General features: G+C 37.9%; 3 long non-coding RNA genes across 4 annotated transcripts; 1 reads left to right on the forward strand and 2 right to left on the reverse strand.

Annotated features, from left to right (window-relative positions):
• Positions 1 to 2,102: 2,102 nt before the first annotated feature.
• Positions 2,103 to 2,922, reverse strand: LOC140697117 (uncharacterized). Its single transcript, XR_012073939.1, has 2 exons — positions 2,838 to 2,922; positions 2,103 to 2,458 (listed from the first exon to the last, which is right to left on the reverse strand). It is a non-coding gene; the product is annotated as an uncharacterized lncRNA (long non-coding RNA).
• Positions 2,923 to 3,001: 79 nt separating this feature from the next.
• On the forward strand, positions 3,002 to 210,932 carry LOC140696893 (uncharacterized). 2 transcript variants are annotated; one of them, XR_012073528.1, is made up of 6 exons: positions 3,002 to 3,167; positions 7,532 to 7,717; positions 31,041 to 31,149; positions 45,626 to 45,873; positions 46,062 to 46,243; positions 210,843 to 210,932. It is a non-coding gene; the product is annotated as an uncharacterized lncRNA (long non-coding RNA). The 2 variants fall into 2 exon arrangements; XR_012073527.1 differs by lacking the exon at positions 210,843 to 210,932 and adding an exon at positions 87,246 to 87,343.
• LOC140696894 (uncharacterized) lies at positions 31,377 to 41,419 on the reverse strand. The gene is made up of 4 exons (XR_012073529.1): positions 41,366 to 41,419; positions 38,722 to 38,887; positions 33,785 to 34,022; positions 31,377 to 31,600 (listed from the first exon to the last, which is right to left on the reverse strand). It is a non-coding gene; the product is annotated as an uncharacterized lncRNA (long non-coding RNA).
• Positions 210,933 to 245,400: the final 34,468 nt, after the last annotated feature.

The raw sequence follows: 245,400 nt of genomic DNA on the forward strand, positions 1-245,400 counted from the left end.
TGACCACGGAAAACTGTAAAGTTAGAAGCATAGACATCTGACATATTTATTCCTGAAATATTGATAACTGTTCATAATACAAAATTTCCAAAATAGTCATTTTTAACATAACAGTTATTCTCAGTAATTACAAACAAATAGTCCATGTCATTTTCAAATAGTGTTTAGATTTGTTTTTAATACTTGAAAACTCATAATAAAAAAGTCTTAGCTGTAGGTTCCATATGAATTAGAGCTACTTTAGCTTATGTGCTTGAATTCCATCTTGTCAGTTGGAGAACATAATAGTAAATATAACTATAACTCCTTATATGTGATCACCAGCTTAAAATGTGGTTGTGTACTAATGAAGCCTACATTACTAATTATTTGTAATTATTGACTGTAGTGGTGGTTAATAACGGTTGCCAGCAGAGGGCGCTTTGAGGTTTCTCTGTTAGAATTCCAAGACTTTGGCAGCCCAGGAGTCTAGACTATTTGTCTTCAAACTGTTTTCCTAAAAGTAAAGACATTTCTAACACCTCTTTATTCCCCATGATTCCCTGTCTCAATTTACAGACTCCAAGACTGTCTGGCAAGGGATAAGAAGGCCATCTGAAAAACCAGCTGCAGTTCCCAGCTGAAAGCACAAACAGGTGTGTAAGTGATGGTCCTGTGTGCTGAGATCTGAGGGAAGAGGGAAACTGCCTGGATTTTTTCGCCCAGCCCCTTTCAAACTTCATGAACGCTGTCAGCAGTTCTCCCTCAGAGAGCTGTATGGAGCCCAGAGATTATAGCATGTGGTTTACAAATATTGTAATAGTGAGACATACGAATGTTTTGTTTTCCCAGTGCATATGAAAGTTATGTTTATACATACTATAGTCTATTAAGTGTGCAGTAGCACTACGTCTAAAAGAACAATGTACCTACATTAATTAAAAAGTAATGCTGTTGGAAAAATGGTGTCAATAGACTTTCTTGAGGGAGGGTTGCCACAAACCATTAATTTTTAAAAAGCCCAGTATCTGCCAAGTGCAATAAAATGAACCTGTATACCACTGAACCCTGCCTGAGGAATCTACAAGAGAATGCGCTTCAGACAACCAGAATGACAGGAGAGACATCAAAATAAAGGACTTAAATATATGGTTGTCTGTATAAGTAAGACTGAAGGATATGAGTTGTGGTGTGTTATTTTAGAAATAATATACACTTCAACATGAATGTTGGTTGATATTTTTGTTTACATTAAAGAGTAAGACAAACATGAAACAATTAAGATGTGTATCAGAAGTTCACTTATATGTGAATGATGCAAGTGACCTGTTTGATGAATTGGTAATTGTTTTCAAATATTTCCTCATTTTGGGGATGCTATTCAAAATGTAATGGCTATAAAGACAATAAACTTAAATTTAATCTGCATTATTAACTTTTCTTCTTTCATGTTCTTAAGTCTAGACAATCATACAAACCAATGAATCAAGCCCTAATTTGGAGCATTTCCCAATTTCAGTGATGTGAGTACTCCCACCATGGCAGATTTCAGGCTACCAAGGTGATGTCACTGAAGGAGGGGTTGAGACATGTTGAGCAGCCGGTCACCATGATATAGTAATACAGTATTTCCACCATGCAGGTATAATTGATGTAAATAACCTTAAAAGCAGAGCTAGTAGTCACATGTAGTAAAATAATTAATAAACAATGAGTTTTTAGTATTTCCTACCTTTGCTTTCAATATGAGTTAATTGTAAGTTAATTTAATTTTACTAGTGAATGTGTTCAACAACCAGCTTGCAGAGTTCCTGAAAGTTTAGCAGCTAGCTCTCCTGAGCTGATTAGAGTTGGCTCCAGTCTATCACTGGACAAGAGGGAGAGAGTATAGGTAGTATGTAACGGTCTGACAAAGTAATGAGCCACTATTTAAGAATAGGAAGAGAAGGAGGTGCCAAGATGGTGGAGTAGAGACTCACAGCTTGCCCTCTCCCACAAATACACCAAGAATTACATCCATAAACCCACTGAATCGCACAGAATGTTACTGGGAAAAGGGAAATAAAATTTACCTTCGTTCTTAGTCACCCCCCAAAAAAGAATTTTTGATGGGAGACAAAAAGTGTGATATAAGCAAGATTTTTATTAGTGAAGTAAAAAAACATATGTGAAAGATAGTACACTCCAGAGAATTGGGAGTGGGCCAATCCAAGAGAGGAAAAATGGCGCTGTTCCCTTGTTTTTCCTGTTTTTATATCCTGGTTTTGTGATTGGTTGGTTGGTTGATTGATTGATTGACAACTCAGGTTCCCTGCGCTCTGGCTGATTGATAGCTCAGGTTCCTTGTGTTCTGAGTTGTTCCTTTCCCCTCCCTCTCCCTGCCCAGTGCTCATTTCTCTTTAAACTGCCTAACAAGAACACCTACTGACCTCTGGCAGAGTGTCTCTTGCTTCGCAATACAGAAGGATTCTCACAAAATCTGGTAAGAGGGAAAAAACAAAGAAAAAAGAAAAACTTGGTGAGGACCCGTCCTGCAGAGAGGGAGCGGCATAGGAAGAAAGGCACCCTCAGGCTGGGACGCCCCCTCTCCAGCCGGGAGGTCAGTGGGGACAGAAGTGGCGCTTCCAAGGCTCAGAGGAGAAAGTGGCAGCACTTGGCAGATGGAACTAAGATAAACTGACACAGAGGGTCCCTACGTTCCCCAGTCCTAGAGCGAGCCGGCAAGGCCGAGCTGGGACTGGCTCCTGGAGGTCCGTGAGGAGCCCAGGCAGAGGTCTGGGGCCCTCTGCATAAAGGCAGCCTCAGGGGACTGGAGGGCGGTGTGAGCTCTGGCTGGGGGTGTGTGCAGAACAGAATACCTGGGACCCCCATAGAAAAGCACCATGGCTGGTGGGCGTTGGGAGGAGGGGTGCAACGCAGCTGCGCCACAGCCTTTTTCCCCGCTCGGCTCCATTGTTGGTGTGTCCTCGCGAGAAGAGAGGTGGGGCTCTTCATAGCCATTGCGGCTGCGCAGAGGTGGGGCTGAAGGCTGAATCCATACCCTGCGGCCCTGCAGCTTCACGGCACTGAGATTTGTTTATAGGTCCAGGTGGAGAGGGCAGATTTGCTCTCTCTGGACCCTTTGTGGACCCGTTCCTCTGGGACAAACTGTCAGTGAGTGAGTGAGCGGAGTTCCGGCGCACAGTGAGGTGAGTACAGGTTTTTACTACAGGTCGGCAAACGGTTTGCAGGGGCAGGGCTGGGGTCTGACCCTCTGGTGCACCACAGATTCAGGTGTGTGACTGCCTGCTTGCTTCGGCAGTCCCTAGCACCTGACATTGGTGGATCTTTGCTGGTGGTTCCTGGGCCCAGAACCTGGAGGACACCAGAGTGTATGGCTGACATTCCTGCAGCTAATACGGGGGCAAAGGCAGCGTCAACAATGAGTACTTTGTAAGCCCGCATAGCAAGTGACAGACAACACCACAGAGAGTACTTCCCAGTGGACATCTCCTGTGGAGGTACACACAGTGACAATTCTTCCCAGCTGAAGCACTCCAACCCTGCCTACCACACACCATGGCTCAGAAACAGGCCTATTTTTTTTTAATTGAAGTATAGTCAATTTACAATGTGTCAAATTCTGGTGTACAACACAATGCTTCAGTCATACAGGAACATACATATATTCATTTTCATATTCTTTTTCACCATAAGTTACTACAAGATACTGAATATAGTTCCCTGTACTATAAAGTATAAATTTGTTATTTATCTGTTTTATATATATTAGTTAGTATCTGCAAATCTCAAACTCCCAATATATCCCTTCCTGCTCACTTCCCACCCTCCCCATAACCATAAGTTTGTTTTCTATGTCTGTGACTCTGTTTCTGTTTTGTAAATAAGTCTGTCTTTTTTTTTAAATCCTGCATATAAGTGATATTATATGGTATTTTTCTATCTCTTTCTAGCTTACTTAGAGTGACATTCTCTAGGTCCATCTATGTTGCTGCAAATGGCATTATTTTATTACTTTTTTATGGCTGAGTAGTATTCTGTCGTATAAATATACAACAACTTCTTTATTAACAGTCATTTGTTGATGGACATTTAAGTTGTTTCTACGTCTTGGCTTTTATAAATAATGCTGCTATGAACATTGGGGTGCATGTATCTTTTTGAATTAAGGTTCCCTCTGGATATATGCCCAGGAGTGGGTTTGCTGGGCCATATGGTAAGTCTGTTTTTAGTCTCCATACTGTTTTCCCAGAAACAGGTCTAGAAGCCTCTATTCTAGCAACAAGGGAGCAGACCCAGCCCCTGTCAAGGCTGCAACAATCACAGAACAAAAAAAGAGGCCCCACTCAATAACAGCAATCAGGGCAGACTCTGATCATGACAGCACCGACTACACTCCCAATCAAAGGGATAAAAGCCGACACATGTAAGGAAGACATGGCAATGACCCATAGTAAGAACAGCTTTTGCAGCAAAACTATTAGACACACCCAGTCAACACAGGAATGTAGATTTTATATAAAAACAAACAAACAAAAACAGCTCTTCAGGACCACAGTAAATAACTGATACTCCTAAACCCACAGAGCCAGAGAAATATAAGTAAAATGAAGAAGCAGAGGAACCACTCTCAATTAAAAAAACAAGAGAAGTCCCCTGAAAGAAAGAACAATGAGATAGACGTCAACAGTCTACTACATCATGACTTCAAAAAGGGGATGATAAAAGCACTGAAGGAAATAAGAGAGACTATGAGTAGAGATAGGGAACACTATAAAAAGGAAATAGAAACTATAAAGAGGAGCCAATTAAAAATAAAAAACTTAATGGCTGAGATATGAGCTGAGCCAAAAGCAGTCAAAGCAGACCAGATAATGCAGAGGAACTAATAAGTGCCTTAGAAGACAGGATAACAGAAGTCATCCAATCGAAACAACAGACAGAAAAGCAAGTAAAAACCAATGAAAGCAACATAAGGGACCTATGGGATAATATAAAGCATGCTAACCTATGCGTAATAGGGGACCCAGAAGGAGAAGAAAGGGAAAAGGGGATCAAAAAGTATTTGAAGAAATCGGGACTGAAAACTTTCCAAAACTAAAGAAGGAGTCAGATATCCAAGTACAGGAAGCACAGATGGTCCCAAACAGACCTACACCAAGACAAATTATAATATGTCCAAAGTTAAAGAAGTAAAGGCAGCAAGAGTAAAATGAAGAGTTCATTACAAGGGAACCCCCATAAGGCTTTCAGCTGATTTCTCTACAGAAACATGGCTGGCCAAAAGGGAGTGGCAAGATACATTCAGAGTCCTGAATGAGAAAAGGCTGCAACCTAGGATACTCTATCTGGCAAGACTATCTTTTAGAGTAGGAGAGAGAGTTTCACAGACAAGCAAAAACTAAATAATTCAGCAACACTAAACCTATCCTAAAAGAAATATTGAAAAGTCTACTCTAAATAGGAAAGAAGCAGGGAGTTATAGAAACAAGAAAACCATAATTGGAAATGCGATAACTACAATGAGTTGTAAGAGAATAAACATGAGATGGAAAAAAAAAAGAAAAAATGTAAAAAGAAAAAGACCATCAAAATCATAAAAGATGGGAGATGGGAGCAAGAAAATACAAAATTTTTTGTATCTTCCCTTTTTTTTTCCCTCATTTTTCTTTTTTTTTCCTTTTTTCTTTCTTTTTCTTCTTTTTTCTTTTTTTTTTCTTCATTCTTTTTAGGAAGTGTTTGAGCCTACATGACTACCAGTCTAAAGCAAACAGATATAGTGAGGAGTTTAAATACTTGGTAAACAGGGTAACCACAAATCAAAAGCTTACAATAGAGTCTCAAAAACCAAAAAGAAGCCAAGCTAATACAAAAGAAAGTTGTCAGACCAGAAAATATGGTATCACTTATTTGTGGAATCTAAAAACAAAAAACAAAAAACAAATGAACTTATTTACAAAACAGAAAGAGTCACAGACATAGGAAACAAACTTACAGTTACCAAGGGGGAAGGGGTGCAAAAGGATACATTGGGAGTTCGAGATTTGCAGATACTAACTAATATATATATAATAGATAAATAACAAGTTCATACTGTATAGGACAGGGAACTGTATTCAATATCTTGTAGTAACTTATGGTGAAAAAGAATATGAAAACAAATATATGTATGTTTCTGTAAGACTGAAGCATTATGCTGTGCATCAGAAATTGACACAACATTGTAAACTGACTATACTTGAATAAAAATATGTATTAAGAAAAAAAAGAATAGGAAGAGTATATGAATTTTTAAAATGTTTTCTGTTGTTATATTTGTGGTGATATTAATATTATTCTGAGACTGTTGTGTACGTAGTATGAGATAAACTAAGTGAGTAATTGTGGGATATATTCTCTGCATTCTTGAGTACTAGAATTCTCATATGGAAGGAAGGAGATATAATAGAAAACAGGTCACATAAAAGCTGGAGTTGAGATTGGAATTATCACTATGGATGCAACAAATATTTCATATATATTTCCTAGTTCTGTCCACTGAACAGGTCTAAAAACAATGATCAACCCCGAAACAGGGTGTATCCTTGGTGCCTAGATGGTGATACAGTGTACAATTGTCATTACAATTTCTCATTAAAAGTTACCAGGGCATTTGAGAGAATTGGGCAAATCTAGGACTTGGGCAGGAAATGAACAAAACAAGCCTAGAACACCTTATATTACCAGAGAGAAAGAAAACTATCAAATATTGCTAGAGATATATCAAAAGGATTTAGGAGCCAACTTTCAAGGGCTCCTAATGGTCCTAATAAGATGCTTTGAGCTCAATAATGATAATAATTACAATGGATTGAAGCCCGTGAACATGTTTACTATGAAGAGCTCATAATGATTGTGTGTGCGTGTAATCTTTGGAGAATGATAAGGAAACAGTTCATTATTTTTAATAAATTTTATTTATTTTTAATTTTTTAAAATGGAGATGCTGGGGATTGAACCCAGGGCCTTGTGCGTACTAAGTGTGCACTCTACCACTGAAATATACCGTTGCCACCAATTCATTATTTTGAAACCTGGTGAATAAAGGGAAAGAACCCAACATTCATCCTGTCTTTCCTATATGAACTGCACCACTTGGTAACAAAAGAGTAGATTATTATAAAGGTAATCCAACAAATACATGAAAATAAAATGATAGAATTTGAATATCACCCTTTGGCAATTTCTAATGAACAGCTATAAGCATTAAACATCATTGGCTGCTAAGATTGCAAAATAAAGAGATAATCAGAAATTATATGTCTCTTATAGTCTTGAGCCTGGGTTTGATCTTGTTTTTGGATCCAAATGACAATTTGCAGAAATTCAGAGGACAGAAGAAAATTTTGGATTGTACCAATACTATGCAATCAGCAAAATCCAGTCTGTGGGAAACTCTCCAGGTCAAATGGTCCAGGTTCTTCAACTGAAAAAGTGTAGGGAAATGAAAAGAATAGAGGGAGAGCTTAGAATAAGACATACTTAAAAGACATTTAATTTGTTTTCAAACCAGGCAAGAATAACCAATATTGCTTAGGGATGCGCATTTGATTGGTGAAACTATTTTTGAAAAGCAAGGAAGTGATTATTATAGAAGCAGAAAGTCATTATTACGTGGGAAGAGGATGGGCAGTGACTGGAATGGGACACATGGAAGCAGCTTCTGGAACTGCTGGCAAGATTCTACCTCTTGACTAAGGTATGTTTGCTTTATAATAATTTCTTGAGTTATGTATTTGTTTTGTATGATTTTTCTGTCTTCGCATTTTATTTCACAATAAGAAGATTCTAAATGATTAATTCCAGGTGGATTTTTGGCTTGCACCCATGTCCTTATGCATCTCACTTGGGAACCAGGCCTTGATTTTTGCCTCCTGCCAGCTAAGCGTAGGGAACATCTCCTGGGCCCCAAGCGGGAGCTGAAGGAGAGGTGTTGGGACGACAGAGGCAGGGGAATGGAGGACCCGGCAACATGTTTGTGCTACTTACCTGTGCCCTCTGGATCTGCTCAGTCCTCCCTTACCTGCAGCTTATGTTCTCCTGTATGCAACTCCTGATGAACAGGTCTGGTCACATAGTCACTTACTGTCCCATGGTCAGGTCCTCAGTCTCTACTTAGGGCCAATAGCAAATCAGAAGCAGCTTTACAAATGATGTACAATTCTCTGCTGTCATCCAGGACACTGGAGGTCTGCAGTCCAGCTCTTTGTGGGACTTGTCAGAGACTGCAGAGCATCCTTATCTACCAGCGACACCTCTAGCCCACAGGATTTGTTGGACTGTAACCTATGTGGCAGAGCCGCTCTGAGCACAGCCTAGGTCTCCTGCGGACCCCTCTCTTCCTCTTGATGTTATTTAACACTGGCAGTGTTTGTGGGGGAGGGTATAGCTCAGTGGTAGAGTGTGTGCTCAGCATGCAGCAGGGCCTGGGTTCAATCCCCAGTACCTCCATTAAACACATAAATAAACCGAATTACCTCTCCTCCTCAAAACAAACAGAAAACACTGGCAGTGTTTGGAATCATCTAATCAATGGATACCCAAATACGTACACTCTCTCCAAGATCTGTAGAGATTGCTATTCATTTTGCCTTTTTCTCAGTAGTAGGTGGTGCAAGGTGCAGCAAATTGTTCTTTACCTTGGATAGTACGCTTTAGCGTGACCTAGGCCACCCAGTCCCACTCAGTATAACTTCATTAATGGGGTAGGTCCTTGAATCATTGCATGGTCTTCTTCCATGTTCTGATACGTATGTTTCTTATCAGAGCATTTAGAGTACTTGTCCCCCATTCCCCTCACCCCATCCTCCCAGTTCTCTGGGTAGTTTAACAATAAGTCATTAATATAACCGATCAGTATAATACTCTGTGGAGTGTCCAGACAAAGTTCCTCTGGACTCTGTTGTAACAGAGAGCAGAAGAATTAATCTAACGCTGGGACAAGACCATGAATGTGTATTGATGTCTGTTACAAGTGAATGTGACTTGCTGCTGATCTTTTTTCCTGGTAATGATTTAAAAGACTGTGTTTGCCAGATTAATAGCTGGGTACCATACGCTGATGTTTGTCAGTCTGTTCCATTAAACATAGCCCATCAAAATCGTAGCACAGCAGCTGTGACTGAGGCTATCACCTGGTTAAGTTTATAGCAGTTTACTGTTCTGCCAGCATCTGTATGGTTTTTGCTGGGACTGGATCTGTACATTAAAAAAGAGACATGGTGAGGACCACCATCCTGGCTCCTTTGCATTTTTAAGAATGTCACTACTCTGGCATTTCTCCAGGATACAATATAACTTCTAATTTACTAATAATGTACTGATAAATTATTCTGAAGCTTAATTTTTAAGTGATATGTATGCTTTATTGGTGTTACTATGAACAAAATCTATACCAGACTTGAACCACTAATAAGCTTCTGAATTTTCTGCCATGATGCGATATTTAATGAGATTTTGTAAACCTAAACCTATAGTTTAAATTTATTGGTTAATTTACTATAAATAATTGAACATACCATATGCCACAATTCTAGAAAAAAATGTTTTTTTGGCACTGGGAACAGGTTTCTCTTTTGCCACATATTTTGACGTAACTGTGTATTAGTCAGGGTTCCCCAGAGAAACAGAATCAATAGAATTTATCGAGGAAGAGATTTATTATGAGGATGGGGCTCATGCAATTATGGAAGCTGAAAAGTCCCATGATCTGTTGTCTTCAAACTGAGGGCACAGGAAAGCTGGTGGTGTAATTCCAGTCTAATCTGGAGTCCTGAGAACCAGGGAAACGGATGGTGTAAATCCCAGTCCAAGGACAGGAGAAGACTGATGTCCCAGCTCAACAGGCAGGCAGGCAGGAGGGAAAAAAGAGCAAATTCCTCGTTCCTCCGCTTTTTTGTTCTATTCAGGCCCTGAAGGGATTGGCTGATGCTCACCCACACTGGGGAGGGCAGTCAGTCTACTTTTCTGAGTCTATGGATTCAAATGCCAGTCTCCCCGGGACGCAGCCTCACAGCCATGTCTGGAAATTATGTGTAATCTGGGTACCCCTTGGTCCAGTCAAGTTGGCACATAAAATTAATGGTCACAGGCAGATAACTGTGTCTCTTTTTTTCCTTTTTCTTTTTCTTTCCTTTCTTTGACAATGTTTGAATTGTTTCCAAGTGGCTTTTTAAGTTTGGAAGTTTTTAAGCTTTCATTTGTAAGTCTGTTATTAGAAATTGAGATCTGTTAGTTTATTTGGGTTTTGCACATTTGCTAAAATCATATTTTAAAAAACACATTTATAGGACTTGCACATAACTTTTTCTTTTTAAAAATAGTTTAAATAAAGTCTAAGGTTACTATGAGTGTTATTCTTAATATTATTACTAGTTATATCCCCAGATTGAGCACTCGGACTTGAATACACCTTTAAAATTTTTTTACTTTATCATTTATTTCTTTTAATAATAAAACCATTAATTTAAGGAACAATTTGTACCAATTGATATCACAGATTCCCTTAACTAGACTTATTTGTTTCCCAACCTGAGGCTTACTCAAGACCACAAGTCCATGGACTCCCTACTGTCTAATTCTTAGACTCTGGTTTTTAATTTTATTTTATTTATTACTAGTTTTTTTAACATTTTTTATTGATTTATAATCATTTTACAATGTTGTGTCAAATTCCAGTGTTAAGCACAATTTTTCAATCATTCACGGACATATATACACTCATTGTCACATTTTTTTCTCTGTGATTTATCATAACATTTTGTGTATATTTCCCTGTGCTATACAGTGTAATCTTGTTTATCTATTCTACAATTTTGAAATCCCAGTCTATCCCTTCCCACCCTCTACCCCCCGGTAACCACAAGTCTGTATTCTCTGTCCATGAGTCTATTTCTGTCCTGTATTTATGCTTTGTTTTTGTTTGTTTGTTTGTTTTTGTTTTTTAGATTCCACATATGAGCGATCTCATATGGTATTTTTCTTTCTCTTTCTGGCTTACTTCACTTAGAATGACATTCTCCAGGAGCATCCATGTTGCTGCAAATGGCATTATGTTGTCGGTTTTTATGGCTGAATAGTATTCCATTGTATAAATATACCACATCTTCTTTATGCAGTCACCTGTTGATGGACATTTAGGTTGTTTCCATGTCCTGGCTACTGTAAACAGTGCTGCCATGAACATTGGAGTGCAGGTGTCATCCTGAAGTAGATTTCCTTCTGGGTACAAGCCCAGGAGTGGGATTCCTGGATCATATGGTAAGTCTATTCCTACTCTTTTGAGGAATCTCCACACTGTTTTCCATAGTGGCTGCACCAAACTGCATTTATTTGTTACTATTTTTAATTGAAGTATAGTTACAATGTTGTGTTAGTTTCTGATGTACAGCATAGTGATTTAGTCATACATATATATATTTTTTTCTTTTACACTATAGGCTATTACAAGGCATTGAATATAGTTCCTTGTGCTATACTGTAGGACCTTGTTGTTTATCTATTACATATGGTAGTTTATATCCATAAATTCCAAACTCCTAATTTATCCGTCCTCTCCTTTCCCCTTTGGTAACCATAAGTTTGTTTTCTATGTTTGTGAGTCTGTTTCTGTTTTGTAAATGAGTTCATTTGTCTCTTTTGTTTGATTCCACATATAAGTGATATCATGTGGTATTTTTCTCTGTCTGACTTACTTTACTTAATCCGATAATTTTCAGGTCCATTCATGTTGCTGAAAATGGCATTATTTCATTCTTTTTAATGGCTGGGTAATATTCCATTGTGTATATATACCACAAGTTCTTTATCCAGTCATCTGTTGATGAACATTTAGGTTGCTTTTATTATGTCTTGGTAATTGTAATTGGTGCTGCTGTGAACACTAGGGTGCATGTATCTTTTTGAATTGGAATTTTCTCCAGATATAAACCAAGGAGTGGATTGCTGGATCATATGGTAACTCTAATTTTAGTTTTTAAAAAAATTTCCACAAATGATAAATTCTAAAGAGGGTGTGGAGAAAAGGGAACCCTCTTACACTGCTGGTGGGAATGTAATTTGGTACAGCCACTGTGGAAAATAATATGGAGATTCCTTAAAAAGACTCCGGTTTATTTTTTGATCATCCACCCAAATTAACAGCTTTTGATTAATTTGTTTCTAATCTTCCTCACACAGTCATGCATGGCAACTTTGTGAAATGTCAATTCCTTTTTGCCAGACTTGGACCTAGGACCCTACTCAGCTCTCTCAAGGCCTATATCTGCACTTGGAAACTGACTTTTCATCCAATTGACCATGAAACTCTGCTAATTTTGTGTCCTAGAAATTTCTACAACCTCTTCCCTCAGTATTAGACAAGGCTGTTTCAGTTGCAAATTACAGAAAAACAGTTCAAGCAAGCTTTGCAAAAAGGAATTTATTCTTCTTTGTTATTAGAAAAGTCCAGCGACTGAGTCAATTAGACCATGTATTCAAACAATGTCCTCAGGACCCTGCCTGTCCCCCTCCCTCAGCTCTGTTCCCCTGTGCAGCCTTCACTCAGTTTTTTATGAGGCAAGGACAGCCCTCGGTGGCTTCAGGCCCACACAGGGCTACAGACCTGACCACTGGGTAAGGACACTGGGGGACAGGAGAGCAGCAAGGAGGAGACTTACTTTACCAGGATTTGAACTTTTTACCTTGTGCTACTGATTAAATACGTGCACCAAGACACCATTACAAATTGTACAAAGTGGAAATTCAATCCAGAGATCTGAACCAGGTAGAAAAGAAAAACCGGGTTAACGAGGCAGTGGGTGACAAGAGCACGGTCAACAGTATCAGCTACCATCCAGAGGACCAGCGCACAAAGAACTGAAGAGTTACTGAGCAACGTGGAGGGCAGTGATGAATCTGACAAGGGAAAAAAGGTGTTGGGCCTAAGAGCCCCAATGTGGTGGGTTGTGAAATGAAAGGAAGATGAGGAAAGGAAGCGGGGCAGAAAGGAGGAGCTCATGGGAGGGAAGCTGTTGCCAGGAGAGAGAGGCAGTTAGAAGATACAGGCAGAGGAAGGCACCTGAAAAGTTGTAAGAGGTAGGCCATTCTTCCTCTGGAGCAGGAGGGAAGGTAAGAGGGTTCATACACAGGTAGCTGTGTATTACTCTTCTGGGGGCAGGAATTTGAGGGGATCCTTCTGATGACTTTTGTTTCTCCGTGAAAACAGCAGTCTGATTGTCTCAGATTGCCTGCTGAGGGATTCTGCTGGACTGCGGGGAGAGGGGTGTGTGTGGCCGAATTCAGAGGTTTGAGAAGAATGGAGATTTTATCTATCTATGTTACAAAGATGTGAAGAAAAGAAAAATAAGGACCAGAAAAACAGAATTCCACAGTTTCTTTTCAGTTCTGAGAGCCCATGTGAGGATGTTGACCATAAAACCAGAGTAGATTCCATCTGCTTGACTGTGGTTTTTCTCCAGCAAAGCCCAGAGGCCAGTTGGAGGACGTAGAGGGTTGGTGTCAGCCAGGGTTAGAAGGACAATGGGACAAAGGGACTTAAAGCAGTGTCCTTAACATATAGTCTATTCTGCCTTCTTTGATGACATTTTCCATTTCTTCCGTGGCTGCTGATCTGATGAATTAATGCTTGTCATTTTTATTTCCTTAGAAAAATTCTGTCTTTCATACATATTTTTAAAGTTTTAGCATAGGGTAGTCAGTAGTATTTTGTAAAGAAATAACCTCCCATATCTATAATTATAGCTCCCGTTTCATTCCTTACTTTCTGTATATAGTTGTTCCTTTTTCCTGGCTAGTAGAGGTTTGTTTGCTTTCATTTTTCCTCCTCAGGGAAGTTGTTCTTAGATTTATTTTTCAATCGCACTGTTTTTAAGCCACTTTAGGGTTGCTCCCATCCGGTTCTGGTTCCTGCGTTAGACAGTAAGCTGTGAGTGGAGAGGGACACGCCTTCCTATTCCCACTGGCTCTTGACTTTGATGTCTTCCACAACCACGGGATTCACTTCATTTTGATAAGATTGACTTCAATCTTCATGTGTGATAATTTTCTTTAGACTTTAAAAGAAGCTAAGAATTTTTATTAAACCTGCTTTAGTTTTTTTAGTTTAGAACTTACAAGTGTGGGTTCCTCCACTCTCAACAATCAATGGAAAATTTTTGCACGTGACATTTTGCAGGTTAAAAGGCTCTACTTACTGGGGGGCATGCGAGGAAGGGAGGAGATGTCAGAAAACTCTATTTTATGGTTTTTGAAATGGGAATTAAGAGCCTATGTTTGAATTGTTATCCGGCTAGCAACTTGGTGGCTTTGGGCATAGCGTCATCGCACAGTACTAAGTGGTATAAATACAACAGAATTGAAGAGGTTAATTTTCTTTAAGAATGTTTTGGTAGCGTGTTAGTGAGTGGGTGAGATAATGGGCATTTGGGCCTCTTGTACACTGCATGGGGAGGTGACGATCATTACAGCCTGTATGAAAGGCTATTTGGTGATATCAAAAGCCTTAATTATGCACACACTCTTTGTCCCAGAAGTACCACTGCTAATGATGTATCCTATGACAATAATATAGACAAGAGGGCAAAGATATACATATGGACGTAGATATTTATTGAATCATTGTTTAGAATAGAAAAAATGGAAACTGTAAATTTGGAAAAATTGTAATTTGTATAGATTTTGATATAGCTATACAATAGCTGGCAAATTATGTAAATATTTTGTAATAGCATGAATGTGTATCTGTGTGTGTAGTAGTTTATACTTAAAAATCTGAACGGGGTTTTAGTTAAGGCTATCAGCAAGACACAGATGGCGCATTCAATGTGAGTAATTTGAGCAGAGTTCAAAACAGGGATTATTTACAAGGTGTGGGCAGAACAGAGACAGACAACAAGGAATCATACAGAACCTGAAACAGGTAAGGGTGTGGATGGTAGGATGTTCTTACCACCTGTAGACCTGCCTGAAAGAGCCAGAGGAAGGGGCTCAGGCAGGGAGAGTGATGAGGAGACGGCCTTTGGGCAGGTTTTGGGACTTCTCCTAAAGGGATGTAGGCGTCCCACAGCAATTCAACAGTGTGGCTGCTGGAAAATGAATTATCTTGGCCTCTATTTCCTTCCTCCCCCTACTCTCTTAGTGGTGTTCCTCATTGACCGAGCTCAGCCAAAAGTCAGACTGTGAAGTGTTCTTCGATGGAGTCAGGTTAGATCAGTCTGTACGGCACCAGGGTGAGGGGTGGGTTGGACTGAGAGTGGATCTAGAAAGGCCATCAGGAAATACCCAGGTCAACAGAAGCAACACGTTAACAGAAGTTATCCTGGACAGTGGGATTTTTGGGTTCATATTCTTGTCTTCTAATTTTTTGAAAATGAACACATATGACATGAGTTTTTAAAAGTTTAAAAAGTTGTGTTTTTGTTTGTGTGTGGAAATAGTTTACCTTAAATTATCTGAAAAGTATGAACTTGTTTTGCCAAAATTCAGTTGTTTTGTACCTATGCAGCTGAATGCCTTCTCTTAACCCTGAAACTTTATTTACTTAAAAAATATCCCCAGGGTTTCTTTAACTACAGAATCAGGAGTTTGCCTAATTCCAGCCAATGTTAACATTCGGGGGGGTGGGGTGGGGAATTGGCTTTATTTGGGAACACTTATTGCTTCTGGATGAAATTCTTGGGACCATTGTGACTTTTGAAGCTATTATATGTAAAAGCAGTCTGAGTTTCTCAGAAGAGAGGAGCTTTAAAAACCTAGTGCAATTCTTTCATCCTGACAGAATGTAGAATTTAGTTGGAGTAATAGCATTATTAAAGGATTGTTCTTGAAATGAATTTATTAAACCAGATTAAGATAAAATAGCCTGCTTTATGTCCTTCAGTGGTACATATAACATTTACATTATTGATTTGTGAGCATTGCTCTTCCATGAAGCATCATTAATGTATAATTCTTTTTATTCCTTTATTTTGAGGTCTTAGGACTTTAATAATAATATGTAATCATTATAAAAATGTTGTTGCTATGCCTACAGTTAATGAAGAAAGGAACAATTTTTTTTAAGGTCAACTTTCAACAGAAAGTTTTGTATAAGTAACCCAACTACACATTGTTAAATTTTCTCTTCCTCTTTTTCTTAGCTACTGCTTTTCTCTGGACAGCACACAAGATTTTTAAAAATTACATTTTCTATTAATGTCTTTTCTGGGGGAAAAGATGGGGCTATGTGTATGGCAGATAAATTTTCTATCAAAACCAGTAATAAAAGGAAATCTTAAAGGCAGTCAGAGAAGAAAGAAGATATTATATTGGTTTCCTATAGCTTCTGTAACAAATGATCTCAAACGTAGAGGCTTAGCACAACCCAAATTTATTATCTTACAGTACTGGAGGTCAGAAGTCTAACATGGGTCTCACTGGGCTAAAATCAAGGTATCAACAGGGCTGCATCCCTTTCTGGAAGTTCTAGGAAAGACGACTTCCTTATCTCTTCCAGTTCCTAGAGGTCACCCATATTCCTTGGCTCATGGCCCCTTCCACCATCTTCGAAACCAGCACATAGCACCTCTTTGATCCTGCATCCACAGTTACATTTCTTTTTCTGACTCTCTTCTATTTCCCTCTTCTACGTTTAAAGACCCCTGTGATTATACTGGACCCACCCAGATAATCCTGGGTAATTTCCCTAAAATTTTATCTGCAACCTTAATTACCCTTTGATATAACATAACATATTCATAGGTTCCAGGAATTAGAGCATGAACATCTTTGGGAGCATTATTCTGCCTAGTATAGTTCATCTTCTAGCCCATAAGTATACCTATTCCTGTCCCACATGTAAAATGTGTTCACCGTATCCCAAGATCTCCCATTATAGCATCAACAGAGTAGATTAAGACAAGTAAATGAGAGTAGATTTCTCATCTGAAATAATACAAGAGAGAAAATAGTGGAGCAGTCTCTTTCAAGTACTGAGGAAAAAACTGCTAATCTAGAATTCTATAGCCAGCAAAATATATTTATTTTATTCAATCTAAAAGAAGGCAGAAAAGAAGAAAAGGAAAAAGAACAGATGGGACATACAAAAAACACAGTAATATGATAGACTTTAACCTAACCATACCAATGATGGCATTAAATATATATGTTTTGAACATCTTAATTACAAGGCAGAGATGACCAGATTGGATTAAAAAAGCAAAACTCAATTATATACTGCTTACAAGAAACACACTTTAAACATAAAGACACAAATAGGTAAAAAACTAACAGATGGGAAAATGTATTCCATGCTAATACTAATCATGTAAAAGCCAGAGTGATTATTAATAGCAAACAAAGATTTCAGAATAATGGCTATTAGCAGGGATATGATTTCATAAAGATGTCAGTTCAGCAAGAGGACATAACAATCCGTAACATTTATGTACTTAACAAAAACTCAACATACAAGAAACACGAACTAATAGAACATTAGGGAGTACACAAATCCACAATTATAATCAGGAATTTAAAAATCTTAATGATTAGTGGACTATGAGACAGGAAGTAAGCAAGGTTATAAAAGACTGGAAAAATGCTATTAACAAACTTGAACTAATTGACATTCTAAGAAAACTCTATCCAATAACAACAGAATTCACATTCTTTTCACATGTACATAGAACATTTTACAAGATTGTATCTTGGGGCATAGAACATGACTTAGTGAGTTTAAAGATATTCATGTCATAAAAACATTTTCTCTGGTCACAATGGAATTAAATTAGAAATCAACCAAAAAATCTCTGGAAAATTCCCAAATATTTGGAAACTAAAGCATACACTTCCAAATTCTAAATAACTCATGGGACAAAGAAGAAATCAAAAGAAAAATTACAGAGTATTTTGAACTGAATTAAACTGAAAACACGACATATCAAAACTTGTTGGCAACTGCTGCAAAAGCAGTATTTAGTGGGACATTTATAGCACTATGTCCCTATATTAGAAAATAAGAAAAGTCTCAAATAAATTATTTCAATTTCCACCTTAAGATACTAGAAAAAGAGCAGATGATATTTAATGGAGACAGAAGAAAAGAAATAATAAAGACAAGTGTAGAAATCAATACAATAGAAAACAAAAAACAGTAAAGAAAAGTCAATAAAACCAAAATAATGGTTCTTTGAATAAATCAATTGAAGTGATAAACCTCTAGCCAGAGTGATCAAGAAAAAAAGAGATCCAAATTACCAATATCAGGAATGAGAGAAGAAATCACAATGTCTTAAAGCTATTGAAAGGATAATTACAACTTTATGTCAATACATTTCACAGCCTAGATGAGATGGAAGAATTCCTTGAAAGATGCAAACTGCTAAAGCTCACTCAAGAGAAATAGATTACCTGAATAGTCCTATATGTGTTAAAGAAATTAAATGTGTATTCAATGCAGTTAAAAATCTTTCCACAAAGAAAATTCCAGGCCCAGGCAGCTTCATGGTTGGATTCTACCAAACATTTAAAGAAGAAATAATTCTAACACTACATGAACACTTCCAGAAAATTCAAGAAGGAATACTTCTCAATTCATACTATGAGAACAAAATTACTCTGATACTAATAAGGGAAGAAAACTACAGACTCATGTGTCTTATGAACATATTTGCAAAAGTTCTAAACAAAATTTTAGCAAATCAAGTTCAACAATATATAAAAAGCATACATTGTGGCCAATGTAGTTTATCTCAGGGGTAGAAGATTGGTTTAATATTTGAAAACCAGTCAGTAAAAAGGAGCATATTAACAGATTCAAAAAGAAGAATCATATGTGCATCTCATTAGATACATAAGTAGCAGTGGGCAAAATCCAAAATCCATTCCTGATAAAAACTCTTAGCAAACTATAAACAGAAAGGAACTCCCTTAACCTGTTAAAGAGCATCTTACAAATTGACAGCTAATATCGTACTTAATGGGCAAAGACTCAATTCACTCCCTCTAAGATCAGGAAAAAGGCAACGATGTCTGTTCTCACCATTTCTATTCAACATTGAATTGAAGGTACTATCTAGTGCAATCAGGCAAGAGAAAGAAGAAAAGGCATCCAAATTAGAAAGGGAGAATTAAAAAATCTGATGAATTCTACAAAAAAAGTCACTAAATGTGATTTTACCAAGGCTGTAGAATATGAGATATTTAATTGTATTATATTCAAATGTATTATATAACATGTTATGCACTATATATTATGATCAATTGTGTTTCTATATGCTTGTGATGAACAATTAGAAATTGAAATAAATATCATATAATATCAAAAATATCTAATACTTAGATAAATCTGACAAAAGATGTGCAATACCTATATACTGGAAACTGCAAAATATTATTAAGGGAAATTAAAGAGCTAAATAAATGGACTCAATATTGTTAAGATGTCAGTGTTCCCAAACTGATCTATAGAGTCAATGGAGTCTCAACAAAAATCTTAGCACATCTCTTTTTTTTAGATATTAACAAGTTGATCTTAAAATTCAAATGGAAATTGCAAAGAATATAAAATAGCCAAAACAATTTTGAAAAAAAGAAAAACAAAGTTCATGGGCTAAAATGACCTTTGTTTAAGGCTTATGAAGCTGTAGTAATCAAGACAGTGTGGCCTTGGGGTAGAGAGAGAGATGGATCAAAGTCAGAGCAGAGAATTTAGAAACATACTACACTTTTAAGACATGATTGTTGACAAAGGTACAAGGCAATTCAGTGGAGAAAAAAAATACTTTTAAACAAATGGTTATGGAATAATTGGATATCATATGCAAGAAAATGAACTTTAATACTTTGTGCAATATATAAAAATTAACTAAAGATGGATTCTAGATCTAATATAATACCTAAAATTATAAAATTGCTAGAAGAAAAAATATACAAGAAAATCTCTGTGACTGTGGGGCAAGCAAAGATTTCATATATGTGACAAAAAGCACAACCTACAAAAGAAAAACTTGATAAACTGAACTTTATTAAAATTAAAATTCTGCTCTTCAAAGACACTGTACGAGAATGAAACCACACCCTGGGAGGAAATATCTGCAAAGCATACATCTGATAAAGGACACAGGGTTCGATCTAAAAACAGGCATAGGGTTTGAAAAGAAATATTGCCAGGAATATACACAGATAGCAAATAAACACATTAAAAGATGCCCAACATCATTATTCATTAAGAAAAAGAAAATTAAAACCATAATGAATACCACCACACACTGTTTAGAATGGTTAGAACAGAAAAGACAAACATATCAAGAGTTGATGCAGATGTGGAGGATCCAGAACTCTTCTATATAAAATGGGGATGTAACTCAGTACAACTACTTTGAAAACTGGTTTGGCAGTTTCTGAAAATGTTAAACATACTCTTACCATATGACCTGGTCATTGCGCTCCTAGAGAAAGGAAAGCCTATGTCTGTATGTAAACTTGTGCATCACATGGATGTTCTTAGCAGCTTTATTTACAACAGCCAAAACCTAGAAATAGCCCAGCTATTCCTCAAGAGGTGAATAAAGAAATTGTGTTATAGCTATGCAGTGGAATACTACTCAGAAATAAAAAGGAGTGTGCATACAACAACACAGATGAATCTCAAAATAATTATGCTGATTGAAAGAAGCAAGACACAAATAACATAAAATTCTAGGAAATGTAAACTAATCTAAATTGATACAATGCAAATCCATGGTTGCCTAGAGAAGGGGGAGGGAGGGCAGGAGAGGGGCAGGAGGAGGGACTACAAACAGGAATAAGGAAAGAATGTGGTGGTGATGCCCAGCTGTAGACATAGGTTAAATGCCAAGGTACGCTTGCATATAACCGGTTTATTGCGTGTTTGTTCTACTCCAATTTTTTTTAAAAGATGCTATATTCATTCTTCATTGTTCAACTAGTAATAAGTTGTGATTGCAATGAAAAATTCCTTGAATATATGTAAAATGTTAGTTTGGGAGGCCCAAAGTTTCATGAAGCCATTTTTCTCAGTGATTCCCTTTGAGAACCAGTGTACTGCATCCAGACCTCAGGGTCACTACGCAGTTACCTTCTGGTTATTATCCATGGAGTGTTAGCCAAGCATTCTAGACCAACAACAAATTTCAAAATCTTTTTTATTTCAATGTTATACAATAGTGATAAACACTTTCCAGTGCTCACTTTGATAGACTGTGAAGACGCCTGAAATTGGCTCGAAATCTTCTGAACTGTCTCCTTTCACATCCTCAGCAGTTAGTGCACATGTCCCAGAATTCTAAAAAGGAAGCACATTGAGGTGGTGTGTTGGCTGGTTGGGTTCCTGGCAATCCCATGAACTTTTCATTCATACACAAAGGGGGCTTTTAGAGAGAAACTGCATATTTTTTTTCTGTGAAATAATTTGTTTTCTTTGATGCCAATGACATTTTTCGAAATTTAGGATGCAAAACATACTTCTGAACAGTAAGTGTTTGGGATCCCTGGAAATTCTGGATAGCAGAGATTCTTCATGAAATTTCTCTTTGAAGAATATTAAAAATTTGGGAGTTCCCCTGGTTTCTACTCTTGGGTTAAAGATTAGGCCAGAGATTGGGTCTCTACTTAAAGATTATTCCACAACTTTCTTAACTAGTGCATTTCAGTCCTAAAGGAGTGGAATCAACCTCTTTACAATGTGTTTTATGTCCATCCTCATCTGGTCTTCCTCAGTTGCTGGTTGTCCTAATTTCAGCTAAACCATATGGTAACTGACGCAGAATCTAAAATAATCTTATTGGTCTTTATTGTTGCATTTGAAAAATGCCAGCATTAAGGAGATCTCCAAAGGTGAAACAAGGTGGTGGATACTTAGACATCAGTGGACATCACCTTTCTTTTTTCTCCCCCTTTACAGTTATGTACATTTATGGCTTATAAGGAGCACATAGGGCTGATATTTCTATTTAGAGTCAATTGAGGTAGGTGGTTTCTCACTTTCTAAGGTAGCTATTAAACAGCTCTGTTTTTCAGCCCTGACTGCAATGCCCTTGGTTCGACTGGCATTTTTACATTTGTTTAGTTTTCATTTTTTCCAAAGTCAGAGTTCAGATTATATAATCTAAGATCTTGCATAATACTCATTGAATTATTTTACTCTTTAAAAACAATACAAATATGTGCAACAAGCTAGCATATATAATATATATTATTTATATATGTTTTTAAATAATTGTTTTATAGGAAGCTATAAAAATTCAACATAAATTTTATCAATTATATTCTGTACCATATTTTTAAGTCATAAAATGCTGTATATATATACACACACACACACACACACAACATATATATATACACATATACATACACATATATGCCCTACTGGTGTTACTGTAAAGTAATAGTTTTTATGTGTGAGTTGTGGTATAAAACTCAATGCTTGATAATCAGATTTCATATATTTTCTTTTTGCTCTTGGCTAGAATGATCCAGGTACTTGAAATATTTGTGACTTTTTTTCTTTTAAAGGTCAAAGTATTTAAACAATTTTACTTTAATAATGATCAGAGTCCAGTTCTACAGATAAGACAAAAAGGACAAAACTAAAGTTACTAGTTATAAGACTATTAACTAAAGTTGAATAAAATGTTAAATTATATTTAAGGTACATGTGTATCTCTTAAACATTTTTGAATCTACCTTAGTCTGGGATCTTATACTTTTCACCTAGAGTCTTAAAATATCCTTGCATTTGGTCCTTTCAAGGTTCCAAATCTAATGATTTCAAAATCAAGTGATCATCAAGATTACCCTCGGTGGGCCTGGCTTAATCAGGTGAAAGCCCTTAAAAGAGGGTCTGGGTCTGCCCTGAGGTGAGAAACTGTCTTGTTGGCTTTGAATAAATAAGCCGTCACAAAATAAGTGGCCATGTGGAGAAGCCCATGTGGCAAAGAACTGTGAGAGGTATTGTAGGAGCTGAAGATGACTGTGACAAAGAAATTAAAACTCTGAGTTCTTTCTATATGGCAAGGAAGTGAATTCAGCCGACAATATGAGGGAGCTTGGAAATGGATCTTTCCCTTGTTAAACCTCTGATGACCCTCCTGACACTCAGATTGCAACTTGGTGAGGCCTGAAAGCCAAGCTTAGGTCAGTTTAGTTTCCAACCTACAGAAACTGTGAGGTAATACATGTGTGTTGTTTTAAGTTGCTAAGTCTGTAGTAACTTGTTACACAGCAGTAGGAAACCTATACAGTCCCCTTAAGTTGCTAAGTCTGTAGTAACTTGTTACACAGCAGTAGGAAACCTATACAGTCCCCTTACTTCTAATCTCTTTCTTGTAATTTTTCTTTCCTGCTTCAGCTAACATGGGTTTTGTGAATGAAAATTTTGGTAGTATTTCTCCTCTGCTTAAAAGCCTGTAATGACTTTCTGTGGTCTAGAAGATGAAGTCTATACTTCCCAAGTGTGTTCAGAGTCTTCATGGTTTGGCACTCACCTACATTTTTCTCTCCTTCTCTCACTTTTCTAGAGCATCCTGTGCTTTCATAGTTGAAACTACTACGTACCAAACACTTTTTCACTTTCATGCCTTCATGTCTGTCCTTTTCCTTGGCTTACTTACCCTCGCCACCCTTGGGTAGGCAGTAGGATTATTCCCCAGTGTTCCTGTTCTCTTACTTCTGGGGATATTGTGGGATGGAACTTCTCTTCCCCATTAAAGCTAGGTGTGGCCATGTGACTCATTTTGGCAAATGAAAGCAAAGCAGAAGTGACAAATGTCTTACAGGTCAAGACTTGAGGAGCCGGTGTGTGATTTACGAAATTCCCTTTTCTTGCTGTAGGAATTGGTGAGGCTTGAGGCAGTGGAGGCTCTGTCCGCCTGGGTCCCAGGGTAAGGAGACATGAACGTCTCCAAGCTAGCCTGACATGACAGGGTTTGTGAGCAACTATGAATCTTTGCTGATATAAACCACTAAGATGGGGATTTGGGGTTCCTGCAGCATCCCTGATGTTATACTGATCGATAGATCACTCCCTCTTGTCGAGATGTATGTCCTATAGACTCAGCTCAAATGTCTGACCTCTAGGCAGCGAAGGGTTTTCTTCTCTGTGTTCTGACAGATCTTAAATGTACCCCTTTATCTCTGTCGTATGTATCTCTTAGATTGCTGTGAGGGTTACTTGAGTAAATATAGAAGGTGCTTATTAACAGTGGTTGGCACATTATAAGTCCTCAAAAAGGATTAGCTCTTATCATCATTACTGTTTTATAGCACTTCTTTTATTGCAGTTACTTTTAAAATACTTGTCTCCTTTTAGACAATGCTCATTTGGAGGGCAAGGGCTATGTTCTTGTTGTACCATGGACACCTAGCCTAGTGCCTAGAACAGAGAAGGCACTTCCTAAATATTTGCTAATAAATGTATACTTTCACCATTTATTATAACTTTGTTTAAGTTACAGTAGAAATCCCTATTTCTTTGTTTAGAACCATACTCCCAATGTGTATTTTGTTACTACAAATTATAGTGTGTATAAGAAGGTTATACTTTTCATTATTTTCATAGCTGTTGGAGAATAAAGGACAGATACTAGATTACATCTGAGATTTTAGTAGATTTGAATTCAATTTATGACCTTCGACATGTTTTTTAACCCTTATAAGCTTTTTTTCCCTCATCTGTAAAATGGATACCTACCTGCTTCATGTGGTTGTCATAAAGAATTAAATTATTTTTGTAAAATAGCACAATACTTGGCACATAGGAAAATAGTTAATAAATTATTATTTTTTATGGTTTAACTTCCATATTTTGAAATAATAAGTTTAGTTAGTATCCATCATCTCATATAGATACAATGAAAAGAAAGAACAAAAAAGAAAAAAATTTTTTCTTAATTATTTGTTATTTGCCTTTTTAAACTTTTTACTTTGGGTAGAGGGAGTAGTTAGGTTTATTTATTTATTTTTAGAGGAGGTGCTGGGGATTGAACCCAGGACCTCATGCATGCTAAGCATGTACTCAACCACTTGAGCTATACCTTCCTACTTATTTGCTATCATTAGTTCTTCTTTTTACCTTTGGCTTTTCTTGGCTAGTTTGAACCACATGTTTAGATGTCTGACAAACTAGAAGTCTAATACTTCCCCCTTTATTTTTCATAGAAATGACCTGATAATTAATAATTTTTACCACATGTATTGACTTTCATACTCTAATTGTAATATGAAATGATATTGTGTATATTTAACTATTTGAATTAGAAACAATACCGGATGGGCTCACATGTTACCTCTCATCTGTGTGGCCCACTGTTGTTTGTGGCAGTGTAACCTAATAAAATCCTTTCTATTAAAAAACAAAAAACAAGAAACAATGCCAGATGTTTTTGTTATCATTGTATGAGAAATTCACTAATGTATTTAGCATTCTCAATATAATAAAATTCTACAAAGAACACTGTGCTTGTCCAAAGAGATGTTTGAAGTGAAAAGCATATCTTACATATCTTTCCTGCCAATATCACAGTTACCTTGTTTCTATCTCAAAGAAGCAAATATTATCTGTATTAAATCTGGATGCACCATTTTCTTACAGATCCTTGCATCTTTGAAGGTAGCTGCCAAAAATACTCTCAATGAGTAATCTTTAACTCATTCTAGAAAACCCGTTCAATTCTTTTCAAATGAAATTGCAATCTAGTTAAAACTAAGTATCCGTTTAAAAGCAGAATAGAAGAGTGAAGAAGATTAAAAAAGAAATCGGTCTAAAATGTGACTCATTCCTCTGGTTTGAGGTTTTAAAGAGACACACAGGGAAGAGCAGAATATAGATTTTCATTTCATGGTGAGTAAAAAATTACTTTAGTGGTAAAGTGGATACCATTTTGCATGAAATGTTCCAATTTCTTGAAAGAGTAATCTAAAAACTTATTTGGATCATTGTCAGCAAAGTTCAAACAAAGTTTCTTTAAAACATAGCTCCTAGTCTTTCCCCAAACTTTTCGTAGACCTACAGTGGTAGGATAAGGAAAGTATTTTGATACTAGAAGATATTTCCTCTGCATTGTAATGAAACTCCCAATTATGACAGTTCATTATTTCTAGCAAGATTTATATTCTTGTAGATGAATTTTAGTCCTTTTTTCTTATATCATGTTCCAAAATCAATTATAGTACTCTGAAATAGAAATTGTGGTGATAAATATTTGGAATTGATTTTCTTGTAAAATTTTTTAAAAGTTAGAAGTAGCCTTAAATGGTTGGGCCAATTTTAGATCTATTTGACTTTTAGAAGAAACTAAAATACTATGTTTCATCATTTATTATAACTTTGCTCTGTCACAGTTTTTCCTAGTACAAAGGGGCAATAGAGTATACTGCTAACATAATTAAAAGTGATAGAATGGATGTTTGAAAAATATGATTCTTACAAATTCTCAACTAAAATTACTTTGTGAAATACTGCTGGATCTGTTATTTTCATACCATGAAACTTCCAGATTAGAAAAGTAATATATAGAATTGGCAATTATATATTTATTTGAGTACATACATAATGATATTTGATTATAGTGCCACTGTCAGTAATATTTTCTGGTGCCAGAAAGGTTAACACCAAATATTTAAAAACCTGTTAATAAGTAACAATGTAATTGGCTTGTGTTCTTAGCACTTATTGGGCTCATGTGAACAACAAAATAAGAACAAAAGCAATTTCTTTGGGGGCACATTATTTACCTTCTTTTCGTTAAAAGTAAATACTGCACAAGAAGAATAATTTAGAAAAAAGTCTTTTATGAACAAAACATGTCATGTTTCAACTTTTAAACTCATAACAGCACCTGCATTTTCAGAGGTGTAAACTGTCAATCATGACAAAAGCACCGTATTCTACTGTAGGGACAAGGTAGACATCACTGCCATGACAATCCCTTACATGGCGTGGGGTGTGCGATGTGCTGCGGTTTGGAAATCAGACAGACCTTGGCTTCATCCCTGGTTTCTCATTCTTGCTGTGTGGAACCAGCAAGTGACGCTGTGTCTCTCAGTCTCAGGTGTATCATTTTTAAAATGGTGATAAAAGCATTTATTTCCCAAGGCTGCTGTGAGGGTTAAATGAACCCTTGTAGAACATACTGCCTGCGACAGGATAAGCAATTAATACCTATCACTATTATTAGCACAAGTGTATTACTTTATACTTTTTACACTTTATACACTTTATGCTTTCTGCACTTTACAAAGTACTTTCACAGTCTCCCATTTGAGATAATTAGCTCCTGGATGAGGGCACAACTTTTATCACAGAACTACATGCAAGTATTTAATAAGCATGATTGCTACTGGGTTTGTTCAGATGAAAAAGCAACAAGATTACATTCCCCTCGCTTTGATATAAGATCACAATGTGTTAAAGGTACTTTTTTTTTTTAACTTAAATTGTTCCTGAATTCAAACCCTTTAAAGGCGTTTCATTCACCCTTGCCAGGCTTTATCCCACAAAGCTATCTTTTATCCTCTCTTTAGAAATAGGGAAGAGAAATGTGAAATAACTTCCCTAAGGCCAGAGGACAGCCAACCCTCACTTGATGACGAAATGCTTGGAAGATGCTCTCTTGTCTAGCTCTTGATAAATCCTGAAATTTGCAAATCTAGTGGGTCAGCGTTTGAATGCACAGAAATGCAAAGCAGGTTAAGAGAGGGGTGCTGTGAAGCCTTTGGTGGGGGCTGTGGCATCCAGTCTTGGCCGTTTCTGCCTTTAATCTTCTCAGTGATCAGCAGGTATTAAGTCCATTTTAAAAAGTACCGTGTAACCGCCAACCATAAGAAGATGTATAATGGTTTGGGGAACAGTTAAAAGCCCCATTACATGTGGAGCTTTTTTTTTTTTTTTTTACGAAATTTCCTGAAAACACATTTCACCCAAAGGTTGAGAGGTTTTTTTCTCTTGGTCTAGATGGAGTTAGGTTTTTGCCAGAAAGAAGCAGGGTAGTATTGGTAATAGTCTCGGAATGACCTAGGAGGACACTGTGATGTAGGGAGTGTTTCCAGAGGCAGGAGACAGCTACTGCCAATCTTTTACACTAAACACGCTAGTGATGATGGTGGCCAGTTTGCATACTTAGCAAAGATGTCTGGGTTGCAACCGACCTCACTGTTAAATTTCAATTTTTTCCTGGGGACAAAAAATGTTCTAAGAGACTTCTGGGAAAGGGGGACATATGTGGAGCCACTGTTACTTCATTTGGCCTTATGCACGTTGCTATTTATGAATGACTTCCTTTTCATTAGGTATTTAATTTAGAACAGAACTTGTGACTATAATAACCCCCTAACCACAAACTTGGAACATTAACCATTGGGAGGGGGATTCAAAAAGTCTTTCAATCACAAGGCTGTATAATTGATTGTATGGCACATGAAAGAATTCTTTATTATTTTACAGGATAATTATGAAAACATTATGAAAAACAGCTTCTACTGCTAAGTAAAACCTGCCATTTTTCAGAATTGCAATTTTTGTTGTAAAATTTTTTATCTCAATGAACATATTTCTTTTAATTTTTTGAGTAAGTTAGAAAGGGTCTTTAATTTGGGTGTTTAACCGGAAAACTTATTTGGAAAAGGAAAAGATAAAAGTATTAAAAAATTTCTTGTTCCTTTACAGATGGTTTCCAAATCTGAAGGCCTGACTTAACGACAACAGTAAATGGAAAAGGGACATTAAATAATTAATGGTCATAGGAAAGGAAGCACACTAAACCGAGTCATCAGTAAATTTGTATAACCCCCAAACTCTAACACTGTTGAAGAAAAAAAAAGTCATGGCAAATAACTGTTAATGGATTTACTAAACAATTTTATCCCCAGATAAAAATTAAAAGTGTTTCATGGAACCATTCTGAGAGAATGTTTGAAGTGTTAGCAAAAAAGGAACTGGTCTGTTTTATACTTTGTGGGGAACATGTTCCTATTTTAGAATAGCATTCTGTGATTATTTTTAATAGGAAAATAAAAGATGGGTGACTTCTCCAGAAATCAATCTCCTCTTTTCTCCATTCTTGGTGTTTTGCAGGCTGATTAATTTGCAGAGGTTGAGTTTGATTGCTGCTGAAGTAGAAAGCATTATAGATTCTCTGTTATTCTTTAAGCCACTTGGCTGAGGTCTATGGCTCTATCTCTATGTATTTATCTACCTTTCCAAATGGTGCTCAGCACCGGAGCTCCAGGCCTCTCCTGAACATATTGTGAAAATCTATTGTGCTGAACTCTCAAGTCTGTTGCTTGAATAGGTAACTACTCCCCTATTCCCCAACCCCCAGGAGAGCTGTTCTGTGAGGTAAAGGTAAATGAGCCAGACAGAAACAGGCATTTAGAAAACAGTTTTGTGTGTATATGAAGGATGTATCCTGCTACATTTTGAAAGCAAAAGGCGGGGGCAATGAAGGTCATAAAATTTATATAAATCATACAGCAACTGAAGGAATTATGACTGAAAGAATACTTGCTCAACATCTCAGGTGCGATATTCTTAAATGGTTGAATGGAAGAATTCAGTATTTCTCACCTTTAACCTCCCTGTATCCTGTCTTGGTTATGGTTGTTGGCTACTGATCAATCTGGGATAAATCTTTTTTTTTCAGTTTCTAATAAGCAGTTTATTCAGTGAACATCAATATTCTCTAAGTTGCCTCTTTTCAAACATGTGAGAGAGAAATAAAGCCTAAAGGGTTGGTGTTTTTGGTCCAGTCTAGCTAGAAATGTTTTTGACAGATCAATTCTTTAATCAAGTTTTCTCTATTTTTGGAAATATTTCATCATCTAATAGTGGAATTATGATAAATCCTCTGACTTTTAGGTGTAGGTATACTCAAAGTTGCATAAATGTACGTGTTGGAAAAAGCTCGGTAACATCTGTGTAGCTCCAAAGGTTAAGTTGGTTTAAATACAAACTCAGTCAAGTACTATAATATAAAAGCCTTTCAATATTCTTCATCCATTTTTTAGTCATTTGTTGATAACTCTTTGTACAGCTTGTTAGAGTGACTGTCAAAACCACTTTTAAAAAAATACAAACTATGTAAAGTCATGCCATTTAGAAGGATAATTCAGTTATAAAGTAAATATATTTCTTATGCAGAAAGAGATTGAAGCTTTAATAATTATAGTGATTTATGAATAATGAAATATTGGAAAATTCTTCAATTGGTAGTTGTTTAAAATGTTATTTAATTCATCATATTTTCTGAAATATAAGTATCGTAGTAAATACTTTAATATAGAGTCTGTGCATGAAATAATTTGAATTCTTTTCCAAAGCAAATCCAGAATCATATTGGTGAATCAACTCCATTATTGCTACTGCAAACAGCTACTTAAAAAATCTGCTCCCAATTAACCTTATAGACAAATGAAAAACGGTTTTCTAAAAACGGACACATTTATTTCTGTAAATATGTAAATTCCTCAGCATTTCTACAATGTTGAAATAAACTGTTTTCCATCTATATTTATAGATTAGAGTTGGGAGCAATTTCTCTGTCCTTTCCAAACAGCCTTGACTGCCTACTCTGAGTTCAAAACTGCCTTAAAATGTGTTATTTTTTGGTATACAAAAGGCATTCTAAAATTGTATTACGCAGTTATTGTGCTAAAAGAATGACCCTTGCCATGCTTTGTTTACTGAATGTCAAATTTTCATTTGTATTACAGCTGTGTACCACAGCAGTTTCGGTTTTGTATGAAGGGCAACTAATGCACAAAACAGTCAAACCACAGAACAGTAATTAGTCTGGAAAAGATCAAAGTGTGCTCTTCTAAATCCAGCCAATTTGCTCTGGGTGTGCAAAACCAATAGTCTTTCTTTTGCTAAGGTCTCTTATTAATTTTTGCTTTCGTTTGCTGTAGAGCAGCTGCTGTACTGTCAATCCAACATCCTGCTTAAAAAAAAATCCATTTTGATGCCACAAATGCAATTTCAATGGGTTTAGGAATAATAACCAGCTTTTTTTTTTCCACCCCACTTCTAGGAGATAGAAACTTGAAAGTTTGCAGCATCTGTAAAGTGAAAGAAAGCGACAGAAGGCACAGCACTGTTTGGATTTGCTGCTCTAGAAGAAAGCTGAAGAAGAGTGATCTGTAAATATTTCTGCTTTTAGTGCTTTTAACCAGCTTGATTCTTACCACTATATGTCTGCTTCTCTCCTCTCCTCTTAATATGAGTTCTTTTTATCCTTATGGTCTTTCATAGAAACAGTGAGTGATCTAAAATAAATTATTAACTAAATTTAATCTGGCAGAAAACAACCAAATGAATCGTTCACATATTTCAGGCTGAAAACAGTAAAATCAGTAGTACCACTTGCTACTTTCTGGATGTCGTTTTTATTATTTTTGACTGAGGATGGAAGTAGCAGCTGAGGATGATGAATAGACTTTAGCACAGGAGGTAAGTGAATAAAACTTGTGAAGGAGAGGAGTACAGCGTCATCACCTAGCACACGAAACATGAACTCGGAAAATGCACTAAGTGTGGAGTATGCGTTTCTCCCCTTTTCCACTTCTGTCATTTTTCTTATCAATGCTGTCTCTGGCAGAAAGTAGAGAGAGAAAAAAGCTGGTTAGTTTATTGATTCTTATTAATATGACAGCTTTTCTGTGCTTGTTACCTTGAACTCTGCTCAAATATTTTGTCTATATAATACATATTTATTTGTTTTTCGTAGTAAATTTCCTTACTCAAGCAATGGGTATTAATATATATTAGCTGAGTAAATATATTTTTATGTAACTAGTGTTGCAGCAATTTTCCTGGCTTTACAACAAACCATTTAAATTTGATTCCAAGTTATAGACCACTCCAAACACGTGCCAAATATTTGTTTTAGTGTCAATATCACTTGCTCACTAGACACTAAAATACAGCCAAGCAAAACAAAAAGTGTAATGACACACAGAATGTGCATAATGAAAAGAAGCACATATAGTAATTTACAGTAACTGATTCATGAACAAATGTGTAATGTCCATGGAACTACCAAATAGGTTTATTCTGGAAAGGTTTTCAATGGAACAGGAATTTAGTGCTATTGAAAAGTAACAAAATGATCATACAAAGAAGTTACAGTATCTCTTTTTTCATAGGACAGGTACAATCAGGCACAAACTCCTGATTTTACTCTGAACTAACCGTGATGTACTAAGTTGACCTGAGCTTCAGAGCACTTCATCTTTTCATAGTATTATTTGGTGTCTTATTAAAATTTGTTGTTACTTCTCTAGCCCTATAATGCATTCCATTGTTTTCCACTCATCTTTTTTGAGGGGCCAACTCTGAAGATGATAGTGTGATAGGAATACATCTGTACTAGAAATGAAATAAGTATATTTAACCTATATTTACAGCTGCTATTAGATAGTCTTGAGGTTCAAATAATACCTCATTGATTACCTTTCTCCAGCATCATGTAGGGCTTTACCTAAATCTCTCTTATGAGACAACTTGAAATATGGCACTTAGCAGATAAAATGGCCTCAGGGAAATGTGCATCCAATTTCATGTAGAAAATTATGAAAATCTTTGGACTGAGTCTTTTTTTAAATTGAGGTACAGTTGGTACACAACATTGGGTTAATTTTAGGTGTACAAGATAATGATTTGATATTTGTGTATATTGTGGAATGATCACAATAATCTACTTAACATCCATTATCATACATGATTACAGATTTTTTTTTCTTGTACTGAGAACTTTTAAGATCTACTCTTTCAGCAACTTTTGCATATGCAATATATAATGGACGGAGGTTTTTAAAGAAGATATTGGGGAGAAAGAGAGATTCTAGAAAATTCAATAGATTTTATTCCAAGAAGAGAAGCTAACTTGTGAACTATTAATTGGTACTCATTATCAGTTTATGTTAAATTATTGAGAGAATGGTTTATGAACTCTTGCAAAGGTAATTGCCTCTGGACAATGAAATAAAGCAAGAAAAGGATGTAAGAAATTCAAGGACTAGAAGGGAAGAGACAGAACACTTAAAGAGAACTAACAGACTTAAAAGTAATGAAAGAATTCAGTGAGGTTGCTAGGTAGAAGACTAACAATAACAACAAAAATATCAACAGAGTTTTCCTATACTTGCACTAACCAATTAAATAATGGAAAATATTCCTTTCATTATAGCAATAAAACTTGAAGTACCTAGTAAGTGGCCTAACAAAATGCAGAAAATACTTATAGAACAATATTAAAATTATGTTAAAAGACCCAAAGAAACTTTTATTTAATATGATCACAGCTTCTAGAAAAGAGTTAGAAATGTGGTAGGCACTGAAGAAATATTTATTATTAAATATTAATTATAAATTAATGAGTGAATCTGAATAAATGGAGAGATATACCATTGTCATCAAAGGGAAAGTTAAGATTGTAGAGCCCTCAATTCTTTCTTTTTTAATTCTTAATTTTTAAATGAATTTTTCTTTTAAATCATGTAGGAAATACAAAGTAGAATTACAAACCAAAAATGCAATAATATTTGGTTTTATTGTTGCCTCTGTATTTACCTTTACTAGCACGTTTAATTCTTTATGCAGCTTTGAGTTTCTAGATAATGTCTTTTCATTTTTAATCCAAAAAACTCCATTTAATATTTATTGTAGCCAAAGTCTAATGTTAACAAACAAAAGTAGAGAGAGTTTTTCTGGTGTAGAATTTATGGGCACTCTAAAGCTGTGTACAGCAAGGTCAACACATAGTTCCTTGATTACCTGTTGATTCTTAATCTTGATTGGCTATTTTTTTCATTCTTCCTGTTTTCAAGATTTTCTTTGTCTTTGAATTCAGCAGTTTGATTATACTGTGCCTTGGTGTGGATTGAGTTTTTATCCTACCTACATGGAGTTCTTGAGGTGCTTGGTTGTGTAGATCCATGTTGGTTATCAAATTTTGGATGTTGGATCAATTCTTTCTTTTTTCTCCAGTGCAGTTCCAATATGGTAGGGGAAGCTGTAAGGAGAATAAATGGGATTGGAAAGGTGGTATAAGGAAAAGCAACAGCAACAACTACAACAAAAATAAAATGGCAGCTGTGCAGATACTGATGATGACAGGGTACTATGAACCAACTGACTCACAAACAAGTGCCTGAGAGCCAAGAGGGGCAAAAAGAAATGATTTTCAATGAACAGAAGCTAGCGAGGGAAGAAATAAAGCCAGAAGCTATGGCTCATGGGCTTGATACTGATCACCATCCAAGGAGAGCTTTCTGAACAAGATGAGATGGGATAAGCACAAGGGGAAAGTCTTGTTCTTAGGTCTAAAGACTCCATGACAAAAATTCAGTATAAAGAGAAACGCCTTTACAATAACACATGTGCAAGATTTAAGAGTTTAGTTAACTTGAACTCAGTATGAATTAACAGGATGATATTAACTGACCCTCCTCCTTCCCCAAATAAATAAAAACAATCATTTTTAGGCTGCATTAATCAAGTAATAAAGTATTATCCTAGAAGCTGACAATTCTTAACTCTGTAAGCCCAGCCTTCTGACATTGATACTTCACTCTCACAGCATTTCAGATTCAGTAGGTATAGTAGCTTTCTCTCCTAAAGTCTGCTGTTCTCATATTTCCTGTCTGAGAAGTCCTGTCTTGGCAAGTACTCCACTACCAATGAAGTTACTTATGCTACAAACCAGGGAGTCAAGTCATCCTATTTCAGGTCTTTCCCTGACCCTCATATGTATCTGGTTTTCTGTGTTTTTTCACCTTAGCCACTGTTCATCTCTCTCTCCCCATTACTATTGTGTTGTTATAAGCCTAATTACTCTACTCGACTGTCAAATAGTTTCCGTGCTTATCTGCCTTCAAACTTACATAGTTATCTGCACTATTTCTAGAGTATGCATTCTAGAATACAAATCTGATCATACTTCCCAGCTCTAAACCCTTCAATAGGTTTTCATTCAGTCTTCCCATTGCCCATGTGCCCTACCCATAGGAATATTTGGAGCATGCATATCCAACGTAAATAAATATAAATAAATACATATGTATTTATAACTAAATATTTATAAATGTATACATAAATATTTATTTATTTTGTACATGAAAAAACATATTCAACAAAAATTTAAAAAGAATGAGATACAGTAAGAATTTAACTCATTCAAAATATCATTTATCAATAGAACAAATAAAAATAGCTAACCTATTTTTGCAATGTGTTTAAATAGGCTTTATTTTTAAAAAAACTTGACTTAACATTTTTTTGATACAGTGCTTCATAGTTCAGTTTATTTTGATACTTGCTTTTGATTGCTTCAGTGGCTAAACATAGGATACTTCAAAAACAAATAGAAAAAGTAGATCATTGGCTATCATTCAAACATAGTTTTTATCTTTCATTCTCATCCATCAATTATTAAATCTTTTTTTGTGAAATTCAGGTAATAGATTTCCATCTTTCATAATTTCAATCAATTGTTTTTGTGAACTAACTAAAAAAGTATTGCATTTTAGTATTTTTAAAAACAAAAAGCCCCACTGAAACCCTTTATTTACAAAGTTTTAAAACATTAGAAAATTTCATTTTTGTGCTTCCAAGTGTGCAGATGTGAGAACGATGCTTTCACATTGTTTTGGGTAATGAAATTGTGCAATAATGGAAATACTTGCCATTTCAAATATGCTCTGTCTACATGTTTCTTTCAAAAAACAGTTATTTTCTCACTCATTGTTAAACTCTCATCTTTCTTCTGAAAAGACAGATTGTCTGCTTATTTATCAAAGACATTTTTTTCCAGAGCAGTTTTAAGTTTATAATAGAATTGGGAGGAAGGTACAGAGGTTCCTGTATAACCCCACCTCCACATGTGCCTCCTCCACTGTCATCATTTACCAGGATGGTACCCTTTTACAGATGTGTTTTTTTGGGGGGGTAGGGGAGAGGTAACTAGGCTTTTATTTATTTACTTATTTTAATGGAGGTACTGGGAATTAATTGAACCTAGGACCTCATGTTTAGCACACATTCTACCACTGAGCTATACCCTTCTCCCTCTGAATGGTACACTTTTTACCAAAGATGAATCTACGTTGACACATCATAACCACCCAAAGTCCATAGTTTACCTTTGGGTTCACTCCTAATGCTGTACATTCTATGAGTTTGGACAAATGTTTAATAATATATATCATTATAATATCATACAGAGTATTTTAAGTGCCCCCCAAACCCTCATTGTTCTGCTTATTAATCTCTCCTTCGTCCCTCACCCCTGGCCACCACTGATCTTTTAATTGTCTCCATAGTTTTCCCTTTTCCAGAATGTCATATAGTATGTAGTATTTTCAGTTTGGCCTCTTTCACTTATTAATATGCGTTTAAGTTTCCTCCATGTCTTTTCATGGTTTGTTAGCTCATTTCTTTTTAGTGCTGAATAATATTCTATTGTCTAGATGTTCCACTGCCTATCTGTGAATGGATATTTGCCTGCTAAACAACATCTTGGTTTCTTCCAAGTTTTACCAAGTTTTGGTAATTATGAATAAAGCTGATGTAAATATCTCTCTGCAGTTTGCATGGACATGTTTTGCACTCCTTTGGGTAAATACCAAGGAACGTGATTTCTGGGTTGTACGGTTAAGAGTATGTTTAATTTTGTAAGAAACCACCAAACTGTCTTCCAAAGTGGCTGTGCCATTTTGCATTCCCACCAGCATTGAATGAGAGTTCCTGTAGCCCCACATTCTTGTCAGCACTTGGTGTTGTCAGTGTTTCGAATTTTGGCTATTCTAGTAGGTGTGTAGTTTATATTTCATTGCTGTTTTAATGTGCATTTTTGTGACATGATGGGGAGTATCTTTTCATATGCTCTTTTCCATCTATATACCTTCTTTGGTGAGGTGTATGTTCAGATCTTTTGTCCATTTTTCAGTCAAGTTGTTTGTTTTCTTCTTGTTGAGTTTTAAGTGTTCTTTGTATATTTTAGATAATGGTCCTTTATCAGATGGTGTCTTTTGCAAATATTTTCTCCCAGTCTGTGACTTTTCTTCTTCTCTTGATATTGTCTTTTTCAGAGCAGAAGTTTTAAATTTTAATGAAGTCCAGCTTATCAATTATTTCTTACATGGATTGTGTCTCTGGTGTTGTGTCTGAAAAGTCATCACTATACCCAAAGTCATCTAGATCTTCTCCTTCGTTATGTATTAGGAGTTTTATAGTTTTGCATTTTACCTTTAGGTCTATGATGTATTTTGAGTTAATTTGTGTGAGAGGTGTAGGTATGTATCTAGATTATTATTATTATTATTTTTTGTCTGTAGATGTCCAATTGTTCCAGCACAATTTGTTGAAAAGACTGTCTTTATTCCATTGTGTTGCCTTTGTTCCTTTGTCAAAGATGAGTTGACTATATATGGATCTATTTCTGGGTTCTCTGTTCTGTCCACTGACCTGTTTGTTTATTCTTTTGCCAGTACAATGCTGTCTTTATTACTGTAGTTTTATAGTAAGTCTTGAAGTCGAGTATCATCATTCCTCCAACTTTATTCTTCTCTTTCAATATTATGTTGGCTATTCTGGGTCTTTTGCCTTTCCATTCAAATTTTAGAATTAGTTTGTACCAACAAACTATCCATGAAATAACTTTCCAGAATTTTGACTGGTGTTTATTTATTTAAAAAAATCTGCTAGATAGTATGCTAATGACAATCTATTCTCATCATAAAAAAGGTAAGCGAATTTTGGACATTTGTCTATTTGTAAAAGAAAACTATGCAGCTCATCTTTATATGTAAAAATTCTCTGTAAGTTCTTTGCTGTGAGATAATCACAAATCTCTTTAACGCCTCAGATGTGCAGGAAAACTTCACCTCAATAAAAGATGATTTAAAAATATTATATAGATTACATTTTAAAGGCTTTGTTTTTATAAAATTAATGCCATCAATGAAATGTTCATCTGGCTTCACCATTTTTGCACACAAGCTTGCCTATAATGATGTAGGTAATGAATTTTACCATGGTGCTTTTTCCCTCTACCCTAAGATCTCTTCTTTCCCCTCTTTTTTTAGTGAAGCTTGTATTTATACTCAGTATTTCCTTAACATGGTATTTTTAAAAGATACCAATACTAATGAGAACATATACTCTGTATTACATTTCACTTTATTGGCTTGCAAAAAATTTTGTTCTTCATGTATTTTATTATTGACACAGAGTCTAACAAATATCAAGAATAGAAACATGTTGGAAACATGTATTGTTTTATCCAACTGTTTTGCAAATTTTCTAACCTTTGTCTCTTCAAATATTTAGTTCTGTTTTCAATCTCTCTATCTAATGTATTTTAATTAGTCATTGTCTTCGGTTGGATTCCCAAAGAAGTAGATCTTGGGCCAAGGATTTGAGTGTAAGTAGTTTATTTGGGAGGAGGAGATCCCAGGAAGTGTGTATAAGGGAGGGCAGAAGTGAGAATAAGAAGGAGGAAAAAAAAAATAAAAAAAGGAAGGAGGGAACGATCCAATAAAGGGGATGTTACCAAGCAAGTTGTTGCTGTGGGCAACTGAGGTTCCCTCCCGTGGAGACCTCGGGAGCCAATACAGAATTTTTCTGAGTTGTTCCACTTGAAGCACAGTAAATATTCTCTGACTCTCATTTGTCATTGGCTAGACATTAATCACCCAGTACATCTGGCTGACCTATTTGCAGATCTAGAGAGAGCCCTCAGGTGCAGAGATATGGGTGTTGCAGTAAAATGCAGTCCGCGGGAGCCGGGACAACATGGGCCAAAGGTATGTGGGTGGGGTCACCGCATCATCTGCTGCTCCCTCCGTATTGCCTTCAGAATGCTTTTGACCACGTTTCCTAGGGCAGAAAGAACAGATATTTTTAACCAAAGTTATTACTATTCAGTAAGAACTGCCAAAGAGGCTGATACACCATCAAGTTCAGTAAAATTTTGTAAGGTCTTCATATGCTAGATGGAAACCCATATCTTAAATAGTTTTCTTCGTATGTACAGATCAGTGGTTTAACAGATCTGAATGTATTGTTAGTATTTTTACCTGACAAAGAGATTATTCAAGGAGTGGAAGGATCAGCTCTGCCTTTTGCTTAGCTCTCATTTTTCTTACCCTATCAGTGTTTTCAGTGTGGGGTTTCTTTGAGGAGAACTTTTTAAAGTCACTTGTCTACTTTATAAGGGTTATTTACTTATGCTAATATCTGCAGCATTTTTAATAAAAACAAAACAAGCGACAGGGTGATGGCCAACTGTCCAGACCTCCACATTGTGGAATTCTCATCTTTCCTTCAAGATGCTTTGCTTACACTAAAGGACATGACGGTTTGACATGTAAACCCATTGAGGGTGCCAGCATCATTTCAAATGAAATATTCATAAAGCTTAATATTTGGCTAATTCTTGGGGTAAAACTAAATAAAATAGAAGTTCTCATATTCTACCCCAGTGGATTACCTGGTGCATCCTTTGTGGTGTATGCGCCCCAGTTTGAAGATCAAAAGACCACAGGACAATGTTCAGATGCCTTAGCCCAGCATCCACAGTCCTCTGCCATTTGGCCTTTCTACTACTCTCACCTAAACCCTTGCCTCATCATGTTTCATCCCAGCATTTCAGTTATAATGAACTTCCTGGAGTTCCCTGAATTTATCATGCTGAGTTGAATGTCAGAGTATTTGCTTATACTGGTGCTTCTTCCCAGAATGCTCTTCTCTTTGGATTCCCTGGTAACCCTCTACTAGGAAACTTTTCCGGGCTTTTCCCCACTCCCCAGGAAGCAATGAAAACATACTCTTTTGGAACTACTGTATTCTCAGCCTCGGCCCTCACTCCTTCTGTGAAACATATTTGCTAACATTCTCCTATATACCATTGTGTCCCTGAAATCAGAGATGTTGTCTAATTTATCTTTGTATCTCCAGCACATAGCCCCAAATAGGCACATAATCATGCTTGTTAAATTAACCTCTGGAAACGGTAGGCCTATTACACTGTATCAGTTAGTCAGCAGAGAGGATTGTGTGTAGTTCTGGGTGCCTCTTGAAGAAGGCCTTGGAAAACTGATGTGTACTGAGAGGAAAAGAATTCCAAACAATGTCATGAGACCAATTCTAACTTGGGACCAATGTATAGAATAACAAGGAAGGGGGATTTGGTTTTAATATAAGGAAGAATTATCTAACAATTAGAGCTGCTTGAACATGAGATGAATGGCTTTGGGACATGGTGAATCTCTTGCCACTGGAGGTGTTGAAATAAAGGCTGAATGGATAACCTCCTTGAGCAGGCTGAACAAGGGCTTAAAGCATCTGGAGTGATCATAGTGAGTGGAGAGGAATTTAGATAATCTCTGGATTGTAAACAATCAAGCTGAGATTTGAAATCATTTGGTATGTCTAGTGATAGGTCTAAACTTTGATAGACACTGTTTCAAAAAAACAGAAAAACCCCACAGTGAGGCTATTCTTAGTAAACAGTTTCTCTGTCATTCAGAATCTCTGCATCTAGATGAGACACAAGAGTAACGTGATTTTGCCACTCATGAGTCAGGCTAAAGAAGTTTGTGAGCAGGTCCTGATGCTGTTCTTCTTGGTGAATACAACTACAGCCATCTAACTTGCTTCCCCTTTTCATCTTAGAAGTAGGGCACCTTCATCCAGCTGACTATGGATTTTAACATTTATAATCTGAGAATCTGTAACAAAGTGATAGTGTCTTGAATATTGGAGAAGAGGCAGTTATCTTAATCTTCTGTATATTTAGGGCTGGCTGAGACAGAATTTAAAATAAAATATTGTATTGATTAAACTTAATTCAGAAAATAGTATATAACTATATATAAATATACTTTATATATAATTTTTATATATACAGACATGTCTATATAAACAGACATAACACTGTAGATGATAGAAAAGAATCTAATTATAAGACCTTTAAAGGGCATGAATCTTATAATATGGAAACAGATTCAGTGAGGTTAAAGGGATGTGACTAAATGCTGTACAATGAATTGGTTTTAGAATCTAGACCACAACCCATTAAATCTAATTCCACTTCCATGAGTTTCTCCATTTTACCACACCTACTCAAAAGTCTAAGATGTGGTCCCTACCATGAAGAACTTTTGCAATCTCGTAAAGGCAAAAGACATTCATAAAACAATTAGAGAGTAACAAAGTAAAATCAAGTGCAATATGTGTGTTACAGCTAAAGACTAGCTTGGAAGGTCAACAAGGTGAGGAATCACAGGCTAGAGGAGATGGAAGTTTTTATTAAGAGCAATTTTTAAAATAGCTCTGAAAGATAATTAGGCTTACAAAATAACCAAAGTGCATGTTGGCTTTGTCCACATTCATCAGTGCCTTTCCTTCTCTTTGATTTCTTTTTAGTTTTACTACTACTCATACTGGCCAATAGGATGCAGGCATCTAATTGCAGCAAATTCTTATACATTCCAAGTGACTCCCACAAAACGGGTTGCTGTGGTAACCAAACAAAAAGGGACTAGGACACAGAAGCAAAGTATTTACTTAATGTCTGATGGTCTCTGCACGATTTTCATGAGACCTGTTGCTGGTTTTCTTTTAGGTCTGGGTGCCAGTCACTGCTTTTTTTTTTTTCTTAAGCTATTAACAGATGAAAAACTTTATTTGGCCTTTGTATACAGAAAATTGTACTGAGCAGTGAGGTCACAGATATTAATTTTATAAACATAACAATCTTATTTAGAAATGGTGACTTATCATGTAGAATTAACATGGGAGCCTGCAACTCTTGCCAACTGAATTCAAGAGAACAGAAGGGTCATTTGAGGATGTTGAAGAGAGAATGGTACAAGGAAGGGAGGGGGCGGTAAATGTGAAATAATTTTGTTTAAGGCTATTTATTTTGCCACATCAATAATAAAAGTGTTCACTAACCAGTTGGTACAGAGACTTTATTGCTAATTATTTTATGTATGAAGTCTTTAATTAATAGACTATATAATTAATACAGTCTACTGTGTTCTAGCTAGTTTTAATCCTTTGGTGAAGGAAGATTTTGACGATGAAACAGAAAGTCATTTAGGCTCAAAAATATGTGTCTAACATTTTCTGAATTGGGGAACAGGACCCACTCTCTTCATCCCTACTATTGTCTTGGTACCTCTTTGAAGTGTAAAAACATTAGAACTTCAAAGGCAGTCTAGAAAGATGGCATCTGCAGCTAAGGGCAAGCTCTGGAAGTGTAGACAAATACACAGCATATCACTAGGTGGTAGGTTTGCTAGGGATCTTGGCATAATTGACTCTTTTTTTTCATAAAGAGACGATTAGAATCTGCATACAATGATTGCTTCATCTGACACTTGTTTTTTTTTGGGAGGGGGTGGGGGAGGAGGTAATTAGGTTTATTTATTTTTAATGGAGGTACTGGGGATTGAACCCAGGACCTTATGCATGCTAAGCACACACTCTACCACTGAGCTATACCCTCCCCTCTGACAGTTGTTTTTAAAAATCACACTCTGTATCTTGCAAAAAAGTGATTTTACAGCATAAATGGCATTAGAGGTAGAAAACAAAGCTGCATGCTTGTTTGGAAGCTTGGTAGGAAGAAAGGAAAAAATTTATTTTATAAAGTAATAGATCTTCTATGGAATGTTGCTGTTCTGTGATATAGACCCACCCACAGTTAGCAGTATTGAGCTCAAATACCTTCTTTGCATCTGCCTAGGCTAGTTCTCCTAATCCAGTGGCTGAGTGTGGGATTCTTGGAGTAGGATTTTCCTTCAGTGAGGACATTTACCTCTTAGGAGTAGAATCAACACAATGTCAAGCTAATTCTGCTCTAGGGTCACAAGGGAAAAAAGGTAAAAAAAAAATATATATATAGTACATTTTTTTTCCCATTTAAAGAACACTTTTTTGTAACAACAACAATAACAATAACCAAATGCACACATTATGAATGCCTGTATTAATGCCTCAAATGTGACCTATGCTATTTTTGTGCTTTGGGATGAAGGTCTAATCCCTCTGCCTTCTGAATTGGGCTGTTTATGTGAAGGATGGTGATGCAGTATCAGCAACACCTGGCTTCCATGTAGCCATAGAGGACCAATTAGAGCCTATGTGAAGTCTAATTCCTATTTAAAGGTTCTGTGTTGCAACCTCTAAATTAGTCACTCTGTGGAAAGGAGGTGGTAGGTTTGAGTGAAATTTTGGAGTTAGGATCCAATACAAACGAATGTTGTTGAGTTCCAGCCTAAAGGTTAATAGAGGCAGACCTCGCTCTGAGGAGAAGGGTTGGTAGATATATTTCTATGCTGAAGTCTTTGCATGTAATCTCTAGCACATGCAGGAAATGGCCAGGCTGTAACATCAGAAGAATGTTGTAAAGAGTCCTTTCCTGAAGTTCGGGAGATTGAGAGAGTAACTTTGTCCTTTGTCTATCTCCAAAATAGACAAATAAAAAATGTAGGCTGGTGGAAGAAAAGAATTTCTGCTAAACTCTTTCTGATTTGTCCCACTGCAGCATTTAAATACTTGGATTTCTAACTTATGAAATGATTGATAATGACTTTTCCTCACTTAACCAGAATTCATTCATTGTTCCATTTCTGTCCAGTGAGCAAAATGTTCATGGCTTTTCCTGGGTGTAGTCTTAATTAATCATCGCAATTATCTGAAACATTTATTTAGAGCCTTCAATAAGTGGCCTAGGGATAATTTAAAAAATTGCTCCCCTTAAAAGCAACAATACCCTTCCTTCCCCCCCCCCCAGCAGCCTTTCCTTGTTTGCATAAAGGGCCTAGTGGGCTGACCTCAGCTGCTTTCCATTTTTGCACTTGTTAGCCTGAGTCTGGTGAGCCCTGACAATAGTTCCCTTAAGTGTCTAAAGGAATCCCTCTCTTTCTGTGGCTTCCTCCCCTCCACAGGGCCGATTATCTCTATTAGCCTGCCTTAAAGAAAGAGAAGACATCCGTGACATGGTCTAACTTTTCTGAAGTCAAGGATGCCTTTAAAAGCAAAGTTGGGGCAGCTGGGGGAGGGGGAGCTGTGGAGGAGACGGTGGGGAGGAGGGAAGGAATTGTAAGCAAAGGGACAGCTGGGGATTAGCCCGTTCTTTCTGGGCATTCTGTGGAGCCTCCTTAGAGGTGGAGAAGAAAGTAAAACCCAGAGGCATCTTTTAAAAGATGCTGTAAACGTTCTGACTTCTTAAGCTGATCTACATAAGGAATAAAGATGAGAGAAAATAATGCCAATCAGGTGGCCAGGAATGAACCCAACCCAATTTTCACTTACATTTGTTATTTTTTCTTTTAAAGGACCGTTACAGTCTCTATTTGGCAATATACTAGAGGAACCAAAAGGGATAAGCTAGGGCATCACATAGTTGTAGCTCTGGACCAGGTTCTGAAAAGCTACCCTCAGATGTTACCCCCGTTGGAGGAGTGTGGTCTCTACAGAAATCCATTCCCATAGGAAGCCATAGATTTTTAAAAAATATTTATGTTTACAACTTAAATAGTTTTGGGTTAAGTGTGGTTAAGGAGGAGGGAAATTATAGAGAAGGCGGACACTTTTTCCTTAGTGAACTCATTTGTGTTTCATTTTTAAAACAGCCAATTTCTTCTCTCTTTCTCTTTTTTTAGCCAGTTGCTTCTCTTACTAACATGTCATATAAATATTTTGTTTTCTTAGGGAATTGAGGACAAAATTCCACTTCTGAGGAATAGAAGATTGAGGATTAATTAACTTTACTATTTTAAAAAATAACTCTTCTGCGTATAAAAATAATCCATGTCCATTATCAAATATTTAGGGAAAAGAATTCCACATTATGTAAAAAAAAACACAAATAATTTGCAGAATTTCCTTTATTTGCTTTGTAATTAATCTGACCTGAGAAGAAAGTAGGACAAAATGACTAGAGTCAGAAGATGTGGCAGAGTGAGGGAGAACCCTTCTTTTATGTGGCTGCAAAGGAAAAAGAAAAGATTTTTAGGGCTAATTAGAGGCTGTTGGAGACCTGTCATCTTCACTCTTGGGCCTGAGAACTGATGACCTTGAACCTTATTCATATAAGCCTTAATATATGTGAGCAACAGGACTGTGTTGGAGTCATCTTGGGACTCAAGTCCTAAAAGAAGTCTCCTCTAGGACAGCTGTCCAGCAGCAGCTGCTGCTTAGTGACCAGATATAAAACCCCAGGAAGGCTTCTGTACAGGGACCAGAGAGCCAGTGTGTGCCCCAGAGAGTTCCCACCACAAAATCATCCCTCTTTAAACTAAATCAGAACAAGTTCTTGGGGCCTACTCTGTAGTTGGGAGTGTCCCAAGTTGAACATTGGAATATTTAAAAATCGTTTCCATGTGGGTTGAGTTCCACTGTGTGTGTGTGTGTGTGCGCGTGCACTGTGTGCTTTGGACTCTATCCCTCAACAAAATTACAGTCTTCAAAAATTGGTGGTGAGATATTCTGTTGATTGGGAGTGGAAAAATGATGGTGAGATACCTGATTGATTGGAAGTGGAAAAATGGTTTTGAGGGAGCAGAAGAACTAAAATAGTTTTCATGTATGTTTGACTTACAGTGAGAGGTCAAGCAGGATGTTGGGGCTTCCTGGAAGGCTGAGGTTACCCTGAATAGGACCTGGCTCTGCAGACCATCGCAAGGATTTAAGGACTGGGAATCTGGGAGAAAGCGGTGTTACCAGACCAGATCCCTTTGCCCAGCACGCAGCAAGCCAAATCCTGAGATGCCGAGATTTACAGCCAAGAAAGAGTTTAATCACAGGGCCGCCAAGACTGGAAAACAAGCCTCGGATCCCTGTCCTTGAAGGTGAGGGGGGCTGGGATATTCACGGGATAAGCAGGCTGGTTTTAGGCGTGGGGAAAGGTGATTGAGGATGATGGGGAAAGGTGATAGGGGATGACGGAGAAAGGTGATTGAGGATGATGGGGAAAACGTGAGGTAACCCGTGTTCTGCCCAGCTGCATCTGGGTTACGTGCTTCTGCGTATTCAACAGGGAGGCGCTTGGTGTGATTGCACCGTGGAGTTCTCCCGCCCTCTGACGCCACCAGGCCCGTCATCCCGCGCCTGCGAGCCCAGTTTTAGGGTTGGTAGTCCCAACCAGTGCCCCGCCAGCCTGCACTGGATGAGCGCTGATCCCAAGTTCCTGTAAACAACTGGCTGCTTGAAGCTGGGAAGGTATGTAAATAAAGAGAAAAAGAAAGAGAGAAAAATAACAAAGTGAGCTTAATCCCTGAAGGCAGTTTGCAAGCAAAGGGGTTTTAACAAGCTGTTGCTTATCTGTTATTCTGTAAGAGGAGCTCAAGAATTTATTAGTTATCAGCTTCTGTTAACTCTCTGGGGCACGGTTTCAGTGGTCCTGGTTCATCTTGGTGTCAAGTTTGAGTGACGGTGGGGCTATAATTTTGGACTATCCTTCTGGTTAGTGTGTGGAAATGCTGCAAATTTGTGAATAATTCAGAAACCAGGGGTCTTTAGGTGAATTTCTAAAAATTTATGAAAATCCTGACCTGTTGGTTCCTTTTGTTTCTTCTCGGATGTATCTATTTAGAAGGAAAAATTGGGAGCTGCTCCAACTTTTTTTTTTTTCTCTATTGTTTGCCCTGATTAGGGGAGGAGGGGCTGCAAAGTTGGTTTGGTCATCATACCTTCAAAATTTAGTTGCAATTCAGGATGTTCTCTTATGAGAATTAGCAACATGGGGCCATAATGTACCATCTGTTTTGCATAATCAAAGTATTCCCTGGCTGAGCAAAAATGCCCTTTTAGAGGTTTGGGGGTGATCCCTGAGACGATGCTTTATTTGCTTCTGTACCTCTGTGAGAAAATAAAAGGGACTTTAAGAGAGCTTCTTACGTGGAAGTGTAAACCTCAGAACAGGTGAAACAAATTCCGCATTTCCTCTCCCACCCAAAATGTCTTCTGTGAGCTTACCCAGAACCAGAACAGGAGGGAGGGCCACCTGCGCATTTATCTGGAGTTTGGAAGCTGGAGAGAGAATTGAATTGCCAGTGAACTTTGCACTGTGATTTCGTATTGAAGTGGCTGCATCTGTGCACCTGTTGATGGCATGCTAGGAGCATTACTCCCGGCTCAGCCTCGGCACCATTGAGAACACTGCTTAACATCACGCCGGAGGAGGCTTTATTGGAAGCCCAGTCACTTTGCCTCGGCAATGGTATACATTGGTGTCCCATTCAACCCTTTTTTCTGACATTAGCACATTTGAATGGGCCACCAGTGAAGCCATTCAGTGAGAACATGCAACCAGGGTTTCTGGGTGGCCCAGGGCTGAGCTGAGAAGTCTCGTTAATGGACTGCAGACTTAGCCTATTGAGGTACATGAACTCAGTGACCAAAGAAAAATGAGACAAAGATGTCCCTCACTGGAACATGTAGGTCAGAAGTGGACAAAAGCAGACATGGACCAGTCAAAGCTATTTGATTACTGAGCTGAAAAGGGAACACGGATCCCTGTGGTGGGGGGGCACGCACGACTGATTTGACAGAAATCTCAAAAATGCCTGCACACCCTGAGAGGAAGGCATTTACCAGAATTGCAGGCCTTGTGTGAAGTTGTTTTAGAAATGTTTTTTCCTTCCATTTGTCTTTGTGGTAATTTTCTATTTGGCTGTGCTTAGAAAAGGCCCCCAATAACTAGAATGAAAAGAAAGGGACTCAAAATTGAACTGAAAAAAGTATGCTTAAAAGTGAAAGGTGATCGTGGGCTGCGCTCTCCGTATCACTGGGGCTCCGAGTTATTTTTAGGCTCTAAGAGACCAGAAAATGTGCCTGGGGGGCCAGAACTCGTGCATGTTCTGGATTATAACTTTACGTGTTATAATATAATTTCAAAACCTTTCATTTGCCCTGGGAGGGGAGGAGGGGCTGCAGAACTGGTTTGGTTGTCATACCCTTCTAAGAGATAGGATGAAAAATAGAGTTTTTTGAAATTTTGTGATGAGATAAAGGGAAAGCACAACTGAAAAAGGTTAATGAATCATTTTGGATCCATCAACATGGTCAGTAATAGCATGCTTAATTCTGATGAACCTCATGCTGTTGCTTCTTGCTGTAATAAGTTTCTGTAGGAGAGACATTGGTCCCTTATACTTAGATATGTGATCTGTGCAAATGTCTAGAGAGCTAATAATACTCAGATGCACATGAAATTTGAGACGTGTTCTGTCATTTTTCAAAATGGCATTTTAATAACTATCTGAACAATTCACTCCAAACCAACTTTATTTATTAAAACTTGGTTAAAATTTTTGCAACTTCTTGAGATAGCAATATGTTTTTAAATATTCTGAATTTTGGTTTTATGAGATTTTGGGAACCTCAAAATACCTGTAATCTTATTCCATCAAAGGAGTCACATCTTGACTAGAGTCATATCCATTTATACTGAAACAGAATTTTATGGAGGGGGAACTTCAGAGTTCCTTCAGTCTGTTATATCCATAGCAAAATTGGGCCTACAGAGGTTTAGTAGATGGCCACAGACCCACCTGGCACCCGTGCTTAGGAGTAACACTTCATCCATTGTAATTGAAACTATATTTCAATTAAAAAAAGAAAACAAGATAAAGTAATTTTTATGTGAGTTGTTTCATTAGAGCAGTAATAAATCTTTGTTAAGGACTAGAATTCTTAAACTTAGGAGATGTTTTACCTCATATTGAGTTTACTAAATGTAAAATTGATTGCATATATATATACACACACACACACACACACACACACATATATATATACATCTTGATTATGATACTTCCATTACATGTTTCCCCAAATTTTAAACTAGTAAAAAATAACAAGAACAATATCAAAACTTGACTTCCGCCAAAAAAACGCCTGTCATAGTGCTTTTTCTTCTCCAGTTTCCAAGTCTTTAGTGTGCTGTTCTTCCATTGTCTTACTGATCAACGTGTTTTTTCTCTCATTTGCATCATTCTTTTCAGTTAAAAATTTAAAGTCTCAATTGCCTTAGAAATGTCTTGCAATGAATGGAAATGGCCCCACCATAACATTACCTTTGTGATTATTTTTGGAGGCCATGTCTTAGGGTTAAAAGAAATGGGAATTTGTAAAATTTGAAGGTGTCTCTTCTACAAGTAATGAAGTCTTTGGTTCTGTTTTAAAGGAGAATGGCTTTAAATACCTAAATTTTGTTTGAAGATACTTCCAAAGCACAGTTGAAGTAATTCAATTGATTGCTATCTGTGGTAATTTCAAAGCTTTCTCGTATGCCAATTAATGGAAATAAGGGTTAATTTGGGTTTCCGTATCTTTATTTTTATCCAAGAAACTGGTGGGCTTGGATTTATTACTATATTAATAATATAATAATAGTTTCCATTTAGCCAGTGATACTGTGTATGAAGAACTGTGTTAAGCATTTGACATGCATTCTCTTACTGAATCCTCATAACAACCCTCTGAAGTAAGCACTTTATTATTCCTGTTTGACAGACAAGGAAACTTGAACTTTGAGAGGTTAGATTCCTTATCCATGGTTACCTGGCTATTAAATGGGGAATTGGGTAGTTTTTGGAAGTGGCCTAGGCCTGGTTCCTTTGAAGAAACAAGAGCATCATTAGTAGTGCCCGTTCCCTTTACACTTTGCAATGACACATGGTGTTCTCCCAGCAGTTCAAGGTCTGTGAGGGCACAGCCAAGGGAAGGGAAATGGTGCTTGGAGAGGGCAGTTTACGAGGGTTGCAGCTAAGACCCAGGGACACAGGGGCCGTTGTGGCTGCAGGATTGCGAAAAGGTGCATACTCTGCATTCCAACCAATGTCTAGGTACATTTTTATCCAGAATTTGTTCTTCAGTGTTGGCAGCTGGCTAGATGGATGTGCTAAAATGCTCTTATTCTCATATTCCGAGGCTCGCTAATTCTGATTTCTGGTCCCTTATCTCTCCATTTCTTTTATCATTCAAGTGGTCTGTTTTCTGATTCAGTTTCTCTAGAAAACAAATGAAAATATTTTCTGAAGTGTGACAGTCCAAAGCATCAAATAATGCAGTGTCACAGTTGCATTTCTGTTGTTTGGATGGTTGTCCTGCGCTGAAACCTCACCTGAACTTCTGGTTTAGGAAGGTCACCTTTTACAGTTTTCATCAACTGAAGAAAGAGCAGCATTAGGTGTAATTATAAAATTTGATACTATATATAAAATAGATAAACAGCAAGGTCCTACTGTATAGCACAGGGAACTACATACAATGCCTTGTAATAACCTATAATGAGAAGGAATATTTACATATATATATATCACTGAATCACTATGCTGTACATCAGAAAGTAACACAACATTGTAAATCAACTATACTTCAATTAAAAAAAGAAGAAAAAATTTTTGGTAAAGTAAAGCTCAAATATGTCACATTTTATGTTAAGGACAGATGGGGTTCAGGACACACTACCCCCATATATGGTGCTTTGACATACTGATTATTTTAAGCTGAAGAAATGTGAGAAACAGCATGTGCAGGAAGGACTTCCTGACCTTTGCCTGAGGCAGGTATAAAACCTTCATTGGAGCATTGCCCTTGCTGTACCTGAAGGAAAGGAGCATCCTTCTCTCTGCAGACACAGGGACGGAGAGGCTGCTGAATGAGCAGGCCTTGCTCAGTTTCCCCACTTACTACACCTACCTCATCCCCTTTGTCCTATCATATTTTCCCACAGCTTTCTACTCTTCGTCAAACCTAATAGAAAAACACTCAGGTTTCACCATTTCTTTGGGTCTTCCTTAGGAAGGTTTCCATGCCACGTGAAATATATAATAAATAGATTGGTATGCTTTTCTCTTGTTAATCTGCCTTTTATTCCAAAGGTCCCAGTCAAGAACTTAGAAGGGCAGAGGAACAAGATGTTTTCCTCCTCCAGGAAAGTCTTATGAATTGTCTGAAATTTGCCTCCATCCTCCTCTCTCAAGAGACCGGAGGACAAACACTAGTCCTAGGAGGAGGCTGACGTGTCAAAATACAAACCCACCCACCCCCTCTCCTCCAGCTTACTCCAAAGGGGGTTGAAAGTCTGCAGCAATGGCTGGGGTCATTTCACCGAGGAAAAACAAAAAACAGAAAACTTTTACCCTCACCTTGGGAATTTTAAAAAATCTTGCGGCCCAAGTTCTAACCCAGACCAACGAAATAAGAGTAGGGTCCAGGCATCAGATTTTTAAAAATCTCCCTGGGTGATTCCAGTGTGCAGCCAGGGTCGAGAGGCACTGATCGAGCACAGCCTGTAGATGAAATGTCACCATGTGTGTATAATGTCGCAGATGGTTCTTTGGGAGATGCAGAAATTAGAGTTAAGACGTGGTCCTTGCCTTTGAGGAACTTTTAATTTGCTTCAGAACACTCTTGCCACAGAAAGTGGTTACTAATAATGTAATGCAGTTGTTAGTAGGTGATGTCATGGTTTAGTGGAGCGTGCTTACCAGAGAGTGTGGGGCATGTCATGGTGACTAAATAGCCCCCAATCCCCCTTTATATTGCCAAGTAATAATAATAGCTGGCTCCTGTGTGCAAGACAGTTTATGTACCTTAATTCATCTTCTCAACTGCTTATCAGATAGTATTCTCACTTTACTGCAGAAAACTAAACTAAAGCTTGGAGATACTGTTATTCATTAAGGTCTGAGGCTTTGAACTCCCTGTTTCTCAGACCTTAACCTCTGTTGGGAACCAGTGTCCATGCTCTCTAACCATTAGATGAGGCTGTTTGGTCTTGATAGGTGCATGGTCAGTAGCAGGGTGAGCTGTGTGTCATAAAATGTTCAACATTTTATACATTTATGTTTCTTTTTCTTTCTTTTAGTGGAGGTACTGGGAATTGAACCCAGGACCTCGAGCGTGCTAAGCATACGCTGTACCACTGAGCTATACCCCAACTCCACCAACATTTCTTTTTTTTTTTCTTCTTGCTTTTCTTTTCTTTTTTTTTTTTAACATTTTTTAATTGATTTATAATCGTTTTACAATGTTGTGTCAAATTCCAGTGTTCAGCACAATTTTTCAGTCATTCATGGACATATACACACTCATTGTCACATTTTTTTCTCTGTGATTTATCATAACATTTTGTGTATATTTCCCTGTGCTATACAGTGTAATCTTGTTTATCTATTCTACAATTTTGAAATCCCAGTCTATCCCTTCCCACCCTCTACCCCCCTGGTAACCACAAGTCTGTATTCTCTGTCCATGAGTCTATTTCTGTCCTGTATTTATGCTTTGTTTTTGTTTGTTTTTGTTTTTGTTTTTTAGATTCCACATATGAGCAATCTCATATGGTATTTTTCTTTCTCTTTCTGGCTTACTTCACTTAGAATGACATTCTCTAGGAGCATCCATGTTGCTGCAAATGGCATTATGTTGTCGGTTTTTATGGCTGAATAGTATTCCATTGTATAAATACACCACATCTTCTTTATCCAGTCACCTATTGATGGACATTTAGGCTGTTTCCATGTTTTGGCTATTGTAAATAGTGCTGCTATGAACATTGGAGTGCAGGTGTCATCCTGAAGTAGATTTCCTTCTGGGTACAAGCCCAGGAGTGGGATTCCTGGGTCATATGGTAAGTCTATTCCTACTCTTTTGAGGAATCTCCACACTGTTTTCCATAGTGGCTGCACCAAACTCCACCAACATTTCTTATTTTTTGAAAAGTACATTTTGAAAAATTCCAAACCACAGAACAGCTGAACAAATAATATGTTGAATGCCGTAGACCCTTTATCGTTACCAATTAATTGTTAATATTTTAGTAATGTATCTGCTTTATTTTGCTGTTTATTTACATATATATAGATGTATCTTTTGTTCTTGTTGAACCACTTGAAAGGAAGTTGCAGACGTTATGATCATTTGCCCATGAATACCTCAGTAAGCACTGCCTGAGAATGAGGACAATCTCCTTCATAACCTACTAGTCAGACCTAAGACAATCAATAGTAATTAAATTTTGTCATCTAATACTCAGTCCTATTTTAAAATTTCCTCGATTATACCCAGTAGGTCTATTTAGTTGCTTTTGTTGATCCAGGATCCAATCAAGGCTTGTTAACTTTATTTGGTTGTAATGTTTAGAGACTTTCAGTCTAGACGTGGTCTCTTAGTTCTTTTCATGACATTTACTCTATTTTGAAGAGCTAGGTCAATTGCCTTGCAAATGCTTCTCTTTCTTAGATTTGCCTGATTATTTTCTTATGATTGGATTCAGGTTTAATATTCTTGGCAAGAATACTGGATAGGTGATGTATATTTCCTACCAGGTCCATCAAGATGCACATATCGTGTTGTCCTACTATTGGTGATGCTAAGTTTGATCACTTGGTTAAGGTGGTGATGTCATGTCTAAATTCCCTAAAGTTAACCTGTGTGGTGATATTTTAAAACCAATAGTATTTTGCCCAGTGGTTTTAGCATCCCTTGACGATTTTTGACATTGTGGGTTTAAAACAGTGATTTTCTAATTCTGTCATTTCCTTGACATTCATTAGTTGTGTATCAGTTTGCTAGGGCTGCCGGGACAAAATGCCACAGACTGGGTGGCTTAAACAACAGTAATGTGTTTTCGCACGGTTCTGGGGGCCAGAAGCCCAAGACCAAAGTGTCATCAGGGTTGTTTTGGGGGAATCCTCTCTTCCCAGCTTGTGGACAGCTGCCTTCTCACTTCCTCACATGGCCTCTTCTCTGTGGCACGTGGAGGGAGAGAACCTTTGGGTGTCCCTTCCTTTTCTTTTGAGGACACTAATGCTGTAGGATTAAAGCTCTACCCTTAGGAGGTCATTTACCTTTAACTACCTCCCTACAAGTCCCATCTCCAGATACAGTCACATTGTGGGGTAGGGCTTCAACATACGAATTTTAGGTGGGACACAATTCAATTCGTAACAGTTTGTGTTCTGTAAAGTAGAGCTTTCCTTTTTTCTCCCTTTCTTTCCTCTTCTTTCTCCCCCCACTCCCCCCACCTTCTGAGTTTCCCTGTGGACTCATGGATTTGTGTTTCATTTAATGTATTATAACCTGTTTTTGTCATTATTCATGTTGGTACTCAAATTGTCCAAGACGTGGCCAGTGGGAGCGCCTTCCAACCAGCTCCAGTATTCTTTTGATATAACTCTGTTGGTTTTTAAGCACTTTCCTGCTTTCTTGAACAAGGTGTTCCAGTCTACCTTGTGTTTTCCCTATCCCAACCATTTCTAGAATGAGTAATTTCTCCAAGAAGGACTGGTTCCTTTTAGTAGGCGATGGTATTTAGAAACACTATCCATGCGCTTGTTACTGCTAGCTGTGATTACCTTGTGAATCTGTTATTTTTAATAGAGTTCTTCATATGATAGCTATAAAAGCTGTACCAATAAAGACTTTATTGAATCAGAGATGAACTCTTCAAGAGTACAATCAGGCATTTAGTAAGCATTTGAAAAGCTTTTGAATGGCTTGGACTGTAACATGTACATAGTAAATATTGATAAATGAACAAATAAATGGCCTCGAATTATGGGGTTTGCTTGGTCTGCTGGGAGGAGAATTTGCCCAGGCTGTAGTGAGTAGAATAGATTGAGATATAGTTTATCTGCATTTTCAGTCCATAGCTCTCTCTCCTAATACTGAGAAAAATCCAGATTCTCATCTCCAGACCCTCCTTAAGCTCTAATGGCTGTTTTTCCCAGGAAGGGATTCCACGGAGCCTCTAACTTCTCACCTGTGGTTCTCAGTGCCTCCCTTCAGATTCCTAGGGAAATGAGATAATTTATCCTGAAAAGAATACTTGAAAAGAAATATGCTTCCTGGTTTTACAAAACAGCAAGCTAAGGAATATTATTTTCTCACAGATGATGAGAATCCAGTTAAAACGAAGCTAGGAATACAGATTTCAGAGCTCTTGAGACGCTCATGTATTTAATATCCATTCTGATGAACAGGGATTGAGTCACTACCGCTCTTTGTGGATCTATTTACTGTCAAAGTGTAATTGGATTTTGATACATCCGTTCATTTTGGTGGGAGGGGTGGGGAGGGGAGGAAAGGTGATGACAAAGTAACAAACAAAATGTAAGTGATGGTACCTTTGGTTTTCTTTTCTTTTCCTGCTCCTGGGTCTTTACAGATACTGGGAATAAACCCCTTATCCCCCACAGTGGTCTTAGAAAACAAGGCATACACTTCAACTACTTCTGCTGTGAATAATCCGTTGAAGCCAAACAGCATTATACTAGATTCATCAACGTTCACACAAAGGTCATATCCTTACATAGCTCTTTGAATTTGTGGGACGCATATGGTGTACCACTTCTATAGAAGAAATATTTTCATTTTAGAATTCAACTTTTGTAACCTTTGGCAACATGTAAGTATCAATGGCTCTTTGTTGTTCAAAAAAAAAGTAAAACTGTAAGCTATCCCCAAGGATATGCAGGGCGTTGCTATAGCAACAGAATCTGCCTCCCAGCATCACAAGAGAAGCTATGAATAAAAGATGGTGTTCTAAGGACAACAGAATAGAAGAGGTTGTTTCGATCCTTCTAATACCTGAAATTTGCTGTTATTTTGTTAAATGCAAAATAAAAATCTTGGGAAAAGGCCGAGTTCACTGAAAGGATGAATTTCTATATTGTACTTCAGATGTCATGGGGGGAAAAATACATGCTTTCTGAATAGAGTAAACCCGTGGTAGGAAGACCAGGGAAGGGCCAAACTATTTGATGTATGTATTTTTTGTTTAGTTTTTTACTTTGGGTGAAAGAATTCAAAGACAAATATGTTACTCAGACGTATAGAAACTAGGACTATTTTAAATTTGACCCAACATAGTCTTCTGGTTCCATATTTACATATAAGCACACTTCACATAAAATTCAGAGCAAAACAAAGTGCTGCAATTTCAGCCTGCATTGTCTGTTCTGAATCCAGTTATTTTCATGTATACCCGCTTTGGTTGTTGAGTTATAGTTCCTCGTGGCATCACCATAGCTGCCTATCTACCTAGCAACCTAGCTATGTTTTATGATACTGTGTATTTTAGGACCCAAATCTTAGGGTAATGGCTAAAGGTTTCAGATAACAAAGAAATATATGAACTTTGAGTCTCTCTTTACACACACACACACGCACAACATATACACACACATATGTATATATGTATATCTTTCCACATCTGTTTTTTTTTAAATCACATTTAGCTTTTAAGAAACGGATTTTTTGTTGTGTGAAGTTATTGGTGGGTGAACTTTTGTTCAGAAAAGAGGTGAAGTGCTTGTTTTCAATATATTAAGAGCTAAATTAAACTATTGCCAGAGATATGACTACCAGAGCAAAGGGATTGCTGTGGACTCAATTGTGCTCCCCCAGATTCATATATTGAAGTTCTAACCCTGAATGTGACTCTGTTTGGAGACAGGGCCTTTATGGAAGTGATTAAAGTTAAATGAAGTCATAATGGTAGGACCTTGATCCAGTAGGATTAGTGTCCTTGTAAGAAGTAAGAAGAGGAGAGACCAGAGTGCTCTCTTTCTCTTTCCCTGTCTCCCTCCCTCTCTCTCCCTCTGTGCGCACACACTGAGGAAAGGCCCTGTGATGGCAGTGAGAAGGCGGCCACCCATTAGCCAGGAAGAGAGGCCTCACCAGGAACTAACCAGGCTGGCACCCCGACCTCAGACTTGCCATCTCTAGAACTGTGGAAAAATAAGTGTAAGCCACCTAGTCTATAGCACTTTGTTACAGCAGCCCAACCTGACTAATACAGGTTTTAAAACACTTGGTATGGTTCCTTTCTTAATTTTCTTTCAGAGTTGATGTTGAAGGGGGAACAGGTATGCATATAATTCTCAAAATTTTTCTAGGACTTGTCTGTTGTTACTGTCACCTGGGCAACATTACACAAATGGGGATCTAAAGGTTTCTAATACAGTTATTAAATGTGTGTTTAAAAAAGACATTTTGGCTATGAAACCCAGAAAATAAAACTTTTGGTATCAGTTGAAATAATTTTCCCACTGACTTTATGGCTAGATACAACTGTAGAAGCTTAACAAAAAGATATCACTTTGTTTTTTGACTCTATCTTAATTTGAGTGTGGATAGCCCTTGGGGAGGATGGACTAACAGACTATGTATTAGTGCTGGTCTTACATGAGTAAATCCTGGATAGCCACTGTCAAAATCTCAGAGGCCTTTGATCTTGTTCGGTGTTTTCTTCTCCTTGGATTTCCCTGTAATTTAAAGGCTCCAGGGATTTTTTGATTAGCAAGGAATCTACTTCATGGAGCTGCTTCTAGGACTTGGCTGTTTCTCCCAGTCTTAACACTAAGCAGTACACTAAAATGTTAATAATGGGGAGTGAGAATATGAGTGGGATATGGATGATTCTTTTTTCTCCTTACATTTTCACTTATTTTCTAAATTTTGTACAATAGGCAGTCATTACTTTCATCATGGGAAATAAAGTGCAAAAACCCTAGGTATTAGAAGAACTTGTAAAAACTCTGTCTTCTTTCAAGAAGACATTTAGGTGGTTGACAGTAAAAGACATTTGTACAGTAAAGCTAGACAAACTAGGAATTAGAAATCCAAAAGCACGAAAAGAAGAAGGAAGCAAACACTCTAACCATGAGATTTAGCATAGTTACGGTAACTGAACATTAAATTTAGCTCAGTTCCTTATAGTCAAGAAAAAAAAATGAATTAGAAAATTCTCATTATCTGATCAAAAGGAAGTATACCAGCACTTAGTGAAAAAACATTTTTTTCCTTGCTAAACTTCCAAAGGAACTTGTCACAGTATGTTCTATTTGTGTAAAACAAAAAAAATTTGTATGTGCTTGTAAATACAGAGAAGATATCTGGAAGATACCCAGGAAACAACTGATGGTAATAAAAAGTAATCAGACACTCTTACTACTCAGCATACTTTCCCTTCTTTTATTTATTTTTTTAAATTGAAGTACAGTCAGTTATAATGAGTCAATTTCTGTGTAGCACAATGTCCCAGTCATGCATATACATACATATATTCATTTTCATATTCTTTTTCATTAAAGGTTATTAGAAGATATTGAATATAGTTCCCTGTGCTGTACAGAAGAAACTTTAAAAAAATCCATTTTTATATATAGTGGCTAACAGTTGCAAATCTTAAACTCCAATTTTATCCCTTTCCACCCCTTCTCCCTCAGTCACCATTAGATTGTTTACTATGTCTGCAAGTCTGTTTATGTTTTATAGAGTTCATTAGTGTCCTCTATTTTTCTTCTTTTAGATTCCACATATAAGTGATATCATATCGTATTTTTCTTTCTCTTTCTGGCTTGCTTCACTTAGAATGACAATCTCTAGGTCCATCCATGTTGCTGCAAATGGCATTATTTTTATTCTTTTTTATGGCTGAGTAGTATTCCATTGTATAAATATACCACAGCTTCTTTACCCACTCCTCTTTTTATGGACATTTAGGTTGCTTCCATGTCTTGACTATTGTATATAGTGCTGCTATGAACATTGGGGTGCATGTATCTTTTCGAATTAGAGTTCCTTCCAGATACATGCCCAGGGGTGGGATTGCTGGATCATATGGTAAGTCTATTTTTAGTTTTTTGAGGAATCTCCGTACTGTTTTCCATTATGGCTGCACCAAACTATATTCCCACCAGTAGTATAGGAGGGTTCTCTTTTCTCCACACCCTCTCCAGCATTTATCATTTGTGGAATTTTTAATGATGGCTCTTCTGACTGGTGTGAGGTGACACCTCATTGTAGTTTTGATTTGCATTTCTCTGATAATTAGCAATACTGAGCATTTTTTCATGTGCCTATTGGCCATTTGTATGTCTTCATTGGAGAATTGCTTGTTTAGGTTTTCTGCCCATTTTTAGATTTTTTTTTTATTAAGTTGTATGAGTTGTTTATTCCAGAAATTAAGCCCTTGGCAGTCTCATCTTTTGCAAATATTTTCTCCCATTCTGTAGATTGTCTTTTTGTTTTGCTTATGGTTTCATTTGCTGTGCAAATGCTTATAAGTTTAATTAGTTCCCATTTGTTTAGTTTTGCTTTTATTTCTATTGCCTGGATAGACTGCCCTAGGAGAACATTGCTAAGATTTATATCAGATGATGTTTTGCCCATGTTTTCTTCTAAGAGGTTTATAGTGTCTTGTCTTATGTTTAAGTCTTTAAGCCATTTTGAGTTTATTTTTGTGTATGGTATAAGGGAGTATTCTAACTTCAGTGATTTACATGCAGCTGTCCAGTTATTCCAACACCATTTGCTGAAGAGACTGTCTTTACTCCATTGTATGTTCTTGCCTCCTTTGTCAAAAATTAATTGACCAAAATCTGTGGGTTTATTTCTGAGCTCTCTATTCTGTTCCATTGATCCATATGACTGGTTTTGTACCAATACCATGCTATTTTGATTACTGTAGCTCTGTAGTATTGTCTGAAGTCTGGGAGGTTATTCCTCCAGCTTTACTCTTTTTCTTCAGTAATGCTTTGGCAATTCTGGGTCTTTTGTGATTCCATATAAATTTTAGGATTATTTGTTCTAATTCTATGAAAAATACCCTGGTAATTTGATAGGGATCTCATTAAGTCTGTAGATTACTTTAGGCAGTATGACCACTTTAACAGTATTAATTCTTCCAATCCAAGAACATGGGATATATTTCCATTTCTTTAAGTTGTCTTTAATTTCCTTTGTCAGTGTTTTGTAGTTCTCTGCATATGTCTTTCCTTCCTTGGCCAGATTAATTTATAAGTATTTTATTTTTTTGGATGCAATTTTAAAAGGGACTATTGATGAACCACCCCAAGAAAAGAGAACAAACACAAATACACAAAATAAGAAAGGAAAATGGAGAAATTACAACCAATACCACAGAAATACAAAAAAAATAAAAGAATACTATGAACAAATATATGGAAACAAATTTGACAACCTAGAAGAAATGGACAAGTTTTTGGAACCATAGAGTCCACCAAGACTGAATCAAAAAGAATTAGACCTCTTGAACAAAACGATTACTAGAAATGAAATAGAATCAGCAGTAAAAACCTCCCTACAAACAAAAGTCTAGGACCAGATGGCTTCACTGGGGAATTCTACAAAACATACAAAGAACTCACAATGATGCCTCTCAAACTCTTCTAAAAGATTAAGATTGAAAAGAAGGGAGTACGCTCAAACTCATTCTATGAAGCCACCATCACTGTGATAACAAAACCAGACAAAGACACTACCAAAAAGAAAACTATAGGCCAATATTGTTGAAGAACATAGGTGCAAAAATCCTCAACAGAATATTAGCAAACAGAATCCAACAGCACATATACCATGATCATACACTATGATCATACACTATGATCAAGATGGATTCTTCCCAGGGATACTTTCCCTTCTTTTGATGACAGCGTCCCTCTTCCTTCAGGGAACTATTCTTCTGCACGAATTTCTGGGTGGAGCCAACCACAGAACTCCTTTAACCCAAACCGAGCCAATCAGAGCATGTCCCTGGCATTTTTCTAAGGGAGAAAAAAAAATCCCTTTTCCTGTTGGACAACAGTGTTGTAAGACTATGACCCCTCGATTGCCTGCAGTCCTCTTCTCCATCATCTGAGTAAACTAGGAGAATAACTCTTACATGCATGCAGAAGTTCACACCCTCAGTCTAGTCCCTGCGGCCCTTGGTACCACCCTGGTTTCAGGAGTAGTTGCTTCTGATTCCTTGCCCTACTTCAGTAGTCTTCAGATTCCTTCCCTGCATTTAACTTCCTTCAAATTACAGATCTTTCACTTGTGGTGGAAAGAAACTTGACTACTTTAATACCTCTGGGAGTTGGAATTGAGTGGGCAGGAAAAGAAGAATATGGGAGTTTTCATATTGACAATGAAAAAAATTGACAATAAGCATATATTATGTTTATAATGAAAGTACTAATAGAAGTAAAAACAGGAAAAATTTATCATGAAAAAATTTGCATAAGGGACACTGAACAATACAGAGGATGGTATCTCCAGGAAAGCAAATGCACCGGACATTTACTCATGTGTCTGTTTCTTACGGTGAGCTTTGCTGAAGTCTGAGAATAACACTGAAGTGGTACTCAGTGAAGGAATTAAGCTAATGTGCTCTCCATTAATACTAGAATAGCCTGTAGAACGCTTAGAGGAGTGGACAGAGAACACATCTCAGGCTGTCAGCCTATCGACCTAAGGGCTTTTGACTATTCCAGGTGAACTTTTATGATGAGAAGTTAAGTGCATGTGCTGTTGAAGGCACAGGGATATGCTTTGGATTGTAGATGAACAAATGGCAGGGGTGACTTTATTTTATGAGAGAAGAAGATAATGCTCTGTTGTGCTTTTACCTGAATGAAAGGTCACCTCACTTGCAAATGGAGGTGAGTTATGGAGGTCCCTGCAGGTGGGGCCAGATTTTTTTCAAGAGGCAATTTCAGATCTGCTCAAGTCTCTGTAAGTACTTTACTGAGAACTTAGGTAGCTTAAGATGGATGCAGCATGTCACAGGGGAACGAGACTTGAACTAGTCTACACTTCTCCAGTGTGACTCAGTGACACCTATAACCTTAGCAGCCTCTCAATGCTGGTTTCCCCTTGAGCAGCTGCAGACCCTGACAGTCAACTGCTTTTTGAACTAATCTGTTTGGAAGTACTTCAAAGCCAATACATCTGAAATTGAGCTTGGTATGTATTCCTGAAAACATGTCTGTATTTTTTTATTCCCTCTCTAGTTTTAGGACACCTCTTTCTATCTAGTCACCCAAGTCAGTAACCTGGGAGTCACTCTAGATTTTTTCCTTTCCCTCACTACCAACATTTTCCCATTCTTAGGTATTTATAGATTTTGTCTTTTTCTCACCATCTCCACAACCGCTATTCTGCCCTAATTATACTATTTCTCATAGGGTTAATTAATTAATTAAACAAGTAGTTATCAAGCATCTATTATATATCAAGCAGTGTGCTATGCTCTGAGGAGTCAGTGGTGAGCAAAGCCAACATTTCCTGTTCTCGTGAGGCTTATAGTCTGGGGAGTTATTGCAACACATCTCAACTGGCATCCCTGTCTTTAGAACACATGCTCAGTTCATGAGCTTTAGCTCTTTTCTAAAATTGAAATCCAAAATGCAAATCTGACTTAACTTAATTGCTTTCAGGATAAAATGCAAACTCCTGAGCTGGGCATACAAGTCGTTCATGGCCTGGCTCCTGCCTCTGTCTTTAGGCTCCTTTTTTTCACTATAGAAGCACAAAGAATGACTAAAGAGTGACCCATCTTCTGAAGCCACTGATGAAAATTAGTCTCATTATTTGTACCAGACCTTATAGAAGGGTAAAATCATGAGGTAGTCTGTATTTATTCAAATAATATGGAAAGAAAATATATTTCTTTCCTTCTCCATTTAAAACCCTTGTATTCATTTCCTTGGCTTGGAAAATAATGGATTCAGATCCTGGATTTGGAAGTTCTTTGCCCTTTATTAAGAACTCTCTTAACAATGAAAGAAGGTTTGCAGATAAACTGTTGGAACTCACAAGAGATTTCATCAATGTTATTGGATACAAGTTCAACATACAAAAAAGTAGAAAATATAAGAAGCAATGTTTTTTGCAATAGCAACAAAAACTTCAGGGTACTGGGAATATATTTGACAAAAGATGTGTAAGGCCTTAAAAGAGCTAATTATAAAATTTTACCAAAGGATATAAAATAGAATTAAATAAATGAAGATATGAACAAGATTATGGATGAGAAGACGTAAATATTGATGTCATTTCTCTCCAAATTAATCCATAAGGTCAATTTATTCTAATAAAAATTCCATGTTTTTTCAATCTTAAAATTTGACGAATTGAAACCAAAGTTTGTATGGAATAGCAAGGTGCCAAGAAGAGCCAAAATAATTCAAAGAATAAATTTGGGGAGATATACCCTATTGGATAATAAGAAGAATGTGAAGTGATAGCAGTTAAAACAGTGTGATATTGACACATGGATGGGCATTTAGACCACATACACATGTGGGATATTGTATATGATGGAGGTAACACCATAAATTGACAAGGAAAGTATAGCTCATTTTATAAATTGGCTATCTGAATGGGGAAAGAACTGGGTTTTTATTTCATGTCATACTCCAAAGTAAATTCCTAGAGAATTAAAGATCTAGAGAGAACAAAAACTTTCAAACTTGGGGATATCTTTATAGGTTAAGAAAGAATTTCTTAGATTAAAAGCACAAGTTAAGTAAGAAAATGAATATATTAACTGTATTAAAATTTGTGTGCAAAAGGCATTATAAAGTTAAAAATTAGCCACTTTGAGTAAATATTTGCCATATATTATCTGATACTGAACTCATTGTTACCGAAAAATGTGTCTAAATTTATTTCCTGTCTGGATGAAGAGTATCATTATGTATCCAGTAACTAATATATGGAATAAATTAAGAGACAAGTCAATAAGAAAAATAAAAACAACTCCACAAAAAGGGCAAATGATACCAAAAGCCAAATCATAGAAGAATAAGAAGCCCTAATAGGTAATATACAAAAGACATGCAACTTCACCAGTGATCAGGTAAATGCAATTGAAATGGTAAGGCACTGCTTCATGCCCATGAGACTGGCAAATTTTTACAAGTCTGGTAGTACCGAGCATTGGTAGGAGTGTGGTCAGAGAGGAGCTGTCATATGATGGAAGCATTCTGGTAGGACCTGATAAAGTGGAAGATGTACAGTCTTCATTGATTTCAGTTTTATGTAATGCTCTGGAGAGAAACTCAGACACTTATAAGAATTTTATTGTTGCATTGTTGTAATGGCAAAAATTTGTAACATCTGAAACTTCCCTGACATTCCTTTCTCAAGGAAGTTTGGATTGGCTAAATGCATGTCTTAGTTCTGTTTGGTTGCTCTAACAAAATACCACAGACTGGGTAGGTCACAAAGAACAGAAATGTATTTCTCACTGCTCTGGAGGCTGGAAGTCCAAGATCAAGCCATCAGATGGTCACCTTTTGGTGAAGGCCCTCTTCCTGGTTCGCAGTTGGCACCTTCTCCACATGACCTCACATGGTGACCTCATGTCGTGTCCTCACGTGGTGACCTCACGTGTGAAAGGGCTAGGGATCTCTCTGAGGTCTCTTTTATAAGAGCACTCATTCCATTCATGAGAGCTCCACCCTCATGATCTAAGCCCCTTCCAAAGGCCCATCTTCTAATGCCATCACCTTGGACCTTAGGATTTCAAAATACAAGTTTTGAAGGGACACAAACATTCAGACCATCACAAGGCATTATTGTGTATTCACATATTTATAGTTACCGACATATTTGGGTTATATATACACTTTTTTTCCTTTATTTTGTATTTGTCTCATGCTCTTTCTTCCTTTTTTACTTCTCTTTTTGACTTTTATGAATAAAGTATTTCAAGTTATTTTACTTCCCCCTTAGTATCATTAGTTCCCCCCTCTTATGCTATTCTAAGGGTTATTCTTGATATTACAACAGGTTTCCTTGACTAAATAGATATAAAAATTAGTGCTTTTACTTCTTCCCAATCAATACATGGTCTGTAGAATACTTTATCCTCCTTAACCCCTTTGCCTTTTGTGCTGCTGTTATCATTTTATTGCTACATATATTTTAAACCTACATTATTATTGTTTGATAAAGTCAACCATTTGAATTTAACCACATATTTAACTTCTTCTTACTCTTCATTCTGTCCTGCATTTCCCTGCTTTATATCTGGAATCTTTGTCCTTTTGCCTGAAGAACTCACTTGGAATATTCATTTTAGTGTGAGTCTTTTGGCAATAAGTTTTCAGAGTTTTTATTTGCCTGAAAACATCTGCTTTAATTTCATATTTGAAAGATATTTTTGCTAGGTGTATAATGTCAACTTAGAAGTTATTTTTTTTCCTTCACTTTAATGATATCATTCCATCTTCTTTGGTTTCCTTTTTTTTTTTCTGTTGGCAAGTCAACTGTCTTACTGTTTCTTCTTTAAAGGAAATGTGTCTGTCTTCTCTGGCTGCTTTCAAGATGTTCTCTTTGACTTTGGCTTTAAACAGTTTTGCATGATGAACTTAAGGGTGGTTTTCTTGACCTGCTTGTGTTTAGAGAGTTTCTTTGTGGCTTGAGATCTTTTGTCAGCTTTTGAAAATTCTCATTCAACTTCTGAATCATTCTGTCTTACCTCTTCTCTGAAACCTCAGTTGTAGGGATATTAGCCATTTTACCATGTTCTACCTTTCTCTTGTGCTGTTCTTGTGTTTTTCTTTTTTTCTCCATGTTCTAGTCTTGATATTTTCTATTGACCTGTCTTTCAGTTTTTTTCTCTTATTTTCAGCTTTTGTGTTTTACAGATTCCATTTGCCTGATGAAAATCTCTGTCTTATTATGTATCTTACTGAAATTTTTGATCAAAATTATTTTAAAGTTTGATAGCTCCTATATCTGGATCACCTTTTGTTTATTTTCTACCCTACTCCTCACTTTTGTTCTTGTCATTTGTTTCTGTATCCTGGCATGCTAAGTAGTTTAAAAAAATGTAGACATCGTTTAAGAAAAATTGTAAAGGCTCTGGGTAATGTTATCTTATTCCACATAGGAATTAGTAATGGTAGGCAGAGTAGAGGAAAGTCATCTTGATTTAATCAGAGGAAGATGATTCAGGGCTGAATTTAAGTCTCTGTGATGGCTAGTTTATTTCTGTTTTGTTCTACTGCAAAGCATAGCCTTTGGGGAGTTCAGACTGAAAGCCTGAGGTATTTGTCAGATCATCTCTTCCTTAGTGGGCCTCAAACTTCAGTTTTTATGTCTCCGGCACCAAAAGACAGCCAGCAGCTTAGTTTATTTGTGGATTAGGAATTAACAAATTACTCAAGGAGAAAAATGGCTGAGAATTTTCAGTTCACTTCTCTGTGATTCCCTTTTCATCTGGATCCTGCTCCTTCTAATTCCTGGCTGTCCTAAATTTCAATTTTTACCTTTCTATCCTTTTAAGACTGACAAAAATCTCTGAGACACTGTATTCTACTTGACCTCTTAACCCTGAGTGTTTTAGGAACTGGTCAAATGCCTGGAAAGAAAAGGTGATAGGCGGTGTCATTGTCACTCTAGTGCATTTCCCTTCTCTCAAGGATTAGCCCTCAAGTTCAGGAAGTCTTGATTGCTGTCCAACCTTAGAAAATGACTTTTTTTGTAGCTTACTGAGATTTTCTAGTTATTCCTAGCAGAGAATTGGTCTTATATAAGCTACTCTAGCAGAAATTCCGGACCTCCTCTTTCAATTGTTCTTTTCTGTTGCTGATGACTTATATCTGTTTTAAAATGAGACTTTAATTCATTACAATAGCTGAATTCTAATTGATTTATTACTATTAATGTATACATTAGCAGAGTAAAACATGTCAAAATGAGTAATACTGTTAGAATTTAGGATGACCAGAGAATTAAGCCTGATTCCTGTGGTTAGAGATTTAAATCACACTGGAATTATTTCTGTTACTCCTTTTCTGTGAAAAAAAAAAAAGGATGAAACTATCTATGGAAAACATATTTATAGATTTTATAATGTCATTAAAACTCGGCAGTGAGGAAGACTAACTTGTAAACCTTTTCTCCATTGACTTCATTAACTTTTTTTCAGTCTGGGAATTATTAAAAATTCCCTAACTTTTATTGCTCTTCTGGGTAATAGTAGTTTCTTTATGGCCTGAATTTACTGGATTAAGACAACCTTCCCTAGGAGTTAGGTCAGACTTTACCTATACTGTATACTCTCTACCCAGTAACTCTATAATATTATCAGTGTGAATTTTATACAAATTAAGAGGCAATGTGAGTTAGTGGAAAAGAACATAGACTAGGAGTTCAGATACCCAGCATCTAGTCTTGCTCTGCCATTGACTGTGATTTGGATCATACAGACTTCTCTGGGCCTTCTGTTTCCTTAGCTGTAAAATAAAGCAGTCAAAGTAGTCAGTGGCTGTGGCAGATTTTATTTTCCAAAGATGGCTGCACAAGTCAGTATATCCCATCTCACATGCTTTTACAATATAACTAACATTCTGCTTGCCGAGAGGAGGGGTCTGTGGTGTCCTTCCCCTACTTTAATCTGGGCAGGAACTTGTAACTGCTCCAACCAATAGGATGTAGTAGAAGTATTGTTCTGTTGCTTCTGAGGCTAGATCATAAAAAAGATGTAGCTTCCACTTGGCTCTTTCTCTCTTGGGACACTTGCTCTCGGAACTCAACAACCCTATGAGAGGAAGCCCAAATCAGCCCTTTCATAGAGGCGAGGTGAAGAGAGACCCACATGCAGAGAAACTATTTTTCCTGTTTCAGCTTCACTCTGTAGCAGACTCTGTAGCCTGCCTTCAAAGGTAACTGGTATTTCCAATTCTGGGTCTTCTGTAGAACTGGTTTACTTCCTGTTGGCTTTCCTTACTGTAGGTACTTAGTTTCTCATTTTCTCTGGTCCTCTAGGTTAATGGTCATCCATCCTTCTGCTTTCCAGATTCCAAAATTTTGTTTCTATCTCTCATTTGCTGTAGTCTACTCTTGTATATATTATCCTTGGGGCTTCATGGCTTTTTATTCCTCTTATTTTGTTTAATACGGTTGAGAGTAAAGCAGAGATAAATGCTTGTATTCCACCTTCCGTGTTTAATTGGAAGCGATCCCTTTTCCTTTCTAAATTTTATGTTATAACTCCATTTTCTTTGTTGACTTTTTGCAGTCTTTGAGAGTTTGGACTACAGCAGCTGCTAAAACTCCTTAGAGGGTCAGGTATTTGCTATGATATTTCTAGTGAAGTACGCTGTTGGGTGCTTTGTTTGCGTAGGCCCTGGAGAGAAGAGTGGGAATTAAGATAATCTCCCTCACATATATTATCAGTTCCATTTTTATTTTAAAAATAATAGACTTTTTTTTAGTAGTTTTAGGTTTACAGGAAAATTGAATGGAGAGCTCAGTCGATTTTTTGCAAAGGTACAAAGAATCCAGTGGAGAAATGATATCCTTTTCAACAAATGGCAGTGGCACAACTGGATACATCTATTAATACAATCTTCCCCCAAAAGAAAGAAAACAAAAAACCTTCCATCCATACAATGTACCATAAACAAATATGAATTAAAAATGAACTATAGACCTAAATATAAAACCTAACCTATAAAATGCAGAAGAGGAAACAGGGGAAAGCCTTTGTGACTCTGTGTTAAACAAAAGTTTCTTAGCTCTACCACCAGAGATGGAAATCGACAAGCTGATTCTTATCGAATTTCAGAACTTCTGCTCCTCAAGAGACACTGTGAAGAGAATGAAAAGCCACAAACTGGGAGAAAATATTTGGAAACCACAAAGCTGATAAAGGACTTGAGTTCAAAATATACTTAGAGCTCTCAAAATGCAATAAAGAAAAAGCAACTCAGTTTAAAAAGTGGATAAAATATTTGAACAGACACTTCATCAAAGAAGATATGTGATAACAAAGAAGCATCTGAAAAAATCCTCATTGTTTGGGAAATGCAAATAAAAACTATAATGGAATATTCCTGTATGTTTACTAGGGTGTAAAACATTAAAAGGATTGACCATACCAGATATTGGTGAGGATATGAGAGCAACTGGAATTCTCATACATTGCTGATGGGAATGTAAAATGATACAAACATTTTAGAAAACAGTTTAGCATATACCTACCCTGTGACAGTCATTCTGCTCCTAGGTATTTACTTAAGGAAAAAATGAAAGCATATGTTCATATAAAGACTTAGACACAAATTTTACAGCAGCTTTATCTTTAATAACCATAAGCATCGGCAAACAATCCAAATGTCTGTCAACAGGTGAATGGATGAACTGTTGGACTTCCAAACGAATACTACTTGGCAGTAAACCAGAATTAACTATTGTTACATGAACAACATGGATAAACCTGAAAATAACTATGCTGAGTTAAGCCAGACTAAAAAAAGTACATCCTGTATGATTCCATTCATGGAAAATTCTGAAATACTGAAGCTAATTTGTAATGAGAAAGATTAGCGGTTGCCTGGGATGGGGGGTGGCAGGACTAGGAAGGAGGGATTACAGTGGACAGGAGAGAACAAGGGGGTTCCCCCAAAGTGATGATGGCTGCGTTGATTACCTTGATGATGGGCGGTGGTTTCACTTGTCAATCAGTGTGTTAGAACTTACCAAATTGTACATTTTAAGTCTGTGTGGTTCTTTTAATGTCAGTGATGCCTCAATAAAGCTGCCAAAAAAAGGACAACCTAGACATTTATGTCTTGACTGTCTTTTAGTGGTTTTAAGGGGGAAAAAACCCTCTAAGTTACATTCTGTCTCTGAAGAGTTAAAACTTGTCATTAGAAAGTGCTCCGCTAACCTGAAGTGTTTCTTGTCTCTTCTGATTGGGAAATAAAAAATGATGACTAAAGACTACTCAGTATGCATCCCAAATGGAAGTTGATTAACCTCTGACCTTTACACATCATTTAATGAGGCAGCATGCACGCGGGCACGAAGGCGGCTCCGTCAAAATGCTGAGTTGAGATTATTCCCTTTCTGGAGTGCTTTGTGTTGCTCCAAGCCCCCCTAATTTGACTCTGGTTATGTTCCAGACTAGGCTGGAGGCTTTATGTGAATCCCAGTCAGTCACAGTTGTTGGCAGAAGCAGCCTGGTGGAGAATGATGTGTCGTGTTTTCTCATGCATAAAAAGAAGTATGTGATCAACAGAAAATAAAATTTCCTTTGTCTCTGGTGAGTCCAGTTTAGCAATTATTATGGTATTTGGAGAAAACGTTAGTGTAGTCATTTTGTTTAGATTATTTTGTGTCCTGATGAGCTAAGAGAAGAGAGTGAGTGCTGAGAGGGGCCATGTGTGACAGCCAACTGAATTTTCTGTGCTGTACACAAAGACTGAAAACAAATTGCCCACAGATTGAAATAATTTCCAGGAGGCCACCAGTGTCAACAACATCTTTCAGAATTGGTTTTCTTTTTAAAACTGGGAATTTCTTTCACGATGTTGTCCAGCTATGAAAATGAGCCTGCGTAAAACCTGTTTGAGGCTTTGGAGGACAACTTGAAGCTCTTGGTGGTGCGTCATCCTTTTATGTGGTTTATTTATCCCTGTTATCATCACGGCCATCACTCTCATCATTAAACATTCATTGATTGTCGTGAGCAGGAATTTTTAAAAAACCCCACAGAAACTATACATTTAAAACAATGTGAAAATTAAAGACTATATATAGTTTCATTTAGGCATGTGGCAGGTCTGTATATGAGGAAATATCTGTAATTCTCACATAAGCAATGGAAACTTTTAAAAAACTAGCTTCTAAAAGCAACTTAGTACCACAGGTAGTGGCTCATGACTATCAGTGTGAGGTTAAATTAAATCCTTCTGGAAGCTTCCTAGCTTTATCATATAAAGTTGTCTAAGAGACTAGAAAGGCTCAGATGGAAGCAAGAATTTCAGTCTTAGTTTCATAGAAACTACTTGCTATCTGGGAGAGGCCGTGATGTAAGATAATTTTCTTATTCATTCACGTGATCGAGATAAAAAAATAAACTCTAGAGGGAAAGGATCACTCTGTCATCTGTCTCACACATTGTAGCACGAATGCGTTCATTTTGGGGCATGCATTCATTCAATAATAGTTGTTGAGCCATTACTGTCTAGGAATACATATAGATAATAAGCAGTTACTTTGATGAGAACATGACAGCATAGGGATGTGACCTAGGTATTGTAAGAGGCATAGAGGAGACTTCCAGCTTCTTGTTGACGGTGGTGGTGCTGCTCAGAAAAGGCTTTCTGGAGGAAGTGATACCTCAGCTAAGATCTGAGAGATGAATAGGAGTGAACAGAGCAGAGGGAGTAAGGAGGCAGAGAAAGGTCGGGGCAGAGGCCAGCACACATGAACACCCAGAGGAGAGAGGAGGTGGGCTTGGAGCTGTTCTAGATCTGAATGTAGTTCAGCCTGGCTAGGGTACAGAAGGAATGAAGGCATGGTGATCATGTGGTTGGGGAGGTGAGCAAGGGCCAGAGTGAGGCCTAGTATACAGGTCAAGGGCCTGGCATACAAAGTAGTTTTAGCAGGGAACTCACTTGTTTAGAATATTGTTTGATGAGGGGAATAATAATTAGATTTGAAAGCAGATTACAAGATACTGTAGTAAAAATTCGTTAAATAGATGAATGTTAGTAAAGACACTGTTACTTAGCCCTTTCTGGATATGTTTTCGGTCATTTTTATTCTGTTTCATCATATTACGCCTTTTGAAATAAACTCATAGTCATGTATGAATATACTATTGAAAATTTAAAACCACAGGGTAGGCTACTTCCTCTGGAGGAGAGGAGACAGAATCCTCTCCCATTTCACTAAACTAGGGGGAAAAAATCTCCACGTACCATACACATTCATAGTGCTCTTGCAAACACAGATTCCATGAAAACCAAGTAAAATGGAAATAGAAATAAAAACGAGGGCGGAATCCTGTAATATTTTCTCATCATGTGAGTTGGATTTGTATTAACTCGGAAATGAATTAGGAAAACTCAGTGCATTTGGAAAATAACATGAGAGCTAGAAGTATCTGCATTTTGAGGTCAAGTTTTCCACATAACCGTGGAAACCATAGCTGTAACCTATGCATGAAGCAGTCATTTCATGGATTCAGCAAACATTTATGAGTACAAACCATGTGCCAGGGAATGTGCCAGAAGGTCAAGTGAACCAGGCAGATGTAGCCCCTGCCCGCATGGAGCAAATGGTCAGTCAGTCTGTGAGGAAGAGACCCACCGACAACTAGTGAGTGGGAGGCAGGGATGGTGGAACATTCTCACAGTCAGTGCAAGACCCCCCACTGCTGGGGGCCGGAGGGCGCTCCAGCACAGGAGGGTGGTTTGAATACCTCTTTCTAGTTTCTGAATAATCCCTGAAAATTCTCAGGTCTATTTTTATGATCCATGAGCTTCTAGCTCATATTCGATCATCAGCGCTTTATCCTTTTCTGATCGCCAGAAATCTTGTATCGATTCCAGTTATTTTTAAAAAATATTTTATTTATTTATTATTGTATTATTTAATTACTTTATTTTGGTGTGGGGGGAGGTAATTAGGTTTGTTTATTTTTGGAGGAGGTACTGGGGATTGAACCCAGGACCTTGTACATGCTAAGTGTGTGCTCTACCACTTGAGCTATACACTCCCTCTTGGTGCCAGTTATTGAATACATATATATATATATATATATATATATATATATATATATATATAAATAAATTTTTTTTCCCTCTGAATTTTGCTGCAGAACCTCTCCACTCAGGTGGTGGGAGGGCTGATTCAAAAGCATTAGGCCACGGTAAGATCAAGGGAGGGTCTGGAGGGGTAAGTTGAAATGGATTCAGACTGGAAACCAGAGTCTGCATTTTTAACAAGAGCCCCATCAGATTCCCATACACACTGAAATCTGGTAAACCAACAACGTAGAAAAAATCCTAGTTCTCTGGGTGACCCCTTGGAGCGTGGGTGCCCTGATAACGGGTCCACTTGGGGACTGTTCCGTGAGAGAGAATAAGCATCTGCGGTAACCCAGCATAATTCAAGATCTCTTTGTTGCAGTGGTTTAGCCTTCATTCTGAGCCATGCAGTGTTCTTATCCTGATTTCAAGGCTGAGGAAACTGAGATTTAGAAAGTATCTCATCAGGGCTCTTGCAGGAAATAGGATTCATCTTGGGCCATCGGAATAAAGAGATTTTAACAATGGGAGGTGTGGGCAGGGTTAAGGATGACTGTGGGGTCCTCTTTCAGGAAGCGTGGCTTACCAAGGAAACCAGCTGGGAGCTAGGTGTTACAGTCTGGGAGCCAAGCCCTGAATGTATCTGTGGGCTGTGGGGAGGGGGAGAGTGAAAGGGAAGAGACTGAGATTAAAGCATACGATTGATGGGATCCCCAAGGAGGCAGGGGGCAGAATAAAAGCAGGGCTCAAGGGAAGAGGGATTTTACTTCTCCAAGGTAGGAGCGGAGGAGGGGCAGACATATGTGTGTAGATGTGTCTGTCTGTGATGTGTCTGTGGGTGACTAGGTTTGAGGGAGGTCTTGTGCTTAGGGAGAAGGGGCCATATCCTGCACGAGTTGAGATCTTGTATGAATCAGGTGCGGGGAAGTGGTGAGTAGATGTTGGAGAGGGCTGTGTCTAGTTTGAAAATCTCTCCTGCTCTAAGTCTTCTACTTTGTTCTTGGGCACATAGTGGTCCAATTTGAGAACCACTCTGGTCTGGTAGAAAGTCACGCTTCTGATGAAGTGTGTCCTTGGTAGATACAGTCTGGTAGAGAATTGCCTCAGAGTATAACCTGGACAACGGCATCCAATCTCAAACTACCAGGTAACATTTGAGGCATAAAATCCACTGTTGTTTCTTTGTCCTTCGGCAGAAGCTGCGTCCTGGCCCCGGGGCTTGAGCCCAGGTGCTCACCTGGTTACTTCCAGGCAATGAGCCAATATGTATAATAGGGCAGCTGCTTCAGCCCCCCTTACTTGAGCCCCTGTTCAGAATTCATATGTGGAACAATTGTTTGGAAGGTGCTGTCACCAGAGTGGGCTGCCAGCAGTTCTGTGTATTATGTGCCAGACGGTCTGGAAAGATGGAGGCTTGCCCTGGGGGACTCAGGTTGCTTGCCACCTACTCTGCAGACTGGTCGGGGATGCTTGGGCCCGTGGGATGTTGTCATTTTATAATCATCTCCATGTTAGCTGGCTTTGCTGGCCAAACCATCAGGCCAGCTGGTGGCTTCTCTTTGGCAGCTATTTTAAGAAAAGGATTTCTTTTGTAGAGACATTGGATTTTTTCATCCATGTTTGAATGGATTTGGACTCTCTTTTCCACTGCTGAATTATTTGTCCAGTTTTTTAAAAAAATGAACAGGGACACATAATTCTCAATGTCTCTGTAACTTCTGCCTCTAAGTGTATAGGGTAACAGGGCTCCACTTTGCACTTGCTGGATATACCCAGGGAAGAACAATCACACAACAAGTATTGTCACCGTGTATCTTCAGTTCTTACACCCGTCAAGGACTAACATGCATGTGTGTTACATTATTACAGAAGAGATGCCAAGTTCTGAACAGATTCATAAATATAATAACAGATTATTACAGCAAAGACATATTATTGCAGCTGAGGAGCCAATGTTGTCTGATTTCTGAAGACTTAAAGTACACCAACAGTTTAAAGTAGGCCCCAGGGCAGCTCGTGGTGAGCCATCCAGCCCAAGGCAATTTATTGGCAGAATTAAATTCTGGTTAATTTCCTTAGTGCCGTGTGTCCAGCGCTCTCATTAACTGCACTAGTTACCAATGAAAAATTACGTCTGTCAGTGCAGGGCACTTTGCTGAAGTGGAGCCAGCCTCCTGCAAAGTGCCTGGAAGATTGGTTTGGAGTGTCCTGAAGTGGTTTGGGGGTCCCTAGGGACTCACAGGCATGGTCTAGTGACTCCTGTCAGGGGCTCCTTTGGCCTCAGTGGAAGGTTCTGAAGTGAGACTGTGTAACGCCAGGCCCCGTTGCTAAGACAGCTTCTTGTGTTATTGTGTGGGAAGGAGAGGTTCAGCTCCGCAGCTCACCTCCCACCGCGGGGAGGGGTATGTGAAGGGAAGAGCAGAGGACCTGGACGAGCATATGAAGTAAAGGAAGTGCAAAGGCTGGAGATGAATCTGGAAAAGACTCCCGGGCAGAGGCGCTTACAGGGCAGAAGAGGCCGTAGTCAGGGGTAATTGCAAGCTGGAGAGCATGCAACTAATGGAGTTCCGGCATCTTAGAAGACTGTAAGGGGGTGAGAGGAACAGTAGATGAAGATGACGTAGAGATGTGAGGTCTGCTCAGCAAGCTGGTGGAAGGGTAAACGGGGGGTGGAATGGGCTGTGGTGATATCAAAATGCCTGCAGATTCACAGGGTGAGTGGTTACCCTCACACGCAGGATACTGGAGCTTCCTCTGTGATGATGTCTGCAGTTTTACTTGACAAAGCCCCATTATGCTCTCATGTTTTCTTTTTGCCAATGTAATGGACAAAGAGGGATGCTTTTCCTAATGGCCCTTAAGTAAAGGAATGACTACGTTTATCTGCAGTCTCTAAATTGGCTAAGAACTTAATGCAGTGGGACGGGGCTGAGTGTAGGGGCGCAGGAAGAGGGCTTTGATCAGACTGGAGAACATGGCTGTCGCAGATGTGGGGAGAGGTGGTAAAGAACACGGCAGGAATACTTTGGGTCTATTCTGGAGCAGTTCGCCTTTTCCTTTCAAGGAAAGGGAGACTAGTTTGTGTATCAAATAAAGCGTTGAGGTGGTGTCTTCCTGGAATGTGGGGAACCTTGAGATTAATATACAGGGTGGATTGAGACCAGGGGTGTCTTGGGATTCAACAAAAGAGTGTGATTAGAATTCTCAGAGCACAACTGACAGTTCTAAGGATGAAAGGAAGACAGAAGGAAAAGTCAGATTCTCCTAAGGATTGTAGTGCAGCTCTACGAAACTGAACGAGCTGGAGTAGAGCAGCCTTATCAGCAGGTGTCTAGAGGAACCAACTAGAATAATTTACTTCATAAGCCTAAGAAAAACAGCTGCAGAAAATCAATAAAGGGGCCAGAGAGGAATCATGGTAGCATAGGGAGGCATTTTCAGAGGATCTTCCAAGCCCAGGAGGCATCGGAGGAAGCTATTCCATCTATTATGACGGACCTTGTGTTTTAGGGTGAGAAATCCCACTCTTAGTGAACATAGCATATGGCGAACCACGAGCAGCAGGTCTGTGTGATTTCAGGGACCGTGCACTGTTTACTTACCTGCATGTGCTCTGAGGTTAAAGAGAAGGAGCTCGTATTTTCACTCTCCTTCTGCTTTATGATGTTTTCATCTCTGTAATTCTTTGTGTGTTAAAATGAAAAAAAATTTTTTTTAAGATACCAGCATCCTTGCTCTCCTAATAAGCCTCCCTACCACGTAGGGAAGAAAAGGCAAACTTATGACTTATGACTGTGGTTTAGCTAAAGCCTTTGGAGAGCATAAACAGCAGTTCGGGCGAAGCACTCTAAGAATTCTTTCAGTAGTGTCTAATTCAGAGACTTAGAAATGATAGGTGATTTTCTAAGAGGAGTCCTGTTATTTCCTTCTACATACAATTGATCATTTTCCTCTATGCGTATTTCTTTATTTACATGACTACTAAGTGATTTTACTGTACCATTAGGTTAAAGTTATTAATATCTCACTTTCTAGTTTCTATAGCTATAGGGCAATACCAACGACTTATTTTTTAGGATATACTGTTAAAGGTAAAATTTGAAAATTGTGGATACTGGAACATCTGGGATGTTTTGGCTTCCAGTATCTGAATCCCTTCCCTATGTTAGGGGAGGTATCTAAAAGTTGAAGATGATTGTTACTTAATTTCCCAGCTTTCCACGACCAGTCAGATGCATCTACCCTGGACTTCAAGTCGGTAGGGGATGACAGAGAAGCAGGCAAAGTGGGAATCTTTTTTGGCAGCAGAAATAGTGACAGCACCAGCCATTTCAGCAGTACTGAAGGTGGTGTAGGCTGGGCACCGACTGCAGGGTGGTGTGTCACTGGTGAGTTCTTTGGAACCGGTTTATTTAGCAGTGGTTCTGGCCGTCTGGTCTTCCTTGTTCATGCTCGTTTTCTGATCTTGGTCTTCTAGTCTTTGCTGTGACTTTGTGAGCTTCCCAAAGTCCTTCCAGTTAATCTCACTTTTGCCTAGATCAGCCAGTCATTGCCTGTTACTTATTGCATTTTACATTTGTAGGTTTACCACACTGAAATGAGAGGAGCTCAGGTTTTTCCTTTAGATCTGTGACTAGATAACACGGCGGCCAACAGTCTCGGTTTGCCTAGGACCGAGGGGGTTCCTGGGACACACAACCTGTGGGCAGGTCCCTGTGTTGAGCTGGTCAGTCCAACTAAGTAGCCAGGTATCTACAGACAGGTTTCAACCTTGCTGTATCTGTTTCTTCATCTGTAAAATAGAGGCACACCTGTTATTATGAAATTCAAATCAGACCATTGTTATGAAAGTGCTTTTCAACATATAAAAAGGGCCATACAAAAACAAAGTGGCTTCATGCTTGAATCATTCTAGGGTCCTCTGCATGGCTCCTTAGCTCCAGAGTTGGGATCAGGGCCACTGGTAAGAGAAGAACTTGTGAAAATACCCAGTCAATGTTCAAATGTGTCTTAATCATGCAGGTCCCTGGGCCCCACTCCAGACCTGCTGAGCCAATAGTCCTGGGAGTGAACTCCTAAGAATCTGAATTTTAAAAATTTTAAAGTAAAGAAAAAAAGAGTTTGAAGTAGAACTTTAAAAAGCTCCCAGAGGGTTCTAGTCCACACTAAAATTGGAAGGGCCCACCTGAAGAGAAGGAAGGTGCAGAGTGTCCTGCTTTCCCTTCTTACTGCATCTGGGCCTGCCCCGAGGTCTCTGACCCTGACACCACGTTTTACATCCTTGCTGCTCAAAGTGCAGGCTGTGGACTGGCAACATTGGCATTACCTGGGCACTTGTTGCAAAGGTAGACTCTGAGGCCCCATCCCAGTCCTGCTGCATCAGAATCTGCAGTTTCTGGTCTCCAGGTGATCTACATGCACTTAAAAGTCGGCGAAACACTGATCCACATCGAATTAACGTCAAAGACCAGGGGAAGAAGTTACTTGTCAGGTATAAGGTGTTGGGCCCAATAGCTAACGCCCGCCTTTTCCCCAAACTCTCAACCAATTGAGAGTCAAGCCCAGGAATGGGATGGGTGTGGATCAGAATGCCAGCTTTTTTGTTTTTTTTAACTGAGAAAAGCCGAGTTGGTGCAAGTGACTTAGGTGGAGTCAAGTACGCTTATTAACCCGTTCCTGAATTGACTGTAACCTCCTGAATGTCTGACCTCCCCAGAGGCTCTGCCTCACTGAGCTCCCCCATGGCCAGGGCAGCAGACTAGAACACACCCTCCTTGCAGGCAGGTAGGCAGAGCCAGGAGAGGAAGGACTCAGCCAGGACTGCCAAGTGTCCACTTCCCACCCCGCTGGCCCACTCCCACTCCTCCTTGCTGTGAGGGAAGCTACCTGGTGCTCCTTCTAACAACAGGCTGTAAAACATTGCTCAGAGAGCTTTGTGTCTGGGGGACCATGATTCATGTTGGGCAGACTGTCCTAGTGGCTTCAGAGTCATCGTGACACTGAGTGTTCGATGCCACCTGGTGGAGTCTGGATGGGCAGCCCCTCTCCCCTCCTTCCTGCCTCTTTCTTCTGTCTACGCATTACGTGCTGGCCGCACAGCTGTCAAGGCTGGGGAATCCCGTGGAAACCCAGGTGGTGGTACATCTGCAGACGGACTTCTGGAGGCAGGAGTCAGTTAGTGAGTTGTACGCTTTGGGGAAGAGAGAGCTGCATGACACCTCTTGAGAGGAAGATTCAGATCACCTGGAATCTTCCTCTAGTCCAGGAAGCGGCTCTTGTTCCGCGTGTAGGTTTCTCACCTCTGTTACATGAAAATGACCCTGAATTCAGCCTGATTGCCTTCGCCTAATAGTGCGTTAGCGATCTGCAAAACCAGGCATTGAACCCCAGTGTGTCTAGCATGCTCTAATCATTTAATGGGCCATAATGATTTTATTATCTGGGTTTTAAAATGGGACAATTGGCAGTTTTTTCAGAGTGCTTCCAGGTTGATTCCATATGGGAAGGGAAGGAGGTAGGTAATAACTATACACCCAGTAACTGCTTTTTCAAATTACATTCATTCGTCTTTATTTTATTTGCAAGTGTAGGGAGTTCAGTATGGTTCAAGGAAAGCATTGTGGTAAACAGCCAGCTTAAATGTGAGCAGTGTAAAGAGCAGCAGCTTGCAGAAATATTGCTATAGATACTAAGACCGTATCCTGCCTCGATGCAGACCACACATAATTGAATCATGTTCAATAGAAGGCCATTATGAACCCGGACTGATTTGCAATGCTAATGTGGGGAAGACAGCTGTCACAGGGAATTAAATATGATCATTCAGAGCTTGAATAAATGAGGTGTCCATTATCTTCTGGCTGTGTTGCAGGCTGCTTAAAGCACACAAACAAATGATACTGTTGCAGTAACCAGCCCCTGGTTTTGTTTTTCAGTCATGGAAATGCAAGAGGGATGGAGGCGGGGGTGGGAAGATAAGGGGAGAGAAAAGAAGCTTGGAAGATAAATACAGGTAAGTGGGCAAAGAGTTTTGTTTCCCCTCCCCACTCAGAAACCATGGCGGCAAGGACATAATCAAAATTCTATCTTTGATGCCTGAAATAGATTTTAATTCTGTGAAAGATTTTTCATCAAGACTCATCCCTTCTCCTTAGGACTCAAATCACAGCCAACTCACAAAGGAGCTGAATGGAAAGGGGAGAGTGGGGAGTAAACAAAGCTAATCCTTTTGTCCCTTCCCCAAGGCCTTCTTTCTCATCCGAACAGGATAATAAAGATAACAGAGAACTTCTTCATGGATCATCTATCTGCCAATGAGCATAAAAGATACTTGGATCAGTGCTAGTTTTAAAAATGCCATTAATTATCCAATTAACAGAAAGGGAGGCTTCCTTTGATTGGATCTGAGCAACCCATCTATAAATTAGTTTTCTGATGTTAATAACATGGAGATACTAAACTGTCATTTTTTGACACACAAAGTTAGAAACAATTTTTTAAAAAGCACCTTTAAGACCATTTCCAGGTAGAATATCTAACGCAGGTAATTCTAGAACATGGGTTATTAGTCCAAAATTATGTGACAATAGTTGAGAGAGAAAACCCAGTCTCCAGTGAGCAATAGTGGCAGGTGAGACCAACTGGACTTTCCTTATGGCAGGCAGGGTGCAAAATGACGCCTCGTAGGTAAACAAGCTCTGGGAAAAAGTCCAGTTCTTGGTTTTTGGTCTTCCCTGTAAATTATCAGTGAAGTTGGGAATCACTAAAAAACAACAACAAAAAAGATAGTAAGAGAGAAATTGAAAAGATTGTGTTTGTATGTTTTTGTATAGCCTAAGAAACTTTGCACTGGCTATTTTTATTTTGTGTATTATGGTATATGAATTACTTTTACGGAGCATACAGGTTCAATTCAAGAAGGTGTATTTTTAGTTTCTAAGGACTCTGAGTGCCTCAGGGCTAGTGCTCTGTTAATTCTGACAGGTTGGTTTTGAGCACTTGGGAATATTTTAGAAATGGAATATGAATCCTTAACTGGACTTCTAAGCATTTGTAATGTGACAGAGCTGTAAGTGAAGATTATTCTTCCAAACTCACAATACAAGATCTTTCCCATCCAGGCTCATATATTTTGGGATGGTTAAAAATCTATTCCTTTTGAGAGAAGATGGTTGGTGGGATTTATTGTGATGGAAAGAGGGAAAGAAGGTTGGCTTTAAGATTCTACAAGAATTCTCTAGAACCTTGGCTTGAAGATACTTTAAGGAGTCATAATATCTTAATGCTTATGCTGGGAGGGCTGTTGCTAAACTACTGAATATAGAAGTCATCTTGTATTTAGGATTTCTTATTAGAAGCCTGACTAATTTAGTATGAGACTAAGTAGGTGTTCTGGCTGGATCCTTAAGCATTTTTTTCTGAAAAGGATTTTTTTCTGATTGCAAATATCATGTTTATAGTAAAAAATTTCAAACAATACAGAAATACATGCTGTGATAAGTGAAAGGCCCACCTGATTCCAGCCTTCTAGAGGTAATAACTATTGACACTCTCATGGATATCATTTCAACATTTTCCCTGTGTTTACACAAATCTTTTTTCCCCTCAAATAGTATATGTAGTATAATTCCACATGTTTTATTCACTTAGATGTATGTTATAGGCATCTTTTCATATCTGCACTTACAGATCTATTTAATTAAAAAATGACTGAATAATATTCTGCTGTGTATAGTAATATTTATTATAATAACCCAGGGGTTGGCAAACTATGGCCTGTCTTCAGAAGGACTCCCTTTGACTGGCTCCTGGGAGATAGCATCTGAGTCCTTGGAATATCCTGCCTGAAAAGAGTGTTTTGTATTCCTCAGACCTCGGGTCATGCTGTGTCAGTTTAACCAGATAGTTAATGCCAACAATGTGGCTTATAGAGAACACCCATTTTTGTTTGCTTGAGGATGTGGGCCATGCTCTGGGAGCCTGGAGACTGAGTAGCTAAGGTCTGTCACACAGGTGCTGTATGCCTATGTGACTGACCCTTGTAAAAACCCTGGACACCAAGGCTTCCCTGGGTGACCTTTCTTGGTTGTAATGTCATACATCACTGCTAGGAGAATTAAGCTCTGTCCATGCAAGTCCTCTGGATCGGGGGGACTGGGAGCTTGCTCCTGCTTCCTCCTGGACTTGACCCCATGTGCCTTCTCCCCTGGATGATTTTCATCTGTATCCTTTTACTGTAATAAACCACAACCATGAGTATAACAGATGTTCTGATTTCTGTGAGTCCTCCTAACAAGTCTTCAACACTAAGGGTGGTCTTGGGGACCCCTGACTTAAGATACAGATGTGAGTAGCTCATGTGTGTAGTGAGAAGGCTAGAGAGTGAGGCTTGAAGAATGAGAAAATGCCCTTGCCCTCAGCGTGCTAATGTTCTGCACAAGGTAATTTTTCCAAAGAATATTGATGTGCTACTAGGAAGGAGTCATGGATGCTGGGTAGCCAGAAAAAACAAACAAACAAAAACAAACAAACAAAAAAAACGGAAATAGCAATTGTCCACTTGAGTGTTTAAATTACTCAGCCTTTCTAAGTTTCAGTTTATTCATCTGTAAAATGGGGATAAGAGTGATTACTGTTGAGGAGATTCTATGAGATAATCTTTATGCTCAGCATGCAGAAAATGCTCAATAAATGGTGTTTTTTGTTGTATCTAAGAGTGAGAGTTCCAAATTCTGAAGTCAAACTGCTAGGGTTCAAATTCCAGCTACTTGCTAGCTTTTGATCTTACGCAAGTTACTGAACTTCTCGGAGTAGGAATGTCTTCATACATGTGCAGCCTGGCATTTGTACAGGGCTTGCACTTGGCTCAGTGCCCTGATGCTTCAACCTTAACATTATTAACCATTTTTGAACAAGGGGCCCTGCCTTTTCATTTTGCACAGGGCCCTGCAAATTATCCAGCTGGTCCTGTCTCCGAGCTTCAGTGTCCTCATGTAAAAAGGAGATACTAAGATATAGTACATTATTTTTCAATGGTCTTGTTTTTAACTCTTGGTATAAAAGTTTTTATCCTTTTTCATTTGTCTCCTTTTCAGATATAATATTATCACCCTGTGCTCAGATGGGTCCATTTCATTTATTTAAAAAGAAAGCCAACTCTATTTCCAATGGGAGAGTGACATTTTAGTGAGTTCAAAGCATAGTCTTAGACTTTGCAATGAAGACTCGCATACCGAATGTTTCAACATTTACAGACATCTCAGTGTTTTTATATGAAGAAATTGTTGCATTTAAAACTGAAGATAAAACAAAATGTAGGACAATTCATAAACTTATATAACAGGAATATAGCTGGCCCTTGAGAATTGATGCTTTGATGCAGAGCATGGTAGGAAAGTAAACGTCAGTACTGTTAAATGTCCTCTTAGAACGAATTCTTGCAATTTTGGTTCCTGCAGTCTAGGGCAGAGAGAAATAAAGAACCCTGTCCCACTATACTGGGGAATGTAAATTTGAATGAAAGGTTGAAAACAAATCAACCATTTCTGAGTGCTTCAAGCACAATGGAATAGTTGTCTTTTTAAACAGAATCCTTGTATTTAATTTTCACCCATTAGCAGGTAGGAAGAGAAATGGAAAAAAGTGAAAGTAGCTTTACAGAGCAACAGAGGCCTACTGAGGTAATAAGAGGTCTGACGTAAGCATATGTTCAAATCCTAGCAATTTAAAAAATCTTCATATTCAGATTTCTGTCTTTAACACTAGAAAATTAAGTGTTGGGTATGAAATTCAGTACCATTTGGAGTCCCAGTCAAATGTCTCTAATAGGGGTATCTAAACATGTCACATACGTGCACATGTGTGGTGTGTGTGGCGCGTGTGTGTAGGGCATGTGTGTGTGTGGCAGGGTGTGTGTGTGTGTGTGTATGTGTGTGTGGTGTATGTGTACTGTGAAGGCGGGGAGGGCTTCCTGGTGAGGGAAAGGACACTTCAGTTTTGTTTCTCTTCATGGCCCCATGAAGGACTATATACAGATGGGGACCAGGAGTTTACAGTTTGGCAAACAGGGTCTGTTTAAATTCAGAGGGAAGCTGTATTCAATACTTAGGGAAAAAAACTTAAAAAAAACCTCATTGAAGAAAGACCATTTGAAGAACAGCTTGTAAAAAGTAAAAACACTCAAGCTGAGTTAAAAAATGAAATGCCTAAAATTCATTGAAATAAAAGGTATTCCTCCTAACTTCATGATGACATGAGGAGAAAGGACAGAGAGAACTCGTCCAGCCACAAAGGCGGGCCCCGCACTTCAGGGAGGGAGGGCGTGGGGAGCGTGAAAGTAGCGGACCTTCTCCAATGAAGAGCTTTTAATTTTGCAGTTGATAAATATCTGCTTTATTTTGCACCAAATTTCAGCTCACAAGGCCACCCCCACTTGAACTGGAACAAATAAGAGGAAAATGAGCAGTTGGCATGGGGTCCAGGGATGGGAGTGTGAGACGGGCATGTGGTTTTAAAATTCATTGTTCATTAGTTCATGTATGTGGGCTGAAAGCGCCTCTTACAACCTTACAAGGTCAACGGTGTAATCATGCTGTTTATTACCATAATTATCATAAATAGTTACATTTTGCCACTTTGACTATGCCGCTTTGAAACATTAGTTTTGAAAAGAGATTTTCTTCAGTGCCCCCATCTCCACCCCCACCCCCACCCCCTGCCCCTTGCCAGAGTGGCAGAGGGAATTACTGGTGTTGCATCATGAAAGGAATCCGGAGGGTGCAGGAGCTGGGGGCCCAGTCGCGTGTGTGTCCGGGAAAGGGTTAGTGACGAGTAGGACAGGTTCAATGTTTCATTTCCTGCCGTGGGAAAGTGATTGGATTTCAGTTTGGAGGGTATAGGGGCGAATCTGGGGTTCAGTTGCACTGCCTGTGGGGTGTGAGTGACAAATCCTTTTTGTGTGTTCACGAAGGTATATACGTGTGAGTTTTTTCAAGGGCCCCAGCGATGATAGTGTAGCTTGAATCCATGCTACGGAGTTGGCCAGAGTGTTAGGAAGAAGCCCAGCTGGGTTTGACAGCATATATGGGGACATAGACTGGAATAGTCTAGATTTTAGATCTAGCAACTTTTGTCTTTTTTATTAAGTTCAAGAGAGGGGTGAAGGGACTGATGGTAGAAGTGAGAGGCCTTGGAAAAACAACTTCTTTTCAATGTTCTTAAAGAAGAAGATGCTAACTAAAAACCTTACAGTTGGCAGTTTGGGGAAAATCATGACGTTGAGGATGAAACCTAAAAGTGGAATTCCTCCTAGGGTACAGAATATGGAAAATTTTCAAGAGGGATTTGATATTTTCCATGTATAAGAATGTAACTTTTGCCATAATGCACTTAGGCAAATAGGCTGCTAACTTGGAGGCATATTTCATTCCAGGCATTTGTTCAATTCCAGCCATGCTAGAATTTTTCCTGCCTGGATTTGCCATTGGATGAGCAGAGATATCTTGTATTCAGTGTTTCAAACCTAATGGTGCCATCTGAGTGTGAGCTAAGACATACGATCATAGTTGGCTAATTTATAGAGTGTTACATACAAGGACAATCTCCCAGACATAGAGATTTAGGTGTTTGAAAGACACTCAGTGACACTTATAATCAAAGTGAAAATCTTTCGGCCATCTTTTCCATCTAACTGTTGCTCCCTGATTGATTCTCACTAATACCCAGCCTTTTCTTTTCCCCTTGTCACTGTCTTTGATAGATTGGGTAGTATTTTGACTTTTGAAGGTGAAAGACACAGAGCAGAGCCAAGACACGTAGGCACAGAGGTGTGGGCGATAGCTGGGTTGCCCAGGGTGTCTGGAGATGTGATGTGACATTTCAGTGGGGAGTAAGGGGTCGGAGGGGGGGATAGAAAGAGACATTGTAAAAGGGAAGCAAAAGATAGATTGAGGTCAAATTGTAAGGGCCATTAAAGGTCTGTGAGCTGCGATTTCACAAAGTGAGTCTGGCAGCGATGTGGAAACTGCATTAAGGAGGACGAAGGACAGTAAGGGCAGAAAAACAGTGGCGTTGTTGCCTGATGACAGAGGATGAGGCCAACTCTGTCTGTGTCGGTAGGAGGGGGAAGGGATGAGAAAGTTACTTCTTTCCATAGAGCTGGAAGGATTTGGTGCAAGATGGTTAGATGGTGAGGGGAATAGGACAATTCAGAGAGGCCCCAGACCCAGGTGGCTAGGAAGGTGACCTTGCAGTTCCCCATGGAAACCGGGGAACTTGTGCTGGGGGTGGGGTGCCAGAGTGGAGTCTGAGTTTCCCAGAGCTGACAGAACACCACAAAGTGCATGGCTTGACCAACAGAAGGCGATGTCTTGCAGCTGGAGGCTAGACACCCAGGATCAAGGTGTCACAGGGTGGTTTCCTTGGGAGATTTCTAGGCCTGTTCCAGGCCTCTCTCCTAGCTTCTGGACGTCCTTGGGCTTGTGGGATCATTGTTCCATTCTTCATGTGGTGTTGTTCCTGTGTGTGTATCCATGTCCAAATTCCCCCTTTTTATAAGGACTTCAGTGGTACTGGATAAGGGGGCTTGTGCTACTGCAGTGTGACTTCATCTTAACTAGTTACATCTGCAGTGACTCTATTTCCCAATAACATTGCATTCTGAGGTATGGGGGGTTTGGACGTCAACATATAATTTTCGGGGGAACACAGTGCAGTTCACAATGGTAGGCTAGGTGAGGTAGTAATGACTGGCTTCAGGCTCCTGTGGGCTCAATGTCAGCAGGCAGGTGGAAATAGGACATGAGCTGAACGCATAGATTTAGTCATCATCTGCATGGAGGGACCTCTCATGTACTGAAGAATTTTCCGTGCAGTGTTTTATAGTTGTGGAGTGAAAGCATTTGCCTAGGGAAGAAGAGAAAGAGGAGGAAGATAATTTCATTGAGTACCCCCTTATGAGCCAGGCTTTCTGCCCAGCGCTTAGACAGCCGCTCTCCTTGAGTCCTCACGCGGACCCAGTGAGGGAAGCTTTGAGTGGAAACTGAAGCGCATGGTCACACAGCAGGAGGTGGCAGCGCTGAGATTTGCACCCAGGTTTATTCGATTTCGCTAAGAGATGCTGCCTCCTCCTGGGGAGAGGATGCAGGGCACGGCAAGGGCTGGGGAGAAGACCCCTGAGGAACTCGGAGGAAGGGTTAAGGGCAGCAGTGGGAGCCAGAGGAGGGGAAATGAGAGCTGGTGAAGAAAGCCACCGGGAATCCAAAATAGAGTTTCCAGGAGCAGGGGGAGAGCCGCAGTGCTAACTGTTTTCGACAGGCTAAGGACCTAGAAGAGTCTCTTTGGTTTAGTGCCCTCTCTGCTCTTTGAACGTCCATTTGATTAAGAAGTGAAATTATAACAAATTTTCGTCCACAATGATTGCAGGCAACAGATTCACTGTGAATTAAAAAAGAGAATTACTGTCAATTTTATTCCAAGTTCGCCCTACAGTCAATGTGCTGTTGGGGGAGAAACACCAATTCAGATAAATTGCTCTATCCGTGTATACACATGTACCTCATGATAGCCTTGGAGGCTGATTTTATTCTGAAAGTCTGAGCCTTGGGACAAGGCACCAAGGTTGCGAGTCCATGCTTCTGTGTGTGTGTGTACCTGCTGCTGTTTCGGCTGGTGAGGCACGCTTTCATTTGGGTAGCTGGTACACCGGCTAGCGGAGGGATCTCACGAGGACAGTTGCGAGGCTAGGTGAGGCGATAAAGAAGCACTTTCTTGCTCGCTGCACATACCTGCTTTATATTCACTTAAGAGAAGGAAATTTTCATTAAAAACAAGGCAGTTAAAATGTCAAGGTGCCCATTCTCTTTTTTCAGACTCTCCTTTTCACATCACAAAATAAGTGGATTGAGCGAAGCATAAACTCCTGCTAAATAAAGCCCTTTCTTGGCATTCCTCGGAGAAATCAAGTCCAAGACCAGCGGTGAAAGGTGATTGTACTGTATCCACTACACAGACTATTTCTTCTAATTATCAGCATGAATGTAATTACTCACAAGCATCTCAGGCTCCTATGATCATGTCCCTTAGAGCATTTCATCTTTAATGATTTTTCTTGATAGAAAGCCAGTTGGAAGCATTTGTTGCATAACATTGCTCAACCAGAAAGAAAAATACGTACTTCTCAGAAGAAAGATCTGTATGCTTTCTTCTCAATGGTACTTACATTCTGCCAGAATTTGATTAGGAGCTGTCTTGGCACAAAGATTGCTAATGACTGAGTCAAATAACTTATACAGATTAAACAATTTCCTGGAAAAAATACAATGTTGTATGACATTCTTTTTCTGAGAATACTGCAGTGCAGAATTGTACCCACTTAAGATGGACCGTTAAATCCTCTAACGTCTGAGGATACAGAGCATGGGAGGGACAGGTTCCTGAGGGAGTCTGTAGATTCTTAACTGAGCTAGTTTTCACGGAAGAAACTTTCAGTTGGGGATGAGTCCAAAGTGTAACTCACATAATAGATTAGGATTTTTAAAGCTGTTAAGTGACATTCCAGCTGCCATGTTCCCCTTCCTTCAAGAAATGAATGAACAACTCAGATAAATTATGGTCCAAATGCTTCATAACTTGCCCCTTGTCACAGTCTCTTGGTATCACAACCAGGCCTCAAATTCCTTCCCACTGTTCTTTTCATCGTCCCTTCTTTCTCTAGGATTAAGAGAAAATGACAAGAGACATCATTTGTCTGGCGTTGTTGTGAAACACATTATAAATGTCTATATGTTCATTTTCTGGGTAACTAAAGTCTATCCCTTAAGCATCACTTAAAAGTTTTTAACAGAACAGGTCGTCTTAAAGAGTATGCTGGACAAACGTAGCTTTTGTAGAAGTGGTGTCAGTGTTATGAGCGTTAATTATTTTGTTAAGATCCGTGGTTGCCGTCCGGAGTAACTGAGAGCCACTGCTGTAGTAATTGGATGGTACAGTCTAGTCACTGAAAGGCTGCTGCTCTAGGGTGGTGACTGAGTTGCTTCCCCTGACCCTTATATCGTTGTCATTTATCATCATGTCACCATCTAGTACTCTCTTATCCCTCCACTCAGCAACATGCTCTCCTAGGCTGCTTGTACTCCATGCAGCTGAAGGTGACCGGAAGCCCCTCCTGCAGAACCAAATGCAAGATTTTGTGATCATTAGACGGTTAAAGATTTTAGCTTTCTTTCTGCTTGAAAACTGAGTCCAATAAAATGAAACATTATTCATAATGTCTATAACCTTGTGATTTCTTTGGAGCTGTAATCTGGTGATTGAAGACCATTCATTTGATGTATTCACTGTAGACCCTCTTAGAAGAAGGATGTAATTGTTGAAAACAAGGTGCTTACATAGGGGTCCTTTGTTTCCTTAAGTGACTCCTGATTACTGGCTCAGTAGCTCACCTTTCCTGCCTCCAGGTTGTCTTGTGATTTGGGCTTAGCTAGTGTTTGTTTTTTCTTTTCCAGTTTTATTGAGAAATAATTGACAGACATCACTGTGTAAGTTTAAAGTGTACAGCACGACGGTTTGATTTATATATATGACGAAATGATTATAGGCATTGGTTCTTAAGCTTCAGCATACATCAGGTTCACCTGGAAGTCTTGTTAGACCAGATTACTGAGACCCACTCCCAGGATCAGATAAGGTAGGTCTGGGGTGGCCCCCAAGATTCCGCAATACTGACAGGTTATAGAGGATACTGCCGCTTCTGGTCTGGGAACCACACTTTGACAGCCACTGAGGAAATCATCATTCTCCATTACTCTCCAGAAAGAGAGAACCAAGAGGATTTGAGGCTCTCTGGGACATTGTCCAGAGCTGCCTGTGTGTTCATGGAGTCTGCCACGTTGGGACTCTTGGTCAATGTCTTCTCATTTCAGAGAACAGACTCAGCTCTCCCACTCTTTAATTTGGGACTATTTAAAAACACACACTTTTGCTGGTGTCTTCAGTAGCAAATGGACTTTATCCTTGCTTTCCTATTCCAAAACATTTGTTATTTAATCAGATTTTTGCATACACCCCTCTGGAATTTCTTGAGTAATTTTCAAAATCAAAGCGTAATAAACCCCTGACATTCACTTTTATATTCTCAGTCATGGAGAACTTGAGTATCCAGCTCACAGATCTCATTTCAGCTCCAGCCATATTTATGTAGGTTGGTCTGTGTGTCTCTTCTCCCTCACTTGCATGTGTGTGTAAATGTGTGCACACGTACACACGTATGCACACACATTTTCTGCACAGGAATTTAGGCTGATGCCACCTACAGACATCATCCACAGAAACTTCAACATCCATGTTATTGACTCTGCCAACCCTCTGAGCTCAGCACATCATATGGAAGCATTGCCCCCAACCCTCTTGTCCACAGTGAGTTTTTTTTTTAATTGAAGTATAGTCAGTTTACATGTTGTGTTAATTTCTGGTGTACAGCATAGTGATTCAGTAATAGATATATATGTTTTTCCTTTTCATATTCTTTTTCACTATGGGTTACTACAAGATATTGAATATAGTTCCCTGTGCTGTTCAGTAGGACCTTGTTATTTATCTGTTTTATATATAGTAGTGTGTTATCTGCAAATTTTGAACTCCCAATTTTTCCCTTCCCACTCCTTGTAACCATAAGTCTGTTTCCTATGTCTGTAAGTCTGTTTGTCATTTGTAAATAAGTTCACTATGTCACTTTTTTTAACATTTTTTATTGAGTTATAATCATTTTACAATGTTGTGCCAAATTTCAGTGTAGAGCACAAGTTTTCAGTTATACATGAACATATATATATTCACTGTCACATTTTTTTCTCTGTGAGCTACCATAAGATCTTGTATATATTTCCCTGTACTATACAGTATAATCTTGTTTATCTGTTCTACATTTTGAATTCCCAGTCTGTCCCTTCCTATCCCCCGCCCCCTTGGCAACCACAAGTTTGTATTCTATGTCTATGAGTCTGTTTCTGTTTTGTATTTATGTTTTGTTTTGTTTTGTTTTTAGATTACGCATATGAGCAATCTAATATGGTATTTTTCTTTCTCTTTCTGGCTTACTTCATGTAGAATGATGATCTCCAGGTCCATCTATGTTGCTGCAAGTGGCATTATTTCATTCTTTTTTATGGCTGAGGAGTAGTCTATTGTATAAATATACCACAACTTCATTATCCAGTCATCTGTTGATGGACATTTAGGTTGCTTCCATCTCATGGCTATTGTAAATAGTGCTGCTATGAACAATGGGGTGCATGTATCTTTTTGAATTAGAGTTTCCTTCAGATACATGCCCAGGAGTGGGATTGCTGGATCATAGGGTAAGTCTATTTTTAGTTTTTTTGAGGAATCTCTATATTGTTTTCCATAATGGCTGCACCATATTCCATTCCCACCAACAGTAGGGGAGGGGTCCCTTTTCTTCACACCCTGCAGTGAGAGTTCGTGACTCCGGACAGTGGTACTTACCTCTCCATCTCCCCACTCCCAGTCTTCCCCCAGCGTCCACTCATGTTTTTGTTTCTTCATACTCAGCCTGTCCTAGGAGGTTGTGTGGCAAAATAGGACGCGGGCTCCGGAGTTAGAGGTGCATGGGCTTAAATCCTTCCCAGCTGGGTAACCTGCGATCATTACATCTATTATGTGGGGCTAATCCCTGCTTACAGGGTTGTTGAGAGGGTTAAATTAGGTAATGTTGGTAAAACACTTAGCACATCTGCACATAGCAGATGATTAGCTAATGAGATTCATTACTCTCTAGACGCTTCAGCCACTCATAGGGTTAGTCATACCTTGGTCTTCCCTGTCACTCAGACTTGCTCTGCCACCAAGGCCTTAGATCTGGAGTTCCTCTTTGGAGCCACCATGTATCATGGGGAGGCAGATGGTGTGGGGATGCTGGAATCCCAGCAATGGAGAGACAAGAGGACGGCAGAGTCTAAGCCACTGAGCTTCTCCCTACATGTCACCCTGTTGTAAAGTTACAGGACTGGTTTAGGCAAGTTTAGGCAAGCCCCTTCTGGCTCCACTTCCCCTAGACATGTGGTGTCTGTCCTTCTGTTGCTCCTCAGTCCCAGCCAAGTCTCTTGAACTTAGTTCATTTGTATTTTTGCAGCTCACTACCTCTCTTCTTGGCAAATTTGCCTTCCATCTCTCTTTTGCTTGAGTCTTATCATCTCTGTTTTTCTACCATAAATCCTATGTTTTAGCCAAACTGAACCATGCACCATCCACCATTTCCTGGTTACTTTTTTCATAGCAAGCTTTTCTTCCTGATCTGATTCATTCTTCTTCCTTCCTTCCTTCCGGGAGGCAGAAACTTGTGTTTGTTGCCCTACCCCTGCACTTAGACTAGTGCCTGGCCATAGAAAGTGTACAATAAATATTTGTTGAGTGAATTCCCTGCTTTCCTTTAATGCTTCTGCGTGTAAATGCTCCTCAAGGTCACCCTGGTTTCTGATTAATTACGACAAGAGGAGGAAGTAAATCAGAAACCTGGTGGCATTGTCTTCAGGATGAGGCTCTGATCCTCCTGACATGGACTCTGGCTGCCACTGCCCCCTTCGCTTGGCTGCAGCCTGCCAACCATGAGGGAATCCTCTCCAGCTGTTGGTGCTGGTCAGTGCATGCCCCCAATGGTAGTTGCTGGGCTGCTGGCTGCCTTACTGGGGCTCTGTTCCACCGAGACATTATTTCTTCCCATTGGGCTTGTGGTTGAGATGCCTCAGGCCCCAGCACACTCCCATGATAACAACCTTAAATTCAATTCTCTTCAGGGTGGACCAGCTGGCCCCAGTGACCGAAACGCAAGGGAGGAACTCAGAAAGCAAAGTTCCTGGTTCCCACTGCATGTGACTTCAGGCAAATCAGTTACTTAAAAAATACTTTTTAAGAGCCTGTGCAGATGGAGTATGTAAAAAGTCTAAAGATGGGTTCTGTTCCCGAAGAGGTTCTCATCTAATTGGAAAGACAAGATGCATGTGCAACCTTTTATTTTATCTCCAAAATACTTCTCAGATGTGCTCACTTCTTTCTACCCTCACAACCTTCACTCTAGTTCTCTCCTATCCATGCCCTGCACCACAGCTCTCAGCATCATCCCCATCTCCTCTTGCCTGAATGACTATGACTTCGTACCTACTCCCACCATCTCATCTTGTCCCTTCCGACTATTCTCTCACAGGAGGATGACCTTGGAAAAAGTCTAATATCTAAATCAGACTGTCATTCTCTTGTACTTAGAGCTTTTTGCCAGACACCTCACCTTGACTTATTTGAACCTGCTTGGTCTCCCCCTGCCTACCTCTCCTTTCTCATCATGATCTTCTCCGTTTACCATCCATAAAAGAAATTCTGATTTTTTAGTGCCATTGGTCTGCCTGGAATTCTCTGTGTCCCCACGATCCACCAGGCTCTGGTCTTCACGTGGCCAACTCCTCATCTCTGGAGTCTCAGCTAAAAAGAGATCTCCTTAGAGGCCTTCTCTGAATCACATTCTCTGGTCATCCCATTGCAGGGCTTTTTATGTTTGCTTCATAGACCTTATCTCAGATTGCAATGGTTACTTATTTACTTGTCAGCCTCTGTCACTGGACTGTCAGCTCCCTGAAGTCAGGGATGGTGCCTTCTTCAATGTTCAGTCCTTGAAACCTGAACACCTGCCCAGCTTATATATCATAAGCCTTCAGTAAACATTTTAACATGAGACAAATAATGGCTAGTAGCTGAGCATGCTGCTCCATAGGGTGGCGTGGTAACTCTGTGTAAGCCGGTGAATCAGGGACACATTTTCCTTTTTTTAATTGAAATAGTTGTGTCAATTTCTGGTGTGCAGCACAATGCTTCAGTCATACACATATGTACGTGTATTTGTTTTCATACTCTTTTCATTATCGGTTACTGTAAGATACTGAATGCAGTTCCCTGTGCTGTGCAGTAGAAGCTTGTTGTTTCTCTATTTTGTATGTAGTAGTTAGTGTCTGCACATCCCTGTAATTAATTCTTACTAATTGTATTTATGGTAACTGTGCTCTGTGCCAGTTGTCATCAGGATACTTTTACATAATTAAAAACAGTAAACAATCATTAGAAATCTTAAAATTATGCAAAGTTGTACATGTCCTGCCATAATGGATATAGTTAGATTTGTCAGGCAGGTGGTATATATTAAGGGCTCACATTCATAATGTATATCACACTTGCTTCGTTTAAAATCGGTACAGAAACTGTGATCTTCTTGTCTCAAGAAACATCTTTAAAAAAGACAATTGCACTTTGAGGGAGAGGACCCTCCTTTCCCAAGGGCCTGGGACAGAGCCATCCTGTCGGTTCCTTTTCATACAACCTGGGAGTTGAAGGGGAGCTCTGTTATAAATCCTTCCCTGTTAAGCCTTGGATCAGAGCAATCTTGGTGGGTGGTCACAAAAGACAGTTTTCTCTGTTGTCCAGTTATTCGAAAACACATCCCGTGGACTACTTCATAAAGTACCTGCCTTATGTGGTTGTAAGTCATTTCGCAAACATGCCATACAGAGCACAGTGTACATTTCTGAAAGAGCAGCTGCCTCTCTTTTCGTCTGACCTGACATTGATTCACCATCTTTGCTGGATTCAATGGCTGGCTTAGTGGCATTGGAACATGGGCTCGATGCCTGTTGGCAGCTCCCGCTGTCTGGGTGCCTTTCACTTTCATCCCTTTGATTGTAGAGCAGTTTTGCATTATTGATAAATTACAGGTATGGTACTCAGAGGGAGGAAAGGGGCAGCTCAGAGTGAATGGAGGTGCCCTTGGGTATGACGCTCACTTGGACTCATCCATTAGACAATCCTATGTAGTGGAAGATGTGTTTATGGGATTAGTTATTAATCACAAAACAGGATAGGAGTTACTTGACTGCTAATTATAACACTGGATGAGCACATAAAAATCATCATCATAAACAATATCATCCCTGTAGGACCCTTCACATGAAATCAGTCCTGCCAGACAAATAGTTATTTACATAACATGAAGTCTTAAAAGAAGAGATCCTAAAAAACTAGCAACAATTAAATAAGCAAAATGTGTGTATAGAAGCTAATAAAAATTAGTACCTTAAAGAAAAACCACTGCAAGCTGTTTTCTGTAATTATACTAAACCCTAGAGTTTTAACCATGTAATAGTAATTTTTTCATGTTTTTTTCTGTTATTGTCCTTTTGATTTACTTAACTATGTCTAACTTGAACAAACAATGTTAAGTGGGGAAACAGATGCGATTAAATAGCCTGTAATTATGTTTTTAGTCAACTGCTACCATTGCAGACTCCTCCTGCTACTCGGACCAGAAAAAAAAATGACCTAACTGATTTTACCAACTGCTTTGCCAGGCCCTGATGCAGAATAGATGGCCTTATTAAGCAATCAAAAAATCAGCCATACAGAGGGATGGTAATCAACTGTGTTTATATAGCTCACACACTAGCCCCACAATACACAATCAGGACCATGAATTCTGCTAATTGGGTACCTTCTGCGTCCAGAGGTGCCTGCAAAGGGAAACAAAAGGGACTTGAAAATTAATGTTTGTAGCAATTAGTTTCTGTCTAAAGGCTTAACCCAGTTCAGGGAAACCATGATTCAAACAGGGATTATTATAGCAACTCTGGTATTTAAATGTCTTCTACCATTATTTGAGGTAGGATTTAGCTTGGCAAAAGTAATGTAGAGTCGTCCTCTTTTTTTTATTTACTTAAAATGATTTTTATTTTGAACTTTTCAAAAATCAAAACCATTAAGCCATTTGCTGCTTTAAATTTTCTGGCATTCAGTGTTTTTTTTTTTTTTCAAACCTATGATCTTGCTCAAGACCAGTTGAAAAGACTTAAATACATGTATTGTTGAGGAGCTCTGCTCAGAGGCATAATGCAGTCGAGTTTGTTGTGCCATTATTTCTCTCAGAATGATCCACTGTTTAGCAGGAAAACATAGGGTATGATTCTTGGTGGTGGAAGAAAAAGACAGCAAGTGTTTTATTTATAGATGTATGCACAAATTCACATCTGAGTAATAGCACTAAAATAATCCAGAAAGGAGAATTTAGGTTCTCTTTGTATTTCATCTGAGGAAGCTAGCAGGGCATTTCCAGATGGGCTCCACTGAAAGCCAGTGGATTTTACAAAATTCATTACAAAAAGCCTTTTGCCTTTTTCTTCCCTTTTAGTCTTTAGCATTTCTGACTTAATAATCAGAGAGACAAATCTCTGAGCTTTGCTTCTGTCATGATAGACTCCTTGCTATAAATGCTCAGAGGGCAAATTAATAGTAGCACAATTCAAGGGACCTCTTCACCTCCCATGCAAAGCACCAGCTGCAGGTTCTGGCTTTCCTGAAGCTCTCCACATGGTTACAGCGGAACTGTAACGACGACAAGAGGGATTAGGACGGGGAAGGGAAAAAAACCTTATGATTCAGAGGAAGACCAAAGAAACAACCGATGCTTCATTTTCTGTGATTTACAAAAGGCTACGTGAGCAAATGATGGGTTCTTTTTAAATTCATTGATAACCTGCTCTCTTTAATGACTTTAATGGTTAATCAATGTATCAATAAGTATAGTAAAATTTTTTTATTATTAACACTGAATTTGACATTATTAAGACAGAAATTATAGAAAGAATATTGGTACTTGGAAGACAATCAGTGATAAGTGTGATACTTTTAGAGACACTGTAACCACATTTTATTCCTGACTGATTACATTACATATTGATATTAGTGAGCATTAGTATGTAGTGCAATCAGTCAGGGGAAAATGAGTGAAATGTGAACTAATGAGAGCTAATTGTATCATATAATAGCAAGGACACAGAATTCTATCAATTAAATTAGTTTGAGATGAAACAAATATGAATATAATAATGTTTATAATAATGAGGCAATTAGAGCTAATGAAATAAATGCTAATAAAGATCAAGATCCCCATTCCATTTCTGTCCTTCTCATCCTGATTCCTTCCAACTTTGGGTTGTGTTACATTCACCCGAGTATTTTCTGCCATTGATGCTGTGTCTGTGTGTGTGGAAGACATAGGGGTGGGGACTGTAGATCTTCACAGTCTGCACGTTTCTTGATCTTACACTTGCAGAAGGCCCCTCGTGGCCAGGTGTACTCTTGCCAAGGTAGTCATCTCTGATGAATAAATCATGTCTTGTTCCACATACTTGCTTCGTACCCTGTCTTGTCGCTATCTGGGACAGCAGTTGGCACTTGTTGGCATAAATGCTCATCTATATTCTCCATGTACTGGAGCTGACTGTTCAGGTCTAGTGACTCCCCATTGTGTAATTCACCTGGATTCTGCCTGTTAGTTGATTTCTTGGTGTCCTGAAGTCTTTGGCATTCATTTCTCTTAATTCCCTGATACAAAGAGTCACATCTGGGATGGCAAAGCCAGATTCTTAGATACTTCGTTAGCAATGTACTCTTGAGGAGAAATTACAGCCATTCTCTCTCAGAAGATGGTTTTAGAGTCCCAGCTTCAGGCTGGTAAATTATTGAATTTAAGGAAATGATTAGGACCCCACCCCTATTCTGTATTATAATTTATATTTGAACCTAATAGTCCATGTTGCTGAGCACCTTATGAAGCAGTGGGTATAGGTATTAAAGAAGATGATGCAGCTGTGTATTTCTGAACAGTTTGGAAACTCATCCATTTAGCTGTGCAAATAATGGATTAAGAAAAAACTATTTTCTGTGGGCATGCCTATTATATTTATAAATGTTGCATTGGCAATTAATGGGAAAACTGAAAAATTTTGGTAATTTCCTCTTGATTATCTGTTAGGATGTTACTCTGGTTGGTGTACTTCAATTTGTTCTTAATTTAGGCCGGAGTGAGTTAGTGTTAGTGAATGGTATCTGTGCATTAAAGTATGTGGAACTTTGTCCTGTGAAAAGTTTCAACCAACTTTCTTATTTGGCTACTGTGTTTTTTATCATGTATATTATGGGGTTTTTTTGCTTTTGCTTTTGCTTTTGCTTTTGTATTGCATTAAAAAGACATTAGAATGGGCTGTAAGTTAATATTTCACTGGTAAAAAGGTTATGGATTACACTCAGCTGGTTTCTCAGGCCGACCCAGGGTTCCTGATTAGAAGAATGAAAACAAACATGAATTGGAAATGTCACTAACCTTTATTGGGCCCTGAGAATCCCAGAGCCTGCATGATAGGAGGCTTTCCTGTTTTCAACAGTATAAAGAACATTGAAACAAAACAGCATGGATCTTGGCTATTTACGTCTTTTAATGAATGCTCTTCACGTTTGGATTCCTTTGTCTGTCTCCCAGTTTTCAAGGGTTTAGCTATAAAAAGTGTGGATGGTATCACATGCTCTTATAAAAACCATGGAGCAGACATCTGTCTAGGGTGGTTTTTCCTCCAAATTATGCTCAGTGTAAGGGGCATATATACAGCTGTGCATGTATAGGCAGCCAATTATCCACTCTCAGTGTTCACTTAATTGGAGTTAATATATCTGAAAATACTCTAAGTAAAGCTGGATGTTTAAATAGGGCATGGTGGAGGGATATTTAAGATCAGATCTAATGTCTTATGTGTGATGGGCTCACTAGGTTTGAATCTGAGTGTGGTGTTTTGAAAAATCTTTTGTAATACTACTCAGCCATAAAAAATAAAATAGTACCATGCGACATGGATGGACCTGGAGATCGTCATTCTAAGTGAAGTAAGCCAGAAAGAGAAAGAAAAATACCATATGATATCACTTACATGTGGAATCTAGAAAATGAGACAAATGAACTTATTTACGAAACAGAAACAGACTCACAGACATAGAAAATAAACTTACGGTTACCAAAAGGGGAAGGGTGGAGTGGAGAGATAAATTGGGAGTTCGGGATTTGCAGATACAAACTACTGTATGTAAAATAGTTAAACAACAAGGTCCTACTATATAGCACGGGGAATATTCGATACCTTGTAATAGTCTGTAATAAAAAAGAATATGAAAAGGAATATATATATGTATACGTATAACTGAATCACTATGCTGTATGCCAGAAATTAACATAACATTGTACACCAAATATACTTTAATTAAAAAAAAATTAAAAATCTTTTGTGATTGGTAAACAAATATATTCACATCCTAGGTCCCAGAATCCTACCAGAATAGAGGAAAATAAAACTAACTTAAACAGTCTTTGTCTATGAGCTGTAGAGCATCTAGAGATTAAACTATGATCCAAGTCCAGGAGAGGATGCATCTGACCAGCAATAATTTGTTTGAACTGTAAATTTCTATTAAGATTCACTGTCTCTGTTTCCTTACAGTGACTTGGACTTGGTTTGGACAAAATATGAATAATGTAGCATCTGAAACATATTAGTCTGTTTCTTTCCCCCTTCAATTTTCTCCCTGCTACTGCCTGATCTGGCACAACTTGTGACAAATTGTGCTGTACTTTTCACTGATTTCATAGCTAGTCTGAGAAAATACTCTATGGAGATCACTAGGGAAATCTCAAAATAAAACATATTCCTTCATCTGGATTGTAAATCTGTAGTAGATGAGGAATTTTAGACATTTACTAATGCATTTACTTGCTCTTGAATTAAAATGAGTTCTATAGACTCATACTTAGTCCAAAATTATTTTAAATACTAGTATTTCACAGTGCAACTCTGACCTATATAGACTTAATGACTTTTTTGGAGGCAAGAATTTAAATATTTGGGAAACACAAACCTGTGCCTTTTTATTCTCACTTTATCTAATTATGTATTGTTCTTTGAATACAGATTTTTGTTTTGTATCTTTAAAAGAAGGTCAAGGTAATTTTTTGGCCAGAAGGTATTTTCACTTAAAAAACGTGAAGCATTTTCTATTTTTATTTAAAAATAGCCTTAGTAAAATTATATCTAATTAATAATAATATAATATAGCAAAACTTACGCCCAAAGATTGAGCATTATAAGCAACTTTATCTTTTCCTTTTTTTAAAATTTGCATCCTTTTTATTGAAGTATAGTCAGTTTACAATGGTGTGTCAGTTTCTAATGTACTGCATGTTTCAGTCATACATATACATACACATATTCATTTTCATTGTATTCATTATGTTCAATATTCAAAATATTGAATATAGTTCCCTGTGGTATACAGTGTAAACTTGTTGTTTATCTGTTTTGTATATAGTGGTTAGTATTTGCAAATCTCAAACTCCCAATTTATCCTCTCCCACCCCTTTAACTCCTGGTAACTATACGTTTGTTCTCTATGTCTGTGAGTCTTTCTGTTTTGTAAATGAGTTCATTTGTCTCATTTTTTTTTAGATTCCACATAAGAGTAATATCATATGGTATTTTTCTTTTTCTTTATGGCTCACTTCATTTAGAGTTTTCTGACAATCTCCACGTCCATCCGTTTGGCTGCAAATGGCATTATTTTATCCTTTTTTATGGCTAAGTAGTATTCCATCACCCCCCTACACCCCCACACATCTTCTTTATCCATTCATCTGTTGATGGACATTTAGGTTGTTTACATGTCTTGGCTGTTGTAAATACTGCATAAGCAACTTTATTTTTAAGCACAAAGTTGGAAAACTTACTTGGTGGAAAGAAAGTTACTATTAGTGGCATTATTTTTTATTCAAAAGTGACAATTTTATTATTGCTGCAATTTAAAAGACTTACTCATGCACATAACACTTTTTTGTTCCACAATAGTGAAGTGGGCTTTTTAAACTTAAAATTATGTTTCCTGTTTGGAAAACTATATGATTTTTTTCAGGTAAAACAAATCACTGAGGTTTCAATTTGAAGGATTGTGGGTTGGGAACTGAGCTCCAATTAACCTTGATGATTTATATAATTTTGAAAGTCATATAAACTCTCTTTATTAAAAATTTTTTATATTTAATTATTTCCCCCTTTATCAGCCAGAATAGGCTAGGTTATGCTGCAGTAACAAATAACCCCTAAATCTCAGTAGCTTAAAATAACAAGGGTCTAATTCTCATTCACGTGTGCATCAAGAATCAGTTGGGAGCTGTGTTGTGTCACTGTTGTCATTGAACAAATGCTAGAACAGATGTTGATGGAGTAGCGTTTATCTGGAGCATTGCCCATTGTGCAGGCCGAGGAAAAAGAGAACGTGAGGAAACACCGGCTCTCAAATCTTCCACTAACACTGTTGGCCAAAGCAGGCTGATCTAGCTTCAAGCAGCAGAGAAGTAGAATTCTACCACTAAATGGAAGGAAGAAAGACATTGCTACCTGTAAATGGCAAAACCTTTTACCTGGTTTCACATGATGAAAACACTTGCGATCTTTCTTGACTCTTCTCTTCTATTGTACCCTGTGTGTAATCCATCGACAAATCCTGTTGGCTGTTCTACCTTCAAAGTAAACCCCCAAACTGACCACTTGTGATCATTCTACTTCTGGTACCCCTGTCTGAGCCGCTGCTGTCTTTCTTCTGGACAATTGCTGTAGTCTGTCAACTGATCTCCCTACTTGTACTCCTGCCACTACAGGTATCCCCAACCTTTTGAAAGTTTGCTTTTTGCCACTTCATTTTTATGAAAGACCTACATCAGTATCTGTTTGGGCTAACCAAAAGAAATCCAAAGAGGAGTTTTACTTTTACCAAAAAAGCAAAAATAGAAAATAGTGTTCATCATTTGCCTTGGAATGAGTTATAGAGGCAGCTCTTACTCCAGCAGTGAGAGAGGTACCATCAAGCTCCCACTCAGCGTCTCAGCTTCAAGGCGCCATTGCTTTGAACTGTGTGAGCATCTGTGTTTTCTTTTGATTTATTTTGTGCATCTGTTAATGAGATATGTCCTAACGTAATTGCTGCTTTGCTTTACACCATTTTGGAATATGAAAGTTTTCATAGGAAAGCTCTACTATCAGATAGCAGGGGTATCCTGTGTCTCCGTTCCTCAGGACTATTCTCTCCTGAGGAGCCCTAGTTCTTCTTTAAAAATTGAAATCTGTTGATGACAAATTCTCCAATTCTTTACAGTCTCACTTGGAGAAAACTTTGTGAATAAAGATTTTGATTTTTTTAGCAAAATACAGCCATTCTTTTGTTGAGCAGAGTTTGATCAAGTTTGTTATCTGACTTTTAGCCCACATATTATGATTCTCTGTGTTGAAATATAATCCAGAATTTACCAAGAATGAGAACTTTGCTAATGAACAGTTTCTTACTCTTCTTTCCCGAGGTCACCTCTTTCTCTTAAGTGGCTTAGTCATGTGATGATGATGATAAACCTGGTTAAAAAAATGATGCCCACTTTTCTTTTCTTTCATTATTTTCAATACAGTGCCAAGATTAGAATGGGAACAAGGAGACATTTGTATCAACTTTGGGCATAATGTTGTCGAGTTAAAGAGTGGATTAATACACTTATCTTGCTTTCATTGCCAATGATTCTTTAAGCTTTTATTGTTCTCTACTATGTCCTTTTGAGTCCTGAATAATTTGATGAAGAAAAATTTGTATCATGCTCCATCATTTACTTTGTTTTTCTATCCAGGTCACCAAGAGTGAATCTGGATCATGGTCTTTCATTTCTCTTACCTTCTGAGGACCTTGCACGTCTAAGAGATGGGGTAGCAACACCTGAACTATGGCCACTGAAAATGGACTTATTGTGTCATTTCCTGGATTGTCATTTAAGGCTGCTCTCTGCAGCATACTTTCTGGAATTTGATTCCAATTTGTATATAATATAACTGGATATGTATTCTATAGATAAAGAAAATACTTCTTTTCAGAGCTTGCAGGGACAAATCAATTAACCATCCAGCCATGCACAGTACCTTAATAGTGTGGGTAGAGAATTGAGTTAGTTTCAACTCCTTCTCTCAGAAATTTGCCCAACATAGCCTAAAAAGTTATTTGGTTAATGCACAGTATATTAAGTCTTGTACAAGAGGCCAAGACTATACTTTTCCTGATACCTAACAGAGTAGCTTCAGAGCAAATCCAATGGTATTTTTTCTAATTCATGCTCATATATCAGCTATTTGGCAGGAGAGTAATGCCTGCCGATTTGCTCAGTTTGTATTACAGAGAGAAGCCCTTTTTCTTTACAGGCTGTAAACTGGATTTCCAAAATCACAGAAAGCACTGACCTAGTCGATTTTCTTTGAGCTCTTTTGACCTTGAGGATGAACTTCAGTGATGTGGGAGCACAGTGTGTCAGCATTTGTAGAGGGAAAGCAGAGCGGGCAGCTCTCAGATTTGCTTCTGAGTGTCCCAGCATCTGGCTCATGGGGTTCTGAAGCTTCTGCCACCTTTACAGGGTCCTAATTACTTGAATATTGCTTGACTCCTTCCAACCCCGTTAGGTCTTGGAAAAATGCAAAGACACAATTTTATTGGTGGTGAGGGTGGCTAAATACCCATGACTGGAAAATGACGTCTTCTGTTTTCGCAGTCTAGGCAAGCCATTAACGAGCAAGCTTTCCCATATACTTTCCCCAAATTTGACCTGGTGGGACCATGTCTGGCTCCAACTAAATAGTCTGTGTTATGCCTGATATTCTGGGAAAAGGGAAAAAATATTCCAGCAAGGAATCCAAATATAGCACATGGTTGTTTAGATTAACCCTAGGGGCATGCTAACTCTAACTCTAAATTTAGACATATCTTGGATAGATTTGGCATTTTGGTTGATTATTTTGTGATGTTTGTGTATTTTTATGCCCTTTTTTTGCCTTGTTGCCTAGGCAAATACCTACTAGGCTAAGTCTGGTTTTCTGTGCTTCCATTATTTTTTATCTGTGACAACTGACTCACAGTTTTACTTTGAATATTATGAGGAATTCCCCCTGCTATGGCTAAGCTACAGAAATGACATAGAATGACTGTAATTGTCATTAAAGTGGTGAGTGCTGATCTGTAAGCCTACACAAAGACATGTTAGAACGGGCTGCTTTTGCCTTTGTTGATTAATAGTTGTAAGTTGAACTTGAGAGGAGAGGGGCCCTTTGCTTTTGTGGCCTGTAGGAATGCAAGGGATGCTGGGACTGTGCTCTGGCCCTGCTATCCCATGCTCCAAGTTCCATTCCTATGCTACTTGATTGACAGTTTAATCCAGATGACTAGAATCACAGAACCATTTTGAAAGAGAGAATGCACTAGTAAGAGAACAGATGGAGTAGCCGCTTATTGAAGGATTTTTTTGTGCATGTCACTGCTAGGGAGGCACTGCAAGGGATACCTACTCTATCTGGAACATGCTTCATGTATAATAAGTGATATAAAACATGTAAAAAATAACCGTAGTATAGGATAGTCTATGATAAATGTCTTAAGAATGAAAAAAGAACAATGGGAGATCAGAGGAAAGAGAAGTTTCCATGTGGTTACAGGAGTGATCAAGGAGGCTTTATGAAAGGGGCTATGTTTCTATTAGTCTTGAAGGATGGGTAGATTTAATGTAAAAAATCCAATTATAACAGCTCATTAAATTTTTTTGGACAGATGTAAAATCATAAAGAAGAAACAGAATAAACAGGATTCTGAAGTTCTGGAAAAAAAGCAGAAATAGCACAGCCAACCCCCTGCTAGGAGGACTGAGGTGGGGAGGAGGGCATGCACTTTGTGGAAATGCACAGTTGGAGGCATAACCACACCCCTCTCCCCACCATTTCTCCGGTGTCCCCAGCAGCGAGGGTCTTGGGTCGTTCCTCTTGTCCTCCACCCCAATAGAACTGGCAGCTCTGGAATGGTTCCCTGCTTCACTTAAGTTGGGGAGTATTATCTGTCTTGTTTGAATGTTGCCAAGCCACCAGGAATGAGGGGAAAAACAATGTTATAGCTGAGGCGGTTGGTAGGGGTTGGGCTGGGAGGCAACTCTCATTTCCACCATGCAGTGCAGCAAGGATTTGAATGTGTCCCTTGGATCACTGAGATTCTACAGAAGGTGACTGGGCTTTAGCTGTCTTGCTGGTTCCCAGCCACTCAAGAGGGTTGTTGGCCAAGCAAGGAGACCCTTGGGGCAAAAGGCCATGGGTGGACTGCAGAGGATGAAGAAGTCAGACTTGAGACAGGTCTTCCACATCAAGTCCTGTGTGAGCTCCCAGCATACCCCACAAGAGAGCTGACATTTGAACCTAGCCACAGGATAGAGCCAGTGAGGGTTGTCCAGTTGTCCAGTGAGCATTGGACAAAGACACAGCGACAACCAACACAAACAGGAGAGATGGTCATTATCCTCTTCCTTCAGCTGGAGGAACACCTGTAAGTACTGGCTGTGAGAGGGGGAAGCACCATTCCTTCCCACACCAGGCTTTGGGAGCCAAGTGCAGCCACACTAGAGAGGGAGGGACAAAGGGGGTGGGCAAGGTGTGACATAGAAGGAAGGTCTTAACATGAAAATGAGAATGAAATTTTATAATGAAGAGGAGTCTTGAGAACCAGAATGAGAGTGTTTTAATAATCAAAATGAGTGAAAGCTTACGGAACCAGCCATAAATATAGTTAGGTGAGGGCAACACCCAGGAAGAAGGGTGTGTGATAGAGCATTTCACAAAAGAATCTGGTATTGGGGGAGAATCTGGAGGGAGAGGGAAGAATGAGGAAGGGAAGGGGAGGTGGGAAATGAGATGAGATGGTGTATAGGCTGCTGGTTGCAGGACCAGGTGAGCTGTGTGAGTGCTGACCTTGTGTTTGAAGAGCTCTAAATAAAAAGTTACAAATATTGGCCTTAAATTACTTTAAAAAATCCTGTTTTTTTAGAATACTTTATTATTTGCATATATCTGATCAATTTTTATTTTTCCTGTTATATTTTATTTTTAATTTTTAAAGCATCATAGTTTTCTTTTAACATTCTTTATATCTATCTTCACTTTGTTTTCACCTTTGTTTTTACATTTTAAAATCTAACTTTTTCATATATTAGCAGAATCTTATCCTTACTTTTCTACATTTCTGAGTTTCTTATTTTAGATTCTTGATATTTTATAATATTTTCTAATTTTAAACCTTTATTCTTTTTATTCTTTCTACTCTGCAACTGTCTTTTTTTGTCTTCTTAATAGTTTATGTGATTGACTTCTTTTTTTATTCTTAATGTTTTCCTTTACAATTTTTTTTTTGTTGTTGCAAATGTTTATCTTGTTAGTAGTAACTATAGACAGAATTGGAAGAATGCCTTTCGAACTACTCCCCTCAGAGTTGAAACCCTCTCTTTCCCTCCCTGCCACCCTGTTAATACCCTACCTCCACCACTCTCTTTTTAGAGTTTTCCAAAAATTATTTAGGCTTAAAGCACTTCCTAAAAACCCTGCCAGTCTTATTGTACAGATAGTACATTTGATTTGCTAAGCGTTGTTATTTCTTATATCACACAGCTAGTGGTCTCTCCATGTTTCCTAAAATATGCAGTCCTGCCATACCACCTTTGCCGTGTGTGTCAGCGTGCAGAAGTGGTTTGGTGCATCTTGGACTCAAATATCTGGTCTGATACTGGCTTTTGTGAAACCCCTTTTGGAATATTATTGCTATTCTGACTATTGTCAGTTCTTAATTATTTTAATAATAGGAGTATAGAAATGAGCTTTTGAAGTTTATTACTATACTTTGAAATAAGTGTCTGTGCTTTTGTGGTTGCACCTAAGATTTTTCTCCAAGCCATTCTAAAGAGACCTGCCTTAGGAGACTGAAAATTCTCACTGTGGCATTTTTTTGCACTGCTTGCTTCTTTCTAACTTTGTACTGTCTCTGTCCTGGAGAAGTGACTCTGTGCTCCTCCAAATTGTCTTTGAAGCAAGGATAATTTTTCTGTTTTCAAAATTTTCTTTAAGGGTCATAGAAGACAAATAGTGTCTAAAACTTCAACAAAATAAATAATTAGGTATAAAATGTATATAAAGAAAATGAGATTTGTCTTGGACTCTGTCCACAGGGGGCAAACTGCGTTCTTAAAAGATTGCTGAAGACCTATCCATCATGGTAGACACTGAAAATATTTTTAAATCGGTCTCCTACAAAAACCAAATATTGAGCATGTGCGCATGTGTGTAAGGCTTTGATCTATTTACAGGATATAGTTCATTAAGAATGGTTCAGTTTCTTAAGGACAGAGTCATATTTCTTGACAGTTGATAGACAGAATATTTTATTAATCTTCAGTACAGCAATTTAAGGGATGGGGCACTGCCCCTGTAGAACTGCCTCGAAAGGTTTAAAGTCAGAAGGTGACCTGATGAGCTTGGAATCAGGTTAAGTGGAGTTAATTATGAACCCTGTATGTTTTAAGGCATCAGGGTGTTGACCTATGAGAGCCTGAAGAAGCTATGTCCATAATAAGGAAATGGCTCTTTGGACTGGTCAGGTCCTTGAGTGAGGCCATGCTTTTCCTTGGACAAATGTGTGGATAAGCATTGATTTTCCTATGTTCCATCCCAGCCAATCTTCCTCTAACCAACAAGTTCTTTCTTTAAGGATGTTATGCTATGGATTAGCTTAAAGTCAGGTTCTAATTTTTCCCTCTTTCTGGCCTAGGAAGTGTTTGTCTCGATGATATGTATTAGGTATAGGTGATTCTTAGGTACTGATTTTTAGCTATTTTTCAAGAATCGTAATTATCCCTTTAATTATCACTTAAAATGTAAAAACATTATTATACTATGCTTTGCAGTAACATACATTATTGATCTAAAATGCTAGATGGGAAACTATGTAAAAACTCATATATATACATATACATATCTTTGCCCAGTGAGATAAATGCTTTTAAACTTTCTTAATTTGGGGTGTTTTGTAGCCTGTTTTTGACAAATTTAGTTGAGGAAAAGATCCCAGAAACCAGCTGTTGTTAAGAGCATTAACAGGCAATTATACCCTGTGCTAATGTTCAAACAAGACTTGATGTATAAGTTGTAACACTCTGCATATGATAAAGACTCTAGCACAGTTATGACATCATTTAATGACCACCACTTCAGATGGCAAGGTAATTCACAAATAATTAATGAGTGGATGTTTTCTAATTATATAATAAGAAAAAAGTACCATTTGTGTTTTAGAAGTTGATGGTAAGAAGGCTTAAGATGATAAAAATGTTATTAAATTACAACTGAGATCACGACTCCACTAGTATGAGTCATTCCAATGACAGATACTGGTGGCCTTCCTGAAGAGTGTTGTGCTCACACCCCGCTATGCAAACATTACCTGCAACCAAATTGCAATTAGTTCTAATAGGATAGTATCTTAAAACTGAAAAACCCTTCTATCTACAGTGATTTTAGTTGATAGAAAAATTATTGCAGCGTGTAGCTCAAAACCTATACATCTGAGTTGGTCAGTGAAAATAACTTGATGAATTAGACAGACATTGCATTTCATCTGTCACGTGTTAAATGCTCCAGGTAGTTTGAAATGTAAGTATTAAGTTATAAGAACTAGTTTCATAGGAGGTTAAAAATGTATATCTGAACGTTCCATGTCTCTATGGGGAAACTACTGTGTAGAAAGATTAACTTTTAGGTGTTACTTTTCTTTGCTAAAGGAATTATCTTGCCCCAAGCCATTTTCTACTATATTTTATTAATATGTAATCAAAGTCATTGAGTGTTCACTTATTGAAATGTTTGGTCACTCGCAGCACTTTTCTTTTTTTATTGAATAAAGAATTTTTTAAACATTAAAAAATAATCCTTATTTATGAAAATTTAAGAGGTGCCAAATTACACATTTTAGTCATACTATTAATTTGAGGATATGTTCTTCTCGTCTTAGACCCTATGTATCATCTCACCTCCCCTTTTTGGCTTTTTTCTAATGAAAATTTAACATTTGCATTCTTCATCAGTGATAGTCTGACGCCTCCAGATGAGAGTGGTGGATTGGGCCTTAACAAAAGGAAGACCTTAGTGGGTACCTAAAATTTGAAAACCTCCTTGCTTTTACTGTGTCCATTGTGGGCCACCAAGTAATTGCCACTGCTTGTCACTAGCTCCTCTAGCTTGAAAATATTTCATAAATATTTTCTGTATTGCTGAATAATGATGATGAAGTCATGGAGCTGAAGCTAGGTCTCTTTTTTAAAAGGGAGGCCCAGAAAGGACTTTCAGACTTGGTTGACAGCTCTCTCAAACAGGACATGTGTCCTTAGACACCAGCAAATCCTGCAAAAGCCTGAGGTTTGCACTTCTTTCCCACACATAGGCACTCCAGGGAGCGTCTCACTCTAGTACCCTGAGTAGAACTTGCTCTCCGTCATCTTGCTGCTCTTTACTTGGTCCCTCAGTATCCCCTCTTGTCCTTGCAGCTGGAATCCCCCAACAGCAACCTCTCTCCCACAACAAAGTGTGTAGACTTGTAGGAGGCTAATTCTCTTCCTCCACCCCACCCCCAACTTTGACTGTGACTCTACGGGCCATACGTACAAAGATATGAGAATGTGCCAAGGTATGAGGCAAAGAGAGGAGGAGAAAGGTGGACTCCCTCAGATGAATAATTGAAATTTTCTTCTAATTTTTAAAAATTAAAAATTTTTTCCAGTCTTATTGAGATATAATTGTCATACAGCACCATAAGAGATTAAGGTCTACAGTGTAATGATTTGACGTGCCTACATCATGAATTGATGACCACAGTAAGTCAGTGAGCATATGTTATCTCATATGGACACATTAAAGAGAGAAAAAGCTTTTCCTTGTGATGAGAACTCTTAGAATTTACTCTCTCAACAGCTTTCACTTATAATGTAAAGCAGTGTTAATTATCTTTATCATGCTGTACATTACATACCTAGTACTTACTTATCTTATAACTGGAAGTTTGTACCTTTTGGTCACCATCTAATTCCCCATCCCAGCTAGCAGCCAATCTGATCCACAAGCACTACGTTAGTTCCTGTTATACAAAATAGTGATTTGATATTTCTACACATTTGAAACTGATCACTGTGATAGGTTTAGTTGCCTCAGATGAATAATTTTTATCTTTTTTCTTATCACATATACTCAGGCTTCAAAATGGTTGTCGCTGGTTTTAAATGGATATGTACTATGTCAGAGGAGTCTCGTTTTCTTAATGTCTTCTATGGTTGGCATGTAAAAGGGTTTTACCTTTGTGGAAAGCACTGCAGTGGGTGTATTTGTGCTTATGGGATTTTTTTTTCTTTTGTTGAATTAAACAAGATAATATGTGTAAAGTACTAAGCACAGTAAGTAGTAGTTTTGTTTTATTTCCTAGAATAAGTTTCTGGGGTATTTCATATTAAAATGTATGAGCAATTTGCTGGCTCTTTATTTGTGGGGCCATACTGCTTTCCAAAAGGTTTATACAGTAGTTTTAGCCACATTTTAAAACATTTTGCCAATTTAAACGGCATCAGTTCCTCAGGTTTGTTATAAACAGCAGTAAGAGTGAGCTTTGCTCCTTTATATGTATTTACTCTTGTTCTATAACTTGTCTGTTTGTATCTTTGGTGTTGATATTTTTCTCAGAAATAGCAATCCTGCCATCACTTATATCAGTTTCTTTTTTATTAAACAAAATAAAAAAATGTTCATATTTGAATGTCAGTTTTACCTTTGCAACTTCTATACTTCAAGGATAAGAAAGTTAACATTTCTTCATTGATCTGACAATTATTCTACGCTTCTCATTTTTCAAAAATTTGATTTTCTATAGCAATCTCTAATCTGTCTGGAGTTAATGTTCTTATGGGTATAATGCAGATACATACTTTTAACTGTATCTTGATTTAATTATCCCTAAACTATCTGTTGGATGATCCTTCCTTCTCTGTATTTAATAATATGTTATTTTATAATATATTCATATTTAAGCTGTATAGTTGGTATATTTTTGATCTCCCCATTCTGTTATATTGACCAGAATGTGCACATTTATTCTTTTTTTTTTTAAATACACTTACTGTTGTAATTCTTTTTGCTTTATAAATAGCTCCTACCGAGGCTGATTATGTGCCTTTCTTTTCCTGTTGTCCATTCAAACAAAGGCTGGACAAGTTGTCTATGGTTAGTGCCATAATGCACTATATTGTGCTGAATTGTCAATAATAATAAAGTTGTTTGGATTTTTATTTGTAACCAGACCTAGTGATAAATGTGACTATTATGACATATTGTACTTCCGCAGCCTCACGTGGCAGTTTTTCAAGGTGCTGTTTAATACCAGACCATCTCTAATCTTAAAAACTTCTCAGTTTCTCTAGAGCTATGGTTTCCCTAGAGCGTATATTTCAGATGCAACTTTGGCTTTCTGGTATTTGCGATCTAATGGCCCTTTTGTATTTTTAAAGAATTTCAGATTGTCACTCCACCCCTATGTGGATATTTCAGAGATAACCATGTGTATGTGTTTAACTAAATTTTGCTTAGAAAAAAAGGTTTATGTATTTTGTTCCCAGTTTTAGATATTTCAGTTAGGGGTGCCTTTAATAAAAGGTAAAGGACTTGATAGAACCTATACTTTACCTCTGCTCTTTTCCAAGATTCCAGTGAAATTACAGAGCAAATAATAAATTCATAATTATACCGCACAACAAGAAACGTGACACAGTGTTCACTGTGGATTAACGTAGGGAAATGTTCACTTTCATACAGAGGTCAGTTGCCTTAGCCAGTTTTTGGAAGGCAAATTAGGCTGAAGATAGCAAAATTAAAAAGTATGTATCTTTTGAACCAGCAATTACACTCCTAGGAATATGTACTCCAAAAATATTTAAACATATGCCCAAAATGTAGGTGTTAGGATATGCAACAACCTGAATGTTGATAAAAGGAAAATCAATAAATGAATGGATGAATGTGTGTATCCATTTAGACATTATTTGTATGATTATATTTATAAATGTTACATATATATATCAATGTGTATGGCATTAGAATGTCTTGAAAATGAATCAGAAACAGACTCACAGACATAGAAAACAGACTTATGGTTACAAGGAGTGGGAAGGGAAAAATTGGGAGTTCAGGATTTGCAGATGCACACTACTATATATAAAATTGATAAACAACAAGGGCTTACTGTATAGCACAGGGAACTATATTCAATATCTTATGATAACCTATAATGAGAAAGAATATGAACAGTAATATATATGTATGTTCATGTATGACTGAAACATGATGCTGTACACCAGAAATTGATATAACTTTGTAAAGTGACTATACTTCAGTTTAAAAAAAAATGTGAAAAAGAGAATGTTTTAGAAACGTTTACACACTATTTCCAAGCAGTGGCTACCATGAGAAGGCAATGGGATGTAGCTTAATGGTTGTGAGGGAATAAGATAAACTTTTACTTTTTTACTGTGAACTTTTGCATTGTTTGAAAAATTATGAGTATCCAAGATTGAATGATGTGCGTGAGGTTTCATCTAGCGAGTTTCACCTGTTTCATTTTTCCATGAGTTCATTTTCCACGAATGATGTCTCATATCTCTCTCTGCTTCTTCTGATTATAGATGATCCAATCTCATGATTTTTCTGTCAATTTAAAAAAGAGTAGAACTACAATTTTATGGGTTAATGGTTTGGATGACATTCATCTCTTGATATTATGGTTTCTCAAAGAGTGTAGACTGTTAAAAGCCTAGTATGATTTACTTGTTCTGCATTCTCTAGAGAGAAAATGTGGAGCTTGAAAATAGGTTCAGCTTTTAAATAGCACAGTTGTTGTTTTAATATTTAAATATCCGCAGCACCCTTGATGCATTGTTGTGTGTAGAAGAGGCGTGTTGTGCCTTCATTATTTCTACAGTACAGACTGAAAAAACACACTGAATGGGGAACCAGAGGCCGAGCAAGCGTATTTTATTTATTATGATAATCCTCCTCAAGTCCTCTCTTCCTGCTTTTGATCTAGGTGAAAGCAAGCTGGGAACCTAATTAAACCAGTGCTGAGCAAGACCAGGAGATACGATGCAAAAAAAAAAAAAAAATCTGACCAACCAGATTTTGAAGTTAATTAAGAGCAATATACAAATAATCCCTGCAAATGGTGACATTTAAAAATGCATTTTGATATTCTGAAGCAGTTATGTAAATCACCAAGAGTAAGACTCTAGAGGAAATGTAAAACATGCAGGCTCACCTTTTAATACCTTTTGGTATTGTTTTCATTAGACTTAATGTGTGTAGGGGGGGAAGGAGGGGAGGGAACTGTGTACTTGGAGGTAATCAAATGGCAGGAACGTTGTAGCCTCGTGAAATATGGAGCTATTGAGGAGAGGCCTGCCAAGAGGGAGACCTGTAGGTAAAGGTCAGTGACGACAACTGAAGAAACTAGTGATATTCTCTGATTCTGTGATGGTTCTGACCCTGCCTACAATGTGAGAAGCAGGAACTAACAAGAATCAGGTTTGAAAAAGGGCATGGCCTTAGTGCTTGTGAAAGTGCATCCCTTGGATGGGCTCTTGGAACAAGGATGCAAAAACTAGAACCATGAAGCTTCATCATTTACCTTACACGTTGCATATGACTTTGAGGGAATCTTAGTTCGTGGATTTCAACAGGACAAGTAATATGCATGTGGTAATTGCTATTGTTACATAGCTGGAAAAACAAATGCAGAATGTTTAATGATATTGCTAAGATCATACAGGTGGCCTGTGGTGGAGTTAGGGAATTGACTCCAGGCATTCTCATTCTTACCTCCATAAGAGGTCTGCAGATTTCTGGGGCAGCGGCTTCTGGCACAGCTGCTCTAGAAGCAGTTCTGATTACACATGATATATAATTCCCTCGTGAATATCTCCCGGCTCCCCTCCCGCACTATGCCGGTCTCTGAATCCTTCCATCTTTTTCCTCTTTCTTTTTTGTCATCGGCATTGGCTGATTCCTCAGTTAAGACCTTATGACTTTGCTCTCCTCCCTGATTTGTTTTAAACATCTCTTTTAAAAAATAGTTTTTGTGTATGTATATCCAGAGACCACTCGGGATATCATTAATTCTCTTGTATACTGTCAGCTCTGTCCTTGTTGAGTATTGAGTTTGGGGGCAAGGGGAGGGGGAGTTTGTAATGAGCTATTTTATGTGGTTCAGAATTGGATTTCTAGAGTCTCAGAGACTTAGGGAACTGAAAATGTGCTCCACATTTTGCCCGTCAACAAAGCCTAATCAAGAATGCATTCTTTGCCAGCAACATTCTGAAGAGACATGATTCCAAGCTGTGGCTTGGAAATAAACTCCTTTTATTGCATTTCAATTTATGGTGTTCTTTGCCTTCATTTTGCACAAATATTCAGGGAATTTTCCCATTTAGAGGAACCTGATGCACAAATTAAGATATTTTAGGTAATGCCATTAATGATCTGTCCGGAGATTATTATGAATTGAATATATGATACTCTTCTGAGTTTCTGACAACAGTCTACTGAGAATATGTTCCTACCTACACATCTCACAGGAAGATTAATTGTTTTTGGATTAACGACATTAACTTAATGAGACTGGGTTATTATTCAGATCTCAATTTGCAAACTTACGGAGTTTTTTTTTTTTTAAGCTTTTTTCCTTTTCTCCTTACAAGCTTTTGCACAGGATACGGTTAGCAGAGTTGCTCAAAATTAATTTTAGATCCTAAGATAACCATAGGTTACCTAACTAATTGGTAGTAGCAGAATTCAGTAATGTTTAAGAGCAGGATAAACAATTTTTAAAATAACTTGTGGGGATGGAACTCTTGCTCATTTTAAACAACTCCAAAGTTTGGTATTTGCAAATTCTTCCTGTGGGTCTGCCCTTTGGAATAATGTTTCTAACTAAACATAGGGCAAAAATTAAGTGGAAGAAATGTTTACATTCACAGAGCCAGAAAAAAGAAAATAAATCTCAAACCCTCACATTAAATTAACCTTGGATTTATCTTGCTAACACGGCAAGTCATTATATACTTAACACAATTGAGATACACGGTTTTGATGAACAGACCATTTCTTGAAACAATATTTTCACAGTACATGAAATATAAGAGCTTGGGATAACACCAAATTAACCCTGAGGGAGACGGTCATTGAAATGCTCGTGATTTTATACGGAGAGCTGAGCAGAGTAAAGATGAAGAATCTAATATATAGACAAACAAGCTCCCAAGCTGTGAACAGATGTGTTCTCAAAGTCTGTTTACAAGTCAGTGGCTTCTCATTCAGAAGATTTCCCCACAATACTGATAGTGAATCCTCAATAATGTTAGCTTGGCACTAGGCTCTTTCTAAGTGATTTATGTGAATTTTCTCGTTTAATTTTTTCAAAAATCCTATCACTTTGGTTATAATTTACCCAATTTTATAGCATCTGAGGCGCAGAGAGATTAAATCGTCTGAGGGCACATAGCTGGATCCAGGAGTTTGATTCAGAACCTTTACTCTTAATCACGTCACACACAGAGGTGATGTATTGATTGTGATGATCTATTATGATGTAACAGTTGACCCCCATCAAAACCCGATTTTACCTGACTCACAGTTTTGTGGGCTGGGAATTCAGGAGGGGCTTCTCTAGGTTTGCTCCATATGCTGGCAGCCGAGGTAGCTAGAGTGGGGCCCAGGCACTGACTTTCACCACACTTATGTGACTGGTGATTTGGTATTGGCTGTCCGCTGGGAGCGTGACAGGGGCTGCTGGTCAGGGTTCTTGGTTCTTCATAAGGGCCACTCCACAAGGGGTTGCCTTGGCTTCATTACAGGGTTGTGGCTGTGTTGCAAGAGTGAGTGTTCTAAGAGACAGCAAGTGGAAGCTGCCAGTTCCTTTTGGTCTGGGCCTGGAAAACTAGAAGAGCATTATTTCTGCTATATTCTGTGGGTTAGAAGTTGTGACAGAGACCACCTAGATTGAAGGAAAAGGGGTCTACCTCTTGACGGAAAGAATGGCAAAGAATTTGCAGCCATCTTTAGTCAACGTGGGCACCCAGAATAGACCATAATAAAAAGCCCATTTATTTAACATGTGACCTAGTTTAATGTTTCTCAGAATTATCTTTAATCTCTTCTTCTAACAGGTTACTTTTCATTTAAGTCTTTTTAAAAATATAAATTTTCTTTCAGCTCTTTAGGTGTATAAATCTTTGAGAGAAAGATGCATTATTTTTAAACATAGAATACTTGGAGCATAGGTGGGCTTCTATATATGCTTCTCATTTACCAATTTTCCTTTTACTTGAAGGCAACTATGGGATTTAACGAACAGTAAAGAATTAACAACTCAGGAACAAAATAGATTCAGTTGTTTAAAAGTACTAATACTCTACTTTATCTTTGACAACATAAACGATTCACTTCCCGAGTTGCACAGTAGTATTTCTTTGGCTGTCATCAAACTCCTTGCTTGTGAGCTCTTTGGGAGCACGGGATGTGTTTAATTAGTCTCTTACACAGTATCCCCAGAGTAAATACAGTACCCTGGGAAATAGGAGGTACTCAGTAAATATTTGGGGAATGAAACTTAACAGGCAACAAAATAATTTGAATGTATCTAAGATCAGAACTCTGATTTGCTAATGGATGTAATATGTATTTTTGTAATATGCAAAAATGCATCTGGTGGTATGACAATTTAGTAAATGTATTTGTCATTTTAAATGTGTTGTCAACCAGGGACACATTCCATTCTGTCTCTGATAAGGAAATTAAACATGTGCAGAGAAGTTAATATTAATGCACAACTGTGTATTTACCAAGGGTCCCTATTTGTATCTACCCCAGAAGATAAGACCTCTTTGTATCTCTAGTGAAAAAGCATTTTAGTCTAATTATGTGCCATTAGGCATTTTGTTTTTAGTTAAAATTAATGCTAATACCAGGCACTTGCCCTGAAGTATTATCTACCTGTTTTGATTTTGAATTTCTCTCTTCATTTGGTCTTCCTTTTATTTTTTTTTTTATGATAAAGAATAAATAAGACTGAACATGCAGAGAACCACTTAGTTTGAACCTTGGCTTTTCCAGTACCAGACGTCAGTTTGGGTTTCTTTCTGCAACCCAGGGCCTGTGGAACCCCTACTGCTAAGCCACCCCAGGACACACCCCAGGTCTCTGGAATTCTAGTCTGAGAGTTCTGAGATTACTCACTCTTGCTCTAAGCTCAGAATGCAGTTTACTACATATAGAGAAAAAGGGTTAAAGAAGCTATTTTCTTTGGGAGTAGATTCAAATATTTGATGAAAGAAATAGCTCCATGAAAAGAGTTCAAGAAAAAGATGGGTAGGCAACACTAATGGTCCACTAAGAAAAGATGTGTTCTTAATCTTTGTATTAGTCAGTGTTCTCCAGAGAAACAGAACCAAGAGGATACATATACATAGAGAAAGATATAAAAAGAGACTTATTGTGAGGAACTGACTCACATGATTATGAAGACTGACAAGTCCCACGATCTGCCATGTATAAGCTGGAGACCCAGGAAAAGCAGGTGGTATAGTTCCAGTCCAAACCCAAAGGCCTGAGAGCCAGGGGAGCCAGCAGTGTTAAGTCCCAATGTGAGTGCAGGCCTGAGAACTGGAGGGTTGATAGTGTAAGTCCTGGTCCAAGTTTGAAGGCCTGAGAACCCGGAGTGTTGATGTCAGAGGGCAGGAGAAGATGGAGGTTCCAACTCAAGCAGAGAGCAAATTCACCCTTTCTGTCTTTTTAGTCTATTCAGGCCCTCAAGGGACTGGATGATGCCCACCTGCAATGGTGAGGGCAGTCTTCTTTGCTCAAATGATTCAAATGCTAATCTCTTCCAGGAACAGCTTCACAGATGCTTCCAGAATTTATGTTTTACCAGCTATCTTGGGCATCACTTAGCTCAGTCAAGTTGTCACATAAAATTAACCATCATAAATTTCAGTTAAGACATTTATCTGAATAACTAATCTTCAGGACAGTGGCGCTCACATTTCTTGATTGTGAGTCATCCAAATCCATTACTTCTCTTTCTCTTAAAAAATTTTCCATGTAAATTATGTGCTCCAATACCTGTCTTGCCCTAGGTAGCAATTTTGATTTGGCAAAGCAATGAGTAGAAAGGGAGTATAAAAGGAGAATTTCATATAAACTCACTTAGCTACTTATTTTACATTCTAGTAACAGCTCCATGGACTGTAAAATTAGAATTATTGGGTAAAATTAAGCATGGATATTTATTGTCTGCAGATTATATGAATGCTTGTCTTTTCAGTGATTTTCATAAGCAATAAAGAATGAACTGTTTATAAGTATGAAGACGTATACATAAGAGGGGCTAACATTGAGAGACACTGGATGATGAAATAGAAAGGATTAAAAATAGGAATTATTAACTCATAAAAATTTATGGAAGGTAGCCTGAAAATCAGTAAAGATCAGGTACTTGGTGATGATGATAGAGATAATAATAAAAATGAAAACCCATAGGCTAGCACACATGTTTAGAAATGAGAATAAAATCAGGTGGAGGAATTCAGAAAAATGACTAGTTCAAGTCAACTTCTCTTCTCTTTTACCTGCTTTCCCAATTCCAGTCAAAACATTCTAGCACTGAAATGGGAAATGATGAACTAGGGCATAAAAAAAAAAATCTCACTTCCAACTTCATCAAGGCCAATTGCAAATGACTTATCTCAGAGAAATGAAGAGCACCTCCATCCCGCAGTTTCAACGCAGTGTTGCATTTCACAAGCACACACACAAATTTACGAAAATGAGCATGTGTGAGGTTTAATAGCTAATTTTCCAAGTTGATTATCTTGGCCAGTTCATTGGGATGCTCCTGCTTTTTAGCTAATTTAATTTGTTTCATCCTTTTTATTGTCTCACTTAAATAGCAATTAGGGGAGATAGCACTCCATTTCGCCTCCTCCTTGCCCCTTTGCTAAATCATGATTTCACCCTGTGCCAGATAGTTATGGGTGTATGAAGAGATGGCACCAGTGAAAGGCAGAGGGGTGAACATACTTGACTCAAGCCTGAGTAATCCAGGGAAGAGGTGCCAGTGATCAAACTGTGTGTGTGTGTGTGTGTGTGTGTAGCAAATAACTTAGAACACCTCCTGTATTCATATATTCAGAAATGTGAAATATTCCTCCTTAGAAATTCTGATTCACCCACGTGATGCCGACCAGCATGCTGCAGCTATTTAAAAGCCAACTTTCAACCTGGATAAAATATCAGAAGCCTTGTATTTTGTACTTCCTGTTTTAAAACTGTATATTGTATATGCAACAAATAGCTATGAAATGCCAAAATACTTTTTAGCATGTTGTCGTTAACAGGAGGTTATGAAGTACTTGTTTATGCAGCCCTCTCTCAGGAACCTGAGACCAAAGGGGGCTTCCTCCATAGGGAGCCCTCCACTAACAGATTTTGCACTCTGCTCTTGAAACACTGTCTCTTCTGATGAGAACAGTATAAGAAGCCTCACTCATGTATTGATTTTGTGCCCTTTTGCTCTGATAGCTTTACTTGGGTCTTAAAAGGCAAACAAATGTGAAATAGAATGCATTAAACAAATTGCATGACTGTACTGAAGACTTATTAGCACATGTTGGTCAGTGAGATTAGGCTAGAAGATTCCTGAAAGTGGCAAACTATTGGTAAGAGGGAGTGATGGACATGGCCTGGGTGTCAACCAGTAGGGTTCTCAGTAACCAGTTGGCTCCTGCAACTTTGCAAAATCCACAAAATAAACCATAACAATTGCCCATATTCTCATGCTGTTCCTTAGTTCTCAGGTTCATACAGTCCAAAATACTGAGGGAAAATGTGCAGACACCAGCTTCATTGGGACTTACATCATTTTGGAGCAAGCAGAAATGTATACATGTTCAAAATAGTATTTACTGTCAGTAATCTCCTTCTAAATCATGATGGAACTCTGCAAGCCATTAGCATTACTAATTTCTTTGTTTATCTTTCATTCTCTTGAATTTATGAAAGCAGAATGTTTCCCTCCAAATTGTCACATGATGATGAAGCAGTAGAAGTCCCACTCCCCTAGGAAGGCAGATGACAGACAGAAATGCAACTGAAAAAAATCTGTCCTCAGTTCAGCAGTTTTTGCCTCAGTGTTGTAGTTGTCCAGAAAGAATAAATTGTCTTAAGAAGCAGAGAGGGACTGTCACATGACTCTAGTTACTCCTGTAATTGGACTGCATTAACCTTAAAAGAGGTGTGCGTATACTGTGTGAAGGGTCTTCATTTATGTCTGGAACACTGGAGGTCCTCCATAGTGATGGAATGAATGAGTGAATGAATGCATAAGTGAGGAATCTAAAAGGCCGTTGGAAACATCAAGATGGTGAGCCTTCATCCCCTGGCTTTGCAATGTGTTGATGTTTGGAAAATGAGCAGCCTTCACTTGAATACAGGAGGCAGCATCCTCAGTGGAAATTCTAGCATACAGGTGTAGAGAACATTCTGGGAAAAGGTGGAGATTTAAGGTGGGGGTTATTTACTTTGAAGCTGGAATTCTTGAAAGCATCGTGGAGGGGATTATCTAGGAGTGCAGCCATGAGAGGATGATTTACCTGGGAAGAAATGTAGAACTCTATCAGGGTAGGAGTGTGGAAGGGGAGCAAAGACTCTATTGAGGGGGTTACTTGATAGTTTAGGAAGACCTGGATGAAATGTAAGTGTAATAAAAGGGCCTCAAGCTTCCATTGTGAAACTGTTTCCATTCTGCATTGTGTCAGGGATGTGTGTAATCTTGTCATCTGCCTTCTGTCCTATTAAATCCCAGAAATTCATATCCTCCATGGAGCCTGGCACATAGTAGGTGTTCAACACAAATTTATTGATAGCACGAGTTCACTAAGAAGTATAGGGAAAAGGAACCCTCCTACACTGTTGGTGGGAATGTAAATTGGTGCAGCCACTATGGAGAACAATACAGATCATAGGGTAACTCTAGTTTTAAGAGTTACCCTATGATCCAGCAATCCCACTCCTAGGCATATATCCAGAGAGAACTCTACGTCGAAAAGATACATGCACTCCAATGTTCATAGCAGCACTATTTACAATAGCCAAGACATGGATGCAACCTAAATGTCCATCAACAGATGCCTTGATAAAGACGTGTATAAATGTACAATGGACTATTACTCAACCATAAAAAGAATGAGATAATGCCATTTGCAGCAATATGGATGGACCTAGAGATTATCATATTAAATGAAGTAAGTCAGACAGAGACAAATATCATGTGATGTCATGTATATGCAGAATCTAAAAAAAAAATTACACAAATGAACTTATTAACAAACCGGAAATAGACTCACAGACATAGAAAACTGTGGTTACCAAAGGGGAATGAGGTGGGTGGGGGAGAGATAAAATCGGAATTTGGGATTACTACTATATATAAAATAGACAACAATATAAAGTAACAAGCTCCTACTGTATACAGGGAACTATGTTCAATAGCTTGTAATAACCTATAATTGAAAAGAATCTGAAAAAATATATATATATATAACTGAATCACTTTGCTGTACACCTGAAACTAATGCAGTGTTGTAAATCAACTATACTTCAATGAAAAAAAAGTATAGGGGCAGGAAATGCAGGATACAGGCTTGAAATAAAAAGATCATCATTGCTTCTAACTACTCAACCCCCCTGGTGTTACCAAGTTACTTTTGGCAAATTAATTCAAATACTTGCAGCACTTCCCTGTGGAAGATGGATTTGAACTGTTCTGAGTAACCTCGAAGTGCAGAACTGAGGACACATGGTAGAAGTTAGAGGGAAGTAGATTTCAGCCTAGAATTTTCTAACAACTGAAGTTAATCAGTATTTTTAAAGTGCTGCCTTAGAAGTGTAGACAGCTTCCTGACACAGAAAGTATGCAAGTAAAAACTAATGAACTGTGTCTCAGGGATATTTTAGAGAGGATCCCTGCATTGGGAAAGAGCTTGGTCCCTTCTACCATTAGGAGTTTAGAATTATTTTTGTGCTTGGTATTGTGTGATGGTCCAATATGATCAAATCAAAGCAATCTGTTTAGGAAAGGAGACATAGATACCGTTTCTGAAAAGGGCAGTAGGGAGAAGGTTACATCCGCATTATCATTACATAATCACTGACCAATATGTGCCTTGCAGAAAACTAGAAAATTGTCAGGCCGTTAAAGAGCTATTTAAGATGTGCTCTGCAGAATGTAGGAGCAAATCTGAGTTAAGAAGGGAGAGATTGGATTGGAGTCATTGGGAAAGGCTCCACAAAGCAGTTGGTTGTTTACCTGGGCCTTGTGGCAAGGTTAGAATGAGGATCTCAGTCCCTTTGGGGAGGACTGAGTCTTGAGGATCAGTAGGGGTGGGGGTCCTACTGGAGCCCGCCCTGTGGGATTGCTGGAAGGCGGCTGAGTGATTGGGCTCACCAAGTCCTCTGTGTGCACTCGGCACAGAGATGGTGGGAACAATCATGGTCATTTGAAGGAATGAAACACTTAACTTCCTCTTGTCTGAAATCCAGCAGTACCCTGAGCTCCACTGGCCTGCTGGCTAGGAGATCTGGGAGTCCCAGATGGGTCCCTAACTAGCTGTTGGGTGTTGGCACCTCACTTAACCTCCCTGAGCCTTATTTTCCTCAGTTATAAGACAAGGGAGTTGGTTAAATTGGTGCTTCTCAAACTTGAAAGTCCAAATGGAGATAGTATCCAAATGTGGTTCTGATTGCAAAGGTCTAGGTAGAGCTTGAGAGTCTGCATTTCTAACCAGCTTCCAGGTGGGGCTGATGCTCTTGGTCGACAGACTACGCACTTTGGGTAGGGAGGGGTTGCATGAGCACTGTGAATTGGTTTCAGTTATGTTCTCACGCCAGTTTTCATGGTGGTTTCCTGTCTAGGTTATAAGATTAAGAAGAGTGCCTAGCCAAGAGCTTAGTTCATAGTAGGTAGCCAACACATTTTTGTTTAGTAACAAAGTTTCTCCCTTGGACGCTGTGCTTACCTAGAGATGCAGTCATTTTGCTTGCTCAGCCCTGCTTTTTAAACATGTAACATGTGCAGGTTCAGGAAATCTAATAAGAATCAAAGAAAAACCTCAGGACTTTCCCAGAGCTCTTCTCTCAAGATTCCTACTTCTTGGAGAATAAAAGGAAATTACAGACTGCTTAAATACCTGGTGGTTGTGTTGCTTTAGGAAAAAACAATTAGATAGGCTTGCCGTGTGCTGAGTAGATGGAATGGAGGTGTTCATTCCATTAACACTCATTCCGTGAGTCATTCTAAATTCTTGAAAGTATGCCAATGAACCCCAGCTAATCTCTCGCAATTGCCACTGGTAGCATTTTGCCTCTGCAGGTAATCAGCAATACTATAATCACTTACTTCACAAAGAAAATGAGGTTGCATGGCTTACTACTTTTTGCTACCGTTTTATTTTAATGTTCTTATCATTCCTTTTATAATATGGCATATAGGTCTCTGTCCCAAAGAACTGAGGAGGAGGAGATTTTAGAGTTCCCAAACTGAATGTGAGAATATTGATATTGAAAATAGTATTAATGCTTTTTTTTGAATTGACAGTAATAATTTAGAAGTGTCCTAAAGAAGTTGTATTAATTGCACATACACATATTTGATTCCTCAAGATTTTTTATCAAACCTAAGATGGCTTCCAACAAAGGGTCTATAAAAGTAACAAGATTCCTTTCAGTTCTATGACCCCATGAAATCTGACAATGAGTAGTTAACATGCAGAACAATGTACACTAGGAAAATGAGGTTGACCAAAGGATTCCTGAGATTTGCTGCTTGCCACCTGTATGTCAATGCTGATGAAAAAGAAAAAGAAGAAATAACAGATGCAAAAGTCTTTCCATCAAACTAATCTAATAGCCCAATGATTAAAACCTCTCATGCAAATTTGGTATGAAACCTCTGCTAATGAGAGAAATCCATTACAGCAGTCGATCTAACAGAATATCAACATAATAATGAATTTATTCTGTAAAGAAATAGGCTGGCTGTACCCAAGACATATTTAAGGATTATTCCATAATTTATTTGGGCTAGGAAAAACTTACTTGAGCCACTAGACTGTAGACAAGTGGTTGAGATTCATATTTAGCTAGGTTAGGAGACAGGGGTATTTAATGGAAAGATCTCCAGGTAGCTGAGATAATTGAAAGAGGATGAGGACAACCAAATCACAGGAAGGGTCATGGGGGTGCAGTGAGGCCTCAGGAACCCCAAGCAAGAAACTCCAGCTTCCCAGGACTTCATCCCTCTCTTTTGGTTTCTACTTCTCTCAGTGCTTGTTTTATTTTCTCCCACTACACTCCAGCTTTCTCCACGTGGCAGATAATGGGGCTGTTAACACCTTGCTTAGAAGTTTCCCATTTTACAACTTCTATCAGGGAGACAGCACTGGCTTTCCCCCACCAAATCCAGTCCAGAAAATACTGGGGAAGACTGATTGCGTGTTTCAGGTGGTTGCTCAGCCTTGGTCCAATCAGCTGTGACAAGGAGGGCAGGATCATATAAGAAAGTTCCACTCCCATCATAACCACATGGTTGGAGTTGGGAGGAGGGCAGTAATTTTCAGAATAAGGGAGGGATGTATTTGCAATGTATTTGCGAGATGATGAAGGTAAATGACTTGGGCGAGAGCTCTTAATTATGATGGTCAAATTATCCTTGCTTTCTCTAGTACTCTTTGCTCCCCCTATTGGTTATAAATCCAAGGTTGGGAATTCTGTGCTAGATGTTCTACTGTCCCCATCATATAAGCTGCAGGGGCCTTGTGTTCTCTACACCTTACAAAATAAACTGCCTGAATATTTCTTGGGCACCATTCTTGCCTAGATGGCAGGGGTGGGAGGGACTATTTTACTTCTGTAAGTGATTGGCCCGAGTTGCAGGAGGACAGGGAAAGCATCCACAGATGGGTGGTAGTTGCAGTAAGTGCAGAAGAGGATCTGAGAGTCTCCTAATACAGTCATCTTCCTACCCCTCCCTCCACTCTGCTCCTACCAGCCAAGGAGCCTGTGTGGTCCTCCAAGTAGATGGCAAGCCACCCAGGAGGCAGGAACAATGACATGTGTGTCTGTAAGTCCTGGGAAGCTCTGGATGCTGTCCTTAAACAGGGCAAAAGTGTAACAAACATCTGTGGATTTGATGTTAGTTTGAACCAAGTTTAACCTGCATAAAAAAGTCAGAGGTGTAGTTGGAGCTATCTGATGATTTGCAAATATCCTCAAATGTGAACATTTTGCATCTAATATGTATGTTGCTATTGTGTCCAAATGGGAAGAGCAGGGGAGAGTCCTATCTAGAATTCTGTTTGTCAACCATAGAATGTATTTTTAAGATGAATACTATATATCTAGAGAAATTTTAATTCATCACCAATAATGAATAAATCTGAGTCCCTCTTTAAGAAGTACAAGATTTGTATGATTCAAGCATATTGTCTTTTACAAGCAGGCACTAATGAGTCTTACGAAGGTAATAGACTCTAGAAATAAAAGCAGAGTCCAAACAAATGTGTTCATCAGTCTTACTTGTTTTCTAATGATAGATAAATTGAATCTTGAGCTGGACACAAGTCCTGATTTGAAGTTTTTTAAAACATAGAGATTATATTTTAACAGAAAACTTTATAATAAATACATTATGATACCATTTGTTGTAGAAAAGAATGTGTTGCTGATGCTTGCTGTGAAGATTCTTATGGATACTTTCTATGTTTTCCTAAATGGAAAATTTTAAATTATTTTTTCATGATTTTATAAGTTAAACATTCTCATATAGGAAATTTACACAATTCAGAAATAAGTATTAAATGCAAACAGTTCAAATCCCCCATAATCCTATTTCCTAGAAATAATCACTGTTAGCAATTTGGTGTATACTTGTTTATTTAGTTTCACAAGCCCTTGTACAGCAGTTACTATATGCCTAGCACTTGTCCGAGCACTTTAAAATTGTACCTTATTTAGTCCTCATGACAACCCTATGGTAGGTGTTACTTCCCTATTCACAGAGGACGAAATGGAATCTCAAAGCCATTAGTAACTTGCACATGGGTACGTAGTTATAGGGAACTATATTCAATATCTTGTAATAACCTATAATGGAAAAGAATACATGTAGGACTGAATCACTATGCTGTTTACCAGATACTAACACAGCATTGTAAATCAACTATACTTCAATTAAAAAAAAGATACATAGTTACAAGTGGCAGAGTTGAGATTCAAACACAATCTGACTCAGAAGTCCATGGTCTTAATTATACATCAAACCTCTATATACCCATCCAGATCTCTGTGTCTGCATATAATAAAAATACATGTCATGTGTTTCCAAGGTCACCACCTCCTGCAGGCAGCCTTTTCTTTAATAGCCACTTAAAAATGACTCAAGACCCCATCCCACATGAGGTGGGAAGTCCAGTGTGTTCCTCCCCAGCATTTCTATGATTTCCAGGAGCTGTTCGAGCTCTAGGACACTCTCTTCTGAATCCTACTCCTTTGCAGCTTCCCGTCTATGCATTTGCTGTCCTCTCTCTCCATCCCTGGACGCCACCTTCTTTCTTTTCCCCAAAGTACCACTAACACAAATAAGGCAGCTGTGGTTAGATAACTTTTTCTGAAAATTTGGGCCCAAGGGAGAGAAGTACAAATTAGAAAAAAAAAACACAAAGTTTACAATGATCTCAAAACCTAGGGGAAAATTAAAATGTGAAAATCAAGTAATTCCTCCTTGGATGCGCTCCAGCTTCTGATAGCACTGTCATGTCTTGTGACCTACATACTTTTTCTCAGACACTTTTTCTTGATTACTTTTTTCTCTCTCTGAAATCCTTGCCTCCTCAACACACTCACCAGAAACCAGATCATTCTTCCTTTATTCTGCAGAGTGATTTAGCTCTACTTCTAAATTTATTTTTCCTTTTCGTGCCCAGTAAGCTCTATCCTACACAACAAAAATATTTTATAGTGGGAATTTGTTGTTTTCCCAGTGGTTCTCAATGGTTGTGGCAGGAGCTGGTTGTGGAATGAGGGAGGATTTCATCCTCCAGAAGACATTTTTGTGTGACAGTAAAGAATTATCCAGCCCAAAATGCCAGTAGTGCTGAAGCTGAGAAACTTTGGTGTATACAAAGTGTGTACCTTCCTCTTGGGGATTTTTTTCCCTTCACTTGGATGATGTAGTTTTAATGGAGCCACAGTACCTACTCTCTGACTTCTGGCGAGCACTTCACCAGACTGGGTCAGATTTTGGAGCCCCACCTCCATGGCCACATGACCAGGAGTGGACGTTTGGATCAACCTGGACCAGTCCTTGCCTGGGGCTGTCTCCTACGGATGCACTCCTGCATGTGTGCATGAGGTTTGACCAGGATATTCATGCAGCATTGTTTGTGATAACAAAGATCAGAAACCATCCAAATGTTCATTATAATATGGTAAAGTCAGACAAAGAAATACTGTCATGGTAATTTGTTCCAGGTTAACCAGGTAACGCTAGAACTGTATTTCCTTGTAGGATTCTGAGTTAGAATTGGCCACAGGAGTTGGTAGGAGCCTAGGAGGTGGAAGTGAACAGCACCATTCCTCTCTTAAGGTCCTGGGGGCGAGATGTGGGATCACACATACTCCGCGGTGTTGGCGGCTTCCAGCAAGCCCTCACTCTGTGCTCCCTGTTCAGCCTTCCCCTCTGGCTGGTGCTTTGCTGCAGACCCCCAGAGGGAATAGCTCCCCATGGTCTTCCCCCCCAATTCCCTTTGTGGTTCTGCTCTGGCAGCAGGACCTGCTGGGCTTCTTAGATTGGCTGATTGGTGATCCCTCTGAAATGTCAACTCTCTCTTTCAGACCTTGACTTCCCCACTCCTCCCACATCTGTATAAGGTCTAGTTCCTTTAGTGTATCTCTAATACCGTAACTCTAAGTGGTTTTGCTTCCCTGATCGAACACTAGCTGACACAACTATATGACCTTTAAAAGCAATGAGGCAGCTCTCTCTGTATACTGACATGAATTGATCTCCCAGATCATTAAGTGAAAAGAGCAAGGTGCTAAACTGATGAGAAATATTACCAATAAAGCTATAGTCCCCTTGGACCAATGGCTCTAATTCTGGTCCTCTTTTCTTTTCCCCAGAGGTAAATACTGTTATTAGCTTCAAATCAATTCTTACGGTCTGGGGAAGAGTCCTTAGCAAATTGTAATTCATATAGGAGTTGTTCTGGCAAGATTACTTGGTTGACATATAAATAACATACAGTAAAATGCACAGATTTTAAGTGCTCACATTGATGAATTTTGATAATAGTATATATCAAAACAAGATACAGAACATGTCCATCCCCTCATCTTTCCCTTGTGCTCTGTCCTACTCAGTTATCCTGTGCTCTTCTGCAACCACTACTACCTCATTTCTGTCTCCATAGATTGGTTTTACCTGTACTTGGCTTCCATATAAATGGAATTACACAGTATGTACTCTTTTGAACCTGGATTCTTTTAGTCAGCATAGTGTTTTTGAGATTTGTCCATGTTGCTTTATGTATCAGTAGTTCATTCCGTAACGGTTGAGTACTATTCCAGGGTAGGGCTATGCCACAATCTGTTTATCCACTTTCCTGCTGATGGACATTTGGGTCGTTTCCAGTTTGGGGCTGTATACATTCTTGTAGGGTTTTGAATGAAACAGGAAAGAGGTTGCTGAGGCTATTATTATTAGTATTTTAAAGATTATGCAAAACTCTGGTTTTCCCAGAGAACTTTACTTCCTTCTACAAAGAGTCATAAATTAGGGTAAGAAGCTATGATTTCTCTGTTTTCCCCAGAGCCTTATATAAATCTGGGCAAGACGATAGATGAATTTATTTTTACTTTCTGTATAAAAGAATCATGTCAAGTTTTTAAAAGACTTCCAGAGTCACAGAGGGAGTCATTTGGTGAATCCAGGAGCAGAGCCAGGCATGCTGACTCCAGAGTGCCAGCTAGAAGACCATAGTGTATTTACCCAGACCCATGGTCCCCTGGAAAGGTGTAGAATGCTGGATTTCTGGCAACAGATCACAAAGACAAGTCTTGAATGCAGTTTTTAAAAAGCATGGAAGGAACAGTAAGACAGTTCTAAGCTTGTACCAGAACATAATTAAGTTTTCTGTGTCATGGTGATGAGACTCTTTCCTGGAATTATGACAGCTGAGCTAGAAGTTTCTAGATAATCAGAGCATAATAATAAACCTAGAGCCAAAGTTGGCCTCTTTTTTTACCCCCCCAACCTGTAGTTTGACTTAAATGGAATTTTTACTTTTAACTAAAACTAAATTATTAAGAACATTGGATCTCTGTGACTTAGAATGTTTGGTGTTTACTGGGAATTTGAAATAAAAAGATTTTTGTTCTTCTCTAAACTTTAAGGGTAAATAGGTTGTTTTCCTCAACACATTTAGTGTTAATTAATGGCGCTGACACAATTAATGGCATCAAGAACATAATTATGTTTCTTATAATGATGCAATTACATAATTGTTTTAATAGGTTAAGTGATCTGCCTAATCTTTTATCTGTTTTCGTAGCATCCTTGTCTTGATTTCTTCGTTGTGAGATACTTTTAGTGTTTTACAAATTTTGAGATACACTTTTGTTAAATCAATTTGCTAATGAAAAAGTGTATTTTTCAATAATTGGAGATTTTCCCAGAAGTCATAAAAAGATATAATATTAAAAGATGTGCTCTGATAATAGCTGTTGTTAAATCAAATGTGTTGATGAATTTTGATTTTGACTGTTAAATGTCCATACTAATGAAGTGCTTAGAAAACAAGCATTTGCTGAACCTATTTTTAAGAAAGTCCCAATTAATATAACTGATTCTTTAAAATCTTCTCCTAAAAGAAGGCATTTCATCAAAATATGATCTGGGCTCAAAGTTTAATATCTACAGTAATTTATTATGCTCTCAGAGTCTGGACTTGAACAATTCAATATCATTGTGACAGATATTTATTTACCATTGAAGTAGGAATCATTATTTGCTGACACTTTATGATTTTTCTTCGAGTAGTCCTATTAGATGTGATGGGAATAAATCAACTTAATTTCACAATGATGCTCATACTTAATTTTCCCCACAGAGGCAGCAAAGCAGTTACATATCTAGCTTTCCCCCCTACCCCCAGTGCTGTTTTTTCAGTTTGTGCCTCATCGGTAAAAATATGAATGGATCCTAATTTAAAACACACTCAGAATATTCTTTAAAGCAGTTACATTTGAGTAGGTCAGTGCTCTTGAAGAATTGCTTTTACCCAAATGCAGTGTCTGCTTGGTGTTTTTGTGCCATAGAATAATAGATTGAATGCCTTTTCAATGTCATTATTCACCTGTAAGTTCTTTGCCTTTATTTTCTGTTCTTTCTGCAAATTAACTGACCAGCCCAAGGTCAGAGCCAGATTTGGAGCTTTGAAACTGACAGCCACGAGGGTGCTTTATTCCCTCAGCCAAGCCAGGCTTCTTCTTTAGGAAAGGAATCACTCAAGGGCTCAGCTTTCCCTCTTCAAGATAACTACTCAGAATTTTGAGACAGTATGCCACACCCCCTGGAAGTGGGTAGGGGGAGGACAAATGGGTAAAGGGGGTCAACTGTAGGGTGAGGGATGGAAACTAAGCTTTTGGTGGTGAGCACGCTACAGTGTATACAGAAGTTGAAATATGATGTTCCTATGAAACTTACATGATATTATAAGCCAGTGTTACCTCAAAATATGTTCATCCTTATAACTGTTTCATGATGTCTGAACAGTGCAGACTAATAGCTTCTTTGTGAGGGAGGTGTACTGAAATCAGGCTGCTGTAAAAATCCGGGTGTCTGATTTTTAGTGACTCCCTCTGTATTCATCATGCAATTATAGCGGGACTGAAAAATGGCAGTGCATGTATGAAAAGAAAACATGAGTTTTGTGATTTGACTGAGGGTAGAAAGTGCTCTGTCCAGTGTCACAGTGTCTTCTCTGACCCCGTGTGGCTTCCTGCAACACTTACAGTCTAAATCAGCACACTTTTCAGGACTTATGTGTAGTACCATCTGACACCATTGCTTCCTACTAGGGTGTTAGTCTTGTCTCCCTCAGTAGATACCGACCTGTTTGTATGTGGGGAGCAAGTCATATTGTTAGACTCCCTCAGTGTGTCTGAGACATATGGCTAATTTAATGCTGATTGCAGACACTTTTCCTAAGGATTTGGTGCAGAGTCATGGACGTATTCTTTTCTTTTCTTTTTTAACTGAAGTATAGTTAGTTACAATGTGTTAATTTCTGGTGAATGACACAATGTCCTGGTCATGCATATACATACATATATTTGTTTTTATATTGTTTTTCATAAACTACAGTAAAACTTCAGTAATAACCTTCATTAAAGGTTATTGCAAGATACTGAATATAGCTCGCTGTGCTATACGGAAAAATTTATTTTTTAAAGTCTATTTTTATATGTGGTGGTTAACATTTGCAAATCTCAAACTCCCAAATTTATCCCTCCCCATCACCCTTCCCTCAGTAACTGTAAGTTTGTTTTCTATGTCTGCAAATCTGTTTCTGTTTTGTAGATGAGTTCATTAGTGTCTTCTTTTTCTTCTTCTTTTTTTAATTCCACGTATGAGTGATATCATATGATATTTTTCTTTCTCTTTCTGGCTTACTTCAATAAGAATAATATTCTCCATTGTAAAATGATTATAAATCAATAAAAAATGTTAAAAAAATATTCTCCAGGTCCATCCATGTTGCTGCAAATGGCATTATTTTATTCTTTTTATGGCTGAGTGGTATTCCATTGTGTAAATATACCACATCTTCTTTATCCAGTCATCTGTTGATGGACATTTAGGCTGTTTCCATGTCTTGGCTATTGTATATAGTGCTGCTATAAACACTGGGGTGCACATATCTTTTAAAATTAAAGTTTCCTCTGGATATATGCCCATGAGTGGGGTTGCTGGATCATATGGTAAATCTGTTTTTAGTCTTTTGACGAATCTCCATACTTTTTTTCCATAACAGCTGAACCAAACTGCATTCCTACCAACAGTCTAGGAGAGTTCCCTTTTCTCCATTTTCTCTCCAGCATTTATCGTTTGTGGACATTTTAATGATTTAATCATTGTAGTTTGATTTGTATTTCTCTGATAATTAGCGATATTGAGCATTTTTTTCATGTGCCTTTTGGCTATTTGTATGTCTTCATTGGAGAATTGCTTACTTAGTTCTGCCCATTTTTGGACTGGCTTGTTTATTTTTTTTTTGTTGTTAAGTTCTGTGAGCTGTTTATATATTCTGGAAATTAAACCTTTGTCAGTTCATCATTTGTAAATATTTTCTCCCGTGGACGTGTTCTTTCTTGCCCAGTGATATCCACTCTGTGACTTATGAAGCATCACAGCATGGCTATTAAGAGTTTGGGTTCTAGAATCACACTGCGTTGGTCCTTCTAATTGCTACCTGTGGGATCTTAACCTCTCTGGGCCTCCGTTTCCTGATTTGTAAATAAGAATCATAATGGTGACTCCCTCATAGGATTGCTATGACCTTTAGATGAGTTAATATATGTGAAGCACAGAAAACAGTGCCTGGAGCAGAAAAAGGGTTCATTATTGCTATTTTAAGAAATATCTAAGCCTCTATGGTCTTGACATTTGGGTTAATCATAGTTTATGAGCTCAGGAAACCTGAAGATTCTATTCAAAGCTGGCCTGGGACCTCTGTAAGCAATTTTGGGTCATAATGGGGTAATATGACTCTGGAAAGTTCCCAGTTGTTCAGATGAATACATATGAGAAATGGAGTTGAGCTATGAAGAATTTGGAAGAATTTTGGCTCAAGGTTAAGGCGAAATAAATGGATTGACTCAGAAGTCATGGCAACAGGTTGGCCCTATGCACTCGAAGTTCTGTTATTTCGACAAGAAATAATTAAAGGGAATTCATCAGAGGATCCCAAAGCTCAATACAATCTTGAATTTGAAATCTCTTTCAGCAAAGTTTAAAGTTGTGGTAGTTTCCTTAGTAGAAATCCAGTCAATTCCAGCTTTGGTTAAATAACCATGTCGTTCTGAATTGTTAATGATAATGGAAAATGTAGTTTCTTGTCTCCCAAAATGGCCCCCAGTGAGGTCTGCTTTCCTGTGCTTACACTTGTTCAGTCTACTCCTCATGACTCTAGAATGGCTGTGCAACTTGCTTTTGACCCATAGAATGGATTGGAAGTGACACTCCCTGAGTCTAGGTCATAAGAAGGCTCACGGTTTTTCACCTGTCCTCCTGGAATGCCAACTGTTAAGGAAGCTAGTCACCAGACAGGAACTCCAACTGTCCAGAGGCAGCCATACTGTGAAGCAGTGATGTGCGGACACAGTGGGAGTGGTCCACCTGGGGCATAGAAAAAAGGGGGTGCATTATCATGAAAACAATATTAAAACCAAGTAAGAGTCTGACTACTTTTTATTATTGCCATGCACAGCCAATTCTAAACAATGTCAGTGACAAAACAGTTCTTCCCATGAATGGACTGTACCCACTTCCTCTCTCACCCACCCTACCGCTCTACAAGCCAGTGCTGTGAAGCCCAAGCTAGCCATGTGTAAAGAGAGAGGTCTGCTCGGCCCCAACTCTCCAGCCATCCCAGCTCAGACACTGGGCACATGAGAGAAAAGGCCACGGGGGATGTCCAGCCCAGTCTGGCTTTCAGAAGACTTGAGCCCCTGCTGTCGTCTGACTGAAACTGCACAAAAGATCAAAAGCCATAACCGTCCAGTGGATCCTAGTCAAACCACAGAACTCTAAGAGATAATATGAGAAGTTGTTTTTGGGTACTAATTTTGGTTTGGTTATGCAGTAATTGACAAGCAGAACAGAGAAGAAACATGTAGCCTCTTTGGTTTCTTTTTCTATCTCCTAAGGATAAAAGAGTACCCAAGTATCCTTTGCTGTGTAGCATATTGAGAGATCAGTATATCTTGATATAAATGGAAGCCAAAAATACTGATTTCACCACTAGATGGAAATTATATCTATGTAGATGTTGCTAAGCAACAACAGATCAAAAACCTGTAAAGGAGTGACCACAGTATGCAGTGCATTTGGTCAGCCTACTAAGTTCCTGCTGCACTTCTTTTTAAAAACCTGGTTATAGGAAGAAGTGATGTCCACGGCGTGTGGGGAGGAAAGGTCTTTAGGGACTTGGAAAGGACAGAGCACACTTCAGTATTATTTGCTTGAAATGATGAGTGAAAAAAAGGGCCACTACATGTCCTGAAAGATGGTCATTGTTAGTCACTTAAAAAGCATGATAACCTTTGGGAATAAACACTAGCAGCACTGCGAACTTTGTAAGGGTTTAAATCCTTTCCCTTGAAATACCTCGAAGCTTTAAATATCTTTTAAAACACCCAAATTAATATGCAATAATGCCTTTCTGAGCTTTACTAGCATATTATTAGATGATGAGAAAATTCAGTGTTTTTTTTTTTTAAAGAGAAGATCAGTAAGTCAAGGTAGCCTATAGACTTTTTTCCCTGGGCTGGTCAGAGAGGCAGGCTGAGAAAGGGAGTCTTACTGAGGGCTTTGGGAATAGCCTAGTAGCAGGTGCAAAGGAAAACATTCATAGTCAGAATAAAGTCTCTGCCCCTTAACCGTTCTTTACCAGCAGTCATTTTCATTATTTCCTCTGGGTGACCTTTCATCCCTCCAGTTTTTCTGATAATTAGATTTCTCAAATTAAAAAGGTAGGGGAAAAAAGGAAAGACGAATAGAAAACAGAATTGAAGGTATGTGCTTGCACTATATTTTAGCAAAATCTATGTGTATCCCCAGAGATACACGTTATTGGGGGTACACTCAAACATCCAGTCTTTCTGGAGACGTGGGCAGTGGGGGAGTAACCCTGCTGGGTGAGCAGAGAACCTGCCCTCTGCCTGCCAGCGGTGCTGTGGGGAGCACTCTCTCTGTGGAGTGCGGCTGGAGCAGACCCACCAAATCCCATGTAAGTGGTCAGAGCACAAATGAGGCTGTCGGTGGGTAGTCCTCCCCTATTCATGAGCTCTTTCAGAACAATTTTCATTACTTTTTTTAAATACTGTTTTTGGCAAACACTTGATACTTGAAATAAAAAATGCATGAGTCACCTACTGGGATAGGCACAGTGTGGGGTTCATTGAATTTAGCTAAATGTGAGTCATCCATCAATAGTCCTCTTGGTGAACATACTTGTAATAATTTCACACGTTACAAACAAAAATAGGTATGATTTTCAAGATTCTTGAAGCTAGTTCCCTTGGGGATTTTTTGGAGTGTGTTTAGTGTTTTTTGTTTTGCTAGGTGGTGAGAAAATTGTCAGCCTTGTTTCCAGACAGCTCCAAGGCGCGTCTCTGTCATGTTGTAAAAGAACTGTGATTTGGGAGACTTGGGGACAGGAGATGGACCTGGAGCCCTGAGTTGGGGGAAGTAAGAATTAATGATTAATATCTGTCCTTGTCAGATCATTGGCTTTTAATTTTGGCATCTGAAAAATGATTGGCTCTACTCTCAGAAAAACCACCTTAGAGCTGCAAGAATATATATACATGTGCCCCTTTTTTCTCCTGATGGGGAGAGCAGAGCAGGGTGGTTACCAGTGTCTGTGCACTACTGCCCTCTATCGGATGGCACTAGCATTACTCCGTACCCATGCCCAAATTCAGTGCTTCTGGTCGAGTGGCAGGTGACTCAGGCAAGTAAGTAGACTAAGTAGACTAAGACTTAGGAGACTAAGATTGATTTTTTTTTTCAATAACTGTATAAGCTAAAAGAGGTCTCCCTCTGGCCAGAGCAGTAAGAGTCTAAGGTTGCTGTCCTGAATGTCTTTGTTTCCATTCTGATGTCTGCACAGTAAGCGATTGGCATCTGCTGTTGAATGACATGACTGATGTTGTGATTAAACTGATAGATCTTTGTCTTCTCAAGAAGTGAAAATGGCCGTAGAGAAAGTTATTTTTACATGTTATTTTTCCTGTTTTTGATAAGTACATTAAGACCATTTAAAGGGCTTTTGCTTTTGGCTACAACCAGAGGTGGAAGTTTTTATAAAAAGTGAAAAGTGAATATGAGATAAGAAGTTATGGTTCCTTGCAAATGATGGTTTGAGTGCCCATATCAGTAAGACGAATTCAGGAGTCCCAGGAAACTGGCTAGGAAGTTTGCTTTGTTTTGACACATATCTCTGCCCTCCTTCACTTTCCCCAGGGTAGCAGGACTAAGTGTCCAGGCTGCAGCCTTGGGGTTATGTCCTGCCACCACTGGCAGAGTACCCGAGAAAGTTGTGTGGCTTCTGGAACCTCATTTTTCTCATGTGTAAATGAAACCTTTAAAATAGATGATCTCTTAGAGTCACTTCATTTCTGAGATGTCATGAATGATATTTGCTCCCTAGATGATAATGTGAGCATAAAGAATAATTTAACTATGTAAGTATCTCTCTCTCATACACACACACTTAAACAAATAATTTTCCTTTGAAAAAGCGATGTGTTCACTGTCATAATTTAACACCAGGATAGGAGATGGTGGAAACAGCGTTGGCGGCTTTGATGCTCTAGTCGGCTCCTATACCCGCTGCATTGGACAAGCGTCCTTACCCAGCCGCCCGGTTACGGTCTCTAGGACCAGCAGATGGCGCACTTGCACAGCCCACACATTTTCTGGGCTCCCAAGATAGATGGTACTTGATTAGCTTCCAGAAATAACAGCTACTGTTGGAGCAAACTGCAGTGTTTTCCAGGCTACTAAAACCATGGCACTGTGTGAACTGAATGTTTGCTAATGGCTAGGAAGGTTGATAATCTGTATAACCCTTTGCAGTGCTAACAGTACCTTTCACATGAGCATCAAAAAACTGTTACTGGCTTTGTTTTTTTTTTTCTTTCTTTCTTCAGGTGGAGAAATTAGGGCAGAGGATAAGTTGACTAAGGTCACAGGAGAACTAGTCCAAACAATTGAGACTACACACCTCAGTGATCTTTTACAATTGTTCTTATCCTTTCTGTCTTAAATGCATATTCCTGTTGGTTGTGGAGGGGAATGTGTGTGTGTGTGGGTGTACGTGTTGGGTGTATCGGCTGGGGATGTGGAAGGAGGAACTGACACCTTCTGTACCTTGGGGTGTTGCTGCCTGCTGCATTCCTGTAACCCCTGACCTCCCCAACCTGTATGTGGAAGATGCTGTGATAATAGCTAATGTATGTTGATTACTTGCTTTGAGCCAGGCATTGTCTAAGTAATTCTCATATATTAATCATTTAATTCTCTCAGCAACCCCAAGGGAGGCGGGGTGGGTGAGAAATTTGCCTACAGTAACAAATCTTTGTACTTGCTAGGCTCTGAATTAAAGCAATAAAGACAACAGATGATTTTTTGGTGGTAACCACTTTGCACCACAAATATTTTCCAGCTAATAGCAGATGGACTGATTTTTAGCTTTTAAATTAAGAGAACTTTATGGGAGCTTTGGTTATATCAGGTCAGCTTTGGTTATATCAGCTTGTTAGGCCACTGTTTGTTTTGAAGAGTTCTTTCCACAACCTCGTGCTTAGAAGGACTGGTTCATCAAAAATGGAAAGAAGATGTGAGTGAAATGAGGAAATTTGGCCATTTTATCACCTAAGTAATAAATATTTTCCAAGTGCTCACTTTAGACAGTAGCCACCAAGCAGCATTAGGGATGTGTAATAAATGAAACAACGTTGCTTTGTTACAAAAGCATACAGAGCGCTACTGTATGCCAGGTACAAACATCAGTTCACGTCATCCTCACCACAGCTATGATGAGCCCCATTTTAGATGAGGAAACCGAGGACAAGAGCAGTTAAGTGGCATAGCTGGGAGGTGGCAGAGTTAGAATTCCAAGCAGCTTCTGGCTTCTGATCCACGCTGCTAACTACGAGGCTGGGCTAGCTCTCACTGTGGGAAGCAGATGTGTTGGTGTGATTGTAGGGCTGTTTAACCAGAGTCAATGACAGAAACAAACACTTGAAGAGTGCTGATTTCCTCTCACCTAAAAAAATCCTGGTAGAGCAAATAAGTTCTAAAATAAAAAGTAAGAGTAAAAAGAGTTAAATTACCTGTGAGCCTTGATAAAGGAGGATATAGGAACTATAAGGAACAGGAAGCAGGGAGAGCTATGAATTTTTGTTTTAAAACGAGTATTAAAGTTTGTGATATTTAGAGCGAAGACTAGTTCATCTTCCCTGAAGACTAAACAAAAAGACTTACATTTGCATCTCACTCGTGGTTGAGTGAACATCTTGTTCTCCTCCCTTCTGTCATGACGTCATTCCCCTCGGCGCCCTTCCTGGGAGAACAGCTTCTCCAATATTCATGTGCATGCGAGTCACCTGGGGATCTGGATAAAAATCCAGCTTCTGACTTGGTAGGTCCAGTGTAGGGCTCGAGAGTCTGGATTTATAACCAGCTGTGGATGCCGTGAGCCCATGCTGAGCTGAGTAGCAAGACTCCTCTATCCCCAGGTTGTTTGGTGAGCGAGGTGGTGGTGGTGGTGGTGGTGGGGTGCCAAGCAGAGCAGCTGGCACAGGGCACTCCCTCCGCTCTGCGCTGGAGTGGTCGCGAGGTCCAGACTTGGTCAGGTCAAGTTTTTACCTGGAATTCTGTTTTCCTGTCCCCAGCTCACATGCCTCAGGGAAGCCTGGCTTCCAGTGGAGGTAATGAGGCCAATTCATGGAGAGGTGCTGAGAGGAAAAGACGGCGGGGGGAGCAAGAGAGAGACCAGATGAGCTACCTCGAGTCCTGGATGTCTTATCCCGGGACATCTCAGTCACACAACCAGTGAATTCCCTTTTTGCTTATGCTAATTTGAGTAGTTTCTGTTGTGTTATTTTGGGGAACCTGCAGGAGTAATATTAAAGTATCTGTGTGGCATGGACACTGACCAGTGAAAACAAATACCAGCCACAGTGACGTTCTGGAAGCACTAGCTGAACACCAGGCCTGGTCTCCTGGATGTCATTTGTCGCAGGTTCAGGATCTGCGGTGCTGGAATCTCTAGGCATATAGTTTTCAAAGGAGGTTTTTAATAATGTTTATAAATACAATAGTCTTTTACTGTTTGTAAATTTAAAACTTCTATTTTCCCTCAATATTTTTATACAGGGTGCGTTCATTGTCATGCCAGGTGATCACTTTTATGTTTTCTAGAATAATTTTCAGAACTTTTTCCTAAAAAACTAGTTTCAGTGTAGCTGGCTCTCATTCAAATAAAACTGTCATATTATTCTAAACATATTACGTGGAAAATTGAGTAATATTACAAAAATGGAAGCCTTTAATTTTTAAGATTTTTAGAATGTTAGATGAAGTCGAGTAATATTATAACTTGTTTTTTTCAAACCTGATAAAAATTTACTTAATGAGGCCCAGGAAGAGTCAGTTTTCAGGAGTTGCAACCATGGTGGACTCTGTGTTTAAGTGTGCTGTTAATTTCACCAGGAATAGGAGAAATTCTTGTCTGCTGGTGAACAAAAAGAACAACAGTGGTGGGAAAATTCTGGAGACTCTCAATGTGCTTCAGCCTTAACGCTTTCTTTGCTTCCTTAGTCGGAAGGCGAGAACCTTGCGTGAGGAGTCCAGGGATCTGGGTTGTAGTCTAACAGCTCTCTGCCGTTCCGCTCTGTCCTCCACCTCACCTTTCTCCGTTCCCGCCCCCTGAGTGCCAGTTTTTTTGTTGACAGCATTTTGTAAAGCACAGCAGAGGGAAGAGGCTCTTCCTAGGAATGAGGTGATACATATTGTTTTTAAAGTCAACATTAAGCAAGCTCATGAGCAGAGACTAAGATTCTCCAAGTAAATACCAAGGCCTTGACTTAAGACAGCAACCCTCCAAAGCAGCCTGGCGTTGTCCTTGTGCAGAGCACGGGTGGTTCCCACACTGGGGACCCTGGAAGTATTACCAGGGGTCTGTGAGTCCTGAACATGCATCCAGCCTCGTGAATATACTCACACATAGTGCACTACTGTGTTTTCCAATATGTGTAAGTGATGTTTTAATTACCAAGTAATTTCCACAGAGATACATAGAAATGAATTCACCATTGCTTTCTCTTGTATTTTTTTCCTAATATAAATATAAGATCTAAAATATAAGATACAAAGTCTAGATCCGATGGCATTTGACTCCTTTAAAATTTTAACCATGTTGGTAGAGGGTATAGCTCAGTGGTAGAGTGTGTGCTTAGCATGCACGAGGTCTGGGTTCAATCCCTAGTATCTCCTTTAAAAATAAAGAAAAACTGAATTACCCACCCCCCCAAAAAAGAATAACTTCAAGATTAAAAAATAATTTAACTATGTTTAGAAGTAGGTCCATAAAATTTTATGGGTAACTTGGACTTTTCAAAAAATGAAAACTGAAATTCTCTCAGCAGTGGCTTTTTAAAAAAATTCCTTAGACTGATCAGAGGGTTTTCTTTATATATCCCTAGTACTGTAAAGAATTACCTGGAGGCAAGACAAGAGCTCATTAATTAAGTATTTCTGTACCGGACACTCATCCTGCCTGACAATTCTCTCATTATGTGCCCCTGAGAGGGACACTAGTTGTCAGCAGCTGATGTAAAATAATTTTCTCGCTGCTATAACTGGAGGAGAAAAGGCTTGATAGCAGTTCTTCATGTCGATCAGGTAAATTATTTGAAGAAAAATGGTTTTGCACTGAAGGGAGACTTAAAACATCTCATGGAAATCTTAAAATAATTTTTTTATGACAAGAAAAAAATAAACTTTCTCCAGATGTGAACATCTTTTGCTGGTACCCCAGGGACCCGTCCACTTTTGCATTGCTGCCTCTTTCCTTGGGTACAGTTCTGTATTTATTACATAGAGAATATTCTCCATGCCCTGATGCAGTATAAGAAAAGTGCTGAGTGTGAAGAATTCAGTTGTCTTTAGTGGATGTTACAGACTGAGAAATTCAGCAATACTTGGTGGCTCTTTGGTGGGCAAAATCTTTGGCTACTCTTTCAATATTATTTTTCTTGACAGAGATGAACACATTTAAAAATTCGTGTCTGTGTCAGCTATCTCTGTCTATATCTAAACTGAATGGACAATTTTGCTTTGTGATTTCTTTTTACATGAATTGTAAAAGCAGAGCTCTGGTCATTTGGCCGATTATGCTGATTTCCATAAATAAAACTCATCACACCCTATTTTCATAGCTGATTTAAATGAAGCAAAGAAAGGCACATCTTGAAATGTAAAAAAAAGGACATCGGACATTCCTCTGGAAAAGCACTGAATCCAGATAGTTTTACAAGCAATGCTTCAAAACGTTCATGAAAGAGGCACTATTTTAAATTTTCAAAGCTTCACAGTTCATGTTGTAGTAACTCAGATGCTCAAAGAAAACCAAATCTAAAACTAGAATACAGAAGTTCCCAATTCAAAAAAATGAATGAGCTGGACTCTGGCAGGTTTACTCTGTAATTCAGGTGTTGAGATGCCCTGGTGCTCTGCCCACATCCCATGGCCTGCCATTTACTCCCGCTGCAGCTGGTCTCACATCCGCCTCTGGGCTTCTCCAAGCCTTGGGTGCTTGCAGGTGCAGCCCAGAGGTGCGGAGGAGATTCTGTCCCCAGAGGCAACCTTTTGCCTTTGAGATTAAAAGTGAATGAGGAGGCATTCCAAGGTGCATCCTACACAATTCCTCTGAGGGTCCCCCAGAGACACTGACCCCCGGTTGCCGTCAATAATCATCGACTCATCAGTGCACCTCTTTTATTTTTTTTCCCTCCTCCTCTCTCTCACTCTCCCCACTCCCTCACAGCTGTTTTCTGGGATCACCTCTCAAGTAGATCCCCTGTACCAAGGTACCTGTGTTGGTCTCCGCTTTAGGGGAAACCTAAACCTAAGGTGTGAAAATGATTCCAGACTAGGAAATCTTTTAATATAATTAATTTCAGCAATATCAATAGAGAAAAGCCATATGACCCTCTTAACTGGTTCAAAAAAAGCACTTAATATAATTCAACATCATTCTAACGAGAACTGTTAAAATTTGAATGAAAAAGTTCCTTACTATGCCTATCAGAGAGGGCTCACTCAAGAAAATAGAAACCGCTCTACATACGTAAAGTAGAAGTTTAATTTGGAAACTGATTACAAGCATGATGGAGGGACTGGGGAAGGTAAGGTTACTAAAAACAAGAACTGCAGTAAGCGGGGTACCCTTGGGCTTGAGGGAATGTGTGTCCCAGCAGTCAAGGGCACTGTGCCACAGAGGTTCAAGCTTTTTGTTTTTGCTCTATTTTATTTTATTTTATTTTATTTTTTATTTTATTTTTACTTTTTTCCATTTTTTAATTGAAGTATGGTCAGTTTACAATGTTGTGTCAATTTCTGGTGTGCAGCATAATGTTTTAGTCATACATATACATGAGCTTTTTGGAGTCAGCTGCTGTGCAGGACCCAGGAACCCGCACTTACCACCCACTGTTGTGGTTGCTGTTGGCCACTGTTGCTCTGCTTTTGGTATTATCATTGCCACTGCTGCAAGTTGACACTGTCCTCACTGCTATTGCTTTCACCAGATATGTCATCAGAAACCAGAAGGAGGAAGACTGTTGCTTCTTCCATCTTCCAATCTTCCACCAGTGCCTTCCATAGGCAGGATCTACCAGAAGTCAGATGGCAAGAGTGTCTAGGAGATGCCATTTTTGGTATTCCAGCCCCCTCACTATGTATCAAAGCACAGAATGTTGGCAATGAGGCCTTGGAGCAAAATGATTTGCTATATAAAACCTATAAGCATAATAATATAAAACTGAAACACTAGCTTGGAAGTTTTTCTTTTAAAGTCAGGACAAGACAAAGGTGCAAGTTACCTAACTTTTTTTTTTTTCAAGAACAGCCTTTTTTCGAGATCTAATTCAGATACCATTCAATTCATTTATTTACAGTGTTCGATTCAGTAGTTTTTCAGTATATTCACAGAAATGCACAACCAGTGCCACAGTTAATTTGATACAGTTTTCGTCACCTCAAGAAGAAATCCAGTACTTTTTAGCTGTCACCCCATATCCCCACATTTCTCCCTCGCCTCCAACCCTAAGCCACTGTTCATCTATTTTTTTTTCTCTCTCTAAAGATTTACCTTTTCTGGTCTTCCATGTAAATGTAGTCGTATAATATTTGGTCTCTTGTGATGGGCTTCTTACTCTTCACATATCTCAGGTTCATCCAGGTCATAGTGTGGATTAACACTTTGTTATATTTTATGACTATGCCATATTTCACAACTCTTGTTTAGTATTTTCCTTTATGTTATAACTAATTTAGTGTGAAAGTTGGCATAAATATTGGGAAATAAAAGATAAAATTATCCTTCTTTTCTGATTATATGATGTCCACCTTGAAAGCCAAAAGGATTAAGGAAAAATGATGAACTAATTAGAGAAATCCGGATAGTGACTTTCCTGTATAATGCCAGTTAGCAAATATTGTAGAAAACATTTCATTTGTAGTATCAATAAAAGCTTCTATACTTATGAACAAAAGTAAGATGCAATGTACAGGGTTTACACATACACTCAAATCCTTCCAGAGATGTGCAGCTTCCATAACTGAGAAGTCATAATGTTGCTGGAGTAAAGAAAATATTGTAAATATAAATTAATTTATAAATATGTTGTTTTCAAATCAAAACCCTAATGACATTTATGTGGGAAAGTTATAAGATAATTCTTAAGATTGCCCAGAAGAATAAATGAAAGGGTACATATCAGTAAAATGTGGAAAAAGAAACGTAGTGAGGAGGGACCTGCATTATGAGATAGTTAATGTAAGAGAAATAAAAAATAGATTAAGCTTGTTTCTGTACCAGGAATAGAAGAGTAATCAGTAAAATATAATACATAATCTGGAAGCAGTGTCAGGTATGCATAAAAATTAGAATATGATAATAGTAAAACTAAAATTCATCATTATTATTCAATAGGACACCTGACCAATACTTTGCAACTCTGTTGTCATCAGGGTTCCTAGTTGCAGACTTCAAAACCTACTTCACTAAACTCCCTTGCACTTAAATTAGCTAATGCAATTAGGTAGCTTTCAGAATTTCCAGATCTGAAAGAAAATAACCACCAGTGTAGAATTCTGTATCTGGCAAAAATATTATTCAAAGAGAAGGTGAAATGAAAATATTTCCAGATAAAAACTGGGACTATTGTTCAATAAACAGACTTACACTAAAAACGTTACCAAAGTTAGGTCTTTAGGCAAAAGCAAAATGACCTCAGGTGGAAATATAAAAATACAGGGATAATTGAAGAGCTACAGAATAGGTAAATAGGTGGGAATATATAATGGACTATATGCTATACAGAATAATAATAATAATGTCTTATAGAGTTTTAAATATATATACAACAAAAAAACATGAAAATAAAAATAATTTAAAAAGATGATGATAAAGTAAATGAAGTTAAAGTTTTCTAACATTGGGAAGTGATAAAAGAATTAATTTATATTCTAAGAAATCAATGCATTCTGTAAACTAGTGTGACAGCTAAAAAATTGGTAAAATACTATACAATTAAGAAGTAAATAGAGGGGGAGTGGAACAAAAATACACTCTGTTCATTAAAGACAAGAAAGAGAGAAATAATAACATAAAATAGATTGAAGAAATGGTAAGTGAAACAGGAAAAATTATAGTTCATAAATATGAACCCAAATTCAACCGTAAGTATACTCAATATTAATGAAATAAATTCTCCAATCAAAAGGCAGTAAGTTAACAAACGATATTTAAAAATAATTATACCCAACTATACAATGCTTAGAAGAGACATACCGTGAATATGAAGACAAAGAAAAATTGAAAGTTAAAAGAATGGACAAAGATCTACTATACAAACCCTAAACAAATGCAAGCTATACTGCTGTCAATCAAAGTAAACTTGAAGAGAAGAAAAATTTCTAGAAATCAACAAATACATTTCAAAATGATAAAAGAGGCAAAGGACCTCAAAGATAATGCAATTATAAATTTTTGTGAATCTAATAAGCTAAATTCAAAATACGCAAAGCAAAATTTGGCAGAACCAAAGTGAGAAATGTAGAGTTCTGTGATCATAGTGGGAGGCTCTAAAACATCAGTAATTGATAGAACTAAAAGACACACACACACACGCAAACTGTCAGTATATAGAAGATCTTAATTATATGTTTAATAAAACTAACAAAATTGATGTCATCAACAGATATATACAGCCAACAACAGAGTATGCTTTTTTTTCCCCCAAGTAACATGGAACATTACCAAAATTTAACAGATGCTGAGCTATAAAATTTTTCTCAACAAATTTTAAAAGAAATGTTACAGATTATGTTCTCAGGACTCACTCTAATTAAACTAGACAAGGACAGAATAATAAGAAAATGCCCAAATGTTTGGAAATAAATGACTTAATTACCCAAGGGTCAAAGAAGACTACAATGGAAACTAGAAAATACATTGAACAGAATGATAATGAAAATAAGACATAGTACAACTTACTGTGGGATAAAGCCATGCAGTGAGGAAAATTAATAGACTTAAAATGCTTATATTGCTTAAAAAGCAATGACCAAAGTATCTATTTTAAGAAATTGAAATGCTATTGAAAATTGAGTCCAAAGAAAGTAGAAAGAAGCGATAATGGTAAGAACAGAAAATAAAGAAGTAAAAAAACCAAACATACAATAGAGAGGATAAAAACGCCAAATTTAGTTTTTTGAGAAGATAGGTCAAATTGATAAACTTCTAGCAAGACTGATAAGGAGATAGAAAGTGCAAGCACAAAATTACTAATATCAAGAATTAAAAAGGGAACCACACTCAGATCCTACAAAATTTACTTGAAAGTAGAATGGTATTATAAAGAACTTAATATGAATGATTTTGAAAAAGTAGATAAAATGGACACTAAGTCTTGGAAAAATAACAACTTGCCGAAAATGATGATACAGGAAATGGAAAACCTGAGTAGTTTTATAGTTATTAAAAATTGCCCAGCCTAGATTGCTCAACTTCCTCTAAACTTCATAGAAGAAATAACATCCTTCTTAAATTCTGCCAGAGAATAGAAAAAAAGTAACTCTTCTCAACATATTTAATGAGATCAACCTAACTTTGTTACCCAAATGTGATAAAGACATTGTAACAAAGAAAACCCAATCTTTCTGTGAACACAGAAAGTTCGAAACAAAATAGTTGCAAATGGAATCTAACAATTGAAAACATATCACAAATTACTTTTATTTTATGAATTTAAGGTTGCTTTAATATTAAAAATATGAGTGTAACTGCATTAATAGTATGAAGGAGAAAAATAAAATAATTTTTTCAGAAGTTGAAGAACATGCAATTGATAAAATTTACCACTTACAATTATTATTTAAAAAATTTAGGAATAGAGGAAACTTTAATCTGAAAATACGTATCTTCAAAAAACCTACAGTAAAATCCTATTTAATGGTGAAATATCAAAAGCTTTCCCTTTGGTACCAGGAATGAGACAGACATCTGCTCTCATCACTTTTATTCAACATTTCTTGGAAATCCTAGATAAAGAAAAAGGCAAATGAAAGAAAGAAAATGTGTGAGGATTGGAAACAAACAAATAAATCATTATTTGCATGTGACATCATTATATGTCCAGGAAATCCAAATGAATCTGCAGAAACACTGTTGGAATTAATGAGTGAATTTAAGAAGATCATTAGATACAGGATCAATATACGAAATTCAATATATATTGCATATGAATATATATACAGCAGCAATTAGAAAATGAAATTTAAAAATAGTATCACATCACCAAAATCATTAAGTAACTAGGAGAAAAATTTAACAAAAGATATGCAAGACTTTTATATAGAAAACTATAGAACTTTATAAAAATGATAAGACTAAACAAAGAAATCATTTTCATGAATTGGAAAACTCAACATTTTAAAGATACAAGTTCTCCTAAATTCATCTGTAGAGTCAATGCAATTCCAAACAAAATTACAGCAGAAAATATTTACAGCAGAAGAAGGTGACAAGCTATGGTAGACACAGAGATACGCTATCCAAGGGAAAGAGCTGCTGCCCAGCTTTGGGGAGCTATCAGCTATGTCAGAATCTGCCTCAGCTCCAAAGAGTTGCTTTGCCTGGGATCAGGCCATTCCAGGGCAGCCTGCAATTGATGACCCAATGAGGTGAGGTATAAACTTATGGCCATTTTGACCCAACGTGGGACAATTCTGACAGGCGATATTTGCTCCAGATCCCGCTGCTGTGGGTTGCCTGTGGTGTTGTCAGACTTGCATTGCAGTTCTTCATTTTCTGCCCAATCCTGCTTCCTCTCATTCCTTTTGTCTGTGGTGTTCGCTAATAAACGTTTTGCCCTCTAACCTCCATCTCAGTGGATGTTAATGGCAATCCCAACCTGAGATGTGAAGTATCCGTATGAATTTCAAAATAGAAGCAAGGAGGGAAAACTACCAGCTGTCTTAGTATCTGCATGGACCTCGTCTTCAGTGGGGAAAGCCGAGGGAACTAAGGAGGGTTTAACTGGCCTGGGAAGAAGAGCTCTCCCAAGTCACCTGGAGGGATTTACTGAAAAGCCCGACATGGGTCAAGTTGCAACCCACGAAAATGATAGATAACCTCCGGGAGGGGTTTTGCCTGTTCTGATGATGGGAGTTAGGGAAAGGGGTCAGTGGTAAGGTCTGAAGAGGATGGGAAAATCTAGTCCCTGTGAATTCTTGAAACTGATCATTCAGGATTCCCTTCCAGATGAGTGGGACAGGGGTTACATAACAGATGAAGGAAACAGCAGGTCAAGACACAAGTGGGAGTTGAGGACACACCCAGGAAATCTCAGAAAGTATGTTCTAGGGTTTTGAACACTGCAAGAAAGCAACAGAAAAGGGAGCTCTATGAAGTTAGAAAAACTGCCCTGAATTAGTTTAGAAAAATCAATTGCATATGGAGAATAAGCTGCAGAAAATTATTGAGGTAAAATCCCCCACGAAATTATAAGAAAAAAAATCATCCTTACAACTAAACCATGCCAGAAAGACATGTGAACATAATAGATGAAAGCTGTAAAGTCCTATTTCAATAAGAGCTAAAAGACATGAAGAAAATACAAGACATGAATAAAAACCCCACAAATCAGAATTAGAAAAACATAGAAATGAGGTGACAGGATTCAGAAAGAATTAGAAGAACTATCGTATGATCCAGCAATCCCACTTCTGGTATAGAGCCAAAGGAATGGAAATCAGAATCTGAAAAAGATACCTGCATGCTCATATGCGCTGCAGCGTTATTCACAATAACCAAGACAGGAAGGCCACCTAAATGTCCATTGATAAACAAATGAATAAAGAAAATGTGGTTAAAAAAAAAAAGAAGAAGAAAAGAAAGAAAATGTAGTATATAAACACAATAAAATATTATTCAGCCTTAAAAAAGAAGGAAATCTTGACATTTTTGGCAACATGGAGGAACCCGGAGGACATCGTAGTGAGTGAGATAAGCCGGACACAGAAGGACAGATACGGCATGATCCCACGGATAGGAGGAATCTGAGATAGTTAAACTCATAGAAGCAGAAAGTAGAGTGGCGGTGCCAGGGGCTAGAGGGAGGGGAAATGGGGCAGTATTGGTCAAAGGGTGCAAAGTTACAGCTACGCAGAGGAGTAAGTCCTAGAGATTTACTGTAAAGCAAACTGTAGATAATTAATAATACTGTATTGTATACTTAAAATTTTGTTCAGAGGGTAAATCTTATGTTAAATGTTCTTATCACAAAATAATACAGAAGGCAAGAGGAAACTTTTGGAGGTGCTGGATGTGTTTATGGCACAGAATATGGCAACTGTTTCACAGATATATACTTATCTCCAAACTCATCAAGTTGAACAAATTAAATAGATACAGCTTTTTCTGTCAATCATACTTCAGTAAAGTGGTTTGAAAAAAGAATTAGAAATGAAAGAAAAAATATTTTTAGATGTAAACACTAAACTAGAAGGAACACAGGGTAAAGAAGTCTAACAGACAATACCTTAAGAGAAACAGGTGAGATGAAGAAATTTTTTTTAAATAAAAAAGAAATGAAAAACAAAGAGATGAAAAGCTTTCGACAGTCAGGATCTGGGAAGGGGCACTTGGAGGGTCTCCATGTGTGGCAGGTGAAGTTCTGTTTCTTGGCCTGGATGGTATCTGACTCATCATAATTCATTAAGTTATACATTTGTTTTATGTGATTTTCTGCATCTGTGTTTTATTTTCCAATAAATACCTCACATCATACACAAATATCAATTCCAGGTTGATTGTAGATATGTGTGTAAAACCTACAGGAAATAAAAAATGAAACTTCTAGAAGAAAACAGAAGAATATCTTCACGACCTTGAGGGAGCAAGGATTTTTAAGCAGGATTCAAAAAGCACTAACTCTAAATGAAAAGATGAATACCAATGATTAAGTTAAAATTAAGGACTTTTGTTGAGCAAAAGACAGTAAGAGAGTGAAAAGGCAAGCCAGAGAGTGGGAGAAGATACTTACAGTTTATAAAGAACTTGTCCAAATAGATAGAGAACTTACCCAAATTAATTTAAAAATACTGTTAACCCAATAGAAAAATGGGCCCAAAAGACTTAAATAGGTACTTTATAAAAGAGAATAAGTTAATGTCCAGTAAACATATCTAAAGATATTAACACCATTACCATCAGGGAAAGGGAAATTAACATTATACTGAGATACTACTTTGATAAACTATTTTTACCGTAAGAACATGATGAGCTATACATGTGAGAATGTTCGTCATAAAATTATGGTAATTTCAAAAAATTAAAAGCTATCAAGATGTCCTGTTTAAGAAGATATGCTTTTGGTTAGTCTCCCTACTTCCCCCAACCCCCAAAAGGAAGTTATATGCCTCTGTCCATGATTATTGGTTAAAACTTATAATGAAACATACTAGAAAAGTAATTCAATCTTAATTATCATGCACATATGGTTACATGCTTATACATGAATACATACACTTCTATTTCTAAGGAAGATACTCACATAAAGAATCCGTGAAAAACTTATAGATTATAATATCATGAGTTAGAAAAAATGTTTCCTCACTCTAGGGGAAGAACTTTTTTTTTAAGTTGAAGTATAGTTGATTTACAATATTATGTTAGTTTCAGATGTACAGAAAAGTGGTTCAGTTACATATATGTATATATGTATATGTACATTTTCAGAGTATTTTCCCTTATAGGTTATTACAAGATATTGAATATAGTTCCCTGGGCTATATAGTAAATCCTTGTTGCTTATTTATTTTATGTCTAGTAGTTTGCATTCTGTTAATCCCATACTCCTGATTTATCCCTCTCCCCTCCCTTTCCCCTTTGGTAACCGTAAGTTCGTTTTCTATGTCTGTGAGTCTGTTTCTGTTCTGTATGTAGATACATTTGCATTATTTTTTAGATTCTACATATAAGTGATATGTATAGGATTTGTCTTTCTCTGACTTCACTTAGTATAATCATGTCTAGGTTCATCCATGTTGCTGCAAATAGCAATATTTCATTCTTTTTTATGGCTGAGTAATGTTACATTGTGGGTATATGTGTGTGTATACACAGAAACACACACTCTCTCTCCCTCTATATATACATCTATATATATACATAGATATATATAGATACACCACGTCTTAAACCGATTGTCTGTTGATGGACATTTAGGTTGTTTCCATGTCTTGGCTATTGTAAATAGTGCTGCTGTGACCATTGGGGTGCAGATATCTTTTCGAATTAGAGTTTTCATCTTCTTTGGGTATATGCCTAGGAGTGTGGATCACATGATAGCTCTATTTTCAGTTTTTTAAGGAACCTCCATACGGTTTTCCATAGTGGCTGCACCAATTTACATCCTAGGGGAAGAATTTTTAAAGTTGCCCAGTCAGGCTTTCCCCCGCTACCATCTTTGTGCACCTGCAGTACTCTCCTGCCTGACTTTCCGAGGGCTTTGCCACCACACTGTTGTGGGTTAGAAAACTTGCTGAGTGACCTTGGACAAGTTATTTAACCTCTCTGGGCTTCATCTTCGTCTGTAAAAGCAGATATTATATATAATCTTCTAAAGGTTTAATGTATTAATTTCTGCAAAGGATCTGGCATCTAATAGTGCTCAGTAAACATTAGCTCTCTTTCTTATCAGCTATGATTTGACCCTTCAGCTGATCATATTTAATACAGATTACCTTACATTGTTCTCTGATTGTTTCACATACGTGAAGGTTAATTTATGTGTTCACTTGGTGAAGCCACAGTCCGAGATATTTGGTCAAATATTATTCTGGATATTTCTATGAAGACTTTTAAGGATAAGATTAGTATTTAAATCGGTAGGCCTTGGTTAAAGCAGATTCGTCTCCGTAATGTAGTGGGCCTTATCCAACCTCTTGAAGGCTTTCACTTAAAAAAGGCTGACCTGGTCCAGGAGAAAAGGGAATTCTGACAGCAGATGGCCTTCAGGTTCGAACTGCAGCTCTTCCCTGGGTCTCCAGCCTGCCAGCCAGGGTCCCTGCAGAATCTTGGACTCACCAGCCTCCACAGTCGTGTGAGCCAATTCCTTAGAATAAATCTCTCTCTATATATACACACTCTATTGGTTCTGTTTCTCTGGGGAACCCTGATTAATACAATGTAACAATGTGTAATTGTTTAGTACGTCATGGAGAACACTAGACTTTAAAGTGGGAACTGTATACTTTTAAGGGCCTCTTGTCCGTGTCCTCCCTGTCCCCAAGTCTCACCTATGTCTGGCCTCTAGCACATGATAGGTGTTTATTGACCACTTATGAAATGAATGATTGATGCACAAATGAATGCTGTGGAAGAAGTCTGAAAGGAAAGATGTTCATTTAATTCAGGAAATGTTGTAGATATAAAATCGGCTCAAACCTTGGGAGTAGTTTTTATTTAATTTTTATTTTGATTTGTTACCAAACACATAAAGATAAAGTCCTTGGCTCTATAGAGAGGATACTCATTAGAAGAGGCAGAGACTTTGGTCATTACTTGGCATGTGGACAGAGAATTGGTGCATTGGAAATGGAACATGTAGCAAACATGGAGCAGTTCTGTGTGGTCACCAGCCATGGGCGCCCTGAAAGATGCTCCCAAACCACAAGGACATAAATATATGGATAATATTATATCTGTCTGTCATCTGTCTATCTATCTATCATCATTATCATTTCTTAAGTTACCAGAAACAAAAAATGGCAAAACTAGAAGGACAAGAGACAAGGAAAACCACTTCTGACACTGAATTTCCAATTTGAATAAAAACTGAGTTTCATTAAAAAAAAAAACAACAACTGAGTTTCAAGTCTGTTCTAAAGGATCAAAGTGGTCAGATTACAAACTAGAAGGAATAAAAACAAAGTTTAGAAGTGGCAGACGGGAATATGACCAAGAAAGCAAGCTGAAGTTTTGTGCTACTGAAGAGGCTCAGCGAAAAGGATGAAAACATGGTGAAAGCAGAAGGCTTGGAGCCACAAGGAGGAAGAGAGAATACTCCAGGAACTTGAGGCTATCCAAAAAGAGACCAGTTGTCTTTAAAAGAATACCTGCGATGTCCTTGTTCTCTTTGTGGACAAAAGCTCCTTCCCAAAGCGACTCCCTTTCTCTCACCCACCTCATGTCCCAAATCAAGCCACCCTTGCTTGTGACTGGGGGGCCTGGGAGGCAGTGATGCCTTCACGTTGAATACCTCTGGTGCATTCTCCAATGCTGGCCCTCTGTGGCTCCGGCAAAGGCCACTCTGATTCTAGAGGCTGGGGACTTTTGAAGGGCAAACAGCTGAGGGGGAAGAGAAACAGCCTTTGTGGCAAGCCCTGAGCTAAGCACTTTGCAGGTAGAGTTAGAGTCTGGGTGGGAGGAGCCTTATCTTTCACTTTTCTGAAAACCTGCTTTCTTTTCTTCTCATCTCACCTCCTCTCTCCTTCCCTACCTTCCTTCCAAAAAAAAAAGCTAATGAGCCGGTTCTGTGTTCCTCATATTGTCTGTAGTTCCTAAGGAGGCATCAGTGATGAACATGAAGTTCTGTACTCTTGAAGCATGACTTCTGGTAGGTGAGAAACAGACAATAAACACACACAGAATATAAAATAAGTTTAGATGGTGACATGGGCTAGAGAGAGGAGGACTGAGGGGTGCTATTTATCAAGATTAGGCAGGGAAGTCTTGAATGATTGGAAGAAGGCAGCACAGCCAACTCTATGGGAACATGATAGCAGGCAGAGAGGGCAGAGGCAAGAACAAATACAGCATGTTCGAGGGACAGAAAGAGGAGTGAAGTGTCAGGAGCACAGCGAGAGAGGGGACAGTGGCAAGAGGTGAGGTTGGAGAGGGACACAGAGCTCATATCACATGAGGCTTTGGGGGTCCAGATGAGGAGTTTGGATTTTATTCTAATTGCCAAGGGAAGCCATTTGCAGATTTTAAATGGGAGTGTGATGTGATCTGATTTATGCATTCCACGTGTTGTTGACCCTTTCACTTGAACCCTGGCTAGTAATTCTGAGCCTAGCAGCGCCGTTAGAAAGCTTCAAATTACTAGCTCAGAATCAAATTGACCAGAAGTGCTGTCATTCTTAGTAGACAGTTGAAGTTAATATGGTGGGAATCAACCCGACTTAAAAATGAGCAAAAGATTTGAACAGACATGTCATAAAAGAGGATACATGAATGGCCTGTAAGCACATAAAAAGATGTTTAATGTCTAGGAAAGCACAAATTAAAACCCTCATGAGGCATCACTGCACACACGCTAGAGTGGCTAAGATTAAAGACAGTGTGGAGTGCTGGGAAAGATATGAAGTAACTGGAACTCTCGGAGGCTGATGAGACTGAAAATGGGGTAGGCTCTTTGGGGAACAGTTTGGCCATTTCTTATAAAGTTAAGCATTTGCTTTGCCATGTGATTCAGAAACGTGCTCTTAGATATTTACCAAAGAGAAATAAAAGCATGTAATATCCACACAAAGACTTGAACGTGAACATTCATAGCAGCTTGCTTCATAATAGCCAAAACCTGGCAACAATTCAGATCTCTATCAATAGGTGAACGGATACATAAATTGTGGTGTTATTCACTTAGTGAAATTCTACCCAGCACTACAGAGGCATGGATGAATACAAAAAACATTTGCTTAACAAAAGAAGCCAGACAAAAGAGAGTATATAATGTAAAATTCCATTTAGATGAAATTCAAGAACAGACAATAATTCACAGTGACAGAAATGAGATCAGTGGCTGCCTGGGGCTCGGGATGAGACTATAAAGGAAATTTTTTTGAGGAAACTTTTTCGGATGGTCAACGTGTTCTGTATCTTGACTGTGATGGTGATTACACAGGTATATACACTTGTCTAAGCTCATCAAACTGCATGTTTAAAATGGGTACATTTTATTCATGTCAATGTAAAAAAAAATAGCAGGAAATATGTTCCGTGTATTCCCATGAAGGAGCCCTTACTTCTCACAAAAGCCTGCAACCAGGCTGTCAGGCCTTGACTCAGTGAGCACATGGGACCCTGAGTAGTCAGTTCAGAGACTCACTTTTTTACCTCTTTACTCCCCTTTCCCGCTTCCATCTCATTCCCTTGAATCTTGGGCCACAGAATTTCCTGCCTCGATTGTACAGTTTACATCATTAGGCTCCATTAGGGTGACCCTGAGATCTCATCTTCTGGGAGCTATGGATCAGGTTGGTAGAATAAACATTTCTTTGGGGGCATATTGGCTAATTCACCCTCTTATATCCTATTGATAAGCTCAGTTTCTATCAGATGATTCTGAAAGACTTCCAGTATTAATCTTTTCTTCATTTAGTTTCTCTGTGTATCTGGAACTAACCAGATTATTATGGTTCCTGTATTCATCATTTATTCCTTACATTGGTGGAAATACATGTGTATACTTTGCAGACAGATAATCCTTCAGAGAGGAGACAGAACGCCTGTAGATGCCAACAGTTAAATGTGCTACTGCAGAAAATGAAGAGAAGACTTTTCTCTCTCAGCACCCTGACCGCGGGGTGCCTAAAATTGGGTCTACCACTTGAATAAGTGGCTGAGTTAAATATTTTGACTCAAATTTCACAACTTGTCACAGTGATCCCATTGGCAGTAGAGTGGTGGGTTGCCAGGAAGGCAATTAATTATCTCTGTCTCCCTGTGTATTTAAATTTTGTTCCCTCTCCCTCAAGAGAGGTGATGCTATGGCTCACAACTAATATGCTCTTGCAGGGCTCTCCACACCAATTAGAAAAGTTCTGTGTTGTGACACTCTTTGATAGGATGTTATGACACTCTTTGATAGAAAGCCGTTGTCCCACTGAAGCGGAAACTTCACAGAAGCACTGAGAATCAAGGGTGCTCTAGACACCCCGAATGGGCGGGGGCTCTCTGTGCTCACTGGGTCCATCAAAGCGCCTCCCACTAGGTTTTCCTATGCAATCCAGCTGGTTCCTTGCAGTTACCTCCTAGCCCCACCCTTATTTAGTACACAGTTGGAAGGAGGCCTGTAATACAGCATTTCTTAACTCACTCTTTGGAACTCTTGTGTGTTTATTTAAAACTCTGAAAGCCCTCTTTTGTGAAAGGCAAGGTTGTCCACAGTGTGTCAGTGGGTAAAAAGGATGAGGTTACTTCTTGATTAGAATCATGCTTCTCGTTGGGAGAGGGTGAGAGTCATTGCCATCGACCATGTCACAACACTTCTTGGAATCATGAATTTTAACATTTCCATCCCCAACCCTAATTTCCTCTTAAAAAGACTTGCCTTTGATCTCACACCAAATTTCTCTGGAGAGGGGGAAACTTAATTTCAGAGATGTGAAACCAAGTTGATATTTACTTGGCACCCAAGATTCCTAGTTATGCTCCCATTATGAAGGCCAAAAATTGCATAGATAACTCATTTCATCTTCTCTCTTTAGTTTTAATTAGAGCCAATTAAATAACAAATAAAGAACAAACAAAACAACATCAAAGTGGAGATTCAAAGCACTGCTTTTTCCTACTCCTGGACCTCTCCTAATCAGTGTCTACAACTGAGCACATGGGATATCTTATTAAGTAAGTATAAAGTTTTATGGGAAGAAGATGTACAATTAATTCAGCCACCTAGAGTCTTATACAGTGTTATACAGCTGGATGATTCCTGACCTTGATATATTTGTTCTCATCATCACCTTTGAATCCAAACAGATTCTAATTAGACTGATGGTGAAAAATTATGTTGAATTAGATGGTAACTTTCAAAAGTGAATAAAAATATGTTAATAGTGGTGTCCAATTGCTCATTTTCATCTTGGAAAGCTTCCTAGTTTTTATTCAGGGAAGAATTGCTCTGGTATGTTTACCCATGGTCCTTCCTGATTCCTATGCTCTGGCTAGCATTACCTTTTCACTTCCCTATCCATCAATACTTGGCAGTTATTATGTTGGTAGGTTTCCCCTACTTTGGGGGGTTCAGAGTTTGAAATGTGAAAATACATGAGGAATTGATGAAGCAATAGAGTAGAGCTCTCAGAGGGAAGACTATGTGGTAAGTCAGGAAGCCTAGATTCAAGTCCAGGCTCTATTATTTACCAGCCGTGTAATCTTGGGCAGATCCCTTATCTGTGTCTTAGTTTCCTCATCTTTTAAATGGAGATGATGATGTCTACTTTAAATGGGTAATACTGTGAAATAATTAACACAGGGCTGGACATAGATGAGATGCTGAATAAATGTTTGTTAATTCAACATCTAAAGAAGAGTCTGTAGGCCTAATCGTCACATATTCTACAATAGACCTAAGAATTAAAAATATGGTTACGTTTCTCAGAACCAGCAAATGGCAGAACTTGAGGATCATTGGGGTAAGTATAATAGCAATATTTCCTATAGTAGGCATTTGTTTTTAATCCTTAGATTAAATCCAAGATAAAAGTGCTCTAATACATAGGCAGTCTACATATTAAAGTTAAGGAACAAAGAAGAAAGAGGATAAAAAAATGAGATATATTCATGTCTTATTCATGTAAGCATTACTTATAATAGCCAAGATATGAAAACAACCTAAGGATCCCTTGATGGATGAACAGATAAAGAAAATGTGGAAATGTGGTACTGTATACAATAGAATATTATTCAGTCATAAAAAGGAATGAAATCTTATGAAATCTTTTTTTGCAACAATATGGATGAACACTGAGGATATTATGCTAAGTGAAACAAGTCAGACAGAAAAGGACAAATACCATTTGATCTTACTTATATCTGGAATCTAAAATAAAATCCAAGCTAATAGATTCAGAGAAGAGATTGGTAGTTATCAGAGGCAGGGGATGAGTGGTGGGAGAAATGAGTGAACGGGGTCAAAAGGTACAAACTTCTAGTTATAAAATAAGTCACGGGAATGTAATGTACAGCATAGTGACTATAGTTAATAATACTGTGTTATACTGTGTTACATAATCGCACATTTGGTAGTTACTAAGAAAGTTGATCTGAAAAGTTCTCATGACAAGAAAAACAGTTTGTAACTAAGTATGGTGTCAGATGTTAACTAGACTCATTGTGGTGACCATTTTGCAATATATACAAACATCAAATAATTATATTGGACACCAGAAACTCATATAAGGTTACATGCCAATTATACATCAATAAAAAAAATAAAAACATAGTTTTACAGAACTTTCTCTGTGGATTTAGTAATTTGTTCTTACTTCAGTCTTGAATCATTTCTGTCATCTTTTCATCTACCTCCCTTTAAAATTCTCCTTAATCATTGCCTAAATTCTTATTATCAAGAGCTTGTCAAGCCAATCTCAGTCTCTCTACTTTTTTTCTCCTTATACATTTACTTTATTAGTTATGATACAGGATAAGTTGCTGTAACAAAGAGACCCAGCAATGCAGCTGGCCCTGCCCCAGGAGGTCGTTTGAGGATCTGGGATGCTGAGTCAGCTCTGCCCTGAGTACGTGGCTTCCATGTTAGGCATCCAGGATAAGTTCCTCAATTAGTGCCACTTCTCAGCTGGGGGAAAGGGGCAGAGGCAGGCCATGACAAGCTGCTTTATAACTAAGGCGGTTACTCAAGCTGCACACGTTACTTCTTCTCACGTCCCATTGGCTTGGATTTAGCTATGTTGTTACTTCGAGCTCTAAAGAAGGCTAGGAAGTGCACTGTCTAGGTGGGTGGCAGAAGATTCTCTTACTTGCAGGAAGAAAGAGAGAATGGATACTGGCCAATAACTAGCAGTCTCTGCCATATTCACTTACTCTTTCAACAATTTTAGTTCATATGTGACCACCAGTCTCTCTTTTATTCATGCTATCTTTAGCAACATAGGGATGTGACTGATAATCCCAAACTGCAGTTGAACCAAGACAAGAATAAAAGATTTTACTGGTTCTTGGAGTTAGTTTCTTATATGTCACTGTATCTATCAATCTATCTGTCTGTCTGTCCATTTCTTTCTGTCATTTATCCATCTCCCTTATTTGACTGTGGATACATGTCTTTTTGAAATTCTGATATAAGAACCTCTTGGTTGTGGTTAGATTCAGTTTGGTTGAGGAATTTATACGCATTTTATTGGGAAAGGTACTGCATGCTAATGAATGAGTAGGAGTTAACTAAGAGTAGACATAATTATAAAGCACCTGTCAAAAGTGAAGTGCTATAGAAATGCTAAATAATGACACTAATAAAAAACTGATTGTCGTGACTTCAAAGGAAGTGTTAAGTGGAAGTGTTTTGACGTGTATGGCATTTGAATGATCTAAATAGGTGTTCAGATACTCATTTGAGAGACTGTTCTAGCCACTCAAGGGAAATAAGAGTCTGTTCTACCCACTCAATGTTTTGATGCTTCCGTGAGAATTTTATCATCTTTATATATTATTATTTAAAAAATAAGGATTGTGTTGCCTTGATTAAACTCACATAAAGGACACTGGCAAAAATATAACATTCTTTTTAGACTGCTTGGCTTTGTACCTTAAGTTCCTATCTGCTTCTGATGTAATCCAGTGCCCCTGAACCATGGGTTAAACAGACATGCAAGTTAGAACTACAAATTGGTGGTGAGCTCTTGTTAGAGTTGGAGCTTTAGGTTAGGCAAGTTCCTTGTTTTAAAGATGTGTCTTTAAATATTTATTAGATACAGGACCTTTCTCCAAAGGCAATAATCTGGTCATTTGAATGTTAAGTGAAAGAGAAATGGATGGGTTATATTGTTTGTAAGTATTTTTTTTAGTTCTTAGTTTATTAATCCTCTCATGAAAAATCTGCCCAGTCATCACAGAAGTATCAGTAATTTTAAAATAAAAAAGGTAACTACTTTAAACTGTAACCCGTAAATGTTTGAGATACTCTGAAGCTCAGCCCCCATCCTACTCATGCATACTTTGGGTGAAAATATTAATTCCAAAGTATAATTCAGCAAAGTGGTGAAATCACCATCTCTGGACCCCATCAGAGTTGAGCTCAAATCTATCCTGTGATCTTGAGTCACAATGTGATCTTCTTATAAACCTCCGCTTCTTCACTGGTTAAATGGATATCACAGTAATAATAGTACCTTCCAAATAGTGTTGTGGGGATTAAATGAGATAATACATGTGAAGTGCTTGCCAGAGTGCCTAAAGTGTGGTAAATGCTCAGTAAATGTGAGGGATGGTTTTCTGCTTTTCTCGTTTGCTCAGATAGTCTGTGAAAGCAGCAGTCACAGTCTTTTCTGCTGGTGATTTCCAATCTCGAATTTTTTGGGGTTTCATAGAAATAGTCTTTCTTTTTGGAAATATTCTTTCATGATAAGGCAGTAACTTAGTGGTTGGGCTAAAAAAAATCCTAACTCCACCAATCTCTAGCTGTGTACTTGGGTGAGTTAGTTAACCTTTCTATTCCTGGGTTTTCTCATTTGGAAAATGGAGATAATAATAGTACCTACCTCAGAGGGTTCTTGTGGAGACTAAGATGTATGATGAGTTCTGAACCCAATGTTCGGCACATGATGCATGTTCAGCAAATATTACAAATTCATTTTAAAGCTTAAAGATCATTATTTAGTAAAATAAATAAGATATTTTGGGTGTCTGGTTTTACCATTTTGCACACTGTTGATTTCCCGACTTTAAGAACAGTTCTTTGAGTGTCCTATGGTCTTCCAAGTGGGTTCTCAATTGTACATAATAGTACAGGGTGCACTGTAATGAGTAAAAGAAAGAAAGAAAGAAAAGCCCAAACTGATAATCTAACTTTCTAACTTTCCAGTTATGTGCTTAGTTCTAATACCCACCCTCAGATTTGTTATAATAGACGCCAATGGATGCATCTGGGAGTTTTATTATCTTATCTCCTTTGTAAACTTCCTAATAAAATAAACATATGGTAGACAGCTTGGGTCAGAGGTGAAGAGAACAGGCACTACTACTGTTACTAGTTTCCTCTCCCAAAGGACTTTTGGGCATTTTCCTAGTGTCCCAACTGATTACTTGTAGTTTTGATAGGAAGGCCTGAGGGCTGAAGAACAGTGTGCAGGGAAGGGGGTAGTTGTGTTTCGTTGCTCCCTCAAAACCACCAGGAGCAGACACAGCCCAGGTGAGATGGCGAACAAAAGTTCCACTCTGAGAACTCACACCCAGTGGGCTGCAATGCTGGGCGTCTGCATGGCCCTGTGGGAACGTCAAAGGCAGGAAGCATATCTTACTAGATTTGGTTTCCCTTGAGTTTAATGCTGGCATAATAGGTGCTTAAGAGTTGTTTACTAGTCAAATACCTGAAAGAAGAAAAAATACCTCTTTATAATCTTTGTTAGATTCGATTTCATTTAGATGTTGCTATTGATGGGAGATTATACTCTTTGCCTCCTTTATACTAAATAACTTTGTAAATCCAAACAAGCTTTCTATTTACTAAAGAAACTTTCTATTTACTGAAACCTGTAAAAAAAAAAAATCGTTTTGTGAAAATTGATTAGCCCTTGCCTACTGGGTAAGTTTCTCTCTCCCCGAAGTAATAGAGAAGCATGAATCTAAAATAAAATGCTACAGAGCAAGCATTAAGAGCCTTGGGAATCTGAAGTCACCACTTCCTCAGTTTAAAAATGTAGAACTGTCTACTTACCACTTTCTTCTTTCAGGATTGCCTGCCACCAGATGTTGAATTAAAACATCTCTATGAGTAATTGAAAAGGCAGGTAAGAAAGCACTGCAGACGCTTCAGAATGGAAGTGTTCTGTTTCCCTGTTCTGCTATTTAACAGTGTGTGCTTTATCCCTTGCAGAGCCAGTTCTCTGAGGCAGAAACGTTAAGGCTTTCTTCCTAGGGCAGAGGTGCAGGGGGTGGGGAAAGGGGGTGAAATTTGGGGGTTTCTTTCAGAAGTTGTCTCAGAGCAAGTTATCCCCTGGCTCTGCTCTCATTGGTTCTGAAAATCGGGGTGGGTTTAGCCTTTTCCTGCAGTTACTGCTGAACAAGGGCATGGACTTGGGAAAGAACCAGGCATGATGTACCAAATGTGGCTCCGAGAGAGCATCTGGGGTCCAGCCCTTGACCCGCCTTTATCTTTCAGCAAAAAGAGGAAAGTGAGTCCCTCCCGGAACTTGTTCAGGTGTGCCGTGGTGCTGGGCTCAGGCAAGATGCAGCCTCTGGAGTGTAGTGCATTTAAAAAAACTCTTCCTGGGAAATGAAAACAGGATTTTGAAGTAGTCTGTAGTATTGAAAGGCAGCACTCTGCTTCTGTGCTAAGCAAGACTAGCTTTAGGCTCACTGGTGCAGAAGGGTCCTCAAGGCGAAGAGGCTCAGAAACAGCAGGCATGGCATCTTCAGAAAGGTATTGCTCATTCTACAAAATAAATTGCTCTAATTAAAAAACAAATGTGTCGCATTAGCCAGAGTAGCTCAGTGGGTAATGGGGCGGTGGAAGCAAATTGTAATAAGCCTCCATAGAAAGATCTGCTCTACTGATTGAGAATATGCTGTTTTGAGTTCTGGTGAAAGGGACTGGAAATTGATGGCCAGTGGCCTCCAACACTTTTGGACATTCCTAGTCCTTTCGCTCTCCTCTCTCAGCAGTAGAACCCTTGGAAAACTTTCTCTTCCCTTCTCCTTTTCATCCCCCTGTCTGACTTGACTACAGTAGGGAGAGCTGTTTCAAGACATTAATTTTTAAAAGTCAACTTTGGTCTGTTTCAGTCATCACCCACAAATTCCTATGAAACTTTGAGCACTTAAGGTTTATTAATTTGTGCGTTTGTGAGAAATTCTGTGCCTTTGTTAATGGAAGAAGACCATCAAAAAGAAAAAAGTAAAATTTTTTGACATACACACAGTATTTGGGATCACAAACCTCTCTGTCTACCTAGAAGTGCTGTCCCCCATTTCCGTTAATGTTTTTCTTCTTGCTTGTTTGAACCCGTTTGTTTGGATTAAAATATTTTGCCATCTGTTTTTAGACAACTTTAATGAGTCATATTGCTTATTTGTGTAGGGAATTCTCATCTGTTTCATAATAGATAGCAAGCACCAAAAGCAAAATGCTATATTGAAACAAAGTATAAATGGGAATTATAAATCTCTGTAGATTCTTGGAAGTATTATCCCAAATTTACATAGAGACATGAATTTTTTTATATCCGTGTTTCTCTAAGTTTAATATGCATACAAATCACCTGGGAGCTTGTTAAAATGCAATTCTAATTCAGTAAGTCTTGGGCAAGGCCCAAGATTATGCATTTCTGACAGGCTCCTCGGGTGCTACTGATCCTTCTGGACCACAGATAACACTTTGCAGAACAAGAACCCATCTACATTTGCATTTTAGTTTCTTTGGTTCCAATTGTATGAGTCCATGGGTCTTGGAACTCAAAGCTAACTTTATTTAAGCAGGATTTAAGTTACAATAAAATTTGCAATCTTGGCAATGAGTTGGCAATGATCAAGCTCCCTTTTCTTCAAGGAAGAAAACCTGAGATTCACAAACTAATTCTCAGCTGGCATTTATCCCTGGGACCTCAGATTCCTTCTGTGCTTGTCTAATGGGTCTGTAGGATTTCTCCTGTGTCTCTTTGTCATATGGAATGGAACTTTCCATCTTAGATATCAATTAGAGATAGGTGGGTTTTTTAAAAATATATATATATACTCTTGTTTCAAAATATTTCCTCGTCATTGAACCTTTACCAGATTCCCTGAAGAATATTCAGAATTCCTTATATTTAGTTGTTTAAATGTTGTTCCTTCCATTAGATTACAAATTCTTTGAGAGCAGGGCTTATGTATGTTTCATCTTTGTATAACTGTGGTTGATGATAGAGGTTTTAGACAGAGTTGGTGCATAAAAAGTAGATGAATTAAATTCAAATAGCAAGTTAACATCAAGATCAAATATAATAAAGTCTTTAAGAATGATAACAGCCATTCTTGGGGAAGCCTTGGGTTCATTTTCTTCTTGGGTCTTGAGATTCCTCAGATGTGTCTGCCACTGACCCCATGTTGCTCCTTGTATCTTCATTTTCCCACTTTAAAAATGAAGATAAAACTTTTTACATTAGCCAAGACTGGTAAGAATAAGCTGAAGGTCCGAATGTTTAGTGATTCCACCAGTCTGCTTTGCTGGAAATAAAGGGACTCATGGCACATACGAAACATCATGAGAAAGAGTAAGACTCCTTCACCCGCAGGCAGAGATGATTTTGTGCTCTTTATATTGCCTTTTTTTCCCCACCACATAGAAGGGTTACATGTTCTAGCCTCCTTTGCAGATAGATTTGGGATCATAGGGCTGAATTTTGGGAAATGGAATATTAGTCAATATGATGTACACTCTTTCCAGACTTGATCTTTAAAAGCATCCGGCATCAACCACTAGTCTTCTCTTCCAATTCTTTGGTGGCCTCAGAGGTCACATGATCCAAATTGTGTAGCCAGAAGATGAAACAGCCTGGATCCCCAACCTTGAAGAGTAGTTGGCCAAGAGAGCCACATGACCCAGAATGAGCTGTGCTATGAATGAGAAATAAGCCTTGACTGTGTTAAGCCACTGAGGTTTTTGCACTTGTTGTTCCAGTGACCAGCATTAAGCATTCTGACGTACATACCTACTGATACTTGTGAAAGGACTGCTTGTCTGGGGGAAGGATGAGGGATGAGAGAGGGGATAAAATGAGAGAGAAGGATTGGTGGGCTGGAGAGAAGGGAACTAGGCATGAAAATACCATGTGAAGAGCAGGAGTCTGTGTCCAGAGGCAGCCCAGCCTCTGTCTGTTGGAGAACTTCACCTCACCATCGCCAAGAGCTATGTTTATTGTTGGTCCTATTGAGATAGGATGAGGGTTTTCTCTCCACGGTCAGCAGGAAGTCCCCTATTGACTGGGCTTGACCCCCATCTGTGTTTCAAGGCTTTGATTGGCTCCTGTAAAGCTTAAACGGCTTCATTACTCTTTTTCTCTTCCTTCCTCGCTGCCCATATACATAAGGTTCTTGGACTTTTGTGAACCAAGTAGCATGAAGATAGGTCCCTGAGTACGCAACAGGGTGTTAGTGAAATGGAAGGAAAAAATCTCATTGATGTAGATCTCATTGGAAAGTTCTATACAAAACTAGCTCAAAAGCAAAAAGAGTGGGGGAAAACCAAAACATCATTATAAAAATAGCCAACAATAAATGATGTTGAATGTGTCTGGCACTGTGCCAAAGGCTAGCTAGACCCATCCAGTCTTTCTTACTCATCACCACATCCATGCAAGGGAGTTACTATTACTATTTGTACTTAATAAAAGAGGAAACTAAGGCACAGAAAGGATAAATGAATTGTCTTGATCCCACAGCTGGTAAATAAAAGATCCACAAGGGATTCCCATTGCTTTTAAGATAAAGACCATATACCCTGATGTGCCTTACGGAATCCTGTATGAACTGGTTCTTGTCTATGAGCCCATCCTACTACTAATTCCAGGCATACTGACCTTCTTTTAATTTTTCAATGATATAATGCTTTTTCCCACACTAGCACTATATTTTATTTTATCTTTACGAGTCCCATCTACTTATCCTTCAAATGTTAACTCAGAAGTCTCTTACTTGGGGAGTTTTTCTCTGACCAATTCCCAATCTGAAATTCTGTCAAGTTCCCTGCCTTCCACACTCCTAGCAGCTTGTACTTTTCTCTCACACACTATCAGAAACACGTATTTGTATTAGACTTGGAGTATTGTCTGTCTTTTTTTTTAGCATATTATCAAGGCGAGGACTAGGGCTGGTTAGGCCATTATTTCTACTTGGCACATATTAAGCTGACAGTAAATGTTAAGAGAATAAATAAAGTGGATAACCGTCAGATTTTAAATTAGTCCCTAGAACAAATATTGCGAGAAGGTGGGATGAGAGCAGGAGATACTTGGAAAGAACTACGAGAACCCTATCACTTACTGGTATTAACAGTTTCTTTGTATTGAAAGGAGAATTTTGGTTTTTTATTCTTTTCACAGTTCTGCAATGAGAGGTACTTGATATTTTTTGAAGATAGTATTATTTTGTAAGAAAACTTGGAGATTTTCAATCTCCTGAGTGATTTTGAGTTTATCACAAAGTATCCTTGAATTTATAAAAATACTGGGCATGTATGTAGATTGATTAAGTGACATGCCTTCACATATATTCACTACTATGTCTGTCTGTCTGTCTGTTTGTCTGTCTTTATTCATTTGGTAGTTAGGGATGTTTTATTGAATAATAGTTGGTATTTATCCTTTGGCATGTTCCAAGCCACACCTTGACATATAAGGATCATCCTGGATCTGTTGCTCAATGAGATCGGTCATTTTTCAGTCAACACACTTTTGCTGAACAACTTATTAGGCCCCACATTGGGAGCTGGGGTAACAAAGTTGAATTAGCTTTACTTATAGGCTTTGAATTATTTGTAGTCTAATAAGACAATTCATATATGTGAGAGTTGTTTGTAAACTTTTAAGTTCTTTCCCTTTACCAAGTGGCCCTTTAGACCTCATACATCCCAACGTGCAGATAAAAGGAAGAGGGCAAGATGGTGCACGTGGGAACCACAACCGCAGAGGGAGGCCACTGTTGATCTCTGCCGTGGCCGCCTTGTTCTGGCGCCTGATAGCAGCTCCCTTCACACTTCTATTTCTATTTTCTAGTAGTCATATCTTGTTTAAAAGATAGATGTTGATGCTATTGTAAATAATATAGTTTACTTAAAAGCATTAACAGATTCATAGTAACTTTTTATATTTACTTATTTTATTTAATCAGCAGATACTAAAAGTACCTTCATTTTAATAGTTTTAAACATTCTAAATATTGAAAAATGACCTTTATACTTAAGTGGTGAACACTTCTAGATTAAAGAGAGCTAAATCTTTCAACTCTGTTATAAACCTATTTTTAAAATGTTATTAAAACAGAAGTGATCTGTAGATATCAATGTTCAGTTTTATATTATATTTTTACATTCCGCATGGAAATTGTTTTCTTAAATCATGGCCATCTCCAAAGCTGTGTTTGATTTTTCTTTTTGTGAAATATCTCTTTGGTTGCATTGTTCATTCTCTCCTTAGCTTTCTTGTGTACAGAAAGTACTCATAGGCCAATTACTGTAGGTAAGACTTGATAATTAAAGGAGATTATGAATTAATTTGACTTCTCACAAAATTAGGAAAATATTGTTATGCTATGAAAAATTTCTATTCATAATTATCAAATTGATTGTATTATCAGTAATTGAGAAAGGTGAAAGTATCTTTCTAATTTGTCAAATTTCTTACCCTATCACTTCAATCCATCTGATCCATACATGTCTCCAAAATGATTTTTTAAGATTTCTTACTTTAACATTTTCATTTCTGCTTAAAAATCTGCAATGGCTCCAACTGCCTACAGTCGAAAGCACAAGTATCTTACCTTAATATGCTATATTCCCCCCAATCTGACTCCAGTTTACTTTTCTATTTTTATTTCTTGATATATCACAGCAAACTTGCTATAGTGTGGAGATTAAGCATGTGGTTTAGAGCAAGAAAAACTCAGGTCAAATCCTGGTTGTACCATTTGCTACCAAGCACTGGGCTGAGTGCCTAATGATCAGTGTTGCATTTAAGCCCCGTGGCAGTCCTGTAAGAGGCGTTAGCATTACCTTGAGTTTGCAGGTGAGAAAACCGAGGCTTAAAGGAGTTAGATGGCTGGTCTGACACCACACCTGTATCAAGTATATAGGCTGGAGAATGAGATAGCATTTCAATTTCTGAAAAGGGTCTACATATGTTGATTTTCAAAAACACCAGAACCATAAATGATAATTTTGAACATACTCGATTTTGAAAACATCCAAGTCTATCTAAAACAGAGAATGAATGTCAGTACCACCACAGAGTTTGGGAAGTGGAAATTAACTTATTTCCACACATTTATCATAGGATTTTTTAGAAATAGAGGCTGCCGTTTACAGTAGAAGAGTGAGGTTGACAGGAGCAGGTGTGGGGAAAGAGCACAGAACTCAGGAACCACTTGCTGCCCTCTGACTGGGTGCACTGCTTAGCCTCTTAGATTTCCATATTCTAGGATGCGTGTCATGGGAGTCTTCTTTCTGACCTCACAAGATTATCTTCATGATGTGTGAAAATACTCAAAAATATATTAAGTGCTGTGCATGTGTAAGATATTACTATTATCTTATTCAGGGTGTAACTTTTTTCTATATTGATATGTGATAAAAATCACACTATTTCTTCCATGGAGCTAAACCTTGGTTATAGGCATACTTTTCTCAGGCCATAATATTTTTTCTACAAAATTGTATATAGATAGTTGAATTTAGTTTTATTTTCCATTAACATAAACAGCTCCATTTTCACTGTTGGGTTAATTGGTAAGTTGATTCAGATAATTGTTAGGAGCTTGGTTAGCTGATGGATGTTTAGAAGCAGCTTGTTCATGATTTTTAATATATATCCAGGGAAACTTCAGCCAGTTGCAAAAATGTCATTGGCTTTTCTCCTTTCCCTTCTTTCTCAATGCCCTTCCTCAACATTTCCAAGCTCCTGAGCTAAGGGAGTTTGAGCAGACAAACCAACATCCCCTCCTGCACAGCAAAGCAATTGGTCGGTGTACAGGAGAGTCCAAAGTTCACAGAGCCTGCCTCTTCTGGTTTCCCCTTTTATCTTGAGTATATGTGACTTTGCCAGATTGTAGCAAGAAAAGACCAGACGGTACAGATATGGGAAATGAAGAACTTACATCATTAGTTTTGCATAGGAACAGTAAAAGTAAACAATATAAAAAGTACCATTTCCATAACTACTACACACTGCTTTGCTTTTGCATTTGGAATATATTTTGTGAAGCCAAGTCTGTCATTCACTAGTGTTTAGTCCTAATATGATGTGACACATAATAAATAGTACCAAAGATGTGAAATACAAGAAAAATGATTTACAGAATACAAAACATTTATTCAAAATTCCCATTAAGATGAATGAGGAACAATAAATGAAAATAAATGGATAATCCATGAATTTTATTTTAAGCTCATCTTTGGGATAGTTGCATATATTTAGAAAAGAATAAAAGATATGAATACTCTCCATGAAGCTGAGCCAAAGCATTGGAGAACATTTTACTATAAAATCATTTTCAAGCAGAAGTATTTATGTCTTGGATTTTGAGATGATCACATAAATGTTTGTTTTCAAAATTAAATTCTTTCAGTGCTGATGTAAAACTACAGGCCCAAAATTGTGGAAAGGTTTTTAAAACCAAATGTATTCCTTCTTTTGAAGACAGAGTAAAGGTTTCCTTCCCCTTTGAAAGTCTTATTTCAGATGAGTTGGTACCAATTAAGAATGTACTATTCACTTCCCAGCATTGATATGCTGATGGGTTCAGACTTACCTGCTGAAGTTATTAGAATGGACTTGGCTGAAGTTTCATTTAGGCAAGGGATGGAGAAAAATGGATAAGGGAGCTCTTCCCAGAGTTCAGAATCAGGCCGTAATCAAGGAATCTCCCCTTCCTTCAGGATGTGGGGCATAGTGGGATGGGAAATGTTGTCACAGTTTTTACCCATAGGGTTTAAAATTTTTATTTTATTTTTTAAAATTGAAGTATATAGTCAGTTACAATGTGTTAATTTCTGGTGTACAGCACAATGTCCCAGTCACACATATACACACATGCATTCGTTTTCATATTCTTTTTTCATTAAAGGTTATTACAAGACATTGAATATAGTTCCCTGTGCTATACAGAAGAAACCTGTTTTTTAAATCTATTTTTATATATAGTGGCTAAAATTTGCAAATCTCAAACTCCCAAATGTATCACTTCCCACCCCCTTGCCCCCAGTAACCATAAGATTGTTTACTAAGTCTGCGAGCCTGTTTCTGTTTTGTTGATGAGTTTATTAGTGTCCTCTTTTTCTTTTTTCAGATTCCACATATAAGTGATATCATATGTTATTTTTCTTTCTCTTTCTGGGTTACTTCACTTAGAATGATGATCTCCAGGTCCACCCATGTTGCTGCAAATGGCATTATTTTATTCTTTTTTATGGCTGAGTAGTATTCCATCGTATAAATATACCACATTTTCTTTATCCAGTCATCTGTCAATGGACATTTAGGTTGCTTCCATGTCTTGGCTATTGTATGTAGTGCTGCCATGAACATTGGGGTGCATGTATCTTTCTGAATGAAGATTCCCTCTGGATATATGCCCAGGAGTGGGATTGCTAGGTCATAAAGTAAGTCTGTTTTTAGTCTTTTGAGGAATCTCCATACTGTTTTCCATAATGGCTGCACCAAACTACATTCCCACCAACAGTGTAGGAGGGTTCCCTTTTCTCCACATCCTCTCCAGCATTTATCACTTGTGGAGTTTTTAATGATGGTTATTCTGACTGGCATGAGGTGATACCTCATTGTAGTTTTGATTTTCATTTCTCTGATAATTAGCAGTATTGAGTATCTTTTTATGTGCCTGTTGGCCATTTGTATATCTTCATCGGAGAATTGCTTGTTTAGGTCTTCTGCCCATTTATGGATTGGGTTTTTTTTTGTTGTTGTTATTATTAAGTTGTATAAGCTCTTTACATATTCTGGAAATTAAACGTTTGACAGTTGCATCATTTGCAAATATTTTCTCCCATTCCATAGGTTGTTTTGTTTTGTTTATGGCTTCCTTTGCTCTGCAAAAGCTCATAAGTTTAACTAGGTCCCATTTGTTTATTTTTGCTTATATTTTTGTTGAGTGGGTAGACTGCCCTAGGAGAACATTGATAAATTTATGTCAGAGCATGTTTTGCCTATGTTTTCTTCTAGGAGGTTTATCATGTCTTGTATTATATTTAAGTCTTTAAGCCATTTTGAGTTTTTTGTGTGTGTATGGTGTGAGGGAGCATTCTAACTTCATTGATTTATATACTGCTATCCAGTTTTCCCAACACCACTTACTGAAGAGACTGTCATTTCTCCATTGTATATTCTTGCCTCCTTTGTTGAAGATTAATTGACTGTAAGTCTGTGGTTTATTTCTGGGCTCCCTATTCTGTTCCATTGATCCATGTCTGTTTTTATGCCAACACCATGCTGTTTCGATTACAATAGCTCTATAGTATTATCTGAAGTCTAGAAGAGTTATTCCTCCAGCTTTGTTCTTTTTCTTCAATATTGCTTTGGCAATTCTAGGTCTTTAGTGATTCCATATGAATTTTAGGATTATTTATTCTAGTTCTGTGATAAATGTCCTGGGTAATTTGATAGGGATTGCATTAAATCTGTAGATTGGCTTGGGCAGTATGGTCATTTTAATAATATTGCTTCTTCCAATCTAAGAACATGGGATATCTTTCCATTTTTTTAAGTCGTCTTTAATTTCCTTAATCAATGTTTTGTAGTTCTCCATGTATAAGTCTTTCACCTTCTTGGTCAGATTTATTCCTAAGTATTTTATTGTTTTGGATGTGATTTTAAAAGGGATCATTTCTTTACTTTCTTTTCCTGCTATTTCATTGTTAGTGTGAAGAAATGCAACTGATTTCTGTATGTTAATCTTGTGTCCTGCTACCTTGCTAAGTTTTTTTTATCAGTTCTACTAGATTTTGTGTGGAGCTTTTCAGGTTTTCTATATATAGTCCTGTAGGGTTTTAAGAATTGCTATGCACCAGAGAATGCTGTATATCTCCTCTTATTTCCAACTTAAAATGATGAAATTTATTGTGAGTATCATATTCTTGCTCCCCTTTTGTATATTAAGTGTGGTGGAAGCAGAGAACTTGTCTTTTTAGTCATGGGTTACCAGCCCAAGGAGAGCCCCAAGGGGAAGACTGAATACCACCTAGAGATCCTAGATTTTGAGCTGGATTCAACAGTTGGTTGGGACTTTGGTTTCCTTTATTGAGATGGGATGTTTAAGTATGGAAAAAAGAATGAAATACTTTAGAGACCATAAAGTACAGAAAAACTCTGCCCATTCACCATACTTTTTTTTTCTTTCTGGATATACACACATTTCTCAGTCTCCATTTTCTCGGCAGAGGGGAGGGATTCTGCAAATGTGGGGTGTATAGAATGAGTGTTAACCAGTATTATATTGACAGAAGTTATATAGACCACTTTCAGGTCTGACATTTTAAATAAAGATCAAAGCTGGAGTTATGATTATGAGTGAGATGAGTAAACTTATTTCATCTTTTCTCTCCCACTGATTTTAATTATAAAACCTGGGCAGAATTCATGGAGAAATTATTGAAGAATTCTGAAAAGTAAATAGCAGCAGGTGGATTGGAACAACATAGGATTTAAATTCAATCCAATTGGTGGTGAATTTACCATTTTCCCCCTCTGGTGTACCCTGACCTGAACTCAATGTTCCAGGTCTGGAAACCTGGATATAGGCACTATAGCTCAGACAGAGGAAATTCCAGGAGAAGTCTTCTATCCCTGGCTTGAGACCTGGGAAAGAAAAGTCCCAATGCTCAGGGAGAACATATATATATGCCATAATTCCTGTTTTCTGATCTTTGCCTCTTTTCATTCTTTTCTTCCCTAGCCACCCCTCTCCAGACAATTCTAATTTAATAATAATAGGTAGGTAAAAATAAAGGATAGGAAAAAAAGTACCATGAAAGCACTAATAAAAGGAAAGCTGGAGAGACTATATTAATATCAAATAGAGCAAAAATAATTGCCAGGGATAAAGAGGGATATTATATATGTCAGAAAGATCAACTTACCAAGAATATATACAAATACTAAATATATACGTAGCTAATAACTGACTTTTAAGATACATGAAGCAAAAACTGACAGAAGTGGAAGGAGAAATAGACAAATTCACAATTACATTAGGAAACTTTAACACTCCTCTTTCAGTCATAGATATAAGGAATACATGGAAAATGAGTAAGAAGGTTGGAGAAATGAAGAATGCTATCACCCAGTTGGATCTAACTGACACTTATAGAGCATGCCACTCAACAGCAGCAGAAAACAGATTCGTTTCAAGTGCACGTGGAACATTAAAAAAGATAGACTATATCCTAGATCATAAAACAAATTGAAAACAATTGAAATGATATGAATTATGCTCTGAGGCTATGATAGAATCAAACTAGAAATCAATAACAAAGATTATTAGAAAAGTTGTAAATACTTGGAAATTAATCATCAAATTTCTAAATAATATGTCAAAAAGGAAGTCTTAAAGTAGGAAATATTTTGAGGCAAATAAAAATGAAAATACAAATTATGGGATGAAGCTAAAGCAGTGCTTAAAGGGAAATTTATAATATTAATTGTGTATATATACATTAAAAAAAGAGAAATGTCTCAAATCAAGGACTTAAGCTTCTGACTTAAGACATTAGAGGAAAAGCAAATTAAACTCAAATCAAAAGGAAGGCAATTATAAAGACAAGAGCAGATATCAATAAAATTTAAAATAATGAGTAATAGAGAAAATCAAGGAAACCAAAAGCTGATTCTTTGAAAAGATCAGTGGAATCTACAAAACTCCAGCATGACTGCCAAAGAAAAAAGAGAAAAGATTCAAATTACCAATACCAGGAATAAAACAAGGGACATCACTACAGACCCTTCAATCATTAAAAGGAAAAAAAGAAAAGTAATTCAATGAACAGCTCTATTCACACAAATTCAACAAATTAGGTGAAATGGAACAATCCTTAAAAATAGCAGATTCCCCAGACGTATTCCCAGATAAATATATAATCTTAGTAGTTCTATGAATATTAAAGAAATTGAATTTGTAGTTTAAAACTTCCTGGAAAAGAAATCTCCAAGCCAATGGCAAATTCTTTGAACCATTTAAAAAAGAATTTGCACTAATTCTCACAATCTCTTTCAGAAAAATAGAGAAAGATGGACTACTTTCAAACTTATTTTATTAGGTCAACACTACACAGATAGCAAAATCAGACAAAGACATTACCAAAATAACTGTAGATCAATATCTTTCATAAGTATACCTGCAAACAATGCTTAAGAAAAATTAGCAAATCAAATTCAGCAATATACATAAAGAATCATACACCAAAGCCAAGTGGTATTAATACTAAGAATGCAAGTTTGAGTCAGTATTTAAAAATCAATCAGTATAATTCACCATATTAACAATCGCAAGAAGAAAATCCACATAATCATATCAGTTGAGGAAGTACAAGCATTTGGAAAAATACAAGTTTTATTTATGATAATGACTCTCAGCAAACCAGAATTGAGGAGAACTTCCTCAACCCAATAAAAGGAATCTACAAAAAAATCTACCAATAATATTGTACTTAATAGTGGAAAACTGACTGCTTTATACCTATGACTGGGAACAAGGCAAGGACTTCTCTCTTCTGTTTAACATATACTCAAAGTCTTAGCCAGTGCGATAAGACAAGAAAAATAAAAAACAGACATATGGATAGGCAAGGAAGAAACAAAACCATCCCTATTCCCAGACATGGTTGCCTATGTTGAAAAATCCATAAAAAACCTTCAAAATTAATAAGTGAGTTTGCCAAGGTTATAGGATATAAGATCAATACACAAAAATCAATCTTAATTCTAAATTCTAGCAATGTACAACTGAAAACCAAAATTTAAAAATCAATGCCTATTAAAATATTTTAAAAATGAAATATTTAGGTATAAATTAACAAAACATGTACAGGACTTGTATACTGAAAATTACAAAACCCCAATGAAAGAATAAAAGTCAAAATAAATAGAAAGACTTATATGTTCATGGACAGGAAGACTGCATGGTAAAAATATAAATTGTTCCCAAATGAATCTGTAAGTTTAATGCAGTAATAATCAGAATCCCAGCAGAAGTTTTTTTGTAGATACAGAGAAACTGATTCTAAAATGTATATGGAAAAGTAAAGACAGGTGAATAGCTAAAACAGTTTTGAAAATGAAGAATAAAGTTTGAAGAATCATACGACCCAATTAAAAAGCTTCCTATTAATCTGTAGTATTCAAGATAGATAGTATTAGCAAAGGAATAGACATATAGATCAGTGGAACAGAATAGAGAATCCAGAAACAGACACATACAAATATGGATAATTGATTTTTGACAAAGGTGCAAAAGCAACTTAATGTAGAAAGAATAGTCTTTTTAACAAAAGGTGTTGGAACAATTGGACAGTCAGATTTAAAAATGAAACAAAACTTCTTGATGTAGTCACACTTTATATACAAAAATGAACTCAAGAGTGGATGGTAGATCTAAATGTAAAACATATAACTATAATTTTAGAAGACAACACAAGAAAAAGATCTATGTTAACCTTGAGTTTGGTAATGAGTTTGTAGACATGATGCTAGAAGGACAAACCGCAAAATAAAAAATAGATAAATTGGATTTAATTAAAAAAAACAGAAACCCTTTTTTCCTATTAAGACACTATGAGAATGAAAAGGCATGCTACAAATTGAGAAAGAATATTTGCTTACATATGTGACAATGGACTTGTATCTAGAGTATATAAAGAACTCTTAAAATATAACAATAAGAAAACAATTCAAATAAAAGTGCACAAAAGACACTTCACCAAGAGTAGATAATGATAACAAATAAGCACATGAAAAGATGTTGGACGTCATTAGCCATTTAGAGAAATACAAAATAAAACCATGATGAGTTACCACTACATATCTGTTAGAATGGCAAAAATGAAACAATCCTGACAATCCCACGTGCTAGCCAGGATGCAGAACAACTAGAACGTGAATACAGGGAAAGCAAAGTGGAGTGGAGCGATTTTCTCCTTTGAGTTTCCTTTATTCATTCAACTAATACAATTGTGTGCTCTTTGTAGGCACTGCATAATATTTGTTGAATAAATGAGCTTGAGGAAGAAAAATGATCCCCATCCACTTTGCTTTTCCATAATCGTAGTGATTAATCATGGTGCATCTGCCCCATGCTGACCTTTCTGAGTAGGGTTGGGATGGATAGTGTGGGTACCTGAACTTGGATCTTCCTAAGTTATTTTCTGTGGGCTTAGCACTCCTAAGGGAGGAATTTTCTAGAGATCTGAGGTTGGGACCCTTTGTCTGACTCTGTTTTGTATTCAGAGCATGTTTGGTAAAAGTATGTAAGTGAGTATCGTCTTCCTGAAATGCCAGGCCTGACTAAGTGCAAGTGTACTTCTGTTTTCAACTGCCTGTCTCTATCCAGCAACTGAAATCAAGTCGCTAGTACACTTGGGTCTGAAGAGGATTTGAGTGGAAAGACCGTTTACATATCTACGGTTTCTTCAAGAGGTGGAAAGCAGTATGGTTTCCTGTGTTGGAAACATAGAGGTGCTTTTAGATGGGATGTAGTTTGCCTGCTTTGTCTGATTTCCCTGACATGCCGCCTTCACACAGTTCCATGGCCTGTCCAATCATCTTCCGTCTTGGGCAGCAGCAGCCCTGGCCTCTCAGAGAATATGTTTTCGAGATCCTTCTTTACTCATTCTTGCCTGAAAGGAAATATCCAAATAATTTAGATGGCAACATAGGTGTGGATTTCCCAACACTTTGCTTATTGTTCTTCCTCATAATGCATTTAGACAAATCCTAATAATCTACTCTCTAAAAATTCAGTAGAATCCTGATTAAAAGACTGAACTGCAGGTTTCTGTGAACTCCCATCTCCCACTCCCTTCTAATGAATTTCCCTCCTGATGAATTGCAAGTTCGTTGACAGAATGTTGAGTTGATCAGAAACAAAATGTATCTTTAGGTATCAAACAGTAGTTTAAAGGGATTCTTTGGATTTTTCTCTGTCTTGGTGTTACGAGATTTCAGGATTTCTAGTTAGATGTGTAGGAAAAGTAACAGTTTTTAATTAAAAGTAATTAGAAAATCATTTCTATCTGAAAAAGTTCACAGGTATTGTTATTCAAAAAGTCAAAATCAATGTGTTGCTAGTAAAGACTTTTTGTTTCTTGTCACTTACACAAAACTCTGGAATTTTCTTCCTTTGGTCATAACAACCTATGACTTTATCCTGTTAATTATGAAACATTTTCTTAATAGGATGTTTACCTTAATTAGGGGAAAATCAGTCATTCCATGAGTATGATAACTTTTTTCTCAACAAAAGAAAAAATAAAAGAGAAATAAAATGTGTTAAATTAGGTGGAGAATAATTTACACAATTTTCTTTATAACTTGAAATAAATATCATTTTATTTCTGTCTGTGTGTAATACTCAACCCCATGGTGTCATTGAGTGTTTTTAGGTGAAGCCCGTGATGAAGCAGAGTAATTTGTACGTTTGTGAGCAAGTTATACTCAGATATAATATTAACCCCTAATCCTTGTCTCTGTGGTTACTGAAGTTAAGGGTTTTAATTAGAAAAAAAAAACAGTGTTTGGGAAAGGAGGTCTGTAAAGGTTGCTTACTCTATTAAAATGTGGAGGAAGACCACATGTTTTAATTATAATCTTAATATTACAAATATCATTAATAAAACTTCACAGTCAATCAACAATGGCATATTTTATTGTAACACTGAAATAAGAAAGAAACATGGGGAAGTTGTAGCATTTCCCACTGTTAGTTTACAAATAACAATATTTAAGCTCAAACTATTAAACCAACATAATTAAGGCTCTTAAACCTCAAGAGTTAGTTAGCAATAATATTGAAAGTATCTAAATTACTAAATGATAGAGGAACATACTCCTGTGTAGTCTAGCTGCACTAAAATAGAAATGTTGAAATTGAAGTTGGTGCTGGGTTTTCTAAAGAACAAATCAGGCTTCTGTAGTTGGTTTGAATAAGAGGTCTGAAGTGTGAATGTCTAAAGCTGACTGTCATACACGATGACCCCTCCGGAGCTCTCCTCTGCTGGGTTCACGCTTCTCTCCTAAGTGTAGCTTCTTGAAGTCTTGTGTAAGAGCTGTTGAGCGAAGAGTAAATTTCCTAATATTTCTCCTACTTCAGGGAGTGAGTTGGAAAAAAAAAAGGCTGAGATAGGGGTGGGGGTGGTGTTTCAAAACACATTCTTTTTTGCCTACATTTTTTGAAGGTTCCAAGGTGGATGGGTGAAAGTTGGATATGTCAAGTCTAGTGGTAATTGAGTGGCTGCAAATTTCCTACTGTAGAAAAAAACAGTGGTCTTCTGGTTGGTTCAGATATATACCTCAAGATAATTGAAACTTTCACCAGGGGTTTTGGACTTTCTATAAGAAAAAAAAACAATAATTGGAAATTGTTCATTGTGAATACATTAGATTTGTACAGACAAAACATTCATGAAGTGCAATTATAGCCAGTGTTGCTATATTAGTATGAATGTTAATAGCATGTTTGTTTTTGAAAAGGGTTATGCATTCTGATAAATGTCTGCTTTAATCTAGTCATCTGTGTATCACTTGTCTAAGTACTCTCATTTAAGATGCCATATCCCTTCTTGTAGCAATAAAGGGGTAAAGCAACATTAATATTAAATAATTAGAAAAACAAAAGGGGAATGATTAAACATATTTACATAATTGAAATAACACTGTGTCGCAGTGGGAAATCGGGACAATGTTGTCTCCTTTCAAAGTAATTCATAATTCAGATTTTTAATTATGGCATATTCATTCATTTAAAGATGATTCTGGATGAGAGGGCCACTAATGAAATACAATCATTAGCATCTAAACAAAGTAATTTACAAAGTCTCCTTTAGGGGAAAAGATTTCTAGAACATCATCAATCACACAAGATATGCAAAAACAAGCAATTAAACCACACACAAGAACTACAACAGCCTTATATATCAGTAATGTACACATGAAAACATAACTGATTACAATGATTAGACTAGGGTAGTGTGGTTAATTTGTATTTTATGTAGTGATTCCATGGAAGAATGCACCCGGACAGACACATTACACACAAGAGGAACTTCATTTCCTTAATACTCACTCAAAACCCATGACCAAAAAGCCCCCAAAAAACAAACCATGAATTTTGAATCATTGCCTGGACAACCACGTGGGGTCAAAATCCTGCATACTTTAATATAAAATATCTTCATTTCTCCTGTGTCATTTTTTGCCTGCTCTTGGCTTTTATAAACTGGCAAAATAGGGGATTCAAAGTCTTTGGTAAGAGGCAGGTGCTGCATTGGTTTCTCATTATTTGTTCAAATCCTGCTTTGGGCTTCCAGGAGCAAAGTACTTCTAGCCATCACAGGGTCAGTGATATACTGGCTTTTCCTCCATATATGCAACTACAGATCATTAAGCATGCAGCAAGACTGGATGGATAGCATAATCCTCCAACTTTAACGCCTGTGTACAGCATCTTGCTAAATGGACCCAAGAAGAGGCTGGTTGCAAATACGGCTCGTCCAGGCCACCTTATCATCTTGTTGAAATCCTGTACTACTTACTTCTGCCGGTGGATTTTTCTTAGCGAAGGTGGAAGGAAGGCTTGGGTGTAAAGGAGGAGGAATGAAGAGAGTGGTGTTGGGTCGAGGAGGGGGGGAATCCATGGAGGAGGCTGGCACCCCTGGTGGAAGCTGAGTCGACTTCCATAACCACCAGCTACGGAAGCCAAAATACGCTTTATTGGGTAGTCAAAGGATAAAAATATTGGTTAATTTCAACAGTGCTCCTTCATTTGACTTTACAATTTACAACAGTGAACATTAATGCAGGCATGGCTTGGTTGAGGAGGAGTTTAAAATTAGAGTCCCTCTTCTCATTAGCCCCAACAGCCTGACCCAGGGTGACTGAGAAGCAATTTGTCGCCAGATTCTCATTTTGCTTCTGTCATGGCTACTTGTAAATGAAGCGCAGCAATTTATTGTAGCACCTCTAGGAGTCAAGAACATAATGTGTAAAACACATACAAAAAAAAACATCTTTCTTCACATTCATTAACACCCAGCACAGAGAGGCTGTTCACTTTCCTCTCTAATGAAGGAGGGGGATCTTAAATCTAAAGCTTTCCATCATGTGAAGAAGTCCTCTTCAGGCCATTAGATGGAGGCTGAGTTGGATTGAAGAAAGGTCATTGACAAAAACAGAGAGTGGCAATGCGAGGGAAAATAGAAAATGGATAAAAGAAGAGAGTTTAGAAGCCTCGAAGAATGGAAAATACATTTTTGGCATCAGTGATCAACTCTTCTGGTCTCTCCGTGTATTTTTCTGTTGTCAGTGAAGAAAAGAATATCTGGCTTTTTATTTAGCTGGAAATTGCTCTAGTGTTTGGCCAATTCTCATTTCTTCACCCTTGATCTGACCTTGCAAGAGGCACTAAGTTAGGTTCATTTGAAGAGCGTATTGTCTATGATCTTCAAAACATGTTTGCTGATGTCCTCTTTCCTTCCCTCGCAGCCTTTGCAAGAAATTGCCGTGTCCGCGGTTTTAACGCATTCTGATTGTAGCAGGCTGCTCCCGCCCCGGGGCTGGCTGTGGGCTTTTATCTTACTTCCGTGATTAATTCTGATTAATGGTTTGGTTGTGTGGGGTCTCCTAAATGGCACCTCCTGATGAACCTAATAACAAATTATTATATGGAAAAAATTGCTAGAGGGTCCAGGGTTGCCTGTTTGGATTAAATCTGAATGTTGCTGTGCAGTGTACTTAGATGCTCTTATGGGTTTTATGATGTAGTAATAGGCACTCAATATTTATGGTAATAATAGTGGTCTTTTAAAACTCATTTTAGAAAAAGTGAAATTTTGCGTGTATAGAACCAGGTGAAAATGTGAGTAAAATCTGAAACATTTTCTTCGGAGAGTTTAATGAGTGCTTCTGAAAGTGCCTGGTATGGTGCCAGGTGGATCAATGAATTAACAAAGTCACTCCTTACTATGCCAGATTAGTCTGATTAAAGGAGAAACAGGAAATTATATGTGGTAATAGAGGGTACAAATGTTATTATACTCCTTCTGCCAGTTGAGGAAACTGAGACAGAGAGAGGTGAAATTACATGCTCATACTTAGAGTTAGCAAGGAGCAGAGCTAGAATTCCAACCCAGGCTATGTTTTGCTGAGGCCTGCATGCACCTTTTGTTCTAAACTCCGGTAACAACTTCCTCTTCTTGTTTCAATTAAACTTAACAAACGTCTATTTTTTGATGCTATGGGTTAAACTTTTCTCTTTAAAATATTGAAGTTTCTAAAACTAAAGCATGTAAACTTCTGTTTTGCTGAATGTATCAAATTGATTATAAGGAGTAAAACATTATTCTCTCTTTTGTGTCTAACCCAAATAATCAACATCTTCTTCTATGTTGTATTCTCCTGTCATTTACCTTTCTTATTCTCACTCTTAGTGTATCTGAAATTTAAATTTGTGTTGCTTTAGCCAGGTGAGCTTCAGTTTTTAATTTTTTTTGCCTTCATTTATAAACAACATGTCTACTGATTAAGCATGGTTAATATTTGAAAGTCAAAATTTGGCACATGTGAAAGAGGAAAATTAAATAAAATTTAAGAACCGTTGTCTTAGAGGGGAGGGTATAGCTCAGTTGGTAGAGCACATGCTTAGCATGCAGGAGGTCCTGGGTTCAATCCCCAGTACCTCCATTAAGTAAATAAATAAATAAACCTAATTACCTCCTGCTTCAAATAAATAAATACATTTGAAAAAAAAAGAATAGTTGTCTTAGGCCTTTTGGGCTGCTAGAATAAAAATACCATTAACTAGGAGGCTTATCAACAACATACATTTATTTTTCACACTTTTGAAGGTTGAAAGTCTGAGATCAGGCTGCCAACGTTGGTCAGGTCCTGGTGAGAACCTCTTCCTGGTTGCAGATGGCCACCTTCTCATTGTATCCTCACAGGGTGTAAAGAGAGCTAGCTAGTTCTATGATTTCTTCTTATAAGGGCACTAATCCCATTTGTGAGGACTCCACCCTTATGACCTAATTATCTTCCAAAGGTCCGACCTCCAAATAGCTTCACTTTGGGATTAGTGTTTCAATAGATGAATTTCGGGGAGATGTTCAGTCCGTAACAATTAAACTAAAAATCTGTACGAGTCTCAGTTTCTCTCTGCTTTGAAGTCCTAGGTCAGCACCGAAGTGCTGCAGGACAGGCTGGTGGTATTGGCTGTTACCTGGAGCTCACTCCTGGGTGGGATCTTGGCATGCCTCACCTGGGCAGCTGCTGCCACCTGCAAATTTCAAGAGACATAGACCCAAGTGACATAACAGAAAAAGAACATTAGCTTCTCAAGGGTGCAGCTGAATCTCATTGTCACTTGTGATTGTGACTGAGTGTATCTAGTTCTGCTAGACAGTAACTCCACATGGAAGGGCTATGCCAATCCTAGTGTATTCCTATGAGAACAGCACAGGGCTGTCATGCAGGAGGCATACACGTTGTTACTGAAGGAATGAATCTTCTGTAACTAAAAGAGCCCTGAAGCATGAGCCCTCTGCTGGCTTTAGACACTTGAGCAAATGTGACATTGGTCAGAAACTGGTGGTCAAGCAACTTTTAATTATCTATTATTTTGCTTGGAGCCATTCAGTTCCTTTGAATTAATTGTCATAGTCTCTCTATAACTCTTATTTTCTTAAAATGAAGTATGATTCCTGAGGGACAAGAGATAAGTTTTCCTACATAGTGCTTTGTGTACAGTAAGCATAAAATAAAAACTGTGGGTTAATAATCTAAACATTTATTGATTCCTTGACTGATTCAAAATGCACAGATTTATACCTACTGTATGCAGCCAGTATAGGCTTCATGCTGAGCTAGGTGCTGGGGATGTAAAGATGAAAAATTCCTGTTCTGAAGAAACTTATGAATACTGAGGGTGAGGGGGAGCAGATGGACATATAAACAAATGTGAAGGGGAACTTTCTTAGCAATAATGTTCTTAACTGAAGAGCCAAAAGCTTTGTCTATACATGTATTTGTCTAAGATTGCATAGTTGATACATTCAGATGGTCAATTGGATTTATTTCTTACTATTCACAGAGCTGTTAGGAGGCAAATATAGTCCCAAATACGCTGCAAGATATAGATTATTAAATCAATCATGCTCAGAGATGGAAACATACATTCAGTATCTTCAGAATAAGAAGATACTTAGAGTATCTGCCCCACTTAGAGTAGTTAAACCGTAATCCAACTTCTATGTGATGTCTTTAAGTATCTGAAGGTTGTTCTTATGTCCTCATAAAGTCTTCTTTATTCTAGTTATCTCTGCTTTAAGTTATATTTCTTGTTTCTGCAAGAGCATAAGAACATGAAGAGGCAAATTTACAGTGAAGCTAAATTCCAGGGTACCTCACTCACATGGAGCCCTAGAAATGTGTTCATGTGGGCATATATCTTTTTCAAGCTTGCTGAAGTAAGATAGTTTAACTGCCATTGTCTGTCCTTTTCCATGTCAACTTCCCATCCATCACACTTCCCCTCAGGTAGGGTGGTGTCATAGGGGTGTTGAATAGTTCTTGGATACAACCAAAGGGAAATTGATTTGGAATGCATATTACTTGGATTCAAGCTTGCTGAAGTAAGATAGTTTAACTGCCATTGTCTGTCCTTTTCCATGTCAACTTCCCATCCATCACACTTCCCCTCAGGTAGGGTGGTGTCATAGGGGTGTTGAATAGTTCTTGGATACAACCAAAGGGAAATTGATTTGGAATGCATATTACTTGGATTCTTTCCAAGTAATATGCACTGTAAATTTGTAAATCAAGAAGTGGTTTGCAACCACTTCTGTGTATATGTAGTTAAATTATTCCAGCTGCTCTAATCCTGATTTGAAGTTTGAAAGGAAACATATAGAACTTCAAAGAACCCTGAATAGACAAAACAATTGTGAAAAAGAAACAAAGTTGGAAGATTCATCTTCCTGATTTCAAAGCTTACTACAAAGCTATGGTAATCCAAACAGTGCAGTACTGGCAAAAAGCTGGACATATAGACTGATGGAATGGAATTGAGAGCCCAGAAATAAAACCTCATGTGTATGGTCAGTTGATTTGCAGCAATGGCACCAAGGCTGTTCAGTGGGCAAAGAACAATCTCTTTAACCAGTGGTGCTTGGAAAACTGGGTATCCACATGGCAAAGAACCATTTAAATATTCAGAGGCTCAAAAGTAGGAGAAAGAGTATTATAGATGTATGTCAGGCAGTTAAGTAATACAAATACTATGTTATTGTTATGGATTTTGTGATGCTTCTTTGGTAACCTTTCTAAATTTAACATGATTTCTTATTCTAAATAAATACCAAAATAAATACTTTCATACCTAATTTTGTTTTCATAATTTTATGTTTTTTTTTTCCTGAAAGAGCCTCTTTCCCAATTGTATAAGCTTCAGGCTTCATAAAACCTGGATTGGCCTCTGGAAACCAGGTTGTTGTTGGGGGTGGGGGTGGGGGGGGTCTCCACTAGCCCAGATAGCACATCAAGTGACAAATGGAATAAGGCAGAATTCCAGCTGCACTCATCACTTGGCTGGATGCCCTCATACAAGGTACATATTGAAAATTCTACCCAGTGGCCATATCATCTGCTCTACAAGATGTTTCAAGTGGGGTTCAATCTTCTCAGTATAAAGTAAGACTATCTTCTTCTAGACACTATAGTTCTAGTACAAATTTGTCACAAGTGTTAATGACTGTAGTTTGGGAACTGAAGTGATTTTTCACTCTGTGTTTTCATTAATTTAGAAAATATTTTTCAAGTACCTATTCTGTTCAAAGCCCTGTGATCACCAAGAAGATGAGTGAGGCCAGATTCTGTCATCAAGTCATTGTCTAGTCAGGGAGAAAAGACGTTTTCATATGCTGGTACAATGTGGTATAAAGCAGTGAGATGTCTCAGAGATGCTGTGAGAAAGTATTACGGGTAGAGTGGCCGTATAATGTTTTATTCAAACTGGGATGCTTTTGAGAGTGAAAGGAGCTACTGTTAAAGATTAATCTGAGACAACAGGTACAAAGCTGGACGGTCCAGGGCAAACCAAAACTTACGGTCACCCTCATTATGGGCAATTATAGGAGAAAAGAATCACAGTGGAAAGGGCATCTGTGATTTCTGTTTCAGCTTGACTGGATCAGGGGCTGTGTACTTGTGTTCTTAGACATTATTTCTGGGTATGTGAAAGTGTTTCTGAATGAGATTAGCATTTGAATTAATGGACCCGGTAAAGAAGATGGCTCTCCCTAAGATGGGTGGCTGCCTCTCATCTTCTCTTGCTCTTCACCTGGGATTTACATCATCAGCTTCCCTGTTTCTCAGCCTTTGGACTTGGACTGAATTATAACACTGGCCTTCCTGGCTCTCCAGCTTGCAGAAGGCAGATCATGACCCTTCTCAGCCTCCATAATTGCATGAGCCCCTTTGTCATAATAAATATCTTTTTATATTCTATTGGTTCTATTTCTCTGGAGAACCCTGACTAATACATCATCCAAGATGTAGAAATTGAGGCCTAGGGAACTAGTGAATAAGAAAAAGGCATGTGAAGAAAGTAACAACTCATCGAATTCTGATCACCATTGGTCTCGAGGTTGACTAGACCATGGTGCTCGTGACCCACCAGAGGAATGTGCATTGTATGTTATCTTTTACAGTGAAAAACCTCAGAGAGATGCTAATAAGATTACACATCTCTGAGTAGACCCTATTCTACAATCATGTGTCAAACAGTATTTTTCAGCAGTGGTCAAAATCATTTTTCCTAGGAGATAATATTTTATGATCAAATGCTGTTTTAAAATTGTAACATTGTACTACCATCCCTACCTTTATCAGGGTGTCTGCAACCTGATTAGTTGCTTAAAAGATTATTATTTCCCTGTGTTTGACCCACATGTCTGCAAGGACAGGAGTGTGAGCGACCAATCAAAGCCCAGAGTTTAGAAATGGCCAGCTATCACGGGGGATAATCCATGGACTGTATTAGATACTAAAATTCTGACAGCTTGCTCTTGTGACAAAGATGTTAACAAGGAAAGAAAATGGCACTAATTTAATCTATTCTTATAGTTCATTCTAAAATGAGACTAGCATGACACCAAGTTATAATAATAAATACTATAGTAATTTCACAATTCTTCCTACATGCTGTTCACAGTCCTTTCACATGCAAATTTGCCATCCATTGCTTCATGACAGTGATTTTAAGTGCATTAGAGAGTTCTGAATTTTCTTATACTTGATCTCCTAATTATGTTTCAGGAACATACACAGAATAGTACCATATACTGGCATTTGTCTGCTTTGTAGCATTTCTCCATGCAGTTGGCTTCCCTCTTCTCCTGATTTAGTATCTGGGTTTTGGAACCTAGGTTTTACCAGTAAGTTTCGATCATTACTCTTGTACTAATTATTGCAGGATTAGTACAGTAGTGATAATCAAATAAACAGATTCGATTATTACTCCTGTAATAATTAACACAGGAGTAACAATGGAATAATCACTAAGAGTGGAGAAAGAGAGAAGTAAAATATGCCCAAAATTTTGTGAAATACCAAATATATCTTTATTTTGTAAGGGAAATTTGCACTTATAGAAAGTCTTTTTTCAACACAGAAGACATTTAATAGATATGTATAAAGATTTCAGGAGTTTTGAAGACATGTTTGAAAAGACTGCAGTAGAACTATGAAGGGAAGGTACGTACGATCAGTGCTTCTGGGTGTCCTGCTTTCCTTCAGTGCTTTTGGGCCAGTGTCCTTGGCTGGGGCACTGGGTGCAAACCACAGCAGTGGTGTTGTGTGAAAGAAAGTAGAAATGTTAAAATTCTTTAAGGACCTTGAAAGCCAGGCCAATGGGATTTTCTCATACATGTTAGTGAATACCAGTGGCTGACCCCCAGCATGCTTAGGTCTACCACGTCAGATGAATATGGAATCTGGGGGGGGGGCTTGAACAGAATAAAAAGTCTGGAGAAAGCCCCTTCCCCTGACTTATCTAGCTTATGACCCATGAAAAGATAGTATCCAAACTTAGCCCAATGGAAGGTTTATCACTTTGATAAACCATGAAGAAGTGGTAATCAATCTCATTATGTGCTTTTTTTTTTTTAAATACTATGTCATGCTAGAGTGATTCAATGGTGAGAGATTGTGCGATACCGAATTCAAGCGTCTACTTTCTGATTTTGCACTGTCTCCCCCCATGAACAGAAATTTGTGACTGACGGAGAGTTCCACGTGACTGCCCTCCTCATCCATTTCTTCGGCATCTTGCCCACCAGGACAGTGAAGACAAGGTTCTGACTCTGGCAGTAACTTCTCTGTGTGCCTGTTTAATTAACTAAGGGCTATAGGTTTACCGTAGCCTTTGAATTCTGCTTAATAGCCTTAATTATGCAGGAAAACAATACACTGCGGAGATTAGTATACACGAGACATGACGTAATTTCCAGGGCAGTGTGGACAGCATTTTGTTGAAGGGCTACTTTAAATGAGTCATTTCCATGCTGAGAATATACTTTTGTGTGTTTGAGAGCTGATGTACTGAATTCTTTCAGAAACCAGGTTCCAATTGCCCTAAAATGCCAGGTAGGTGGAAAATAATCAATTCTGTGTCTTTGGAGATAAAAACCATGTTTTGTATTATACTGCTGGGCATCAAAATCACTGTAATTTTGGAAGGTTGCTATTATTGTATGAGCAAACTTTTTTTTTGTATTATGACTGTTTATTTTAACTCAGGGACAGAGTCTCTACTAGACACATAATGAAAATGGCCTTGTATTAAAATTGTTTACCTGCTGTTTGCTGAAAGACATTGTAAAATTAGAAATGAGAAAGAACTTCTGTGTCACCTAGCCCATCCCAGGCAGGGCAGAGAAAAAGATTATACCCTCAAGCAGCTTTGCCAGGGGAACTAAAAATAGACCATGCTCTTCCCATGTCTCAGTGAGTAAATTGTAGGCGGCAGAATGAGATTTGTGTCAGTTTAGGAAGAAAAGCAGTATTCCTGCAGATGTTGAGAAGGAAGAGTACCAATTTATTGACAACTTTATTGACTGTATTTAATCCACACTGGAGGGTTTTAAGGTCAGAAGAAATGTTTTTAATTCCTCAAATTGATGGTGCTAAATTCTGCAGTCATTTAGAGTTTCCCTGTAAGTATATCCAGTTTCCTATGTAAGTACCTAAGCACTGGGAACAGGGTGGAGAAGGCTGTTCTTTCTCTCGAGGGGTGAAGTGTAATAAAATACTGGGTTGGTTTTCACTTCTGAATTTTCCAAAGGTATGAAGGAGCAAGAAATGGCAAAAAAATGAACGTAAAAGCAGGAAGGAGCAGTTGAGACACAAGAGGCCTTAGATAATTCACACCAGAAATGAGCCCTCAGTGGCAAGGGTGGAAGAGACACTGCAGAGAGAAAGCTGCATTAGCCTCTAGCAAACCTGTAGCGCAGTCCTGGTTGTCCCTTCTCCTGGTTTCTGAGACATTTCTAGGCTTCCCTCCACCCTTTCCTTCTCTGTCAGTACCCACCATGCCCCCTTTCCTTCCCCAGGGGCCCAAGAACCTCCCCGACTCAGTGAGAATCTTCACTAAACTAAATTGGGAAAAAACTGATGTTAGATACTTAGCCATCTGTTTTACATCTTTTCGGTCCCCTTCTTAACTCCTGTGAAACAGACCTCCATTATGATTAGAGGGGTTACTTAGCGAGTCTCAGTCACTTAAAAATTTCAAGGGCTTTCATTCTAGGGGCTGTGGGACATATTTGAGTGTGAGCTGGACCTAGCGCCTCACCCCTAACAATTAGAATATGGCCAAAATGATGAGCTGTCGCTTCTGAGATTAGGTTGCAAAGGGGCTGTGGCTTCTTCCTTGGGCTCTGTCTTGCGCTCTCTGGCTTAGGCCGAGAGAAGCTGACCACCAGGTTGGATGCCCCACGGACACAAACAGGAGGAGGCCTTTGGCTAACAGCCGCTGAGGCACTGAATCCTGCCAGTGACGTGAGTAAGCTTGAAGGCAGATCTTTTCTCTGTCAAGCCTTCAGAGGAGAATACGGACCTAGCTGACAGTTTGCCTACAACTTGCCAGAGGCATCTAGCTAAGTTGTGCCCAGGTTCCTGATTCACAAACCTGTGAGATAATAAATATTCATGGTTTTAAGCCTCTAAGTATCGAGTAATCTGTCACACAATGAGCAATAAACAATGAATCACATATAACATAAAAATGAATTTCAGTTAAAATAATCTATTAGTTAACTTGGTTAAATTAGTCAACCAATTAGTTAAATTGGTTAAATTAGTCCCATTTCCCACCCATCAGAACTCACCAGTCAGACATTTGGTGTACACTCACCAAAATGAATCCAGGTTGTCACTTTGCTTTTGTCCTGACCACAGATCATGCCACGCGAGCCCAGCTTATAAATTTTGCCTTTCATGCCAAGGGACTCCTCACATTTAGTGGATTGTGGAATTCTTTTCAAGGAGAATCTCGTGAGACTAGTGCTCTAAGGAACACAGTTTGGGAGATTGATAAGCTGTTTCCTGTTATTGGACGTATACGTTGTTGGCAGTCTTTAGCTGTTGTAAATAAATATCCTTGAAAACATCTTAAATTATCTCCTTGAATTATAACCTAGAATATGTCTCTAATCTCTTAAGGAAATGGCATGTCTAAAACTTTGGGTGTATACTTTCAAATTACTCCTCAGAAATGTTATATCAATTTTTCAATTCCCACGTTAGTGTGTTTTCCTCAAACCCTGACATTGGAAATTACCATATTAAGTATTTGTCAGTTTGCTAGGTAAAAATTATATATGTTTTCTATAATATGTATTGTTTCTTTGCTTTTCTTTAGTGAATTGCTTAGTTTTGTACTTTGACCATCTTTCTGTTCATGTGTTTACTTTTCTTCATTATTTTGTGGAGGTTTAATATAATTTCATATAAATAAAGTGCTTTGAAGACAGATAGCAGAGTATGTGGTTAGAGGAGTGACAAAGGACAGAGGTTAGAGGCACATTATTTTGGGCAGCAGGGTTGGAAAGACTGCTCAGAGAAGGTGACTTATTTTTGTCTGAAACATCTTTCATTTACTTTTGTGCAGGACGATGTCCATTTGCCCCTGCAGATTCATTCTTTGCCTTTCTCATTTAAGCTCTTCTCCAGGGGGCTGTCCTGTAAGCACAACATTAAAAACTTCCTATGGCTTCCCACTGGGCTTAGCAAATGGGGAGCCCAGCAGGAGATCAGAGGGAGGAAGGAGCGTGAAATCGGGTCATTTATTTCCCTGACTCCCGCCCTCTTCACTAGGCATCTCAGGCTGGTGGTCATTGCTCTCTCAAGGCAGCTTCCCCACTTGACTTTCTCTCTCTTGCTTCCAGTAACCACTCTATTCTTTCATCCCCTCAGCTCTAGAAATAGTAACAGCTCCATCCTTTAGAGTTTATCTAACCCCAAGCCCACCTTTTTAAACTGCCCCTCTGCAAATACACTGCCTTTACAGTATCCCAACTTGAGTGTGCCATTTATTTCCTTACGGGACCCTGTACTAGACACTGTTAGTGCCCCACCTAGATCCCCTCTGCTAGGCCAGTGCACTCATCTTTTGCTGTGAGTGTTTACTGCTAATGGCTTATAACTGCAAACTTCTCCAGAGAGTTGCCTTTGGGCTTAGAAGCCAAGCTGGCCAGAAATGCCTGGGAAGCTAGGTTCTCCCATCTTGGGGGCTGTGTGCAGCCAATGACTGACTGATGTAAGGGGCCCCGATCCCAAAACCTAAGCCCTTGGCCTAGGTGACTAGAAAAATGAACAGAAGATGATGAATCATTTTACCAGATACTAGGCAGTAATATGAAGCTGAACTATTTAAAACCGTGAGGTACTTGCCCAGGTAGATAGCTAGACTGATAAAGAATAGTGAAATGGAAATAAAACTGATATAGAGTAGGGTATTTTATATATGAGAGAGGTGAAAATAAAATCAGTAGGGAAAGGATGAATTATTTAACAAATAATTCTGAGAATATTGGCTATTTATATAGTAAAAGATAAAATCAGATCTCTCTGCTACATCATTCACAAACATGTATTCTGGATAAGTTAAGAGATCTAAATATCAAAAGCAAACCTCTAAAACCTTTAACTGAAAAAAGAGAGTATCTTTATGTCATTAGCAGAAGATAGTTCTTAGACACAAAAAGCACAAAGCGAGAAGGGAAATATTGATATGTTTTGCTACATTAAAACAGAAAACTTCTGTAGGATAAAAGATGACACGAACAAGAATACAGCTTTATAGACTGAGAAGAGATAGTTGCAACTCTTAGTACCAATAAAAAGTTTATGTCCAGAGTATATAAAATGTTTTTAGAAATCAGAAAGGGAAATATTATCAAAAGATGTAACAGTAAATTCACAGAGGAAGACAGATGTCCAATAAATATTGTAAAGATGTCCAACTTCTTTAGTGATTAATAAATGTTAAGTTAAAATGAAGACATACCATTTTATATTAACAAATTTGTTAAGTATGATAATGTCAACTGTGAGTGACAATGTGGAGAAATAAGAATTCTAATGCTTGGCTGAAGGGAGGGAAAACGGAAAGCTATTTGGTGTTACCAAGTAAAGTTGACAACGCCTACTCTCCATAACTCAACAGTTCTACTTCTGGGCCTTGCTTATCGCGGAGAAATTTTGTTTCAGTAGACATGTACAAAGATGTTTATTTCTGAATTGTTTATTATTTTTTGCAAGGATAAGAAAGCCTGACAGACAATAAGGGAATGAAAAACTATGTTGTGGTCTGTTGGTCCAATGAAAAGCATGAGAATAAAAATGAATGAACTAGACTTGAATGTATAAACACAATAAGTCTCAAAAACATAATGTTGTAGGTAAAAAAGTGTGGAGTATAGATAATAGTATCAAATATTGAGGAAGTTTACTCAAAGAAAGAACGGAACATGTATGAATGTGATAGCACTTATTTCAGTAGAGCTGGGTAGGGAAGAGGGAGGGAGGGAAGGTGGCCCTGTAGCTGTAGTTGCTGCATTTTGTTTCTTTGAAAATAATGATAATCTAAAGAGTATGTAGCAAAATATTAATAGAGATTTAATTGCTGTAGAGAATATATTGATATCTGGTACATTTCCTATAATTTTCTATTGGGTGTAAATATAATCAAATGTTAAAACTATGATATAGAGAAAATGGACATTGAAAATAGTAAGACTTATAAATAATGCCTAGATTATTTGTGGTAACATGACTCTATAACACCAATTAAAAATTTGTTGATGGAGAAGATATGTGATATAAAGAATTAAGAAATATAGTCTGGCTCTTAAGAAAAAAAATCTAAGCCTTTGCCTCAAAGTAAGACAACCATGTGGTGCTTTCATAGTACAGAACTCCTGTGGGATCAGGCTGAGGCTGGACTACAGCTGAAATCATATTGACTTTGTCCTGTGTAATGTTCTGTACCTGTACCATCCAGCATGGTGTCCGCTGCAACATGGAGCCCACTATGGTTATCTATAAAATATTATAAATCTAACATTTTAATAGGATATTTAATATTTAAAATTAGATATAATGTATTTACTATAAAATATAAACTAGACTACAAGATAAATATTTTTCTAGGTAAAAACTTCTCCATTAAACTCTTCATTAAAATATTTTTAAAAATACATTAACTAGCATTTTTAGCTAAACTGGGAAGGTGTTTTGTCAAAATAACTAGACTGCTACATTGTTGGAAATAGAAGTTGGAGGCAATATATATGCAGATACTGGAACGTGGTAAGTAAGGAAGCCAACTATGCAAAAACGAGTTTCAGGAAAAGAACAAAGGCTCTGACGCAGGAATAGCATGGCGTGTTCAAGGACTGCCAATACAGGAAGTGTCAGAAGCCTGAAGCAGCAAGGTGGGGAAACAGTAGGGGGCGATGCAGAGAGGCAGGCGGGCCATCGGTCCTGACAGAGTCTTACAGGGCGTGGTGCGGAGTTTGGATTATTCCAATTTTGGTAGGAAACCACGAAGTAATTTGATTGGGGGAAGGATGTGGTTCGATGTATGCTTCTCAAAGATTACCGTGTTTGTTCTATGGAATATAGTTAGTAGGGGGATCAGCTGGGCTTTGAAGTGGTCTTGGGGGAGGAGGATGAAGACTATATGCATTATCATCTCTGTTCTTAAAACGAACACAAAAGCACTCAGTACCCTGACACATGGATATTACTAGCAGTCTTTTATCGCTAACATCATCCATGCCACAGTGCTCTCATCTCTACAGCTGCTCTGAGGCAGGCCACTCGGAAAGTGAATTTGCATAATAGGGATTTTTAATGCCATAATTTTACTTCTGCAAACTCCGGCTCAGTTAATTATTTTCGACATGGTATATTTTAGTAAATTCCACAGTTAGTCTTCTTGGTTAAGGTAATTTCTCATCTAGTTCTACAAATTACCTGGAATATATTATTGAATTAAATAGAGTATCTGGGTGGAAAGGCTGTTTATGGGCAGGGCATCGTTTATTGCGCATAAGTACCATTATTCACCATTATGCTCATTATGGTACAAAGGCTTTATCTGCTTTTGACATCTTGCCCTTTAAAGCAACCCAATTTTGGCTGCATGTGGAAGGTTAAGAAGAAGTACAGCCCATTTTTCTAATGATGGTGCTATAGAAGCTAATGGCAGCATAAACCATTTTAGACAACTAAGAACAACGTGAGTAGTACTTTTAAATACTTTTAGAGAAAAATATGAAAACCTATCAAGAAGGGAAAAATGGAAGTTGACTTGGTAATGAAAGAGCTTTTACTTCCTATTATTACCATCATGGATGGGGAGAAAAGGAAACACATTGTGATAAATAGAGTTTACATGTGTGTGTGTGAGAGAGGAGGGGGCAGGGGGAATGGATAATTTCCCCTACAGTCTTTGATAGTAGAAATCATATATTTTAAGGAATCAGAAGTTGAGTTCAAGTGTGAGTTCAACTTCTGGTTTGGCCTCTTTTGTGTGACCATAGGCAACTCAGTTTGTCTCCTGGCTTCATTCTCTGATATGCCACAGTTCTGCAGTCTCTCTTTGCTTATAGGAGGGTGATCAGTTCCCACTGCACAGTGTCTCACTTGTGGGTAATTTGTTGATGGCTTTGATGTTTGCCTCTGCGACTGTGATCCCTGAGGCACTGACCTCAGAACTTTCTGTTTGCTGCTCATCATGTGTCACAGGCTTTAATAATTTTTGGCAATGACAGTAGTGCTGACAGTGAAATCGAGAGGGCATGAGCTTGAATATTTGTTGTATTTTAAGTCTCTTTTATTAGGAGGCCGTCTAAAAATATCTTAAGGAATACTGTTACTGGGAGAGAAGATGTTTGCAGATGATATATCTGATATGGGGTTAATATCCAAAACATACAAATAACTCATACAACACAGCATAAAAAAACCTGATTAAAAAATGAGCAGAAGACATGAATAAACATTTTCCCAAAGAGATATAAAGATCACAGACACATGAAAAGATAATCAATATTATTATTTATTGGGGAAATGCAAATAAAAACCACAGTGAGATATCACCTGTTAGAATGGCTGATATCAAAAGACAAGAAAAAATAAAGATATTGGTGAGGATGTGGAGAAAAGGGAACACTCTTGCACTGTTGGTGAGAATGTAAATTGATGGAAATGTAAATTGGTGTAGCCACTATGGAAAACAATATAGAGTTTCCTCAAAAAATTAAAAATGGAACTACCATGTGACCCAGCTATTCCACTTCTGGGTATTTTTCCAAACAAAAAAACCCCACTAATTCAAAAAGGTATATGCACTCCTATGACTATTGCAGCATTATGTAAAATAGCCAAGATACGGAAACAATCTAAGAATCCATTGATAGATGAATGGATAAAGAAGATGTACCATATACATGCAAGGGAATATTACTCAGCCATAAAAACAATGAAATCTTACCATTTGCAACAACATGGCTGGTCCTAGAGAGTATTCTAAATGAAATAAGACAGGGAAAGAAAATATATGATTTCACTTCTGTGTGGAATCTAAAAATCAAAACAAATGAACAAACAATAAAACAGAAACAGATACAGAGAACAAACTGGTGGTTGCCAGAGGGCTAGAGGGTTGGAGGATGAATGGAGTGGGTGAGGGAGATTAAGAGGTACAAACTTCCAGTTATAAAAGAAAAAAGTCATGGGGATGTAACGTACAGCATAGAGAAGTTGTCAATCATGTGTGGAAACAGACGGTAGCTAGGCTTATCCTGGTGATCACTTTGTAGTGTATAAAAATATTGAATTGCTGTGTTGTGCACCTGAAACTAATATAGTGATGTTAGTCAATTATGCCTTAGTTTTTTAAAAAGGAAATACTGCTACTAGGAATAAAACCTACCCATGAAACCCACTGTCTTTTTCTCCAATTTTTATTGGTGATACACTTCTGCAGGGCACTGTCTCCCTAAAGAAAGAACAGGGTAAAGTTGAACTATTAGATGTTTAACTTCAGTGCTCTCTTAAGTTTTCTATTTGTACTTTAGAAGTAAGTTCTGTGATTGTTTATCTGGGATTAATAAGAGGCAGGAGTAAGGAGATGTGACTTTTGGAAGGTGTGGGTAGGGGAGAGGGTAACAATAAGTTTCTGGGTTCAGGTTGGGATGGTTCGAAGAATAGTGATAATGGAATTATGAGCATGGGAGAGAGGGGAGGACTTATTCTATGTATCCAATAATTATGTTCATAATACATACCTTTTGTCAAGTCATTCATTCATTTATTCATCAAATATTTGTTAAGTGATGTTATACTGGGTGCCAAGGAATCGAGTACAAACAGGATATCATCAACTAGTGAAAAGACAGCAAAGGTTCTCTAGATGAGATGTCAAATAAGATTCTTTGGGAGTCCAAAGAGATAAAAATGTTCTTTGTTATTCAGTAGTAGGTCAGGGAAGTCTCTGGGAAAGAGAGACTTAAAGGATGGGTAGACGCTTTTTCATTAGACAGCAAATATTTCATGAATACCTCTTCTGTAGCAGACTTTCTTCTTGAGCCAGGAATATGGCATTAAACAATACAGAGTCCTTGCTTTTGAAGGACCTTCATTCTGAAAGAGGAAGACAGAAAATTAGCATACAGAGTTTCCTTTTCTTCATGAAATGTTAGAGAGAAAAATAAAGCAGAATAACAAGTTGAAAATAATAGATGTTGCTATTTTACATAAAATAAAGACAAGGATGGCTTCATAAAGAAGGTGACATTTGAGCAGAAAAATGACAGGATGAGGGTATAAGTCATGCGGATATCCAGGCTGTGAGCCCTGCAGGCAGAGGAGACAGCAAGCACAAAGACCCAGGAAAGGTGCGTGCTTGCCAGGTTTTAGGTACATGGAGGAGGCCAGTGTGGCTGAAGTGAAACAAGGATGAGGGAGAGCAGTAGAATATGAGGTCGTAGCCACATTGAGGGCTGGATTACGGAGGGTCTTGAAGCTTATGGAACTTGGAATTTTACTCTAAACAAGATGAGAAATCACTGGAAAATTTCAGGTAGAGATGATGATGACGTTGCTGGGTAAAGAATGGACTGTATGTGCACTGGAGATGGGAGCAAGTAATGATGGGAGCAGGGAGACTTGTCAGGAGGCCATGACAGTTGGCCAGATGAAGGGTGATGGTGGCTCAGATCTGAGCAGCAGCAGCAAACGTTCTGAGAAGTGGCTGGATTTTGGATATACTATAAAATTGGAGCCCAGGGGACTTGCTGTTGGATTGGGTACAGGATATGAGGCAAAGAGTAGTCAAAGATGAATGAAAGTTTTCTGGTGTGGTGGAGCAACTGTAAGGTTGGCATGGAATCCTATGGTAAAGGTTGCAGAGGGAGCACGTGTGGTGGGGGAGGTGGGGGAAATAATACTTGTGTCTTAATACATGAAATTTTAGGTGTCCACTGAGTAGTCATCCAAGTGGAGATGCTGAGTAATTTATTGGCCATATGAGCCTGGAATTCAGGGGAGAAATTTGCACTGAAGAAATGAATTTGGGAGTCATCTGTGTAGAGATGGCATTAAGGTCCTTGGTCAGGATGAGATCTCCTAGGGAATAAGGGAAGATATAGAAAAGGTGTTGGTATGAACCCTGAATCTCTCTGACATCTAGTGCCTGGGATGATGAGGAAGATATAGTAAAAGTGAGACCAGGAAAGATTAAACCGCTGAATTAGAAATACTAAGAGTGAATGATGTCCTAGAGGCCAAGTGAAAACAAAACAAAACATTTCAAGAAGAGATGAATTCACTGTGTCAAATGCTACAAATCAGTCTAGCAATGTGAGTACTTAGGATTCTCCACTGGATTGTTGACCTTGACTAGAATAGTTTTAGTGGAATTACGGGGACGAAAGCAAAAGTGGATTAGGTTCAAGAGAGAACAGGAGGTGAACTTACAGTTACCAGGGGGGAAAAGGGGTGGGAAGGGATAAATCGGGAGTTCAAGATTTGCAGATACTAACTACTATATAGATGAACAACAAGTTCACACTGTATAGCACAGGGAACTATATTCAGTATCTTATAGTAACTTATGGTGAAAAAGAATATGAAAACATATATATATATATATAGATATATTCATGTATGACTGAAGCATTGTGCTGTACACCAGAAATTGACACAACATTGTAAACTGACTATACTTCAATAAAATACATATACACACACCCAAAAAAAAGAACAGGAGGTCTCTGCAGCAATCACGCCAATGGCCATGGACTTAAGATTAAGAAATTCCAGCCCCAGCCCTTGGACGAGGGTGGTTTCCTGTTGAATCACTTTGGAGAATGTAAAGCCTTTAAAGAAACTTTTATGAAATGCTTCTTTAAGCAGAATTTTAAATGCTTTGTGCAGAAATGTATGAAAAGGATGTTTGGCTTGAATAATAGAAAGGTGGTTAATGGCAGAAGACCCACGAGCAAAACTGAGGTTTAGAGGTCTGATAGATGAAATGATAAACATGGTAAACATGACAAAGCAGGGGCTTGAAAAGTGCTTGAGCTTTGGGTTTGCCCTCTCGCTGTACTGAAGCTCTTAGATCACCATGTGCTGAAGGATGAGAGGCTGTGTTGAGGAAACCCAAGATGCCCAGCCAACAGTCAGCCAGTATCTGGCCAACAGCCTGACAACCAACAGTCATGTCACTGAGGCCAGCCACTAGCACTCCTGCTGGCTGGTGAAGGACAAAGGAGGGGCATTACACATTGATAGAAGTGTTAATCAGAAATACATACTAGAGTTGACCCTTGAACAATGTGGGTGTTAGGAGCACTTGGCCCCTATGCAGTTGAAAATCAGTGGTTCTGTATCCACAAATTCAAACAACAGTGGACCGTGTAGTACTGTGGTACATATTTACTGAAAAAAAAAATCTGCATGTAAGTGGACCCACACAGTTCAAGTTTCAAGGGTCAACAACATTTCTAAACTTGCATGAAATTAATAGCACAACCTCAAAATACATAAAGCACAAATTGACAGAACTAAAAAGAATAATAGGAAAACCCACAATTATTAAAAAAAATATTTTTAACACACTGATAGGAAAAGAAAGAAAGAATGAATGAAAAAAGGAAGGAAGGAAGAAAATTTGAACACAACAATTACAAACTTGACTTAACTCGCGTCTGTAGAACACTGCTCTCAGCAATCATAGGCTGTATCTTCCCAAATGACATAGAAAACTTAGCCAAATTGACCATGTGCTTAGCCATAAAACAAATCTCAACACATTTCAAAGATTAAAAACAAATCTCAACACATTTCAAAGTATGTTCTCTGACCATAGTGGAATTAATTCTGAAATCAGAAATATAAAGTAGAAAACTCCCTGGGTCAAAGAATACACCACAACAGAAGTCAGAAAATATTTAAACTGAATGATATTGGAAGTATTACATCTTAAAACTTGTCCAAAGAAGCTTAAATAATATTTCAAGGGAATTTTAGAGTCTTGCTTGTATATATTGGAAAAGAAGCAAAGCTAAAGATCCATGATCTACGTACTTACCTCAAGAAGTTAGAAAAGAAACAGCAGATTACACCTACAAAAGAGAAGAAAAGAAACATTAAAGACAAGAGCAATAAGTAATGGAACAGTTCAGAGAAAAATCAATAAAATCAGAAGCTGGTTCTTTAAAAAGACTAATAAAATTGATAAACCCTTAGCAAAAAATACCATGAACAAAAGCGAGAAGGCATGAATTATTACCAGTATGAGGAATGACAAAAGAGATACCTACAAATCCTAAAGACTTTAAAAACATAACAGGAAATTAGCCATAGGGAATAAGTGATAGTGGACTTGTCCTCCTGCCATAAGCTACTTGGATAATGAAGCTACTGTGTCTAGACACTGAACTACACAGAGCACAGGACTGATCCCCAAGTGAAGAAAAACAAGGTGAGCCCTGTGATCGCCCCCACCTTCTGACTGGAGGCACTTTCTAGGCTGTAGCATGAAGAAGGGCAACCTGAATGGAGCACAGAGATCCCACCCAGGAGACTATTAAGGTCTGGGAAGTCTAAGGCGGCTGGAATCTGTGGGGCAGAGTGCATCAAGGAGAAGCATGCAGCGTTACCTAGAACAGCCAAACAATTTTGATACTTAAGAAAAATGTGGAGGACTTGTGATATCTGATTTCAAGACTTTCTAGTAAGCTACAGTAATCAAGACAGCATGGAATTTGCATAAAGATAGAATATAAATTAATGGGGCAGAGTAGAGCGTTTAGAAATAGACCCACATATATGTGGTACATTGCTATTTGACAAAGGTGGCAAGGTAATTCATTTTGGGAAAGGACAGTTTTTCCTGAACCAATTGAATATCCATGTGGAGAAAAAACAAATCTTGACCCTTGACTTACTCCACATGCAAAATTAGCTCAAAATGGGTCTAAGGATCAGACATGAAATACAAAGCATCTAGAAGAAAATAGGAGAACATCTTCATGTCCTTGGGGTAGCCAAAGGTTTCTTAGAATACAGAATGGATGAAAGGAAACAATTGATAAACTAGATTTCATAAAATTTTCAAAACTTTTACTCTTCAAAGACAGTGTTAAGAAAATGAAAAGGCAAACCACAGACTGCCAAATTATTTGCTGTTTGTGTAACTGACAAGAATCTTATACCCCAAATATGTAAGAATTGCATAACTCAATAAAAGGCAAACAAATCCAATAAAAAATTGGGCAAAATTTCGGACAGTTTACAAGAGAAGGTATGTGAATGACCAGCAAAGACGATAGAAATCATTAGCCATTAAGGATATGCAAAGTAGAACCACAGTGAGCTATCACTACACACTAGACTGGTAACACTGAAGACCAGCATGACCAAGCCTTGGTGAGAATATGAAACTCTCATGCATTGCTCCTGGAAATGTGAAATTGTATAATCGCTTCGAAAGACAGTTTGACAGTTTAGTATATAAGTTAAACATTCACCTACTAAACGGCCCAGCAAACCCACTTACAGATATTTACCCAAAAGGAATGAATATATGTTCACACAAAGACTTGCACATGAGTGATCATAGCAGGTTTACTGTAACAGCATAACAGCTAAAAACTGGAAATAACCCAAAGCACATTAAATGTGGAATATCCATGTAATGTAATATGACTGAGCAATTAAAAAAACCAAATTACTGATACATGAAACAACGTGGATGAGATCCAAAAACATGCTGGAAGAAGAGTCAGACATATAATGAAATATACTGTATGATTGCATTTTCTGAAAATTCTGTTACAGACAAAATTAATCTATAATAACAGAAAGCACATCAGTGGTTATTTGTGACTTAGAGGTAACAGTGTGGGTTGAGAGTGATTGATTATGAAAAGATGTGAATAAACTATTTGGAATAATAAAATGTCTCATCTCTTGATTTTATCGGTAGTTAAATGTGTCTATACATTTGTCACAATTCACTGAAATGTCTTAAGTGGTGTACATTTCATCATTTGAAAATCATGTCTCAATAGAGCTATTAAAATGACATGATAGGAAAATATTATTAACTTGTGTCAATAATTTCAAAAGGTAGATTTGAATGGATAAATTTCTATAAAACAGATACTGAAACTGACACAAGAAGAAATGAAATCTGGAAGTATTTTAAGAAAGACACTTAAGAAAGTCTTCTAAGAAATACTTTAAAGGAAATTTAATTCACAATTAGAAGCTTTTCAACAAAGAAATCTACAGGCACAGATAGTTAATTGTTCCAAACATTTATGGAAAAAAATAAGATAAATCTTACACAAATCTTCAGGAGAATAGAATGGGAGAGAATATTTCCTGATTATTTTATGTATTTGGCATTACTTTGATACCAGTATCTCCAAAAAAATTGCAAAAAAGGAAAGAGTAAATAAAATAGACTAATGGAACAGAATAAAGAGTACAGAAAGAGATACATGTATATATGACACTTGTCACTTGTTTCATAATAAGTGTCCCCTACTGTAGTGCTGAGTAAATTTAATATGGGTATATATGAAATACATATATATATATGCGCACCATGGGTACATAGAATCTTTGTATAAAAATATATTCTAAATATATATATGGAATCATGGTCCCTACTTGGGAACATACACACAAATAAATTCTGTGTGGATTAAAAATTAATAATCTTTATATTTTAGAGCAGGTTTAAGTTTACAGAAAAGTTGAACAGATGTTAGACTGCTCATATGTCCCTCTTCCCTGCTCAGTGTCCCCTAGTTTTATCATCTTGCATTAGTGTGGTAATTTGTTACAACTGATAAACAATTATAGATACATTATTATGAACTGAAGTCCATAGTTTACATCAGGGTTCTCTTTGTGCTGTACAGTAATTTGATAAACGTGTAATGTCATGTATCCACCATTACAATATCATATAGAATAGTTTTACAGCCCTGAAGCTCCCCTGTGCTTCCTTCTGCTGTTCATCCCTCCCATCCCCCTCCACAAATCCATGGCAACCACTGATCTTTTGATTGTCTCTCTAGTTTTGCCTTTTCCAGAATGTTATATATTGGAATGATAGAGTAACCTTTTAAGACTGGCTTTTTTTTTTTTACTAAGCAATATTCATTTAAGGTTCTCCCATGTCTTTTTATGGCTTGATAACTCATTGTTTTTTAATGCTGAATAACATTCTACTGTATGGAGATGCCACAGTTTGGTTTATCTGTTTACCTATTGAGGGACACCTTGGTTGCTTCCAGTTTGAGGCAATTATGAATAAAGCTGCTATAAACATTTATGTTCTATAAACATTAAGTTTTCAAGTCCGTAGGGTAAATACCTAGGAGTGCACTGGTATTTGTATGGTAAGTCTAGTTTTGTAAAAACCTGCCAAACTGTCCTCCGAAGTGGCTGTACCATTTTGCATTCCCACCAGTAATGTGTGAGAGCTCCTGTTTTCCACATCCAGCATGTTGTGTTGTCAGTGTTTTGGATTTTGGCCATTCACTCGGTGTGTAATGATATCTAATTGTTTTAATTTGTAATTCCCTAGACATAGGACATTGAAGATGTTTTCATATGCCTGCTTGCCTTCTATGTATCTTCTTTGGTTAGGTGTCTGTTCAAAGCTTTAGTCTGCTCTTTAATCAGGTTGTGTGTTTTCTTGTTGAATTTTAAGTGTTCTTAATATACTCTGCATACAAATCCTTTATCAGATATGTGTTTGGAAACTAATTTTTCTCAGTTTGTGGCTTGCCTTTTCATTCTCTTAATAGTGGCATAGAAAATTCATAGAGAAGAAAATTCTGATTTTAATGAAGTTCAATTTATCAGTTATTTCTTTCATGAATTGTACTTTTGGAGTTGTATCTAAAAACTCATTATCAAGCCCAAGGCCACCTAGAAATTCTCCTATATTATCTTCTAGAAGTTTTATAGTTTTGCATTTTACAATTAGGTCTGTGATTCTTTTTCAGTTAATTTTTTTGTGAAAGGTGTAGGGCTATGTCTGAATTATGATTGTTATTATTATTATTATTGCGTCTGGATGTCCAACTGTTCCAAGAACCATTTGTTGAAAGGACTATTTTTTCTCCATTTGGCTGCCTTTGCTTTGGAAACTTTCCTGTAATGTCTTTATCTGGTTTTGGTATTAGGGTAACGCTGGCCTAGTAGAGTGAGTTAGGAAGTGTTCCCTCTGCTTCCATTTTCTGAAAGAGATAGTAGAGAATCACTATCATTTCTTTAATGTTTGAAAGAATTCACTAGTGAAACCATTTTGGCCAGGTGCTTTCTGTTTTAGAAGGTTATTAGTTTTTTGATTCAATTTTTTTCATAGCTATAGGCCTATTCAGATTATCTATTTCTCCTTCTGTGAGTTTTGGTAGATTGTATCTTTTAAAGAAGTAGCCCTTTTTAATAAAATTATTAAATTTGTGGGCATAGAGTGTTCACGATCGTCACTTATTGTCCATGGAAAGGCCATGGGATGAATAATGATGTCCTTTCTTTAATTTCTGATATTAGTATTTGCTGTCCTCTCTTTCTTTTCAGTACCCTGGCTAAATGTTTATCAATTTTATTAATCTTTTCAAAGAAGCTACTTTGGGTTTTGTTGATTTTCTTGATTATTTCTGTACTTTGAACTTAACTCACTTGTGCTCTCATTTTTATTAGTTCTGTTTTTTGGCTTGTCTTACGGTTATGTGGTTCTTCTATATCTAGTTTCCTAAGGTGGAAATGACTGATTTTAGAACTTTCTTCTTTTCTAATTTTTGCATTCAATACTAGACATGTCCCTTTAAGCATTGCTCTCACTGCATCCCATAACTTTTGATAAATATACTTCCATTTACTTAAAAATATTTTTGAAATTTTATTGAGACTTCTTTGTTATTTAGAAGTGTGTTGTCAGACAGAAACAGACTCACAGACATAGAGAACGATCTTATGGTTACCAGGGGCTAAAAGGGGTGGGAAGGGATAAACTGGGAATTTGAAAATTGCACCTCTTGGGGAGAAATGGAAATGTTAGCTATTTTGATTGTGGTAGTGGTTTCATTGGTGTATAAACCTAGAAAAACATTAAAGTGTACATCTGAAATATGTGTAGTTTACTGTACAGGAACCATACCACAATAAAGATGTTAAAAAAAAAAGAACCCCTCCCCCCAAAAATTAGCAGTAAATGTATTAATGTTGATGGTGGTTATCTGAGTTGTGGAATTGCTTATAATTTAAATTTTCTTTATTCTCTTTTGTGCTTTCCATTTTGACAAATTGCATGCATTATATTTATAATAAAATAATTAAGAATAAGAAAAGTTAAAAAAGAAGTGTGTTGTCTAATCTCCAAATATATGTTTTTTTTTTTCAGGTATCTTTCTATTACGGATTTCTATTTTAACTTGGTTGTGGCTGAGAGCCAACTTCCTATGATTTCTATTCTTTTAAATTTGTACAGATGTATTTTATGGCCCAGAATGTGGTCTCTCTTGGTGAATGTTCTGCATGAGCTTAAGAAGAATGTTCTGTCGTTGGTGGAGTATTTTAAAGTGCTTTTGATTTTTAGTGTTTTCCATTTAGTTTTTTTCTTAGAGTTTCTGTCTCTCTGCTCACACTACCTGTACATTTCTGCATGTTGTCCACTTTTCCTATTAGTGCTCTTCATGTACTAATCATAGTTATTTTAAATCCCTGGCCTGATAATTCTAAAATCACGTCATATCCGAGTCTGGTTGTGAAGCTTGCTTTGTCTCTTCAGAGAAATACAAACAGAATATATTGGGTAATAGGAATTGAGATAGACAGACCTATAAGTGTGAGATTTTGTTTATCTGGCTCCAAGTTAGGCTGTGTTTACTGTTTGCTGTGGTGTCAGAGGCTTCAAGTTCTTCTAGTATCTTTGTTTTTGTCTCCTCTATTGCCTCTGGGTTTTCCCAGAAACTTCTTAAATTGTCTGCGTCTTGCAGCTCTCTCAGTTGTAATCCTATGTTATCATCCTGGACTTCTGTTGATAGGTGAAAAGATATTGGGAATGGAAAGTGTTCTATTATCTTATGATTATATATATATATATTTTTTCTTTCTTAAATGTGTGAGAGTCCCTGGTCTGTGACTTTCAGAATTTCTTGAGCTTTTCTCCCCTTCCCCTTCTGTGAGACTGAAAGACTAGCAGAGGCTGGCATTGGCTAATTGTACTTCCCCCAGGTCAGATAAGGCTTTTATAAAGTAGTTTCCCTTGAGAGCTAACATTTGTTACAAAGAACGGGAAGAAGCATAGAATACCCTGGTATGCTGCAAAAGGGGTAATTTTTCCCTGTGTGTATATCAAAATGATTACTTTTCCTCCTCTCCCTCTGGAAAAAGAGGGAATTTTCTCAGATCCTCACCATGACAACCAGCTGGGTCTCTTGGAGGTAAAACTCAGGAAAGTGTGGGTTTTCTCTAAAGCTGGGCCCCCTGGCATTTAACTTTCAAGCTAGTTCACACTGAGTCTCCAGCAAGTCAGATATTATACTTTAAGTGTTCCTATGGGTGCTGACTCCAGACAGTAGATTTTGCTCCTGGCGAGTGGTGACTCCCTGTTTGTCTGACTCCAGTTTTAAGATAGTGGTTAGCTCTGGGACCACAATTTCCTGAAGGATCTAAGAAGAGTTATTGATTTTCAGTTTAGATTTCTTCTTGTGAGGACAGGGGTGATGACTTCCAAGCTCTTTCGATGTTGGAGTGTAAACCATTTATCTTCTATGTGGATTTTAGACCTAAATATGAAAAGTAAAATTTTTTAACATTTTTTATTGATTTATAATCATTTTACAATGTTGTGTCAAATTCCAGTGTTCAGCACAATTTTTCAGTCATTCATGGACATATACACACTCATTGTCACATTTTTTTCTCTGTGATTTATCATAACATTTTGTGTATATTTCCCTGTGCTATACAGTGTAATCTTGTTTATCTATTCTACAATTTTGAAATCCCAGTCTATCCCTATATATAATAGAACTTATATATAATGAAGCACATACAAATATAACTTCATGACTTGAGATTGATCAATATTCTTAAACAGATCAAAAAAAACACTAACTATAAAGGTATAGATGGATAAATTGGACTTCATGTAAATGAAAAACTTCTGTCCATTAATATACATTATTAAGATAGTGAAAATATATCCACAGAGTAGGAAAAGATACTACAATACAAATAAGGATTAATATCCAGCATGTATAAAGAAATCCTATATCAAAGACATATTCAGAATGTGAGAACTCCTACAAATCAAAAGGAAAAAAGATGCTCAATTAAAAAAATGGCCCGAAGTCTTGACCAAGAATCTCAAAGAGGACATTCAGATAGCCATTGAGCCTATGAAAACAATATTTGTCATTTGGGAGTCACAAACTAAAAACACAATAAGTTAGCTCTACATACCCATCAGAATGACAAATTTAGAAATAAAAAACAACTAAAACCTACAGTATTGACCATCCTGTTGAGCAATGGAAGCTCTCATATGCTATTAGTAGGAGTTTATTTGTACAACCACCTTGAAACATTGTTTGGCAGTATCTACTAAAGCTAACATATGCATTCTTTGACCTTGTAAATCTACTCCTAGCAACATAAGTGCATCTATGTGTGCACCAAAGACACGGGCAAGTATGCTCATAGCAGTATTGTTTGTAATCACTGATAACAGAAACACCCAGATTCCAAGAAAAGTAGAATGGATAAATACATTTTGTTATATTTGTGCAGGGAATGCTCTATTATGAAAATGAACAAACTACTACTATAACATTCAGTGAAAGAAGACAGGGAAGAAAGAAAACATACTGTATGATTCCATGTATTTAAATTGAAATGTGTGCACAAATAATCAATAATATTAGAATAGTGGTTACCAGAGGTAATGAGAGGGAGGGGACCAAAGAAGGACTTGTAGTGAGTGAATAATCTATTTCTTTATCTGGGTGTAGTTAAACGTGTTCACTTTGTAAAAATTAATCAAGCTATTAATTTATGATTTGTATGTGTATTATACATCAGTATGAAATTTACTTAAAAAAACAAGTAACATAATACTGTGTAAAGTGTCCTCCAAAACTATACACATACAAGCACAGACACACTGGCAAGATGCACACTGAAATGTTAATAGTGAATACTGATGAGTGACAATGTTTTCATTTTTGTGGGCTTTTTTATGGTTGTTGATGCATTTTACAAGTTTACTTCAATGAACCAAATTACTTTTGTGATCAGAAAATATTGTTAAATATTACTCAAAATGAAGATTACCATAGAAACTGCACGCAGGACGGGCTGAGGGGAGGAAAGACTGGAGGATCAGGAAGCATTAGCGATAGCCAGGTGACAGGTGAAGTGGGCTTGAACTGAGGTAGGGTGCTGTGCAGGAGTTCAGGAGGCGTAGCAGGAGTTCAGACTGTGAGGAGGTTCAGTTTGAAACACGTTGGGATTGGGTTCCCTTTGGGACATCCAAGAGAAATGTAGCAGTTCAAGTTGTTACTTAAAATACCCAATTTCAGCATTTTCCCATGGTTATCATTTGATAGTTTGCTCAATCTGACTGAATAAAATGAGTCAGCAAATGAAATAATTTTACCTGTAACACCTTCCTTCACTTCCTGGCCCTATGCATTCACAAACGATTGTTTTTAATACTATATAAATGAAAACAAGTGCCTTAATGAGTATCGTGCTCTCTGCTGGTGCTTTATGCCCCTTAAGATTAATTTTCGTGGCATAAATTGCCCCTCAGAGAAAAGGCACACCCTCTTGCAAGAACGACAGGACTGCAGAAGACGAAGGTCCATTGGCTGAGAGCTGTAAGTGCATCACCATTAAAGAGTCTGGAGTCCAAAAGCAGAAGGATTATTCTGTTGGAGCTCCAAGGCAATTATAGGACTAGGAAGTATTTCCCTCCTTATCTATCTGTACACACAATGTGAATCAAGAAAAAAGATACCGAGATAGAAGAAAGAGATCTCAATCATAATTTTGAGATGACACACTCAAACTTGGCTTTAGCAAGAAAACCTGACTAGATGATGATATACCAGCTGCTTTAGGGGTGTAAGTAGCTGGTCGCTACCCCAGCTCCCTAGGAGTTCACGAGTGGCTCTTTAACACACACATTATTTTTATGTATTTTAGTCTTTAAATCACAATCATTTGCAGCATAAGAGACAGTTTGAATAGACCATCATCCTCAGGTGACACAGGAATAAAGAACATATTAATAACAGAAGGCCAAATATCAACCCACTGCACCGTTGAATCTGCCAAATCTTATTGCTAGGTTTGCTTGATTGAAAATCTCTTCCTCTATTTCTCTGTGTCCCACATAATTTCACGGAATAATCCTTATACTTGGATGCCCAGGCAGTATCATTAAGTCTGAAGGTATGACCAAATTGTTGGTGAAAGCAGTTTGGATTCCTAGCTAATCAGGGCGTAACAGATCACCTTGTACCTTTTTGTTAGGATGTTGTCACTGTCCCTGCTTTAGGCAAAAATGCTAATAAGCAAGTGAAATGATTTCTAAAACCATGTTGTCAGTTAGTCAGTAATGGAGTTTGGACTACTACTGGGGACATCTAGGTGTTGATTCAAGACCATGTCTGTTCTCCAACAGAAATGTTTTCAAATTTTCTAAAATTTCAATAAAACAAATGATGGCAGGCCTTTTCTTATTGAAGAAAAATTTTATAATCTTTATTTACATACATAGCTGCTTAAGAATTAAAAATGAAACAAGGTTAAACCTACAGCAAGAGTGCATGGCTTAGGTTTTGTTGTACAAATGAGTGAAATACAAAATAAAAATAAGCATAAGTGGGGAGACAGTAAAAAGGGATACTCTGGAATATGGCACTAGCCCCTACATCTTCCCTCCTCTTCTGCTTAGCTTGCAATTTTCAATTTTTTTTTCCTTATTTTCTCTGTGGAATCCAGCCTCAGCAATGGAAAGTAGAAGAAAGCAATTTTGATACCCAGTAGAGGGAGGGAGGGAGGGAGGGAGAAAAGAAGGAAGGGTGGGAAGAGGGTAGGAAGGAAGAAAAAATAGGAGAGGAAGGGAGGGAGGGAGAAAAATCTGAACGCAGAATGTAACAGAAGTTGACTGACTTTAAGACATCAAGGCCATGTGAGCTGAAAAGATATTTGGGCCATGATTTTAGAGGGATTCTGTCCCTACCTAGAGGAGATTTTAACTAAAATGATAAAGCTTAGCATTCTATTGTGACTGTTTAATGATATAAAGGAGTCTTAGCAATGTATTCAAGGTCAAGAAATGTTTCTCTTAAAAATATAAGGGTATGAATCCTCTTTTGTCAAGCTCATTAGCAGAAAATGATATTTTTATTATTTGTCAGTGGATTTCCAATCAATTACCATCTGATGCAAAAATAATCCTGGGAGCTACGATTAAGTATTGTTTAAATCATGGAACCAAGCCCTATAGTCAGACATGACCTCAATAATGCAAATGTATTTGTGAATAGCTGGGGAGATAAATTCATTTATAACAACAGACAGTGTCAGGAGAAGATTAAAATATATATGCACCACATAGATGAAATAATTGTAATCAGGACAGTGGAATTACCACAATTGGAGAATTTCACTGAATAGCTGAAATTCATGTATAACACAATCAAGTCTTCTGCCTCATTCAGACTCACCCGTGTTCATTTCCTGGATGTTTGATTAATTTAAACTATGGTTAATTGAACACTGAAATATTCGGGAAACTATGGACAGGAACAATTGATTATGGACAATTTCCACCTGTACTCTTTAGACTCAAGAGACTGTATAGATAGAATGAGATAGGTGAGATGAATTATGTTTTTACTAAATGTCTGTCATGGAAGCAGAGATTTTATTTGCAAAGATGTAAAGGAAGGAGTTGAAAAAAATACTAAGTTTAAAGCATTTGTTTGAAAAGAGGAAGATAAATAGTTATGAATGAATTTCAGTGTTCACTGGTAGAAATGTTTCAAGCAATTTCAAAGTTGCAGTCCTGCGCTAGGCTTTCATTCATGTGCTGTTTTCTCATAAAGGGAATTTGCCTGTTCAAGTGCACTTTAAAAACCAGTCATTCTTTTCATCAGGCTAAATTAGAAAATTTTCTAGTAAAAGGTTTTGAATTAGAAGTATTTTTATAAAACAACTATCCATACTTAGACATTTATAGATTTATTGATTCTCAGTTTTCAGATCTAGACAGATAATTAAAAAACACTGGTTACTACAATTTATACATTCCCCACGGTACCCCATGTCCCTACCCCTTCAACTGAACTGCTCAGTACTTTGCTTTAGTGTCAGGAGGCATCAGACAATCTTTTCACAATATAAATGATTGGAAGGATGATATTCCTGTAGTGTTGGTGTTTAATGTTGGTGAAGTTAGTGGAATGGACAAGCTGTCTCTTCAGGTAATATCATATCTCCCTTTGACCAGAACGTGGAAGCCAGTCCCAGCCATCTCCTTAAAAGGATTTAGTAATTAAAGCTGTCTTAGATGAATTCACGTAATTCTGAGACTTCATAATGTTTACCAATCTTTTGCTGCTATTGTCATGTTAATGGTGATGTAACTAATGTAAAGGTTTGTCAGTAACATCAATCTGTTATAATATGCTTATGTGTGTTATCTTTTAATCCTTGCGACTGTAAGCCAGTACCATGTTTTCCTGATTGGATTCAATCATCATTAGATACTCCAGAGCATGTGAATTGTTGAGACAGTGTTTGTGGGGATGATCTGAGGTCTGCTGGTAGTTGTTAGGGAGATCATCAGCAAGGTAAGAGAGGACACTAAAGGGCTGATAAGTCTTGCTGTTTATATCGGCGTAGCTGAAAGTAGAGGAAGTGAGAAGTAGATGGAACAGCTCGTAAGGCTAAGTTAAGACTGTGATGAAAGGGCATTAGAGGAAGCAATAAAAACCCATCAACATGTGATGCGTAGAGAAGGTAGTCAAAGGGTGATATCTTTTTTTATGTCCATGTCCCCACCACATCATGCATGGCTGTCCCTCCCCAGTTTTAGCACCTAGCTACGTGTTTGTCCCACGTCCTGTGGTCTTTCTATCTCCAGGACCTCTCTGGTGACTTAAATGCTCTGTGTGTGTGTGTGTGTGTGTGTGAGTGATCATTTACATTTTGACGATTGCTGTTATTTATTTACCTCCAGCAAAAGGACAAAAGGTTGAGAGTTTAAAAAAAAAAAAAGGAAATCCTGTAATATGCAGCTCTTGGATGTACCTTGAGGACATGATGCTAAGTGAAATAAGTCAGTCACAAAGGACAAATACCACACGATTCCACTTACATGGGTATCTGAACGAGGCAAACTCGTAGAAGCAGAGTAGAAAGATGGTTTCCTGGAACTGGGGAGAGGGGAAAGTGGGGAACGGATAATTAACAGGAATAAAGTTTGTCATGCAAGATGAATAAATTCTAGAGCTCTGTGCAGCATGTACTTAGGGTTTATAATACTGGACTGTACCCTTAAAAATCTGTTTAAGAAGATAGGTCTCATGTTAAGTGTTTTTACTGCAATAAAATTAAAAATAATTAAATAAATAATTCTTTGCTTCTAATGTCAAAAGAAAGCATTCAAATTTCAGGATAGGTCAAAAAGAAAGTTACCAGAATTATTTTTTAAAAAATTTAAATGTTTTAGGTATTTTACTGATTACTTTTCCATGAACTCAACCACGGCTTCAGCTGAGGAGGTTAATGAAACATTTAGACAAGTGTTCCCTGATCTCTTTATTTTCCCTTTTTGTGTTTTGTAGGAACTGATGGAGTCTTTGAATAGCTGCTGCAGGAAGATAATGAAACTAGTGATTTGGGGCAGTAGAAGAACCCGTGGGAGGAAGTTTCACATTTGGTGAGGCAAATACAATTTTTGCAGAGCTTACTGCTTTTGAAAACTCTTGAAAATTTATTCAGTGGTTTTGTGACTCATGGCGCATATCAATATTGAAAAGCTACCAGTGAACAGGATGAGAAATTCTCTTTCAAAAGTAGCCAGAGGCCCTCTAAAAACTTGCTATTCTAAACCTACTGCAAAATCAAAATTGCTTAAAAGAACTTCCATCCCGAAAAGTTTGTTTCTCTTGTCAGTCAGCCAAGATGAACAGTAAGTTCAAAAGTTAGCGTTACTGCTTTGTCCAGCCATCTGTTTATCCATCCATCCATCCATCCATCCATCCATCCTTCCATTCATCTATCCAGTGTCTATTGTCTGCACTATTTAATGCTCGGTGGTCTACTAGAGTATTCTAGACACGGTAAAGCAACAGCATGCTCAAGAATTTTCTTTGACTTAAGACAGCCTAAGTGCTTGGTGACTTTTCAATAAAATATGCTACAGAGAATGTATGTAAACATAATCCTGCCAAAGCAGAGCAAAATATGTATGAATTATTAAGTCTCGGCTGTGGGTGAATTTTTAGTGCTATATGTTATCAACTGTTTTTGTTTCAGTGCAAGTAACTACGTTAATTGTTAAATTAATTTGTTAAAAATCCAAACATTCCTGACAAAGTCCGAGTGTTTGACACGTATTTTTCACAATGGAAACGCACATCTTTGCATAGTTTTCCTGTCAGTAGACTTATAATGTGTGTGTTATTCTGTATCTAGCTTTTTGCACTTAATCCATGTAGGAGATATTTCCTTCATCACTGCAGTCATCCTCCAGATCTCTCTGTGGTTACTAGGGAATGTACTTCCATCTTTGGTTTAATAGTCATATTCATGTGTCAGGCAGAAAGAGAAACTATATTAATACTCAGCTTGTCTTAATAGTGAATATTGTGAGGGAACTGTGGGGGGATTGCCAGTTTTCCGGTGGTTTTCTTTCTAAATTTCTGCCGCTTTACTGAAGAGTTAACAAAATGTCAACATCACTGTCTGCACTGGAAAGTTAAAATTGCAGTTCTCCTGATAGAGGTGTCACTGGGGAGAACACCATCTGAACTTTATAGTGACTCACAAATCGGCTTCAGATAGACAATTCAGATCCTCTTGTAGACTCACGTTCGTGGCTGATTAGCTCTGTGGCTGAGAGGGTTAACCTCCTATACACCAGAACAAGTGTCTCAGCAAAAGAGAGACCATTTAAAACCCAGCCATGCTGAGTGCAAAGTTATTTTGATACCTTTTCTCCTCTTTTCAGAATGATTAATCCTACTTCTGTCTTACCAAATACATATTTTATATTGAAATCTTAATAGTTTTCTAATAAATTAACAGAGAACGAAAAACTAGCTGGCATGTTTCCTTGTGTTTGGTTAGTTGTCTTGCCTTCTTTGCACTCTGGGGAAAAGCTGTTCATGTGGAACTTCTCCAGGTGCCCTGGTTAATCATGTCATTATAGATGGCAGATTATACGTGGGCTGCTGGAACCACAGGGAGCAGAATACGGTCTCATTCACGAAGAACGTTAAAGTAGCTTTGACTCTTGCATCAGATGCTTGGAGTTGGTTGACTTTACCAGTCGTGCTCAGTCCTGGGTAGAGTGTGATCTCATTCTGCAACTGCACCACCAAATCCTGGCTTCTCAATGTTTGCCAAAGGGGCCTCCTTCCTCAGAGACCTAAGTCCCCTCCCACAGCCTAGGGGAGTGTAAACAAATCCCTTTCTCTCAGGGTTACAGAAAAAGCCAAGTCATCATCCCACACAATAAAATGAGCTGGTGAAGGAAAGAACCAATCAAACCTCTTTGATTCTGAGACTTACGGGAAGTACTCAGGAAGCCTCATAGTCTGCCCATCGGAGGGGAAAAAAGGCTCCAATTAAATGGGAAGAGTACTCATTTTAAGCACTCTAAAATGTTAAGATTTTTAAAATACAGTGCTTAACGTTCTGTAGAGCTACAACAAAGAATACACTAACCTTAGTATTTACACGCCAAGCTTCTGCCAAGTCATTTCATAATGTACCTTAAAAACATTTCATGCTTTCTCACAAAAAGACGCCCCCTCCCTCCCCTGCTGATGGCCGCACATTCCCAGGCATGTCATAGTCTAAGTTTGAAGTTGCAGGGAGGCTGGGAGCTCAGAGGTCAAGCTCTTGCCAACAGTATAATGCACGATACTCGGAACAATTACTGCTAAATAGCTTATTTTCTAGCATGTTTTTTTTTTCTTGGTACTACTTTGGCTTTTTATGACTTTTTGTCAGGCCCCTTTCACCTATATTGTCTATGATCTGGAAAGTGGAATTAATTATCTGTTGGTCCCATTACTATTATTTTTACCTATACAAAAAGATGCCACCTCTTCTGGAATAAGCCATCATGCCCTTACATTCCTTCCATTGAAATCTATTATTGATAGTTTAATGAAGGTATTGATTCTGATATTTCATTATTTTAATTTTTGTCTACTTTTTACATGGCTGGAGAAATTCTTTGTATTTCCCTGATCATTTCCTGGAGCCAGAACCCTTCCAAAACTTTGTAAATGGAGTAACAAAAGCACTGTCTACTGGAATGAAATGCCAGCAGGAACCCAGAGTTTTTTTTTTAAAAAGAGAAAAAGAAGGTTTTAAGAATAGTTTAGAATAGCAGTAAGAAAGAAACAAAATTACTGTAACTGTATTAGAATTATAAAACTTCAGAGCTAAAACAGGGACCTAGGAGACTGTCTAGCTGACCCCTCATTTTACACTTTAAAAAACAGAGGCACAGAGAAATAAGTCTGTCCCAAATCACATGATTAATAGAGGGGACTGAACCTGTCATTTGATTTAATTAGATGTTTTCTGATTTTACTTGTTGAATTTGGGAAGCAGCATTTTAAAACTCCACTGTGAGGCAAGCATAGTGTATTTTAAAATATGTATTTTTTTGAATTTTGAAATCTGTGGGTGATGTGTCCTAAATATATAATTGTAATATATATTTAGAAAAGCACTCAAAGTTCTCTTTATACCGATTGCATAAATGATACACTTAAAAAACATTTATGAATGTTTTTTGGTGTCTTAGGTTATTAATGGTGTCTTAGGTCTCTAATGAGTATTGTTTTGTGTGTGTGTGTGTGCGCGCTCGTGTAAGTACACAAATTCCTTTGTGAGAGAGTGGAGCAAATGGACTTAGATACAATCAGAATCTCCCAAACTCTTTTGTCTATTTCTGGCATTCTCTTTGACCCAGAATAGCTTTTTGAAGTTTAGAAGTGTTTGCTCTCTTTTTCTACTTGGTGATTATAGATCCAATAACAATTTAAAGTGAAGTAGGAATGCGGGGCAGGTTAATTTGTTTATTTGCTCTATCCATCTTTCCACCTACAGATCTAGTTAGGTTTGGGGGAGCAATCAGTAGCACCAGCACCTAACTTTGTCCTCCCAGTTTCTGTACAAAATAAATAAACTGGAAGAGCCAGACAGGAGAGGAAACGTGGCCAGGAGCATTACAGCTGGTGGAGCTTCACGCGCATGGGAGGAAGCTTACAGAGTTTGGAAAAGCATTGCCACCTCTCTATTTAATTGACCCCCTACTATGGTCCAGGCATTATGCAAGGCACTGAAGATACAACAATAAGTAATACAGTCCTTGCCCTTTGAGAGCTCCCAGGCAAGTGGATGAATTAGGTTTATAACAAATATTTATGGTACTGTGCATTAACTACTGTAACAGAGATATGCAAAAAATCTAGAGCCATAAGGCCTAGAATGTTGACTGTGCTTGGAAATGATGATGTGTGTGCTGGGGAAGAGGAAGTGTCTTTCCAGATGATCAGCTTTATGTTTGTGTTTCAAAAGGCTAGAGATTTTCTGATGCTTGGGTGGGTATTATTTACACTTATTTCATTTTGGAAACGTGTATCTTTTTTGTTGTTTGCAAACAGAAGGTTCTTAATTCATACTGAATGGTGGATACTTTGAGTTCAAACCAAATTCCCAGCAGCAGCTAGGAAATAGCCTCCGTTCAGTGTTCTGAACAAGAATTCCAATTAGTCTAATAATTGATGGAACCAATTCCTGTCAGTTAGGTTTTCATTTGGTCATTGGAGTTGGTGAACCTAGACATTGGTTCTGATACCCTTTAAATACATCCTAATCCTAGTATAGTATGTACTATAATATATGTATTTTTTCCACATGTTTTGCATTTAAATGATGTTGTTAGGTCTCAAAATTAATGTTTTTAGTATTCTGTTCAGCATAGTGGTACAGGTTATGTTGTAGGCACCCAGGATATTTTTAAATAAAAACCTTAAGTTTAATCAACTTGAAAGAGGCCATTGGAATCAGAAACCTGTACCATGTTTGAAGTGAGAAGGAGGGGAGCTTCCCCTGGGATCCTGGATTGAAGAATTTTTGACACCAAGTTGCCTTTTCCCAGGCTACCCAATGTCAACTTTGGCTTTGGAAATAAGGAAGGGGGAAAAAAATCACCTACTTGATGGGTTGTCAGTCAGTTCCTTCTGAGGGTCCTGTGCTTGTGAGTTTCTGAGTTTGTGACTGTGAGTTTCCTAGATCTTGGACTGCTTGCCATAGCATCATTAAATGTTACCAGTGTCCAAAGTACTGAGTTGCGGCTGTAAAGAGAGATTTGCCTAATAGGTTACTCTATAAAAGTTTATCTACCCTTCCATGCAGTTAAAATACCATGTATTTCCAACTGAATAGTTTGCTGGTACTGTAATTTTTGTAGTACCTATATTTTCAACTACACAAATAAATAGGCTGTGATGGGCTAGCTTAGGGACCTAACTATCGATTATAATGTTGTTTCTATGGAAATACAGATTTTTGAGCTCCACTCAGTAGCCTAATAAATGAACTTTTGGAACACAGCCTTTTTATAGGTTAGGAATTTCCTATATTTGCATTTTATTATTTCTTTTTACCTTCATTCCTATCATCTCTCTCCAGTACTGAGGTCTAGTGATGATCGAGTGTGATTATAAACATTCTCTAGCTGCCCTTCTTCTCAGGCAGCAGATACTAAAATAGCATGATATGATATAATAGGAAATGGAGATGATAATAGCTACACATTTCTTACTTTTCAGCAATGATAGAAAAATAATTGAGACGATATTTGTGAATACTAGGAAGAAATGTACTATATAGAAATCTGAATGTCATTATTCTCCCACATGCTGTAGGAGGAAGAAAAATGTAAACATCATTATTGTTCATCTCACTCCTTTTATCCCAGACTGAGTGACCTCTCAGAGTCCTTTATTCTGAACAATCTAATAGGCATTTCTCAAATACCTACAGATGGCAGCTCCTGTAATCTCATTGCTTTCACACATGAAATATATAGCATCACACCCCCAAAAAGGTTTTTATTTGTAAATTTAACAGGGTGGAAAAATCAATTTCCACTCCCGGGGGAAATAACTTCCAAAGGCAAGAAAAATGCATTCTTGGACTAGAAGCTGGTGAAAGCAGAAAGTTCACTGTTCAAGGACTATTAACTCGAGAGGGGAGAACTCTCAGCAAATGATATTTTAATGGCCAGCATTAAAAATTGTATTACTCTGCTGTGATTTCACTGAAAAAAACATATCTTGATAGAGAAAGATTGATCATGTTTTGGAAGCTCAGTTAGGTCTTCCTTAGAAATTAAATAGTAACAACATTTTAGGCAGAGAAACACTAACATGGATTTCCCTTGCAGAAACCATTCAATTCAGTTAATGTTTAATGAGCTCTTGCTGTGTTCAGGGCACTGTACTAGGTATCAAGGGGATATAAAGAGGACTAAAATGTAGCCCTTGACCTGAAAAAAAAAAAAAGAAAGAAAGAAAGAAAGAAAGAAAGAAAGAAAAAGAAATGTTTTGTTACTTGAAGAGGCTGGCTGGGCAATAGATAGGGCAGGGTCAGAGAACTCTTGATTTTCTTTCTCAGCGGACTCCTGACATGCGTATGGAGGGGATATTAACAAGTGTGGGATATTTAACATGTTCCCTCTGCCCTGTTCTTCCTCACCAACCAGAAGCAATAGCAAAGCTCTGGCAAAGGCTAGCAAGGAGAAAAATAAAAGCTGAAAGTTCTAATCAAAACTCTAATCAGAAAGATGACAACTGGTGAAGATTATTAAATTTTCTTGGCTCCCTTGATGAATTTAATAAAGAACTAATCAAAGATCATTAGAAGGCTTTTGTGCCTGGCTTGCATTGTAACTGGATTGCAATCTGAAATTGTGTTTTAGTGGGTTTCCAGGGTTGGATTGGACATGTAAATATGTTTAAAACTATAGGTGGTTAGACTTTTTTTTTAGTATTTTTTACAAACCCATGAAAATGTATAAGCTGTTTATTGTGCTCATCTACTCTGCCAACTAAAAATATAGAGGATTTTGATTTTGATCTTTAGTAATTAGAATTTTAAAAATTTGTATCAGTGTCTAGCTCAAAAAATTTCTAATGATCTTTGATTAGTTCTTTTCTTAAATTAACAGGAAAATAAAAAATGATATCATTTAATTTCTAGAGCATAAAAATATGTAAATAACTGTAACTACCAGAGCCACTAGAAATTTATAGGAAATTATGGTAATATCTGAAGAGGTTTCTCACTCTCCACCCCTCTCCCCATTTCTGAACATTTGCTTAATGTTCCTTGTTTTCACATGATCGCCGCATAGCCTTTCAACTACATTTTAAGTACAGCATTGTAAGTACTGCTTTGACGGTGTCTCATAAAGCGTGCGTTTTGATTTCCTTATTTATGACATCTGTACTGCATTTATTTCTGGTGCTCATTTTTTCGTGCCTCAGTGTCTGATTGGTCTCCTGCAGTCTCCTCCCCACCCCTCGATACTACATTAACCCAGTAACTTAAGACTCTTGCCAGTCCTTATGTTCTCCCACCTCAGGCAGCCTCCTGGCTATCTGAATCTGCGACATTTGGTTTTGATTTGTCTCAGCAGCAAAATACCTCTATGCTCATCATAAAATAATCAGCTCTCATTAATAGAAAAGAAAGCTTAAGATTTGTTTTGAGTTTTTTTGTTTGTTTAAGTATGGTTATATCCTTAATAATGTAATTCTTTCAGGCTTGCACCAGTCCTTCTGCCAGAATAGAAAAATTATTCTGAAACGAACAGGATGAATAAAGAAGGCAAAATAGTAGGTGCTTTTAAAAGTGAGATAAAACTATTATACTCTCACAATGGGGACCTTTTATTAGATTCTACAGATAAACTTTGACGAATTTTGTGCTTTCTATTGAAAGCAAAATTAGATATTTAAAGGAGAGTGACTCAAATTCTGAATATACATTTGAGAAAAATCTGTTTCTGTACTAGTTCCTACGTTTCTTTTCATAAGTTCAAATCTCATGACTATTTCAAGCTTATAGAAGAATTTTCAAAACCTTACTGAGATGTGTAATGTAAAATAAGCATTCTTTTCCAATGTTGTCTGGGAACTTACTATGGTTTAATTTAAAAAGCTTTCTACCTACCTTTTAGCATTACCCTGATTACAGGGGTCTCTTAGGTAGAAGTGACATGAGATTAAAAGACTGTGAGAACTTCAGTTACATAATTAGCTCTATTTTGATCATGGTCCTGAGGAAATTTGTCCATCTCTTCATATTTCAGCTGCTCGTCTTCTCTTACTTGCTATTTCTGTTGCTCTTTTCCCTTATAAATCCAAGTTTCCCTTTGACCTGAAAGACAGCCTTCAGATACTGCAGGCAGGCTGCAAACAAATCCTCTCAGCTGTCATTCTTCGGCAACTGTTTTTTTGTTTTTTTGTTTTTAAATTATTGTCTGTCAAGGCTATTTTTGCTGCATATAAAATTCTGGGTTGACATTTTTTTTCCTTTCAACACTTTCAAAAAGTCATTTCATTGTCTTCTGGCTTCTGTTATTTCTGATAAAAAGTCAGGGTGTCAGCCGAGGGAGGCTGATGTGGGGTTCTAGGAGGTGAGCGGCCCAAACGAAAAAATGCACGAGGAGTTGCCATACTGCTGGACAGACTTCAGCCGGAGACACCATGGGGTTAACAACACTTTGTTGCCACAGGGAGGTGCGTGCCTATGATGCACCTGTCCTGCTTTTATCTGTTTTCTGTCAGCACATGCGCGGTCAGAGTTTCTTTGTTTATTAGGCTTACAGAATATCTCTAGCACATGTGTACTTCTACTTTCTTTGTTCTAAATCTTATATAATTGACGCATGCGTGGAGCAATTATTTACTGCATACTACAAACATGCTCTGTAGTCATGGCCTTGGGTCCCACAGCCTTAACTTATCTCAAGGCTCTGGCCATGGCCTTGGGTCCCACGGCCTTAACTCGTTTCAAGGCCAGCTCACACAGGGATAATTCCTATTTTTGTTCCCTTGTATAGAAAGTGACTTTTTTTTTCTTTCTGGCTGCTTTCAAGATTTTTCTCTTTATCATTGGTTTTCAGTAGTTTGTGATGTGCCTTGTGGTGATTTTCTTTATATTTCTCCTGTGTGGATTCATTGAAATTCTTGTATCTGTAAGTCAATATTTTTCTTCAGATGTGGGTGGGGAGTTAGATGTTGTTATTTCTTTGAATTATTTTCTCCCTATATTATTCGGTTTTCCTGGGACTCTATTACTCTCTTGCTAGGCTGCTTGATATTGCCTTATGGGTCCCTGAGGCTCTTTTTATTAATTTTTATTTTTTTGATAGGCTTTTAGAGAAGTTTTAAGTTCACTCAAAACTGCACAGAAGGTACAAAGATTTCCCATATGCTCTCTGCTTTCATGCACACGTAATCTCCCAATTATCGATATCTGTCACCAGAATGGTACATTTGTTGCAATTGATGAACCCACATTGACACATCATAATCACCTAAAGTTCATAGTTTGCATTATAGCTCATTCTCAGTGTTATACATTTTATGGGCTTGAACAAATATATAATGACATATATCCACCATTATAGTACCATACAGGGTAGTTTCACTGCCCTAAAAATCCTCTGTGCTCTACCTATTTATCCCTCTCTCCATGCTAACCCTTGGTAACCAAGAATCTTTTTATTGTCTCCATAGATAGATATGCCTTTTCCAGAACATCATATAGTTGGAATCAGACAGTGTGTAGTCTTTTCTGATTGGCTTCTTTTATTTAGTAACATGCATTTAAGTTTCCTTATGTCTTTTCATGCCTTGATACCTAATTTTTAAAAATGCTTAATAGTATTCTATTGTATGGACGTATCACAGTTTATTTATCCATTGATCCACTGAAGGATTTCTTGGTTGCTTCCAAATTTTGGCAATTATGAATAAAGATGCTGTAAATATCCATATGCAGGTTTTTGTGAACATAAGTTTTCAGCAGCTTTGGGTACGATTGCTGGATCATATGGTAACAATAGATTTCATTTTGTGAGAAACCACCAAACTGTCTACCAAAGTGGCTATACCATTTTGCATTCCTGCCAGCAATGAATGAGAGCATCCTTGCCAGCATTTAGTGGTATCAGTGTTCTGGATTTGGCCATTGTAATAGGTGTTGTGGTATCTCATTTTTTTGTTTGTTTGTTTATTTTTCTTCAATCTTTTTTCTCTCTAGTCTTCTGATTAGATCATTTTTGTTGACTTGTGTCAAGTTTGCTGACTCTTTGTTCTGCTAACTCTGACCTGCTGTTAAGCCCATCAGTTTTTTCTATTGCAGTAACTGTACTTTTCAGTTCTAGAATTTTCATATGATTGTATTTATAGTCTCCATTTCTCTGCTAAGATTTCCTGTTTGATCACACAGTTGAAAATGATTTTCTCTTTCATCCTTTTAACATAATGTTCCTTTAATTATTCATATTTAAGTGTTTTTTAAATTAAGTATTGGGCATTGTGGATAACACATTGTAGAGATTCTACATTCTGTAACCTTCCTCTGAAGGGGCTCAATTTTTGTTTAAGCAGGCAGTTCATTTACTGCCTGATCACTTTAATTTGAGTGATCTTAGTGTTTTGCATTGTTACTGTAGGTCTGTGGAAAGCCCAAGATTTTTTCCAAGCTCCTCTAACTTGGCAGCACTCACCCTCCAACCCGTGACTTCCATATGGGTGTTTTGGGGTTTGTTTCTAGGCTTTGTTAGGGTGGGTCTAGAGTAGGTCTCTCTCTAGGGCGTATCCCTCATTCCCCAGATGGGGACCTTGCAGAGTGTCATCTGGATGTCAGGAGTTTTACTGAAGTGTTAATAAATCTTTCCTCTCCGGCAGGACCAGGACTCTGACATCCCATTGCTCTTCCCCAAGCACTGCTCAACTTCTGGTATTGTGCAGCTGTGCAGTTCGCCCTGCATGTGTACCACTCAGGTCTCAGGCATGGATTTTCAGGAGATCCCTACATAGATCTCTGGGATCACTTCTCTGCACTGTTCTCTCCGCCACGCGTTCTAACTGCTTCTGCTTTTCTAAACTCGGACGTCAGTCTCCGTAGCTCAACAGGACGCCATGCTCTGCTCAGACTCCAGGCCTCTGTACCCTGGTCAGGAAACTGTCTACAGGTAGAGGGCTCGGGCCATTGAGCATCACGCCTCACGCGTTTCCCTTCTCTCACAGATTACAGACTTACAATGCTTGTTAGTTAATGATGAATTCAGCTGCCTCATGTATTTCACCCAGTTTTAGAATTTTGGGGGGCTAGTCCAGTATCAGTCACCCCATTAAGGGTAGAAGTAGACGTTCAAGAGCCATCTCTTAATTTCAATCCTACCTAAAAAAGAATCACATTACCACAGTGGGCAAAAACAGGCACCATGGCACTTTCTGTGAGATGTCATTAAATAACCCCTGCCCTATTTGCAAAAATTCAAGTAAAGATTCCTATTAAATCACTTCAAATTGAAAATCGCATAGACCATGCCTAGTAAAGTACCTAGTACAAACATGTTCTTTTATGAATTATTCAATTGTTTGCTGGAAGGAGCAGAAAGAAAGTGGGAGGAAGAACCCACTCCTTAGAGTTATGACTTATCTGTCAATTGACTCTATGATCTTGGGCCTGCAGCTATATTTAGCATGTCTTTGTTTGGAATCACTGGAGAAGCCTCACTGGAAACTGAGGAAATCTAGTAGTAAATTTATGTTAGTAATTTGTCTTGATTGTATCTCTAAAAGATACTTTCTGAGATCAAGCATCTTTGTTGAAGTTTCGTTACAGAATTAAATAGTTTTTAAGTTTGGCACCTGGGATGATAACTTTGGAGAGCTTTCCTAATTTCAGAAAGAGCTTTACTGTCGTAATTACATTGAATTCATCTGAAAAGAAAAGAACCAATGACAGAGAAGACTCTAGGTAGCAAATAGCAGTTTGGTAGTATCAAGGAGGTGGAAGGAAGTTTTTCAATTAGGAAAATGATATAAATATATATTTATGTATATAATGTCATGTGAGTGATTAATGTGTCCTTTTTATAGAGAACAGTGTTAAGGTCTCAATGTATCCAAATGGTGTTCTGATGCAAAATAATTACACCTTTGGGTGGAACATCAAAGATGCAATGACCATGAGCAAAGGTTGTAGCACAAGCTGAAATGCCATTACCCAGAGGAAACCCAGCAGATTGAAAGGGAATATTTACTGGCAGGCTTGACTGTTCCCTCTCAGGGCAAAGTCGTAAGCCTGACACCTGTTCTGCTCAGTCTTTGACCATGTGCCTCCACTGACTTTTCCAGAATAATCTTCTCTCACAGAGTAAAGTAGGAGGAAAATTAATACATCAGGTCCCCGATTACTTTTTTCTTCTCTTTCCACATTCATTTTTCAGCTATGATTCCTGTTTTGCTCTGGAAAAAAATTCAATCCCCTCGTTTTGTTCCTAGGCTGTCACTAACTCATCCTGCCCCTCAGTATTTTATGCTTCAGTGCTCAAATACTTAAAATACCTTAGGTACTGAGAGGCCTGAAGAGGTCCAGTTTGTATTTCTGCTAAATAAACCAGTCCTTCATGCTTGAAGGTGAATGTACATTGTAGATTTCACCTGCAGGATTTCTGGAACTGGGCCTGGTACTGCCCAAAAGGCTGCTGTAGACCAATGCAGAAATGGAATAGGGGGGTGGCTGTGCCTACAAATATCATGCAGAGAAATAAAGGAACAAATGACAGTGTTAAAGAGAACCAACTCAGTGAAGACTTTGGCCATTACGTAAGTTTGGAATGTTGCATCATTACTTTCTGTCGAGCATTTTCTCATTATTATATGTGATGATATGTGAGGCTTCCTGCCTTCACTGTCACAGTACAAGGGGACAGACTACAAGGGTAAAGCTCTTCCTTACTTTCTGTGCCCATTTCTCTGGCCTGGGTCATTGCCAGTAAATACTCAAGACTATTGATTTTAAGAAGCGAGAAAATATAAAGTCCCACATAAAGACTATCCATGTAAACCAAGCTCCTTAACTTCTCTATCCTTCGAAGGCCACCCTTTTATTTAATAACCATTCTATATATTGTGGGAAGTCCAACATGTTCTCCGATTCCTCTGCAGATTCTGGAATTAAGACTTAGTTCTTGCAAGTTTTTCTTGCCCCAAACTCTGGCTCCTGACTTTTCTTGATTTCTCCTCTTCTTCTGCTGAGGCTCCAACAGGCTTCCCCAGGCCTTTCTAGTTACTTTGCTTCAAAATATGGACTCACCACTCTCTTCTTCATGACAAGGCTGTTGTGAGTAGCAGGGTTTTATTACATTTTATTGTTTTACATGCATAAGGCAGAGGAATTCTAGGACAGAATAGGGAACCGTTTAAACTGAACACTGCATAATAGTTCAGTCATACATATACATACATACATTTATTTTTATATTATGCTGTACACCAGAAATTGACGCAACATTGTAAACTGACTATACTTCAGTAAAAAAAATAATAAAAAACCAAAATATACCCGAGATTGTTCATATTAAATAGTAAAAGTTGCATAGCTCAGGGTTGCAAAACTTGTAGTTAAATATGTTTTGTAATCTAGGGATAAAGGAATACAAGAAACTGAAAAAATATAAACATTTTACTAAAATAAAGTAGAATAGAACACTGGGCAGCACAACTGCTAGCATTACCTGAAATCTCCACCTGGAGGAATCCTTATTGGCAGCCCTCTGGCCATGCAATTCTGGAGCCTGCTCTCTAGACTCTAAGAAAGCTTTTTGTCTTCAATCCCTCTTTCACAGTCTGACCCTCCTCAGCCCAGCAGTGGTGGGAGGAACCTACTCCAAAACTCCTGAAACTTAATGATGCAGAGAAATTTGGCCCTCCTCTAGGCTCACTTTCTCCATTCAGACTGCCCTGAGGTCCTTAGAAAAGCCCGTTGGATGCTTTCTCAAACAGAAGAGCAGTTTTCTCCTCGAGAGGAATTCTGCTACTCTTCTAGAGCAACCAGTGGAAATGACTGTCGGCTTAAAAACTTTTTTTAAAAAAAGTTGTAGCCACCATTTCTCTGAAAGTAAGATTACATAATATTTTGAATAAAATGATTTGATGGGCAGATTTGATAAAGTGACAGGTAAGGATGGAGGACCCGGTTGTCAAGGAAGGTGATTCTAACTGAGGCCGGAGAAGTCATGGGTAGAAGAAGAGAAAGAGTTTGTGATTTCTCCCTTTCCTTCAGGGGCCTCAGTCATGTGGGGAAGAGGGCAGGTCAGACAGGCAGTGACAGTTGTCTACCTGTGTGCAGCTTCTCAGCCCAGAAGATGAAGCCATGTCAAAGTTGTCACTGTGGAACCAGTGTCCACAAAGAAAACATAAAGCTTCAGCTGAGGCTAGGGAGGGTGAGAAGGAATTCCTGGTGACTTTTCATATTCCAGGAATGCAGCTGAGGCCTAGGGAGCCAAAAGGCTGCTCTGGGAGGCAAGCACACTCCCAGTGTCACTCCACTCGGGACAGTGATGGCCCTGGGAGAGCAGGGGGGTGGGTTTTGCAGGCTGAGGCTTGGCTGCAGGTCATCTCCATCTTCAATGTAATTCAGTAAGGATACTAACTTCTGTTTGTTACATTGATTGAAATAACTGTTAAGAGTGCTTCTGGACTTCAGGGATTCCTGGCAGTGTTGAGAAAGGGAAATATATCCCATAGCAATGTTTGATTAAATAAATCATGGAGAAACTCATAAATATTTGCAGTGATGCTTACACAAGGCACATAATTGTTACAAATACATAAAGAATGTATGACTGCTTTTAGGTGTAGTCTCCTAACAAATGCCAATGTGTGTTTTGTATATTTTGCCTCATTTAGAAGTAGGTATGAAATAGTACGTAACAGTGAAAGGTTTGTGAAAAGGCTTTTGGGATCAGGTAGAAAACCTTTTGTCTTAATGAGGATAAGGTGTTCAATAACAGTAAAGTCATATTCATGGTTCTTGTTTTGAGCTGATTTTTTTCCCCACTTCTTACATCACTGATAGCAAAACTTTCTGCTTACAACTTCACTTTCATACAACTGTCAGCTGAGTTACTTTTCTATGTAATTCTATAATGTGATACATATGTTTCAGGCTTTAAAAAGCCAAGCAAAGCTCTTAAACTTTTCAAAAGGTTTATTTCGTAACACATATTTAGTCTAGTTGCCTTAAGACTTTTCTGTAACATATCATGATGTAAAATGGTATATGGGTATTGTCTTTTCAGCTGGGCAGTGTTGCATAGTGGTAAAAAATAGGCCAAGAGACATACACCAAATGTTCCCTGTGATTATCACTGTGTGGTGGATTGCCAGTGATTTTTATTTGTTTCATTATCCTTTGGTTTTGTTTTCCCAGTTTTGCACACTGACCATTGACTAAAGTTCAAGTGTAGAAAATAAAGCCCTAAAAGTACTAGAAGAAAATATTAGTATTTTTATAGTCTTTTGTTTGAGAAGGTGTTTCTAAGTATGATGGTGAAGTCAGAAATCAAAAATGGAAAAAATCACACATTAGACTTCATGTACAATATTAAAATTCAACATGCTAATTGATTTCATAAAGTTAACATACATAAAATAATAACTGCTGTAGAAATTTTTGCAAGATTAATGACAAAAGTTGATATAATTCAAAACTAGCTACTATAAATCAACAAATAAGATGAATAGCCCAGGAGAAAAATGCCAAAGGACAAGAACAGGCATTTAACAGAAGAAATGTAAATGACTTAAAACCTATAAAAAGACACATACCCTTACTGATAAATAAACAAATGCAAACTAAAACTCCAAGATAGTACCTTTCATCTTTCAAATTAATAAATACTTAAAATAATGAAAAGCTTTATGTTGCCAAAATGTGCAGTATGAGACACTCTTAACACACTGTTGGTAGAATATAAGTTGATTTGATTTTCATAGACAATAGTTTGCCATTGTCAGAATTTAAGTGTTCATAACCTTTGACTCAGCAATTCCATGTTTATGAATTATCCTATTGTGAAAGTTTACTAAGCATGTCTTGATTGCTGTTAATGCTGGCCAGCATGTGTGCACTTCTCTCCTTCTTGGTATATGCCCAGACTTGCATATAGATAGAGCCATATTGCTAGTTATTTGAATGGAAAGTGAATGGAAGTGGTGTGGGTCACCTCTAGGATGAGGTGATTGTGAATGGATGTGTGGGCCTTCTCTGTGGTCTCTTGATTTCTCCAATATGGACAGAATGCAGAGAAGGGCAAGGACCAAGAGAAGAGTAGAGTCATAAGATGTAGGAGCTTGAATCCCTGAATGACTATGTGGAGCAGAGCCCATCACCACCATTGTTCACCAACCTGTATTAGGCTGCAGTTTGAACAAGCAATAAATTACTTTGACTTAAAAGGCTGAGATGTTGAGGTCGATTTTTACACAGATCTCCTACTCAGGCTGATATATGTGCAATTTAATTCTGTTGAAAGATAGCCATTGCAGCATTAAATGTAATAGCCAGGAATTTGAAATAATCTAAATGTCTACTACTAAGATAATTATAGAACAATATACATAGCATAATCTCATTTTTATAGAAATTATATACATATACTTTCATACACATAGGCAGATAGTTTAAAAGACATTGCTGTAAAGTGGGACTGTAGGAGCTATGCATTTCCTGCTAAGTATATTTTTCAATTATTTGAATATTTTAAAGAGCTTCTTATTACTTTTATAATCAATGAAAAATAATATTCAATAAAAAATTATGAACATAAGTTGGAGACTTATGTTGCCTTATATACTTCCTGGAATAGTACTATAATATAATAATATAAGTAATAAATATTTATAATAAAATAGTTCATTCTTATGTGTAGAAGTGGGCTTTTGGATAGCAATAATTGAAACAAAACAAACAAAAAAATATCAAAAGGACAGTAGTGCTTATCTCCAGTGGTGGAATGATAGGTAAATTTTGTTATTTTTGTTCTGTGCTTTTCTGTGATTCTTCTAGGTCAGTGGGTTTTTTCTCCAATACTTAATTTTGAAAAATATCAAACATAAAGAAAGTAAAAGAATTTTATATACCCACTGGCTAGGGCCTACCATTAACATTTTACTATGTTTGCTTTATCCTGTGTGTGTGTATCCAACCTTCTTTTCATTTTAATTTTTTTGGATACATTTCAAAGTAAGTTTCAAACACAAATATACTTTAATACTTAAGCATATATATCATAAACTAGAATTGAATGTTGCATTACATTTTTTCCTTTCAGATAAAGTTTACAAAGAATGAAATGCATAACTTGTAAGTGCATTGTTCAACAAACTTTGACAACTATATTCATACTAGTAACTCAAATGCTTAGGAAGATACAGAACATTACCATCACCCCAGAAGGTTCTCTCATACCCATTGCCAGTCCCCCACCTCCTTCCTGCCAGAGGAAACCATTGTTTTCATTTTTTTTAACCGCAGAACAGTTCTCCTTGTTCTAGAACTTCAAATAAATGAAATCATACAGTATATACCCTTGTATATAAGGCTTCTTTCTCTGAGCATGTTTTTGAGATCCATCCTGTTTTGCCTGTATGAGTATTTTGTTCCTTTTTGCCAAGTCATATTGCCTTTCAATAAATATATGACAGTTTGTTGGCCCATTTTGCTATTGAGAAATACCTGGGCTGTTTTCCATTTTGGCTATTAAGAAAAAAGTTGCTATAAACATTCTTGAACAAGTCTTCGTATGAACATAGTGTTTTCAATTCTCGTGGCTGAATAATTAGAGTTGAATTGCTAAGTGATAGGGTCAGTGTATGTTTAGTTTTATAAGAAATTGTCAGACCTTTTGAAAAAGTGCTTGGACCATTTTATACTCTCACAACTGGCATGTGAGAATTCCAGTTGCTCTATATCCTCAGCAGCATTTAGTGTTGTCAGTTCCTTTTTAATTTTAGCCATTTTGGTGGGTATGTAGTTGTATTTCATTGGGATTTCCATCTGCATTTCCTAGGCGAGGGACTTTCAAAGTTTAGTGTGCCTGAGACACACGTGTAGTGCTTACTAAACTATAGACTCATAAGCCCCAACCAGAGCGCTTTCATTTGTGTATTTTGTATTTGTAGTTTTTAAATCTGGCGAGCCGAGTCTCTTTGGAACTCATTAGGTCTGGGGTGGGGCTCAGGTGCCTACCTCTTTAAAAGCTCCCTGGAGATTCTGGTGAATGCTGTTCATGGACCGTCTCTGAGGAAATGGCAATCTGGGAGTTGCTAAACTGATATTTGGTATCTGATATCTGTGTGCATTCGCTTCTCCCTAGCAACAAGAATTAGTTTAATTTCTTCCAGTGGAAGTGTTTGGACACTTTCCATGCTTAGTAACACAGTTGTGCTAGTTACTAAAGCTTTAACCTCAAAAAAATTGAGGGTTCAGGGATGAGTACATTGTGTCATGTAAAATAAGAAAATCTAGATGATCTGAACCAAATTCCAAAAGAAAGATTATTTGAGAACTTGTGCTCAAAAAGAGAAAAATTAAGTAGTATTTTCAGGTATCTATAATCAGCATATTATTCTCAAAAATTACCTTATGGATCAAAGGTGGAGAAAGTAATTAGTACAGTTTTATTTTCATTAGTGGATTGATGTGTTTTCCAGTTCTTTGTTACAGTAATACTGTTGTATGTGATCTAGTAAATGAAATATAGGCCTGAAATAGCCTGATGGCAATTGGAAGGAAAAATACGGAAAATACAGAAGCATTTTATTATTACTGCACTGGGTGCTGAGAGTTAGGGAGGCAAAAAGGACAAATCAGCTATTAACCTAAAGAGACAATAATGACATGTTGTACACAGACCATGGCCAAAGGACAGGTGTGAATAATGAAAATAATAACAGTAATACTGAGTTTATCTAGTGCCTTTTTATCAAGAGCTCAAAGACTTTCATGAATAATAGCTCATTAAATCTCACAGCATCTCTGTAAGTTAGGCAGGGAAGAGAATTACACCATTTTTCCCCCCAGTGGAGAAATTAAAGGATAGGATCTTTAATGCAAGGATAGGTATAAAGGACAGACAAGAATAGAACTAAAGATGGCCCCAGGACTCATAACTTTATTTGATAAGTTCCAGTTCCCAAGGCCTGCTTGGTAGATTCATTCATTCCCAGAACAAATCTTAGGCTGCAAAACATGTACCACGTTGAACGCACAGATGGGATTCTTAGATTCAACTGGGTGTAGACAAACACTAGCACTGGTCTGCATCTGAAGAATGTTGACAGACAGAACTCGACTCTTGAATTACCTAGTTCATTTTCTTCCCCTTGAAACAAGTGCTGACTAAAGAGTAAGGAGAGTAAAGCAAAAGCAGTCTGTTCCAGTTCTCAGGCCTTTACAGATAAGTATCTTAATTAAACAGGAAGCCCAAACTCCCTATTTCTGCCTTGAGGGGTTTCTTCCCGTAGTGAATATGTGTGTGTCTCTTTAAGGATTGTCTGGCTTGGTGGGTACCCAGTGGCTGACGTCTGCAAGTCATCACAGCTGCCTTTGCTGAGGCACTCAGGCAGCCTCTTGGAGCTTCCTCAGCTCTCAGACTCCTGCAACTCTGCATTGGTTATAACTAGATGTTCCACCGAGAATTATCATCTCTAGATCTCTGTGAAGAGAACCCCCTTTAGGTGTTTGATTTGAGCAAGACATCACTTTACAGATATCCTGTATGTTGAATATAGGCACCTGTGGAAATGTTTGTCATGACTCTGAAAATTCCATTTGGCAGGTGGGGAAGTGTGTGCAGTTTAAAGATGAACATCTCTCCCGTTTGAAAATTGACAGCTCCTCTTCTTTCAACAGGAATCTCTAGCTCTCTTTTTTCATACCTCACCTCCATAATTTTTGCTACCTTGACTACTCTTTCCTTTTCTTGCATCAGATTTAAAAATATATATATTTTATTGAAGTTCAGTTGATTCAGTGTTTCAGGTGTACAGCAAAGTGATTCAGATATATATATATACTTTTTCAGAGATATATATATATAAAAAGTATATATATATACTTTTTCAGATTCTTTTCCATTGTAGGTTATTACAAGATATTGAATATAGTTCTCTGTGCTAAACAGTAGGACCTTGTTGTTTATCTATTTTAAATATACTAGTGTGTATCTGTTAATAAGAAACTCCTAATTTATCCCTCCCCCTACTTCCCCCTTTGGTAACCATTAGTTTTCTATGCCTGTGAGTCTACTTCTGTTTTGTAAATAAGTTCATTTGTATCATTTATTTTTAGATTCTGCATATATGTCATATCATGTGATATTTGTCTTTGTCTGTCTGACTCCCTTCACTTGGTATGATAATCTCTATGTCCATGTATGTTGCTGCAAGTGGCATTATTTCATTCTTTCTTATGGCTGAATTATATTCCATTGTATATATATGCCACATCATCTTTATCCAGTTATCTGTTGATGGACACTTAGGTTGCTTCTGTGTCTTGGCTATTGTAAATAGTGCTGCTTGAACATTGGGGTGCATATATCTTTTCCAAGCAGAGTTTTCATCTTTTCTGGATGCATGCCCAGGAGTGGGATTGCTGAATCATATGATAACTCTGTTTTTAGTTTTTAAGGAACCACCATACTGTTTTCCATAGTGGCTGCATGAGTTTACATTCCCACCAGCAATATACGAGGGTTCCCTGTTTTCAGCACCTCCTCCAGTATTTATTATTTGTAAACTTTTTGATGATGGCCATTCTGACTGGTGTGAAGTGATACCTCATTGTAGTTTTGATTTGCATTTCTCTAATAATTAGCGATGTTGAGCATCTTTTCATATGCCTATTGACCATCTGTATATCTTCTTTGGAGAAATATCTATTTAGATCTTCTGCCCATTTTTTCATTGATTTTTTTATATTACGCTGTATGAGCTGTTTGTATATTTTGGAAATTAATCCTTCATCAGCCGCATTGTTTGCAAATATTTTTCTCCCATTCTGTAGGTTGTCTTTTCATATTGTTTATGGTTTCCTTTGCTGTGCAAAAGCTTTGAAGTTTAATTAGGTCCCATTTGTTTATTTTTGCTTTTGTTTCCAATTAATCCAAAAAAATATTGCTGTGATTTATGTCAGAGTGTTCTGCCTATGTTTTCCTCCAGGAATTTTAGAGTATCCGGTCTTACATGTAGGTCTTTAATCCATTTTGAGTTTACTTTTGTATATGGCATTAGAGAATGTTCTAATTTCCTTCTTTTACATGTGGCTGTCCAGTTTCCCCAGTACCACTTATTGAAGAGATGGTCTTTTCACCGCTGTATGTTCTTGCCTTCTTTGTCACAGATTTCTTGATCCTGCATCAGATTTATCCTTCTCTGTTCTTTTAATTTAGCCAGTTTTTCCAACCAAGTTTTGGAAATACCATGTTAGCTCTGGGCCATGCTATTTCCTTTCCCGAGTGGAAATAGGAATATTGGATCTCCATCTTCATTATAAAGCCTTTTGGGGCCCTTCCTTTTTTTCTATGCTTACATCATATTGTTGCTCAGTATTGAACCTCTCCCATCTCCAATTGACCCCTGTAAGACAGAGACCAGAAAGAGATTACACTTCCCTTGTCAGGGTCTGGTTTACAACATTATAGATTAATACTGATTTTGGTGCAGAGATTACCAGTCACAAGTCAATTAATCTCCCCCAAATGGAAAACATTTTAAAAGTACAGCTCAACACCTACTCTTCCTCCTCCATCTCACCTAATTTAATTTCAACTTGCTGCCTATTGGTCATTAACCCTTTAAGAAGGAACACTGAGTCAGTGCTTTCTTGCAGAATTATGTTTGACTTTCAATGTAAAATGAACCACTTAGTGAACATATGGGGAGGGAAACATTAAACGCAAAAGCTATTAAAGAATTATAGACTTAAGAAGCCTCACAGTACCTGTGCATTTTGCTCTGTAGTTGAGGAACCTTTAAAATTGTACACACATTAGGAGAAAAGTTTTCACCCAGCATGCATCAATTTAACGGTGTAACTCCCAACAATGTAAAGTGTGGATTCTTAGGGCACCTTTGGTTGTTATCCTCTCTTTCTAAATAGGACAGGGTTTAAAAATATTAAAAATATGCTACTGTGCATACACAATAGCTGCTTTTCACTTATGCTTTTATCTGTGCAGAAATTATTCTCTCAGGCAAGAGATTAAAATAAATGCATAACAACTTTGTAGAATTGCTAATCCAGGCCAACTTCTCTGAGAAAATTCAGCCTTTGAACAAGTCATCTCAAACCTTGACGTAAACAGTAAACACTAATAAAATTTATTTCTTCCTACAATAGACAATGATGAAAATGAGACAGATGTATGATTTTTTTCCTTAAGGAGCCAGGTTGGTGCTGGGAGAAGTCAATGTATATATTGTTTTATATGGTGCCAATAAGTTTGAATTTATGTGTGTGCATCTTATTTCTAAATCAAAACAGGAATCAGATAAGGGCGATGTTTTGAGTCAAGTGGAGAATAGGAAGGAACACAGGATGGGCATAGGTTGTGCTATTAGAAAGGAATTCTCTGAGTCCTGAGGTTGGCATTGGGTCCCTGTTCTGCCTGTGGCCTTGGACAAGTCATTTTTTTGTCAGATTGGATGGGAAGTGGACAAAGGGGATCGTTTGTACTGAGAACTGTGCTAGAAACTGTAGCTGGGCTATCTCCTTTTGAGCATTAACTATTTCAATCTTAGCAAAGCTAGTGGCTTTCTGCTGAGGAACTCTGAACCATTCGCATGTTCTCTGAGCCTGTGTTTCTGACTCTCAAAAACTGGGAAGTCAAGGTCAGAATGAGAGGACCTTTGCTCTACTTGATCAGACTCTCCGCCAGCTCTCAGCTCAGAAGCAGTGGTAGACCTTTCTTTGGGAAGGAGTGGCCTCTGATTGATTCAGAAGTGGACATCTAAGAGAGGGGATTAGCCAATGATTCCTAAGAGGAGAACAGAGTATAGACACCAAGAGGAAGGCTGAGAGAGAGAGCGGGCAAGCGCACCTGAGGGGCTTTCATGAAGCGAGATGAACCTACCTTACCTAGAAATGAGAATTATCGTTTTTCAGGATAATGGCATCCATTCTATGCACTGCACGCAGCTGGAACTATTGGAACCCACCCAGGGCTGGAGAGATGGGTTTTTTAAGGAATCTTTTTCACTTTAACTCTTACTGTGAAAGCGGTAGAAGTAGAAACAGGTTCCAAGAGTGCAGCTCTAGGATTTACATATAGGAAGGGCTTCGGGGCTACATTCTGAATAGAACTGGGACAACCAGAGGGACCTGCTGGGATGCTGTATTTGCTTAGCAGGAGACTTTTTATTTAGATTGCTTATCTAACCAGTGCAACTTAGAAGTGCTGATGGAAATTACAGGTGGATGGATGAAGAAGCCCCGGTTGACACGTGGACACTGCCATTTGTTTCTATAGGGAAAACAGTTTCAAATATCTACCCTTGCCTTCAATCTTTGCTGCAAAGTTACTGTTACTGCAAAGCCTCTCCTTCTGTCCCATGCCAGGTCCTTCTATTTCAGAGACCCTGCACAGTCTCCCTGTGAGGTGCCTCTTCTGAAGGCAAACAGTATGAATAACTGTGTTGTTAAGGACTTCATTTGTAATGCATCTTTAGGGACATATCTAATCTTATAAAAGTCCCTTAGATATTTTAGGGATATTTTTGGTTTTTCTTACTAACACAGGGATAACCAGATTGTTATGACAAAATTTCCACCATTGATGGTGATCTTGAAGACTTTAAAAAGAGACTCAATTATCAATACTGGTAAAGGTATGGTGAGAAAGGCACTTTTACATCTTGCTTATATGGTGCTATGACTTTTCTGGGAATCAATTTGGCGATATATACTATCAAGAGTCTTAGAAGTTTCTGTTCTTTGGCTTAGTAACTTCACTTCCCAGAATCAACCCTAAGGAAGTAAACAGTGATTCAGACCAAGATCCAGGTCAAAGACATTCCTCACACCCTTCTTGACAGTAGTTGTGGTGGATGTGGTGAGTTAAGGCTCAGTGTCCTTCCAAACTCATTTTTGTTGGCCCTTCTGCTCTGCAGAGACTGGAAAGCTAAAACCAGCACAGCCCAATATCCCTCACACACAGGATCCACATGCAAATCAGGTAGATGCATGCACATGATATCCTGAGAGTAAACACGAAGCAGGGTTCGTCTTCCTGTTTACCCACGGATTTGTGGTTGTTGTTTTCCTGGTGGCAAATATGCTGGTAGAAACACTGGGTTTTGCTGGAGAAGCACTCCAGTGCCCATCTCTCATTTGGGGAGTATCAGGAGAGGTTCTGGAGTGGTGGCAAGGGTCCTGCTTCTCGTACCACAGGCAGGGCAGTGTGAAGTCCGCAGTCCCAGCAGGAATCTCCCGATTCCCTGCATGCATCTGTTCTGGGAATCATTCCCAGGATCCAGCCTAGAGTCCACTCCTTCAAGCTTTCTACAATTTTATAAGCTTATAATGCCCTGTATCAAATGCTTTTTTACCTAAAAGAGGCTTCTGTCTCCTGACTGTTAATTAGGATTAGGATTGACTAAAATCTCCAGTAATAACAAAAGGTTAAATATCTTGTTGTGCATCCCTTTGATAAGACATCCTGCAGATAATACAAGTAATGTTTTGGAAGGAAATATTAGGGTATGTATGCATATTTATCCCCAGGGGAAAAGAGGAATGAGATTTTAAAAGAGAAAAACACCTGCTGATGCAACATGATCTCAAAGACTGGGAGGAAATTGACTCCAAAATGTTAACAGTAGTTACCTCTGGGTAGTGGGAATATGAATGATTTTTATTTTATTTTTAAAACTTTATTCTCCATGTTGAACAGTATGCCTTATTTCTTATATAACCAGAAGGAAATGAAAATAATAAGTGCCAGAGACTTTTAAGACACTATTTGCTAACTTATAATGATATAAAATTTTAAATGCTGAATACAATTGTTGGCCAAGCTTATTCAGGAGCCATTAATTGGAACTTCCTGTACACTAGTTTTATAGCAGCTGTCATTTCTTTCTATACTGATTTACTCCTTGTATTTCACAAAATGCACTTACTGAGACTATGCTACATGTCATTGCTATATGAAAATGGTGTTTGGTTGTTGTCCAAAAGGACTTCACATCAATATATGCGGAAGCATTTTCCTTTGCTTTCTATCTTATATAAAGAATAAAAAATTGAGGAACTAGGTAACAGATTATAGAAGGTACTAGTGTTCAATGTCACAAAGATGAAATCAGTTGATACTCCTACTTATATTAAAGCCATAACTTTGATACACAGACTAACTCCATTTGGGAGGGAAGTAATTATGCTTTTATTCCTAGTCTCAGCTTTAGAATTACTGTTGTGATCACAATATGTTGAACTAGATGTTAAAGTTCTGATTAGTCTGTCATCAGAGAATCATAGATTTTCATCTTAAAATTTTGTCTTACACATGACTGTGCTCTATTTGAACCATTTCCAGCAGATGAAAACTTGCCCTGTTGAACACTAACAATGAAGAATATTCTACCTTCTTGGGTAATTTATTTCTATTCCAGTTTTGAAAATTATAGCTTTAAATTTAATTTTTTATGCCATGGTTTTAGTCTATTTCTTTCTGATCTAGCTTTCATACTGATGGAGAATAATGATCTAAATGTACTTTTTTAATATTTAAATTTTATTTTAAAATTACTCTTTGATCTTCCATACCCTAGGCTAGGAAATCGCAGTTTCTATTAGTTTTTTTTGTTACCAACCCTCTCAGATTAGGGGACCCCATCTAGGTCCTTCCCTTGCCTGCACATGCCAATTGAACAAGACCAGGTTTGGCAAAGCAGAGGAGAAATTTTATTTGTTGATCAAGGAATGGTGAAGGGGGACCTTCACCATTAGTGCTCTAAAGACACCTTCTCCCCAAAGGGAGGAAAGTGGGGGGGATTTTAAGGGTTAAGAGGCAGGTACATCATCAGAAACTGGGGGAAAGGGTGGAGATTTCCAGGAACAGCTGGGACACGCACAGTCTCTCCAGCTCCCTTGCACACAGCACATGTTGTGCCTAGCAAGGTACAAGTCCCCTCTTTGGGTGGAGATCTTAGCATAGTAATGAAGCAAAGGCAACTTTGGGACACTTCTAGGTCTCCTTTGCCAGGTGCTGCTCTTGTAGTTAGGCTGAAACCGGTTCAGGGCGGTTGACTGTCGCATTTCCTTTAAGGTGTAACTGAAAAACGTCTGACAAACAGCAGGTATTTTGGAACAAGAACAGAAATAGGCTAAGGCAGAGATCTTTCAGCTCCCTGGGATATGTGTGGGTGACATTGTCACATCTTTCTCCATTGTTTTCACAATCCACAGGTCACGCCTTTGTTGTATCCAGTCCCCGACAGAAAAATCTATGAAGGTGTGAAGGACCAGGTTCCTTCTATCAGTCAGTTCTCTGCAAGGACATGACAAAATACCCTTGATCTCTCCATGGACCAGGAGAGGAGGAATCAGTGCTGGTAGCTCTTTCTTTGTGTTCTTTCTTGGAGATGAAAGGAGGAAAAGATGTCATAAGGAAGAAAGTAAGATTTCCAAGTAGACTAGAAAAGATCTATCTTAGACAAGGTAGAGGAGAGGAAAAGAAACCCAGTAGGCTATGTAGATCCACAGCTAACCCTGGTTGTCATGGGTTCAGAAATGTGTGCCTTGTGAGCAGGCCCATTACCGCTGTGGGTCTCAGTTCTCCACAGTGGAGGCTTGACTCCTAGGACTTAAAATGATGGCATACTTTGAGGCAGTTTTGCTGAGAGTAGGGAGGTCTGTGTAGCCATCTTTCTTCCTGGCATGATTCCTCACAGATTTTTGAATGTTGGCCTCCTTTAGGTCTTGACTCAGTATGTGAACACTTTACTAACAGGTGCCATATAACTGAATGCAAAGGAGGGAGGAAGCGTGTTGCTGGGTATAATCATTGGAGGTTTCATGGAGGAAGGTTTGAGTTGGGCTCCAAGCAAATGGATATGATTTGACTGGTGGTTACTGGGGAGGATGGATGGTGACTTGCATAAGCAAGTCAGTTATATTCCCCACACTACCAGTGATCAGCTAATCAGCTTATAGTGACGGAGACAGAGTCTGGGTCATGTCTTCCTCATTATGTACGTGAAGACCCCACCAGAGTTTGTTGGTGAAGGGTCTCGATCATGTCTAATAAGTTAATTCAATTGCCAACTTCTTTTGTTTTTCAAGTATAAATTTTGGAAAATCTTATTTTGTAAATATGAAGAGAAAAACACTTTTAAAGTGTGGAAACACAATCCTCTACTTGGATTGGCTTGTCTGTAAAATCCTGTTTTGCTCCTGTAGTCTCCTCACAAAACAAGAGTCTGCTGACTATGTATGAATGAAAATTCCACTAACTTCCTTAGAGTCGTTGATAAAGAAATGAGCAACCTGTGAAGGCATGAAGGTGAAATCTACCCCTTAAAGAAGAATGGTGAGGCGAGGGGAAGAAGAGCTGACACTGCCGTCTGTCGAGGACTGAAGCTGTGATGCACCACGTGGGGGTGAGAGTCAGCCCTGGCTGCCAGGTTTTATGGAGGAAAGCATGAAATTCATTCAGATAAAGACTGATCTATGAATTTGGAAGGGGTTAAAAACAATATATGAGCTTAATGCAGAGCTCAAGGGTGGTCTGGATTATAAATACCACCCAACAGAATTACTTGGTAACTAAATACCGAGACTGGCTTTTCTTACATAATCTTTAACCCTCTGATTTCTAACAGGAGTTAGTGTAGCATGCCTTTCTGAAATTTTGCTATTAATTCCAGAACAAATTTGTCAGAAGAGTTCAGAAATTGAGATAGGGGGAAATGGTGCCTCCCCAGCGTGTTTTCTGAAATTCACAGAACCTTGAGTTATCTAGACTGTGGTTTCTGTTTTTACTGGAAGGCATATCAGTCTGTTTGGCAACACTGGTGATTTGCAGTGACAGCTAAAAATACAGCTGAAAAAAAGTAACTAGGAAAAGTACTTAATGTTTGTGGTAAATGGAATCTAAATCATCCTTTCAGTGAAACCACCACAATTTCATGTTTTTGAAGGAGCAAACACAATGCACTGAGCTCAGACAAATGAGTTTACCTAGGGAAAATCACAAGCAAGCAGTCAAAGCCTGATATTGTGTATTTCTTGTAGACTGAGCAAACTGTCCTCTAAAAACAAGTTAAACTTGCCCTTAATAAGAACTTTGTCAGGGCACGTGGGGTCTATTCCTCATCTCTGAGGTCAACATCAGGTGTCCCTCCAAACATCCCTTGGTGCCACTGTCAGAGTCAGAATTTGAGGCTGGATAGACTATTTTTTCCTACTAACAAGAATGGTCTCATGAGTCCTTGTTTGAGTGAGGGAAATCCAACAGGAGAATTGGTCAAAATTTGGGAAAGAGAGACATGATAGAACATCCCTGTTGGAGTTCTATCCTCTTCATCCCTGCTGTGGGCTGCGGGGTGATGAAGATGGGCAGAAGGATGCTGTGGGCAGAATTTCACCATAGCCTCTGAAGTTGCAGATACGTACCTTCCATGCAGAACTGAATATCTCTGTTCTGTTTCTTTTATGATTAGAGAGAAAGGCTGAGAACCCACCGGAGAGTACCTATTATTACAACAGAGCTCACTGTCAGTTTATTACAGTTCTGCAAATGCTTTCTTTTTGGATATTCCATCTACATTTCTATGCACCCCACACCCACACCCACAAACTTCTCCTGTAGAACTGAAGTTGCATTTACAAACGTGGTAGCAGAAGGGCTGAGCCAAAATCTTTAGGACATCCACCATCCGCAACACTAGTACCTTGCATATAGGTGGTGCTCAAGAAATACTTATTGAATGAATGAATGAATGAATGAAGGCAATCCTATTTGCAAGATATATGAAAAGAACCCCAGAGGAGCCAGAGAGCAGGCTTCTGGGCTTCTGCAGTTGCTGTAACTCTTGTTACTTTCTGGTGGGGACTAGCAACCTCACATTTCTTAGACTGACTTTGCTGCTTTGTGGGCAGCGCACAACTGCTTTGAGGAAGAATTTCATTCGGGGCAGTAAACTCCAACTGCAAATACAGCCCAGTGCAGGGCTCCTCAGGACCAGATTTAACTGATGCCTTTTTCACCAGTCTACCGTCTAAATGCTGGCCAGCCAGGGCACCACTTTTAGCTTTGGGTACACTACATATCTTCTTTGGCAAGGATGATTTATTTACATTTTGTCTTCTGATCATTATGCATTATGGTTCGTGAGGCAGTAAATTTAAGTTATTAATGAGCAAAGTAAGTGGAGTATGTATGTATGAGTGAATAACATTCTGACCTCAAACTTCTGGGTAAAATGTTAAATGCAGTGTCCAGAATCTTATATCCTGCCTTGCCTCCCCGCTCTGCTTCTGACCCAAGATTCTTATTCATCCTGGGGTTACAGCCCAGGGACCTGCATTTTAACAATGTAGATGATCCATGGGTCTTTCTTTTCTTTCTTTCTTTTTTCTGTAAGTCTTTCTTTACGAAGCACTGATGTCCATGAAAGAATCTCATAAAACATGCAAAAGAAAAATTTAAATTGTTAGTAAACTTTGCACAGTAATAGCTGACAGTTATTCACGAGCTTCTGTGCCCCAGACTCATGATCTAGCTCACCTCATTACCCCACTTTCCGGATGAGGAAACTGAGATGTGGAGAGAATAGTAGATAGCAGAGCCAGGATCAGCACAAGGTGGTCTGACCCGCTGTCCCCTCCCTTGACCACATGTTTTCCTGTGTCTCCCATTACTATTCGGCTTTCAGTGGTAACTCGATGCTTCTGGGAATTCTACCTAGCACTGTCATCTGTGTTATTATTCAGGTGTAAGTGCAGTCATAGATGGAAAGTCCGCAAAGAATGTGAGATGAAGCTGGGATCTGAGGGCACCAACAGGCGCCTGCTTCTCGGCTGTAGGCTGACCCTGGCTGACACGTGGGTCTGCTCCAGTTGAATATTTTTACATTTTTTAATTTATACGTTGATTAAAGTATTAGCCAATTCAGGAGAAAAAAAATCACTTGGGCAGGGAGTTACCGTTCAAATTGTTTGTAATTAGGTTGCTTTGAACATTAGCACTGCTGAAACAAATACGGATAAAACTTTGGTTGATTGACAGAATTTTGGCTAAATTAATCAGTCATTCGAGCATTATGAAAACCGTCATTTTCCCTCAACAGTTCATTATTGCCTTTTAAACGGATAAACGAGTATGGAAGTAACAGCTGAGACTTCCCTAGAGGCTGTGATAGGTAACAGAAATACATATGCTATAATGGTACAGACAAAAAGAATGATCAATTTACACATTAAAAAGTGTTTTACCAATTTATTTATAATTCACTGTTTATAAGGTTTTAAAAACTTGAAGTATGAGGATTACTTAAAGAACCCTCAGACTTCTCCCTTATTTCTTGATGTATTTTTTCCCTGTTTCCTTTCCCCTCCTCTCTGTTCTGTCTCTGTAACTGCTGGCACTTTAATGTAGAAAATAGGCTCATTCATCGTATCTTCTAATGAGCTTTGATTGTACAGTGTAAGAAAACCTCTAGTCTGGAGACGGGTGTTGACGCTGGATGCTAAGAGCATTTGTACTTTTGACTCTTGTCATCTTTTATCATGTAACAAAAGACATAAAAACCAAACAAAATGCACTATCTGTAGAAAATACCTGTAACTGTTTTGTTAACCCAAGAGTTGACCCCTTTACATGTAATTTCAAGTTTAAAATAAGATCAAAGGCCACAGTTTGGGTTATGTATGCACTATGACCTCCCCCACCATCTGAGTTCCCTACAGAAAGCACCAGTTTTTTGGGGACTTTTTTTGTTTTTTTGTTTTTTCAGTATCATCTCCCCCTGCCCAGCAAGCTGCTGGCACAGAGTATTGGAGGATGAACTGTTTGTCCTGTGAGGAACTTGGGAGGTTTGGGCAGTAATATCTTCTCTAGTTGAAACGGCACTTTGGCACGTGGGACTTGCCATCTTTTTAGATTCGGTGCGGTCTGCTGGAAGGATAGGGTTTCTTCCGTTGCTTCTGTGGTTTTAAGATGTTCTCCTCGGCATTTTAGGTTACAGTTTCCTCATAGATAAAGTAAAATGCTCTGTCATTTTCATGGTTTTCTTCAGTCTCTTTTGGCTTTAAAATGTATGTTTTAAAATGGAAGAAAATATATCTACTATCATTTCTTTTTTTTACTTTTTTATTTTGAAATAATTAAAAGCTTACAGAAAAGTTGCCGGAACAGTATCAAATGACTCCTATTCATCCTTCACTCAGATTTACCAGTTGTTAACATTTTGCCTCATTTCCTTTACCATTTGTACATACTTTGATGAAAATCAAAATGCAAATAGTTATTTTGATGAAAACTAAAATATATAGGCTACTAGCTTATTTAATCTACAGAATTCCAGTATCTGAGTAATTCAGTAAATATTTCTATTTGGTTATCATCTTGTAGTTAAAGCTCCAAACCAATGAGAATAAAAAACTCCCTCCCTCCATGAAATTCACATCTGAAAATTTGTTGAGCTCCATGGCATCGCATACCTCCTGATGGGATGCACGGAGAACACAGTAGTATTCTTTACTGTAGTGTTCCTGCCAGACATACACACCCTGCACCTAATCATGAGGAAACATCAGAAAGAATAAATTAAGAGACTTTCTCTAAATAAAAAACTGGCCTGTAATGTTTGAAAATATCAAAGCCCCACAAGACAAAGAAAAGAATGTTCCAGATTCAAACAGACTAAAGAGATACAACAACTAAATGCAATGTGTAATCCTGGATTACGTCTGGAGCAGGAGGAAAAATCGACACAGGAAATATTGGACAACTAGCAAAATTCAAAATCAAATTCAAGGGACACTGGAGGAATATCCATTAAATAGTATTGTGTTCAGTGCGTTTCATCAGGAGGTACATGATGCCATGAAGTTCAGCAGATTTTTACGATGTGAATTTCATGGAGGGAGGAAGTTTTTCATTCTCATTGGTTTGGGGCTTTAACTACAAGACTATAAAGAAATAGGAATATTTACCAAATTATCCAAATACTGGACTTCTTTAAATAAAATAAGCTAGTAGCCTATTATTTTAGTTTTCAAAATAACTTTATTTGCATGTTAGAGAGCCTTAAAACAGCTAGAACATTTCTGTTCTCCACTAAAGAAATACCAGTAAGTTTGAAAAGTATTTGGAAAGGGCTTTGAAGAAGATTCAGATGCCTTCATGCAGGAGCCCACACGATGTGGTTTTTTTTTTTCCTTAAAGAAAGAAATCCTCAAGATCACCTCGCTACCATTAAGCCAGGCAGGATTGTGAAGGTGACTGGAGAATGAAAATGTACAATGGTAGAACAAGAACTCAGCTCTCCTGACCTTTACTCCAGTAATTTTTCACTGCATTATTGTCCCCATGAATCATTATTTGGAACCCAATCTGGTTTTAAAAAAAAAGTAAAAGAAAGAAAGCAATTAGTCAATGAGTATCTAATATATTTCAGAGTGCCCTTAGAATAGCACCAGGGACCAATTCCAATGGTGATGCTCCTAATGAAAATTAACATAACCACCTTGGATTCATTGGGTCACTTTGGGGCACTGTAGTGTTACTGCCAAGCAGTAGATGGCACTGTTAATATACACTGAATTCATTATAAAATCTGGAAAAGGGAAGTAGTATTCCAGAGATTTACTAGGTGGTTGTTTTCTAGCTAAAGTTAGTGACAGTTCATTTACTTGGTAAAGTCCCAGCAGCTCTGTGATCTCTGTAACTTTTATTTTATTCTCACCTTAGGTGATCTGGCTGTGGAGGTTTTGGTGTTTTTTGTTTTTTTGTTTTTTGAGACTCTTTTTTGGCACCACAAATAATGTAACTTGTAAACTTTGCTCCAAGAGTCTGGTAATGCATTTGACATTGGGAAAGACATTTATTATTTACCTCACACTTGATACTGGAGACTTGGGAATATACTTGATCTCTAATAACCTTTATATATTTCTTAGCTAAAAAATATATATATATATACTTTAGAGCATTTGATACCTTTGACCTGCATATATAATGTTTACACAGAAAAATATATTTAATATATTCAGTTTTGCTGATGTTTTATTTAGTTCAAATATTTGATTTTTAGTTTAAGATAACTTGATAACTTGCTGTTTTCATTTAGATAAAAATTTCATGACACCATTTTTTGGTTTTTTTTTGGAATGAGTAGGGAAGATAATTTGTAAATCACACACATAAGAAACCGCCAAAAAATCTGGAAATAGCATCATCTCCATAATCCTTGATGATTTTGGGCCTTGATTATTTGCATTGAATGCAAACTTTATTGGCTCATCATAACATCTTTTAAACACCCCACTTAAATTATGCAGATAAAAATAATATCCTGTCCCTTTCTTTAAAAAAATCTTGAAGAAATAATTAAAGCTATGTTTAACCAAATGCTTCAGATGAGAAAAAAATCATAAATAATGAAATGGAATGCATTTTGCTTCTTTTCAAAAATAAAATAATTTAGTTTTCCATCTCAGGGCAGAAGTTTATACCTTGTAGAACCATGACATCACGTGAAATGTCGACACCTGTTATCAACCTAATTAACTATTTGCTGTTCAAATTGTGGTGAAAGTACATTGAGACTTCCTTTGTAGTCTTATCGCTTGTTTAATACCAAATTGCCTGGCATCTGTGTGTCAAGGCTTTGATCTAATACCCTATCAGTTGTTGGCTCAGGCACGAGAGACTGCCGAGTACACAGAGCTGTCGCTGCAGACTCCAGGGAAAAAAGGGGCTGTGGATATACGGCCCTGATTAGCTGAGTCAGTCAATATTTGCATGATGCTATGATAATACCGTCTTTATGTTAGATTGTTATTTCACTGAAGCAAGTAGGAAACTTCCTTTTTAAGAACTTAGTGTATTTTTTAGAAATTCTCCTCCACCCCCCCTTTCAGGTACATATATGGCATATTTTCTTTCATCTCTCCATTTTCCTTCCTGCCTTCGACATCTGGCCATATACAAAAGCAACACGATACATAGTCTTGAGAACTCCTCGTTCTTTTTGAAGATTTATATATAAAGGAATTTTGATGAAGTTGGGATCTTGCCTGCCATATGTCAGAATCTTAGAATCAGATTTATTTTTATACCTTAGATACAAAAGCTGCTTTTTAAATTTCTATTTTCTATTCTCTAATTTCAATTAGTTGGTTTATAAACTCAAAACACTGACATTCTGATTCTGCTTTCTAGTGTAGACCTCAGGCTCGTACATCTTTAACATGACTCATAGGAAATGAGAAATGAATCTTATAAAATTAATATTTGAATGAAGGTAATAGAAAGCTATGTTAAGCTCACAGCAAAAGTTGAAAATTTCTCTATCGTCTCCTTTGTTTCACTCTATTTTTGAGTTCTTGCCGTTTGCAATGAGGATTTGATATTCATCAGGTTCTGTTTATACCTAGCAGATTTTTCCAATCACATTCTATTATCTGCGATGTTCTTTCTCTTTCCATCTCTCTCTCTCTTTTTTTTCTTTTTAATGTCTGAACGGGAGTCAATGGTGATAAAACAACCAGACTGCTATTCTCTTTAAAGCCATTCATTTAACAGAGAATAGCCTGATGGGCTAAGCTTTGTGCTATTTACTAGAAGGGGCAAAAACAAGACACAGTCCCTGCCCTCAGAGAACACAGTTCAGTACATGAGTTAACCTGTAACTTCAAGTACATAGCATGAAGGAATATAGGGGATTATGATAAAGTTCTGTATAATGTACCGCAGGCGTTGAGGAAGAAGTGGCCAGTTCTACCCGGGCTGGATGGTCTGTTGGGCTTGGAGGCAAAAGCAGCCCAGGA

Source organism: Vicugna pacos, chromosome 6 (genome assembly GCF_048564905.1).
Source record: "Vicugna pacos chromosome 6, VicPac4, whole genome shotgun sequence".
NCBI classification, from domain to species: Eukaryota; Metazoa; Chordata; class Mammalia; order Artiodactyla; family Camelidae; genus Vicugna; species Vicugna pacos.